General features: G+C 38.5%; 1 protein-coding gene, 2 long non-coding RNA genes and 1 pseudogene across 6 annotated transcripts; 1 reads left to right on the top strand and 3 right to left on the bottom strand.

The window, feature by feature from the left end:
* Nucleotides 1-4,978: 4,978 nt before the first annotated feature.
* LOC131519126 (uncharacterized) lies at nucleotides 4,979-6,860 on the bottom strand. Its single transcript, XR_009265478.1, has 2 exons — nucleotides 6,739-6,860; nucleotides 4,979-5,649 (listed from the first exon to the last, which is right to left on the bottom strand). It is a non-coding gene; the product is annotated as an uncharacterized LOC131519126 (long non-coding RNA).
* A 12,184-nt stretch (nucleotides 6,861-19,044) lies between these two features.
* On the bottom strand, nucleotides 19,045-148,591 carry ATP2B1 (ATPase plasma membrane Ca2+ transporting 1). 4 transcript variants are annotated; one of them, XM_058741823.1, is made up of 22 exons: nucleotides 148,032-148,410; nucleotides 90,327-90,752; nucleotides 72,404-72,601; nucleotides 66,144-66,398; nucleotides 65,928-66,053; nucleotides 61,953-62,093; nucleotides 59,386-59,424; nucleotides 58,438-58,599; nucleotides 56,435-56,649; nucleotides 53,729-53,971; nucleotides 52,149-52,390; nucleotides 49,346-49,583; nucleotides 44,527-44,706; nucleotides 43,770-43,857; nucleotides 43,055-43,161; nucleotides 35,863-36,054; nucleotides 35,413-35,626; nucleotides 34,760-34,971; nucleotides 30,061-30,168; nucleotides 27,965-28,147; nucleotides 27,492-27,578; nucleotides 19,045-22,290 (listed from the first exon to the last, which is right to left on the bottom strand). In XM_058741823.1, the coding sequence occupies exons 2-22, from the start codon at nucleotides 90,532-90,534 to the stop codon at nucleotides 21,979-21,981; spliced, it is 3,750 nt and encodes a 1,249-aa protein (XP_058597806.1). In that variant the 5' UTR covers nucleotides 90,535-90,752; nucleotides 148,032-148,410; the 3' UTR covers nucleotides 19,045-21,978. The 4 variants fall into 4 exon arrangements, with proteins under 4 accessions (XP_058597806.1, XP_058597807.1, XP_058597809.1 ...); XM_058741825.1 differs by having other exon boundaries at nucleotides 22,126-22,290; nucleotides 27,427-27,578; nucleotides 148,032-148,587; XM_058741824.1 differs by lacking the exon at nucleotides 27,492-27,578 and having other exon boundaries at nucleotides 148,032-148,388.
* Nucleotides 148,592-167,977: 19,386 nt separating this feature from the next.
* Nucleotides 167,978-169,067, bottom strand: LOC131483950 (large ribosomal subunit protein uL22-like; annotated as a pseudogene).
* Nucleotides 169,068-181,358: 12,291 nt separating this feature from the next.
* LOC131519123 (uncharacterized) lies at nucleotides 181,359-222,214 on the top strand. Its single transcript, XR_009265477.1, has 3 exons — nucleotides 181,359-181,556; nucleotides 194,640-194,732; nucleotides 221,541-222,214. It is a non-coding gene; the product is annotated as an uncharacterized LOC131519123 (long non-coding RNA).
* The last annotated feature ends 26,143 nt before the right edge of the window (nucleotides 222,215-248,357 follow it).

Raw genomic sequence — 248,357 nt, 5'->3', positions numbered from 1 at the left:
AACATGCTGTGTCTGGGAAGGAAATGAAAAAAAAGTGTGCCGTGGAGGAAAGAGTCATCGACTGCCAAATGATGTCACTCAGTTCAGTAAAATGAGGATCCGGAATCTGACCATTGGATTAAACAATATGGAGGTCACTGGTTTTCCTTGACAAGAGCAGTTTAGGTGGAATTATAGAGCTGAGTGTAGCGGTTTGAAGAGAGAAGGTGAAGAGAGGATTTAGAGATGGTATAGATATCTCTTTGAGGATTTTTACTGCAAAAAGGGGTAAAAATAGTTTTGTGGTGACTCGTCAGGGAAAACGAGTTCAAGTGAAGATTTACATGCCTATGGAAATAAGCCAGTAAAAAGTAAAAGACCGATGATTTAGGAGAGAAGTGGCAAATTGCTGAAGTAAGGTCCTTGTGCAGGTGAGGGGGACAGAGATCTAGTGTCCAGGGGCTTTAGTAGGAGCACATATAATTCCTCTGATTCCAGGCAGAGAGGCACAGCGTGTGAGCACAGTTGCTGGTAAGTCAGTGCGGTGTGTGTGTGTGTGTGTGGTGGGGGGGATCAGTTGAAATTCTCTTGCAATTGATTCAGTTTTTCTAGTGAAATAGGAAACAAGGTCATCAGCTGAAGGTGAAAGTGCGGGAGGGTGTGTTAGAGGTTTGAGGAAAAAGGTAAAGGGGTAGAGTAGGCACGTTACAGCATGGGAGAGTGATTAGGGACACAGAGATTAGGGACACAGAGTATGAATTGCTGGAAGCACCATGGGGCCATCTGAGGGTTGTCTTACCTTCAGCAACTTGTGTTACAGTCAGCACCACCTGTTTTATGTTTCTCCACCCACCTTCAGGGGCAGGTGTGAGTAGGCAGAGAGTTGAATTTAACCAGGGCATGATGAAGTGAGAGAGGACAATGGAGATGAAAGTGTAAGCGAGGGAGTGGTTCCAATGACTGACCATGGAATTTAAGCGGAGTAGGGAGGATAGTGAGGACACATCGAGGGGGTGAGAAGACAACGCAAAGTCTGTCGGATCATTGCGCTGAATGTTTTAGTGAGCGAAACGCCCAAGGGTGGCAGGTGGCCCTCCCTACCCTTCAGTTTAATAAATACACAAATCAATAGCCAATTCCTACTTCCTCGCCCTGGACGACTTCCTAGGGAAAAACCCAAATTAGGTTGAAAGAAGACAGAAATACCTCCCTTGACAATAATATCTACAAAAATTAGACAAGGTAATAAATGGATTTCTTTGGGCACGATGGGTTTCGACTAGTCTTTTTGTCTCGTAACAGCCTCTGGTTTCATATGCTAAGGCTCAGTGCTGCCATTTAGTCCCGGCTTGTGGTTGTCCCATGAAGGGTGGGATTGACACCCCTACCCCAAAATCTGTTTGGATGAGATGGTGCCACACGAACCCCAGAAGAGTATGGAGAGATTTATTACTCACACATTGAGGCTTCTGGGGGATCAGGGCAGTCCTCCAAGGTGGTCTGGAAATGGCTGGAGAGAAGGAAGGGTTGAGTGGCTTTCATGCGTTCAGTTAGGAGGTGGGTTGGGGTGCGGTGAATTCCTTGTGGGCACCAAGAGAGGAAAGATGCAGGCTTCCACATAGGCTTGCCCGGACGTGTGGCAAAAAGAAGCAGAAGGGGTGGGAACCTGAAAGCTGTCCACTGTCCAGTATTAGAAATGAGGTCAAAGTCTTTATTACAAGTGTGTGCCACAAACCTATGGGCAACAAGTCTCGCATGTGCTTAAAATCTTAAGCTTTGGAGTCAGGCTGGTGTTGAAATCCTGGCTCTTTGGGGCGCCTGGGTGGCGCAGTCGGTTAAGCGTCCGACTTCAGCCAGGTCACAATCTCGTGGTCCGTGAGTTCGAGCCCTGCGTCGGGCCCTGGGCTGATGGCTCAGAGCCTGGAGCCTGTTTCCGATTCTGTGTCTCCCTCTCTCTCTGCCCCTCCCCCGTTCATGCTCTGTCTCTCTCTGTCCCAAAAATAAATTAAAAACGTTGAAAAAAAAAATTTAAATAAAAAAAAAAAAAAAGAAATCCTGGCTCTTTAAGCTGTGTGGTTCTCAATTAGCTGCTTGACCTTAGTTAGGCAAATTACTTAGTTTTTCTGCTGTGTCTCAGTTTCCTCACCTGGCAAAGTGGCACAAGAGTAGGTAACTCCTGGGTTGTCGCAAAGCATAATAATGTTGGTAAACTGCTCAGCACAGCTTTGCAATTTAGCAAGCCGCGTGCTAATTTCTGAAAATTCTGTGATTGACGTTTCTATCTTAGGTAAGTGTAGTCTTCAAGGTGGAACAGTGTCACGTTGCCAATGCCTCTGAAGATGTTACTTTTCAATAATTTCTTTCCTTTACCTTTGAAAGCATCACATATTCGCTACACAAAATTTTTTTTTCTGTTGAAGCTCCTCTAATAGTTTATAGTTAGAAAGCAAAACTTAACACTAGAAAAATAAGGGAAGGAATCTTGGGTGAATCAGTTGGTGAAGGGCTTGAAATTCCTTTATCTCTGAAGTTCAAGTTTTCATACATAGAATCTCTTAAATCATAGGATACGTTCAGCTTGTTTTGGGAAAGTGAAGCAGGACATTCTGATGTTGTTTACTGGCATCTCTTTGCTCAACACTCATTCATTCACCAAGTAACTTTTGAGCACTGACCTTGCTTGAAACAAAGGAACGGGCCCCAGGGATTACGCCGTGTGAACAAGCAGACACAGACTCTACTCTCCTGGGACTTGGTAGTTTGGTGGGTTCTACCAACAATCAAATAATGCCAGGCTCACAGTCAAGGCTTTTGCTTGCAAAAGACGGAAACCAGCTCTGGTCACCACAAAGGGAAGAGGCGCTTTTGGAATGATGGTGGGTAACCCACAGATACCACAGGAAATCTGGAGAGCAATCTCACTTGAAAAGGGACTTGCTAGGGGAGCCTCAGCTCCTGAGCCAGGTCAAAGCCCGGTTGGGGAATTTCTGCTGCCCCTGCTGAATCCTGCCAGGGAAATCACCGCCACCGTAGGGCATTTGGGCAGCCACTGAGCTGCTATGGCCATGGCCATAATGAGTCCTAAGCTCCCCTTGCTTCTTCTTCCTTTTTTTTTTTTTTTTTTTTTTAATTATTTTACTTTGAGAGAGAGAGAAAGTGCTAGTGGGGGAGGGGCATAGAGAAAGGGAGAGAGAGAGAGAGACAGAGACAGAGACAGAGAGAGAGGGAGAGAATCCCAAGCAGGGTCCACACTGTCAGCACAGAGCCCCATGCAGGGCTTGAGCCCACAAACTGTGAAATCATGACCTGAGCTGAAGTCAGATGCTTAACCGACTGAGCCACCCAGGCACCCCTGCCCTTGCTTCTTCATGGCATTTGCTCTGTATTCATCCAGGAGCAGAAGCATCCAATTGGTGGCACCCACAGCCTTATGCCCACCGCCTTACTGTCAAATTGAGGAGGTCAAAAGAAGCCATTTTGTTTTCTGTGCTGGGAGGTAGGAAATGCTGGGCAACCAGTCATATAAACAAATACATTAGAAAAATCAAAAGAGGGTTTAGAAAAGGGACAAATCTTCAAACTTTGTATTTTAGGGGTTTTTACTGTTTTTATTTTTTTAATCTCAGAAAGAGAGAGAGAGTGCATGAGCAAGGGAGAGAGGCAGGGGAGAGAGAATCTTAAGCAGGCTCCATACTCAGCAGGGAGCCCGACTCGGTCTCCATCCCACAACCCTGGGGTGAAGACTTGAGCAGAAATCCAGAGTTGCAAGCTCAACAGACTGAGCGACCCAGGTGCCCCTTTAGAGCTTTTGGAATACTCTCTGGGCACCATTTCAGATTAACTTTTAGGGGCGTCTGGGTGGCTCAGTCAGTTGAGCATCCAACTTTGGCTCGGATCGTGATCTCACAGTTGGTGAGTTCCAGCCCCACAGCTCATTGACGGTCAGTGCAGAGCCTGCTTCAGATCCTCTGTCTCCCTCTCTCTCTGCTTCTCCCTCTCTCTCAAAAATAGATAAACATTAAAAACAAACTTAAAAAAAGTAACTTTCACACCATTACTGGTACATGTTCTATGCTTTGGGTGATAAATATTAGAAAGAGCATGGGCTTAAAAATGGAAGAGGTTTGAGTTTGAATTTCGGCTCCCACACTTAATAGCCCTGTGATGTTAGGCACATTATATACCCTCTCTGAGCTTCACTATATCCATCTGTAAAATGGATGCAATAATGCCAGATTTCTTGGTGTGTTCAATAGATCAGTGCTTTCTAAACTATATTGTGCATACAAATTACCCGGGGAGATTGCTAAAATGTAGATTCTGATTTGGTAGTCGGGGATGAGGCCTGAGGTTCTGCATTTCTAATAAAATCCCAGGGGATGCCGATGCTGATGCTGTGATTTTGTGGACCTCACTTTAAGCAGCAAGGTTCTATTCCGTGCTGTCAATATGGTAGTCACCAGCCACATGTGGCTTTCGAGCCCTTGAAATGTGGCCTAGTGTACCTAAGGAATGGAAAGAATACTTTATTTAATTTTGATTATCTTCTGAGCACTGATACTTGGTTTAGCTATAGGAAAACAATTTCTAGTATACTTTTATTTTCACTTTTTTTATTAAAAAAATTTTTTTTAATGTTTATTTATTATTGAGAGACAGAGAGACACAGAGCGTGAGCAGGGGACGGTTAGACAGAGGGGAGAGACACAGAATCCGAAGCAGGCTCCAGGCTCTGAGCTGTCAGCACAGAGCCGGATGCGGGGCTCGAACTCACAAACTGCGAGATCATGACCTGAGCCGAAGTCGATTGCCCAACCGACTGAGCCACCCAGGCGCCCCAATTTCTAGTATACTTGGCACAACTTGTAACTCTATCTTTTCAGCTGTTAATTTTATGAAATGTAGTTAACTGAACATCTATTTCCAGTGGAAAGTTAATGCCTGCATTGAGAAAGGCTCCAAGTGTAAAATAAACAACACATTTTGAAGACTCAGTTGAAAAAAAAAAAGTAAAATGCCTCGTTAATAAGTTTGATACTGATTGCAGGTTGACATGATAATATTTTGGGATAAGACATATTATTGAAATTAATTTCATTTGTTTCTTTTTACTTTTTTTGATGTAGCCACTAGAAAATTTAAAATTACTCGAGTAGCTTATGTTATATTCCTTTTGGACAGCGTAGGTACAGGCCAGGGAGCACCGGGCCCAGCCCATCAGCCCCCTTCATCCTGTCTCAGTTAGGTGGGTGACCTCTGGATGGAAAGAGGAGGTGAGGTGGTGGAAAGAGACAAGGTTTCTTCCTTCCCAGCAGGAGGCTGTAGCAAAAGCCAAAATTCCCAGCAAAAGTTCTTGGGCTCAGAGACTATTTCTTCTGTGGTGGGTTATTTCCACTACATTCCAAGGCAGGCTTTGCTTTCTGCAGAGGTGAAAAAGGAACATTTCCGCGGTCCACAGTAAGTTGCTCAAAGCCGGCTCTCATAAGAAGACGCTCACTTTTCGAGTTACGGGTCATGGCGAAGGGCTCGCTTGACCCAGCCTCCTCTGTGATACTAAGGGGAGTTAATGAAAACAGCGTGAGCTCCTGTAAATGTGCTGCATGATTTCTTGGTTGATTCAGCAGTTCCAGGGGAGGCTACAAGTTTAATGAAAAACAGTAATGAGGCCATCTACAAATTTGACAACAGCCAAGAAATTAGCAAAAAGAAGTGCGTAGAAGTGAAAGAAAGGTTTCTCATATCGTAAAATGCATTATGGCAACCTCCGTTCCCCCACTCTTGTGAAAAGTTCTTTTTTCAACAACTCAGGCAAATATTTACATGTAGAATCAGACCTGGCAGCAAATTCAAAGAAAACTATTAAGGCCAGAAAAAGCCGCTTCTGTATCAGAGGCTTGGAGACTCCAGGTCTCAATTAACCTTTTTAAATGGGAACTGACACCCTTGGATGGAAAATGTGGGGGGAAAGTAAAATGTTTTTGAAGAATGTTTGACTACAAAGTAAACAGCCTGAATAGAAAATATTAAATCAGATGCTCCCTCCGCATTCCATAAGACAGTACGCAGTAAAGTATACTGTAATAATTAAAAGGCTTGGATAAAAGAAATATGAAACAATTTTAGTCTAGTGATAATTCAAACTTCATGGCCCTAGTTATGTTGGCAAAAGACAGAGAATTTATTTTTTCTTTTAATGTCAGATCTTGACATGAAGTTGTACAGTCGGCAGTGAAGGAATGGCTTTGAAGATATTTATCGTTAAGCCTTCTTGTCCTTTCTGTCACCAGATCAAACCACGAGAAAATATTTATTAGGCAGATTATTCACCAAGGAGTAGAATGTCCTCTTCATAAGCTCCCAAATTTATTTTTTTCCACAAAATTGTACAGTAAATATTTATTATTCTGAACCAGGATTTATTTTGCATTAGACGGAAGTGAAAGGAAGGCGGGTGTAGCCAATTCACAGTATAATCGAGATTATAAAGGGAAAGGTTTAAACAGTGGAACAGAACACATTAGAAGTACGCATTTATAAGCCACTGTTGCACTGTCAGTTTCTAAAAATCTATTATCCAACAGTTATTCTCATCTGAATGCCTTTACATATTTAAAAGCAATGCAATCCCACATCTCAAAGAGTCTAGTTAATCAAGATAAACCTTTCCCATTAGCTTGTTCTAGAGAGATTTTTACTATATTTTAAACCCCTGTAATTCAATTAAACTTAAAAGGTAGTGAATTCAGATCTATTGCTTACCTGATGGGCTTGCAGATGGTGGAGGAAAGATGTCTCCCCTGCTTCTCTGCCCCAGCTGTTTTCTCTGTGTGGCCCGCCTCTTGGGTGGAGCCCTGTCCAGCTCTCAAGTCCTGTCCCAGGGGTTTCTCTGCTCTGCATTCTTTTTTTTTTTTTTTTTTTTTAAATGTTTATTTACTTTTGAGAGAGAGAGAGAGAGAGAAACAGTGCGAGCAAGCAAGGGAGGGACCAAGAGAGAGGGAGACACAGAATCTGAAGCAGGCTCCAGGCTCTGAGCTGTCAGCACAGAGCCTGACACGGGGCTTGAACTGTGAGATAATGACCTGAGCTGAAGTCAGATGCTTAACAGATTGAGCCACCCCAGGCATCTCTGTGCTCTGCATACTTTAACTGTGGATTTCCATTCTTGTTGGAGTTAATACTCCAATGTAGCCTGTCTGGCATGGCTATTGCACTTAACTGCAGTATTATAATTGTTCCTGTATCAGTCTCAGATACTGGGGATTGTGTCTTTTCTACACCTGCCTAGATGCCCAGTGAGGTTTCTGGACCAGAATTTAAAGCATCACTTCGAGTTAGTCACGTGACAGGACTGCTTATTCCTATAAGCACTGCTTTGCTCTGGTCTGTTCTCTCACTGTCACTCAGCTTGGGTCTTCCATTTGAATCTCTTCCTAGAAGCTGACCTCCATCTCCCTCTCTCTGACTGATGGAGAAATAGCTTTTCTGTTTATGTCCTTCTCTCAACTTATGAGGATCCCACAGAAGAGTGGCTTGGGCCATTGCTGTTTGATTCTACGGCCCTCTGGGGAGATGCCCTTGATCGCATCTTGCTGAGCGATTCAATACACAGCTCTTTTAACTTTTACTTCTTTCTTCAAGGGAGCCTCTTGTGAACCAAGATCCTCTGCTCCTTCCCCTCAGCTGGCCTGGTCACTGAAATTGGTGCACCACTGTTTACACCTTCACGTGGATTGTTTTTCCTTCTAAATCTGGGTGATGAGATTAACTATAGTTTTCCTTGTCACTACATACTTCCCTTATTGAATAATGAGTGGGGATTAGTCTCATAATCTAAAATAAAAACCAAAGCTATTTGTACCTGAGAATGTTTCATAACAAATATAATCCAAAATCTCCCGTATGAATTTGTTTCCAATCCAACGATAAAAGGTTATGTTCCAAACGGGAAAGCGTAAAAAGTTGTTTTCTCGATAACACTATTAGCGATCATTCTTTTGTTCTACCTTCAAATTAACTCAATTAGTCACATGGCAAATCTCAGGAGAACTTTACATTTTTATACATCCTAATAATGCCTCATTTATTTAGTACAGATCCGAGTATGAATTATCCACATCATCTGCTTTCCAACTCCTTTGCACTGTCTCCCTTTCCAGAAACTGGAGAGGAGAGGAGAAGAACATAAAAATGAAATGATGTAATTCAGTCACTTGTTATTTGTATTAAGTAATGTTTTGGAGAAGCCTGAAATTAATAGTTAAAAGAAATTATACATATATCTGTGGATCTGTTATTCATGGGTCTCCCAGTTCCACAGGTAATCACGAGCCACTGAAGTCTTCCCCAGGTATCCTAAACCACAATAACCTCAACATGCATGTTTCAAGGTTGTATGGACTTCAAGGGACAAGCTCTATCCAAGTTCTCCATTCTTTAAAAAAAGGAAAATCAGTATGCAACACACAATACCTTTTAAATGGTGTCTTTAAATTTGCTACAAGCATTGTTGCAAAGCTAATTACGATAAAAAGTTTCTTGAAGTTATTAGGCTATGTTAAACATCGGCATTTAGAAAGCTGTGAATTGCATGTTTCGTAGAAGGAAGAAGTATTGAGGGCTTGTTGACTCTAAGGAGAATTCATTTATATTAATTTCCATTATTTAAAAATTAGGACAAAACTAATAAAACTCTTAAGAGCCCAATATTAGAGAGACAACACTTTAGAGCTAGGTTCAGCCTCAACTTTGTTTTTAGCCAGAACCTTGGGTGAGTCACAATCTCCTGGGGGGTCTTAACTCACTCTTCTACACAATGAAGGAAAGAGAGGATTGTCTGGTCCAACGGGCTGGTTCCTTGTGGCTCTAGCATTTAGGAGCAGCTACTGCCTCCATACAAATGCCTATGGGGCAGGGGCAGGGGCAGGTAACATACACGAGTGAACAAGACCAGAGTGAGAAGAATTTTTGTTGGGAGTGAATCTTGATATTATCAATTTTTCATTATTCCACACTCCATAGCAATAAAAACATTTCACTTTCTTCTTAGTTTTGCTATAAGAGAAACAATAATAAATGGTCACAAATACTAGTAAATGATAGTGGTGTAGAGACCATAGGGATTGGTGGGGACTGTGGCAAACTGGAGAAGATAAAGGACCAAACTATTATCATATGGGACTGAGGGGCTAATGTTGCCAGATGCTACCAGTTTGGGTGCAACTGGTAGATTAGATTTCAGGGAAATCTAATGGTCAATGCAGGTAATCAATTAAAAACATTAAACAAAACACCCTATATCGGCCATTACCATTTTGGTGAAACAAAACACTTTGATAGATCAAATGGGGTTGATTGGCTATCAGCTTATGCCACCTGATCTACTTTGTCCCCCTCATTGTACTGGGATCAGCACATATTACATCATTTGCGAATAATACCACTTTAATGAAAGTTCTTCCTACCATAAACCAGAGTATTTACTGAATTCTTTTCCAGGTTGTGCTCTCTAGCAGGACTTTCTGACTTTTCATCTTACTTGATTGTCACAATAACCCTGAGACATAGGTGGATATATGATTATCCCAATTTTACAGGATGAAGTAAGGCCCCTAGAGACCAAATAATATGTCCTACTCACACAACTTATTTTGTTATAATCGAGTCTAAGATATTGACGTGGAAACATTTACAATATTACGCTGAATGAAGAAAAGGTGGCTATAAAAAGTATGCATGATACTTTTTAAACTTCTTTTGAAGACATTTTAAACTGCTTTTTAAAACATTTTTAATGACTGAACATTCTATCATGAAGATATGCCATAACATACATAAACAGGCCTCTACCGTTAAACACGAGTTGCTATTAAAGTCATCTAGGGAACTAGTTTTTTCTTTAAATCATGACTTCATTCACTTATTTAGGATCATCAGTTGACGGCCTCTATGTCAGTCACGTTATTGCATGCTGTCCTCAAAGAGAAATCTGATTTGTAATGTGTCCGGTAAGCAAGATTTATCTTATATATACTTTTAAAAAGCCACAAGCCTTCTTTGAACTTTAAGCAGGGATTGAGCTCAGCTATGTGGATTTTTAAGGTACTTAAGCCATCACCTCTGAATCAGTGGTCAGGTCCCAACTTACAGCTCAGCCTTTGGGTGGAAAGAAGGTGGGTTCCCCCAGATAGCCTAGTTTGAAGAACTACACAATGTATTACAGTGACCCCCTCAGCCAGAAACTGAGATTTTGAGATTTAGGAACTGAACTTTGAGAGCTATCCTGCTAGCAGGATATCCTTTGGCTATCCTTTGTGATCTATACAGAGGACAAAAGGGGGCTCTGTATCTTTTCTCCATTTGCCATTAGAATCGCCAATAACACAATTTCAAAATAACAGCTTCCATGTCGTAGACACAGAGGGATATAAACACATTAGAGGAAAATGACAAAGATGATGATGAAGCTTGAAAGTATATAATTTGGGGGGGGGCACCTGGGGGCTCAGTCAGTTGAGCATCCGACTTCAGCTCAAGTCATGATCTCTTGGTTCGTGAGTTCAAGCTCCGCATCGGGCTCTCTGCTGTCAGCCTATCAGAGCAGAGCCCACTTGGGATCCTCTGTCCCCTTCCCTCTGCCCCTGCCCCAGTTTATTTAGCTCTCTCAAAACTAAATAAATATTAAAAAAAAAAAAAAAGAAAGTATATAATTTTTTATCATTCAAGCTAGCACACTTTTGAGTGTGAAAGGGGGAGCTCTTAACACTGACATTGGGATGGCAGGCTTGTACTCAGGCTAAGCCTGGCAACCTGGGGTGTACATAGGGTCCCCCTACTGTTTAGAACAGTGGTAGAAATTGGAGGTGGTTGAGCATGGAAAAGATGGGGATGGAACTTAGAGGGCGGGGGATGTGCAGGCTGCCTTTAGACATTTGGAAAACTCCACGAAGAACTGGTTTGATACGATTTTAATTCTGACACTTGGAGCGACTGGACCATGCTGAAGAAGCTGGACAGTCTGATATAATGGTTTTGTTTGGTTGTTGAGCAGATCCCAGAGTGATTCAAATGCCGGATGATATTAACTGTGTGGCCATACACAAATTTCTTAACTTCTTCATTATATAAGGGGGCCAGAATTGTAACGATTTGCTGAGGTAATACAGGAGCGCGAGTGACCCCCGAGGGGGCCTCAATAAATGTTAGTGTATGCATTGTAACTAATACTGGAAATATTCAAGCATAGGGACAGACCACCAGTTGGCTCATGTTATGGGATCATTAAGAGATTAACTAAATGGATGGTTAGAGCCAACCTTTTTTGGATAGTTTAACTTAGAAATTGTTCTTAGAAATAGAAAAAAATCAATTAGTAATTTTTTCCAGATATGAAATAAGGTGATTTTATGTAAAATCTTAAAGAGGTATAGTTTTAAATATTGCATTATAATTTAATATTCATCATAAATGACATTCATCAACACATCAAGTGATAGATGCCATTTACTTTCAACTACGTAAAAAAAGCATAATGTGCTAGAAATACATTTTTTAAAGTTATGTATTTATTTATTTAGAGAGCACACAGGAGAGGCAGAGAGAGAGGAAGAGACAGAATCCCAAGCAGGCTCTGTGATGACAGCCTGATATCAGCGGGGCTCGAACTCTCCAATCATGAGATCATGGCCTGAGCTGAAATCAAGAGTCAGACGCCTAACCGACTGAGCCACCCAGGTGCCCCTAGAAATACATTTTTTTTTTAATGGCATATTGCTTGAGTTTGAGACTGTATCTATAAATAGAGACTAGAAATTTCAAAACCAAGTAAGCAATAAGATCTGATATTTGACATCATTTCATTTTGCTTTTATAAAACCAACTAGTTTATTTTAGAATTGGCTATAATTTTTCATGTCATGTGATAAAGAGGTTTTAGCTTATTAGTAAGCACATTTCAAAAAAAAATACATTTCAGGTTAGTTTTTAAAGTAAATTAAAAAAACTAAATCGAATATAATCTATACACACTCTCTTCTTAACATTTATTTTTAAAGTACTAGAAACAACCTGATTTTTTGAAAGCATTTTGTCCAAGCAAGTAGACTCTGGTACTGAACATCATCTTACTGGGCAAATTTATACAAAATTATCATGTTTTTTGATTAGCTACTTGCATTTCAGCATCGTAGTTCTCAATGTTTCCTTCTACTTAACCAGTACTTCCCAGACTTTGGCTGCATATTAGAATCATGTGGGAAATTAAAAAAAAACAACAAACAAAACCCTCACGGCCAGGCCACATCTTTGTCCACACTGCCTGGGACTGAAGTCTGGTACCAGGGTGTTTTAAAACTCCTCAGGTGACTCCAATGTGCAGCAGTTTGGGAAATAATGCATTTATCCCACAGTCCAGTATGGGGATACAAATATGACCAGGAACCAAAAAAGCAATTCCAACTAGGTAATGGCCCCCCCCTCGGAACATCTAGTGGTGTTCCGCTGAATGACAACAAAGTTAACAAAACCTGAGTGACTAGGTCACTAGTACACTCATCTGGCCTCTCCCTCCTAGATGTGCAAGAGGCGAGCAAGCTGCTTCTTTTTAAAAGGGAAAATGTTTCTACTGACTATAAACAGAGGGAAAAAAGGAAACGGAAGCAAACACGTATAATGAGGTGAATCTTCAGGGTAATCTTCACAGGCCTTAGGTGTTTATGAACCAGTTGGGGCTTAAGGGTCCTTTCAACTCGGAATCTTCTACTTAAACCAATTTATTGGGAGAGGCAGGAACAGGTTTTCACAGAACTGTTTCTGTTGCTATTGAGTGAATAGCGCCATCTTGCATTGCCCTTATAATCGTGAAAGTGCTTTCATGTTTCCAAGTTCACCTGAATATCCAAAAGCGAGGCAGGAATTGTAATACAATCCTGTTGAGGAAAACAAAGTTTCAAATATTAAAAACCGGTACAAGACGGAGTTGGGACCAGAACCCAGGTCTGCTGACTCACAGGCAAATGCTCTTTGGACATAATACTGCCTCTGCCTGAAGAGAGACCCACTGTTTGAGCCTCAGCACTGTCCTGGAGAGGCGATTTTCCTCTGAAAATAGCACTCTTCACCATTTCTCGCTTACATGTCAATTGTGTTGACTGGCTGGTGCATGTGCTATGAAGAGGTAGGAAGTGCAAGAGGGGCCGGGAACAGGGAGAGAGTTTCAAGGAGGAATTTACAGGAGAGGGAAGAACACAGAGGATGAGCTCATAGCAGAGGAGAGAGAGGCAGGTGACAACGATGAGGCCAAAGACTTGTGAAGGAGCAAATAAAGAGCCATTCAAAAGCTTATTGTTTAATCATCTATTTTTTGAGGAGGGGAGGGGTGATGTGGGCTAAGGGGCCATTTAGGAAGGTTTGGATTATGTGACGGATAGATTGGTGATGGGAGAGGTGGAAGGTAGGGATATAGAGAGAACTGTTGAGAAACCTAAGTGAATGCATCTGAGGTGAAGAGTGAACAGACTAGGGTCGTAAGAGTGAAAATAAAGACTGTCCAAAGAGCACCTGAGGGGCACGTGGGTGGCTCAGTCGGTTAAGCATCTGATTCTTGGTTTCAGCTCAGATCACGAAATGACGGTTCATGAGGTCAAGCCGCACGTAGGGCTCTGTGCTGACAGCGTAGAGTCTGCTTGGAATTCTCTCTCTGCCCCTAGTGCATTCACTCTTTCTCTCTCAAAATAAATAAACATTAAAAAAAGAGCACCCGAAGCTAAGAGAGAACTATTAGGAGCAAAATAGGAAAGGTAGTAGATAGCATTTCAAGACATCATCCATTTCTGGATCTGATGGCCATTTGTGTGTAAAAAACATTTTTTTTTTTTTTTTTCCCAAGTAGGCTCCATGCCCAGCGTGGGGCTTGAGCTTCCCACCCTGAGATCAAGAATCACGTGCTCTACCGACTGAAGCAGCCAGGTAATTAGTGATTCCTAATTGGTTGAATGACTGGATGAAGTGTACATTAATAATTCTGCATTATAGGTAAAGTGCAGAGTAAGGCAAAGGGTGGTTGGCAGACATATCTTTCAGTTTTGTTGTGAAATAGTGGTTTCCATAAAGGGGTAGAAGGAACGCAAATCACTGTCTTGGGCAACATTAAAGCTGAGAAGGGTTGAGAAAAAACTAGACGATAAAATTATTAGTCAAAGTAATAAGGGCTGACTAAAACAATAGTTTAATATAGACATAAACTCGTTTGTGGGGACGCCAAACCAGTAACAAAAGCACAAGGAGAGGCTGCTAAAATATGTGAAAAACAAACAAACAAATAAACAAACAAGCAAACACACCACAGGACTGACTGACCATGAGAGGTAGAATGGAAAAGGCATGTTCTAGAGTCAGGCCATGCCTTGACTCCTTTTGGGTGACAGGAAATGGACAGTTTCTGAGAAAAATGCAAAGGTCTGGAATAAATGCAATGAAGGAAGAATGACCCTAAAAAGAATGAGAGACCAATTAAAGGTTGGTTTGAACATCACTGAGGAAAACCAGGAAATGAGCGTGAATTTTTTGGTCACCAGCGAGTTTGTGAGCACACTCTGAAGCTGAGGACAGATACAAAGTTAAAGGTGCTTCAGATTTAGGTACCAAGATAGTGAAATGTCAAGGAGGCAAAGCCATCTAGGTCAATGAGAGAGCGGGAGTGAGGTAGCCAACTCAAGTGCGTTGGTCAGGATGGAATCCGTGAAGGCTAGTAGGCTAACAAAGACTGGAAGATGCTGCAAGAAATGAAAAGACTAGCAATCATCCCTATTAGTATACAGGGTAAGTTAGTAGGTGTAAAGAGCTTAAAAAAAATTTTTTTTTAATGTTTATTTATTTTTGAGAGAGAGAGAGAGAGAGACAGAGTGAAGCGGGGGAGGGCCAGAAAGAGAGGGAGACACAGAATCCAAAGCAGGCTCCAGGCTGAGCTGTCAGCACAGAGCCCGACGCGGGGCTTGAACCCATGAACCATGAGATCACGACCTGAGCCAAAGTCAGACGCTTAACAAACTAAGCCACTAAAGTGTTCCTAAAGAACTTTTAAAAGCAAGGAAAATTTAAGGTGCCAAATATAATTCTAGAGACCAAACAGCTGGGAGATGGCCATCTTCTATCTGTGACCATGCTGCTGAATAACAGAGCAAAAGCAAAGGCTACTGTTGATCCATGCAGGAAACTGCAGCTAGCCTAAAGCAAATGAGGAAAATACGTAGGTTCTCCAGGGTTGACTGTCAAAATGATGGTAGTCTTGTGTCATCTCAGAAAGCAGGACAAGCACGAAGTCAGAAAAGGTAAAGGAGTCTACAGGCTCTTTAGGAGGGGGCTACAAAAAGGCAGAAAAAGCTAAATTGGAATGAGATGAGTCTAAAAAGGTTAGCTTCCTAACTGGTTTCCTAACCTCCAGTCTCTGTCTCCAGAGCAGTCAGTGATCCTTTCAGAGGTCAGATTATGTTGCTGCTCTGCTCAAAATCATCCACTGGCTTCCCAACTCAGCATAAAAGCCAGAGTTCTTGCCAAGGCTTAGAACTGTAAGATTAGGCCTAGTCTCCCATTACGTGCCCAAGCTTGCCTCCTACCACTCTCCCAACTGGCTCACTGCTCTCAAGCTACTGGCCTCCTTGTGTCCTCTCACACTTGCCAAGCATTATTTACCGGAACCTCTCTCTGGGAGTCTCTTCCAGACAACCAACTGGCTCCTTCCCTTCCTTCAGGTTTCTGCTGAAACGTCACCTTATCTAAGACAATGTCTCTGACACTACTCTAGAACACAGCACTGTTCCCTACCAGGTGACAGACGTCTCTTACTATAACATAAACTCTGAGGGGAAGGACCTGACTTGGTTCCCCCAAGTCTAGAACTGTATGAATCCCCCAGGCCAGGTACCAAGTATGTGTTGAATGAACGAATGAATGGCAAACAGGAAATGGGAGATAAAAAGCATGAAAGCGGGTGGCAGTTAAGAGAATTTTGGGTGACAGGAAATGGGGGACAGTCAGTAGTGTTTGTAGGAGTCCCAGACTCAGGAGACTTGGTATGGCTTCACTTGTTACAATTTCTCCTCTCCCCCATCACACCTCACACATTGAGACCAAGCTCACGTCTCCAGCAGTGAGAAAGTGAAAGATTAACAATTCTAGCTACTACACACCCTCCTCAGAGGGTCTGAAGCTAAATGAAAGAGCAAGCTTATGAATTAGAATACTAGATACATGAGAAACACCCTCATTTCAATTGCTAACCTCAGATATCACCAGTCTCCCTAGGGTCTCATTTTTACTTTTTTACACTCATTCGCAAGCTATTCGTGAAGGTATGACTTAGACTGTTTATGATCTCAAAGGAGCCTAACAGAAAAAACCTTTCATTTATTTTATCTTGATTCACTAAGATAAATGTTACCTTAAAGACTATATAAATTAGTAAGCATCTCATTTTTAGACTACAAGGGTGGCCAGTTGATTATTCATAAACCATAAACAACATCAATGTAAAATGGTATTAAAATAGTAGTGAAGGGGTGCCTGGGTGGCTCAGTCGGTTAAGTGTCTGACTTCGACTCAGGTCATGATCTCGTGGCTTGTGGGTTTGAGCCCCACGTCGGGCTCTGTGCTAGCCTGGAGCCTGCTTCAGATTCTGTGTCTCTCTGTGTCTCTCTGCCCCTCCCCCGCTTGTGCTCGGTCTCTCAAAAAGAAACAAAAACATTTAAAAAACAGTAGTGAAATAATGGCTGCAATTTTTATTTTAAGAATTGCACATTTAAAAAGGGCAAAATAATTTTTCAAAAAATGCAAAAGTAGGTAGGTCCTGTTTCACAAATTTCAAGAACAATGCAGAGTATATCATCAATGTGACAAACTTACTTTCATTCCAAGTTATTTGGGAAATAAAGCAGTGACCTGTTAATAGGTTATTTATGGAACTTAGAATATAGGTGTATTCTAACATATCTATCTTAAAAGTAAAGAATCACAAAAGTCTCTAATGGAAGTATGCTAGTAAAAGCGCCATTCTACTGAGTTTAATTTTGACTCTTCAGTTACAGGAAGTCTGAGTGAGGAAGGCATGGGTTATGTATCTTAATTGGGGACCCTTTACCTCAGTCTCTTGAGTGATCCTCCAGGATGTTCTTGAAGACTATCTCTGGAGCATTTGGTATCAGAAAAGTGCAACACTGGAGGACTTTAAAGTTAAGCCCAGAATTTTAGGCTCTGGGCCCTGACTCAGGTTAGCAACGTGCTAGTACGGCAGAAAAGACCCACCAGCCTGGGCTCTTGAGAAGGTCTGCGTTAAGTGTGACTCCCCGGTGTGCCATGTGACCTTAAACTCCTTAAGCCTGTTTCCCTGTATGTAAGATGGCAGTAGTCATACACGGCTATTTACATAATCTACACAAAGTGCTTAGCATATTTAATAATAAATTAAATATTAATTTATGGGTGATGATATTCCTTTTAATACCTAAGGAAAGTTATCAGTGCTTATACTTCATGATCTGAAAAGTAATTTGGAAATTATGCGGTCCTTGTAACCCTGCCTTAAATTAAGAGAATCTCAGGGTCTTCCTGCATTGAACCCATAGCTGGACTTGGGTTAATACAGATTCTGGAAACAGTTTTCCTAGGATATGGTGCTGGTGAAGAAAGCTGTGCCAAAGACGGATGCTGTATAAGCACACAGGCACGTTTCTTATTTTAATTGCCTACTTCGGAACAATTAATATTACATAGTTCAACAGTGATACTTTGGATTCAGAGAACACAGATTAGACGTGTCTACGTTTAGCAGAATATCTGGAGGCTGAAGCGTTTTTCTAAAAGAGGGAAAATGTTAAAGAAGTAGTTAAGCTGAAAAGCAGAAAAGTAAACTCCCAATTGAGAGTTTCAGGGACGAAATTATTGGTCTGTTGAAAAGGAAACTACATTATAAGGATAAAGACAATTCCTTTTTTGAAATCTAGTCATGAGAGAAGTACAGGAATACAGTCACAACTTCTTCCTGCATGAAATGCTCTTTACGGTATTATTATAGTGCTTATTCTAAAAGAAAGATTATTTTTCAAGAATCTTACAAAGATTAGTTTTTAGTTAGATGGTACTAATTATGCTAATAAAAGTATATATACACACACACATATGTATATACACATACATGTATATATGTGTATATACATATGTGTATACACACACATACCACACACACACACACACACACACACACACACACACACACACACACACATTTTTGGCCTACAAATGAGTGCAACATCGTAATTTAAAAACAAAGGTTGGGATGGCATTTGGACACAGAATCTGAAGGGTAGCAGAGGTTAGAAGAACATTGCAGCTGCAATACGACAGTTATCTAAAGACACAGGGAAGCAAAAATATCAACAAAGACTTACAGAAACTCCCCTTTCTTACTTAATTTTACAAAGGGAACTTAATCCTAATACATGACACATATATAAAATCTAACTTGACAAAATGGAAAACATCTCAGATCATGTCATAAATGTGGTACTTACAAATACTCAATAATTTACTAATAATTTTTACTAATGGAAAAATAACCACTTAAAGTTCAGTATTTCAACAAAGTTGCCGATTTATGTGAATAATTTATTATAAAAGTCAACTAAGGGCAATTTGATTAATTTTGTTACCACAGAGTTCAGATAATTGCTATTGACAAGTTTGGATCATTTAATGAAAAAAAGGAGCTCTAACAGTTATTGTGAAAAACTAATCTTTTCTAAAACCAAAACATTACATGCTCACAGACTGTAGAAATGATCTAATGTTGCTGCAAGGATTGAAGACCATGGGTAGAAGAGTTAAGGACAAGATACCCACTTTCGGTCTAGGGGCAAGGTCATGTGTATTAGAATATCAATTCCGTTGCAACACAACCACAACATTTCAAGTACATTACAGCATTTTCATTAACCAGATTTTCAAAATTTCAAGTAGAAAAAAGTAATTCCAAAATATGATGTTCTGATCAGTTCCAATATTCAAAAAGTTCAGTCCCCATTCAGAAACAGATAAACAGTATATTTATTAAATGAGTTAAGACAAATAAACTTTACAAATAGACAAATAATAAAAGGCTCAGTGGCTAAAATAGATGGTAAGCATCATTGAAAGAAATCAACACCATCACGGTATCTCAGTTGGCTTACACGTGTAAAAAGAAATTTTCAAAGAGCAATTTCACAGAAATGAAGCCAGTTTTTTTTTTCTTATAAACAAATCATCATTTCTTGGTTCAAAACTGACATCTGTTATGAAAATTACCATATCACATATTTGTAAGATGACAAGGAGTAACTCATCTTCAAAGTGCAAGTAAGTCTATTTACAACCACAAAAAAGGCAATGATGAGGAGAAAAGGAGTTTTAAAAAATATACAAAGATTAAAAACATTTGGGATGCAAAATTAAACAATTTTTTGGTTAGAGGATAAAAGAGAAAAAGTGATTGAATTACAGATGCTGATTTCAGCTATACATACTATATAATGGGATCCAAGATCTTGAACAGCTTGCTTGCATTTTTTTCTACTTACATAATGCTCTGGAAATTTCTGGTAGAAATTACAGTGTCTCAAAGAGAGAAATACACACTAAGCATGTCTTGCTACTAATTCATGGATGTCATAAGACCCGTTTATGGAGTAGAGTTGGTGTAAAAAGCCATTGCCTTGAGTTGAAAAATGAATACTGTAAGAGCTCAATACAAATCCTCCAAAGCACATGCACGTCTAAATCTTTTGGTAATTACATTCATATTTAAGCATAACCAAAATAAAAAAGAAAACTAAAAACATTTCCCTTTTCTCTATTCCCTATGCCTTGTAGGCTCTCCAGTTGCTAGGGTCAATTTTTAGAGTTGAAAGGGTTCTTCGAGATAGTCTAGTCCACCACCCTCATTTAGGGTAAATGATTTTCCCAAGGTCATGCAGCACGTTAATGGCAAAACCAAGACTAGAAACCAGGCTGTGACTCCTAGCCTTGTATGCTTTCCAGCATATCATGCTACCTCTTTTTACAGTATGATTCACTATAAATACCTGATGAATAAATGTACAGTTACAAATGCTGACAGAGCCAATGTGTTTCTAAGACTTGCAGAGGATTACTGCAAAGGCTTGATGGAGAGAACAAGATTTTCCTCCACCCACCAAAAATATCAAGCACCGTCAAACTAAACGATTCTTTGCTAGGTCAGCATGCTCAGATGTCATAGTCCTCGTAAACTTTATGTCAGCCTGAGGATTGTATACCTGGTGAAATCTGGGCCCTAACACAACGCCAGTTCCTAAAAGGTAAAGACAGAGGCAAAAAAGGGGAGAAGGTAGACAAAAGAAACAAAGACTTAAAGAACCCAATTGGCTTAGAGATAGGCATTCATTCCAGTATATGGTTTACTGTTATATCTAAGTATGTATGTTTTAGGACCTTTTTCCACCTTTTCATATAAATCTCATTTTACCTAATTTGTTATTTGGCCACTTACAAATTAAAATAAATGTATCAAAGATAATGGTGATAATTATTATTTTCTTAGACTGTGAGACTATTTTAGCCAAACTAAATTCTATGAAGAATATGCCAAATGGTGATTCTATTAGATTACCACTGGGGATCTATACCACAAGCGGTATTTCATGGGGCTGTTACCATCTTGAAATTCATTCCAATTGTGGTTAAAGAGAACAGACTGATGCACCATATATGCAGAATTAAGTAAAGAAGCTGCAATTTCTTTTTAAAAAAACATTGCCGTGTATTTATTTAATAAAAGGGCATATTTATGTTTACAAACAAGTTTCAAAAACAAAAGGAAAAACACATATGCTTCCACCTGTTAACCTTTTTCAAAATGCCAACAGCCCTCATGCTGTATGAAGGTTTCTAAGGATTTATTAGAAAAATCAATACAGTTCACTCACAGTTCACCAAGACATCACTGAACTAACATGTTTAGACAAAAACAAAAAGGACTAAGGTTCTGTTGTAGTTTGATAGTTTGATTTAATTTGATTTGCCTGAAATAACAAAAGCATTTCAAGCATCTTTCATTATGTAGTTGATGTCCCACATTAAACAATCTACTAAATTCTGAACAAAGGTTATTAGCAAGTTTTCAAAAATTTTAAAAATTAAACAGTTGTTTCAAAACCATTAAGTAGTAAATGTATTTAAGAAACTAATTAGGACAGATGCCATAACTTCATTAAACACCACTGCTCATGTTTTTTTTGTTTTGTTTTGTTTTGTTTTTTTGTTTTTTTTTAAACAAAGCATTAGTGTTATCTATTTGGCTATTAGTATTAGCAATTTATCTACAATATTTAACAAGGTAAATTGTAGGCAAAAATTTAGTACAGTTTCAATAGAAACACCCCTTTTTGTTTTCCTGAAAATACAGCAGTATTTGAAGGACTAATTTTTCTCTGCATCAGTTGTAAGGAAGCTTCCCATCTATGAACAGGAACAAAAAAAGTATCTACAAACCTTGTAAACAGATCTGTATCATTTATAAACATAAATAATCCAAATTATTAACAGCCAACAGCAGAAATTAAAGTATCAATTCAATGATCCAGGGTTTTGCTCGCTGTACCCTCCCCCTCTCCCATCAAGGACTGAGATAAACTAACGCTCTGCTAATACACTGTTCAGGACCATTCTTAGGTACTACTGATGATCCACAGGTCAGCATATGCTGAGTTTACTGTTTATCTGTCAGTTCGTTTCTCCCACCCCCCAAAAAGCACCCTCAGTCTGGCAGAAAGCTTTGCTTTTTTTTTTTTTAAAAAAATAAATCTACATTCGTACAAGTGTGTCTTCTGTTGAAGTCCAAAGACAAGAATACGATCTTGTCCATCACAATATGTGAAAAGACCCAGTTTCAATTTGTTTCTTTACAATGCAGCTAGTGTGTTAACATTCAGCTTACAATCAGAGTGATGTTTCCAAACTATGTAGTGGGCTTCCTGGGGATGAAGAGGTAGCAGACTTGTTCATTTCTATTGTAAGGTGAATCCCGCTGTCAACAGCATTGTTATTTTTGTTGGGAGAGGGTGGAGGACTGGAGTTACGTTTTGTAGGAGCATCATCTTCAGCATCAGTGTCATCAATAAGGGGGATATGAGGCTCTGAATCTTCTATCCTAAACTCAGGATGTGTCATAAAGTTGTGAATCGAACTTCTTGATTCCGGTTTTTCTAACCCTTCATATAAAGAACTACGAAATGCATTCACCACTCGAATCTGTAAATATCAGAAAACATAGAAAGATGTCAGTATGCTATTTGCTTAATTTAAAAATGGTTCATTTATGAGTTTGAATCCACAAACAGCTAGGTATGAGTGAATCATATTTGCATGTAATGCAGTGGGACTTGCAATACACTGTAAAAAAAATGAATATTTTAGTAGGACACTACAGAACAACAAAACCACATACGCTAAGAATTAAGAGTTATAGAATTGAAAGTAATACTGACTGAGAAAATCTCATGGTCACTGGCTAAAAATTTAATAGCCATTTTATAGGACTTTTTTTCCCTAAGAAAACAAACACAAACAAACAAACAAAACAAAAACTTAATCATACACAAGCTTTAGCTGAGTTTTAAAATTAAAAAAAAAAAAAGTAATTTTTGAAAACAATTCAACTAAGTTAAACAAAGTCAAGCACAGAGGGTTACTATTTATCATGCTAGGAATTAGGGGGTCACCGACTATGAAAAAGCCAAGCAAATATAAGCTGAATGCCACAATGAACTCACATCTACCCCACTAGTCCATTAATTAAAAAATAAAAATAAAGACAAAACCCAAATAAATATCTATAAAATGCCATTAAACAGCTATAAATATTTGAGTATATGCCATTTGTCTATAAAGCATTAGTATTTTTCTCTATAATAGATTAAAACATAAATCACTTTATATACTACAGTTCACTGGAAATAGATTTAAAACAAAACCAAAACCCTCTGGCATTCTTCTATAAACAACTCCGCAATAAGACACAAAACTTTTTGGTATTTTTGCCCCTAAACAAACAGCCCAACAATTCACCCTCCTTCTTAGAAGTCTGCTGTATACGTGAAAAGAGGTTAATGGGTAATTAACTTAAAAACACTGTTGCACACACTGACATTAGGTCTCATTAACCCACGTCATACAGATTTTCAAAACAAAAAAAGGGACAAAAATCCAAACAGTTGAGCATCTACTAAACATCAATCCAAATACAGTGTTTACTTTTGCATTGATTCTAATGAATCCTGTTTAGTAATGAAGACATCATTTACTCAAATGTTAAGAGAAATCACTAACGTCAACCTTCATCAGAATCATCTCATATGACAATGATAATGAAAAAAATTAATGAATTTCTTCAAATGAACATTTGAATGTATTTTTAGAACAGGGAACAGGGGTGCCTGGGTGGCTCAGTTGGTTAAGTGCCCGACTTCAGTTCAGGTCATGATCTCACAGCTCGTGAATTCGAGCCCTGTGTCAGGCTCTGTGCTGACACCTCAGAGACTGAAGCCTGCTTCAGATTCTGTGTGTCTCTCTCTCTGTCCCTCTCCCACTCATGCTCTATCTCTGTCTCTCTCTCTCAAATATAAATAACCATTAAAAACAAAAAGTAACAGATTTATGTCCACTTCTTTTTTTAATTGTATATATCTAAGATGTACAAATTGATGATTTGATATATATACACTGTGAAATAATCATGATGGACAGTCAAGCTAATTAACATAATACATCCCTACACACTGTTATCATTTGTGTGTGTGTGTGTGTGTGTGTGTGTGTAAGAGTCTATCCTCTTAGCACATTTCAGGTATAGAAGTATTGTTACCTACGGTCAACCATGCTATACGTTACATCTCAAAAACTTACTGGTCTTACATAACTGAAACTTTGTAGCCCTTGATAAACAGTTCCGTATCTCTCCCTACCCCTGACTGCCATTCTACTCTCCATTTCTATGTGTTTGACTATTTTGGACTCCCATTTCCAGGAATTTATCCAGAGGATTAAAATCAAGATCTTGAAGAGATACCTGCATTCCTATATTGCAGCATTATTTACAATAGGCAAGATACGGAAGCAACCTAAATGTCCACTGACAGTTGAACAGATAAAGAGAATGTGGCATATACATACAAGGAAATATTATTCAGCCTTGAAAAGGGAATTCTGTCATTTGTAACTACATATGCTAAGTTCTGATTAAAACATCATCTCTCCTCCCAGTTGTCTTCTCTCATTTACCAAGCCCTGTCTGCTGGAGGCTGCTTTACCTCTTGTTCATTTAGCTCTTATACACAGAAAGAAGATAGCATGGTAAAGTGAAGAATACAGAGGTGAAAGGTCTGGGTGTGAATTCCAGCTGGGCCACCTCCTAGCTGAGGGATGCTGGATAAACCTATTTCCTCAACTATAAAATGGGAAATAATAATGGCACCTACCTTACAGAGTTGTTACGGGAGATTAGTTAGTTAATACATGAACAAATTCAGAACAGTGTTAGCTCACAAGTAGCAATGTCATGTCAGGGCTTTTCAAACTTTAATGTGCATGCAAAGCACCTGCGGGTCTTATTAAAATGCAGATTCTGATTCAGGAGGGGCTCTCAGTGGATCTGATATTTAATGTAAAGTCTGCAACACAACTCTACAGAAATATGGTAAAGATAGCACATCTAAGGTCATATGACACCCTCCAAATGAAGAGCCAGTTATTCAAAATTTTGCTGAATAAAAATGAATATATACCACCCGCAAGATAAATTTGTCTAGGAAGTTTAACATGAAGTTAATCATGCAGAAACAATTAGACAAATCCAGAATGTAGGATAAGGCAATTGGCCTTGTTTCTTCCAAAAGGTCAAGGTCATAAAAAAAAAGAAAAAAAAAGGAGAGACAAAATGGATCAAAAATGCTATATACTATAGGACATTGCAGGGACAACTGGAGAAATCCGAATAGGACTGTACATGACACAATGGCCATCAATGTTAAAGTTCCTGGATGTGATAATACAGTATGATTACATAGCACACTTATTTTTAGGAGGTATATGCTAAAGTATTACGAGATGAAATGTCAGGATATCTGCCACTTACTTTCAAATGGTTCACAAAAAATGTATATACCAATATGTAGACAGATATATACTACTAATGTATAGACAGATAAAGCAGACATTATAAAGTATTAAGAGTAGTAAATTCAGGTGACGGGTATTCATGTATTAATCTTTCCAATTATCTGTCAGTTTGAAGGTTTTCAAATAGAAAATTTTGAGGGGCGGAGGTCCTTCAGGATAAAGTCTCATTTTGCATCCTTCTTACAAGATATACACAGACCCTAACCCCTACCTTCCATTCCAGTGTCATCTTAGCACCTGTCCCTGAGGCCCACTTTCCTCAACTGGCAAATTTCTATTAAGGGTCAGCTTGGGAGAATTTCTTTCAGGTAATTTTTCCTGACTTCCCAGGGTGGGTTAAGGACCCGGTTGTAATAGTCCATGTTTCGTTGCCATGTAGAAACACATTTGTTTCCTATACTAGATTGCAAAGTCTGGTGGTTCTAGCACACAGCCCTGGCATATGGTAGGCCTTCCACAAGTGTTTACAGATCACAACTAAAGAAACATGAATTAACAGTAGGGGATGAAAGGGTGAGTGGTAATAAGCCCTCAAAAGCCAGGATGACGTGAAATCCATAAATAACAGGGAAGGAGGGATGCAACCAACACTAGCTGTCCTAGGCATAATGCCAGGCAATTTACTTACACCATTTCATTTAGGTAGGTGCAGACCTGGGGTAATTTTTAAAAGCGAGTCCTATCTGTGGATGTATGTAAATTTAACATCCTGGGGCGCCTGGGTGGCTTGGTCGGTTAAGCGTCCGACTTCAGCTCAGGTCATGATCTCACGGTCCGTGAGTTCGAGCCCCACGTCAGACTCTGTGCTGACAGCTCGGGGCCTGGAGTCTGTTTCAGATTCTGTGTCTCCCTCCCTCTCTGCTCCTCCCCTGTTCATGCTCTGTCTCTGTCTCAAAAATGAATAAACGTTAAAAAAAAATTTTTTTTTAAATAAATAAAAAAAAATTAACATCCTGTCTAACTTTACAGGGTGGTCTGTCCTTGGAGTACTTGGACAAGCCACTTAAACCTCAAGTCAGTGTTCAACATCTGCAAAATGGGGATAGTTCCTGTTCTTCCTGTTTTCCAACACTGCTGAAAGTGACAAATGAAAATTACTCAAGCAAACTGAACAAACAGGCACTGTGTAAACTGTCCTCCTTAAAATAGCACTCTTTTCTTCTACAGCTCATTGCCTGTCTAGCTTTCTCGTTCTTCCTAGTCTTTAACTGGCAGAGGACCAAATGGAAAAGATAGGTCTCTGCCCAAATATGAGATTAAGCATAAGTATTTTCAGCTGATTTTGGGGGTGGGTTGAATGGTGGGGTGAGCTTTATATCTTTAGTGCCTCCAATATTCTTAGAATTCACCATGAAATCAAGACTCTAATGCATAGAAAGATGATAGAGGTTAAAAGGCTTTTGGGGAATTTGCCATTTATTAAAAACCTGAAAGAAAATGCATTATTCTAGTCAATTAATGGAAATCATGACATGTTATGGTTTAAGAATTGATCAATGGTACACCTTCCTACTTCCTTGGAAAACTTAAGGGAACATTTCTTACCCAGGATAAAATTTTCATTAAACTGATTATATAAATGAAAAAAAAAAATACCCATAAATGCCACAAAACTTTGAAGCTTATACAGGGACCCCTTCTCAAAAATAAACAAACAAGTAAATAAATAAATTCAAAGCAATGCCACAAAGTCTGGACTAAGAAGGTAAACAACTGGCTGTATACTGAGATCTTTTCTTCAGGGTACTAACTTAACTTTGCAAACCGAACAAGATAAAAGTCAAAATGTTAGATTAATATTTAGCTTTAAAAATGTAAATTCTTGGTTCTGTTAGAGCAGTTTCAAATCACATGCTTTTGGGAACCATGCAGTATGAACATGTTTAAAGGCATATACTCAAAAATTTATAGTAGTTTCACAACTTCTAAGCTACAATTTTATTCCCCATATTAACTATCAGAGTTAGCACAGAGACAAGCTCACAGATTTCATATCTAATCTTTGGTTGCAACTGTTCCACCTGTTAGCTAGCCCTCTAAGAAATAAAACAACAACAACGACAACACTTTGAGGTCTCAATCCACTTTACGAAAAGAAAGCTTTATGAAAAGCCTGAACAATGAATTTAAACATTAAGGAGAAAATGAGAAACGTTAGGTGTGTGAAGTAGGAAATGTTAATTTCATGCACTTAGGAACACACACTCACACCCCACAGTAGTAGAAGCAGTAGAAGAGGAAAACACTACATGTGTAGGGGTAGAAATATTTGTTACATCATGATGCTGGCTGGCGATGGAGGGTTGCCGCCTTAGAGCCCCCTGAATGGAACTTCCACTCTGGAAAGCATTCACTACATCCATCTGCAAGGAATCAGAGATTGTGACAGCTTGCTCAGCAAGAGAGAGAGAGAACAAGAGAAAGGACCATTCCATCTATCAACATATAAAAAGTAAAGAAAAAGGCACTTTTTACAGAGCAGATAAATAGGCAAGAGTAGCATTTTGAGATGAAGGGGGGAAAAAAAGCTAGGAAAAAAGGAGCTGAGGGGCATATAGACACATTCCTTCACGATGAGTTAAAACTTTCACTCATTCCAGGCACCAGTATTATTTTTCAAAAGAATAAGTTTTGTGGGTTGGGAAGGCTAGAAAGGAAGTTAAGGAGGGCATTCAAACCTCCTCCCCAGGTCTAAAAGCCCTTGGCCCCCACTCCCATCACTGCTCCTACCTCTCTACCAGGCCCATACCTGCGTCTGGATTCTGTTCAGACCTCTAAACCACAAGATCTGGCCGCGCCGCAACTCCCTTTCAGCATGGTCAATCTCTTCCACGTCCTCTGCTAGCTCCTCCTCAGGTATTTCTTCCTTTTGTGTTCCATGACCAGCTTCTTTTAGGAATTTTAAGCGGCTAGTTGGAATTGTTGAAATAAGCTACAACACAGGGGAAAGAACTTAGAAATAAATCAAAACCGAGTAAAATTAAACCAATCAACTGTAATACAAAAGGCACGAAAAGTTGCGAGTGTGGCCAACTATCGTCACCGACGGAGCAATGAGATCCTGTCCATCAGGCTTTCTTTCTCAGAACAACAATAAAATGCTCTTTCCTTAGCTCCACAGAAGATTTAAGTTTGAACAGTAAAAAGTTTTCCTGAGTGGAAATAACCTGATTATAGCTTTCTTATTTTAAGGAAGACATTCAAGACAGTAAAATACATAGACACGTCCTGACCCATATATATTAAGTTAAGCTCATATTAATTATATTTATTTCAAATAAAAGAAAAATGGCAGGTAGTCTTACTGGATGCAAAACAAGTTCATGTTTCATTAGTGCAGGAAGAGTTCAATGAAAAGAAACATACCCAAATCAAAAAATCTTCAAGGTTAAACTGAAAATAGTTTTTCTGTTTATTAAATGCATCTATTTTTACAAAATGTAGCTCTTTAAAACTGGATTAATACTGATTTATCATGACACCAACAGGAACAGATGCCCCAGGAAACACAAAGAGCATAAAAAAGAGTAATAAGTATGTATTAACTTGTAAGTATTAATAGCCACTAAGTGCTTAAGGAAGTCTGGATTATCGGGGGGAAACAAGCATGCGGCCAAAATCAGAGCTGCTTGAAGAGCTTCTAGTCCAACCACCTCATTTCACAGAGGTGCTGGAACAGACTCAGACACATAAGACCTAAGGTCTCCTGACAACCAAAAGCAGTGCTCTTTCTACGGCGGCACACGTAAAATCAATAGACGACATCAACCAAAGCCAGCAACCGGTCCCTGCTAGGTATGTTGGCTGTACTGAACTTCCTCTTCCTGAAATGAGCCAGATGTTTTGGGAGGTTGTGGGGTTCTGTTTTGCCTATGAGGAACATTATGAAATAACTAAAAAGGTAATCAAAAAAGAAAGGAGGCCCAGGTATGGATCCTACTTATAAGATCTCTATTAATGAGTAATGCAACAGGAGTAAGAAGAGAAACCCCAGAACCTAGAAACATAATTAAGAAAAAGGTGAGATAAAGGCACATGAAGATTGAGTTAAGTTTCAGTAAAACCTGGATATTTACTTAGACTGACTTGCAGAACAATAAATTAGGTCACACAAGTTACACACCACAGCCTGATCATTTATGGAAATGTTAGTACAGACTATCAGTTACTTTTACAGTAATGGTAACGGACTTAAAATGAACAGGGAACACACACCACTGCCACTTATCGTTTTTAAAAAAATGACAGACATTTGTAAGCTGCTTATACCAAGGATGAAATAGATCTCATTTTCCAGGTATTGTATTTTATATGTATATTGTCAAAGCCAATCAATCCAAATAACTGAAAATGTCATTTTGTGGCCCATTTATCCAGGTACCATTATTTTTACAGAAGTATCCTCTAAATGAACTGAAATTCAAGCTTTTTCTTTAACTGTATTTTGGATTAAATTACATAACAAAATGATGAAAGTCCAGTAAAAATATTTACTCTGACAATGCAAAAATAGGTCATAGAGCAAAAGATAGAGATATTAACATCTAAACCAGTTATAAATACATCTTAATAATGGTTATAAACCTTGCTCTAAAGAACAAATTAAAAAAATATGTAAGAAATTTAAAGTGTTTTATTATATTGGCATAACCATAACAAACAATAATAACATATGAGAACAAATATTACGTTTAAAAAACCCTCATGCCCCCAAATGCCCTTTCATGATCTAGAATGGCAACTACTTAGAATTAAGTAACAGAACTGATTAAAGAAAATACATACTGGAAATTAAAAAAAAAAAAAATCACTTCAGGTTTCAACATAAAATGATGAGCTTTTTACCTGGCCCCAGAGTAACGTTCCCATTCCTAGGAATATTGACCATAGCCACTGTTCTATTGAAAGTTCTGAACAACTGAAAGGTTTTCCACCAAACTGCACAATTATTATCTGGAGGAATAATCAAGAGTAAATTTATTTAAATCTTTTAAACTTTACATTTCATATACTTCAAAAATTACCCAAATTTGTATCCTTTAAAACTCAAGCTGAGTAACGATTATTCTGATGGTGACAGGCATTATCATATTCACAGCTGAAAATAAGACAAATGAAAATAAATTAAAATCCCTCTGCTGAAAATTTTAAATGCACGTATATTTCATGTTTAAATTATGTTCAGTAAAAACTAAAAAAAAAACCCAAAAAACTCCTAACCAGGAAAGATAACTTTATGCTATTTCTGGTATGATCGAAGTAACTACGTGCCCTTGTATTTAGTATAATTCTTTGCGTAATTTTAATGTATTTTTGTGGAAAAGACCATAAACTATGAAAAGCGAACATAACATCCAATCTTGTTTTCCTCCTCCACAGCTGTTCATTCTTTGTTCACATTTAGATGTCAGGACAAACATGAACAGTAAGAGAGGACAAGCAACTTGCAAAGTTCCATGAAATACATGCTTATTTAGGTGGTGAATCCTCAGAAATTTGGTCTCCCTTATAAAGGGAGAGAAGTCTAATGATCTGCATGAATAAAATCCTTAATCCAGTGCTTATGCTGCTCTCCTTATTTTAAAGGAATATTAAGAATTAAATATCAATATTCACCTTCTTGTGAGTCTGACAGGCTTCTCTTTCATATGGCAGTTAGTAGCTACCAAATATTGAAATTAAAAGGAATCAATTTGGTATTAACATTTTTAAATGTTTCAAGTTATGCATTCCATTCTTTATAGCTGTACTTGATCCCAAATTCAAGTGATATGTGTTTGTCAAGTCCACTGTTCTTCAAAATCAAGACTATTTGTATACTTTAAAAATAGATTTCTTTTTTTTTTTTTTTTTTTTTTTTTCCCAGCAGCCCAACCAGTCAATTATAACTGACCTGGCAATCTTGCTTGGATTTTAATAGAGATATCTAACTAAAATAATTTTCTTTCATAAACTGAAAGCTCAATATTTATTTGTGGGTTTTCTATTTTTTTAAAAATTTGAACTTTATCTTTTGGTATAATAAGGATGTGAAAAACATATTAAGATGTTGGGCAAACAATCAACAATTAATATGATTGGACGGATTTAATTTTGTAGTTTCAGATTTTTTTAATTTTTATTTATTTTTTGAGAAAGAAAGAGAGACAGAGTGTAAACAGGGGAGGGGCAGGGAGAGAGGGAGACAAAGAATCCAAAGCAAGCTCCAGGCTCTGAGCCGTCAGCACAGAGCCCGATGCAGGGCTCGAAATCACATACTGTGAGATCATGACCTGAGCTAAGTTGGATGCTTAACTGACTGAGCCACCCAGGTGCCCTGGACTGATTTCATTTTGTGAGAAATAATCTTTCATTTTCGAGTTGTAAGGAATAAAACTGAATAGTTGTAGCATTTACTTCTAAGAGCAAGAGACTAAGTTTCTACATATTCCTCAATATATGCCTTACTTAGATCAACAAAATACTACAGAACTATGTAATTGTGCACTGAAGCATTTTCTAAATGTGTGCTGAGGGAGCCTTGAATTAGGTGTTATCTAAATTTAGAAGTAGCTGGTTTAAAAACATTTTTTTTAAATGTTTATTTTTGAGAGAGAGAGAGACAGAGACAGAGACAAAACCCGAATGGGGGAGGGGCAGGAAAAAAGGGAGACACAAAATCCAAAGCAGGCTCCAGGCTCTGAGCTGTCAGCACATTGCCTGACATGGGGCTGGAACCCACAAACTGTGAGATCATGACCTGAGCTGAAGTCGGACACTTAAGTGACTGAGCCATCCAGGGACCCCTGGATTATTTTTTAAAACTTTTTTTTATCTATATTTGAGAGAGAGAGGGGCAGAGAAAGAGAGAGGGAGACACAGAATCTGAAGCAGGTGCCAGCCTCTGAGTTGTCAGCATAGAGCCTGACTCGGGGCTCAAACCAGGAACCGTGAGATCATGACCTGAGCTGAAGTTGGATGCTTAACCGACTGACCCACCCAGGCAACACTAGAAGTAGCTGGATTAAACAGAGTTCAACAAGTTCCTTAACTGCAGGATTTCTCAAAGACTTTGAACTGTTAATTAAAAAAAAAAAGGAAAAAAAAATGCTGAGGACATTTGGGTAATTTTCCCTTCCAAGCACTAAGCTCAGAGCTTCTTCACATGCATGGTCTCTCTTAATTCAGTAATTCTGTGATGTGACCCAATTATCCTCCCCATTTCAGAGATGAAGCAATTGCAGCTTGTCAAGGTCACACAATTACTAAGAGGCAATGATCTGACTCCACGACTAAATGACTCCTAAGTTTGTACTTTAACTACTGTGTTCTATTGTTTTATGAAACTCCAAGGGGGCGCCTGGGTGGCTCAGTTGGCTGAGCATCCTACTCTTGACTTGAGCTCAGGTCACGATCTCACGATTCCTGAGTGTGGGCCCTGTGTTGGGCTCTGCGCTGACAGTGTGACACCTACTTGGGTTTCTTTCTCTCCCTCCCTCTCTGCCCTTCCGCAGCTTGTGTGTGTGGTCTCTCAAAATAAATAAATAAATAAATAAATAAATAAATAAATAAATAAATAACCTTAAAAAAAAAAAAAAAAAAGAAACTCCAAGAGGTAAATAGGCAATATTTCCTTAACTTCTCTAAGGGTGTAAGAGGAACTAAAGGAACCAATGTTTCATGAGACCTATTTTGAAAACACTGATTGTTTTAATTGCTACAAAGTAGAAGAGAGACAAAATATTTACAAAGAACTAAGGATTATTCTATACTTCATGACCTGTCCAAAAAAAAAAAAAAAGAGAAGAAATATCAGCTAGTAAATAAAAAGAGACAGAAATTAAATTTAATACAATTTATAAGGTGAAGTCTTCAAGTACCTCAGCTCTACAATCAAGATTTTGGCTAGACTATCTGTGTAAATCAACGGCCATGTTTTCCTACCCAGCTGAAACTGTCCACAAAAATGCTAATCAAAGTGCTGATCCATGATAAGAAGATAAGGAACAGGCACCAAAGTACAAATCAATGCACTGTTTGCACAGTGTTACCACTGCGGCTGCTACTACATGCAAAAAGAAAAAAAACCACAGAAACCTCCAGCAACATATAAAAAACTCTCAGTTGAAATACAGTGTGATTAATGAAACTTGTTAATTTACATTCTGACACATGGTCCTTATCTCACTGTGGACCTGTAATAAATGGACCAGTAGCTGGTCCACGGACCACACTTTGAACAGTACTGGCTTATTTATAAGGTACTGAAGAATGATATCTCACATTAACTGTTTTGAGCATATCAATCTTTGCTGGGAACCAAATTACCAGATTTGCCTGATAGGCAGTTAAATTTTTTGCAACTCCCACATATTACAAAGATAACCTCAATTTTATAGCAAGTAAAAGCTAAAACTTTAGCATGTCATGAACAATGATTTTTTTAACAAACATAAACAAAATACTTCCAGAAAATACTTGATAAGTAAGCAACATTTCTCCTAAAGTTTATGGAAATTGAAAGCTAAAACAGAAACAATTAAGTCTGAGGTTTTGGTACCTAGAGTACACAAGCTATGGCTGAATAAACTGTTTAAAATTCTTCAATCTTCATTTCAAAACAAGCACTATCACTGCCTGGTTCCTTTGTTGAAAAAGTTCACTATTTAATTTTAAATCTTGTTTGACAGTACAGGTAACCCATGAACAACACGGGTTTAAACTCTGTGGGTCCACTTATACATGGATCTTTTTCAGTAAACACAGTACAGTACTGTAAACGTATTTTCTCCTTATGATTTCTTAGTAACATTTTTTCAACATTTTTTCTCTACCTTACATTATTGTAAGAACACAATATTTAGTATTTATATAACATTCAAAACTATGTGTTAATTGACTAAGTTATTGTTAAGGCTTCTGGCCAATAGTAAGCTATTAGTAGTTGAGTTCTGGGAGAGTTCAAAAGTTATATTCAGATTTTCAACTGTGCAGGGGTGAGCTGGGGTGAGGAGAGGGTGTGGGCTGGGGTCCCTATCCCGTGTTGTTCAAGGGCCAAATGAAAAACTGGCATGTACCAACTCAGAGAGCAGCATTCAGAATCACATGAATTTTAGAATATTCATTTCAGATATTATTATTTAATAACAGACTCAACTGTAGACAAAGGATTACTATCAACGGTGGGACACAATTAAGCGATCCCTGTAGCTAGACTAGAAACTGGTTAACTAAGATTTATCTTAAGTAACATTAAAATTATAATAGTTTGATCATGATATAGAATGAAGAATCAGTACCAGATTAAGTAAAAAGTATCACAACCACAGAATTGGTAGTGCAATTAAAATAGTATTAGCTTAATATGATCTTCAGGATTTCAGGATAGAAATGATCATATTTTCACTGGAGGTATGATATTTAAAACTTTTTTTAGGTGTCATTAAGGCAATACATAGAAGCCCCACACATGTAGCAGTCAAGTAATTTCTGGAACAAGCTACCTGTTTATCTAGTATCTCCAACATAATAACCGAATGTGAAACTATCTTTTCCAATTACCCACCTGTACCACAAAAGTGCCTAAAACAATTGTGCAGAAGATGGCATTATTAAAGATTCCTTCGAATACATTTCTTTCACCATGAATTTTCCGGGCATTTATTTCGTTGAAAAGTTGCATCAGCACAAAGGTATTAAAAACAATAGTATAATGTTCGGAAGGAGGAGCATGCAAAGGAGCATTTCTTCCACTATCAATATCAAAAAACTTTTCTCCTGAAAGAATGAAAAATTACGATTTTGTAATTCTCATACAAAATAATTTAACATTTCAAGAAAAGTATGCAGTAATAAAACCTAGCCAGACCTTTATTTGATCTCCAATGACAGCACAGGAAAAGTTGGAAGGAACCTGGGGTTATCTAATACAACTCTCTTGTTTTACAGACGAGGACATGGAACCCCCCAAATTATGACATCGAAGTTAGTGGCAGAACCAGGACAAGAAATGAGGATTCTTTTTACTTCCTCCCACTATCTATTGTAGTGCCTTCCTAATAAGCATCATCCACTGACAAAGAGGAGAAAGTAAAGATAAATGGGGGTCAGAAACAGAACAACTTCTGTTCTTGAAGAAGTTGTAACATTAAAACATCTGGGATTAACATTAGCTTGGAATAAAAACAACCAAAGCTTTATCAGGCATTGAATTCTTACCAGCAAATAAGAGTGTAAAGACTACTACAAGTTGATAGAATGCATGACCCAAAATATTCTTCATCATCGTGCGTGAGATGAGAGGCTTATTTCTACCATAAGGCTTCCGGAGCAAGAGAGACTCAGTGGGGGGTTCAGTCGCCAGAGCCAGGGAAGCGAGCGTATCCATTATGAGGTTCACCCACAGCATCTGTACAGCCTTAAGTGGTGAATCCTAGAAAAGACAGGTTTCCTAATAGACATTCATAACTATTCAGGGACTCAGAAATTCTCAGGAAGCTTTTTGTATTTAAGAACTTACAGAACAGAACAGGATTACATTTTTATATTAATTAACCTACAATATTAAGGTTCAGTTTATTCAACTATTTAAGTACTTTAACGCGGCAGATTATACACACAGTTTTGCTTTAAAACAACCATGTTTTAATAAAAAAACCGTGAACCTACTTGAGTAATACAGGCGCCCGTGAAAGCAACAATCACTGCTACTACATTAACTGTGAGCTGGAACTGAAGAAATTTGGAGATGCTGTCATAGACATTTCGTCCCCACATAACTGCCTTAACAATGCTCGTAAAGTTGTCATCTGTGAGAATAATATCAGATGCTTCTTTAGCTACGTCAGTTCCAGCGATACCCTATTAAAAAAAATTCTGTGAATTAGACTCAATGTTTAAAGTATAACCTTTAAATATCCGAAAGGGTAGTAAATAACAAAAATTGTTACCTCCATACTTAGTAACTAAGGACTTAAATTTACTGTAAAAGAAGGTAATATACTTATTCTGAGATACCTGTCAGGAAGGTATTCCATCTAAAGCAAAAATCAAAGAGTAAGATATTGCATGAAATAGAAGTACAAACCAAATATTTCCAATGAAAACCTAGTGTTGTAATTGAGATATGCTGTAAGTATAAAATATGCACTGGTTCTGAAGACTTAATACAAAAAAGAAAAAAGAAAGCTCAACAGCTCACTAACTATTTTTAATTGGTTACACTTTTAAGGGATATTTTGGATTCACTGGTTTAAATAAAATAATTATTAAAAGTTAAAAAGGAGAAAAGAAAGTTCAAACTTGGCTTAAAACAATGAGGAATGAACACAGGCATCACCCAAGTTCCTCCCAATAGTCACACAAAAAGATACATTCAACAATAACAACTCACAAAAACAATGTTAGTGAGAAAGGAGACAGTGCAAAGAAATCCTAAAAGGCTAGAAAGGAGATAACCAAACTGTAAGCTGGCAGACCCTAGAGAACGGAATCCTAAGCCAAGAGTAGGGAAAGCAGAAAATTAACTTTCTTTGCACTACAGGATGCTCCTATACAAGGCCCAGTACTTGGCAGCACCAGGTAGCACTGGAAGGAGCGGTGAAGGTACGAATGAAAAGAGAAGGATTTCTTGTAAGTCGATCAAAGACACTGAAGAAGTACCAAGAAGGTCCAAACTAAGAACCACGTCCGTCAAGAGTAGAATGGGATGCATTAATAAACTGTGGATTAATCAAAACAACACAGATGAATCTCATAAGCATAATGATGGATCAAGAATACTGGACTCACGGGGCGCCTGGGTAGATCAGCCGGTTGTTTAAATGTCTGACTTTGGCTCAGATCATGATCTCGCGGTTCACAGGTTCAAGCTGGACTCAAAATAACACGTAACACAATTTTCTTATGTTCAAAGTTCGGTAACAGGCAAAAGTAATCTTCAGACTACTAGTTATCTTTGCAGAGAAACAGGGCAACGATTAGAAGACGGTGTGACTGACACACCTATGGGAATAGGTAATAATCTATTCCTTGCTTTGCATACTAGAACAGGTCTGTTCATTTGTGATAATCCATTCAGTTGTACATTTATTTATATATTTTTTTTAATTTTTAAAGTTTATGTATTTATTTCGAGAGAGAGAATGAGTGGGGGGTGGGCAGAGACTGAGGGGGACAGAGGATCCAAAGCCAGTTCTGTGCTGACAGCAGAGCCGGATGTGGGGCTCGAACTCATGAACTGTGAGACCATGACCTGAGCTGAAATTGGACACTTAACCAACTGAACCACCCAGGCGCCCTTCAGTTGTGCATTTATGACTTAGGCACTTTTCCATATGTGTGTTACACGTTAATAATAAAATTAAAAGAAAAGGCACCTAGATCCTCAAGGCCTCTTCCCAAGTCCATGCAACCAAGTGACAATTTGGTGAGCCCTCTGACCTGGACGAAGACTGCCTGCTAATTTATCAGAGAGGGTATGAGAAAGAAGGTCCAGACTGAAGGGTACCAAGCACTGCTGAATATAGGGGTGCTACCCTGGGAAAAAAAAAAAAAAAAGAGGCTAAGAGTAACTCTGTTTATTGAGTGCTGAGACCACGACCCTTTTTTCTCTACTTGTTGCCCAGTACTGTACCAGTATTAAGGTACAGATTTGACAATTATTTTCTGAGAAATCTTAAGAGAAAAGACCTAAAAATACAATTCAATGTACCCTAAGGAAGTGAAATGGCCAAGCGAGAACACTCTACTGAGAGGCTTCTGTTTGACAAATCCCGCCTACAGGTACAAGGCTTTCCAGCTTTCCACTGGTAGACACTCAGAGACAACCGAGAATCACCTGACATCTGAGGAAAGACTAATCTGAAAGAGACTAAACCAAAAGGCAAATGGACACACAGACTCTGCAGAGACAAAAATTTATTTTAAAAAGTCAAATCCTTAGAAAGGTACATCAGTGAAACATGAATAGGATGCTAAAACAGTAACAAAAAACTTAGAGATCCAAAAACAACTCTTGGAAATTACAATATATGATCACAGAAATGAAGAAAACAAAAACAAAACCAAACAAACCCAAAACTAAAACAAAACAGAAACTGAGGAAATATCCCTGAAAATAAAGCAAGATGACAAAGGTATGGTAAATACGAAAAAAGGAGACCAGATAGTAAGTCCAAGCAGTTCAAGAACGGGAAGGACGTAGCACTTTTACGGGCTCACCAGGCACAGGGTGGGAAGGAGGGTGGGTATTCCAAAAGAACAAACAGTGGCGATGAAATGACTATTACCAAAAAATTTCACAAAATTGAAGAAAATGAGTTTATTTCATAACAGAAAGTCGTTCCATGACAAAAAATCATTACATTTCAGGAGACTGGAAACTAAGACGTATATACTTCCAGAAAGGAAAACAAAAAAAGAAAACAACACAAGAGGTTCAAAATTCAAAATGGTTCATAACAATAGAGGAATGAATTCAAAATTCTGAGTGGAAAAAATGATTTTCAAACTAGACCTTTATACCAAGTCAGATTAAGAATCAAGAGTGAGGAAAGGGTGGAGACTTCAGTCATAAAAGTTATAAAAGAGTTTACCTCTCCTGAATTGTTTTTTGTCAGGAAGTTATTGGAGAAGACGGCATTACTATATGAGGGAGTACACCAAAACAGATGATGACATCGAGTCCAGGAAATACAAGAGCCGACATGAGAGAGGAAAAGGAAATCCTCAGGTATGGAGAAAAACAAGACAGCTGGGTCGCAGGCCTAGCCAACAGTCCACATTGAAGCATGTCAGAAGGTCTGGGAGAGGAGGCTCTAAGAAGGTAAAAATGTAAAAGTGCCAGATGATTCTGACGTAAAGAAAGGAGAATTTGATGATGAATTAGTGTTGGAGTACACAGAAAAGCAAGAGTGAACAAATTAAAAAAAAAAAGATTTAAAAAGAAAGTCAATGAAAAAGATAATTTATAGGGAATACAAAAAGTTGTGCAAGCAAGTAAGACTTATCAGTAGGCCACACGGCTCAGCTTGGATCAGCATTTACGATCACAATGCTGATCAATATGCTGATCTATCTGAAATTATGCTCTAACTCGGTGGGAAGAGTGATAGGATAGGTAGTGTGCATGTATGCAGTTATGGAAGTGACCGTGGTGTGTGCCTGGTGAGCCCATAAAAGTGCTACATCTGCACCTTCCATAGCGAAAAGTCAATAGCCAGTGCTTAAGAAAACAAAAAAGCACCATCATGTCATTTAGATATGTGGACGCAAACAACTAAGGGAAACAAACAGCTAAACTAGTCGGTTTCCTTTCATCAAAAAAATGAGCTGGAATAATACTTATCACTGAGGACCTAAGTAGTAAATCTTATGAAGTGATCTGACTTTTTAAATGCATATATTGTTTTGATAAATAAGCTTTTCTCAAAAATATTCAAGGGGAAACAATCTTAATTTAAAATTTGAGTCTCTAGCTTCTAATTGGAATATTTGACTTGGAACGTGAACCGTATCTAAAACATCTGAGCCCTATAGGTTTCCCTGTTTCTCGGCAGCCCCGTCTTGTACAAATGCAAACCTCACCATACCCTTGTTCAGAATCCTTCAAAATTTAAAGAGTAATTTTGAGATGTTAATTTGTGTCCAAATAAAAATGAGTTCCATAGTCAAGTAAGTTTGGGAAACTTCCATCAGAAAAAGTTAAACAGCTTTTTTGTGAGCTTCTCTGAGCCGTGCGTCACCCTGTGTTGTGAGTCTCCAAGCTTCCTCTACTCCGCTGGAAGTCTGCTCGGGAAAGGGCTGGTCTACCGGATGAAAGAACTCTCTCTCTCTCTCAGCATTTAAGGCCCTTTTCGGGTCCCCAATCAGCCTGGCCTCATAGTCCATTACCTCCCAAGAGCACACACCCTCTTCTAGTCAAGTTAAACTTCCTGCAGCCCCACTGAGGGTCTCTGGGCTGTACTTCCACACCTCCTCTTCTCTCTCCCTCAACTCCAATTGGGACTTCTTTCAGAAACCCTTTCCCCGTCGCTCCAGGCAGAGTCTTCCTCCTTGCAGCACTCCACGTGTTGTGTCTGGGCCTTCACTTGGTGCCACTATGCTCTGATTATTTATTTCTCTGCCTGCTGAACCTTCAGGAGGCAACTACTCATCTCTAATGTTTCTGGACCAGAATACTGAAAATAGCTTCTTAATGTTTGGAGAATAAACAAACAAATCCTTTATTAATCCAAAGTTTAAAAAGACAGGATCTTAATTACCTTAGGGAAGATTTTACTGCCAAAGATGTATTTGGTTATAGAAATACATCATGGTACTCAGACTCTGAGGACAGAAATATCGGTATGTTATGGTAAAGTGAATTTTGGTAAGAATAACGTAATAAAATAATATAATCATATTTTAAATGTACCACGGAGGCTTGCAATCTTAAGGAATCTATGGGGCATGGCTAAATAGAGGAAAAAGTCAGACTTCTTTGCAAGCTAATAATGTACTTTTTTTTTTTTAAATATATATTGTATTTATTTTTGAGAAACAAAGAGAGAGAGAGCACAAACGGGGGAGGGGCAAAGAGAGAATGAGACAAAGAATCCGAAGCAAGCTCCAGGCTCTGAGCTGTTAGCACAGAGCCTGACGTGGGGCTCCAGCTCACAAACCATGAGATCATGGCCTGAGCTGAAGTCAGATGCTTAACCGACTGAGTCACCCAGGTGCCCTGCAAGCTAATAATGTACTTATATTAGAGTCCTTTTGTAAATGTCACTTTAATGTTGAAATTTTTTTTTAATGTTGAATTTTCTAAATATCAGTATGTATAGTGTGTGTGTGTATATATATACATTATATATAAATACGCATACATACGCATATATATACATATATACGTATATATATAGATATACATACATATATATGTACATATATATAGAGAGAGACAGAGAGAGACAGAGAGGGAGAATACACAGATAGTATTCTAAAATGGCTATTTCTGCCTGCAAAGTAAGAGACAAATTTAAAAAGGACTAATCAATAGTCATTTCTGGCGGGTATCTATTATAAACTCAAGCCAAATAATTTTGTCTTTCAGTTTTAAAATATAAGATTGAAAAACTGAATAAATACACAAAGTAAACTTAAGCTTGACTGAACAAAAGTGCTTTCAAGTTCAAGTCATTCTTCCTCTGTCTTTTTAAAATAGATTTAGATGTCTGATGTGCTAACTTAAAAAGAATAAGTGGTACAATGGGCCTAAACCCTTCTGCGCTTAAACAAAGCAGCCACTGTACTGTTCTATCTGTAATACTATATTTACCTGTATGTTTTGAAACCTCTTAGCATCTGCCTTAAACACTGAAGTTTTGGGAAGAAAGCTTTTTAGTTTTTAAAATGCACTGCAAAAGCCTTCCTGGCTGGCTGTCCAGATGAAAGTAACAGTCAGAGTCCTGGTAAATGCTCAAGAGCAGCAGAGTGTGATCCCATGTTCCTAAAGTGAACAATGATCCTATCTGCCCACAGCCAAAGGAAAGGCACTTCAATATTCCTTCTCCCTTCATCTACCTTTCACAAGTCTTCAGAAGTTCAGACAAACGTGCTGCCAACCCTACTGAGTTTGGAACAGGGTAGGGTGGGGCTCTTGGGGTTCACAGCTTTCGGCTGAGAGCACTTCACCCACAGAATTTCCTCTTTCCATCTCTCTCATGCCAGCTGAAAGGCTGTCACCATGGTGATGGTTCTGCTAAACCCCTATTTTAGCAGCAAAATATCAGGGGGACGAATTACACAAATAAACATTGGTACACATATATAATCTTGTATCTGAAACCTGTAGGGTCAGACTATGCTTCACGATTCAAGTCTCCCATATTTTAGAGAGATAATGAGGCACATAATTCCCATCACAAATTCCCCCAGAGGGGGCAAGTGCCCCTCAAAAACTTTAATACCTATACAACGGCTATGAAGGTTCATATTAAGTGGGACAAGTAACTTCCTCACATCAGTTCAGAGTAAGTTTGGGAGTCAAATGAGTCTGTTGCAAATTTAGGAAAGAAATTTCAGTTTTCAGACTTTTAGATTTGAGAATTGTGATTATGGACCTGTATTTTCAAAAAATGAAATAAAATAAAATTAAAAATAGAGTACAAGTTTTCTATAGCACTGAAAATACAAAGATTCATTCCAAAACTAAAAAACTGGAAGAAATTGATTTAAAGATATGAAAAACCTACTATCAATCATTAAACACTTATGTAGTACATATATTTCATGATAGCAATTTTATAGTAAATACTTAATCAGTACACTATCAGTATTATGGCTAGAGTAAAAGAAAATAATAATGAAATGCTGAGATTTTCTAGCACTTTAAATAATCAAATCTGAATCCAAGACTTGTGGGGGAGGAAGAGGATTATAGCTATTATATATGAAATGATGATTCAGTGACTCTTTAACAGACATTTTCAGTTGAGTGGAAGATTCTCAAATCATATTTTTAACTTAGACACACACACACATACACACACACACACGCACACACACTCCCTCTCTCATCTGTTCAAAGCCTGTCTCTTAAGAGGATTGCTGAAAGGTTCAGATCAGATGACAGATACATATATACATTTTGCAGAGTATAAGGTAAATGCATGATGTTATAAGTGTTCAAGAGTCACCTTCTAGCCAGATTTCACTGCATCAAATAAATGTAGTTACAAACTACTCAGACTTATATATCAATTTAGAGACATACTTGGACTCAAATCTTGAGGTACAGAGTTTAATATCAATAGCAATTTAGTAACAAACAACCCAGACAGTAAATTATATCTGAATACGTAAACAGGTAAGTTCCTACCATTGCAAATCCAACATCGGCTTTCTTTAGTGCTGGGCCATCATTTGTACCATCACCAGTTACAGCTACAACCTGGCGTTGTTCTGAGACAGTGCTGTCAATTATACCTGAAACAAAAGTAATATTTTTGCTGTAAAAACATCCCCTTTAATTAATAAGATGATTCTGCAGAGTACCCTGACCAGCCAGTTTTACAGACCTGAGGTTAAAAAGAAACAAACACACATAGAGAAATGAAAATTTCTGAGACGCTGGGCAAGGACCAAGTCCAGAAACTAAGGTTACGTTAGGAGCAATATCCTGTTTTACTGAAGATAAACACAATTAACCAAAGGTGTGAATAGGAACTATATTCATAGGGTGCCTGGTGGCTCAGCGGGTTAAGTGTCTAACTTCGGCTCAGGTCATGATCTCCTGGTTCGTGAGTTCAAGCCTCACATCAGGCTATGTGCTGACAGCTCAGAGCCTGGAGTCTGCTTTGGATTGTGTCTCCCTCTCTCTCTGTTCCTCCCTCAATCATGCTCTATTTCTCTCTCTCTCAAAAATAAACAAACATTAAAAGAAATAAAAAAAAAAGGAAATGTATTTAGGCTTTATTGGAAAAGATAACATCCTAGAGTCAATAAATCTATTATTCAGTATCTATTACTATTTTCAGAAGGAGAACACATTTCTGTTATTAAGAAATTGTGAAATAACTGTAAAACCTACTCACCTTTAACCAGTGTATGTTTGTCAGTAGGAGATGATCTTGCAAGTACTCGAAGCTTTGGCCAAATCTTGTCTATCCTCTCTTGCTCAATCTATAAATGTTTATGACAGTTAAAATGCACCCAAATCTAGTTTTATAATTCCCCAATTAGCAATCTGGCATATGTATCAGCAGTTCTCAAAAGTATGGTTAACAGACCAGAACCATCAGCAACTCCAGGGAACTTGTCAGAAATGCAAATTTTTGAACAAGGCACCAAGCCTATCATCTTATCAAATAACAACTCTGGGTTGGGGCCTAGCAGTCAAGGTTTTTAAAAAACTCTCCAGGTCACTGTGATGCATACTCAAGGTTGAGAACCGCTACTGTATATGATCAAAATTAGAAAATCTTCCTACTGTCTATGAAAATGAAAACTCCTTAGCACAGTATAAAAAGCTCAGAAGAGTTTGAGGTGCCCTAAAATATGCTCTGTTATCAACCTTTTCAAATTCCTCCTCCCACATTCACTTACACATACACTTCTGAAATCGGCCTAGACTGAAAAAAAGAAGTGTTCTTTTTTGTCCCTTTAGGAAAAATCTCCAGATCATGAAATCCTAAAATTTCAGTGTTTTTGTGCTTCAGGTGCAGGCTGCATTTATTCATGGTGATACCTAACACATGGTGTATATTCAGTATGTTATTTGTTGAATGAAATTCCTAATGTATGAAAAATTTATCAACATAAAAAAACCAAAAACCAAAAACCAATCCTTACCTCTCCTTTTTCATTTCGTATTCTTCTGTTGAAATCTTTACCTTCTAAGCATAGAAAATCTTCCCCAGGATGTAAAATACCACATTTGGTAGCAATAGCCCGAGCGGTATTAATATTATCACCAGTGACCATCCGCACAGTAATTCCAGCCCTTTGACACTTCCTTATTGCTTCTGGTACCTGGTTGACACAGAAAAAAAATCATATTATGAAAGAAAATTAATATTTCCAGAGGGGGGGGAACCCACTGCATAATGCATTACTGCATCGTCCCACAGATAATGAAAATTTAAATTTCATCTCAATATATTCAGTATTTCTTCAATTGTTCCCAATAATCTCTTCTTTCCTCTTCTACTGCCACAGTCCTAGTTCAGGCTTCATTTTCAGTTGTGATTCTATTTTATGTTTGCATTATTTATTTACCAAAGCCTTCTTAAAATGCTCTCCCTCCCCAACCATTATGCAGTTCTTTTCTGGCTGGCTTTCTACCTTTCTGGGTTTACTGTCCAGACCACACCACAGTAAAATGCTGATGTATTCTTGAGAGTATAGTATGGGTGGCTCGCTTCCCGCCCCCCGCTCCCCCCACTCCTTATCTTCTAAGGATGACTTTACCTACTCTTGTAACTTCAACTGTCATGTATGTGCTAATAACTTTCAAATTTACATTTTTCTCCCGCCTCATTGTGAGTGCTGGGTTCATAATTCCATCAGAGAAGTGGACATTGGAATTTGGATGTCCAAAAAGGGGACGGTGTTTCTTAAACCTATGTATCTAACAGAAACCTAAGGGCCATCATCATGACGTCTTCCATCTCCTTTATCCTATCCATCTTTAAAGGACAGGGAATCTTGGGGATTCTACCTCAAACCTTCCCGGCACCTTGTTCCCTCTACCTGGTATCCTTGTCTATGTTTGTTCCTCCTGTAAAACATCTGATAGACTTGACAGAATTATTCTTCTAATAGATTTTCTTAAAATTACGTGACGATTCCTCTACTATTATACTATAAACCACAAAGTTCTTAGTATAATAAAGTATCACACTTGAGCCTCAGAATAGTTTTCCAGTTTATCTACAATTTTCCTCTACTACACAACTTGATGGATGAATAATTATATGTTGTTTCTGTGTCTCTGGTTCTAGCAATTCCTTTTGCCTACAAAATCCTTCCCTACTCTTCTCTAACAGGAAATCCATACTGATCCCTCTAGAGCAGAGGATGCAAATGCAAATGCCTACAGAGCCATGTGGGTAACATAAATGAGGAAAACACTCTGACAGTTACAAACCCCAAACTAATGCCTCATGAGAGAGAGATTCCGCTCCAGCCTGTTTTCACTATGGTGGAGTAAGCATCCAATATTGATAGAACCTACAACTTCAAGAGAAAACAGAAACCTAGATTTGTGTATGCTCTCTCAATACATAACTCTTTAAACACACACACATACACAGTCCAAGGAAAATTTGACTGAAGGCTAAATTTGGTCTGCAGGCTGACAGTTTATGATTTCTTTTATAAATACAGTTTAAATGTAATGTCTCTGGAAGCAGCTTTCATGGCCTATCTACACAAAATTGTGTCTTTGTACAGTGCATACCTCTATCTACACAAAATTGTGTCTGTGCATACCTCTATCTACACAAAATTGTATAGTGCATACCTCTATTTAAAAAAGAAATCAAAATTTGATTTTGAAAACATTGGTTTGCTGTATAAATGTAATATATATTTGGATATCTTATTGGAGATAAAAAAATAACTCAAGATTGTCTACCCAAGAACTCACTGATTGGGTGCTATCCCAAGATCACTTGAAATAGGGAGACAATGAATAAGAGGAAGAAGCTGCTCTCAGGTTAAAAAGATGTGGCAAATAATATTTAACAAGGACAAACTAACATTTATTGATGGCCCACTAACCACACCAAATACTTCCACTCAAAGCTGACAAACTACCTCCACTTTTAGAGATAGGAAACTGAAGAGAAGCCAATTACCACGTTCAAGAACCTATGCAAATGCAATAAAGCTGGATTTATTCTAGATACCTAATTTATCAAAATTCTCTATATCAGAAATGCACAGTCCAGAATACCCACCAAGAGAAAGCTGTTGTATATCACGTTGTCTCACTTTAGTCTGAAAGTACCCATCTCATTTGGTGATACTAAAAAAATTAAGTGCCACTTACATGTTTAAAAAAAGATGAAACTCTCCCATCAACCTCAATGCCAAGAGCATGATAAAAGCCATATATTTTCCAAAGGACAAAAGTTGTAGACACCTGATTTAATACTACATTTAGGTAAGATTTAAGGCATAAATCCATGTATAAAACTTTGGTTTCCCTTTGACCACAGGTTGGGAAACATTACCCACCTGTATATTTCATAAGCATTTGAAACTCTAAAACCCCAAATGGAATTTACCTTGATCTCTATATAGGCTGGTTCTGATTATCTTATTCCACCGGTAGTACCATCACCCAGTTATGCAAGCAGACTGTCCTCTATAGGGCATCTAATTGTAGAGCTATACTTTCCCCAGGAGATCTCTGGGAACCCCTCATGTGGATATCCCAGCCTAGGCCACTTTCAGGCTACTAGGTCCAAATGCCCACATGACATACATTTGGATGTTTCAGACACCTCAACAATGTCAAAAACAGTATATCCCAACCCAACAGTATATCCCATTCCTATTGGTTATACCTCCATTTACTTTGAAATCATCCTTTTCTTTTCATCTGCCCTGCCACACTATATGAAGTGCTAAGCATGACCATCTCTTGCCTGCGATCACTGCAATAATCTTCCGGCTTCCCTGCTCCACCTCCTCTGTTTCTTACACAGTACCCAAGATAGTCTCTTAACAACACAAATCATGTCACTTCCCAGCCTGAATTACTTCCCACTGAGTTTCGGAATACAATTCAGAACCCTTATTGTCTTTGTAAGACCAAAGATAATCCTATCTGCCCCTTCTTGTCCATACTTCTGGCCATACTGGCCTCCTTTCTATCTTTGAAATGGCTAAGACTTTCTCGCCATCAGGCCTCTCTGTATTTTTGGTTCCATTTTCCTGGAATATTCTTCTCACAACTATTAAAATGGCAGGCTCACTTTCAGCCATCAGATCTCAATACAAATGTCTTATCTTCAGACATTCTTAACGTGGTCTCTCTCAGTTACCTATTTCATCACCCTGTGCCTATCCCTTATAGCTCTTTTCACACTTGTAATTGTCTTATCTGATATCACCCTCCCAACTACCCCCACATGCCAGTCAGAATATAAAGCCTTTGAGGGTGGGGACCAAGCCCTATTCCTCACTATTCCTTCCCTATTTTCTCTTGGCGTACTAAGTACCTATTATTTTGTCTGTTTGGCCTCCTTACTTCTCTAGAATATAAACTTCATGACAATTTTGTTTACTGCAGTATTTCTAGTTCCTAAAGAAGTACTTGGTTCTACACATTGGGTGCTGATGACAGTGAGGAGCCTGCTTGGGATTCTCTCTCTCCCCCTCGTTCTCTGCCCTTCCCCTGCTCCTGTTTTCACTCTCTTTCTCTCTCTCTCTCTCTCTCTGTCTCACCCCCCCCACCCTTCTCAAAACAAATAAACTTTAAAAAAAGAAACATTTTCAATATTAAAGAATATATATATATGGCATAGTGGTCTTTTAAGAACATGTGTTTTAGACAAAGCCAAAATTTGAACATATTAGTTCTATGGTCTAGAGCTAACCTCTACACACCTTGATTTTTTTTCATCTGTCAAATTAGAATAATAATTAATAGAGGTGAACATGAAATAATACATGTAAAGCAGGTGGCATAGTATCTGGCACACAGTAAGAATTCAATAAAAAGATGCTACTGCTTTAGACAAAGTTGGGGCTCATGTTGTTTACGTGTTTGCTCATTCCCACCCAAGAGTGACTTCTTTGAGGCCAGGGAACAAATCTCAAAAATCTTTATGTCTATAGTACCCTAGTATAGTGACTGGCACACAGCAGTTGCTCAATAAACTTTAAAATAAAAAGAAGAGAAACAAAGTCTAGAGATGCATGCTGTCCAGTATGGTAACAAGATATTTCCATTCAAATTAAATAAAGCTTAAAAATTCTGTTTTTCAGTTGTACTAGCCATACTTCAAAAACTCGTAAGTCCCATGTGGTGAGTGGCTACTGTGGTGAACAACATCTAGAAAACTTCTATCATCACAAGAAAGTTCTATTGAGCAGTGGTGGTCTACAAACTATGAAAACACATAATTTAATGCATCTATTATTCAACATAAATATGATTGGAAAAACCTACTGAGTTCAAGGTACTGTGTTAGGTTATGGTGCTATCAGTACGTAAGATCCTCAAGGGAAGCGGTCTAATTAAAAACTGTACATGGGGGTGGGGGGCGGTGCCTGGATGGCTCAGTCGGTTAAGCATCTGACTCTTGATTTCAGCTCAGGTCATGATCTCGTGGTGTGTAAGGTCAAGCCCTGCAACGGGCACTGTGCTGTCAGCAGAGGGATCCTCTGCTTGGGATCCTCTCTCTCCCTTTCTCTCTCTGCCCATCCCTGTCATCTCTCTCTCTCTCACTCAAAATAAATAAACTTAAAAAGAAAAAAACTATACATAGGTAGCATATGCATCACATGCACTGTATTTTCACCTTTTGGATTGACACAGAAAAAAAAATTAAATCACAAACACCAAGAAGGTTACTAGAAAAGTGGCTGTAGTCAGTGCCTAGATGCCCTGGGGTTGAGAGATTCTGCACATGCAGAGCACGGAACGGTTCACCACCTCGGGTCTCACAGGGTCTTCAATCCCCACAACAGCAATGCACGTAAGGCCGGTGACAATATCATTTTCATTATCCCACTCGGGTTCTGGTTCTCCTGCTGGGAAATCTCTGAACGCAAGACATATGGTTCTCAAGCCTTCTGAAGCCATCGGTTCAATCACTGTTTTTACAATATCATCACGGTCCCTTGGTCTGAACACTTTTGCCTCACCATTAGCACTCAAGATTTTGAAACACCTAAAAGGAAATGTTGAATCCAAACATCAATAATTAACAAAAATAATGGTTAATGCCACTTAAGTGAATGGGAAGGGCTAGAAATCATGGGATCTGACAACTGGAATTTAGAGAAATTATGTATGCTGCATTTCTACAGACTTAAATTACATTCACTTTTCACCCTCCCCTTTACAAAAACAGTTCTAAATTTTTATGGTTCTCATTTGATAGTTCTCCACTTTATCAGTTACTCTAGATATTCTCTAAACCTTCTCTTTTGGAAACGCAAGGCTTTTACATTTTTGCAAAGAACCCCTAGTGGCAGAAGAGAATACATGATACACCTGTCCATTCTGGTACAGAATGAGGCATTAACGTTAACAAAAAAATTCACAAATATTCTTCTTTTAAAGTAAAAAGCCAAGTTCAATCAACCCCTTACCTGAGATGTTGTTTCATCACCTATATTGTTTTAACCATGAAAGAAAAAAAATAACTTGTTGTTAAAATAAGCATTCTATTGGAAGGAGAGAGATAATGCCAAAATAGTTTCAATTTCAGTGACACTAACTACAAACTTTTAATTATGTAGTAAATAAAGGTCACACTATGTACTTCCCTATTTAAAGTTTATTTTTCATGACTCCTTTCTCTGCTCCTCTCCCTTGGTGATGCGACCTCCTCCTGTTCTAGGCAGGTGACTGTCAAATCCACATCTTCTGTTTTGATGGTTTTCCAAAGCTCTCCATCACTGCTCGGTAACTCCATTCAGATGCTGTACCAACACCTAAATCTACTGCATGTAAGTCTAAACGCTGCCTTTTCAATATTAACATCAACGTCAGCCCAGTAATTTCAATGTAAATCTTAAATCTCACCTGAACACTTCCTTGTTCCTGGCCACTTATATATGATCAACTCCTGAGTCTCCTCTGTTTGTCCCTGTAACAGTCTCCTGAATGGCACCTCCTGAATGGTCCCTCTTCTTTCTGTTCCCCCTGCTACTGTCTTCTTCAGGCTCTTACTTTGAGCTACAGCTATTGTAATAGCTTTTTAATTAATATGTCTCCAGTCCACCCTTTCTTTCCCCCCCCAACCCACCTTACTCCCTGATGATGGAAAACATACTCCAGTTACATCATCTGGCCCACTTCATTTTTACTGCTCAGCCTAAGGTGTAAGAGCCCCATGACAAAATGTAAATATCACTGTAGGACTAGTTACTGTATACTTATTATCTATCAGACTCCTAGCTAGATGGTTCACATGCATCATTTTATTTCACTGTTGCAGAGTTGGTGGTCAAAAAGCCTGATCGGTTTTGATTCAAAAACCTCCCTGTACCACCTATCTGGTATTCAGCAAGCCATGGATGAGACAGATTTCTAAACTTTCATACTGAAATCAGATAACCAAGTGTACAGTTAAGAAAGCTCTACGTGGCGTGTGTGTCACAAAACCCATTATTACCCAGCTGAACTATGCAACTAGATACCTCCCCAATATGGCCAGCATATTCCCACCTCCTTCCCTTTGATGCGGCTTCCTTTCCCTTGATGCTCTTACTTTATGCCAAAACCTTTCTAAAGTGCCACATGCTTGGAATAAAAGACTCTTAAAGTTAATCCTACTTCTGAGATTTCTTAAAAAAATAATGAAGTGTCACATCCTTCTTAAGAGTATGAACTCATCCTAAAACTGTACCTATCTGTCATATGCTGCCTTTTCAGTGATTTATTTACAGACCTGCCTCTTAAACTTGTTAGAGTACAATCTGTCAAGTATTCATTAAGGTTAATGCTGGATTATTATCTACACATAAGCAAATTAAAAGTAAAAATTTTTTAAATGTTGTAATTTCAAATGAGCTTTAATTTTCCAAAGCTGCTTTTAAATTGGTTTTAAATTCTCTACTTCTCTCTGGAATAAAGGAAACCAAAATAATTTCAACACCTGTAATAACATATAAACATCAGAGAAATTATACATAAATGTGTAATGTCAAAAGTGAAACTACTGCTCTGTAAAAGGACAATAAAAAAGAAAGATAATGACTCAAAATGACAGGAGATATTTAAATATGACAATGCAGCAGCATAAATACGAAACCTGATTGGAGAATTCTCAAGATCTACTAGTTTTAATGCTTTGCTGTTCTAAAAACTAATCTATAATTCATCCATCACATTTTTCGAGTTCACTATCTACAATGCTGCGTTGAAGATGTAAACTTGAGTTTTTCTTCCCAGGAGGCTTTTATTTTTCATGATCCTCTATAACCACGGAATCAACATGTCTAAAAACAAAGAGCAAGGTTTACTTTATAAAGTCCACCAGATTGAAAGTAATGGGCAGAGTTTCCCTATAGAAAAATACTATGAAATAAAAGAAGCTGAAGTATGAAAATGGCAGAACACCATGGGCAAGTATCTAGATACCGTTAAAATATACTGGAAAGCTCTGAGGTCCTATCAAATGCCTGATGTTCACAAAAAAAATGAAATAGCAACAATAGCAACATAGTAGGTATTCCATAAAGCAACTATAGTGAGCAATTTATTCATCTAAGCATTTTACTCTTACTTTTTCAGAATTATCTCAGATGCACCCTTGCTGAATATTCGATAACTTCCATCTGAATTTTTCAGGACAGTACTCATGGACTTCCTAACAGAATTGAAGGTGTAGACTTTGTACAGTGCTTCTTCTGGGATTTCATTTCTAACATCCTGATAATCTCGTTTTAAATCCAAAAGAAGTCCCAACAAGGCACATTCAGTTTTATTACCAACATGACGAGGTAATCCACCCTCTTTCTCTGGTGGCTATAAGAGAAAAAGGTTTAGAAGCTAGTATCATCTTGTTTCTCTATGACAGTTTAATTTATAATGTAAAATAGAATGCGACATTCTAAAACAAAATTATATAGGAAACTTCTAATAGCAGCATTTCAAAGAGGGACACAAAAAGGTACAGTAGAAAGGATCTCTGGGGCAAGAATGACATGAATTCCAATCTCAGCCCTGCCAGTTACTAGCTATGTGAATTTTTGGCAAGTTACCCCACTGCTGTGGTCCTTGGCTTCAGCATCTGGAAAACAGGTGCACTTATGACCCAAGAATTAAGTGAGATAAGGCATGTAAAGCTTACAGTTGGTTCTTGACACATAGTGGGATTTCATAAATTTTAATTCCTTTCCTTTTCTCTTCCTGTTTTCATTGAACATTTACATTAACTCAAAATTCGGTCTACTTTACAAGTTTTTTAACTTAAAATAAAAGTAATGCATTAAAATAGAGCACTGTTGCCTTAAACATACATAAAAGCTTTACTTCTTCATAGTATCTTCCCAAATACCACCTTATATAATTGCCACTGCACTAATAAGGGCAGATGTGATAGTCTTTACTTAATAATTGAAGAAAGCGAAGCTCGGACTTTTAGCTAGTAAAAGGCAAAGCTAGATCTAGAACCAAGATCCCATAACTTTTCAGTCCAATAATCTAATTCATGCATATCTTCACTAGACAACTTGCAATATCAATTTTGTTCATGGTCTTCCTCCATAAATCAATAGAACACATACCAACTCAAGCAATTTCATACTTCAGGTTGTAAATAAGACTTTTAACTTGCAAAGTTAAAAATATTTTATTTTAAGGCAGCACAAAGTCTAGAATTACTTTACTGAGTTAGTTTCAAAAGGTCTAAGGATGACCTCAGGGGTAGGATCTACTGAGAAAGCAAAGACAGCATATGGCAAGCATATATAAAAACATACTCAGTTGAAATCTGGCTTCAAAATTTTCTCTAGAAAATTCTACAGTAAGATAATCTGGACTTTCACAAAATAGGCTTAGTAAGAATTTAAAATTAATAACTTGCTCTGGTTATAAGTCTTGACAGTTTCTAAACACGGGACATTCAAAACACAGGAGGAAAATACAAGTAAATAGAAGATGTAAGTCCATCAACAGATCTTACTCATAATACAAATTGTATCAAAGAAACTTAACTGAACACATGACTTTTAAAAACATAACATAATTCAGTTCTTCAATTTATATATAATAAGGGTAGATCTGAAGAGCTACATATAGTCTAATCATTACACATTTAAAAATTAATTTTCATATATAAATTAATTATTAAAGAAACCTTACCAATATTTTTGATGTATAAGCACAATTCACAGAAATCCCTGTTACAAGATAGGACAAAATATTTGGTGGAATAGCTTCTGGTTCAGGAATCTTTTTATAATGTTTTTCATTTATGTAAGCTTGAACAACTGTCATCCTGTTCATTGTCAATGTCCCTGTTTTATCTGAACAAATAGCTGTAGCGTTTCCCATGGTTTCACAAGCATCCAGATGCCTTACTAAGTTATTGTCTTTCATCATTTTCTATGGTGACAAAAAAGAACAAAAACAAAAACCTAGTTAAGCTACATACAAAACTAATCACCTCATTACACAAAATTGTAAAATGCTTTAAAATAAGAACAAAAACTCCCAGCTACATACAAATACACAGTATAAAGCACCAACTGGAAGAATTTTAGTATATTTGACATATTCAAATAAAGCTAAAGAGCATAACAGTTTTCTGTGGTTTCAATCTTTTTTTTACCACTATATAACATAATCTGGTAAATGAATACAGATACCTGTACTCATATGCAAATCATGTTGACTATATGCCCCCAACAGCCTCTGTAAGTGTCTTCACATTATAAGAGCATTGACAATTTGTATTCCCAAGTACAAAGGTACTTACAACCTTGTAAAAATATATTACATTTAAGGATTAAGTCTCCTTACAAAGTGGAAAACAAATCACCAAGGAAAAAGCAGCTTTATCATTTAAAATACAGAGCCTGCGGGCACGCAGTTGTCTGATTTTTTTTTTCCCTTCTTTTGACTCTGATAGATTGACATAACAGATCAAAACCAGAGTGGGTCTTTTTTATCCTTTCCATATACTAGACACCTGGTATTCTCATCCTTAGGATAATCTCCTCCTCTAATTTACACGAACAAAAACACACAGTTTCTAAACAACCAAGAGTTTTCACAGTAGCCCCAAAAGGCATTCGAATTAAAATGCTTGATATTTCATTCTCAAAAATGAAGAATGGGTTAAAAACCACACAGGGCTGTTTTACCAAGTATGTTCTGTGACTGCTAACATGCTAGATACTGCAAGAACTGGTTCCTGGAAGAAATAAAAATGGGGAAGAAAAAGGTGTACCCTCTGAAATTACTTATGATTTGCATTAATATTGATGCAAATATTAATACTAAAAAAACTAAGTTCTACAGTAAAAAAAAGTTGTTTCACTTTGCAAAGTACTAACAAAGCATCCATAAATACGACACATTTCCGTGAAAAAGAGCAGTAATTGGTAACATTTGGGCTAAACCGTTAATTAAAGCCTAAAGAACAGTAGTTACAATGCTCTTACTCATTTTCTATTAAAGAAATGTAAATTCTGCCTACATCTTTTGATCAACTGAAAAATTAATGTTATTGGTGACTATCAAAATGAACTGACAGTACTGATAAAATGATCATCTAAAACTTATTTACCCCAATTATTTCAAAATATCAAAAAACAGGACAAATAGATGATTACACTTCATCACCCTGAAAACGTTTACTACTTTATTTTTGAAACGGAAGATGTTAAATGGCTGAAAAGAAAATAAACCCAAACAGTAAGCAAAATATTCTTATCCTAATAGGCTTATTGCAAAGCATGCTGGAATACTGAAGATCAGAGCGCTAAAGCTGAAACTGTTTCTTCTGTTGCTCATCACCATCAGCACTACTGCTTAAGGAGAAGAGCTAATTAACATCAGAAAATTGACAACAGAAGCATTCTTCCATTCAGTATAATTTTACCTGCAAAGCCATTTTGAAAGATCAAAATTATCCAAACTAAACCTTTCTAAAAATCCAATCCACCATTTCCATTTCAGATATAAAACTAATAAAAATAAATTAATAATCGTCAACCAGATGATGACTTTAGTAAACAGTAGTTGGCAAAGGTGTAAAAGCTCAGGTTTAGAATTCTACGTGGAAAACAAGAATCGAGCTTCCAGAGGTGACACCGGGAGACACCTGAATAAAGGAAGAGCAGATGATCCACGGGAAGAACGACTGGGCCCTGAAGTATGTGACAAACTACAGGGGGGCTGGTGACGCTGGACCAGAGGGACAGAGGTACAAGATGAGCACCGAGGGGTCAGCAGGGCCACACTGCCTGGGCCCTGCAGGCCACAGTGAGCTTGGATTTTTCTAAGTGTGACGAGAAGCCACTGGAGTTTTACGCAAGGAAATAACACGGGTGGATTATATTTTAAAAGGAGTCTGCCTACTGTGTGGAAGCTTGGCTGTATTGTGATGAGGGCAGAAGAGTGGAAACAAGGAGGCCTTAGAAGCTTGGACTTGGGAGAGAAGCCTCTTGGCTCTTGTCCCACAGGTGAATGACAAACACCTGAATTTTACAGACAGGAAAAAGGAGGCAATGTGACTTGCAACATAACTACCATACAGTCAAAATTAAACTAGAACTTTGCCTAGCAGGGTTGTGCTGGGTGTCGCGTCCAGGCTGCCCTGGGAGGAAATACAGAAGTCTTGATGAACAGAGACCTTCACCTTGGGGAGTGGGGGGTGGGGAAGGGAGAGAGGGGTGGGGGAGGGGCGCGAGGGGAGGAGGAAACCTGTGACATTTCTAAAGGAAACTAAATTTATGGAAAGCTCCTACTTTCAGAACCAGGAAAAAGACTAACCAGATGTGAATTTTCTCGACCAACTAAGGCTTTAAACTTAGTAAGTGTACTTAGCTCTTTTCTGCTTACCTTGACAGAATAAGCCAGGGAGATGGTGACTGCAAGTGGAAGGCCTTCCGGCACGGCGACCACTAAAACCGTAACTCCAATAATGAAGAACTTCACAAAATATTGTATATAAATCGGTGTGCACTCGGCAAGCCATGGTCTCTTCTGAACCCAGAACGTATCAATTACAAAATATAACACTAGAATGATAACTGTGATGGCAGACATCAACAAACCTTTCAGTATATAAAAAAAAGAAAGAAAGAAAAAAAAGAAAAGAAAAGAAAAGTTGTGATTATTTCAGTAGTCCAGACACTACCCATTGCCAATTACATATTAGCCACTGGAAGAATTACCATGGGTTAGATAATACTTACTTTAAGTTCTTTGATAAACTGTTACCTTTTTGTTTTGGTTTGGTTTTTTTTTATACCTAACTCATCATTCAGCATTGTCAGATTTAATTTTTGCTTCCAAGTCTAGCCCTGTCCCGGGGAGAACTGGTAGAAAAGCATTTATGATTCTTTCCTAGACTTAATTGTATCTTCGGCCTTCTACTAAAGCTAAGACAAAATAACAGGCAATGACAAGGAAACACCAAAAGCTCAGAATAAGTGGGCAGTTTACATGTTGCCAACTGTTTAATGCTGAAAGAGAAGCTGGTAAAAGTCTGATCAATGGGGAGACTTGGAATTAAATATTCAACCCTATTTTTTATTAAAAAAATACATTCTCTGGATTATTTTTTTCATCTATCCTTAGTGCTTAAGTTAAAAAACCAAGACTTAATCATGTTTTACAAACCATTTCCGTATTTTGTGGACTATTTAGCCTTTTACAAATGAATATTAAGAGATAAGACAAGTCCACATGTCTGCATCTGATAATCCAACCCAATGTCTGCTACCTGTAGCACCACCATCTTAAATCCACCCTTTGCCCCAACATGGAGTCAGTATTACCATATGGCTGTATGTTACAGGAAGCAAATATTTGCTATTGGAAAACAAACTTATTGAGAACAGAAGCAAAAACCTCACTTTTTCTGACATACTCCTAAGAAGCAGAATTATAGAATTTAAGTGATTTTAATAATATATGTTGATTTATCCACATGTAATCTTTCACACCGATGATACTGTTGGAGGCTATGCTCTGTTTTTAGCTAAAAGCTCTGCTTCTGCTTTTTCTCCCCCTAAAGAGTGTAACAGGTGTTTTCTAGGGGTGCCTGGGTGGCTCAGTCAGTTACACATCCAACTTCAGCTCAGGTCATGATCTCACAGCTTGTGGGTTCGAGCCCCGCGTCGGGCTCTGTGCTGACACCTCACAGCCTGGAGCCTGCTTTGGATTCTGTGTCTCCCTCTCTCTCTGTGCCTTCCCCCGCTCACACTCTGTCTGTCTGTCTCTCTCTCTCTCAAAAATAAACATTAAAAAAATTAAAAATATAAAATCGTAACAGGTGTTTTCTAGTGAAGATAGTAATTTAGTAAATTTCAGCTTCAGCAGGATGGTGCTCCAATTAATCCATTCAATTTAACTAAGCTGTAAGTTTTAGAAAAATATATACCTAATTTTTTTTCATAGTCAGTAAAAAGATGAGAAAATGGGTGGTGAAATTTCTTTTTATTAAAATGTAGCTGGGTACCTGTACTGAGTATCTTAACAGCCCTCTCTCTATTGGCTTCCAGAAATCCTGAGAAATTCAGAGATGAGAGCATGGGCTTCTGAATAAACTGGGCAGACTCGGGTACTAATCCTAACCCGACCACTTATTAGCTGTTGACAGAGGACACCTCCTTCCACGTGACATGGGGTAAGAGCTCCCCAAGCTGCCATGATATTGTGAGGATCTGCAAGAACTCAAAAGACCTGGCATATTGCGGATAAAAGTGAAAATACTTTTTAGCTCCCCTTCCACTCACAAAAGCAATGATTTGTAGCCTTAAGTGGGTCAAAAGACGATTTTCAAGCATAAAGCCAGTATATTTTAAAAGCAAAACACCATATTTTCTTGTTTATCATACCTGCTTTGCCAATCTGAACAGCCAGCTTTGTAAGCTTCCCTTGTAAGACAGATTTTTCCTTTTTTGGCAAATTTGCTTTCTTTTTGTCTTTTTCATCACCATCTCCACCTTCTTCACTCTTCAAAGGCTGCATTTCCATGGCTGCACCATCCTGGGCTTTTGCTACATTTAAGAGCAAATATAACCTCACTACATTTTAAAGGCACCCATAGCTATTAATATTTTGAAACAATTTTGAAACAAATCAGTTTCATATAGGAACTAGAAAGGATTTAAACATTCAGCTTTGTGTATGCAGGGTTGTCATGTCTTACTTTCTCCGGCATACAGACAAATGTACGCCAGAGAAAATAAGACAATAGTGACACTAGGTTGTGAATCTTCATACCAAACTTGAGAATGTTGTGCCGGTAACAGGGATGAGGCATAAGAAGAAACATAGTCCTTAAACCGAGAACTAAACACCAAATCATTTCTCTTCCCCTGTGTTGTGTTTGATAAGACTTATCCCAAACACTATAAAACCTGCCCACGTGTGACCATAATGGAGAATGTTATGTATAACCACACAGATAGAGAGATGTACGTGTGTTTACAAATCTAAATAAATGCAAAAAACCATTTAAGTTGTATACTTTGTTTCTTACAGTTTTCCTGGCAATAATATAGTAACCAATGCTAAAATACTTGATGTGCTTAAGCTGAGAGTTACCTCACATCTGGATTTTTCTAGGTTACCTACCACAAATCACAGTTAAAATCTTATTACCATTGTAAAGGCAGCATGACTAAGGCACTGGCAGGAAGAGGCGTTAATAACCCAAGTTAACATAAACTGATTGCCCTTGCTACCCATCTCCTACTTTTGGATAAATACAGTCCACGGTAGATACATTTTTGGATGTAATGAAAACAAGCTAACTGTACTTTTAATCCTTGTGAACTCACCTTTGTTGCGATTCTCAATAGCTCCATCTTGTTTCTTATCTGTAGGAACAAAATGGGAATTAAAGCTTTCCAAAAGAAATAAAGGCAGCCATGCTAAATTATGCGAAGGCAGTTAACATCTGTGTAACAGAACTGTTACACCACAGTATGTGCTGGTACAGATTAGAAAGCATTTGGCCTGTAATGACCTGCTGGGTCAATCACTCCCCAGGCTCAACCGGAAGTACCCCAATACATTTTGGGGCACCTATTCTTGTTTGGATTCTCTGTAAGACTTTACTCTTTTATATGCTCTAATGAACCCAGAAATAGTACAAGAGGTTTCAAACTAAACACACATATAATTCTCAGAAAGTAGAAAACAGCAGGGGTAGAGGGGGAGGGAGCAATGCCATCAAGACAACAGGCACACGAGAGAGCTGTGAGGAAGAGGACAGCAAACACCAGGTATACAAGACAGAGGAGATGCAAGTAAGTAAACCCGGACTGGAATGTGCATGTAAAGAATAGGCCAGTGAGGCCACCAGTGACGGGGATTCCCCAAGTTAGCTTAAATTTGGACAGAACAGAAAGATGATGATGTCTGCAGCAAGAGAATCATCAAGAAGGGAATGAGTCTACTGTTCGGAGCAGGCAGTGGAATACTGAAAATGGCAAAGAGAAGGCAGAGTCATTCGGCTAATTTTTCTTCCAACTTTTCTATCTAGAAGAGTGATCTTGAAACTGGGAAACGTGGAACAAACAGAAAGGAACAGATGCTCAAGATAGATGAGGAGACAGTAAGAGAATATCTAGCTACTTTCAACGAGCTCTGAATCTGGAGAGATACCAGATGGCTACATTCCAGACTAGGAAGGAAACACAGACAGATTACCCTGAACCGCTTTTGAGTAACGGCCAAAGCTGTCAAGGGAATGGAAGAAGGGCTGAAGTCCACAGATAGAAAAATGTCCTGTTCTGTGAGGAAAACAAATGAGCAACACAAATGAAGAAAACAAAAGAATAAAAAATGATACACAATGAGTTAGATGTTCATTCCTGGGAATATTTTTGATTGGATTAACAAAAAAACAGAGGTAAAAGATCTTAGAAAAAATAGTGTTTATTGGAAAAGACACTGTGGGGTGAATTAAACAGTCATGATACAAACTTCCTTTCCTTTTCAAACAGGGTCCACTGACCTCAGACTCCTATAAATTAGGATGCAGCACAGTGTATGGTTAAGAGCACAGACTCTTGAGCCAAATAAGCAGGTCTGATCTGCCACTTACTAGATCTTTGACCTGGAGTAAGTACTTAACTCTTTAAGCCTCAGGTTACTCATCAATAATAAGAATAATGTCTTTCTGTCATATGGCTGGGAGTATTAAGGAGATAATGCACATAGCATTCAGTAAATGGCAACATTTAAGCTGCCTTCCACTCTACCTTAAACCGAGGGAGGTACAGCGAGGGCTGCCATGAGGACTGGGGACAGGAGAACTTAGGAGGAGGGTCTTGTTACGTTCATTTGCAGTCACCACTTTTCAGATACACTTTTGTTTGAACTAAAAATTTCAAAACTGAAGACAAAACCCAAAGAACAAAGCATCCAAATATAAAAAACATGGTTTTAGTTACAGCAAGCCAAGGTTTTAGCAAGGTTTTTATTTTGGAAGAACTCAAAGCGCTTGTGTGAAAGAGAGAAATATGGGCTTACTATCTTAGGTAAAATTAAACAAATCCAAGTGGTTAAGCCACAGTAAACTGCTGTCAACCTGAAGAGAAAAACCTGTAGAGGAGCAATCTGGAGTGGGAGAAAACGGTAGTACAGCAGATACTTAGAAGCAGGCTGGGGAGGGCTTTTTCAAAAAAGTGACATGCCCCCCAGCTAAGTAATTCTGAGCTGTCTCCTTACATACGACGGAGTTATTACTTGTGAGATCCTTGTGCATAAACTATGGTTATCAATTTTTGCTGAGGATAGATCACTTGTAGGGATAGCAAGCAGGTACAATGGGTCAAGATCAAATTTCTAAAAACTTCCTATCTAACACTTTGGACTAAATGTAACCAATAGACATAACAGGTGTCAAAGTAAAGTCTTCACCTTATATCCAAAACCCAGCTACTTAAGTATGGACTGGGAAATGTGAAGAGTAGAAAACCTGAAATAGATTAAAAGCTCACTGAGGCCAAAAGCTATCAATGAATTAGCAGAAAATATAACCAAATAGGAAGTTAGAGTTTAATTCATTTTGCTGGTCAGATAATAGAAAGATGCTAAAACTAAAGAATAAACAGAACAAAGCCAATGAAAGTGTTCAAGGAGATGGTGAATTTGTCTGGCTATGGTAAAGGGGACTGACATAGTCACTAAAGGCCCCTGATCGACTGTAAAGTCAACAAGAAAAACTGAGAAATGGAGAGGACTCCACTCCACTCGAAAACACTACAGTGCGTAATTAACTTTTTGTACAACTTTTCATATCAGAACTTCCTAAGAGAAGTGAAATTTTTGTACCAGTCCTTATAACCAGTTCCCTTATTTCCAAATACCGATTCTCAAAGAAAATTGCTTATCTTACTTTTCTTTTCCTTTTTCTTTTCATCTTTCTTCTCTTCCTCTTCACCTCCAGCTCCAAGTAAGGTAAAGATAATTCCAGTCTGAGAATTAACACCTACAGCAGTAACTACCATTCTTCCAGAGCCTTCCATTACATGAGTACCTATGACAGAAAATTCGTTATGGATTTTTTCCTCCCACTTTCATATTTCAAATTTTAGTCATACTGTCTTTAATATCTAGTATGTAACAAGATAAATTCAGTAAGATATTAAATAAAGCCTAAATTCTTATGTTTAAGGTTTAAACTCTGTAATCCATGTTATATGAATTCAAAGCTCACTCCACGACTCATTTATCGTCATGTGATATTGGGCAAATTATAATACCTCAATTCCTCACCCATAAAATGAGGATAATAGTACCTACAGTTGATAAAAACAATGAGAGTCAAATAAGCCTACAAATAAATGTAAAGTGCTTTGCACACTGCCTGGAATTCATGGGGGTTCAAGGAATGCACATTATTTTTAATTATAAAATTATTACAGTGATTACTGACATTTCTCTGAGAAAAACAAATGTCCCATTTACCACACCCAACCCCAAACCTGTACCTAAAGCCAGCTTTCATCCCAGCCAGTCTACATTACTGCAACAGCCTCCCAGCTAGTCTCTGTCTTTCCAGTTTATCCTGAAATCAGTTTTAATCTTCCTAAAATGTGAATGTTATCATAATTGTCTCATGGCTCAAAAACCTTTGATTCTGCATTGCCTACTGGATTAAGTCCAAGGTCTTCACCATGAGACCAACCAACCTTTCAAACTTTCATCCACTACTCTAACATAAAATTCTATTATAGAAAGCCTGGGAACAAAGATGGGAACACTGACTGTATTCTGACAATCCCTTACAACAATCTTGCAAGATGTTAGGCATTATTATTCCTATTCTCCCAAAGTTACACAACTATTAAGTGGCAAGACAAAGATTCAATCCAGTCCTGTCTGGAGACAAAGGGCATATTCTCCAAACCTCTCCAAAGGGTACTGTTCTCCAACTTGTACATCCACATCCCTGCATCTTTCCTTACTAATTAAAAGACTTCTCATCTCTCTACTGCACTATTTTTGTGAATTTTAAGTAGCTTTCAAAACCAACTCTTTTTTCTGAACTCTCAACAGTCTTCTTTATAGTTATCACATATTTCCTTGATCTCCTAGTTTACAACCATGTGGAGGACAGGTTCCATAGCCCCTATGGAACCATCTAATAGACCAAGTCAATACACTGAGGTTATTTGTTAAATAAAGTCATAAAGCATAGGTACTTATTCCAGAAGTTATAAACTTATATTTGTCTATTAATTACTGGGGAACTTCTCCTATGTGAATTTTTTAGGCCTTTGGTTTTCCTGCTTTTTAAAAAAAATCTATATTCTGAGTATTTCACTAATTATTAGCTTCTCTGCCAGTGAAAAGGCAAGGGAAACAAGAAATGAAGTTCAAGATAGTGAAATAGTATTTAATGAGGAACTTCTACATGTAAAACACAATTTCTTTCTTTTGACAATTTAGGCTTTTGGCAGATTTCAATTTTTTATGTTCTGTTCCTCCTTACCACAGGTAATCAGATGATGGCAGTTAATGTGCTCAGGCAAAGTAAACAGTTTTTGTTCTGGTCATATCCCCATGGCTAACTGAATAACTGCCTTTAAAAATCTAAATTTAAAAAGCCAAGAACAGCAGTGAGAGATGGCATCATGAGAATAAATTTAAAAATAAATGCATTTTATGATTTTTAGTACATTTTTGGAATAGGGAAATAAATGCACAAAAACTTTCCCACCCACATTACGATAAGGGACTCTGCAAAGTTATTTCAGTCTTTTCTTAACCATGGAAAATTTACAGAGTTTTTGTGGTACACTTGGTGTGTTAGGGACCTGAGTCGACATAAAGCTTACTAGCAATCTCTGTTAAAATAGAAAAGGACCAACGTTCAGTTAAAGAACATCAACCTGAAGAGCTAATAAGCACTTTGTAAGTGAGCTGGATGTACATAAAAGTCCATGCAGTATATATGGCAAAATGGCAAGAATACCATCTCAGGTTGCCAAATATCATGGTCCAGACAGTCTACGGTGGTTAAGGTATGATTTGATTGCTTCCCTTCCTTGGAAAAACTACAGATTTTTATTTGGTTAATAATTATAGTTTCTTAGAGGTATAGCAAGGAATAAGTAAAATGAGTCTATGTTATACTTAAATACACCATACTTACATATTCAAGAATATTTCCATCTATTTGAAATGAATTACAACTACACCCATGTAAAGAAAAGGCTAAACAGAATGTTCTTGGTAGAGCAGGATTTTGAAGGTGTACGTACAAAATCCCAAGATATTTCTGAAGAAGTTAAGTCTGTTGTAATTGGGAACGCTACCCTTTTATAATGGTGTTTATAAATGCATACATATGTAATTACTCTGATTTTTAGTGGTAGGATGTTTTGCAATAAGCTTTTTAGGCACATGTTTGCCAATCTTCAAAAGTAATAGTTAAATTTAAATATACACCTGGAAGTTGTGACTCTCACTTAGCTGATTCTTGTCACAGTGACTCTGGTTTCAGTGAAGCCATGTTCAATCAATCAAAATATAAAATTCACAAAGAACTGAAAAATTATAGCTGCCAAGTTATTACACAGTTAAATCAGCAGAAATCTCCTTACAATGTATAAAATGTTAGCACTCCACCAACATCTGAAAATGATAATAGAAGACAAATAGGCAACCTTCTGCTTGTTCCAAATTCTGGTATAATTCAATCTAATAAACACATGTAAACAACTGTCCTACAGGCAATTTTGTAAATTCTATAAAGAATACTAGAAAATTAAGAGTAAAAACCTGGAAATCCAACGTAAAAGAACTGGCATACTTTTGGAGGCAAGCTGTGGTCCTCTTGCTTCCTCTCACGTGACATTTTAGAAGGCTGCCTGTGAATCTTCCCATCATCCCTTCCCTTTCATTTCTCATTAACCTCAGGTCAGGCTATCACAGTTACTGTTACAAGAGCCTCCCAAGTTGACACCCAGCTCCCCATTTCAAATAGTGCCCTCACCTGTCCCAATCCTCTTCATTCTCAGAACATGTCCTACTTGTGTGCAAATTCAATCCTCCCTAGTACATGTGGTGCTACTTCTGGGCCTACTGTTGATTAGCCATGTGATCTTCAATAAATAGTTTATCTCAGATTTATTCCTTGACAGTTAAATGCGGGAGTCGGATTAGACAAATTTTAAGGATTTTATCGGTTCCTTAAAAAACAAAACAAAACCCTATCCTTTACAGATCACCATAGACAGTTCATTAATTTGCTTTAAAAATACAATCATTCTGGGTGACTGGGTGGCTCAGTCGGTTGAGCGTCTGACTTCGGCTCAGGTCCTGATCTCACTGTTCACGAATTTGAGCCCCACATCAGGCTCTGTGCTGACACCTCAGAGCCTGGAGCCTGTTTAGATTCTGTGTCTCCTTTTTTCTCTGCTTCTCCCCGGCTCATGCTCTCTCTCTTTCTCTCTCAAAAATAAACATTACCAAAAATAAACAATAAAAAATAATCATTCTTTAATTTTACACATCAACAGGCCTTAAGAATAAATGTAATACAGGAAAACACAACAGAAGTCATCAGGCTTATATTTTACTTTTATCACTAACATCACTGACTCTCAAAATCTCTTGATTTTTTTTTTTTTTTCATGTTCCTCATTTGTAAAATATGACTCTGGATTCAAAGACCTCTAATATCTCTGGCAATAAGATAATATCTCTGGCAACTTAGAGGAAAAAAAAACCCAAAACAACTCCCTAAGGATTATAAGGGTAGAAGCTAACATAAAATACAGAATCCTTCACCATGTAGGCTCTTAGGCAACTGTTTGCTGACAGTGGAAGAGAAAAAGTTCAAAGATACAAAAGCAATTCATACCTGATAGAAGTAAGGGATCCTTATCTAAAGACTTCTTGACATGATCAGATTCACCAGTCAATGAACTTTCATCAATTTTAAGATCATTGCCTTGAATTAGTATGCCATCAGCAGGAAGAAGATCACCTAAAACAAAGAGCAACTGTAATGCACACTGTAAACAAGATTACAATGACTTTACCTCTAACCTAAAAGGGGTTGCTCTTTTTCACTTACCGTATTTCACCTGAGCAATATCTCCAACAGTAATGTCAGCTACAGGTATCTGAATGACCTGACCACCCCTGATGACTGTGAACTTCTGTTCTTGTTCAATTCGACTCTGCAAACCTCTAAACTGTTTTTCCTTACTCCAGTCATTGAAAGCTGTTACTAACACCACACACACTACTGATAAGAGGATTGCAGCTCCTTCAATCCAACCAGTTTCACCTTCACCTTCTTCCTCTCCAACAGAAACTTCTCCACAAACTATATGAAAAGAAAGAAAATGCTTATCAAGAAAAGATTCTGAATTGATGGCAAAGACAAGCAATAAGTTAATTATGATGTTTACATACCTCGCTAATTTTACTCTAAGTACCTTACTGAACTCAAAGCATTCCATAATGGCAAGAATGCAAACTACGTCAATTTCAAGTTCCCTGCCTATGAAGATTCTCACCCTCAGGACAGGGAAGCAATCTAGGGCACTAAGATAAGCATAAGGACACTGAGGAAGATTAAACCTCAGCCTCAAGGCAAGTTCTTAATCTGTCAACACCACCTACCCCAGAGTCCTAAGGATTAAATGAGAGAACATTTGGAAAGCAGGTAGACCAGTGACTGAGAAAAATGGTTAATGCTATTAATTATTACATATGTTAGACAAGATATACATGAAAACCCACAAATCATGCTTACTTATTGTATAAATTTTACAGGCGTACAAGCAAAACTTGGTTTCCATAACATGAAAAGGTAAGCAAAGTGCTACTCAATCCAACTATTTGGGCATCTACTCTAGATGCCAGGCATAATTTTAGGATCTGAGGACATGGCAGTAAACAAGACCCAAGCTCCCTCTCCTCACAAAACCCATACTTAGATTGGTAGGTGCAGACAGTGTATAAAGAATTCACGTAATAAAACAAATAATCAATTTCAGATATGGTAAATGCCATAAAGAAAACAAAGGGCGGTGATATGCTATCAAATGAAGAAAGGAAGTAACTGGTTGTGTGAACACAGAAGGTCCCTCTGAGGTGTCCATGATATTTGAGCTAGGAGCCAAGTGATAAAAAGGAACTAGCCATATAATCGCTTTAAAGCATTTCAGGAAGAGCATTCCAGGGAAAGATTAAAGAGTATTCCAGGGAAAGATTAAAATCGGTAAAAAGGCTTTATGGCACAAAAACGTTTACAGAAGAATGGAGGGGGGAAGAACCCCCCAAAACTCAAAATTTAAGGTAAAAAATGTTGAAGAAAGAACAGTGAAATAGTGCTGTTTTGACTGCGGGTTATAATCTGTTTGGAGTCTAAAATCAATTCAGTGGCACATGACTAGCATTTTGAAAAACAAAACAGAACAAAATAAAAAGGATATACGTATAATAAAGGTAAGCATTTTTTTCTTGAAAGTTTCCATTGGGTATTTACAAATTCACATGAATGAACAGGTTCTGCACTCCTCTTTAAAGTTCTTTCTTACTGAGGGTTGAGCTGAAAAGTCTGAAAAATCAGTGGTTCTCTTAGGACACGTAAAGCAGGAAAAAAATTATTCAGAAGAAAAGAATGAGTAAATGAATGATACTAGAAACGATTAAAACATGTTCCAGAATACAGTGCATGAGCCAAAGAAATGATGTGAAGTATAAAGATACTGAATAAAGACTAATCCAGGAGAAGTATGTGGGACAAGATGAGGTCAGAGAAGACAGAGACTAGAATAAAATCAACTGGTGGTGGTGAAATGGAAGGAATGATGAGATTAAAAAACAAACAAACAAACAAAAAAACAAACAAACAAAAAAACAAAATCCTGAGGACCATCAGCAGGATTCAGCCATCAATAGGTACAAGAGCATGTTTTCCAAAGGAGATGGCTGGACAATCCATCGAGAGTGCTGGCTTCTCCATCCAAATATTAAAACCTCTCTTTGAATTACATTCAGGCTGAAGAAATGACCACGTACCATTGTACACAATAACCAGTTAAATGAATTTATGGTTTACGATGTTCGAAACAGAAGTGGTAGGACAGTTTCTCCTTCCCCTTCCACCTGCCCAGAAGACACGAGATGTACTCCAGGTAGACCAAGTGAGGATGAGAGCTGAAATGCCATGTTGACCACTTTCACCAACTTGAAATATAGCTAAAATATTATCTTCCCAATGAAGCATTTCAACGGGTTTGATCTCACTGGTTAAAAATGTAAAAATGCAATACTTTCTAATAGTATGTAAGAACAATACATTGAAAGCAGAAGATGGATGGGGGGGCACCTGGGTGGCTCAGTCAGTTAAGTGTCTGACTTCGGCTCAGGTTATGATCTCACTGTTCGTGAGTTCAAGCCCCACGTTAGTGTCTCTGTGCTGACAACTCAAAGCCTGGAGCCTGCTTCCGATTCTGTCTGTCTGTCTCTCTTTTCTCTCTCTGCCCTTCCCCCATTTGTACTGTCTGTCTGTCTGTCTCTCTCTCAAAAATAAACATTAAAAAAAATTTTTAAAAAAGAAGATGGAATTTACCAGTCATATGTCAAAAAAAATTTTGTGTGACTGGTGGATGGGAGTGAAGATATCATTAGTGAGTACACTTCTTGCATGTGGATTTACAAAATGTTGTAAGTTTCTTTTCAGCTGTGAGAAACATTAAAACCAAGTTCTGAAATAAAGCAAACTCAGACCCAAATCAAGGGAAATCAAGGTTAAATCAAAATTATAAAATAATGTATATTCAATCAGGCTATCAATAATGATATTTTATGGTTACTAAACATCAAAATTTTAAACCTCATTTCATCTTTTTAACATTTCAGTTTATATTTTTGCATATGTTTAAAACTATACATATTATAAAGTATAAACATTATATACACATTATGTAGATAGCTTTACATATATATAATTCATAAATGCATCCTTTGAATATATGCTCATATTTCTTCCTGATAAGGTATACAACCAAAAAAGTTTAAAGATCAATGCAACAGAGATTAAGGGGAAAATAATTATGACACAATTATATCATTTTCAGCTTTAAATCTCACATGCATATTTAGAACTAGATGACTAAATATTTCAAAAGAGAACATGAAACAAGTTGATGCCATATTTCATTTCATATATAGTTCTACCTTAAATTACAGATAAATTTAGAATGATTTTGAAACAGATGGTAGTAAAATACTTCCAAAAATTAAATCCTTTTCCTGCTGCTGATCGTTACAAATTTTTAGAGTAGCTGCAGTGAAAAAATAATTGCAAAAATCAAAGTTACAAAAGGACTGTCCTATGCTTTCAGTAAAGTCAGAGTATAAATATAATAAAAATCTATTTAACCAAAGGTGTTCCCCTGTAAACATATTCACCGGAGAGAGATGCACAATCTGAATTCAGTCTGTGCTCTACCATAAGGCAAATATTCCATTCTTAAAATTCTCCATTTGGGCTATTTCTTGGATGGTGCATCAAGTATGTACATTAACAGTATAAAGAATCAGTTCTTGAAAAGTGTTGTCTAGGAACCCCAGGAGGATCCCCCAAGGTCAAAACTATGTAATAATACCAAGATGTAATTTGCATTCTATTTCAGGAATGTGTAGTGGAATTTTCCAAAGACTACACTACATGTGCTAACACAAGACACTAAATGCAGAAGCAGATTATCTTCAATTATGCCAGACCTTAAAGAGATACAAGGAAATGAAGAATACTGCTAATACTCTTTTCATAATTTCACTTAAGATTTCATTAATAATTATAGCAATTATATTTATTATAATACAACACTTAGATACAATTTAAATGCACTGATACAATATTTTTAAATTTCTCAATTTTAATTAAGAATACAGTAAATATCTACAGATATAGCTCATATAATCAAAATCTGTTTGTGGAGTCCTTAGCATTTTGAGTATAAAGGGGCCCTCAGACCAAAAGGTTTGAGAACCTTGGTATTATACTAGTAACTAAAAATGTGTTTATTGTATGGGTTATAATGCTTATTTATTTTTTTTTTTTTAATTTTTTTTTCAACGTTTTTTATTTATTTTTGGGACAGAGAGAGACAGAGCACGAACGGGGGAGGGGCAGAGAGAGAGGGAGACACAGAATCGGAAACAGGCTCCAGGCTCCGAGCCATCAGCCCAGAGCCTGATGCGGGGCTCGAACTCACGGACTGCGAGATCGTGACCTGGCTGAAGTCGGACGCTTAACCGACTGCGCCACCCAGGCGCCCCTATAATGCTTATTTTTATACCATCAGTACTAGTAAGAAATTTTGATAATATAGTCTGTGACTACAGATTTACTACTTAGTGTTAAAATACACATGATGAAAAGACACATGAAGTACACTAATAAATGTTAAAAAAATGCAAATACTAACATTTCACCGTGGAACAAAAATATCTTTGTATGTTTTACTAACACCTTCTAGCAGATTTTGACTGTTTTTAAAGTGTCTTATGACACTGACAATTTTAGAGTATCTTCCCAGTTGGATCTAATGCCAGTATTCTCCTTAAGCAAATTTGGGAAAGGGCTTGTCACTACATCCTAGAAATGAAGCAGTCCAAATTCCAAAAAGATTTGTCCTTGTTAGTAACAAAATCCATTCCTGTTGAAAATATTTTTCTTTAGTCTTCTTATAATCTTAGGGAAAAAAATGTTAAAAGTAAAGAAACACTTCATAATCTGCGAACTCGCTGAATTCTAGAATACCAATTCCCAATAGTCTATAATGATAGTTGGGTAAATTGAACACTACAGAATTTACCTATATGTTGATGAACATGGTATGACCTTCCCTTTTCACATAAAACATTTCATATACACACAGTTACACGCTCTCGTGCCTACCCACATATGCACACATACACATACGTGAGTACCCACAGACATACAAAACATATTTTAAAATCTGGGAGAATATGAAAATGGTATAGCAGTAATCTCCAAGAAGTGAGATTTTTGGTGAATGTTATTTCCTATGAATTGTCATTTTTCCCTCCTAATATTTCTACAGCAAAATATGTATTATTTATTTAATAAAAACAAAAGTTTAAAAAATAATTTGGCTCAATGTTGACAAGAATATTGCCTAAATTTTTTCTTATTTAGACAAGTGATTCTCAACCATAGACAATTTTGCCCCCTATCAGAAACCCGGCAATGTCTGGAGAAGTTCTGGTGGCCTCAACTGGAGGGTAGTACAGTGCAGGGTGACAAAGAATGCTCTGGTGTAAAATGTAAACAAAGCTGTTGCTGAAAAACCCTGCTCTCCGATAAACTGACTTCTTCAGTGACCTACTTTCTAAAATAAACAAACAAAAAACACAACTCTCACATGAGCTCCAGGCATACCTTTAATGGCATCACTTTAAATTTTTACTTAACCCAACTTTTAGAGTTAGCTAATGTTTATTTAACTCTTCATAACTTGAAAGGCATAAGAATAAAGTTTTTACAAAGAAAAATATTGGTATATTACTCTCCTGATATATAAAATACTACTGGTTCACTCTATAGCTATTTAAATATAGTGACCAAAACCCAAGCTAGGTTTCTTAGCAGTTATAGAATGTACTGTCAAGGACTATCTATTTTAAATAAATTGATTAAAAAGAGAGTAAGAAATTTTAAAAGAGAAATGAAGAACATAGGCAGGAGAAAGACAAAACCATTGTAGCTACAAGTTAAAGCAGATCTACCACTGTATGATGTACTTTTCCTTTGGTCAAGATAAGTTGTAGTATAAACATTTCTAGAATGGCAAGGCAATTACCCGAATCATGCATATAATAACAATTTAAGAACTTGAAAAATAATGAATCAGGGAAGAGAACAGAATTTTGCTTTCATAATGATTTCCAAAAAATTAAAAAAAAAACCCCAAAATTAAAAACTGTAATTATTTCAATTTAATGTTCAAAGACCTTTAAAAACCATGATGGCACAAACCACACTGTGTATGTGACTTAGCTCTTTGCCAACACGTGGTATACACACATTGGCAGGTTATTTAACCTCTGTATCAAACGGGGAAGTGACACTAGCTCATAGGGTTATTGTAAAATTATCTGAGATGGTATATTTAAAGAACAATTAAAAACACTGCTAGAATGCTATCTAGCACACTTCCCTGACCTTTACTTATGTTTTCCCTCCCAAATGCCAACCTATTATTATATTTTAATTAAGCAAATGAATTGAATTTATTAACATCACACATGAAAGTCTTTTTTTTTTTTTCCCCTCCCCAATTTACTTACGTGCATTATCCCCTTCTGGAGGTTGATAAAAAGAAAGGCCCAATGATACTATGGCTGCAATTTCTAATATAATTAAAGTGACATCTTGTAATGCTTCCCATACTAATTGAAGAAAGGTTTTTGGCTTTTTAGGAGGTATAAAATTCTTTCCAAACACTGCTTCTCTTCTCTCTATATCTGCAGGGTTTCCGCTCAAACCTAGTCAAAAGAAACAAATTTCAGTGAAAAGTTTCACTACTTACAAAAGGAAATACCTATTTTACTCAAAACATTAATTCATTACACTTTATTTAAAAAAATTTTTTTTAATGTTTACTTATTTTTGAGAGAGAGAGAGAGAGAGAGAGAAAGAGAGAGAGAGACACACACACAAAGCATGAGCAGGGGAGGGGCAGGGAGAGAGGGAGAAAGAGAATCCCAATCAGGCTCCAGGCTCTGAGCTGTCAGCACAGAGCCCAATGCAGGGCTCGAACCCACAGACCGTGAGATCATGACCCGAGCTGAAGTTGGATGCTCAACCGACTGAGCCACCCAGGTGCCCCTTCATTCATTGCACTTCAGATTCCAATTCATAAAACCCAATCAAACTGACTTCTACACATTATAGCAACTGAACAGAATTTAAATCACTGAAAAACATGTACAGTGCTTTAAAAGAACAATTCACATAGACAGGTCAAGACTGGATTAAAAATTTTCACTTTTCCAAAATGTTCATTTTTGATATTACCTTATACCATCTTGTAGGCTGCCAGAGACCAGAGTGATATGACAGTTGGATGGGTTTTATATTGAAATTAAACATTTCCCTGACCTTTACTTATGATGTTTTCCCTCCCAAAATGGGGAATTATGTATTTATTTGACTTACTTACAGCATCTTGGTCACCCTAATCAGAGAAAGTCTTTGATTTTCACTCTTATTTACTAAAGAACAATGAAACATTTATCACAAGCTCTAAAATTTCTCCATTAAAATGTCTGTTATACATGGACTGATAAATGATTTGCAAGTCACCAAAAAAAAAAAAAAAAAAAAAAAAAAAAGGGAAATTATGGGATGACCTTTCTTTTGAATTTTATTTTTAGGATTTCCAGCTTGAGAAACAGGTACTGCTATTGACTGATAGCGCCCACTGTCACTGTAAGGGGAAAGGTGCATGATAGGACATAATATTTATTGCCTGGAATGTGGAATTGGAAGGTTATGAGAAAAGAGGTTAAGAGAGAGTTGGATGACATGAATTTTGCCTTTCCCTTACCCCATCAAGCAGGTCCTCCTCAAACTTAACCGTGCTGATCCAATCAAACCTAGATATATCCCAAATAGCTAAAGCGAAGTACATACACATTTATATTTTTGTGGGAGGTATGAAAACAGGCAGGAGTGACAAATGACATGTTTCTGAGTCTGCCTAAAAATATCAAAGAAGGCAAAGATATCAGAATGATACAATTTTCAATTTATCATCATAAATTTAAATTTATAATTAATTTAGTTAACATAAACTCTTTTTTTGGCAAGAGCTCATCCCAAGAGAACAGCAAAGGAGCGAGACAGGAAAACAGCAGATTACTGGGAGGCTCTTGGTTTTAGGTGTTTCGACTAGTAATCTCAGTGTGGAGGCAGGCAAAGAGTAGAAGAGAGAGAACAAAGAAAGTACGCTTTTAGAATAAACAATAAGAAATGAACACAGACATTTTAAAGTAATTATTTATTTGGTTAAAGGTATCAATGAGATTCCAGAGAATGTTTTCATTAGGAACTGTAACAAGGTCCGTCCATACTGGGCAGAAAGATTTGAGACTTCTGATGACAAAAGTCATCATCTGAAAGCTTCCACAGAGCTCCAGGCTTTGAGACAGTTCAATAGAAAGAAAGGAATGAAAGGATTGTAGTAATTGTGTCTGTGGGAAAGAGAATATGAGAGAAGAAACTTGCAAATTGTAATTTAGAATCCACAGTTTCTTCAGACTAGAGCAATGCTCCCCACTCACACCTGGCTGAAACCAGTTAACACTGGTCCATGGTTTAATTGAGGGACAGAGGAATCAATGCAGTAAGGTTTTCCACAAAACAAAATTTGTTTTAAAGGACTAAACTTTGAGATGTTCTGAGATTATGTGCTTGCCGCTTTTTAAATTTAAGTGCCCTTTCTCTTATAAAAAGATAGTAAGTTTGTTATATCTTGTATTTCAATGACCTTACTAGAAAAAATAAAAGACAACCTTCCCTAGCTGTCAGTCTCCAATCTTTTTTTCTATGAAATTTGAAGATATTGGTTTTATCAGTTTAACTCACACTTAATAGAACCTACTATTAATTACAAGTATATAACACCTAGTAGTTTTAAGTAGCACCCCTATAACTATAAAAATAATTGACCCAAACCTACATTAATTATAACGGAGGCCAACATTTTATGTTAATGCTGATAAGAAGAGCCACAGAGCTAAAGAGAGCTTAAAAGCCTATCCGAAAGGGTGCCTGGGTGGCTCAGTCAGGTAAGTGTCCAACTGTTGATTTGGGCTCAGGTCATGATCTCCTGGTTGGTGGGCTCAAGCCCTGCATCTGGCCCTGCATCCGGCAGCATCAGTGCAGAGCCTGCTTGGGATTCTCTCTTCCCCTCTCTCTGCCTCCACCTCAAAATGAACTCTAAAAAAAATGTATCTGAAGGGAATCTGGGAATTAAAAAAGCAGCCGGTCCTAAAGGTTACTGTAATTCTTCTAAACCACTACCACACATACAAGCACTCACCTAAGACACTACATCAATAAAGTCATCTGGGTTACAAACTAGAAGACCTAGATTCCAGTTCACCTACTGAAATTTTACACATGTCACTTAATGTCTGTGGCAGTTGGGGTAGAGGCATTAATATTTGTTGGTGTATCTTACAAACTTGTTTGGAAGGGCCTAAGAAGGTACAATGGATCAAAGCATATACTACAGAGTAACAGTGATTGAGCTCAGTAAGGGGATGACAAGTTATAAACTGGACATTACAGGTTTTAATTCCACTTTGGGGGAAATTAATTTCCATAAATGCAGAATAATAAACTCACATAATCTAAATATAATGAAGTTAAGAGTTTTGTAACAATAGTCTGTTCCCCACCCTATATTTACTTAACATCTACTACTTGCAGGGACTATTCTACATCCTGAAGAGTCAGTATAAACACGCTATATATTCAGCAATCTTATACTGGAGGGAAACAAAGAGATTATTAAAGTAACATAGCGAGAAGACTAGTACTATTCTAAGTGCAACAGAAACCTTTCTAAAACAGAAGGGATTTAAAGCACCATAGAGTATGGTAGTAATAATTGATCTCATTTAAATTGTTGTGTGAAGTATAAATTGAAGAGAGCAAGAGTGGAGGGAAAAGACCAGTAAGGAGGCTGTTTAAGTAGAAAGTAAGAGGTGATCGTGGCTAGTATCTGAGGTTTTTAACTGAATCTGCCAATTATCCTGTAAAAAGATCAGACAGGACTTGCTAAACGACTGGATGTGGATGAAAGAAAAAGAATGATATCTAAGTTTTTTTGTTTTTTGGGGGTTTTTTTTTGTCTATACACTTAAATGATTGGATAGTAAAGACATTCACCAAGATAGAGCAGGCCTTTGGGAATTGCAGAATTAAGTAGAAAAAGAGAGGCAAGAGTTAACAGTTTCATTTTACAGATTTACACCTGAGATGCCCATTTGTTTTTTAATGTTTATTTATTTTTGAGACAGAGAGAGACAGAGCATGAGCTGTCAGCACAGAGCCCGACACTGGGCTCGAACTCACGAGCTGCGAGATCAAGACCTGAGCCGAAGCTGGACGCTTAACCGACTGGGCCACCCAGGCGCCCCTGAGATGCCTATTTAAATAAACAAGTGTAGAGGTCTGTAGACAGCTGGCTAGCCATATTCGGAACTCAGAAGAGGTCTGCGCCAGATGATTCTGGAGTCATGGACCCAAAGAGAGCTCCCAGAAAGCAGACAAGAGAGAAGCGTTAAGGCTAGAAACTTGGAATAGTCCCCAACATTTAATGATCAGATAGGGGAAGAAAAGGCAACCCAAAGAAACGGGCAGGGGGAGGTGGCTGGCTCAAAAACAGGCTCGTGTAAAATTATGGAAGCCTACAAAAGGAGCGTTTTTTAAAAAAGATGAAGATGATGTGGATGATGACATCAAATGAGTAAGATGAAGCCAGAAAATAAGACGACTGGCTTTGGTTAGATGGAGGCCCATGCCCTTGAGAAGAAATTTTCCAGTGGAATGCTGTGAAGCAAGTCTGATTAGAAAGAACTGAAGATAGAATAAGAATTAGAAAATGGGTGGAAACTATGATTATACAACTTTTTCCACGGGTATGATGCAGCAGAGAAAAATAAAGCAGTAAAGGTGAATTAAAGTGGATAAACCCATTATGCTTTTTTAAAGATGAGTGATAGATATCAAGGCAAGTAGTTTACCAGTGGAAATAATCAAGTAGAGAAGACAACACTGATGATACAAGAGACACAGGCTAACACTGGAGTAAAGCCTCTGAAGAGGCAAGGGGAATGGAATCCAGGGTGTAGGTGTTAGCCTCCTCTAAGGGCAGGAAGAGGCTTCCATTGTTAGGAGAGAGAAGGCAAAGTTCTTGAGGGAAGGGAAATAGCCAAGCTGGTAAAACTGGTAATGAGACTACATGGTCTTAGTTTTGAAAATAGAGTAGATATGACATGAAATCATTAAGTATAACTTATGAATAAATATACTGACAACTCTTCTGCCTGGTCCCATTGGCTCAGTTGACTGTAGATTAGTGGCAATGAGGCCAAGGGCATGTGTGGCATCTGATCTCCTTATGCCCCTATTAGCTTCACAAAGAGACAATATATTTAAAAAAACCATCAAAGCACCTGTGAAAATGAATCAAGGAAACCGATTTAAAATGGAGTTCGGAAGCCATGAGGAGACAGTTCTTGGGCATGTAGCACTCCTCTCAGCTTACATGAGCAGCAGGAAGGAGGAAGATTTCCACATGCCTCAGTAACAGCAAACTTCCCACCACCTGCAGCCAGTGAGAAACCACCACAACCTGGAGCTCTTGTTCTTCTCCAATGAAGTTATTTTCAAAATGACTCACCCCATGTCCTCCCAGCACCCCATAAAAGCTAGACTCCCCTCTGTCTCTTCAGACTTACCTATGGTTTGCCACAGTCTGCTTGTCCTGAATGGCAACGCCACTGTTATTCCTGAATAAACTCATCTTCATTTAATTAAATTACCATTTGTTTCACTTAAGGTTGATTACATGGTGTCATGAAGCGGGATCAGAAGGTGCAGAACCCCTGGGGAACTAATGACTGTTTGTGGGTCCCACTTGAGCCCCTTGTCCTCTCCATTTCTGTGAGCTGTCTTTTTCCTTTTGGTTCAGTGGGTTTCCTCTTGGATTCGAATTTAGTCTCTTTGGTTCAGCTCCCTGACTATTTGCTTTTGTGAATGCACTACCCTTCTTGGTGAGCTCTCTTTTGTTTTCTGTACTTCTGCTTTGAGTAATGGGATCCGTAAAATCCAAAGAGTTAAGCAGGTCACCTGCTGGCATACCTATCTTTTTTATGTCTAAAAACTATGGTTTCAGAAGTTGTAAAATAGCTACAAAAATGGCAAAATCTTACTAAAGACAATCCAAAATCACAATGGCCATTATGAGAAATGTTCCAGTTAGACAGGATCATTTAAGAAGTGCATTTGAAAGCAAAGGAGACCCAAATCAAACAGAATGGGGCACCTATTTTTATTGGTATGCAGAAGTTTCCAAACTTCAAAATTCCAAAATAGCTTCATTGAAAGATTTGTTGTAAAAAGCTAATGAAAAAGTAAAGATATAAGAGGTACCAAAAACAAAAGGCTTTAAGACTGACATAATACTCTTACTGTGACACAATACTCCTACTGCTCCCCTCTTTCTTCCTCTGAGTACTCATTCTAGCAATTCTCTGTCTGAATTGCCTTTACACCCTGAAGAGACTATTAAATTACCTTTTAAAATAACACCGCCTGAGACTACAGGTGATTCTCTTCAGTTACTTTTCACTCCTTGGTCAAAGGCCACGCTAAAGGCCAAATGAAGTTAGGGCTATAGTTAACTAATTTCTTGAACTCAAGAGAAAATTCTCTAACAGTTTTAATAACTGGATTAACTCCAGAGATTACTGGAAACAAAAAAGGCAGAAAATAAGATGAGAGGCACTAGTCGGAGCCTGACAGAAAATTTTGTTAAGGCACTCTTCCCTCTGCTCATTGTGGATAATGTAGTTGGATCAGTGGAACAAGCTATAATGTCACTTAAGTTGCAACTCAATTCCTTGAGGAATTGACAACAAACCTTATCTTGCAAATCCTTGTGAAACTAGAAATGCAACTCTAGAGACAATTCAAAGTTTATCCATTTCTTTTTTGCCAATACCCAAACCTCCCCTACTAATCTTTAAAGGTTTGTAACTTGCATTCTTCCTTGTGCCTCTGAGATGTAAATGCTAAAGTGCAAACTTCAGGGAAGTAATTCTTACTAGAAGAAAAACAAAAGGGGGAAAGGTCCTTCAAAACTTAGCTTTAGCTATCTGGGCAGGTAGCCTTAACTAATTCCATCTACCAGAAAAGTGAGATCCAACTTTTATCATGAGTGAAATGGAAGCCTCTGTTTATGTCTGTCTGTATGTTTAAGTGTGCCTATGCATGTGTCTTGTATATATGTAGTACTGTCTACCTCCAATAGAATTACTACAATCAATTTGTAAAAGACTTCTATTTAACTGACTCAAATGTGAATTAAGTATTCATAGAAATTCTCAAAAATGTAATAGAAAGTAACCTAAATGTTTTTCAGGTTCCCCTGAGTTTGGCAAACAAAAGCTGGCCTTAAGTTTGGTTTAATTAAAATAGGCATGTCTTCAGAGTTACCAGGATTAAATAGAATGTAAACATACAACTTTTATTCTACCCGGTTTTAGTAGTCAAGTAAGTTCACGTTATCTCTGTTACAAAATCTGTCAACAAGAATAACAGCTTGGGAAGATGGTTGATTTTGTCTAAGGTCTCATGAAGTTTTTGTGGGATCTAAACATAATTGTTAAGAGCAAGTAAACTAAATAGAAGTAAGTGGGATAAAAAGGTTTTAGGTGAACTTTTCAAATAATTTCCCCAAGTCTTTTTGGGGAACCTTAAAGTTTTGCTGCATTAAATATGAGTTAAATTCATTAAATATCCAGATCATTTCCAAGTAAGATAAAATATTGCAACATAGATTACTGAACATAGGTTTTTTTGCTTCCTTTTACAGAGGAACTAAAGATACTTGAGTCTAACAGTAAACATGTTTTAGCCATGCTTAAAAATTTTCTATGAAAAAAGCATGTTTTCAGAAATCATAAAAATAATTTATAAAATCTGCCAATTCACAGAATGCTAATGTAAAGGCCAGTTCTTAATTGTTTACTTCTTAATTAAACTTGCTAAGGGTTAAGAATTCTAATTAATATGTGTGCTTAAAGCTACTAGAAATAATAAGGGAGACACCTCTATATGCAAAAAAATTATGACATGGGCTTTTGGTAAAAGAAGATATAAGGAATATAAATGCACTTTTTAGAGGGAAAATTTGTCCTAGTGAGGCTAGTTATTTAAAAAGAGAAAAGACAGGATAAAATCTGAATGTAAAACGAAAGTTGTAGGTTTGTGGAAAAGGAATCTTTGGGTATTTTAATGTACAGTCAAGCTGGTTAAGATTAAAATAAATTTATTTAAAAATGAGTTTTAATTTCAAAAGTACAGTGGTACAAAACTGGAATTTGTTCTTTTTCCTGTCAAAAGAACAATGTTTTCAGGGCCCCTGGGTGGCTCAGTAGGTTAAGTGTCTGACTCTTGGTTTCACCTAAGGTCATGATTTCGCAGTTTTGTGGGTTTGAGCCCTGTGTCAGGCTCTGCAGCGTGGAGTCTGCTTGGGATTCTCTCTCCTACTCTCTCTCTCTGCCCTTCCCCCACTCAAGCTGTCTCTCTCTCAAAATAAATAAATAAACTTTAAAAAAAAAAAAAAGAACAATGTTTTCTTACATTATTGATCTGCTCTTAAGAACAAATTGTAAACAAAGGTTTTCCTTTACTTTTAATGTAATCTTCCTAGAAAAACAAAGACTGTGTGTTTTGCTTTCATCAAGTCTTTGGTTACTTAAAAAAAAAAAAAAAAGCTGAGTCTTTTCAATATTAAAGAAGCTAAGGCTTTTTACAACTATTTAACTTTCTGTATTTTCCTGCAAAGTCTTTGTCACTTTGATTAAATGGATACCTAAAGTATTGTTTCATGGTGACATATGATCCTCTTTGACCAAAGGTCCAAATCGTTTGATATTTAAAAAAAAAAGTGTCTGTTTATTTTGGACAGAGCACAAGTGGGGGAGGGGCAGAGAAAGAGAGAGAGGAAGACCTATAATTAATCCAAAGCAGGTTCCAGGCTCTGAGCTGGCAGCACAGAGCCTAGTACAGGCTCGAACTCATGAAAGGCAAGATCATGACCTGAGCCAAAGTCGGGCACTTAACTGACTGAACCACCCAGGTGCCCTGAAATCTTTTGATATTTTTGACAAACTTCCCAAAAAATCAAATTCAAAAGGAAGTATTTTGATCTTGAACTAACTTTAGGTTTTTACAGAGGGCCCCTAGAACATAACAAAGGACTTGTTCTCCTTATAAAGAAGGATATGTTAAACTAATTAGACTTATTTGATATGTTAAATTACCTGGGAAGTATTGTTAAAAACAGGTGATGCTAAACCTTCTTAGAATAAATTTGCATGGAAATGTTATTAATGTGTCCCAATAATAGCATGAAATTTCTAAAGATCTTATATGCCTTTTTATCACATTAACATTTGTAATTCTGGTTACTGTCATAAAGGGTAAGTCACAAAATTACCGAATTTCCTTGTCAACTGCATTATAATGAACTCTCATCGGGTTTTTAACCATGGCCACTTTTAAGTGTTTTGGCCATTTACAGTTACTGTTTTACTCTGATGCTTATACAAGTGTTTCTGCAAAAGTACTTCATCTTCAAGAAGCTTCAGGAAAGGATGGTTTTCTGATAACTTTAAGACAATAAAACTGAACTTGGTAAGAATTTCCAGAACTAGTGGCAAAACTGAATGCAAGCAGAACAATTAAAAACATGGGACTAAATGAACTGAGAGGATTGTTATAATTTTTATAGCTTCTTTAGTTTAAAACATTACTGATTCTGTAATATTTTGCTTTCCCAGATTTTAGGAAACGCTTTTCTCTCTTAAGCTATCAATAATTTGGTAAGATACACCTTTGTGAATAAAGACAAAACATTTACTTTTTCTATGTGATCCCTCCAGAATTTGCAAACTCTTTGTGAGTATTCTTATTTTTATGATAATAATTCGCATAAATTCAGTAAGAATCTTTTCTCTTTATATCAGGACAGAGAAACACTGGTTGTTATTACCAAAGCTTTGACTGGAATATCGTATTTGAGAAATGTGCATAGATTCAGATAGAACCAGAGAGTTTTAAAGAACACAGTTTGACTTTACAGAGCCAATAAATAAAGCCCTCTGAAGGAAAAATCAACTTGGTACCTTGCTTACAAAATTCCAGGAAAGCAGTCTTAAAAAGAGCTTATATGGTTAATCACTTTTCTTGCTGCACTAATGCAAATAATCAAGCAATGTTTCATGCAAAGAAATTATTTTTACTATAAAAAATGAGGGTACTTGAAGAGAGAACAAATTATGTTTACCTCTTTGTCTAGATCAGATTCTAATCCTATTAACTGTCCTTGAGTTTCTGTTATATACTTGTAAATTGAACTGGATCCTGAATTCTAGCTTCCTCAAAAATCTGGCTACAACTCTCCAAAGTAACATTTCCAATTTTCTCCCACCCTTTTGATTTGGAATCAGTTTCAACAAAGACTGCCCCAAGAATCTAGTTGGAAAGGACTATACCAGGTCCTCCTCACCACCCAGATGGCAGCCAGACTTCAGGGACTTAAACCTTGAATATGTATCTCACAGATGAAAAACGCTCCACCTGACATTTGGCCCTACACAGATAGAGACCTCTGAATCAAACTGACTAGAAAAAGAAGTAGCTGACATAGAGGATGACTACTTACTCACCCTGATGCTTAATCAAGACTTCATCTCAAACATGAAACTTCTGTCTTTCCCTTTATTTTTTCAACTCTGGCACTGGCCTGGAAAGATAACATCTTCATCTGTTTCTCCCAGGCCTTTGTTAAGGAGGGTAACTTTTGCCTTTCAGACTGTTGGATTTGTCATTTAAAACTCTTATCTATCTATTAACAGTGCCACCTTAGTGAGAGTGATTCATACCCCAACAGGATTTATGTTTATCTGGGGTGGTTATCATTCATTCACCTTGGGCCTATACAGCTAGCATATAGCAAAGCAAGGTCTCTTAAACTACCCCTAACTTTTCACAAACCAACTCAAGCACCTTCCTTAGTTGAATCCCCTGCACTGTCAAATCAGAAAGGACCTACCAGGAGGTTTTATGATTCAGGGTTCACTTCTGTTAGCAGGGCCATACTTCCCTGGTTAGGAGTAAATGTGAACAGGAATATAGGGAGAAATCTCTCCTTAACTCTTAGAGATACTGCAGAATCAGTGCCAAGACAACACCGGCCCAAAAAAGAGCCTTAGACTCTTTGACCAAAGTTGATAATAGGTCAGTCCTTGACTAGCTTTTAGCTGAGCAAGGAGGTGTCTGCACTGTGGCCAACACCACCTGCTGCACCTGGATTAACACTTCTGGGGAAGTTAAAACTCAGTTACATAAGATCATTGAGCAACCCACTTGGCTTAAAAAGGAAGTTGACCAGCCAACCTGGAATTTCCTAGTCAGCACTAGGAGATTTGGTGGCGGCAGTAGGACCAAAGGAGATTTCCAACAGCTCTGGGGACAAAGAGAAATACAGGCGTGGTACCTGCAAACCCTTTTTTGAGTTTAGTCTTTCCTGCTGTTTCCGAAGGCCATGAAAATAATATAGCAAACAGAATGTTAGCCCAATGCCTTGAGATGATCTCCAAGGTTTCTAAGCTTAATAAGATATAAATTTATGCATGGGAAATGCCTGACAGCTCCTCCTGCTATTTGCCCTGTTACTCAAAAGTGGCATCCATGGTTTCCACTTTCTACCCATTCCTCCTCCCCCCACTAAAACCCCCATGTGAGACATGACTCCTGGGAAAGGCCCTTCCAAGCACCAATTGACAAATAGAGAAAAATATTTCAATCAAAATGAATGATCTGATGCTTGATCAGTGATGCTTTCTGAGAAACATCTTAATCAAAAGGGGGAAAAGTGAAAACAAATCAAGGAAATCTGATTTAAAATGCAGTTGGGAAGCCATGAAGGGAGAGTTCCCATGCACACAGTGCTCATCTCAGCTTACATGAGCAGCAGGAAGGAGGAAGGTTTCCACATGCCTCAGTAATAGCAAACTGCTCACCACTTACAGCCAGTGAGAAACCACCACAATCTTAAATTCTTCTTCTCTAATACAATTATGTTCAGAACAACCCTCTTTAATTTCCTCCCAGAGCCTCGTACTGTCTTCCTCAGACTTATCTACAGTTTGCCATAATTTGCTTGTCCTGAATTACAATTCCCCTGCTATTCCTGAATAAACTCATCTTTGTTTAATTAAATTACCACTTGTTTTATTTAAGGTTAACAATCTCAGAATTATGTTTTTGTTTTTTTTTTTTTTTTCCCTAGGTCTTAGCAACTGAGTGTGAGTGGGTGAAAGTTTCCTGTCAAAGTCTAGGCCACTTAAAAGACATATGTAATTGGAATGCCTGGGTGGTTCAGTTGGTTAAGCATCCGACTCTCGATTTTGGCTCAGGTCATGATCTCAAAGTTCACGGGTTTGAGCTCTGTGTCATGCTCTACTTGCTTTGGATTCTCTCTCTTCTCCTCTCTCTCTCAAAAATAAACAAACATTTTAGGAGGAAAAAAAAAAGATGTATATAATGATTTCATTAGAAAAGGGAAAAAGAGAGTATGCTTTCAGAAAGTAAAGCCTGGAAAGGTTGAGAAAATAAGATGCCTAAAACGAATCAGGCTTCTAGGCTGAAGGCTTGGGGTAAAAACGTGGACTGGAGCTACAAGAAACACCAGAATCCAGATGACATGTGAAGTCTTAGATGTGCATGGCATCATCCAAGGAGAGTATACAAAGAGGAGTGTGCACAGATAAATGGAAACCTGAGGCCCACCAACATCTAAAGGAAAACACAGAAGGCTGATACATGACCGGCCAAATAGGAAGAAAGAAAACCCTAAGAATCTAATATTAAGAAAACCAGAACAGAATGGTTTGAAAAGGAAATATAAAGGTGCTTGGTTAGCTCAGTTAGAAGAGCATGCAACTCTTGGGGTGCCTGGGTGGCTCAGTAGGTTAATAAGCATCTGACTCTTGATGTTAGCTCAGGTCATGAACTCACAGTCATGAGATCAAGCCCCGTGTGGGGCTCTGCAATGACAGCGTACAGCCTGCTTGGGATTCTCTCTCCCTCTTTCTCTGTCCCTCCCCTGCTCATTCTGTCAAATAAATAAACCTTAAAAAAAAAAAAAAAGAACAACATGCAACTCTTGATGTTGGGGTAGTGAGTTTGAGTCCCATGTTGGGTGTAGAGATTACTAAAAAAATAAAAAATAAAAAAATAAAATAAAAAGGAAGTCTATCGCACTCAGAAAAGTGAACTTAAAACAACTCTAATATTATACTACTTCAGGCTCTATCAAGTACAACTTTAAGAAATAATATATATGCAACAAAGTTAGAGAAGTAGTGTTACAATTACCTTCAAAAAATTCATAAGCAATGAAAACTAGTGAGCTGAGCAGGTATTCAATTAAATGCATAATTCTCTATTACAGCAGCAATAAATTTCCAGGACAAGGTCATGCAGGATTATCAATATCAAACCCTTGTTGGTAACTCTGTACAAGTATTAAAATATGCGTGGCTGGCATACCATGGCGATGGGAATCCTTCCTGAGTGCCTGAAAGAGCTGTGCCAACCTGTATAACCAAGCACATCCATCAGAGCATCAGAGGATTCTTGCAGTAGCCTATAAGTCAACAATGATTCATGCTGGGCAACCGGATGATTTTTTTTTTAGAGTTAAAATATATTTCCATGTGTGAATGTTAGTTTTCTGGTATTACATCATGAAGACCTGGTCAAAAGCACACCATTTCTAACAGTCTTACCTCTAGGAGTGTGAACATAAACTGCCAGCATTATGGAAACATTAGTCAGCCAGAGACAATTACTGTTGACTTTACCTTGCTTTCTACCACACACCTCTTTTGTTTCTTTCTACCACTGTTTCCTTTTCTTATTCCCTTTGCTTTTTTTTCTCTCTTATACCTAATTTTAGCAACTACTTCAGAAACTTAGTGTCTCATTTACTTTCTTGCCTCTTTACAACGCTATGGAGCCATCCATGTCTCCTACAAAATACCACTCAGTACCTGTCTTTAATCTGTATACATTCATTGTTACCCTTTATTTAACGTGGTACTACTGAATGATAAACATGCTACCAGGGCTAGAGACCTGCGTTCCAGAAATCTCTTTATTAGACAGTCTCCTCTACCATCCAATATAAAATATAACATAGATAACATAGGAACACATTAAAATGGAAAAGATACCGAAAGCTAGGTTAAAAGTAAAAGGATCAATAAATGGGATTTACAACAGGAATAAGAAAATCAATACAGGAAAACAATAAAGATAATGAAAAAAACTACAGGGATAATTGCATGTAGTTAGGATGTTGTAAGAAGGTAATTCTGTCATAAAAGTATATTTAGATTCTGACGACTCTTAAGAGAGGTGCTTTCTCTAATAGACAAAGCAGAAATATGAGGTGACAAGTCTTTATTTCAGTTAACCTTGAAATTTATACTTCCAATTCTTTTAAGAGTAGAGATGGCTACATTTTTAATATGAAAATCACATCTGGCTCAAAACACTTCCTATTGATCAGTACACATTAAGAATGTCTCAAATCCAGTTAAAGGAGTACTCTGCTGGAAGACGAGCAGTAAATTAGCAGGCCAAATGAGGAAGCACACAGATACAACTTCCTGAACAGGGCATATTTTAAAAAGACTGACTGAGCAACAGAACCTTTATTAAACTCAAAATTGTTTTCACTATAAAACTCCTGCCAACAAAAAATACTATTTGAGAAGACAGAACACAGGTACCTCTTAATATTGTCAACTCTTTTGCAAGTTGTATGAGCTGAACTTTCATAACAGGCGATATAATATAGTGGTTAAAAGCATGTAGCTAGAATGTCAAGGTTTGAATCCCTGCTCTGGCACCTTAAGAGCTGTGAGACTTTGAGTAAGCCGATTAACCTTTTTGTGTTGTGGATTCTTTGGCTGTAAAAAAAGGTAAGGCTGTTGTGAGGATAAAGTGAATTAATATTTGTAAGTGCTAACAACAACCTACTGGGAACAAAAAAGCATTACCTATGTATTATTTTTGTTGTAACTGCTCTTAAGAAATGTCTTAAGCTGTTCCTCCTCCAGATTTTATAGCAATCTAATACCCACATCCCCAATATTTCTGATTTTCCTTTTCCACTCACTTTTCTCTTAAGCAGACATCAATAATACACTATGCATTTCATCTAGCTGTCTTGTAAATTTGTCTCCCCCTTGTAAAAATAAGTCAGGGATTGTTTTATTGACGAATATATCTACCCAGCCAAGAAAAGTACCTACCACAGAGCAGGCAGAATATCCCAGCAATTCTAAGGTGCACATATTCTTACACTGTGTTAACACTGATGAGATTGGGATGTAACTTAATTACACACTTATAATTATCTTACGATTAAAACTGCCAACACTAATTCTTTCTTTAGAGGGAATAAACACCATATGGCACTTAACAACCTAGATCTGATGAAAGACTATATGTATCAATGAATGAATTAATGAATGAAAGAATTAAAGAAACAAACTTCAGTTTTCCTAACCAAACTTCATGTTCTTTAAAAAATTATTTTAATCTCACTTTCCCTCACGATAAGCAGCTTATATTAACAAAAGAGTACTTATTGTCTGGATCATTTTCTTGGGCAAACCCCTGGCTGATTACCCCTGATGATGACTTATTTACTATCATTTGCCTAGTTGATCAGTGACAAAATGTTCATTAGCTTTCTTAATAAATTATTTCTAAATTAAACTAAAACTGTTCCTCTGGAAACAATATTCTTATGACGGCTGGTGCTGTTTTTATTTAATCTTACAACTGTAAACACAAATATAATGCTTAAAATGGTTTGTTCATATTCTTTAAAAGAATCTTTCAAAAGGACAAACTGTTTATATACAACCAGTAAAGACAAAAGTTTGTACAAATTTTAACAAAAATTCACAATACTAGGAAGAAGATGAGCAAGAATTTTCTAAGAATAAAAGAGGGAAATAGATTTCATATATTTATTTCATAGCACAAAGCAGCAACAACGAACATCAAATTTTGAGTGTTCAAGTGAATTATTTCTAGTAATTACCCACAGCTTGCATCATATTGTAAGAAAGATACATAACCATCTCCTCCCCAAATTTCAAAACTATTGTACTAAATGCAAAATTTTTCAGTTAACTTAATAAACTTCACTAAACTAAAATCAATGTAAGGAGTACAGCCTAAAATAACAAAAAAGAATACAAAAAATAAACAAAAGAAAGTGCAATACAAACTAATGAGAATCACGTCTATTAAAAATGAGAACAGACCATGTTGGGGTGTTAAGTTATTAGAAGACAAGATTTTTGATTAACTGGTTGAAGGATGTGTAGTTAGGTAATGAAACTGAAGTTCATTATCACCTTTTATGAACAAACTATGTAATTATATTGAGGATTTTTTATAATGTTTCCTATTAATTTGGTGATTATGAACCATCCAACAATTAGGTTTTAGGTTAAATGGATAAAGTACATATAGTTGAATTAATGAATATACTGAGAACAGCACATCAATATACAATTCTCTAAACAGGATATAAAGTTAGCTAATATTTCAAAATGGGTTTGAATAACGAACAAGCTACAAATTTTGTTAAATTACTATCTGTTACAGTCCATGGGTTTGTTCCTGAATCCTAGAATTTACATCAACAACAGGGATCCCAGCTACCTTAAAATGGTACAGCATATTAAGGTATAACTAAGAAGCTCATGTTTCTAAGTAGTTCTGACTTAAGGAAAAGATCCAGAAGATACGAAGACTTAACAGGTCTTACAGAAAAAAGAACATACTCCAAGTGATCAAGGAAGCCCTTTCCAGACATGTGTGAATGATGTGTGAATGCTGATACTGGATTCGTCAAGATCATGCTACTTCAGAAAAATTAATTACCTACCACTTCTTTAAAACAATTAGGAATTTAAACAGCAATTCAAATGTGTATATATATGTATTTTATAGATATATAGGGTTAAAGAAATTTTTAATGAAATTTAAAATTAAAAAAAATTTTAAAACAATTTTGGAAGTAACTTTTTGCTATTACTTTTAATTTTGTGACAGTATGGCATGACATAAGATGTTTCAAAAAAAAAATATTCAAGAAAAACATTTCTGGGGGCACCTGGCTGGCTCAGTTGCAAGAGCATGAGACTCCTGATCTCAGGGTTCTGAGTTCAAGCCCCATGTTGGGTGTAGAGATTACTTAAAAATAAATAAATGAACTTAAAGAAAGAAAAACATTTTTGCATAATTTCCCTGGAACTGGCTTTGGAATGTGTACTAGTCTACTTTAACTTTTACATTAATAACTGCCCATCCTTACTAAAATAAAGTACAATCATCAACATTCAGCATATCTCTCTCCTTTGTTTGTAAACAGGAAATGCCTTTCTGAAACTTTCTAAACCTTAATTTTCTCTTCAACATGATGAATGTATAAAAGGTCATCTATCTCAAACTGTTTCAAAGACCATAATGCAATAAAGTCATAACTTTTCCTTTCTTGATTCTCAAGAAGAAACTTACTACAAATTGAGAATTATGAAAGCAAAGACTTCCTTGAAACAGGCAAACTGAACATAATTCTAAGACTGAAAATTAGTTTTCATTAAAGAAAATGTCTGCTACGTAAAAAACTGGCATCTAATCTTTAGGATCTTCTGAACTAATTACTAAAGTTTAGGGTAAAAACAAATTGGTCAGCTACTGGCAGTGACAACTATTTTAAGCCACCTTATAAAATGAAAGATAAGTGAGGATTTATTTTCACTGAATCCCCTGGGTGGGTGGGTGGGGGGGGGGGAATTCCATCCTCTATAATTCCAGCAGAAAGGCAAACTTGTTATTGTAAACAAGCAGCAATAACATGCACACTAGTACAAGTATTTCCTCCCACCAACCTAAAATATATAAATTAGGTGCGCCTAGGTGGCTTAGTTGGTTAAGCGTCAGACTTCAGCTCAGGTCATGATCTCACAGTTCGTGAGTTCGAGCCCCACATTGGGCTCTGTGCTGACAGCTCAGAGCCTGGAGCCTAACTCAGAAACTGTGTCTCCCCCTCTCTCTCTGCCCCTCCCCCACTCGTGTTCTGTCTCTCTCAAAAATGAATAAACGTTAAAAAAATATATATATATAAATTAATTTGCAACATTATTTCTTGATCTAAAGTTCTGTTAATTGCACAATCTGATAACTGACTCATCTTAATGTCACTAAAATTATGATATAATCACACAATAACCAAGACAATATAAACATGTTTACAAATTTATAGTACTCTTCATACAAAGAACTAAAAACAAACATAACACAACTCACCTTCATTGGGAGATGTTTTCAACCTGCTGCAAATTCCATAGACATCTCCATAGCTTTCCTGTATTTTTCGTAATGCATCTGTAGACCTGAGCTCCATGAGAGCCCGCAGCTCCGCGAGCGTAATTCCAAAGTCTCCATCATGATTAGCTTCCTTCAAAGAGTTTTTTACTCCACTATATGCAACTGAGTTGTTTGCCATGTCGCCCATTACAAGTATTATTTATTAGGAGGAAAATGTTTCCCAAAAGACTCTAATTTTCACTTGATGTATTTCCAAGTTGAAAATTTTTTAAATATGAAAATCTTTCTTAAACCAAACACTCATTGTAGGACTTTCTAGAGCAGCATCAGCAGCATTTCCCAGAGAAGTATCTTGACCTTTGGCCCATGACTAGTTTCTTCATATCAATCATGAGATGTACATATCTGTAAGAAAATATTTAAAAGTTAATAAAATCTATCTTTTACAGCATTATGCATATAAGCATATTTTCTAAATGTCATCAGGTAACTAATGAAAAACATCATAAAAATATTTTTAACTGTGGTCTCATGGGTGTCAAGTTTTTGCATGACAAAAGATCAAAGTATAACCACTAAATAAAATTGTATTTCAAGATATTAGATCCCATCGTTATTAAATGAAACTGCATTTCACATGACTGAATTTTATGTTTCCATTCAGTATTATGGTTATTAATAGTTATCATTAAGCACTTACATTCCAAGCACTATTTCTTTAAGTTCATTCCATTTAATCATCACAATGTAATCCCACGAGGTGTTATTAACTCCTTATTCTACTGAGAAGAGTAAGCCTCAGAGAATTTGAGGAGTTTCTGCACACCTAACAAATGCCTAAAACAGATGAGCTGTGATGTCTCCAACCCATGTTCCTTCTAATACACGGACCATTCTCTCCAAACCTTTCATACAAAATAGACCTTGAAAGGGCACAAAGCACAACAAACACCCCACTGTGCTTTCCTGCAATTTTCCTTGGCCACTCTGTGACACCACCATCTTTTGTCTTCCTAAAACTATCTTCCACCATCATTTGTCACATGTCACCATCTCCATTCTTCCCTTGACCCGCCATCCAAAGAAATGCTCTACCCATGAGTCACTCTTTATTATTACTCTGTTTTTTTTTGCTGGCCTTTAGTATTATCTAAAATTACCGTGTTTGTTTGTCAGGTTTGCCCATTAGTACATCCTGGGAATCGAGAACAGTGCCAGGCACATGGCAGACATTCAGTAAGTGTTTAAGCAATAAATGGATGCATTATGGGGCACCTGGGTGGCTCAGCTGGTTAAGTGTCTCACTTTAGCTCAGGTCATGATCTCATAGTTTGTGAGTTCGGGCCCTGTGTCGGGCTGTGTGCTGACAGGCCCAGAGCCTGGACCCTGCTTCAGATTCTGTGTCTTCCTCTCTCTCTGCTCCTCCCCAACTCATGCTCTCTCTCTCAAAAATAAACATTAAAAAAACTTAAAAAATAAATGGATGCATTACTTAAATTTTCCTCATAATAATTTCAAGTTCTCCTTGTACTCTAAACTACCCAAAGATGAGTGTTCAACTTTTAATCTCCATCCATGTCCTTTAATCACCTCAACCTTAACATGACCAACAATGGATTCATCTTATTCCCTAAATAGGTAACTCCCTTCCTCAGTCACCATTATTCTAATCACCTGGGCTTGGAATCCTAAGTCATTTGATTCCATTCACTTCAGCTTCAATCAGTCACTGAGTTAATTCTTCCTTTGAAAAACCCGTTTTACATAACCTTTTTCTTTCTCATCATCAAGTCCCTCCTCCACAAATTATAGTCACTACCCCGTAAGTTCTCTCTCATTCTAATATTCCTTTTATCCAACGGCATGCTCTTTGCTGCCACCTTTTTTTTTTTTTTTTTTTGAAAGTAGGCTTCATACCCAGTGCAGAGCCCAATGAGAAGCCCAATGCAGGGCTTGAACTCACAACTGTGAGATCAAGACCTGAGCTGAGATCAAGAGTCAGACACATAACTAAGCCACCCAGGTGCCCCAACTGCTACAGTTAGTTTTTGAAACAGTTTTCATGCCATTATATCTAAACTTACAGGGTGAAAATACAGCTCTACTGCTTATGCCTGTTTGGCACTCAAACCTAAGCTTTATTTTATCTATTCAGTCTCTCTCCCTCCCCAAGTACCCACTCTTCAATATTTAATAAATAAGATGTTCAGTGATTGGGAACTAGAAAAGATTACTGGCAAGCACAATTAATCTTCATTTATTAAGCTGTTATGAGAATGTTTGTAATGGTATGTGGTTCTCATAGTTCAATATGCATCCAGATGCCTGGGCCTCAACTCCACAGTTTAGATTCAGTAGGATTAGGGTAGGCTCCATCATTTGCTTTTTTTTTTTTTTTTTAATATTTTTTAAAGTTTATTGTATTTATTTTGAGAGAGAGACAGAGAGACAGAGACAGAGAATCCCAGGCAGAGCTTGAACTCAGGAACTGTGAGATCATGACCTGAGCCGAAATCAAGAGTCAGATGCTTAACTGACTGAGCCACACAGGTGTCCCTTCAACATTTGCCTTTCTAACAATTCCTAGGTGATACAGATGCTGTCAGTCCACGCAGCACACTGTGAGAACCAGTGGACAGGAGAATGGGTTAAAAACTTTGAAATTCATACCAGCTGGTTGAGGAAAATTTCCTTGCCTTGGGTTAAATGTGCAAGAATGTGATAACTATAGATTCTATAAGACAAATTCTTTCATTGCCTGCTTCCTCCCACTTCACAAATCCTCTGTTTGCCCAATTATTACCAATTTTACTCATCTCCTAGGAAAAGTGGTTCCCTCCTACTCACACATCAATTATTATAATAACTCAACTCCAAAATCTAGAGAGGGTGGTTATTTGATAATATCCCTGAGTTTCCAACCCAAATTTGCTGGCATCTGAATTATTATGCTAATCCTAAATAAATTATTATTTGTTCAAGAGATAAATTCCTAACGAAGTCTCTGTGTTGGAGGCATCTATGTCATCAGTCCTCTGGTTTCCTCCACAAAGAGGAATTTTCCTCAACAGTGGCTTCCTACCCCATCAATTACCACTGAGGTAAAACAAGCTGCCTGACAGATTTTCCAAAAGTAACTAGGCAGATGTGGTTTCTTCACCTTTCTGCCTTCTTTTGGAAGCCAGATGTCTGCAGAACTCATACACATCGGTCTGAGTTAGTAGGGTAGGGACAGACCCCCCGGTTAAAAAAAAACTACTACTGTTCAAAGTTGCTGGGGTGGGGTAAATAACTGTGCCTGTAGTTTGGGGTTCAACATTAGAGCTTCCCTGTTGTCACACAAAAAACAAATCCTCCATTTCAGCTTCTGTCAATATTAAAACTAATATTTTTACTCCTCTGTGTCAGTCGTTGCCTTTGCTCTTGACAGAATGCAAAAACGGGAGAAATGAGTGTTAAAGGGTTCTGTTCCATTTTTCAACAATAAGGGGACATATCAGAGCTAGGATCTGAATTTCTGTTTGTGACTCAAAAGCCATGCTCCCTTCCCTACAATGCCTCTACTTTAGGTCTTCACATTTATTAGATTCAAATAGAAATTGTCATTGGTCAAAAAACAGCCAAATGTACCAGTTTATATAATAAAATCAGAATTCAAGACACTACAGTGGGTATTTGTTATTTGCCAGCTCAGCATCCTTTCCCCCACTTTTCAGCAATAGTCCCACTTTTGTTTAGGGATCTGCCCTTCCCCGACTCTCAGTGTAGTCTCATGAGGTTCCATCCCACATCCAAACATTCCCCTGGCCATAATAACTGGTTCAGGAATGCTCATATGACCCAACAAAGGCCAAGAGGGCAAGGAGGCTTCTGCTGTGACTCTGGGGCAGAGACTTGTCTCTTCTTACTGAACTTAAATCTGACATGGCAAAAACCTCTGTGACTGGATCCAAAAGGGAAGGAAAGACAGAGAGGGAGGAAAGGAGAGAGGAAAGGAATGTGCCTGGCAGTGCTGGATCACTTGAGCCCCTTGGTCAATCCATGTCTCAAATCTGTTCTATCCCTGGATTTTTTTTAGTAATTTGTCAGTAAGTTCCCTACCGAGGTTGAATTTTCTATCACTCTGCAAACCACATAGCTTTGTTAAATACATGATTACCAATTATATCCAGTCCCCCTACTGTTTAAAGAAGTCCAGGCAAAAGCACCAAATGCAAAATGAGCCACTTTCCAAAAGAGGGCAATTTGTAACCACCTACAAGTTATATCATCAGGATGTTGTGTATTTCGGGATCTACTATAGCCTTCTCCACTACTTTCCTTTCTATCCACTTTCATTCCTCCATTCACTGAACTAGCGGACAAAAGTGCTTAGAACAATAAAGTTTTGTTGTTTATTCACTACAAAATGACAAGAGGGGGCACACTATTTGAGATCATGATACAACAGAAAGTAGATCTGTTTTGCTTTTCTGTGTTGTCTAAAAGATTCTGATCTTCCATTTGAAAAATTTACGAAGAAATCCTGTTATGTGGAAGCTGAGGCCCTAACAAGGGGGATTTTTAAAGAAAACACACAGCTACTCTATGGGGGCCTACTGGCCTCCATAACCTATCCCTAATCCCCAGATGACCTCTCTAGCCAAATGACTATTGGTAGTCTTTGAGGGATTATGAAAAAAGACAGAGGTAGTTTAAGACTGGAGTTAGGCAAAAACAGTTACAGTCTTCAAAAAGCAGGATAAGATGGAATCCAAATGACACATGAGCTTTACTATGAATAAGCAGGGCCCTCAAAAGACCAAAACATGACTTGAGGTCCTAGCAATGAGTGGAGCTCATAATTAATCACTAATTGCAATTTCAATTCCTTCTTTCACAAGAACACTTAACTTACAGAGATCATGAAATGGTTGTATGGACGTTATCTAGACTCAACAATGAAAACCACAAAGACTGCATATCAGAAAAACTCAAAGAAAAACAGGCAAACAGTTAAGTAAATTGTGGGATGAAATATGAAGCTGGAGCTTCATTTCAGAGCTCTAAAAAGGATTATTATTATTATTATTATATTATATTATATTATTACGTAGCAACATGAAATTCTTGCAGACCAAGTATAAAATATGTGCTCCTGAAGTGTATTAGAACAAAGATGGACAACCTGGAAGACATTACTGGGTTCCTCATTCGTGACTTCTAAACTATTGTTGGTGATTTACAAACACAGTATTTCTGTTTCTCCAGTCTATAGATGGCTTGAAGCTAGGTGAGCCAGCAAATGTTTGATGACAGAATCAGGATCCAGAAAGACAGGTAGGAATGAGAAGATATATTTAATTGTTACAAAATGCACTAACTTGATGTTAGTTAACACGAGGTAAGTGCTTCCACTGGGCCCCAAAGCGAGTATGTTCTTAGGCAGCAATGACAGGACTCTAACATCAATAAAGTTAGGAAACAGACTTATTCTGCTTTGCCTTGGACATACACACCAATAATATTACTGGCTCATCTATAAAATATAGATACAAAAACAGTACCCATCTCTTTAAATGTGTTAATATATGGAAAACTATTTGAACTTAGCCTGGAACACAGTTAATGGTAAACACGTTAGCTATTTTTATTGTTAAGAATGTTTGCAGATATATTCTACAGAGAATATCCCCGCTCTCCTCAAATGAGAAGGGCTGCTGAGCCATTTCAGATGAGGAATGTTTGAAGGAATAAGATTTCTAAACCTAAAGGAAAAGATTCTATTTTTTTAATTAAAAAAATTTTTTTAAACATTTATTCATTTTTGAGAGACAGAGACAGTGTGAGAGGGGGAGGGGCAGAGAGAGGGAGACACAGAATCTGAAGCAGGCTCCAGGCTCCGAGCTGTCAGCACAGAGCCTGATGCGGGGCTCGAACCCACGAACCGTGAGATCATGACCTGAGCCAAAGTTGGACACTTAACCAACTGAGTCACCAAGGAGCCCCAGGAAAAGAGGATTCTGATGATAGTCCAATATAGAAGAAACTCTGTTATACAGATAAAACATATGGTGACTCAATGTATCAAAAAGACTGATGAATGACAGAAAGAGAGGCACCAACTTTTATTTGTATTATACATAACAGGCCCACTAGACTTTGCACTGGTATGGTATGAACAATAATAATCATAAACAATCTTTAATAATAAAGAGAACACCGAAGAGTCAAGAAACTAGTGCATTTAAGAAATGGAGGAAACTTAGTCTAGGGGACGAACGACCTCTGATGGCAAACTTCAAACATTTGAAATTTTGTAGTGTAGAAAGTGACTAGATAGATGTTGTGGAGTACTGGAGGACAAAACTAGAATGTAAACAGAGTAAGCTACAGACGAGTAGTTTTTGGCTACACAAGGCAGAACTCTTGTAACAAGTTATCCAAAACTGGAATAGGTCTATAACAGTTAATTTTACGGCAACTTGACTGGATCACAGGGCGCTCCGATATCTGGTTAAACATTACTTCTGTGTGTACCTACGAGGGTGTTTCTGAATGAGATTAGCATTTGAATAGGCAGACTAAATACAGCAGACTGCCCTCCCCAGGGTGGGTGGGCATCCCAATTCAGACAGGGCCTGAAATAGAACACAACTTGAAGAGGGACTTCGGAACACCTCTCAGCCTTCGTGCTCTGGCTGAGACATCCATCTCCCACCCTCAGACAGAAAATTACACCACTGGCTTTCCAGGGTCTTTGGTTTGAAGAAGGCAGATTGTGGGACTTCTCAGCCTCCATAAATGCCTGAGAAAATTCCTCATAATAAATCACTCTACGTATATATTTCCAATTGGTTCTGTTTCTCTGGAGGACCCTAGTAAAGGGCCCCTAGGTCAGTGAGAACTCTCTCAGAGGCCTGGCGTTGATCAAGCAAGATACTAAAAGAATGTATGGTTAGAGTGCTCAATACCTAAAGACAGCCCATGCCCTTTTTGTGACAACTCTAATCTTTAAAATTCCAATCCTATTTTAATTTTTAAAAAATGTTTTGAGAGAAAGCACACACACACACACACGTATGCACAAGCAGGGAAGGGGCAGAAAGAAAGAGGGAGAGAGAGAATCTCAAGCAGGGTTTGCACTGTCAGCACAGAGCCCTACACGGGGCTTGAACCGTGAGATCACGACTCGAGCAGAAATCAAGAGTTGGACGCTTAACAGAATGAGCCACCCAGGTGCCCCTGAAACGCCATTCCTATTTTAAAAGGTAACTCCACTGGTCTAATGCACTGAGCATGTTCTATACACATACACAACTGACTTCCTGTCAGCATCCCATTCTCCCCTGACTCTGTTCAGCTTTTAAAAATCAAGACTCCATTTATGCAAGATTACTTCAAAGACAACAAACCCCAGACAAAAAAAGTATTCTTTCTTGTACATGATGTATGAAAGATCATGTACATACATTCAAATTAGATTTGGATATCTAATTTGAATATCTATCTGCTAATTGTGGTCATAAGCTTAGAAAAGTCATTTGATTAATTTCAATTCCAAATTTAAACAAATTGGTTATAAATCAAAAGTAATTTGTTAGAAGCCAATCCTTTTGTTTAAACTTTCATTAGTCTCTTTAAATGTCCACTGAATCAACTACAGATTCTCAAGTAATCTTGATTTTTTTATATCACCCCAAATTCAGAATGAAATTTCAAAACATAAATATTTGTACTCCTCAATCTTACTCTTCAATTTTCTAATACTTGTAGATTTTGTAACTATTCAGCACATGAAGTTACTTTTGATTTCATATACTCTTTCCCCAAAATATTCAGTTTTCTTAAGGTATCTACACTGAAACAGCTCAATAAATGTCTTTGGGATATGCTGAAATAACTTAAGGGTTTAGGTCAAATTTCTATTTCCTAGCTCTAGCTCTAATATATGTCTCATTAAATTTTTAAAAGTACAAAATTAGTATCCACAAAGGTTTTTAATCTATGACTGGCTTTATAGGAACACAAATTATGGATCTGAGGCTTAAAAAAAAAAAAAAGCTGGGGGTGCCTGGGTAGCTCAGTCAGTTAAGCACCGACTGATGATTTCACTTAAGGTCATGATCGCACAGTTGTGGGATCCAGTCCCAGTAGGGCTTTGTGCTGACAGCGTGGAGCCTGCTTGGGATTCTCTCTCTCCCTCTCTGCCTCTCTCTCATTCTCTCACTCTTAAAATAAACATTTAAAATAAATAAAAATGGTTTAAAAGTTGAAGCTAAAGATAGATTTTCGCTCATTTAATAAGAGAATAATTGTTTAAAAGTTTCTAAGTCAAAATAAAATACTAACCACAAACAAATTTTAAAAGGCCATCATTCTGTTAAAAAAAAATGGTTACAAAGGAATCATAGAATTTAATAGCTGAAAGGGATGTTGATCAAATCCAATTGCTCATTTTATACCCGTAGAAACCAAACACACCCATAATCTTCTACTTCCAAAAAGAATAAAAATGCTTATAATAAAAGAAAGCAAGCATTGAATACTCACAAAATCATTTAAAGAAAAAAAAAGAGTGAATGACCAAAATTAAATCACAGGATAAATCATAACAATGTACAGGTTGTAAAGAGGCTACTCCATGGAAATAGCTGGCATTTATTGTGCTTCAAAGTGGATACTGACACCCTAGCTGTTAGACACAACATTTGACTGACAAAAAGCTAAAAAATTGCTTTTGACTGCAGTCTTTCAAAAAGAATACTCACGAATCTTCATTTTCTTAAGTTTCTCTTTTTCTTTTAACATAAAAATTAATCCATCCTCCTTTGTAGACAAGTAGTTGTGAGAAGAGGGATAACCAGGTTTGATAGCTGTTTCTCACTGTGGCTGCTATTGGTGTTTTCTTGTCAGTGCTAGCTCACCAATGAAGAAATCCAGCCTGGCCCGCACCGCTCCATTAGATAATAGGAGTGATCTTGTGTCCTAGGGACAACCTAAAACTTGCCACTTTGAATGCCCCTCTGGAAGGCTGGATAGATAGTAGGACTACTATATAACTAAGTGTAAATTTAGACCCATTATACTTAAATTTATATAAAGGCAAAATCCCTGCCTTTTTCATCTTTAATCTCCCATATCTTACCAAGAGGTACCTATGATCATTCAAAATATAGTCACTTTGCAGGGGAAAAAACAAAAAACAAAAGAAAAGCTTATACCTGATTCACATCCTACAAATGTAAAGTCTTCCAACAATTAAAACAATTTTTAAGAAGAAATGATAAAGATGTGCTGTAAACTGAAACAATGTGTAATATCAGATTAATGGTAGAAAGAAGATGTTTATCCATAAGATGCATATCAAAGAGCAGAAACTTCAAGATCAAGAATGGTCACGTTTCTTTTACAGTTTTGTTATGCTCAGAGTGTTTTAATGAAATAACGTGAGCATAACAAAACTGTAGGGACCAAGGACCAACTGTAAGAACCAAGGGATAACTCAATTTTAATATTCTTTGAACTCACACTTTTCATTTTTTAAGGCTCAAAAGAAAGCACACACACTGCATGAAGGAACATAAAGACTATAAAGCTTGTTTAGAAAAGTAATTTATATCAGGTGAGTAAAGAATGATACATATAAACAAGATTAAATTTACCAAACATGATTTCAGTTTTATAGAACTGATAAAAGCAGAAAATAAACACTGTCTACAATGTCTGATTTATTGGTCTCACAGGATTCATAAATACCATCACTGTGTCTGAGTTGACTAAAATTAGTCTCACTCCCCTCAGTAAATTACTTACCATCTACTAGACTCTTCCAGAGGCAGAGACTAAGTACAATACTTTGAAGGGCAAGTTACAGCTGCTGTCAGTGATAAATTCAGCAGGACCACTTTCGCAAATCTCTCAGGGTGGGCAACAAGTAGATGAGAATAGAGGAGGCACTAATTTGTTCTTCTCTTATAGCTTTTATTGCACAGCTGCAATGATTTACCTCTCTGTCTTCCCCAGTGAACTGGGAACTCAAGGCAGGATTTGTGGCATTTAATTTTAACCCCCAGCACTGTCTGGAATACTATAGATGCTCCATATTTATTGAATAGAAATGTTCCTGTTTGAAACTTAAGCTAAAAATCAATTTGGAAAACTGGTTTTACAACTGTAAACAAAGACATTTTAAATAGAGCAAAAGAAAACCTCATAACCCTGTGTTTAAAATAATATGCGAGGCACATAGGGAGTGAAGAGTAGGTCATAGTATTCAAGGAATATTCACGCCACCTTGATATATAAGATATACAAGCTTAACTTTCCTTTAAATCCTTTCACATAATATTAAAAAGTACTTAAGATTTTCAAATGAACTATACAATGACTGCTACATAACAATGGTTTTTAACCAGGGTCCTATATCCTTGAGGCTATGAAAAGTAATAATGCTGAGTTTCAATATTTCATAAACCCTGGAGTAACTGATACATTTACTTGAGAAATCATTTGTTAGGATTACCCATACTAAATTAAAATTATACCAAATCAATATGGTAGTAAGGTTAGCAACTAGTTCTAAATAATACATAAAAATCTCACCCAGTTGGGGCCAATGGATAACAAAATCCTGAACTCCATACCGAACGTCATCTTTTCTGAAATTTGCTATTTCTACTTCATCTCCAATGCACAGATCAACCCATTCCAGGTTAGCTGCTTCTGTGCTACATCAAAACTACTCTTCGAGGTGACCACTGACTCCTCTTGTTCTAAATCTAAAGGGCATATTTAGTCCTTTTTTTTTTTTTTTTAATTTATTTTTGGGACAGAGAGAGACAGAGCATGAACGGGGGAGGGGCAGAGAGAGAGGGAGACACAGAATCGGAAACAGGCTCCAGGCTCCAAGCCATCAGCCCAGAGCCTGACGCGGGGCTCGAACTCACAGACCGCGAGATCGTGACCTGGCTGAAGTCGGACGCTTAACCGACTGCGCCACCCAGGCGCCCCTATTTAGTCCTTCTTGTCTAACCTACTGACAACCTTTGCCACTGCTAACCACTCCCTCACTCCTGAAATGTTCCGTTGCCTTAATTTCTCTGATGCTCCATTTCTGTTCCCACCACACTGCCATCTCTGGCTGCTTGTTTTCGTTTTCCACTGCTTGTTCCTATTCTTGAACAATTGTCAAGGGAGTCAGTGGGGAGGGGTTGGGTGGCACTGTAAGCCTGACCACAATTGCTTTCATCTGTTTTTAGTGAGAGCATGAGATCAGTTTATAGATAATAGTTAAAATTTATTTGCATGTGCATTTACAAGGTTTATTTTTTTTCTGTCTCTCTCATATTTGGAACCTCGCAATTCAATTAAAATGATAAAACCACACTATAACCTTCTGGCTCAAAGTGTGAATAAAATCACCTCGTTTCCTTTTCCTAGCCTGAAACACAGCTCCTATTCCCCACAGCCTTTAGTTTATAAAGAAATATGTCAGCCCAAAGAAGAGATTCTATAAATTGATGATTCATCCCCCCTCCCCAGGGCTGTAAGACAACTACTCTTGCTTTTGATGGCACAGATTGTTTATGCCAACAAAGTACTTAATTAAGCAGAGTATGTGATAAAATTTTAATGTGAATGATCCCAAACACAGATATCTTGAAGATCACTATAGGTATTTTTGCTTTATGGTCAAGTCAGCTGGAATCCTCTTATTCCAAACACTGATGATATACACCCTATCTCTTAAAAAGTTGTTCTAATTTGCAATACTGATGATACCCATATATCTTAAAAGGCTGTTCTAATTTTGCAAAGTTGTACTTGATATAGTCAAAAAACACAATCCTTCTGAATGTACCACAGCTTGGTCACACACTGGATTATTAAAAGCATTTATATACTAATTCTACATATTTCAGATCAGTCATTCTCAAACTTCAGCATGCATCATAATCACATGAAGGGCTCCTTAAAAGAGGATCGCTGGACCCCACCTGCACAGTTTCAATTCACTAGTAGATCTGGGGTAAGGAGCAAGAATTTACATTTCTAACAGCTTCTCAGGCGAAGGTGATGCCGATGCTGCCTGCTACTGATCTCTGGAGAGGCACTATTGTAGATCACTGTGCCCTGAACTTCGAATGTTGGATTATCACCTTAGTCCAAAATTCCCTGACGATAATATAAGCAAATTACTCATGGTTCCTCATTATGCGATTCTCAATTTGCATGAATAATTGAAAGCAGATCATTTCTAAAAATATTCTGTGAGCTGTTATTTTAAATTGCCTTGATTTTTAATACCAAGTATATTGATATACAAACACTGAAAATAATTTTTCATTCAAAGAAATAGAGACTCATACTGTTTCATTTGAACAAATGTAAAATGACTTTAAACACCTAGAAGTATTAAATTTTAAGGAATTTAACAGAGAACTATAATTTAGATACCTACCTTCTCCTGCTGTTCCCCCAAATAAACTAGACTTTGTTTTGTCCTATTCTATTGTTCTATCTAGGCATTTCAGGAACTCTCATCCTAAGGGGAACAGTTTGCTAGTAAAAGGTAAGCCTTCGAAAAGCTCAAAATTAAGGAAAGTTAATTTTATATAATCCTGTACAGCTTACCACCAAATGTAAGAACATATTATATCTCTAGTTATACATGAGAACGAAATGTTCTATCATTTTCTAGTTTCACTGGTTTTGAGAATTTGAACTATAGTCAAGGAAGAGATTTCTAAATTAAAACACTGTTTTTCCCCCTTCTGTTCAGGAGCAAGAAGGCAATATGAACACTTGAATGTCACACCAGCTGCTCCATCAGCCTACTCAGTCCTTACGAGCTTCTATCCTGTCAGTTCACAAGAACCTACACTTAAATGCTTAAGGAAACAGGATGCTCATTATGTCACGAACAAGCTCACAAAAATAAAGTTGGCAATATTTAGGGAGGCAGAACTCTTATCTGTAAATTTAACATGAGCTTTCTGTTTTCTTAATTAAAAACTGTAAATTTCAAGGAGTTTTAATCCCAATATTTAAACAACTGAATGCAGAAATAAGGAGAGACAACGCTTTCCCATTTCTTTATCTTCTTTTTCTTTATTTACACGGTTTGACGGCTGGTGGTTTTTTGCAATTTCCAGCTGTAGTTACTAAAGAACAGCACAGTAAATCAATACCCACTTTTGCAACACATTCAAAGACTCTGGCTGAAAAATAAGGTAAGCGGTATTTTAAGAGGATGTTAGGCAAGAATCTGTCTTAGAGTTAATTCACCAAAGTGCAAAGAATAATGGAAAGCAGGGGATGTGTTGAACCATAACCACTCCATCCTACCTTGCTGATGATCCTTCAAACTGGTTTCACACTTCCTGACCTTCATTCCAAGGCTTTGATTTGTACTCTGACTGCTATTCAAGGGTAGAGCCACGCATGAAAAGTCATCTTCATGTGGACAGTTTTATTTTCAGGACTTCTCCAAAACAACTGATCTCTACTCTCCTCATTTACATGGAACCTCCTGTACACATTCTGGCCTCCATGCTCAAAGGCAGTCAAGACCTCTTCTGATCATACCTGCTTCCCTAAAAAAGTCAACTTCCCAATAGCCAGGGACTCCAGTGTTGCTCTCATGTCTCACTTGCTCTTGTATTCTCCCGCTACACCCATCCGGCTCATTAGCTACCCCTGAATAGATACACCGTCTGGCTGAGCAATGCTGGTTACAACTTTTAAAACTGAGTTCTCAGGTCCACTGGAGACATATTTTTCTCCGTTGTATATGATCCACTGACACATATGTCTCCCTAGCATGTTCCTCTTTCTATTCCAAGTCTCCCAAATAAATCACTCCAGCTCTTGTCTCTATGCAGGCTACGAGAAGTCTACTCCAACACTTTACTTCCTTGATTGTCATTGCAAGCCACTGCCACCACTTCACACAGATTCCTTCACTTAGCTTAACCAATATTCAGATGCATTCTGCCACACGGAAGACTGTTCCCTCCTCACCCCCCCCAACCCCTATCCCCAAATAAGCCTCTCCTGGATTCTGTTAATCAAACAAGTTGTCCTTCCCCACTCCACCTTCTTACCACATCTCTTGATAAGATCTATCCTTATCCTTCTCACCATGAACCCTGGCAAACTGGGTCCATCCTCACATTCCTGAGCTGGCTGCCTGTGGTAAGATTTGATCTCTGGCTTTCTCTCAGTCTTTATCTTCCTATACACCTTTGTGTCATTTGACAGTACTCTTCCCTCTTATCCATTCTGTTGCTTACTTTGTTCTTCCCGGCACTTCAGAAATCCTCCTCAACCCACATTCCTTGGCTTTGTTTTTGTTTTCCTAAGATGGCTAGATGGAAGACTGGTCTTTCTTGGGCAGAAAATTTAGGGCAGATCTCATCTGCTTCTGGCTCAAGTCTGGCCATTAGGCCAGTGCTATCAGATGGGGCCACAATGGTGGGCTGATGTCTTAGGATGCAGGAGGCTCAAGCCATGGCAATTTGGAAGAGACAACTCCTCCCTGGGACCTGTCTTATATGACAAGGCCAAGGGCAGGGCGCTCACTGTGCCACAGAGGTTCATCTAGCCCACTGCCTGTGACATCCTCACTTATTAACCTGCCTGTTGTCTCACCAGGAGGGGACTCCTCCTGGCAGGAACTGGGTGAGGACTTTTTACTTTGGGATGTTCAGTGCCCCAAACAGAGCCTGGCATGGACAACACACCCAGTGAATGACTGCAGACCAGAACTACACCAAAGTTGGGTGTGAAATTCTCAGAGACTGTAGTTAGTTGGGATGTTGAGAAGGAAGAAAAAGGCTGTTCTTGCTGCCATAACCAAATACCACAGACTGGCTGGCTTAAGCAACAGAAATTTATTTTTTTTCTTTAATATTTATTTAAGCAATCTCTACACCCAATGTGGGACTCGAACTCACAACCCCAAGATCAAGAGTCACACTCCTTTGGACTGAGCCAATCAGGCATCCCCAGAAATTGATTTCTCGCAGTTCTAGAGCCTACGAAGTCCAAGATCAAGGTGCCAGCAATTTGGTTGCTGGTGGAGAACCAACCCTCTTCCTGGCTGTGGACAGCTGCTTTCTTGCTATGTTCTCAACAGTGTCTTCTGAGCCTCAGTACAGGACTGGGCTCACTTTTAGGGGCTTGTCTTGCTGTGACTTGCTGGGATAGGGCGGGAGGGAGGGGGGCTGTACATCACCTCTCTGTGCCTCAGTTTCCTGTCCTCTCTTTTTATTCCTTCTTGTTGTGCCTTGATCTTTCTCTCCGCTGAAATGGGAGTGCTCTGGTCCTTCTGGAGTCTGGAGTCAAGGTCAGCTGGGGGCCCACACCTACCGTGGGTGGTTAGGGGAGGAGCTGCACGTGACCAAAGACCAGATTCTCTCACTTTTCAGGGGGAGTTTTCTGACTGTGGGTGCAGCATGGGCAGAGACTCCCCTGGCTCTCCTGGTGGGGTCAGGGGCTAGGCTCCCCACTAAGCTGGGGGGTCCTGTGCCAGTGTCAGTCCATTGCTCTGACACTAAGGTCCTGTTCCCAGGTGTCCCTCCTTGGCTTTTTTAATCACTACTATACTCTAAGTGAGGTTATGATGCAGGGATCCATGTGCAGACCTCTTTTCCCTCGTGGCAGCTGATACCACAGCATGACCCACATCTAAGGTCTTGATCAAGCTCCAGGGCCATGTTTTCAACTGTTAACACACAACTCCATTTGAATATCTTACAGCACAAACTCAACCATCAATATTAAACTTATCACAGTCACTCCTAAACCTGTTGTTGTTCTCTGAAGTTCCTATCAGTCCCAAATATGTCAGTAAGCCCTATGTCCAATGCTCCTTCTTCAAGGAGTTTACAGACTAAATGAGGGATAAAGACAAGTATACAAGCAAGTCCAATTAAGTGTTAGAGAGCTCATCATAAAAAAAAGTGGTGAACGCACAAAGGATAAAGTGTTAAATGAATATGTGGCTTCAAGAAAGGCTTCACTGTCTAGGACACATCTAAACTGAGGCAGACTGGGGCCTGAGTGGGAAAGAGATCAAAACACAGAGATGTGTCTGATAGCTGATATAACTGAGCACAGGACAACAAGGAGGCAGCAAAAGTGAGTGCTGATACTGTGATTTAAAAAAACAGTATCAGGGTGCCTGGGCGGCTCAGTTCGTTGAGCGTCTGACTTTGGCTGACTTTGAATCAGGTCATGATTCACGGGTTCATGAGTTCAAGCCCTCCATCGGACTCACTGCTATCAGTGCAGAACCCACTTCGGATCCTCTGTCCCCCCCCCTCTCTCTCTCTCAAAAATAAATAGACATATATTAAAAAAAAAAATCTATTTTGTACCTCTGGAGGGCTTCTTGAAATTCAATCTTCTTTCCTCAAATACAATGTAAGCTTCTTGAGGACAGGAGCCACAATCTGTGCTCTTTTTATAGCTCTTACAGAAGTGAGTAATAAATTACTTAACAGTTCACTTGTATAAAAATGGATAAGAGTAAAGCTGACATTGTGAAAAGATAAATGTAATTAAAGTCCTCAAGTTCCTATAACAGAAAACAGAAATAAAGTCAACAGGCACACACAAAAAGAAAATAACTGAAACTTCAGGTTACTATAGCACTGAGAGGGGGAAAACACAGTTTTCAGAAGGTCCTGACTTCCTAATTCTTTCTGATAACTTTTGAATACACATGATTTAAATCACCTCATAAAACTAATGAGAGATATGCATCATCTTTTGAGTCTGTCAGAACACGTTTGATTTCCTTTCGTAGCAATCACGGCAAATAAAACGAAGGGACGAGGGAGGGAGAGATCAGAAGGAAGTACTTTCAAGGCAGTGACAGATCCCGGGCACCTTGCAGCCTGTGAGCATCTTCCTTCTGCAGAGCTCTTCAACAGAGGACGTGTGGATGGGGACAGCTTCAGCATGGCTGTCTTTACCAAATCTGCAAACTTCCTCTCTTCGTTTGTTTGAGTACTGCTCTCACACTCCCCACCTCCTTTTTCTTTGGACAAGTTTCAAATAGCAGTCTCTTACTGCCGTTTTCCCTAATGAATTTTCCCTAATAAAAGCTGGCCTCTTCCCTTTGCCTTTCTATGAACTTCTCCTTCAAGGAACAGTTAAAATGCCCTCTCTCTCCTGATCCCATTACATGAAATTACTCTGTGTGTTTCTATCTACATCTGTAGTCTTTTTGAGACACTATAACATTCAGTATGTACTACTATAATTATTTGTATGCACAGCTTTCTACTGTGCATACAGTCGACTTGTGCATACAGTCGATTCAGCTTGACTGAACTGTAAGCTCTGAGGGCAGGATGGTCTTGCCCATTTCTGTATCTCCTGATGACCACTAGAGCAACAGCACCTTGCCATGGAAAGTACCCCTACAGGATAACTGAATTGAACTGGAGCACACAACACAATGCACTGAAGACAGTGGTCCTTTAGTAAGGCCCATCGTGGGTGCCAGCAAATGAGAACCTCAATTCTAGAGAAGCAGAGACTCTGCCATCAAGAAGATGCCCAGCTCACCACCATACAGTAGGTACTCAGCAGGTCCATAACATCTAAGCTTTTCATCCCAGCACTTTCCTGCACTGGCTGAGTGACTCTGGATAATTTACTCCATGTTTCAGCTTCCTCGTTTGTAAAATGGGGATAATATCTATCTCCTAATTGGTGTAGAGATTTAAATGAGTTAATATATGAATTATTTAAAACTCATCCCCGTTTCTTAGTGCCTGGCACTTAATAGTAAACATTCAATAGACTATAACTGTTTAATTGTTATAATTAGCAGTAAGAGATTTTAAATTAGTTTCCAATAAACTGTCATATTTAGCCCACATTATATAATACTTATGTTAGCCTACCGACAAGAAGACACATAATACATATTTGTTAAATAAATGAAAACCTTTAATTCAGTATTTCAATGTGATGTCCTTATATATAATGACACCTAACAGTATTTAAGAATTAAAAACCAAGAGGGCTGTATCACACAGCCAGAATTTTGTAACAGCTGATCTACAAACCAGATTGGTTGACTTTAAAAAAGGACAGGGGAGTGACACCCTAGAGAGAAAAGGGTTTTCTTCTTAAAATTAAAATTAGATGATTAACTATTGAAGATTCTTAAAAACTTGAAAATAACAGTTAAGAAAACTAAACACCAACCTGGAAAAACTCTTTTTGACACAAGCTTCATGGGGAAAATACATAAATATATCTATCCAATTATTATAACCACTTAGAATTCACATACTATAAATAGACATGAACCAGAAAATAAGAGGGAAAATGAGCTAATCTGTCAGATTATTTTCTTTCCTAAATGCTTTGGCTGTTATTTAAGAATATAAAACTGAAGAATTTTCCTTCAACTGTTAGGCATTCTGACTTTGATCTGTCAGCATTATATTGAAGTTCTAGTGCAACAAAAGAATTTACCAACTATGGTTTTGACCCATAATATCCACACCAACTTTTTTAAGTTAATGGCTATGATCTAGAATATCATGTACAGAAGTATACTAAGCAGCAAACGTTGGTTTAATAATCTTAATAACTTTAAGAAGGAACTATGTAGGGGCTCCTGGGTGGTTCAGTTGGTTGAGCGTCCAACTCTTTTTTAAATAAATTTTTTTAATGTTTATTTATTTCTGAGACAGAGAGAGACAGAGCACGAGTGAGGGAGGGGCAAAGAGAGTAGGAGACACAGAATCCGAAGCAGGCTCCAGGCTCTGAGCTGTCAGCACAGAGCCTGATGTGGGGCTTGAATTCACAAACGTGAGATCATGACCTGAGCCAAAGTCAGTGGTTCAACCGACTGAGCCACCCAGGCACCACGAGTGTCCAACTCTTGATTTCAGCTCAGGTTGCGATCCCAAGGTTGTGGGATTGAGCCCCACGTCAGTCTATGATTCCCACGCAAAGCCCATCAGAGAGAGAGACAGGGAAATCCGAGTCCCCTGTCTTGCAGCTATGGAGGCTCCTCAGACCCGCTCGTCCCATCCCAGGACACCAGGCAGACCCAACCCTGGTGGGAAAGGCTGTCTCCAGCTCAGCACTGCACACGTGGGCTCCAAATGCTTCTCCAAATCCTGCAGTTTCACATGAAGCAAGAGAGGAGAAACTCAGAACACAAACTGACAGCGAGAAGACAAGAAAACCCAAGCAGCTGTACATACAGACTGTCACTTTCCACTTTTCACACTCAGCATGGAACCTGCTTGAAATTCTCTCTCTCCCTCTCTGTCCCTCCCCTGCTCATCTGCACACATGCTCTCTCTAAAATAAAATAAATAAAAGTAAATAAAAATTCACTATGTAACTATCGATCAAGGAAGTACAAATGATCATGCATACCTTCAATGTTGACCTGGGCAAAAAAAAAAAAAAAAAAAAAAAAAAGAAACTAAATGTAAAGAGAAGAGGAAAAATGACACACTACACAAAAGCATACATGCAATAATATAAGAACTTTCTCTGAACTTGATCACAGGAAAAGGGGCATAACGGTTCAGCCCTTTGCATTTAAAGGAAATGCTTCAGCACTTGTCAACAGACTTAGCCTCTCATAATAGGAACTGTTGGAACCATCTGGGAGGAATTAAATTTTAAAACTAGTATATTAGATTAAGCCATATGAGACTGCTATTTTTATAGATGAAAACCAGCAGAGTATCAGCAGTTTCATATGGTTCATCCTAATATAATTGATTGAGCTGAGCATCTACAGCAAGCATCCTACAAAGAGCAAAATGGAACCCAAGACTCAAGATCTGACATAAGCTAGACAGAATGAGTCAATTTAACCTAATGGAGGAAGAATACAAACAAACACATAACAGTCAGAAATGGACTGGTCAACCAGGAAAGCACAGGAAAAGGACAATCATTAGAACAGAAAAAGAAAACCTGGCCTTGCTCATTAAGCACAGTTTAGGAGAGACAGTATTCTAAGCCAATATTGTCTGTATACTGTGAAGAACTGTAACACTGATATTAGTTATCAGAGGTAAAGAGGAGAACGGCAGTGCCGGGTACTGAGCTAAGAAATTTACAATACGCTCTACCTAATCCTCCCAACATCTTCTAAACAAGGTACTATTACTACCCCCAACTGCCAGATGAAGTAATTGGTCTTTGACAGGTTAAGAAAGTCTGACTCCATTATACATTCCAAACAGGCTACACCCCTGGTTCTACCTATATGGTTTCCTATGTGGCAAATCTGTGTCAGAGAAGGGAATGTGCTAGCCAGGACTTCAGAGTCTGTGTCCCAAGGCGGATTTTGTTTTGCTTTACTGTAAGTTAAATAAATTGACATTGTGATTTTTGTATCAATCTCATGAACTTTAATAATACGAGCCTGACACCAAAATCAATTATAAAAGAGTTCAGATGAACCAGGTTTCAAACCCTGAAAATCTTACTCTTGCCATCTACTAAGGGATGCAATCCCCATCCTGGGAGGGCCCTTTGGGGGGCAGCCAATCCTCATTCTCCCAAGAGAGGAGATACCTCAACATCATCAATAGCAGTCTCTTCCTTTTTGGAATCTCTAGAGTACAAAGAACGAAGGGACAAGAGTCTATTCCTGCCTCCACTCTGAGCACATTTAATACAGAGCAAATCACTTCTCTCATTCCTCAGTCTCCTTTTTCTTATGTATAAACAGAGGAGTTAAGATCTTATTCCTTTCTTACCTAATATCTATGGCTGCCTATCCCATGAAACACTGTTCTCTTGCCTTCCATGTAAAATTCCTAGTTTTAGATCTCTAGCTCTGAGCATTCCTTTGGTCTCTGACTGGCTCTGTCATCTACTTTCTGCCTCTATACCCATCCCAGCAAAGTCAGGGGTCCCCTACTCTTATCTCACAGTACTCACAGTTATGACTTCAGATTTGTATTTACAAACATGACTTGTATCCTCATTATCTGGCTACTGTGGATTATACAGAATCCCATATGATGTTTATATATACTTGGGGTACTGAAAAGCTGTGCCTTTATCTGAAAGACCCACATGCAATTCAACAGTCTTAGGGTCAGGATTACAACCGGTTACTAGTATTTTCTTTTCCAAGTTTTGTCTCCTGTTTCCACTCAGTGTGCCTACAAAACTATACTTGCAAGCCTCATTTCTCTCTCATCTCTAAAACCTTGATGGTAATTTAATTTTTAGTTATAACCTCAAGTTTAAACCTCAAAACTCCATTCCTATTACCAAACGCCAAATTCCTCTAAACCAGACTTTTCCAAACTGGTGTCTTAGAGAAAGCTAATTTATAGTATGTTAATGGCTATGATGTGAAAAGGTCAGCACAGTACATAGGTTTCTTTAGTCAGACTTTTCATAGCCTTGCACATTTGTGAATTTACAAGAGGGAAATATTATATGTAGCATTTCCTGAACTTATTTTTAACTACTCTTTTTTTTTTTTTTTTTTCCATGGAGCACCTATTAATATCTCCTGGAACCAGTGTTTCACAGAATACTTTGGGAAACACTGTTCTGCTCTTTCCTGTTTCAAACTGTCAACCACATAAGCTCAAAAACACCTTTGATTTCTCACTCTCTCCTCAATATCCAATTAGTAGCTAAACACCTTTTCTTTCCTAATGTTATCATATTTATCCTTTCTATTCCCTCTGCAAAACTGAATTTCAGACTGTCATATATGTTATATATCATGTCTATAAAATAAATATTAGATAATGTTGCTATCAATCCCTTAAGGCTGCCATGAGGATTAAAAAAAAGAATGAATGTAATAACTTCTTGCATAACGTGTCTTTCATAAGCATCCAACATTTCTCCCTAAAAGTTAGTTGGTATTTGTTCTTTACTATGGTAAAGTTTAATTCAAAGCTTAAGGAAAGCCATCTCCATGATAAGGGCAGAGCTGGCCTTATATGTATTAGCCATGATTGGGAACTTTTCTTAAAAAGTTTTCATTTAAGGGGCGCCTGGGTGGCTCAGTCGGTAGAGCGTCTGACCTCTACTCAGGTCATGATCTCACAGCTCGTGAGTTCGAGCCCCGCGTCCGGGCTCTGTGCTGACAGCTCAGAGCCTGAAGCCTGCTTCGGATTCTGTGTCTCCCGCTCGCTCTCTGTCCCTCCCCCACTCACATTCTGTCTCTGTTTCTCTCAAAAATAAGTAAACATAAAAATTTTTTTTTAAGTTTTCATTTAAATTCCAGTTAATATACAGTGTAATATCAGTTTCAGGTGTATAATACAGTGATTCAACAGCTCTATACAACACCTGGTGCTAATTGCAAGTTCACTCCTAAATCCCCATCATCTATTTCACCCATCCCCCCCACCTCCCCTCTGGTAACCATCACATTATTTTCTATAGTTAAGAGTCTGTTTCTTGGTTTGCGTCTTTTTTTTTTTTTTTCCATTTGCTTGTTTGTTGCTTAAGTTCCACATATGAGTGAAATCATACGGTATTTGTCTTTCTCTGACTTATTTCACTTAGCATAAATGACTGGGAACTTTCAAATAAGGTAAGTAAGAAATGCAAATAATATGAATATAGCATGAGTAACGATAGTGACACATACCTAGCTAGCACTGAGTCACCATCCCCTTCAAAATATAACCAGGAAGTACATAGGTAACAGCTTATACCTTTCTCAGTTATTCAAGCATGTAAAGTTGGGTTTTTCTAATTCTGTACCTATAAACTGCATACCTCCTCATGGAGCCCACGTTTCAGAAAGGTGAAGAACATTATTCAAGTATGTTTATATTTGTAATCCCTTGCCGAAATTAGCATGAAAATAACAGGCATTCTTACAAGGTTTCCTCATTCAAGGTGTACTCAAGGAATAGGTGTTGAGGACGCAGAAGAGAACAAGACAGAATCATCCCTGTCTCCCCAGAACACATTCTTCTGGAGGAAATATATACGAAACTGTAATTGTACAATTATTTAATTACAATTGTGGTAAGTATGCATCAGTTGATTCTTTTTTAACCTTTGGTTATTCATAATTTGGTAGCAAGGAGAAAAAAACATGGGCATTAAGCTCATACAGGGTTCCAAACTTCATGTATCATTAGAACATTTCAGAATTGGCCAGGAAAATGCAAAATGAACATTAGGTTATTTGGGGGAAGACAAGGAAGGCCAAGGCTGGGTGGGGAGATCTCTGGCCACAAGGTAGGAATAAGTAAGTACATTCTTTGAAATTGTACCTGACAGCAAAAACACAAGTACTACCTCTGTGGCTTGATGCCAAATGTAAAAAAGAAAAACCACCCCATTTTGAATGCTTACAATATGGAGAACACCGTGCTATCAATTTTACATAAAGTTGAAGGATTATCAAGGGATGGTAAAATAACAACTAACATTTTCATAGTGTTTTAGTTTACTATGTGGCCCTATGAGATTGGTACTATTACTTTCCATTTTATAGGTGAGTAAACTAAACCGAAGCAGGTTAAGTAATTTGTACAAGGTCACAAAGCTATTAAGGACAAAGCTGGAATTCACACCCAGGCAGTGTGGTTTGCTTCTCACCACTCTGCCCTACTTTTGCATATACATTCACGGAGGCATGTTCACCTATTCAGAAATTCAGCACATACAATTATCTGTCACTAAAATTCTCTTAGAATTTTGAATTCTGAAGGATCCTATGTTTAAAAGATCAGGAATTTTCATTATTATCAATATTTACTGAAGCTCATTATGTGAAAAGCATTATACTATATTACGATATTAAAAAACAGACTAAAAAAGGAAAAGATAATGTCTGGCTTATGTACCAAGAAGAAAATTCTTCAAAATAGACTAGAAAACCTCAATGTGTTGTAGCAATTAGGCTTACACTCTCACTTTTTACAATTAAGAGATATATATAATAGTATACAGGGAGCCCTATCATATAAATGCCAATTTATCTCTTTCAGAGCTAAAATATTAAACCCATCTATTCTGAAGGATGGTATACTTCTATTCTGAAAGCAGCATTACTAGGAACTGTTATTTTGAACTTTGAGAATAGTTGTGTTGCTACTATATTCACAATGAATCGCCTAAGATGTTCAAGCTGCTTTTACCTTTAGAGGGGAGCGTGTAGTCTGGCACAAGGTGGGCAATTAAATGTTTACTAAACGAAGAGAATACTCTTTTACTATAATGCTAGAAAAAGTATGCAAATATAAAATTTATACTCTCTGCAACTGCCGTTACATAATTTAAACGAAAGCAATGAAGTACTTTTACTACATTCCAGAAAAGTGGCCACCACAACTCAAGTTCATGATCATCAAAATCCTTCACATGATCCAACCATTAGTTACCAATATTATAAACAGGTAAGAAAAGGGTCCTTTCTTGTTGCCCAGACTCCATTACAAGTGGCTATCTATGTTCTGGGGGAGGATGCTGCTTTTACCCCAGAGCCCTAACTAGCCAGGACTCATTTTTAGGTATAATTACTTCAAAAACAAATGATAAAAGAGGTTCTCAGAAAGTAATGTTGCTTAAAGAGTATTTAAATCTATTTAGGCCAGAAGAATTATTTTTACAACCTCAGAGATTTACTGTCATCAAAATGTTTCTTCACTGCAGAAGGGGGGTTAATTAATAGGTGTTAACTTTTAAGGCAGCTAACCCACTGATTGTGGGTGTTTAGCATGTAAAACACAAAATCCAAGCTGGGGGTGGGAACTGGGGATGGGGAGAGATGTACAGGGATGGAGAATCTACAAATCTCCTCTCTCAGTGCAGGAGCTCTTAGGAGGCTCTAGAAAGTACAGATTAAAGGCTAAAACCAAAGGCTTCCATTTATTCTCAACAATAAATAGTTCCTGAATTCACCTTGGATGCACAGAACCACAAAAAGCACTGTGAAAGAATTATAGACATGGTTTATACAGAATTACTAGTGACAGATTTTAGACCGTGTGTGTCAGCATCAGACATAACTGCATATAACTTGGGACACTCATTTAACAATTACAATGTTCTCCTAGAAAAGAGCTAAAAAAATAAGCATTTACTATAATTTTTAAGTGAGAATAGTGTTTCTACTATTGCTGTTTTTGTAGACATTATTCAAGTTAAAAGAATGACAAAGTGGTATGCAAATTTGGGGAATACATAGTCTTCTCCAAGACACCACTTTTACTTAACCAAAGGTATCAAAGTGGCAAATAGATGCAGCTTATTTTATACCTGTTGCCACATTCACATATAATTTTCTGGCTCCCACATCCTTAAGGTAATTATCCTTCTAAATTCACATTTTTAAAACAATTGTAATTCCCAGATTTACAAAGCAGTCATTTTTAATTATTATTATTATTACTATCATTATTATTGTTGTTGTTAGAGAACACAAACAAAAGCAAGATTTTGTTTTTGTTTTTTTTACAGTTTTGAATAATGTTCTCTTCCTTAGAACAAAACTCCGTGGGAACTAGTATCCATTATGGATCAAAAAAATATTCAGAAGTAACCTTCTGAAAGCCAAAAACCACCACCACTACCACACACACACACACACACACACACACACACACACACCCCAAAACCCCAATCACAGCACTAGTCTGAAAAGTATTTCACAATTTTCAACAGTAACAACTACTTCATATACCAATAGTGCCAAGAAAGCAATACAGGAACCAGCAGATAGAAGCCTGCTTTATCACTGCCAAATGATACTGAATACAGACCCTGCAGGATATTAAACACCTTGTATTTTTCATGGATTCAGGGCCCAGCTTTTGAGGTACTCCTATGCAGAGCCCAGCTGTTTTGAGTGATTTATCCACAGGAGTTTAATTTCAATTGTGTCTTAGGAAGTGGGAGGCAGTGATTATACCCTCCCCAAATCTTTCTAGCACACTAATGAACATTTTAAGAAATAGTTTCCAACTGAGATTAATTTGTCCTTCAAATATTCTCCTCCTAACTCACTAATGGCAATATCTGATTCACCATACTTGAAATGAAAGAACACAGGACCAAGCCAATAATGAAACTTACGCTTTACTCATTTTAAGACTGAAAATGCCACAAAACAAATGTACTTCCTCTACTCTCTTCAAAGGAAAACTGTACTGGAAGGAATACTACTTACACTTCCTTGAAAATACATGAAGTGGTTCCTTCAATTCTTTCTGTACTTGCTTACTTCTCCTGGTACCCAATTGCACCAGTGTTCATTTCTTAGTCTCTACAGTATCAGAAAATCAGATGTGGCTATTCATAATTTCACCAGCAGACTACCAATTAAATTATATGTTCATCCTGTTCAGTGTTCTTCCACCAAAAACCACAATGAAAACATAAAAGACACAATTTTCAAATGCCACAACTAAAGGAGATCTCCTATATTAGATGGCAGACTACGCATTTGATAGGTGAGACAAAAAAGGGAAACAAGGTGAAATTGTGTAAATGTCAAACCCTGTATTAAGATTTCTTAAGGGGGGGGGGAAGCCATATATAATTACAGAATAGAGAAATCTTAAAATAAAAAAAAATCACTACAAATCTAACCTAACCCTGTCTGGCTACCATTACATTAAATAAAAAGGGAAGGCAGCAGTGGACCTTCCAAGTTTCCTGAAGAAACGAATTAAGGAAAAGCATTATTTGCCTGAACAAGTCTTTGAGACTGAGGAAATAGCCAGTCTTAGAACACTTGATTATATACTCATGCTGTTTGAGGGGTTCAGTGCAAGACTAAAAGCAGTAGTATCTGAAGAGCTCCCTCTTTGTGTGGGTCAATGGTCAAGGCAACTTCACAGTCAAGGGTCAAGTCACTTCTGCAGAAATCTAAATTCAGACATTCTTACAGGAAAGCGCACGAACCATCAGCCTATTCAGCTCAGCTGAACTAGCCCTCAACTAACACTGAGAGAAGCAGAGTGGGGTGGGGGAGGTATACCATTGTTCACATCACTAATGAACGACATTATAATGGAAATAAAAATCATAGGGACTGGCACAAATTTTTATTCATTCCCCAAAATGAGTGTTTACTATGTGCCAAGCAGTATTTTAGGAACCCAGAACTCGGTCGTGAACATGATCATTTCCTGCCCTAATGAACCCTGAATTTTAGTAATTATCGGTCTCCTTTGCTTTATAAAAATGATAAACACCTGAAAGAAAGACAGTGTGCAAGATAGGGGCATTATTTTAGCATGGATAACAAACAGTATTTTACAGTGTCCTCAACAATGACAAGGAAGCAGCTTCAATTCAATGTGGGGAATAGGAAGGAACAGGTTGAAACAAGGTTGAAATGTCCAAATAGAGCTAGAGAGAAGCTCAATGCAGCTTCTGCACACAGTATGAAGCAGAGAACATGGCAGGTAAATTGGGAGAGTTGAAATTGGGCCCGATACTGAGGGAGGGCTCTGCAGGCCATGACAAAGACTTTGATTACTAATTACAATGTGTCTGATTTGTGTTTTGAGATTACTCTTTCCATCTACATAAAATGGGCTCCGGTGCAGGAAGAAGGAACAAAATTACTTCTGTCCATTTTTCTTGTTAGGTAAGGAAATGAAAATTATAACATGGTGGAGTCCATGCCTGGGTAGCTATATAACATGGAGGAGTTGTGATGCCTGGGTGGCTCAGTCGGTTGAGCATCCGACTCGTGATTTCGGCTCAAGTCATGATCTCACAGTTCATGAGTTTGAGCCCGGGTAGGGCTCTGCGCTGACAGTATGCAGCCTGCTTGGGATTCTTTCTCCCTTTCCCTGCCCCTCCCTCCCCAGCCCCCTCTCTCTCAAAATAAATGAATAAATTAAAAAACAAAAAACAGTGGAGGAGTCAAGGACATTCCATCAGGCAAAATTACTAATCTAATTGCCCCGCCCTCCTGCACAAAGTGAGAGTTTGTGAGAGACTTTTAGACACTGATGTATAATAATGTAGATAAATAGGGTGACTTGTGACCAAAAATAAAGGTGACCAACAGAGTGTCTTTTTTTTTTTTTAAACCACATATTTCAAACCAAAGTGATTCTACAATGGAAATCAACCCTTTCATGGAATGCAGAAGGATTAAATGATGTGACTCAAGGTTTAAAAAAGCCATTTTTTTTTTAAATGGCCATTTGACCTCCATTTCATGTTTTCTTCTAGTGAGCAGAAAAAGAACCTGTCAGTGAATGACTTTCAGAAATGGCTCAACAAGTAATGAGCCTGCTAATTAAGCCTTGTTCCTCCTTACCTCTATGCTGTTATTCATGTTATTTATTTACCTTTCCAGAATGACATCTTTCCTCCTTAAGTGAGTCTTACACTATAAAACCTGTTTAAGGGGCGCCTGGGTGGCACAGTCGGTTAAGCGTCCGACTTCAGCCAGGTCACGATCTCACGGTCCGTGAGTTCGAGCCCCGCGTCAGGCTCTGGGCTGATGGCTCGGAGCCTGGAGTCTGTTTCCGATTCTGTGTCTCCCTCTCTCTCTGCCCCTCCCCTGTTCATGCTCTGTCTCTGTCCCAAAAATAAAATAAAAAACGTTGAAAAAAAAAATTAAAACCTGTTTAAAAGTACTGCTGGGGAATCAGAAGTGGTAAAGATGACCACCAATACGGTAAGATTTCATGTGCCTTCTCCAACACATTTAGACAATACGGTAACAGCTTTAAGACTAAGAATGTGCCCTCTGGTCATGGGAAACAGGAAGCTGTTTTGCGTCTGTCTCACTAACACAAATCAAGAATGCCTTAAGAAGCAACTGAACCTGTATACTGCCAGAAAAGCTCAGTATCAGCTGTGCAAAAAGTCAAAATAATTTTGGTATAAATTTTTAAAATTTAAATAACTCGGGAAGAATATCTGCAATTTACATATTCTTCCAAGACCTCTCATTCCCATAATTACACACTCTGTGGTGGTCAATACACTAAGCACCTATGAAAAGGCAGTATTTTGTCAAATCAGGTGTTTTGCAGGAATTACATAAAGTTATCTTGTTGTTGAAGCAGCTAACCAGTGACACCTACATTTACGTTTCCCGGTTCATATTGCTACTTCCACATGAAAGCTTGCACCTCAACACCTATCTTGGTTTTACACTCCTGAGTAGATCCAATGCTGCTTACAACATGAAAAACACTCCTTGTTTCAGACTCTCCAAAATAAGTAAATATTACACTAACTTTCAAGCCAAGTTCAGAAAAAGGCATTTGAAGATGTTCTTAAACTGGGGTTGGCCTAAATTGCCCATAGCCTGTTTTTGCAAGGCCTAAGGCTAAGAATGATATTTTTAAAAATAGTTTTAAAGGGTTTAAAAAAAAAAAAAAAGAAGAATATGCCATAAGACTGGTCATGTTCTCAAAAGTCTAAAATATTTAACATCCGACCCTTTATAAAACACATTTGCTGATCTCAGGCAAGCAGCTCCCCAAACTAGCTGTGTATCCAAATAATCTAAAGAGCTTCAAAATAAATATAGAGTCCTAGGCCTCATACCACATGAAGAGAATTAGAGTCTCCAGGACTAAGGATCCAAGAATTTTAATTTTAAAAAGCTCCTCTAGAACTTCTGAGTCAGGAGGATAAATGGTAGCAGCCTGAATCCAGCCCCCCCCCCCCCAAATACAAAATCACAGAGTGCAAATAAAACCACACATGACCTCCAACATTACAAGGAGACAGAACAGTTTACAAAGTAAAGAAATAAACACCAAATCCAACAGCGCTCCCACTGCCTTGCAAACCTATGGCTACAATGCACGGGAGAGAAGAAGCTTAAGAGACTCCATGGAAAAGAGAAGGGAACAGAGGACACAGATGAAGCACAGAAAAAGTCACCCAAAGAAAAACAAAATCCAAAATCAAGTGACAAAAAACTCAACACTGGTAGTTAATACCTTCAGGTACACAGGAGGAGACTGAATGAGACCAGCAATGGAAATGTAGCCTCAAGCAAGCAGTGCTTCTGGGGAAGAAGCAGATAAACAGAGAAGGGAGGTACCTCATGGACATAAGGCAGTGAAGGAAAAGGAAAAATTAAGCATCCTCCAGAAACCAGAGAAAAAGACATACAAATGCCCACCTGATCTCATTACTGCCATTATCCATTAAAAAAAAAAAAAAAGTACTTCACTATTTTGACTGAAGGTATTTATGAACTAAGAACCTTGTGCACAAAATGCTTAGGAATGGGGGGAGGGTGGAATCAAACCAATTCCATATAAAACTACTGGAGAAGGAAAATAGAAAATGCAGGGGCGCCTGGGTGGCGCAGTCGGTTAAGCGTCCGACTTCAGCCAGGTCACGATCTCGCGGTCCGTGAGTTTGAGCCCCGCGTCGGGCTCTGGGCTGATGGCTCGGAGCCTGGAGCCTGTTTCCGATTCTGTGTCTCCCTCTCTCTGCCCCTCCCCCGTTCATGTTCTGTCTGTCTCTCTCTGTCCCAAAAATAAATAAAAACCGTTGGGAAAAAAAAAAAAAAATTAAAAAAAAAAAAAAAAAAAAAAAGAAAATGCAAATCACAACATTTCAGCTGACAAACATACTCCCCATAAAACAACAATGACAACATACAACAAAAAACTATGAAGCATTAGCAAATTGTAAAGCAATACCTCAAACTGAGTTAAACATCCTCAAGCAAGTATTTGGAGATATTAAAAACAAATATTACCCAGAAGCAAAAATCCAAACACTAGAAACAGAAATGGAACAAAACTCCAGTAAGAAATGCAATGAAAACTGATCAATCTCAGAGAAGAAATAAGAGAAAAAAAGGCAAATTTCTGCAATTAAGAACAAATTACAAATGTTCAAGGAAGGATGGATTTGAATGAAAATCTAGTAAGAGACATTGAATAAAGGCAGGAAAATAAGAGAACGAAAACGAGATGAAGGAGTGAAAAGGGTCAAAAGAAAGTGTCTGAAATGTAACACATGCAAGAGACCCAACATTGTATAACTGGAGTCATTTAAGAAACCAATGAAGAATATTTGAAATTAAAATAAAAAAACTTGCCAGAAATTAAAAAAAAAAAATGTAAATTTGCATAGACAAAGGGTTCAAAGTATACTGAGAAATCTGACCCAGAATAATCTACTTCAAGTCATGTCCTGGTCAAAATACTTAAGTTTACGGGCGCCTGGGTGGTTCACCCGATTAAGCGTCCAACTCTTACTTTCGGCTCAGGTCATGATCTCTCACAGTGGGATCGAGCTCTGCGTCAGGCTCCATGCTGACGGTGCAGAGCCTGCCTGGGATTCCCTCCCCCTGCCCCTACTCTGCTCTTGAGCACATGCACTCTCTCTCAAAATAAAAAAACTTTAAAAATCCTCACAGGGGGTAAAAATCAAATTACTTTAAGAAGTAATAAAACCAGACTTCAAAAACAATGTACAAAAAATAAAGATAACTGTGAAGAAGTATTTTTGAGAAACTTAACAATGTGGGAGCCAAGCTTTCCTTCAAAAATTAGTCTACAGAAAGAAAAAAAACACAATTTTTAATGTAAAAGGACTCAGGAATACTATATACATAAGCCCTTACTGAAAAATTTACTGGAAGATGAACTTCATCCAAGAGCTAACTGGGGGAGCTTTAAGCAAAAGGACTAATGGTGAGCATTCAATGACTTCACTAACTCTAGGACAAAGACAAAAGTGATAACATGTTAAAATAATAGAATGTACATGTTATACATGCTGACAAAGTAGAAAGACAGCACAAATATACTAAACAAAGTGACCAAAAAGGAAACAACTTTGTGCAGAAAAAATTTCAAAAGAAATAGAGGCATTAAATAGAAGGTCAAAAATAAATGCCCACTACATCCATTACTATTTAACATTACTCTGAAGGTATTAGCCAATGAATTAGACAAAACAACTGAAGTACTCCAAAAGAAAAACAAAACAATCTGTATAGATGACGTGGTAATATATCTGTAAGACCCTAGACTCCAGAACTAAGAGAACCAATGAAAACTAACTTAACAAGGAAACGAGTAAGTGCCCTCCACATACACAACTAATAACCAATTAGAAGATGTAATGAGGGGCGCCTGGGTGGCGCAGTCGGTTAAGCGTCCGACTTCAGCCAGGTCACGATCTCGCGGTCCGTGAGTTCGAGCCCCGCGTCAGGCTCTGGGCTGATGGCTCGGAGCCTGGAGCCTGTTTCCGATTCTGTGTCTCCCTCTCTCTCTGCCCCTCCCCCGTTCATGCTCTGTCTCTCTCTGTCCCAAAATAAATAAAAAACGTTGGAAAAAAAAAAAAATTTAGAAGATGTAATGAAAACCCCATTACAGTAGCAACCAAAAAAAAAAAAAATCAAAAATACTTCTGAATAAACTTAAGAAATTTTCAAAATCTACATTAAAAAAAAAAAAAAATCCTGTACAACACTCCTGAAAGACAACAGTGTAGACCCGAACTGGAGAGAAATCCCTTATTCATGATTAGGACATCTCAACATCATCAGGATGCCAGTTATCATGACATCAATTTGTAAATGTAATGCAATCCAAATAAAAATAGCAAGCTTTTTTCTGGAACCAGACAAGCTAATGCTGAAGTTTATATGGAAAAAATAAACACAAAAGAATAGCCAGGAAACCACAACAAAGGAAGAACTATGATGGGGAGATTAGCTCTACTTGATATTAAGACGTACTGCAGAGCTTCTATGAATAAAACAGTGTGGTACTGACACATGAAAAGCCCAAAGGGCTAGAATAGAAAGTCCAGAAATAAGGCCTAACTATATACTGAAATTAGTATATAATAACAGTGGTAACTCAAATTACTTGACAGGGAGGGGAAGCCAAGATGAGCTTTTTCATAAATTGAGTTGGGACAATTGGATAGTTATTTAGATATTTATATATAAAATTAGATCTATCCCTCCCTTATACCGTATAAAAATAAATTCCAAATGGATCAAAGACGTAAACCTATACAAAAACTAGAAGAAAACATAAGTGAATCTCTCCATAACAGGAATATAAGAAAAAGTTTTCCTACTATGACTTAAAATTCAGAGGCATTAAATAAGATTGATAAATACGACCACAAAATTAAACTTCTACATGGCAAAACACAACTTAAGCAAAATCAAGACACGAATAACATATATGGAGAGTGTAATAAATATGCAGAAAAGGGGCTATTTTTCCTAATATATTAGAAGAAATGTTTTAAAGTGATGAAAAAGAAATTTGCTATAGGGGCGCCTGGGTGGCTCAGCTGGTTAAGCGTCCGACTTCGGCTCAGGTCATGATCTCGTGGTCCGTGAGTTTGAGCCCTGCGTCGGGCTCTGTGCTGACAGCTCAGAGCCTGGAGCCTATTTTGGATTCTGTGTCCCCCTCTCTCTGTGACCCTCCCTGTTCATGCTCTGTCTCTCTCTGTCTCAAAAATAAATAAACATTTAAAAAAAATTTTTTTGGCTATAGAAAAATGAGCAGGAGTGCCTGGGTGGCTCAGTTGGTAAAGCGTCCAAGTCTTGATCTCAGCTCAGGTCTTGATCTCACGGACCTGAGTTCAAGCCCCACACTGGGCTACCTGCTGGGCATGAGGCCTATTTAAAAAAAATAAATAAATAAGGAAAAGTCACAGAGAATTCACAAAAATAAAAAAAATTCATAAAAAATTCATTTAAAAATTCATAAAAAATAAAAAAACCAGCCCTTTAAAGAAAATGTCACTTAGAAATGCAAAATAAAACTATAGTGAAATACCATCTCTTACCAAACATATTAACAAAAATTCAAAAGCTGAAAAGTATGCTATTTAATTCAGGCTTTAGGGAAACAATGAATTCACGAGCAATGCATTCAAAACATCACGTGGCAGTTGTAAAACATAACTGCAAAATTTTGACACTAGTCCCATGGAGAGATGGGGTCTATGTTCCCTACCCTTGAACAGGTCAGACTTCGGGAGTGCTTCCCCCAACAGACTACCACCAAAGCAACATCATCAAACTAAAAGCCAAGTCGTAAAAGGCTGTGTATCCTGTGGCTGTCTGGGAACACTCACTCTCCTGATATGCCCTCTCAGAACTCAGGCTGTCAATTCTGTGAAGAAGCTGAAGCTGCACTGAGAGACCATACGTACACATTCTGGTTGACAGTCTGAACAAGCCCAGCCTCGGTTGTCTCAGTGCTGGCTGAGTGACAGAGCTGCCATATAATTGTAGTCCTTATCTCCCAGCGATGTGAGATCTCCCAGTGGAAGCTCCAGACACCATGGGGCAGAGACAAGATACCCTGCTCTCCCCTACCCAAATGTCTCATCTAGAATCTAGGAGTACAATAAAAGGACTGTTCTATACAATTAAGTTTGGTGCAGGTCAAACAGTAACAAATAACCAGAACACGGCATATCCCTATAGAAGGAAATCTGGTAATAGCTAATAAATTTACCCTCCATTTTAGCAATCTTGCTTCCAAGAATTTACTTTGAAGATATATCTTAACAATATGAAAATAAACATGCACAAAACTATTCACTGCAGCATTATTTATAACTTCAAGATGCTGGAAACTACCTAAATGTTCAAACACAGGAGAGTGGTTGCATAAAGAGCAGCACATACAACAGAATACCATACAGCTATAAAAAAGGAATGATGATTTCTGCAAGCCAGTATGGAGGCATCTGCAGGATATTCCAAGTAGGAAAAAAAAGCAGAGTGCAAAACCTACACCATGTTTTTATTTATTTATTTATTTTTTTTTAATTTTTTTTTTTCAACATTTTTTATTTATTTTTGGGACAGAGAGAGACAGAGCATGAACGGGGGAGGGGCAGAGAGAGAGGGAGACACAGAATCGGAAACAGGCTCCAGGCTCCGAGCCATCAGCCCAGAGCCTGACGCGGGGCTCGAACTCACGGACCGCGAGATCGTGACCTGGCTGAAGTCGGAGGCTTAACCGACTGCGCCACCCAGGCGCCCCTACACCATGTTTTTAGAAAGAAGTAAGAAAACACACATATGGGGTGGCCGGGTGGCTCAGTTGGGTAAGTGTCCAACTCTTGATTTCGGCTCAGGTCATCGTCTCAGAGTCAAGGGATAAGCCTGTGGAAGGTTCTATTCTGGGTGGGGAGCCTGCTTAATATTCTCTCTCTCCCTCTCTCTCTGCCCCTACCTACTCACACACAGACTCTCTCTCAAAATAAACATTAAAAAAAAAAAAAAAAAAGTACCTAAGTCTGTATATTTGGGGGAAAAGAAACACTAAGAATAAACCAAAAAACAAGAAAATTGGTTACCTGCAAAAAAAGCAGGAGTGGGTGGGTTGAAAGGAAAGGATGGACAATTCTGAGTGTACATTTTTTATGTGCAGTTTTGACTTTTGGAAGCACGCTAACGTTCTCCATATTCAAGATACAAAACTGAAACAAAAAGGTTGGGGGGAGGAGCTAAAACTGAATACCACAGAAGTAAAGGAGAACCCAACTGCATCTCAAATGAAAAAGATGGCCACACTGAAGGCGAAGGGGGAGAATCCAGTGCAAATAACTTCCTGACACAGTTTCATTTTTACTATATAGCCTTGGTGCCTGGAGGGAAAAGGGAGTATAAATAAATCCTAAACTTCTCTTAGCACCTTTGCTTATGACAGTGACAAGAATCTACAAGTTCTCAAACTGTATCATGTGTACTGTAGGACCGAGCAAAGTGTTCACGTTGGAAGCTGCAGTTCTCATTGTGGAAACAGAGATGAAAAAAACGGAATGGGTAGGGGCGCTAGGTGATCCAGTGGGTTAAGGGTCCAACTCTTGATTTCAGCTCAGATCAGGATCTCGTAGTTCGTGGGTTCAAGCTGACAGCGCAGAGCCTGCTTGGGATTCTCTCTCTCTGCCCCTTCTCTGCTCATGCTCGTGTGTGTACTCCCTTTCTCAAAATAAACATTAAAAAAAAAAGAGATGCAAATTCTCAGACCCACTCCAGACCTACTAAATCAGAAACCCTGGGGGTGGGGCCCAGCAATGTGTTTTAACAAGCTTTCCAGGTGACTCCTGTGCATGCTAAAGTCTGACAACTACGTGCTATTTGACTAAAATAACACTGTACTGTAAGTTTATTTGTGTTCTCTGTTGTGGACTGAATTGTGTCTCCTCAAAATTCATTAGGTTGAATCACTAAACCCCCCAGTGTGACAGTCTTTGGAGACAGGGTTTTTAAAGACATAATTAAGGCTAAATGAGGTCATAAAGGTGGGAAGCTATTCCAATAGGACTGGTGACCTTATAAGAGGAACAGACATCAGGGATGTGAGCACAGAGAAAAAGCAACATGAGGACACAGCAAGTCCACCATCTACAAACCAAGAACAGAGGCCTCGGGAGAAAACCCGACCTGCCAACACCTTCATCCTGGACTTCTAGCATCCAGAACTGTGAGGGAAAAAAATGTCTGGTTTTTAACTCTTCTGGCCTGTGGCATTTTGTTATAGCAATCCTAGAAGACTAATATATTCCCTTTTACCTCAAGCAATATTTAATTTTAATGCTTTTTCTCTCTAGGTATGAACTGAAAACACTGGTCACTGTTAAAAAAAAAAAAAAAAACCTCTCTGAAATTCCCTTAAGCATCTGTGAAACTCGTTTTTCAAGTCAATCTTTCACCCTTTTTAGATGATAAGAAGGATTATTTTATACCCTAACTCCCCTGAGAAGATAAACCAGAAGCATATCCAGCTTAAACTGTTAGAAGTCTACTTCCGAGTACAAAATGGTGTTGCTTCCATTATCTACAATTCATCCCACTTTGACTTTGGTCTACTCTTTACTAGACCCCTTTCTCCAACTCTGGTCTCCCCTTCTACAAGAATTCCAGATAACTAATATGCTTTAGAGCACACTCTTATTTTAGTCTGCAGTTAAGGATATAAAAATTGTAACTGTATTTCCCTTTTGTATCCAGTGTAATGAAGCACATAGTAAGACCTTCCAAATAATCTCAAAAAATGGTTCTACATTAAGTACATTCTTTTTTAAAGAATTTTTAAATGTTTATTTATTCTTGAGAGAGAGACAGAGAGAGAGACAGAGAGAGAGAGAGCGCGGGGGAGTTGCAGAGAGAGAGGGAGCAGAATCTGAAGCAGGCTCCAGGCTCTGAGCTGTCAGCACAGAGCCTGAAGCGGGGCTCGAACCCATGGACTGTGAGATCATGACCTGAGCCGAAGTCGGGCGCTTAACTGACTGAGCCACCCAGGCACCCCTTAAGTACAATCTTTATTAAGAACTACTGACATGTAAAAATGAACCTTAGCCAACTGATCACATTCATAAACCAACTAATCAGCCTGAGAACACTCTCTAGATACAGGCCATTTCCACATGCTTTATTATGCCTACATTGGTACACAGTATATCTGTGCTCAATCCCAATGTGAAAACTAGATGACTGGGAAGGGTTTTGTATTTCAAGTATGTGATGTGTGTTTGAGTGCACAGATGCATGTAGCAAATTTACATTAGCTAAACCAGTAATAAGTGCCACCTACAGTGGCAGCACATATACTGAGAAAACAACTGGGTATACAAATAAAAATATAATCCTGTCTCTACCATATATCCATAATTACTTTAACATTATATCGCTTGGGGTTACTTATGTTTTCTAGAAATACAAATTAGCCTCTTTGAACATATTAGGCGGTGAGGTCAAGACAGTGGTCAGTCTAATCACCTAGTCCCTTCCTTACCTAAATAACACGGACAATGTCATTTTCCTAAAGACACTACTACACAAAACATCATTTTAAAAAGGTATAAAATTCTCATTAATTAGAACTTAACCTGAATATTTAATTACAAATACATTCCAAATGTTCTTGGAAAAGCATACATTTACTCATTTTCCCTCTTAACACACATGATCTGATGAAGAGTTGATAGTAAAAATTATAAAACTGGGGCACCCAAATAAAAAAAAGTTAAGTTTTATCCCATACACTCCATTTGCTAAGACAGAAAAATACTAATATTTGGGGGTAAGTTCAACAAGGCATTGAAATAAATGTTACCCAGCAATTTCAGTTGCTAGATTTTACAACTTACAATAATATTTGCTTTTACAATGTTTAAACAAAACCAAACATATTTCACATAACAGGAAGCCACTGAAAGATGTCAAAATAAGGAGGCAAAACTCATACAGTGCATTCAAGATCATTCTTTCCATCAATTTGGTCGCATGCAGAATAGTAAGGCAGATGTTTAAAAAAAAAAAAAGTTCAAGAACATACAAGAACACTCCTACAAGGACCATCCTGCTGACCAAGTAAGAAGATCCTATGCAGGCACCCAAAGAAACCTACCTTATCAATTAGACATCATTCCAGATCAAAATCTTTGGCAAGCATCTAACTAAAAGAGATGAAGCCTTAAGTCAAGGTCATTTTTGTCTGCTTATTCTATCAGATGATGGACTTCTAGCACTTTCTTTCATTCAACCACTGAGGACCCATTTTATGTTATTCCGTAACTGAATTAGCTACAAAAGAACAGTTAAAGCCTATCAGTTGCATAAATCTTTTAGCTTATAAAATATCTGGAGACCGACATGAGTTTTTGCACAACTACTACAAGCTGCAGATCAGAGAAGGGACCTACAAAAATTAAAAGTCAGAGGTCGAACTCTGGACTACTCATTCATGAAAGCACTTAATCCCAAGTCTTACTCATTTAGCATCACTATTTACAATACATGAATGGAAAGACAATAAATTTCCATTTAAACACAACGGAGACTAACTGCCTTAACCAATACTGACTCAAGCATCCAGTGCAGCACTTGAAACTATGCTTAGCACAACGTAACTTTAACCCTCACCTATTCTTTACTCTGCTATATTAGTACTTCAATTTGTCCATCTCACCTAGCTTTTCATACACGTTAAGGAGATACTTCTTTGGATCATCCCCTTCATCTCCTACCCTTTCTCTATGTACAGTGCACACAGTGTTATGTATACAGAAGTTAAGCAAGTGTTTTCTAATATTAAATGTCATTGTAGAATAGTACAAATACAGGAGCCGTGATAGTCTGCACTGAATCCACACTGATCCTATGACAAACCTGAAATTCACTTTTTGCATTAAATTCATATTGACTGCTTGAGTTTCTATAGTTGAAGCATAAATTGGATAGAAATTCCAACTATGAACTTTCTGGATACTTGGATTCACTCTCGTAAGCATTTACTGTGCATCTAATAAATCCAAACTCTGATCTAGATGCTGTTTACTATTCAACATACCTATAATGATCAACATATCAAAATACATATCAGAAAACATACAGCCTAAATTTATTTTTGTACCCAAAATTAATAGCCTTATTTCATCCTAATAAGGCTGCCAATGCTAAAAACATTTCAAGCACACTTATTTTGAAATTTCCTTTAGAAATTTCACTAAGGTCACTTTTTCAAGAAAATATCCTTAGGGCACTTGTGTGTCTCAGTCATTTAAGTGTCACACTCTTGGTTTCAGCTCATGTCAAGATCTCATGGTTCACGGGATTGAGCCCCGCATCAGGTTCTGTGCTGACAGCAGAGAGCCTGCTTGAGATTTTCTCTGCCCGTCCCCCACTGGAGCATGCGCTTTCTCAAAATAAATAAACTTAAAAAATATCCTCAATGGCATCAAATCTTCATGTTTTTAAAGATCTATCATCAAGAATAATTTTGTAAATAAGTTTCATTAATAAGGTGCCTGGGTGGCTTAGTCGGCAAGCATCCGACTCTTGGTTTCGGCTCTAGTCATGATCTCACAGTTCATAAGTTCAAGCCCCACATCAGGCTCCACGCTGACAGTGAGGAGCTTGCTTGGGATTCTCTCTCTCCCTCTCTCTCTCTGCCCCTTCCCTGCTTATGCACTCTCTCTCTCAAAATACATAAAAAAAACTTTAAAGAAAGGTGGATGGCTCACACTATATGTTATAGGGACATTGGCTAAATAATTGCATCACAGAAACTTGTTTATCCAAGGCAAGTGTCCATGAAAGATAATTTTGTAACATGGAACTTCCACTGTGGATTCAGAATGTCAACATCCTAAGCCCAAATGACTTGTTCAAATTTTTGAGATAAATTCAACCGAATCATGCTTTTTAAAAAATAAACGTGTTTTACCATTTATTATGTATCACTTATTACTTTTGACCTCTGTGCTTTCTTGGGTCTTGCATGTAATGTTTTTCTACTACAGACCTTAACTTTTTTGCCTAGATAGCATCAGAAATATCACAATTCATTGACAATTACTATTTCCTCCTAATATTGCTGGTGGCATAAGTTCTCCCATTAAGATCAGTATAATATCAGGGGCACCTGGGTGACTCAGTTGGTTAAGCATCTGACTTCAGCTCAAGTCATGATCTCCTCATTCATGAGCTTGAGTCCCATGTCGGGCTCTCTGCTGACAGCTCAGAGCCTGGAGCCTAATTCGGATTCTGTGTCTCCCCCTCTCTCTCCCTCTCTCTCTCAAAAAATGAATGCAACATTAAAAAAAGAAAAACACATCAGGATAATATCAAGTCTTCATTGTTTGTCACTTTAAATGTGTGACACAATCTTCCCACAACCTAAGCAGAACTAAATTTAAATTTGGCTTTTCACAGTCAATATTTAGAGTAAGAATAAACCAAATCCCTAGCCTCTTGTATATTTTTCATCAAGCCTTAGGTGAATAGATAAGCACCTCCTTCAACAAGATTCACGCAAGACCATTTTAATTCCAAGAAGAAAAAATGTACCTTTCGACATCAATTTAAACCTCTGGTAACATGTCAGCGGCCCAAAAGTGTATTAAAGCTGAAGCAGCAGGTATCTAGGGAGTTACAGTGGGCCCATCACATGCCTTCTCTGCCATCAACATGTGGGAGGGTAAACTGACCCAGGGACCTACAGGGAAAGCAGCCATCGCCTTACTTACAGGGCTGCTATACAGAATAAATGATATCAACTGCTATATGCAACACATTTCTTACACAATCCTTCCTCGTTACTATAAAGGAAAATCAAATGCTTTATTCTCATGACCTCAAATACAAAGCCAGTTAAGCCAAATCCATTTTCTTTAACGAACGCAGTGGGATCTCAAGTCTGTGACTGTTACTAGGGGCTCACACTCGTCATGTCAAAAGCACTTATTTATTCAGCAGAATCAGGTTATGAGATATTTGTCCTAAGCTGAAACTTAGCCTTAAAAAATTTAATATTTTACATAAAATCTTCTAACAACATACCACAGAATTATGGTGGGCAACTTTCAAAAGTCAAACATAATTAAACTGGCAAGTAATCACTGAGGAATACCACTCATTTTTTAAAGACCTACAATGTGCCAGGTACTTTGCTGGTCCTGAGGAATGAACCAACCTCATTCCCTTGAAAACTCTACCTATGGACTTACAAACAGACACTGATAATAAATTATATTTTAGAAATACCATATTTTCCTGGCTCAAATATATTTCAGGAATCATTCTTTCCACTTCCCAGCATTTTTAGCCCATGAAATAGATCCTTTACCCTTTTTTCCATGTTGAATTGGTGGGAATTTGAATCCTTAATTTTTCCTTTTTTAAAATATCTTTCAAAAATCTACAATTAAAAAGTAACACTGAAACCAAAATCTAGTTTTTACACAGACTGCTTGTCACACATCAGGCAAAGCAGTTTTTTTAAAAGGAACAGAATTTGCCACCCGTCAGATAATCACACAATTATCAAACTAAGGGTAGTGTTTCTCTTTTATGAATTAGCACTCCAAGTTACGATTACATTAAGGACAAAAAAGACATAAAAAACATAAAGACCATTAAAAATAACCTTGAGGGGCACCTGGGTGGCTCAGCTGGTTAAGCATCCAACTTCGCCTCAGGTCATGATCTCGCGCTCCAAGAGTTGAAGCCCCATGTCAGGCTCTGTGCTGACAGGTCAGAGCCTGGAGTCAGGTTCAGATTCTGTGCCTCCCTCTCTCTCTGCCCCTCCCCCACTCATACTGTCTTGGTCTCTCTCTCAAGAAATAAATAAGCATTAAAAAAATTTTTTTTAAAAAACAAAAGTTTGAGTTTGGGGTGCCTGGGTGGCTCAAACATCTCACTCGATTTCAGCTCAGGTCACGATCTCAGGGTTCAATGAGATCGAGCCCTGTGTCAGGCTCCACGCTGTGGAGACTGCTTGGGATTCTCTCTCTCCCCCCCTCTCTCTCTCTGCCACCCCCCACTCGTGCTCTCTCTCAAAATAAATAAACGTAAAAAAAAAAGTAACATTGGGTTTAATCAATAGGAAATACAAACAAAACCTATATACTTCACTAAGTTTCAAAGTTATGGGTCAATTACAAAGACATTAAGGAGCCTAAGATCATAGAACACAGGTTATAAAAAGCAACATGTTACCATGCTACTCTTCATCAATTGCTAAAATGATTTACATGACCTGTAACTCAGAAAAGGCTTGGACTCCAATTTTTCTGTATTGAAGAGAGTGGAATACGCCTATGATATGCTTCCGTTAGTTAGTAAAAGTGTTTCTGCATGTGTATTTTGCATTTTACTCCCTACAACTACTATTAGATCAGTTTATTTTCTAAATGATGTTTCAGAATCAAGGAAACACGCATTAAAAATTTTTTTTATGTTTATTTTTGAGAGAGACAGAGAGAGACAGACTGTGAGTGGGGAGGGGCAGAGAGAAAGGGAGACACAAAATCCAAGCAGGCTCCAAACTCTGAGCTGTCAGCGCAGAGCTCGACACGGGGCTCGAACCCACGAACTGCGAGATCATGACCTGAGACAAAGCTGGACGCTTAACCAAAGGAGACACCCAAAGGCCCAGAGGAAACACACAGTACGAAGTAATGGCCACACAGACATGGAAGTGACCTTGCCTAGGGAAGCTGGGAGAATGCTTCATCAAAGAACTGACTCAGTGCTTCCCGAAGGAAGAGCAGTATTTTGTAATGTGAGGTATTCAGGCAAGGGGAATGTGATGTGCAAAGTGTGTCACAGAATAATGAACAGGCTGGTATGACTGAAGGTGATCATTGTCATGGCAGAGATGGGGCAGCACAGGTGGCTCAGAGTCTCACTGGACACACATGAATCCAGGAAGTGCCAGAAAGAAGCTTCTAATTTTCTAGACGAGCTGGGAAGGCTTCATCTTCACAAAGGAGTTCCATAAGGAGTCCCAAAAGATGACTGGTCCAGATGGGAAGAGCAGCACAGAGCTATTGTTTTTGAATAAAATTTTCCATGGCTGTTTTTTAATAGGTTTTGTGAATTTTTATTTTTGGTTTTAAAAACCTCCTTTTCCACTGTCAAATGTCAATTTTCAATTCTTTCCTGTAATACTTGCACCTGCCTCTGAACAACCTTTGCAGTTTCTCCAGTTTTGGTTTTATCTGCAGTATGCCTGGAAATCAGTCATCAAAATGTTACAGGAATATACTCAAGATGCTAGAGAACACACCTAATTAACACCTAAAGTTGAAGTGAGGCACTGAGAGTTCTTATGCATGGACTTCTGGCTTCTGAGAGGACTTTCCTGCCAATTTCCTGGTTCTCCACTTGTTTTACATGGTTCAGGAAGACAGATAAATAATAGCCTTTGGGCTAGGAGGGAAATTACCCTACTCCTTCTCCCTATTCTTCTAGTCTCCTTCCTCCTTCATTCCTTCCCAATCAGAGGCCTTCTAGATAGCAATTAGTTCAGTGATCCGCATTCCACAACAAGACCATTATTCACTGACCTCAACACCGCAGAATGCCATGATAGAGTTATTTTGGTACATTTTATCCTTTTACACCTACAACTTTTCCAAGTAACTAAGAGGTAGCACTTAAGAGAAAAAAACAACACCTGGTTTTAGTATTTAAACACATACATATTGATGTATAGCTACTAAATGTTAAAAAGTTACAGTCAACTACATACCTGTCCTATTCTCCTTCCTTTACCACATCCCACTTCTGTAGCTGTCACCTTAAAGTTCTCAACACCACCATAACCCAGCAACTTTTGAGAAAATTCTTAGTGTACATTTGCAGCTTTCCGCTAAACAGTGATCTGTTTAGCCACCCCCCCCCCCCCCCCCCATCACTCAACATTTCTTCCTTTTCAACTCCTTGGGGCATCTGCCTCATGGAGCTACCTGGTATTGAATACAGTGGAGAGGCATGGCCAAAGAATCTCTTCAAAAAAAGTTTTCCATCCCTTTGGGACCAAGATCTTCACCAATATAGCCTCCCTTTGTGAAACATTCAATTTGAATCTACAGGTACCCAACAAGAATGGAGACCGTGAGGGCAAGTCCAAGATGATGACACAACTCAGAACTGATAGCCTGGCTCTGTACCTTGACTCTATGTGCAAATAAAGGAGAGCTCCGCACAACTCAAAAAACCTCCAAAAGTAATAGTGACAGAAGGACAGCGATCACTATCAAGAGTTCTAAAAATAGCAAACGATGGTAGCAAAACTATTGAGGTTTGGAAACTTGACAGCAGAGTCCAAAATGCCTTTCTTCTTTGTAGAAGAAGAGTTGGAAACAATATATCCCCATTCATTACAGGAAGAGATCAAAGACCAGGAAGGAGACATGTGCACACACTTAACATCGGTTCCCTGGAAGCACACGGCACCTGATGAATCACCGCATAAAAAAAGAAACTGAGAAGGAACACTGGACACTGCAAGAGGCAAACTTAAAGCTCTGCTTAACAGTGTCTCTTCTTGGCAGGTCACAGTTGTTACTGTCTAGCACAGTGATCACATAAATATTTTTTGAAGGAACGTATCTATCCAAAATCTTAAATTTTCCACTCAAAATCTGAGGATTAGAAAAAAGAAAAGCCAGATACGATGTCATAACTAGAGCCTGCTAGGACACTATCCTAAAACTCTAAAGTTTTATTTTGTAAACAGTACAGAACCTCTACTAATGAGGATTAACTCAACATACATTTGCACTTAAAAGTTTAACGTTAGATTTTTGTAGTCTTCTCCTCTATTAAAGAAAAGATATATTAATCTGTAAAGAAACATTTTAGAAAAACTTTATGTATCACTGGCATTCTGAAATAAAAGTAACACACATTTCTATGGGCTTCTTAGTATTCTATTCTACTTAGTAAAGTCTACTTATCCTACCCTCTAAAAGCAGGGATGGTGGAACTGTTTCAGAAAGGATTAATTTTATACAGCATAATTATAACGAAGTATTTCTCATCTTCAACAGTGTCATTCAGCTGACATATTATTTAGCAGAACTTAAAAGGAATAGTGCCTTGTGATAAATTCTCACCACAAGCATATTATGGTTTCTAAGGAGAGACAGAACAAGCATTTTACTGGAGTCCAATGTCAGTGGATTCATGCCCAAGACAAGACACAAGATGCTCATTCAAGAGTCATTAAGAACCTTACAGGTAGAAGGCATTGTGCCAGGGGTGAGCAACGGTAAGATGAACAGACCTGCTCTCAAACTGAGTATGACAAACATGTAAACAACAACAAAATAGAAGTCTTTAAAAATGCTGTGAGGGGCGCCTGGGTGGCGCAGTCGGTTAAGCGTCCGACTTCAGCCAGGTCACGATCTCACGCTCCGTGAGTTCGAGCCCCGCGTCAGGCTCTGGGCTGATGGCTCGGAGCCTGGAGCCTGTTTCTGATTCTGTGTCTCCCTCTCTCTCTGCCCCTCCCCCGTTCATGCTCTGTCTCTCTCTGTCCCAAAAAAAAAAAAATAAATAAATAAAAAAAAAAAAATAAAAATGCTGTGAGAATTTGATAAAGCAAAGCAAGGACCCAGAATGAATGGCATAAACTGTACACATAGCAAGAAAAGACAGAATCCCAAATACCTAACCAGAAGAAAAATCTTAATGAAGAGATAACTACCAAAACCCTTTAAATCCAGTAATTACAAAGGAAATAATCAGAGATGAAAATAAACTATAAATAAAGGTGTTTGTTGAAGGATTATTTAACATAAGAGAAAATCTCAAAACCCAAATATCCAATAACAAGGAAATTTGCCATAGGATGGAATACTACAGTGTTTAAAATGATGTTAATGAAAAAAATTCAATGACATGAGAAAATATTATAGCTTTTAAAAGCACACAATTATACCTACACTACCTCAAGCATGTTAGTAAGTGTACAGATTTTTTAAAGGATCAAAAATAAACACAAGCAGGATCATGAGTGTGTTTCATTTTTACATTGGTCTATATTTCCCAAACATTATACCATCAGTGTTGTTACATCTTATATTGGTATAAAAAAAAAAAAAAAAAAAAGTTAGATAAGTCACTGTATTTTAGGATTTTCCCTTAAATCCATTAATAACTCTTTCCACTTTCAGTAATATCTCTCACCCCAAAATTCCACAGAACCCATGCTGTGGAATAATGTTTATAAAGGGTATAGAACAATACCTGGCAGGTAGAAAGCAATACAGTGGTGTTCACTTTATTCAATTATTCTATTATTTTTTAAATTAATTAATTAATTTTTAAATTAATTATTTATTTTTTCATATGGAGTGAGCTGGGGGAGGTGCAGAGAGATAGAGGGAACAGAAGATCTGAAGCGGGCTCTGTGCTGATAGCAGACAGCCTGATGCAGGACTCAAACTCAGGAAGCGTGAGATCATGCGTGACCAGAGCTAAAGTCAGATGCTTAACTTAACCAACTGAGCCACCCAGGTGCCCCTTTTCCAATAATTTTAAATTCCCTTTATCTAAGTCAAAGTCAGTACTGTGTTTTAGAGCCAGCTGGTCTATTTTTCATGGCACTTTGGTAAAAGAACAGTAGCTTTTGGGTTTTTTTTTTCCTTTTTGAATTCCAACAACTCTTAAGAGTCAACTGCTATCTCCCCCTGAGGTTCCACTTCCTTTACAAAAAGAGCAACAAGGAAGAAATTTAGTCAAATATCAAGTTCCTCAAAGGGAAGATAAGAAATTAATGAAGGGGGTAGAATTCTGAAATATGGCTAATTCTTAAGACACACCTACAAAAGCATACTCCTTAACAGATTTATTAAAGAGTCTCTCACAAGTCAACACTTCATGGGATTAAACTCTTTTAAGACTAAGAGCATATACTTATCCAGATGAAGAAATGGAGAAATCACATACCAGACTCTTATTAGGGAAGAGCACTATATGTAATTATTTGGGGGAAAAAATGTCTTTACAGGTTTTTATGAGCTGCTTGGGGTGTGGGGGAAGGAGTGGTGGTGGTGTGGAACATCCCAGAGAAACTCAAGAAACCAAAGATGGCAACCAGCTGTTCTATCTAACAAAGGAATGAATTTGAACTTGCAAAGTAGAAAACTTTCAGGAGAAATCAAGGCTCTTGTGTTGTGGTGGACTGTTTTATTTTTAGTCACGTCCACACTGCTCACTTACATTTTTATAAAAATTTATTCTTTTACCCAAAGTAATACTGAATTCTGAATCTAAGTTGCCCAAGAATGTACAGACACAAGAAGTGAATTACAGATGGATACCTGGGCTATCTACACGTATCAACTTAGTCCATACATGTATTCATTTTTGAAAACTTATATGTGCGTAACATTCATTTAGAGAAACTGATCTACAAGGATTATTTTTTATTTTTATTTTTTATTTTCGTAAAATACTAGCATCTCTTTTAGTCCCCTTACTCCATACTCCACTCAGAGGTCATGTGAAATAGGTGCCATTCATTTTAGTACGTAAGCCCATCTCTACAAATAATATTGCAGTGCTCCAGCTTGCTTTTTCACATTCAGGTGTTATTAATGGCTATACACAATTCTTCCTCCCACTCCCAACACAAACATAAATGTTTCCTGAAGAACTTTTATCTGGAGTATATAAAGAAACTACAACTCAATAAAAAAAAAAAAGGCAGACAACCTAATTAAAAAGTGAACAAAAGATACGAATGGATAATACAGGTTACTCGAACTGAAAATGTCCATCAACAGATAAATGGACAAGCACATTGTGGTATACTCATAAAAGCAAATCTTTATTAGCAATACCAAAAATTGAACTATGAATATATGTAGCATGGGTGAATTTCAAATAACTATGCTGAAGGAAAGCCAGAGCAAAAAACAGCACATACTGTATGATTCCATGTACAAGAAAATTCTAGAAAATTCAAGTTAATCTATAATGACAGAAAGCAGATAGGTGGTTGCCTGAGGAAAGGAGGAGACAGAAAAGGGAAGAGAGGGAAGATTACAAAAAAAGCACAAGAAAAATTTTAGGGGAGTGGTTGTGCTCATTAACTTGACCATGGTGATATTTCCACTGCAATATACATATACCATCAAGTTTGCCATTTTAAATATGTGCAGTGTACTGTACATCAATCATTCCTTAATAGAGCTGTAAAAATTTTTTATTATTATTATTTTTTTAATTCTGAAAGAACAAAACAGAACACAAACTAAATACGAGTTCTGGATTCACACGTGGGACTTTCTGACTATGGAGTTCACTGTAGGGTGCGTGGTTTTTTTTTTTTTTTTTTTTTTTTTTTTGGACAAACCCTCACACAAGCACAGAGCCAATGCCAGAATCTTTAGGTCCTTTCTCCACAGCTGGTCAGAGTCCTCAGAGAAGGCAACTATAAGTCTAGCCAGCAGCCTGAAAGCTAAGTGAGGGAAGAAGGCTGCAGATCTTAACATAATATGTAAACTCACACATTCTCACATTCCAGTATATCTTTGGTAGGGAGCAGAGTTAAATGCCAGTTATATTCCACTTCTTTAACTGGAAGTCTTAGATAAATACATTTATCGAAAAGCTAGATCATTTTCATGAATGAAACTGCCTATCACAGACGAAACATCAAATGATGATAAACTAGTTACAAGACAAAATTAGAAGGCAAACCCAAAAGAATAAAGAATTAAATGGTTGAAAATCTGGGGCAGAGTGGGGAGAGAAGATCTACAACGGCCACTAAAAAAACTTTAAGTCAACACTTCAAGAAAAAAAAAAACAAACAAAAGAAACTCCTTGACCTTATAATTTTTACTTTTTTGGAGGTAACAAAGAAACCCAGTGATTTACCCACGGTCACTTGGCTTTTTACTGAAGATAAAATTCAAATTTAAATCTGGAGCGATCTTAACATAACATCACAGAGTAAAAACCGAAATCAGAAGTTTTAGGTCCAGTCACCCATACCATAAAGACACAGGAATAGTCTGAGAAAGGTGGGTATTCCTAGCAAAAGGAATGACGTGGCAAGAGGACCAGAGGCAGCAGATCAGGTAAGTTCCAGCATTCAATTACATATATAAAAAGAGCCGAGTTTAATAAGCTCAAACACGGGTGAATTGAAACTTTACTCTAAATCCACTCTGTGTTCAGGGAAGGATTGCCTGATAGATGTTTGTTCTTCTGATACCAGACATTCAGAGGATCTGATGCTAGGTTATCTCCTTTCCCTAGACTCTGCCATCACCTCTTTCCCATGTCACAGACTGACCTTCCTTGTTTTCAGTCCTCTCTTTGCATTATTGCCCTTTAACTCAAAAGTTCTCCACCATGGTACTAGTGTCAGGATTGTCCAAAGACCCTGGCTTGTGATTTACTTTTTTTTTTTTTTAAAGTTTATTTATTTTGGGGGGCAGGGCAGAGAGTGAAGGAGACAGAGAGAGAATCCCAAGCAGGCTCCACACAGTCAGCAAGGAGCCAGACACAGGGCTTGAACCCACAAACCGTGAGATCATGACCGGAGCCAAAATCAAGAGTCAGATGCTTAACCAACTGAGCCACCCAGGCACGCCTGTGATTCACCTTTTAAACAAAGACTACTGAAGGCATCTTTTACTTCATTTTAGGCATAAGTAAGGGAGAAAGAATTATAGCAAAAAACTGAAAATCTCACATAACTCTAGGTCCTAGACAGGCAGCATGGAGTAAGTAATGTGCAAATGTTATCCATGTGTGTCCCAGGAGGAAAAGATCATGCCCTAACCCATTCCACTTTTGCTAGCTTCACAGATTTCTGCCTTCACAGATTCTTTTTATTTTTTTTTTCACTATCAAAATCATTCTACACTCTTTAGATCAGCAATTATAGTATGATTACTATTGCCATGTTAAAGCAGGAGCAAGTCTCAGAATTCCTTCAATAATACCTTACCAATAATTAGGTCTATACAATTTAAAAGGGCTGGAAGAACAATCACTGGAAAATGAATGAGCTCTGGAGAGAAAATTTTCTCAAGTGTTTTTTTGAAATATAACAGCTTACATAATAACTCTATATAAATCTATATTAAATTGCTTAAATGTTTGACATTATAAGTTTATGTATTCCATGAACATTTAACAGAAATGATAAAGTCAAGTAGAGGCTTTCCTTTCTTGACCTAAGGAAGGCAGTTAGTATAATTACACTATGCTTTAAACTTTAACACAGACCTATACCTATACTTCTTCCTGATGCCTACAATGATCCTGCACCAGCTCATGAGGTAACAGTTCCCTCTCAGTTCATGGAAAAGAACTCTCTCTTGAAAAAATTAGAACCTGCAGTAAACATACATTTAAAAACTTGGCTCCAACAGGGGCGCTTGGGTGGCTCAGCAGATTAAGAGTCCGACTTTGGCTCAGGTCATGATCTCATGGTTTGTGGGTTTGAGCCCTATGTTGGGCTCTGACAGCTCCGAGCCTGGAGACTGTTTCAGATTCTGTGTCTCCATCTATCTCTGCCCCTCCCCTGCTCATGCTCTCTCTCTCTCTCTCTCAAAAATAAACATTAAAAAAAAATGTTAAAAACTTAGCTCCAACAGTATTTCTATCAATAAAGAGCAACAACAAGGGTATCATGGTTTATACTTTAAACCATAATATGGGCTTCAGATTATCGCATTTTACATCATGCAATAAATATGCTAATGGACTACAGATCCAACAAACACATCTGAAGAACACCCACCGTGATGAAAGAAGTCACAGAAATAATGGAAAGATGAAATTGGTCACTTTACAATATAAATTTTTGCTAATGTAATGATTCATTACAATCAGAATAAAACCTAAAAGACTAACTACTAAACTGAAATTAAGAAATGGAGGACTTCCAATATAGAAGATAAATTCTATTGTCCCAGCAACATTCTGTGGAATATGGTTGTTTTCCAGAAGTAAAACAGGTTGTCCTATAAGTCCATCTAAGTTAAAACTACAAAGGGAAGGGGCGTCTGGGTGGTGCAGTCGGTTAAGCATCTGACTTCAGCTCAGGTCATGAACTCATGGTTCATGCGTCCGAGCCCTGTGTGGGGCTCTGTGCTGACAGCTCAGAGTTTGGAGCCTGCTTTGGATTTTGTGTCTCCCTCTCTCTCTGCCCCTCCCCCGCTCATGCTCTGTGGGTCTGTCTAGAGCTCTCTCTCAAAAATAATCAACATTAAAAAAATTTTTTTAAATAAATAAAAACTACAGAGGTAAAAAGCGTTTTTAGAAATTTACCAAGAAAAATTCCTTAACCTTATCTGCTTTCCCTTAATGCAAGCTACACAATATCTAAGTCCTTAATCAATTTGCCATAAAATACTGATTGGACATTTGCTAAAGTTTTATATATCCTCAAGAACCCATGTTCTTATCTCAACTCCTCTATATTATTTCCAAATGAAATAATGACTAAAACAAAAAGGATTCATAATAAATGGAAGTGTATGACCCAGACTACAAATGCAGAGAAATTCAGACAAGAAAATTAATGAGTGATGATTGAGAAAGGTAGACTAATGCTGAGTTCTGAAGGATGGAACACTTAGACAAGAAGATCGAGGCTCCTATCAGGTGAGAGGAAAAAACATAATGACAGCAAAGGTAATGAGAAGGGTGTATATGGAAGACTGCCAGACTGTGACTGTCACAGAGTGGGCAGTGGACAGCGCTAAGTTACTGCAGCACTGTTCTCAGCTGCAGGAAACATGATTCCTAGTGTGACCTACGCGAATGGCACCCACCGGAGGTGTACAAAGTGGTGATTCCATTAAGTAGTATAGAAAAGTGGTGATCCTTGAAGGTAATATAGAAAAGTAACAGGTGGGATGATCCACTAAAAGGGACTCTGTGAAACGGGAGCAAAACAGTAAACACGTTTACATAGATTCAGTCCATGTGAGCACAGCAAAGGACGGGAGAAGAACCAAAGGGAAAACTGCATAAACCAGCAATCTTGGATGTTGGTTTTGCCCCTCTACCCTTATAAAACCCCTATTAATATTTCTTAGCACCAGCATTCTAACAGACACTTTGGAAAATACTGAGCTACTTTACAAAAGGCCTTCAAAGTCAAGGTGCGTGTTGATAAAGAGAAAAATGAGGAACCGTTAAAAGTTTTAGTGACGAAATGACAGCAGGAAAGCTTTTTAAAAACAACAAAAAAGTTCTGGCACAAATATGAAGGGTAGATTAAAGCAGCAGATCTGAGCATTTTGAGAGTAAAAAAATTGTTTAATATCCTTCTGGGAGCAAACTCACTGAATTAGTACAGTGAACAATAAATCCACAGTTAATAACGAAGTTATTTAAAAAGCATCTTTTAAACAATCAAATCCTTTTTAAGATCTATTTTTCAGAAAATACAACTTTTTCTCCTAAAGTTACCAGGTTTTTACAGTAGTCATACCAGTTTACAGTTAGGCAGTATAATCTCAGATTTCACAATGTAAGCAAGCACTGGTCCATTCAAAACTATCCTTATTCTTTCCCCCAGAGGCCCAGGTGACAGTAATATTAATACAAAGCAGATATCCCAGATTTTGAGATACCATATTGTTGTAAGTTATTGTACCTAAAAATACCAAATAATGTTTTTAGCAAAGAGTTAACTAAAAACACTGCATACTGTTTAAAATAGTTAACACTATCCTAGGAAAATTTTAATAAGAAGTAGCTTCAAAAGAATATGGTTAACAGTTTACCCATAGTTTATCTGGATCTCTCTGCCAAAACTCTTTATTAGTTTCAATTTCTACAGTCATTTGTAAATTATAACCCATAATTCCTAAATATATCCTAAAGCACAGCCAATTAAGTCTAACTTTTTGGAACAACAACAAAATGCTCAACACAGTCTTGAAATGGATTTACTTTTCAATTAATTTCATTATAAAATGTATTTTAAATACAGATATATAAGCTATTTACCATCCTGTTATAACAAAGCAACAACAACTGTATTTTAAGACTGGTTTTAAATAGAAAGTAATCCATATGTGGTATATAATATTAGATAAAATAGTTTAAAAAGTCAAATCAGTTTACATCGACTGGACCTTATAGTAGAGGGCTAAACAAACTGCTGTACAAATTGTTATTTAACATTTAAGTAAAAGGAGCAGTAACTTGCTTTAATGCACAGAATAGTAAATTATCAATTAGTCTTACTCATATTCTTGAAAAATCATTAGGCACTAACCTGCTGCTTTTGAAGGAACAGCTGCTTGTTAACTGAAATTCTAAGGACCACTACTTATCCACCAATGTATGTCCTTTTAAGGAACATACAAAATTTTTCTTTCTACCAAAAAATAAGAGCTAGACTAAAGCATAAATATACAGTACTGTCCTGACATAATATGCATTATTTTTGTGAAAATAACTGGGGTGGGGCGGGGAGGGACTACCGATTTTACTCATCTCACAGGATTATTTATTGTGGACTCAAATGAGGTAGTACATGTTATATTCTGAAATACTGTAAAGCACTTTACAGACCAAAAGCATTATTACTGAGAGCAAAATCTGAGAGATACTATCTTTAGGAGCTTGCTGTAAAACAATGAAGAACATAAAAATTACCTTTCAGGTTCAATTAGATATTGGACATTAATTGTGTATTCTGTAAATTACCAGTAAAATTCACATAAATTCACTTCAGTTACCTGTGTCCCCATTTATAACAGATCTATTTCATGTGTAAAGATAGAAATGAAATTAGATGGGCCACCAATTGATAATTGTCAGTATTGGTCACTGAGTATATCATTCTCTGTACTTTCTCATGACTGGCAATTTCCATAATAAAACTTTTTTTTAACAAAGCAACAACGTACATGTGTGTTTATGTAAAACACTTGTAAAAGCTAAAAAAGACATCTTTTTAAAAGTTTTTTCTCTTTCCAAATATTTTTCCCATAACTACTCTGTATCATTTGCTTTTGACGTTACCACAGATTCTATATATTCCAAAATAAGCTACTCACATTACCCTTTTATATATCATGACACCGACTAGATAATAACATTCCCCTCCAACTGGGCAAGTAAAATCTTACCCAAGCTGCAAAAATTTAATTCTTAGGTTTTTGCTCCCTGATCTTTACTCCTTTATGTTTTTGCTCATTTATTACAAAATTCAGGAATTAAAAAGTGAAAACAAACCAATTTCAGCTGCATGTAAATGCAAAAAAGTAAGAAAGAAAGGGGCAAATACTCTTTTTGTTGTTTTTAGTACATAAAAGACTGACAATTGTAACTGGCCATTCGTCTTAAAACCTGTTGACCTATACAACTCAGTTCACAAGGTAAGAGACTGTTTCATCCAAAATTAAGTTAACATGTCTGTCAGACAAAGGAATTTGGTAAATTTAACCCCCAAATTGAAGATTCTATCAAATTATGCATAACAATGTATAATTACATATATCAACCTAATTGCTCAACTAATGTCCTTAACATGAGGCCATGTTCCACAGACTGAAAAAGCATAAGCCACTCTTCATCTCAAATTTTGTGTTCAATTTTAACTTAATGAAACATCTGTAGCTGAACAGCTTATGGTTTACAGTAGTCTATGAAGAAACTGCAAGTGTTCAAATTAAACCTTAAATACAGATAGAAGGGCAATAATATCTTGTGGTTAATGATGAAAACCATTTGGTAATATCCACACAGTCATTCATTACATGAGCTAAATCTTTATTTCTTCGTGTTACATCTGTAGTAATAATTATCAAAAAGTATCCTGTGCCTAAAGAGACAGTGTACCTTCAATTTTTGATGGGGGGGGAGGGGGAGGGGGGGGACAGGGGGGAGCAAGTGGGCAGGGAAGGGAATCTCACAAATTCAACTGTCACTATATCATTTATTTTCTGAGCATTAAAAACTCCATTTATTTTTGTATGAGATGCATTTGAAAGGAGCCATATAGAAACCACTTTTCCCAACATGGTCTTTAATAACTTTGAATGTAAGAACTCCTGCTGGAAGTCCTCATTTATATCATTTAAAAACAAGTAATTGTAAAACTTGCAGTAAAACCATAAAAGGCAAGCTGTTGCAAGATGAAAAACAAAGAAGAATTACTAACTTTACTCAAGGTTAATAAATTTACAGATTTTTTGCATCTTTACTGTAAAATCTGTTAATAGCACATACGCTGTATTAAAAAAAAAACCAAAACACTTGCAAAACCACTATCATAACAGTAGGTACCTTTATTTGGTGGCAATAGCTCATTTTAAAGATCTATTTACAATGCAGCTATTTCCTTATTTCTTTTCCTAAGTAGGTCCAGACTATCATTACTTCTATTATCAAAAGCACAAATCAAAACTAGTTTCTCACCTCATATCTCAGAATCCTATATTAAGTCACAAGCGTCAATTAAAAAGCAGTATTTCCCATAGAATGGCAGGAACCCCCATTAACACACAAAAAATTAAAGACAATTTCACCTTAACATCTAAATGGAGATGTCATAATGATAGCCGCAACAAAAACCAAGAAGGCGTACTCTGAATTTTCACCATTTTAATAAAAAAAAAAAATCACGAAATTTTAAATTAAAGGTGGCGCTCTGTCCTCAACTCACCCATTGTGACTCACTTTTGCAGACTATATGGTAGGAAATAACAGTTACTTTTCAAAGATCTTTGCAGTTACACCCAAACCAAAATCAGGACAGAGATCCACCCTTAATTACAGCAATTTAACTGTCTCGTCCAAAGCAAGGTAGAAACTAAAACGTCCCCCTGAAATCATAGCTAAGTGAGCCCATTTCATGTACTAGTTTTCAAAGATTCCCTTTAAGAAAAACGTTTCTATCTACTTCAAATTTGAACTCACCAGGGTGGAAAAGAAAAAGGTGGGGGCGGGGGACCCAAATGAAACGCACCAGTAAAAAGCAGATTCTCCTCCAATCCCTCTAATACCCCCAATCCGCCTCCGCCACACGCAAGGACAGGGTGTCGGAGGAAGGCTAGCGGCAGGGCAAGCGGTGAAGGCCCTTTATTGACTCACGTGGGCCACCATCCAAAGGGTTACACACCCTCTGCTTGAGGACAGCCTCATACAAAGCAGATCCTTAAAAGTACTTCTTATTATAAAATACACCCACGTTGAGCAAGAGCTTTATTTTAAAATAAGACTGTCCTCAGGTGGGGGAGGTTAAACACAACAAAGGCTTCCATGTTGAAAGACAATCCAGATATATGCATATACTTACACACATATGGGGGAAAAAATCCATATAACTAATTCATCGTGAACAGCAATCGATACTAACAGGAGCCATTAGATTATTAATAAACCCAGAAAAGTAGCATGCATAACAGCCAAAGGAGACTGCTGGGCTCTAACCCCAGGGAAAGGTAAAAATTTGCGTGTGGTATAGGGTCCAGCCCTCCCCAGATTTAGAGACCCTCTTTGACTTCCCTTAGCACGGCCCTCCCACCCCCAGCTCGGCACCAAGCACCGTTGCACCGCACAGGATGCGAGCTCTCCCAGCGCTGCGAGTCCCGCAGAAAACTGGTGAATGAAATCCGCACGGACACCAACCTGGCTAGTGACCGCGGCGCAGAACCAGGGGTCGCTAACTAGCTTAGCCAAAGATTCTCCCGCAGGATGGGATAAAGGGAGCACACCCCCACCCCCGCAACTGGAATGCGGTTCTTTCTTACTGACCCTTTCCAAAGGGGGAGTGGAGGACGCAGGGCTTGTGGGTTGGTGTTTGTTTTTCCTTTTAAACTAAGTCTAAAAAACCGAATCGGAAGCAACCGTCAACATCCTGGGGGGGCCAGAAGACGCCGGGAGAAAAGCGAGGCTGCTCCTTAGCTCCCCGCGGAATCACCGTCCGGTGTGACAACGCATCAATCAACCAGCCCCGGCCGGGGGACGAGTAGGGGACCCCGCTCTCAGCTCGCGGAGCGCCAGTGGGGCCGAAGCTGGGGATTAGAGGGTGACCCTCCTGGGGCTTGGGGAAAGAGTGCAGGGCACCGCTGCCCTCAAGGTCACCACACGCCGGGGCGGGGGCGGCCGGCAGCAAGATGGGCTATGGCGCGGCCGAGGCGGCTGAGAAAAGCCAAAGAGCTGCGGGTGTAGACACGAAGCCCCACCGAGCCCCGTCCCTCAAACTCGGGGCGGGGACTCCCGGCCGGTCCCGGCGCTGAGGCGCACGCCGAGGAACCCGCTCACCTTTATGATCTCCCGGGGCGAGCGCGGCAGGAGACAACCTGCGAGGGGCGCCCCGAACGCCCCCGCCAACTTGTCCCGATTGCGCCGCAGTCCACTGAACACCCAGCTGTCAAGACCCCAGCCGCGACGCCCCGACCTCGACGTTCCGCCCGGCCTCCCCCGCAGGTGACCTGACCCGCCGCCACCGCCGCGGGCGGGCGGCAGCCGCCACTCACCTCGCCCGGCAACAGGAACCATTTTCCGAGGGGGGAAGGAAGGGGAGGCTGCTGGAGGGTCGGGGGGTGGGGGTGAGAGCGGTGAGGGGCAGCGGGAAGCACGGAGAGTGGGGCTCGGTCCTCCGCTCGTCCGTAGCCGACTCGCAGGGCTCGGGGCGCCACGCGGAGGTGCGGCTGCACCTCGAGGATGAGGCGGCCGCGGAGCCCAGAGGCTCGGCGTCCACCAGCCGGGGCTCCCTACTCACGCTGCACTGCGAGGAGGCGGCGGCGGAGGAGGAGGCGGCGCCCAGCCCGGCCCCCGCCCAGAGCCCGGCAGCCGCCGAGTGGCCGCCCGCGTCCCCGCAGGACCCGCCTCCTCGGCTCCGCAGAGCCGCACACAGGGCGCGCCGCGCTCAGCACGGGCAGCTCCGCCAGCCTCACGCCGCCGTCCGCAACAGTAGGGGCGGGCGGGGTGCAGCCCCCTTCGTGAGCACCGCAGCCCAGTCCGCTCCAGGCGGGGTCGTGGCCACCGGAGAGCGGACGGCCAAGCACGAGGGGGATGCGCAAAGCTTCGGGCAGGGGCCCCGTTTGCACCGGGTGGCCCGCAAGATTGCCGGGGTAGGCAGGGGGAGGTGAACGCTCACCCGTTCCGGTCTGGCGTTCCCTTCTTTCCACACCCACACGCCTCCCGCTCCACGCTGGCGGCGCAGCTGCTCCCGCTGCCACTGCCGCCGCCGCCGCCGCCGCCGCCGAAGCTCGCGCCGCCGCTGCTGCCGCCTCGGCTGGGCGCGGTCACGTGACGCAGCCCGCGGGGAGCCTGGGGGCGGGCAAGCGCGCGCGCGCCGAAGAAGCGCGGCTCGAACGGGGACTAGGAGCCGAGCGGCGTGGAGAGGGCGTTTAAGGGGAGGACCCAGCGAGCGCGTCCCCGACAGGCGAGCACGCGCCCGACGATTAGAACTTGCCGCGCGGTCGGGAAAGGGTGTCCGGAGTGAGGGGCGGGGGACAAGCGCCTCCACACGCCCCTCCCTCTCTTCCTTCCCCGAGAACCTCGGTCGGCCGTTGCCCCCGCCCCCTCCCGCTCTCGCCTTTCCTCTTGCTGCTGCCTGCGATTGGCTGAGAAGCTCTGACGTCCGTGTTTCCATGACGTATCGATGCGGGGGAGGGGCGGCGGGGGAGGAGGGGGTGGCTGGAGCGCAAGGGGCGGTGACTCCGTCAGTCACTCACAGCTGCCGTTTGGGCGCGGGGCCGGTAGGCTGCCGCGAGTGTGGAGGCAGGACGCCGAGGACTGCCGCAGGCGGGCGCGGGCACTCTTCACCTGGGGCCCCGCCCGAACCACCCTCAGGCCTGCGCCCCTCTAGAAGCCGGGAGCTGGGCCGGCGGGTGGGCGAGGGCGAGCGCTCCTGGCGAGGACAGGTTAAGGCTGACCTCGCGCCAGCGGACATTTGAGCGGCTCCTCGCCGCGTCTCTGCTCCACTTCGTACCGGACTCGCTGCCCGTCCCGGGCCGTGACGCACGCGCCGGACGCCAAAAGTGCCTCTCAGCTCGCTCGCTCCTTGAGGAGAGCCCACTCCCGCGACGGGGGCGGGGCGCCTCGTCTCCGTTCCAGTCGGTCGGGCCCCAGACACCGGGGATCCCCGCTGCAGCGCCCAAAGGGTTAACCCAGGCATGTCTCGGGATCCGCGCTTAAAATCCCCATGTTTTCGTTTTGGGTTTGCTTTTCCTACCTATACCCAGCCATTGGCTCTTTTAGTTCACTTTGTAGCATCTCGACCCAACACCCTTCTTTCGTGTGGGTGAAAAAAAAAAAAAATGGAAAAAAACCACACACACACAAACACCGGGTAACCTGCGGTATTTAGAGGCTAAGAAGTAACCTGCTTTGATCCAAATTTCAAGAGATTTTGCAAGTTAATAAAAAAAGAAACCACTCGTAGAGACATCTACTTTAAAAATAAAACTGTTTTTCCTTCCTCCAACACATGCACACTTGTATGTAAAGATTTGTCTTACCTAAGACACCGTGTTCCATCTTCCTCCAATTGCTTCTATTTGAACTAACCGTCGCCGCTCGTCCAGAGACCTTAGCAGTGTTGTTTTCAATACCACTTAATCAGAACAAAAAGATAAGTTCTGCGGAGTCTCCTCCCTTCTCTTAACTCCAGGACTGGAAAAATGAATATTTGTAACGTCTTCTTAAAAGCATACAAGCGATGCAAGACTTTATTATGTATGTTCGTTCTCTGGTAGCATTTCTTTTAAAATATTTTAAAGGCTTAGAAACAAAATACGTAAAAAGTTTAAAAAGCAAAAAACGCCCAGTTGACCCTGTTTATATATATATTATCAATTTATGTATCTTACCAGGTTAGACATTACCTTTTGAGCTGTGTGCCCTTGACGTGAAAAATTAGCACTTGGGCAAAACGATAGTTTTTCCTCTCTTCCTCTCTTACCCCTCTCTTCCTCTCTTTAATCACTGTTAAGGAATTGGTTGGTGTGGTACAATAGCCCTTCCTGACACTATTTCAAGACTGCTTTACAGAAGAACAGATTATCTTTTCAAAACGACTTAGAGAAATTTAAGAATCATTGGCTTTTGTCCAACTTTTCCTCCAAGTAAGTCGCAATAGAAAATTGAATTATGTATTCTACTTTAATCAAGAATTTAACATTAAAGTAATATAGGAATCATTGCTACACTACACTGGCAAAAATGGATAATAGATTAAATTAGAATCTGTGCACTTCGTGTTTGTTACAATTCCAAATAATAAAATGTATACTCTTAAGTTATTGTGGTCATGAAAAATTACTCAGCATCTTCATTTTAAGACATGATTTCAATAAGAGTTTTCATTTATGGAGATTATATACATATATATCCTAGAACATATTTGTATGCATTTTAATGAAATATGAGTCACACACACTGATATACTTTCACTGTCATAGTCAAGATGATTGTACTGTGTAGTTTGGTTTTTATATTTTGATTCTTCAAATAGCAAATACAGGCTGAAAGCAATATAGAAGTAACTGTACACATTACATAAGGAAATTCATTTTTTTTCTCTAACAGGTTTATTACTGAAACCACCTTAATGACAATTCTCAATGTAAAAATCAAGAAAATATTTCATTGCTTAATTAGCACTTCCTAAAAATGGAACTACTTGAATTCAAAGATGCCACTGTGTAAGATAAAACCATATTCTCCCATTTAAGACCTCATGTATCCCATGGATTTAACTGACCTAGAGATCTATCAGTGCATATTAAGAATAATAAAATAATGTGGGTTTTTTTGTTGAAATACCTATTTTACAAACTTCTTTTAATGCAGTTTGAATATATGACTATCTTTTTTTAGTTACAATGCAAAATTTATAAAGGTATTTAAATCCTATGGCAAATTACTATTTGGGGTATTAACATTATTTGAAGATAGGCCATGTGTTCAAAATAACAATGCTCTGCAAACTATTAAAGTACGTGACATTTGGTGAGGCAAATCAAAACTATTGATTATTTTCTAATAAGTTGATCAATTCAACATGAACTAATCATGTATAACTCATAGACAGTTTTCTAAAATCTTCAATGTAATTAAGTATAAAGGGAAACATTAAGATCTTTACCCCCAAGGATTCTGTCACATGCACCTAGCAATAGGACAAAATAAGACATATCAACAGCAGCATATATTTAAAAGCATATCATTTCCCAAATTAGATATGCGAATATACAAGTTCTGATTTTTACAGAGTGCTAAAGAGAATTGACACGTGGAGAGAAGCATGAGAGGAGAAATATTCAATGCTTCATAAAAAATAGTTGTATGTATTCTCAAATTCCATTAACCTGGATCACCAGAGAGAGATGTCAAGAGAAACATAACTTAACTGAAAATCACAGAGAACTGTTGTCTATTAGTAACACATTAATTACATTTGCTGAATTCAATGAAGTATGGTTTTACGTAAGTCTAAAACAGGAATTTTCAAGTCACATAATGGAAAATTTTTATAGGTGAAAAATGCAAAACGGTTAGTTGTCATCTTTTGACAGGAATTATTTAACACCCTGTACTCTTCTAGGTATAAGGCATTTTTTTCTAACCCAAATATTATATAATCTAGGTCATGGAGTATGGTCCTAAATTTAAATTCCAGAAAATCAAAAGAGGAAAAGCTCATACTCAAATGTTATTGAGGAAGTTTTCCTAAAAGAGGATTTAGATTTGACTGGTGCCACAAAAGATATATAGGATTTAAATTAATGCAAAAGAAGACGGGCAGGAGAAATGCTTGGAAAAGTACCAGGGTATTAACAAGTTCACCACATTCATTTTCCTATCTTTTCATTAGCCATGAAACATATGTTTACTACCTTTGATATTCTTTGCCTCCATACAAGGAACTCATTTACTTTTCCATAAACAGTGCTGAGTTATGGTGTATCATAGAGTCGTTGTGAGGGTTTGGTCAGATATTTATAGAAAGCTCTTAACAATGTTTAGGTGTAGTCAATGCTCAATAAATGTTACTATTATTCATCAGCACCATTCTTTATCCCTTACTACCAAATAAACGTACTACAAATTAAAACGTGTATTTTTACTGTACTTACTTCATTTTAGCGATTAGGGGTTTATTATTCTCACTTGACAAGTCCAAAGATAGGTGATGGTATGATTGATTCAGCTGCTGAACACAGCCATCAAGCATCCAGGCTCATAGCTTTCTGCTCCACCATCTCTGGTGAATGCTTACTTCACTATCTCTTTATGCTAAGACAAGGAAAATCAGCTGAATTTTTTTCCACATTTGGAGAATCTCACATTTTTCAGATTTTTTAGTGCTTATATTTCTATAATTTTTATTGTTTCACACCTTTTCTTTGAATCTCTTGTTTTTTATGCCATTAGAATGTGCAGCTGAGTCACCTGTGTGCACTTACCAATGCAGATTCCTGGGGCCATACTCACGGAGCTTTGATTGAATTTGTTCAGAGTGGAGCCAGTGAATACACATTTTGGACAGTTCCTTTAGGTGATTTTTGAAGCACCTTACTATCTCTTTCCCTCCATTGTTATAATGTTCTTTCGTGTGTCTTTCGTGTTCTTTCATTGGTTCTTCTTTCTCTTTCCCTGGCTAGTTCCAATACTAAATTCCTATACCTGAGCATTTTTCTGTGTGTTAACGTCTATAAAGTTCACCTACTTTCATGACTCAGCACCTTGAAGACAAGAATAATGTCACTCATTCATTTAACATTAACCAACTGTTGATCCTGACAAATGTCCTCTCCACTGACTAAGGTAGGAAAACAAAGATGTCTATTTAGAAGGGATTAGCATCAAGGTGACAGTTCTGGCACTTAATAAGTGCTTAAAACAAAAATAGATTGACATGAATGAATGAACAAGTGAACTATCACCTCTCCAAAGAGGAATTCTAAATTTATACCCATTGCCTTGCTCTTTTTTTCTGATGACCCAAGGGAACTTCTTTCCGTGTCAATTTTTCTTTCTTACCAATAGAAATATTGGAAAGAAGCCAATTTACCAGTCATCAAAAAACAAGTCACTGAAAGTCAATTTTTTGACTATTTATTTTTCATGGCAGAGAAGAAGGAGGGCAAGGGAAGTCAGAGGAAAATGCTGGGGAGTAGGCAGGACCTAAAGCAAATAAAGAGGATTCACCTTGAAAATAAAAAGAACCTCTCTTTCTCTGATGTAGAAGAAGACACACAAAAGAAGTGTGAAGGAAAGATAAAATTTGAAGCTTAGAGTAAGGATAACATAGGCATATACGTGGCATCTTAATATTCCTTATATAACAGGTGCTTATGATGATCAGCCAGAATTGAGTAAGGCTAAAGACTGGATGAAACAGATTAAAGAAACTAAAAGATAAAGAAAATGCTTTCCAAGGCCCAAGCAAATTTAGACCAATATAGGTTTTCATGATATTTGCTGGTGACTCAGAGTTGGAGTTTCCCATTGCAGTTACCGTTGTGAAGGAGTCTGGCACAGAGCTTCTCAGTAGGATAGTCATGGGCACTGAAAACCACACCGGATGAGCCTACCAGTGCTACCATAACAAATAACACAGACTGGGTGGCTTAAATAACAAAATTTTATTTTCTCACAGTTCTAAAAGCTAAAAGTCCAAGATCAAGGTGCTCTAAGGGTTGGTTTCTGGTGAGGCCTCTCTTCCTGGCTTGGAGAGAGCCACCTTCTTGCTATGTTTTTTACATAGCCTTTCCTCTATGTGTATATGTGGAGAAAAAGATCTTTGGTGTTTTAATCCTTTCCTAATAGTGATTCTAGCCCTATGGGATTTGGGCCCTACCCATAATGCCTTTAGCCTTTAGCCTTAATTACCTCCCTAAATGCCCTTTCCAATTCCAATCACATTACGGGATAGGTATTCAGTGAGTGAATTAGGAGACGACACAATTCACAACATAAACTCATCTGGTGAGCATTTTTCAGAATTCACATATCAGAGTCCTTCCTCAGATCTACTGGATCAGATTTCCTGTGTTATACAACTCCACTTCTCAAATATGTGTGTGTGCATTTGTGTGTATGTGCATTTGTGTGTGTGTGTGTGTGTGTGTGTGTGTGTGTGTGGTGGGGAGTGGATATAGCCAACAAATGCTGGGGGAAATATAGCTAACAATGTTAATATGCAGTACAAAAAAAGAGTAAAGAAAAATAAAGGAATACCAAAAAGTACAAAAAAAAAAAAAAAAAAAAGAAGAAGAAATCTGTAGTGCTGGGAACAGAGAACTAAAAGGTAGAACAGCCAGTATGCAATAAGCAGATACCAGCCCATGGGATTACTCAACCTGGAAATAAGTCATAAATGTTAGTGTGGAGTTTTAAGATAGGAGATGTGGCTACACTTGAGTGAGGCCGGAAATTGGAATTGAATCCTGTATGAAGCCAAAATCTTGCCTTCTAGCCAGTGGTATGCTAGTACCAGTTCCTACTATTGGCTTTGCTGGGCTTTTCCCAGAACTCCCACATGTACCTATAAGAGAATCAGTATTTGCATACCTGCCATGCCAAAGGCATCAACTGCCAAAGAGACTTACAGTGGAGTCTAGCCAAGAAAAAAGATTTTGCCCTTTCCTTCTCCTCCATCCTCCTTGACCTCAACACCAAAAGAACTGATGCTTGGAGAAGGGAGGCAAGAGGGGAGTAAAAATGCATAGAGTCAGGGGAGGGGAAAATATCTTTGACTCAGAAAGAGATTCAAGTCTATAATGGTCATGGGGACTAAGTTTTTATAGTTGAAAGGCCCCCAAAGTTTTTAACATCTACTTCAGATCTTATTAAAGAATAGGTATGAGGGATTCATTAGATCATGGTTGAAATTAGTTCCAAGAAAAATACCTCATTGAGAGGAGTTGAGGCCATAATTTAGTAGGTGGGCAAATGTCATTAGAATGGAAATAATCAAGTGAGGGAGGTGAAAGAGGTAAAGCAATTGTAAATCACAGTTACATGAAAAACAGCTTAGGTAGTCTTCAGTATATAGGGCTGAGGTGACAGGTGAGGAGTTCCCTTGGGGTAGAGACAGGGAGGGAATACCAAGTTGGAAATTTTGTGCCTAAAACTGCTAAATCATTGTCACCATGAAAACCTGGCAATAAGCTACTTCTGGTCAGATGCGGCTTCCTACTTCTACTATTGAGACCTTAGAAATACGTCAGTCTCTATGAAATCTCATGGTCATGATGGAGAAACTTCTGGAGACAACTTGTCACAGAACCAAACCACTCTTCCTACTCTGCTTGCCTGGTTATTGTGAGTTGTGCGGTTCCGGACTACCAGCCATGTGCAGATTATTTGCTTTGCCTTTCTCTTTTGGAACTTAGGTTCTCCAGGGTCTCACTCTTTGCCCTGATCTCTAGTAACTGTGTCCTCTTAATCTGCTGCCTACCCAATTTCTGACCCAAAGATTAGACTTACTTCTCACATCTATTTATACTCACTTCTGCTTGCTTGTTGCTAGTTTCTGACCTCACTGGCTCATCTTAAACTTGAATTATGCCTGTTTCTGAGAGAAAAGAAAAAAGTCCTGATGGCTGATTCCTTCCTTGTCAGGATTCTCAACTCCTCTGCATTTTTGGCTTTCTCGGTTCCAAATGCTAACCCCTTTATCACTTGGCTTCTATCACACACAATCCCAGCATTTAGAGTTCACTGTGTTTGTCTCCTATCATTTTGTTTCTTATTCACTTATTTTTCTTTTACATTTCTCAAATGCCTTGTTTCAGTGTAAGCTGTATGAATTCACTTGACCATTGAACAAAGAATTTATCAGAGCAAAGTTGTTTTTCCCAAGTAATAGTACCTTGTTTATAGGACTACAAGAACATGTCTACGCTAAATAATCTGCCGAAAAGGATGAAGATTTAATCATTTTGATTTAGTAATGTCAAATTCTCTTTGAGCTACCATTATATCGATCAAATAGCATGCATATATTACTTGTATTCATGATAATATTTTTGGGGGTAGTTCTAGTCTGACTAAAGATTGTAACATTTTTACTTCCTCCCCTGTCTTAAACATGGTGTGTCTTTGTTTCCTATCGTCATGTTAATGCCTGTTTTCCATACATTTTGCTCTTTTGCTATCCCTTTTAGTGATACGTATTGTCACTGTCCTTTATAATTCCTCTTCGTCTTTAATAATAAAATGCTAGATACTTAATACCTTCATATTCTTCCTGTTTCTGTGCCTTAGTCATCTTTTCCCAGATTTTTGGAACTTTATCCACTACTATTATAAACAAACATAATTAAGCTACCTCTCCCATTTAACTCTTTCTAATCTGCAAGAATTCAGACAGAAAACCAGATACAGTGTCATATTATATATATATATATATATATATATATATATATATATATTTGCCTAATATCTTCCACATTGGACATTTACCATTAGATTTTTCTTTTCTTTTCTTTCTTTTTTTTTTTTTTAGAGAGAGAGAGGGCACAAGTGAGCAAGGGGCAAAGAGAGAGAATCCCACAAAGAGCAGAGAGAGAGAAAGATGGAGAGAGAGAGCGAGCGTGCGTGAGAGAGAAGGGAGCTCACCTGAAGCAGGGCACGAATTCACCTGATGTGGGACATGAACTGACGAACTCGTGAGATAATGATCTGAGCGGAAGTTAGATGCTTGACGACTGAGCCACCCAGGTGCCCTACCATTGGATTTTTCTAATACTAGCTATAGATAATTATCTACCTGTATGTATGTGTGTGTGTTTCTTTCTAACTCAAACGATATGGACAAGTATGGCATAAAAAGTGAAAGATCTGTGTAATCACACCTGACATAACCAGTGTAAAAACGTGTATCATCTGCCCAGAGTAGTTCTTGCTGTGGAGGCATAAAAGGAAGTAGAGGATATAGTGTCTGGACTTAGGGAATATAGACATTTAGTAGCCTTGACAAGTCATGAAATAGCAAGAAAACTAATTCCAAAGGAAATATATAAACATGTGACGGTATAGTACACACTGCATAAATTCATGCCAAGGGAATTAAAATTCATTGGAAAGATTATTATAGGAAAGATGAATCTTAAACTTGGATTTGAGGAGGAGGTAATGTAATATTTAGAAAATGCCCAAGCTTGGATGTAACGCAGGCCTGGATTCAAATCCTGTTTCTGAATTTTACCAGCTTTGTGATCTTGGGCAAGTTCTTTAACTGCTCTCTGATTCTTTAGTCTTCCCCTAGGTAAAATGGGGACAATCTTTTAGTGTTGCTATGAGGATGAACTTAGATAATGTGGATTTTCATAGAATTCACTCAATGAACAGGTGTTTAATATTCTTCATTTTCTCATATGATCTGCTACGCTTTCCATTAAGTCTCCATATTCTCTAGTGTATACAAAAATAAGACAATTTATGGAAAATGTAGAAAATATAGTTAAAATTAATATAGCTTCAAAAGGAATTTGTAAATTTTATAATCCATATTCATCATTAAAAAGGAGCTTTTAGAAATGTAAAGAAGTTTGAAGTGGTAAAGAAGTTGAGATTTAAGTTTTACTTGTTTGACTTATATACCAGTTAAACAAATAACTCAGATGATTTTTTGGATTATACAGAATCCCTCTATGTCTAGAAGATTGCCACCATTTGTTAAGTTAAGGCCAAATCAATGGCTGTACAGTCATGGCAAGAACACTGGTAGATGTTTCTGGGTAATGATTAAGCAAAGACATACGGTCTTTCCCTGAAAACAAAGACAAGCAATTCTTTAAGAAAGCTTAAAGTGACCACTGAACTCTGAACCAGAGCCCAAATAATGAATACCAAGCTACCTCCTGAACAAGAAATGTTATCCCAGCAATGCAGCTGCGAGCTAATTAAAAAGCCCAGGCCGCTGTGCTGAACTTTAGTACTGCATTTACAGAATTAATTCAGAGGACATGTTATTAAAGTCTGGGGTTTATCAGAAGAAGGCAGCCTCTTTTTTTTTGAGCAGCATTTAAAAAATTAACATACAGGATAAGCCGCTTTATTGTAGATGGAGCCTATGAGATCCTTCATATAGACGCAAAAACTAAGCCACAGATTTCTAAGGAAAATAATGAGGCTATTGCACTCTGACATTAAATCCAAAAATAGCACTGTAGATATCCTGAGAGCAATTTCAAAAATAAATTTATATTCCATACAATGATTTCTAAGATTCTAAACGACATATTGAAGATCACTAACACACTAGAAGATGATAGCTAGATATATATCTAAAATACGCAGCAATCCTGTACTGCATTAACTCAGAAATAAATCAGTAATAATTGGAATTTGAAAGGAAAGAACACTTTATTTAAATATTTTCCTCTAAAGTCTAATACTCTCCTTCTAATTAATCTTAATAACTGGGCTTTAAAATTTCTATCTAGAAACCTAAATACTAAACAAAAGTACTACTTTATCAGTGAATTCTGAAAGCTGTCATTATTTAAGTGATTACATGCGGGCTGTAAGAGCAAAAGTAAGGTATGGAGACATTTAATGACTGGAAACTTCTTGGAGGCCACAAAACACATTACATCATTTCAGGCACCTTATTGTCGTGACTCAAGACATGGAGCAAGTCAGCGAATTCATTACAACCCTATGCACTTGCACTCATGTCTGAAAAGGAGAGAGAGGCACTTACCTTACATTCCTTTCAGTGCTGTAGCAAATAACAGCTTTTGAGTAGCTGAACAGTTTGGGTATTTATGATGTAACAGGCAAAACGCATTCTAAAACAACCAACAGGAGCTTGGGTAGACACTTCATCCTGACGAACAAATAAACCTCCCTACGATATGTGCTCCTATTTATAAATTTAATAGGTGCATAATGAATTAAGTAAAGCCTTGGGGCAATGTCAGGGAAATTTTGTACGTATCTTTTCCAAGTTATTTTTAGTGTTCGTGTTGAATTATGAAAGTTTTAAATGTAGAGATAAGTATAGAAAATAGTATCACGGATACCTAGGTGCCATATCTACTTTTAACCTGCGGAGGCGAAGAAAATCTGACGGCAACCTTGTTAACAGGGTCGACTCATCTGACTTTTTAAAAAAGCAGGCATATGTATATGATCTTATTGTTCCATACAGGTTTTACCAGAAGGTTACTTCCTAGCTGGAAGAACAAGTTCATCTCTCGTATAGGAGGGCCATCCTTTGGTCAAATAGTTGATTTCCTCTCTAGATCCTCTCAACACCTTCCTAAATAATTCTAAGTAGGAATGAAAGACCTCCGCAAGAACTAGTAATTTGCAAGAAAAGCTAATTAAATGAAAACAAAGAGAGAGTGTATTAGCCTGGGAGATTTTCCAGCAATCTTACCTTTTTGAGTTAAGACCCAGAATTTTACAAATACCTTCTGTAGCTCATCCAAGCCAGACGCTCCCTAGAGAAGACCATGGTCAGCTCTTCCCTTTGTCCCTCTACCACTGCTGGAGCCGGTTGGCCAAGGCCACGTTGAGGATGTAGCTTGGAAGAAGGCTCTGAGGCAAAGATTCAATGACTTGATAACATGGGATACCAGCATTTTTTTCTTGGAGGGTGTAGCTTTAGGAGTAAGACATGACTGAGGGAGGGAGTTGTCCAGAAGATGTCTAGTTTTACTCTGAAGAAATGAATTGGATAGATTTCCGATGGTATGTTGAGAATTTTTGCAAGTGGAAGGTCAGAAAGCAAGATGAGGTTAGATAGGAAATCTGTTCAAAAAAGAGTGTGTGGTCACCAAGGCAAACATGATCAGGATGTGGATTACTGGAGTGGTTGAGAGTAAGAAGATACATATAGACATAATAAGTATCTTCAAAGATTAGGGCTATTATCTGTAAATGGTAGGAGACCCACACCTACGTGTGCTTTTTTGTTTTTGTTTTAGTTGTTTTTGCTTAATAGAAGCAGCTCTCATGTTCATTCAGCATATTTTTGAAAAGGAAACCTGTATTTTTTAAAAATGTATTTACTTTGGGGCACCTGGGTGGCTCAGTCGGTTAAGCGTCCGACTTCAGCCAGGTCACGATCTCGCGGTCCGTGAGTTCGAGCCCCGCGTCAGGCTCTGGGCTGATGGCTCGGAGCCTGGAGCCTGTTTCCGATTCTGTGTCTCCCTCTCTCTCTGCCCCTCCCCCGCTCTTGCTCTGTCTCTCTCTGTCTCAAAAATAAATAAACGTTAAAAAAAAATGTATTTACTTTGAGAGAGAGAGAGAAAGAGAGGTACAGAGCACAAGCAGGAGAGGGGCAGAGAGAGGGGGAAACACAGCATCCAAAGCAGGCTCCAGGCTCTGAGTTGTCAGCACAGAGCCCGATGCGGGGCTTAAACTGTGAGATCATGACCTGAGCTGAAATTGGATGCTCAACTCAACCGACTGAGCCACCCAGGCGCCCCTCATTCAACATATTTGAATGAACTATATTTCAGGCACTATACCAGTAATGTGGGTACCAGGGGTATAAGTCTCATAGTCTATTGGGAAAAACAAAGAATAAAACAATTCTAATTCAGTGTGATATGTGTTAGGTATGAATGCATGCTGTGGGAGCTTCACAGAAAAAATGATGCCCAGGTTGAATTTTGGAAAATGAGCTTGGCCAGAGAAGGCAAGAGGAGAGGGCTTTTGGGGGAGAAAGAATGACACATACAAAGATAGGGAAGTGTGAGGAAATGTAAAACTACAGGTTATTCACAATGGCTGGAGTATAGAATATAACTGAAAGTTGGATAAGGAATGAGGGTGGGGAGAATGAGGTTGGCTGGGACCAAAGTCTTTAATATGATGCCAAGAAGTCTGGTTTCAAGCAGCGGGTGACTGGATCCGATTTCTTTTAAAAAGTTACTCTAGGGGCGCCTGGGTGGCTCAGTCGGTTAAACGTCCAACTTCGGCTCAGGTCATGATCTCATGGTCTGTGGGTTCAAGCCCCACGTCGGGCTCTGTGCTGACAGCTCGGAGCCTGGAGCCTGCTTCGGATTCTGTCTCCTTCTCTCTCTGCCTCTCCCCACTTGTGCTCTGTCTCTCAAAAATAAATAAATGTAAACAATTTTTTTCAAAAATAAAAAATAAATAAATACAAAGGTACTCTGACAGCATTATGGATTGATGGTTGCAGGGGTGGGGACAAGTCTCCAAGAAGGCTGGGCCATTTCAGGAACACAAGCAGAAGCGATGAGGACATAAACCAGGAGTGATGGGGATGAAGATGAGGGGAAATATTATGGAGTTGGACTCTGTAGGACTCTGAGATCAGTTGAATTGGAGGGGGAGAAAAAGAACAAACAGGAAGGATTCAAACTCATTCCTAGCTAGGCTAGCAACGCTATGCTTACAAAATGGTGAGTTCTTTACCTGTGGAAATGAGAACTGTTCAAGCAAAATCTGCGTGATTATGTCAGAGGCTTTTGCACTGAATGGCTACTTGGGATTCCATGATCTCTAAGGACCCTTATAACTCTAAGAAAAGTCCCATTTACATTTGTATTACTAGAAATATAAACTATCAGAGGATCATGTTACATGAATAATTTCTCTAAAAATGAAATCTATAGTTTTCCCATATTCTTCAGTAAATTATACAGGCCCATGGGGATTTTTCAAGTCATGTAGATATAATTTCTCATCTATACATGAGTGGTAACCTAGGCAGGTTAAGTGTCTTAAGATGTTAAATTATATTTTTAAATGTACATATGCATGTCTTTGTCTCTTTTTTTCTATCTCACAGTCATATACATATATATATAATAAATTTGAAAGTTCTACATGGGTAAGTTTCTATAGTATAGGCATATGTTTCTAGTAATCACTCTATGTGAACCAAACTCCAAAGATTTAGATAAAACTATATTGTGGATTTGATATAAATCTCTGCAGATTAAGGCATTTACTCTGTCTAAAGCTAAAAGTTGTCACAGTCAATAGCCATTAATGGTGATTAGAAACAATTGATCTGGAAAGGAGCCAGACTGCAAAAAGAAACAAAGCTTTCACAATAAATACACAAAAAAACCAGTTCAGTAAGCAGTAAAAATAATTGAGGCCAAAATGGCCAATTCAGTGAGTAAGATAAAAAGAAAATACCAAATTCTTGAGATATGAAAAAATAATCAAATCACATCTAATCAAATAAATCTACCTAAAAAAAAAAGAAAGAAAGAAAGAAAGAAAGAAAGAAAGAAAGAAAGAAAGAAAGAAAGAAAGAAAGACAAAAATCAAAGTCTTATTCCCTTTGGACCAAATTCTTGGACAATATTAGGAAGAACTATTTTGGGTGCCTTTCTGAATCATCTTTTGCATTCAAAGCACCTATGCGCTGTCCAAGCTCCTTCTTCCTGGTGCCCCACCCTGGCTTCATTTACCAACAGACCTAAGGTCTTCCTTCCCATCTGGAAACCCAACGTGGTAAGTGTGAACCTCACACACCTCAATAAATAGGAGACAGTTTTGGTCAGAGAACAGTTACCCCTTTGGGTGGGTCACAAATCATAGAGCACGAGAGGAGCTGCCTACATTTACATGCATAATAACACTTTCCTTTCTAAACTGCCTGGTACGATACTACACCTGAGTTGCCATTCATTATTTGCCCTTGTGCAAATATGTGCCACTCTCCTTGCCCCATAAAAAGAAGAAAAGCAACAACAACAACAACAAAAAACCCAGCAGGATGTGTAGCAATCCGCTGGTTCCCATTTTGTGACAATGATGACTCAGATGACTCAGGGCCTGGATACGTGTGTGTGACTTTCAGACTTTCCCCCCTGTCACTTTTCCACTGTATCTCATTTAGTGTGTGTGCTAATCACAAAAAATGCTAAGCGCAATGATTTGTAAAATTTTCCATGACTGTGAAGTGTCATAGAGTTTTACAGCATGTGAATACCATCTATGATAAAAAGTCCACTTTCTTTTGTTTTTTATTCTCCTGTTTGGCTGCCAAACTTACAGATAGTGACTTAATGGGCAAAGAGTAAACCATTATCCCTTTAATTGGTCTCCACTGGTTAATTTATAGGAGGCTTTTAGAAATGCACTTATTGTATAATTAACAGATATCTGTGCCTCCTTCGGAGTCATTGGCCATAAAAGTCTTTGTTTCATAATTGCCCTCACCCAATCTATTGCTGTGTCAATGGCACAGTTTCACCTTCAGAGATGTGTTTTCTCAGAGTCTAAGCAGCGTCCTTGATCTTCTGTGTTTCTCTTTAGGTTATCTCTGAAATCCGTTCTTTTTAAGATCTCGGTGCTTCTGCTAGTCATTTGTAAAAAAGAGTTTCATAATTTTCAAGAAGATTGGAATAATCAGGCTTCTTTTCCCACCCATTTCTCTTACTTCTACAATTATCATAGCCTACTGCTTTAGAGTAATCTTCCTACTCCAAGATTCAAAAGTCAGTTTTTATAATTTAGGCCATTATAAAACATACGCTAATAAACAGCTCTGGTCTTCAAACGAGGTACTTGTCAATATAGCATTATTAGAGTTTGAGAATGTTTTCATCTTTTGTATTTGCTATGTATTTGTCCAGGCCTCTATGATGAACTATTCTGCACTTGACCTCCAGCTACTTTCCCTCCTGATTTTTCTAACAGTTACAAGCTTTTTACATAGGTTACCGCAAGCTGCCCTTTTTCTTCCCTACTCTAATGGTGCACTTACATTCTGTGTACTTGGGCTGTGTGCTTGCCCTCAAGCTTACTTCCCAAAGTTTTTCAGAGACTGCAGAATTTGAGCATGGTAAATGCGATTGATATTCTTTGTCATCAAGCAAGTAGCTAAGGTAAGCCTTAAAATAGCAGTGTAAATTATTATATATAATAATTGTTAAGTGGCTGAGTGCCAATCTTGTGCTTTTAGCTGCAGAGAAGAAAATTTTCTTACAAAACTGCGGCTGTCTACCATTGGTAATAAAATATAGTTGTGCTAACCATCATGGTGAGACTGCAAAAGTTAGAATTGTTGATGCCTTTAATATCACCATTTCTCCCCCTGTGAGACTTAGTAGAACCTGGAACTAGATACTAAATCTAGAGCATTTTTTTCTTTCCCATACTATTTTATAGGCCATTCTAATTCTAATTTTAACTAAAAAGCAAGCCTTTTCAAAACTATTTCTATTACCAATGAAAAATTGTGTTGACATCTCCCTACTACTTTGTCAGTGGTAACCTTGCTTCTGCTGGAATTGATTCTACGGTCCACACTAGATAGGGCAGAAACTGCACTGGCTAGGGGAAATAGATAAATCTCAATTGCTGGAGTCTCTCTCTTTTTCCCTCTCAGTATAAATGTTTAATTATGCCAAGAGAAATTCTGAAAAATGGCAACACACGATGGAATTGATTCTCCCTAGAAGTAGGGCACTCCTTATGTAGCTGAGAAAGGAACTAACACTTTTAAAGTCTTTCTAAGTGATGGCTCTATTCTAGGTACTTTAAAATATTCACTTTCATCTTCACTGTATCCTACAAACTAGATCTCATCGGCCCTATTTTATAGATGAGTGATTAGGGTTAAACAACTTGTCCAGAGTTGCACAGTTATTGTTGAGAAGAGGTAGGGTTATGACATGGCTGATTCTAGAGCTCACATTCTTTTCACTCTCTTAAAATAGTACCCTCCTGCTCATTCTTAGGGAGAAATATCAGTCTTGCAATACATTATGATTCCTACTTTAAGAGCCCCATAGTTTCAGGGATAAGAATGTGGACTCTGGGGTCGAACTACTTGGGTTCCTGTCACTCACCAATTGTGTATTCTTTTTTTTTAATTAAAATTTCATTTTTTTATTTTAGACAGAGAGGGTGCATGAATAGGGAAGAGGGGCAGAGAGAGAGGGAGAGAGCATTTTATACAGGCTCTGCCCTTCACAAAGAGCCCAACATGGGGCTCAGTCCCACCACCCTGGGATCATGACCTGAGCCAAATCGAGAGTCAGATGCTCAACCAACTGAACCACCCAGCGCCCCTAACTGTATAATCTTGACCAATTACTTGATGTTTCAGTTTTTTCATCTGTAAAACTGAGGTGATTACAAAAATATCCACTCAGTAGTGTGGTGTGTGAGGACTAAATAAGAATGCATATAAATTCCTCAGCAGAGTGGTCAATACATAGCAAAGTTTAACAGATACTGTTTTCCAGGAGTTTGATCTTTCTGTAAGAATCAGTCTTGTTATAAGCAGAGAAAAGAATTCTGGGTTGTAATCTCTTCTTGGCTACTTATGTGTGGTTCATTTAGCAATCAGTGTTTTGTTTTAGATCCCTACCCAATTTTACATATCAATTTCTTTCCCTCATGCAATATAGAAGATGAAAACATGGCCATAAATTCCTTGCTATGCCTCTCTTTGAGAGATGGAGTCTAGTTCTCCTTCTCTTGAACAGAGGCGAGGCTTAGCAGTATAATTGATGAATAGAATATGATAGAATGGGACTTTCAAAGCTACGTAATAGGAAGTCTTGCATCTTCTGCCTGTATCTCTTTGAATGCTCACTTGGGAAACTCTCAACTACCAAGTAAGAAGCCTGACTGACTTGGCACCTCCACGTTGGAGAGGTCATGTGTAGGGACTCCAGTCATCATACCTCATATGAGCCCAATCTTCCAGTCATTGCTGCCAAGAGTCGGAAGAGTAAGTAAAGCGGTCTTTGATGCCCCAGGCCAACCCATCCACCAGCTAACTATCGCCAAAGCTCCTCAGTTGCCAGAAGAATCTCCTAGCCGAGCCCTGCCCTAATTCCTGACCCACAAAATCATAATAAAATGATTGTTGCTTTAAGCCACTAAGTTTTGGGGTAATTTATTACATAGTAATGTATACCTGAAGCATGCATTTATTTATTTAAAAAGAAACTATCATACCAGCAACTGTTCTGGGCATGGGGGGCGTGTCTGTGAACAACCTAGGCGAGGCTACTATTCTCACAAAGGTCACATTCTACTGAGGGCAACACACAAAACATGAACAGATAAGTGCGTATACAATTTCAGATATATATAAATACTCTGGAGAAAACATAGAATAACAAGACAGAGACTGACAGGGATAGGTGTGTTTAGATATTTAGGTAGGTTAATTAGGAAGAGACTCTCTGAGGACAGTTCATTTGAGCAGAAATTTGAAGTTTTAAAATTATGCACTCACTCATTAATCCATCCACCCATTCAACGAACAGGCAATTATGACCCAGGCATTGTGTCAGGCACTGTGCTTAGTGTTGAATGAGCTAACTGTAATGTCTCGTGAGGCACGCAGATATGTAGAACTAATAACAACATCATACGAATACGCTGTCAAAGAGATAGGCATCTGAAGCTTTGGAGGCACAAGCAAGAGGCTTCCATATAGAAGTCAGGAAGATAGAATACTTCTTTAAGTAGTATGTTTTTCAAAGGAGTCAACCGTGGAAACTGGATACTTATTCAAATGATGCTTATTCAAATGTGTTCTTGCTCAAAACACAGCAGGAGCTTCCCTTTTGCTATTGTGCAAGTAGGAGCACAGGGCCTGGCCCACAGACACTGCAGGAAATATTTGTTGAATTAAAGTTGTTTTAAGGTGCAGTTATCAGTCAAAGAAGAATCTTCCTTGCACCTTGCTGCTCCTCTCTTTTGAGCCAAAATGATTTTATATAATATGATCACTCATTCCCCTTATTCATCAGACTTGGCCCTGAATTTTTGTTGCTCCCTCCCCATCCAATTTATCCTGAAACAATGAAGACTTGCCAATACTGAGGATATTCAAAAGAATATCTTGTTCACTTTTTAAAGGATGGCCCAAAAAAGGAAAGTTGAAAATATTTTTAGCAATAGTAGAAGCAAAGCCAGCACGAGTGCAGGGCCTCCCGAGGTGACTCATTTGAAAGAAGCATCATTCATTTGGATGTTTAAGCAATACTGTTTGTTTTTTTTTTTTCCGAAGAAGCAATTGTATTACGTTATAGTCATGCCACATTTTTGCAGATGTTCATTAAGTGGAGCCTGATGTCATCTGTGCCCATGTTTTCAACTATCTTCTATGTTTAATAGATTCTGTCAAATATATCTTCTCCTTAAAACTTCTGGTTTCTTATCACCTATTCCCCAAAGTTTTCCCAATCCTAAAACTGTGTCTACTAAGCTTAGCTAACTTTGTAGTCTGCGGAAACATTTACTTCTAGTTTAACCTCTACTTAACAAATGGTATTATTACCAACCTAGTCACCTAAGGTACAAATGTAGAAGTCATCTTGAACACTTTCTGTGTCCTCAACATGCACAACCTATCTCTCAACAGATCTTGTTGATTCTACTTTAAAAGTATATATTGAATTTCCAATCACTCTCTTTACTACAATTGCCTTGATTCAGGATTTTATTAGGGCTTTGTTTTGTTTTGTTTTGCCAGAGATTATTGCCCCTTCTGTTTGAAATGCTCTTGCCCATCTTGACTACCTGGTAAACACATTTTTTAAACTCAGGCTAAACTCACTTTTTTTTGTATTCTTTGGCATCTTGTTCATGTTTCTGTAGTATCCTTAGCCACATCATACTATTAGTTATGTTAGGCCTGTCTTCAACTTTCTTTTTTCACAGCTTACACAGTATTTTCATTTATCCATTTGAATGCATATATTTAACATTGGACATGCAGTTTGCTACACCCTCCTGTACAAAAACAGACATGATTTTTTTTTTTTACTTTTATTTGCATTTATTTTATGCAGAATTTCCTCCTGGGCCCTAAGTTTTTGTTTCTTCAGTTTCTTCTGGGATATCTTTTTCTTTTGTGCAATCTCCTCTTCTGGTTTAGGAACAATCTTCTCTTTTTCAATAAGGATCATCTTAATGTGGCAGGGAGGGCTCATGTAGGGGTTAACCATGAGCCCTGTAAGTTCTTTTTTTTTTACTTAAAACATTTTTTAATGTTTATTTATTTTTGAGAGAGAGAGAGAGAGAGAGAGAGAGAGAGAAAGCAAGCAGGGGAGGGGCAGAGAGAGAGGGAGACAGAATCTGAAGCAGGCTCCAGCACAGAGTGTGACATGGGGCTCGAACCCATCAACCGTGAGATCATGACCTGAGCCAAAGTTGGATGCTTAACAAACTGAGTCACCCAGGCACCCCAAACCCTGTAAGTTCTATGATGCATACTGGGGGCTTTGTTCACCTGGATGTGCTCTATGACCAGAAAATCATGCTTAAACCCTTAAGTTCAGCTCTACTCTCTGCATGTTTAAGCATGTGCAGCAAAAATTCAGTACTCTCTATGGGCCACCGACCCTGTGTCCAGGCCCGCTGTTGGGCCTGGGAACACCTGCCAACTTCCACCATTGTAGTGACAGAATGGCACATGTGGCTTCTGCAAAGTGACATCTTTCAGATACTTGGTGGCTTTTCCCATATGCATACCTTGATGGCCTGGGCAGTTTCACGTGTGTTCTTAAAGTGAACGTGAAGATTTGACCTCTTGATTTGCATGACTTTGTAGGGTTTTCTGGGTCAAGAGAATAGTGAACCATTTTCAGAGATCACCTCAGGCTGCTTATGGGAAGAGTAAAACAGACATGATCTTAGACCTTGTGGGGCATACAATATAGTGAGGGAGATGGATAATAAAAGAAATAATTATAGTAATGTACAATGAGGATAATGATAGGTGGATGACAGGCAGCCATGAAAATATATAATATAATTATACAGGGTTAGAAAAAGGTTTTCCTGAGGCAATAACATTTAATATGAAACTTGAAAGATGAATTAGAGTCGGCCACACTTAAGGATGGGAAGGTGGGACTAGAGGGGAGACTATTCCATTCAGAGGAGATAGCATGTGCAAAGACCCAGAGGTCACAGAGAAAGGCCATTGAAGGAATTGAAAACATACTGTAAGGCTGTCAGTGAACATTTATTAAATGAGTACAGTCTGGGGACATGAGTCCATCTGTTATGCTGGGTGTTCTGAAGAACACAAAACACTCTTTAGTTTGTACAGCGTACTTTTAAAATAGTTTGTGGGCTTCCCTGCATTCTTAAACAGACACCACCTAATTTCACTTTTAGTTGACAATTCGAGATAATCAATAATAATGTCAGCAATATCAGTCGTTGCTGGTTGCCTCTATTCACACCCACTCCAACCTCCCTTCTCCCTTATTAACAGAAACTGGTTTGATTGGGGTGGCAATGTGCGCCGGGGGATAGACTGTGATTGCTTTAGGGTTGCACGACGCAATATGGGAAGGAGCTATTTACTGAACACTAGGCTACCGCCGAGCCTGGTCCAAACTGATGTGCTGTAAGTGTAAAATATACAGAGTTTCGTTTACTGTGGTAACCTTGTTCTGTGACATATCCGTGTTAATCATCTCACAAAACCACTGTGTCCTTAGGATACAATACGGTAAACACTGATCTAGTTGAATTTCCTCATTTTACAAATTAAATGTTAAATCTTAGAGAAGTTTCCTGATCTTTTGCAAAGCCTAAAACCTACTTAGCTACATAATTGCGGGGTATAGGCCGCTGTCCTCAAAGATAAAGGAGAAACTCTAGAGATAAGTGTCTTCCAGAGATAATCGGTAGGCAGTTAGAAGATACACCAAATTCTAAGTAAGAAGAGGCATCGATCTTTCAGAAGGTTTGAAGCAGTTGAAAGAAGGAGATGCTGGATGAATTTCCTGGGCTCCATGGTGTTCAGGTTCTGAACCTTTGTGCACTGCTTGAGATTGGGCTGTGGCCAGTTGAAAGAGCCTATGAGAGCAGAAACATTTTTCTATCACCACGTAATCTACTCCTTTACCCTCTAAAATCCTACAGCTTTTCATCTAGGAGTCACAAGAGAAGCTTTTAAAAATAGAGGCACTGGACAAGGAACAAGGGTCTGGGACATGAAGGAGACTGTATCACTTTGTTCAAAAGCCATCGGAAGTCAGTTTTAACTTTTCAGATCTAATCATATGGAGAGACTTAACCCACAGTTTGATGAAAGATTCAACCAGTGTGAAATTTTGGAATACAGAATATCTGTGAGTTAGGACACGTAGACCTTCCAGGACACATTTTGCGACTGCAACTTTAATTCAAAATAGAGACAATTCATTGAATTGATCTAACTGTGCCTCCTCTTTCCTTGGAATAATGGCCGCTGGAGAGTAGGAGGGATACTTAAGGGGTTTCCAGGGTTTAACTTATAAGTCCACTTATGTAAGCTCTCAGACCTCTCAATCTTCCCACCTATCTTGGCTCATGCCTTCTCGACAGTGGCTGTTTGGGATTTGCTCCCATGGCAGATTTCATTCCCAGCTGGCCCTGGTCCTTCTACCTCTGCCCTCACCCCGCTGCTAGGCCTCTGTTCTCACAGAGATGTGGAGGGGTCCCTCCTCACTACTGGTCATAGCTCTGTGCTGAACCTCAGTATAGCCTGACGCTTAGCTTATGAGAATTTCTGCCAAAGAATCTGGACAATTTCCTAGAGGCAGGGAGGAAGTAAATTTGAGTGACATAGTCCTATGTCCTTCTAAACAGTTTTCTTCCTCACTACTATTAACAGATATCCAAGGATGGATTCTAAACCTTTTGACCTTCTTTTATTTGAGGTTAGCAATGACTGTGTAACAACATGAAGGTGTTTAATAGGACTGAACTGTACATTTAAAAATGGTTACAACAATAAATTGTGTGTTATGTGGATTTACCACAGTAAAAATTGAAAAGACCCAATAAAAATAAATAAATGCATATATAACTTTAAGAAATGTATGAGTAAACAAAAAAAAAAAATCTTTGTCTCTATGGAGCTTACAATCCAGCAGGGAGAGATGGATCACATACAATTAAATTATCCATATGCTAGAAGGTGATAAGTACCATAGGCACAAACAACAGAAGAGGGCCATGAGGCAACATGAGGTAGGTTGCTATTTTAAGTAGGATCATCAGAGTAGACTTTACTAAGGAGGTGACTTGAACGGAGACACAGAGATGATGGAACTAGCCACATGAATATCTGGGAGTAAAGCATTCCAAGGCAGTGGGAACAGCCAGTACAGAAGTCCCAAGGTGGGAGCATGCCTGGTTGAAGGGACCAGGAGGAAGCCAGGGTATCTAGGACAGTGTGAGTGACTGAGTAGGGGTGGTGGGAGAGTGTTAGGAGTCAAGGTCACAGAAGTGATGGAGACCATTGGAAAGACTTTGGTTTTTACTCCGAGGAAAATTGAAACCAAGACAAGATTTTAAGGAGAGGAATGATATGATGTAACATATTTAAAAGGATAATGCTACAGAGGGAGAACAGATGCAAGGGGGCGAGGGGACCTGTTAGGAGGCCATTGCATTAGTGTCTTGGGGAGAGGTGATGATGGGTTTGGCCAGAGCAGTAGTGGTGGAAGTGGTGGGACGTGGCTAGATTTTTAGATCTATTTTTTTTTAATTTTTAAAAGTTAATTAATTAATGAGGGCACATGAGTGGGGAAGGGACAGAGAGAGAGGAGAGAGACAGAATCGTAAGCAGGCTCCGTGTTGTCAGCTCAGAGCCTGACACAGGGCTCCATCCCACGAACCAAGAGATCATGACCTGAGCGGAAACCAAGAGTCCTGTGCTTAACCAACTGAGCCACCCAGGTGCCCCTTTTAGATGTGTTTTAAAGTGAGAGCCACGGGTCATGAACCCAGGGTCATGGCATCAAGCCCCATGTCGGGCTCTGTGCTGAGTGAGGAGCCTGCCTAAGATTCTCTCTTTCACTCCCTCTGCCCCTGTCCCCCCATCACATACTCTCTCTGTCTCTAAAAATAAAAATAAAATAAAAATAAAAATAAAAATAAATAAATAAATAAATAAATAACATAAAGTGAGAGTCAACAGAATTTCCTGCAGAAGCAGAGGTGGAGTGGAAAAAAGAGGAGTCAAGGATGACCCCAGCGTGTTTGACCCAAGCACCTGGACAGACGGAACACCATTATGGGAGAGGCTTTGAGTGAACAGATCTTTTTTTAGTCCCGGTGGGGAGACCAGGAGTTCCGTTTTGGATACACTGAGTTAACTCTGTTATCACTACAATTTGTTTTTTTTAAGTTGCACAAATGAGAGCCATGGAAAGCATGAGTCAGTGATATAGCATCTGTCCCATAGTATTGGCTCAGAGTAGGTGTGTCTTTTTTGGATGTGGAAGGAAATAGCGGATAAATGATTGTAAGAGCTCCATGACTGACTCATACTTCTCATGACCTTCATTGGTGCAACTTAAAAGAATTAACCTAATGATAACACAGCTAATGTGTGTCGAGTTCTTACCATGCATTAGACACGTGACATGTTAACTCATGCTTATGTGTATAAATTGGAGGAAATGTTACAGTTCAGTTAGAGTCTACAGAAAGTAAAGGTGTAGTTATTTTTCTGCATTCCAAATTCATGGAACCCTGTCTTCCATCCTTGGATGCAAGGGTAAGAACCCTGAAGTGCTTTGTAGTTTACAAATAACCCTTTGTGAACATTGTTCATCCTCACAACTATCTTATAGGGTAGATCAGTGAGTTTATCCTTCTCATGCTCAGAATGGCTTGCCAAAGGTGAAAACACAGTTTGAGATTCTAGGTTCTCTGATTTCAAGGCCAACAATTTCCCTGCTGTCCAACTTTTTACTTAGAACATTTTTAAACCTACAAAAATTTTAGGATAGTGCAATGGACACTTGTATACCTTTTACCTCCTTTATCCAATTGTCATTTTGCCCCATGTGATTTATGCCTTAACCCCCCCCCCCCCACACACACACAGAGTTTTTGGTGACCTGTTTTGAAACATAAATTGCAGACATCCTGTCACCTCCGAATGTATTTAACCTCCATTTCTTAACAATGAGAACATTCTCCCACATAACAAATCTTTCACACCTAAGAAATAATATCATATAACATCTATATTTATATTTCCATATCTGCCCCCCAATATTTTTATAGCTCTATTTTTTTTTCTATCTAGGAACCAATTTAGGGATCATGCATAACACTTGAATATTGTGTCCTTCATCTCTTGTCACAGAACAGTCTCCCCAGTTTTTGTTTTTCGTGCTGCTATCTTTTTTGAAAGTCAGGTCACTTGTCATGAACAGTGTCCCAAATTCCCTATTTGTTTAATTGTTTCCTCACAACTAGATTTAGGCTAAAATATTTTTGGCAGGAACAGTACAGAGGTGAATGTCCGGGTGCTTCACTGGTAGTGAGGCTTAGTTTGATTACTCGATTAAGATGGTGACTACCAGATTTCTCCATTGTAAGGATAAACTTCCTCTTTTTTAATTAGTAGGTTATCTGGGGATATTTCTTTGAGACCAAGGCTTTAGCCTCCATCACTGATACTTGCCTACATTAGTCACTACACTCTGATGGGTACAGAACTCCCCTTTTCTCCCTATGGTACCTGTAGACCAGGAATAGTCTACTCTGGAAGCTTTACTTCCAGTACTAGACCCAGGAGTGTCTAGTATATTCCCCTGTAGACATGGGCCATGAAACGATGGAAGGAGCAGGAAGTGAGCCATAGGATCACATAGCAGATCAGATAGCAGATAGGGTGTTCACTGTGCTCCAGAAATGCCTCACAGGGCATATTACTGTGAAGCAGAAGGGTTACTTTGGTGACAGAAAAGTTTCAGTTCTGTAATTCTTGAGTGGTTATAGTTTGTGTTTTACATAATGTGGCCAACTTTTTATTCAAAATAGTTTCTTTTTCTTTCTTTTCCTCCTCCTCCTCCTCCTCCTTCTTCAGAAGGAAAAAGAATTAAGACAACATGTATTTGGATAAAACTCTATTTTTAATCTTTACTATTGTACTCTAGCCTCTTTCTTTTTCTTCTTCTTTGTTTTCTATTCTCTTCTCTCTAGAAGCCTTCCTTATTTTTAAAAATCTGCTTAAAATTTCTCTCTGAATTTTCTGTTTTCTCACTGGGCCTCTTCCAATTGATCCTTCTAGTTGATCTGTCGCTCCTACTCTTCTAGGTAGAGAGAGGGCTTCAGAAATTAGAAGGCGATTTTAAATTATGACATAAGATTCTGTAGGTTCAACTCTTCATATAATAAAATACCTGATTTTAGAAGATCCTCATTTAAAAAAATCTTATACTATATTCTTAAACAACCACTGATGGACTCAGTTGTCTCAACAATATTCTGGTTATTTTTTTTAGTTTTCTTTTTTTATGTTTATTTATTTTTGAGAGTGAGAGAGACAGAGCATGAGTGGGAGAAAGGCAGAAAGAGAGGGAGACACAGAATCCGAAGCAGCCTCCAGGCTCTGAGCTGTCAGCACAGAGCCTGATGTGGGGCTTGAACCCACGGACTGCGAGATCATGACCTAAGCCAAAGTCGGCCATTTAACCGACTGAGCCACCCAGGTGCCCCAATACTCTGGTTATTTTAAATACATTATTTTGTTAATCACATGCTTTCTTCTTATATAAAACTGAAAAATAGGAAGATTATTTTTCATGTTTTCTTGATAGCTTCTAACCACATTTTTACACAGTGGTTTCATGTTATCAGTTGTTGATAATCAATTGACAAGTGTTGTTCTGTACAGGAGTCATGCTTATGAGGTATGGAAATAAGTGAAACATTTGAGAAAATGTCTACTCAACTTTCAAAACATCAAGTTCTTATGGCAAGAAACACAAATAGATTTTTCTCTAATGCACTTACCTGTCCCACAAACAGCCCTTTGTTTGAAGAGTATGGTCATGATCCACTTTGTAATTTAAATAAAGATTTCGATTTTTTTTTTTGCCTCAGTGTACTTTATTATTATTATTTTTAAATCCACAGTTTCCAGAAATTCTCTCCTGAATAATTTACAATACAAAATAATACTATTGCTATAGTGTATGGTGTAGTTTTAAGTTGATAACCACAGTTTTATTGATTGATACGATTTTATATTCAACTCTGTGAAACAAAGTTAAAGGTGAGGCTTGTGCACAGGAATGGGAGAAGGCCTTCTGTACTGGCAGTACCTACTTGCCCATCTCTTTCAGTAGTCTGGAAGGAATGAGCTGAGGGGGATGTCTGCTCTGCCTTACAAGGACATCCTTGGCCCTGCACCTGCCATGTGGTTTTTCCAGACAAGGAACGCTATTCCCTGCCAAACGTTAGTCCATTCCCTACCTGAACCTTCCGTGGCTAGAAATTTGGGCAAATAGAATAATTTATATTTCAGAAGAATAGATTATCTGAAGATCAGCTTTGAAGACTGTTGAAGATTAACCAAGACTTTTCCATATTTTGTTGACCCTGGAAATTATCCCACTTACAGAATAAATCAAAACAACACAAAACATGTGTTTTAAAAAAAATGGCAGCTCTCGTATTCTGCAGATATACTGGGGAGTTGAAATTTAATGACTCTATATTGGAGGTTAAGTCCTAAACCAGATAACTTTTGAAGGTTCCTTCAATTCTTACAATAATAAAATTCCAGTATGATGTGTTAACAAGATCTCATATTCAACCTGAAGTGTTATTAAAATACTATAGATTTTATAAATGTATAAAAAATGAGAGCCACCTGGGTGGCTCAGTCAGTTAAGTGTTTGACTCTTGACTTCAGCTCAAGTCATGATCTCACGGCTGTGAGATCTAGCCCAACGATGGGGTCTGCGCTGGGCATGCAGACTGCTTAGGATTCTCTCTCTCTTTCTCTCTCTCTCTCTCTCTCTTCCTCCCTCTCTCCCTCTCCCTCTCCCCATTCCCCTGCTTGCACTCTCGCTTTCTCTCTCTCTCTCTCAAAAAAAAAAAAGAATGTTTAAAGTAAAAAAATAAATGTGTTGCTTACTAATGTAAGTGCAATTTTGAGGAGAATTAAAATGATGAATTTTAGTTATATGACATTTTACTGTATGGTTTTACATTGAAAGACAATATTTTATTATAACCTAAATATTGGGCTTATGACTTATATTTTGGTTATAATTTTTAAAAGAATTCTTTTGTAGTCTTTTGTAACAAAAACAAACAGAAGGTCAAAATGTGCCATTGCAGATTTTCTGATCTAGATCTTACCTTTGAAACCTATGGTACATTCAAATGAAACCTTAATAAATACCATTGTGACTTTGTTTTTTTGTATAATTAGATGCTAAAATATTTTACAATACAATGAGAATATATAAGAAACTAGTAAGGGCATAAGTGCTCTAGATTAGTTGAAAATATTAAAAAAAGTTATCTCACTATTTCTTAGAAAAATATGTATATTTTCCCCCATCAACTCTTGTTGCCTGCATTAAACGAACCCAGGGACAAAAGATGACAGTAATAGCCATAAAACAGTACTTCTGTTTTTTTTTTTTTTTCCTTTCTTCTTGGTAGAATTCCAGTCCTCATACATTTCTCCCAACAGTCCAGAGCATCCCTTGGAAATGTTTAGAACTAGTTCTCCTGACTACCATGGGGAGTATTCCATTTCCTCTCTCCTGGGCTCACTGTGATGGTGACACTACAGGTGGCAAATACGTCACCCCTATTCATAAAGACACTGGTGTTCGAATCTTGTCATCATAGTTTGGCTGCTCAATGTTGTTGTTGTTCAACGTGGGTAGCTGATGGCTGCATTGTCCTGCTGGTGCCCAAAGCCACCAACAGTGATAATGAGGTCGATCAGTACTCTCAATGACCCATGGAGAGTTTAGTTAATGAAATGCCTTTTTTTAGTTTGTATCCTTCACCATATTCAGGACTCTATGGGGCTGACCTGGATGAAAAGTGTTAGTGAGCACTTTTATCTGATTAGTCTTGGATTTTCTCTGCCCTTGAGATGAATTCTTTTCCCTAAGGCTTCTCACTTCTCAAATAAATAATCCTCTAGAATTCCTGTCCCACAAGTTCTGTAGGTATGTCCAGATACACCTAAATCCTAGGATGAAGCTACCTTCTACTCAAGCCTGGAACTCTATTAAAATATATTGTCACATGAAATATGATAGTTCCAATTTGAGAACAAGAATTTTCACACCCGGAACCAGATATAGATATAGACATAGATATAGATATGTAGATATAGACATATAGATGGGTTTGAGGTTGAGCCATAGATGCAGCTGGCACTAGAGATTCAAATGCCAGCACAATTCCATGTTTTTCATTTCTTGTGCACGTTAGTTTATCTCTTCCTCCTGCTGAGATTTTTCTGTGTGGTAGAAAACATGCTTGCTAATAGCTCTTGAGTTTTACAAATGACCCCTTCAGCCCTCTGGAAATTTTATTTCTAAGGATCCCCAGAAAGGATTCTTGTTGGCCCAGCTTGGGAGACCTTAGGATCTGTTATGGGTTGAATTGTGTCCCCATAAAAGATATTGAAGTCCTTATCCCCAGCACCTGTGAATGTGACTTTATTTGGAAATAAGGTCTTTGCAGATAATCTAGTTCAGATGAGGTCGTCAGGATGGATTCTAATCCAACAGGACTAGTGTCCTTATAAAAAGGGGAAATTTGGACACAGAGAAAAATGAGCATATAGGGAGAGCACCATATGAACATGAAAGCAGAGATGGAGTGATATATTTATAAACGGAGGAATGACAGAGATTGCCAGCAAACCACCAAAAGGGAGAGGCATGAAACAGATTCTCCCTCACAGCCTCAGGAAGCGCCAACCCTGCTGACACCTTTATCTTAAACTTGTAGCCTCCAGAACTATTGAGACAATATGTTTCTGTTGTTTAAGCCATCTATTTTGTGAAACTTTGTCACAGCAGCCCTGGCGAGCTAATGCACAACCATTCAATGGTGGCTTGGGGTGGGGTTATGTAGCACCATGGGAATGATGCAGGTGGGTGGAGGTTGATTCTCAGAAACCGGTACTGGGAAGACAGTCTCATAGATTTGTACTGTAGATCCCCCAAAGCAATTTATTATGATTTGGAACTCAATTTGGATCAATAAACTTGAAATTTTTGGCTGTGAAATTTTTTCATTGAATGAATTATTTCTGTTAGGAATTGGGTGGATGATTAGAAATAACCTAAAAAGTAATTAGCAAATAGTTTTATATAATGGTATCTATACCTTATCGTACAAGTCACCATAATTGTCGTGGAAGTAACATATCTGCTTTGTAAGATATCTGTAGCAAAATGGAATTAAAAATTTATTTTTTATGTTTTCGTTTTTTGAGACAGGGAGAGAGAGAGGGGGAGAGAGTTCAAGCCGGGGAAGAGCAGAGAGAAAGAGGGAGAGAGAGAATCCCAAGTAGGCTCTGGACTGTCAGTGCAGAGCCTGACGTGGGGCTCAAACCCATGAACCGTGAGATCATGGCCTGAACTGAAACCAATGGTGGGACACTTAACCAACTGAGCCACCCAGGTGCCCCTAAAATGGAATTTATGTGAGGGAAACTATAATGGTTAAGGATGGAGAAGGATGATGATAAGCAAAATGGCGGATTCCTGTCTTAAAGTGGTAACTGCTCTGATTCTATAATGCCATTAGTTCTTCTGCAGTTGTTTATTTCTGATTGATTTCGGTAAAGACACAATCTTGTAACTACTGCTACTGTCTACCACTCTCAACCTGTTTGTCTTTATAAGTACTAGCATTCACCAGGTTAGACTTCATCCAAAAGTAATTTGCATCAGAGTAGATGGTCTTTCTGTGCTTATGTTTTCTAATCTGGGAATATGATATCTAAGATTCTGGATCAGGGATTGGGCAACTGCAGCCCTCAGGCCAAATCTAGCCTACCATCTGTTTTTGAAAACACAGTTTTATTGGGTCACAGTACATTCATTCATTTATTTATCATCTATGACTGTTTTCATGCCACAGCAACAGGCCTGGATGGTTGTGACAGAGACCATATAACCCACAAAACCTGACCTATTTGCTACCTGTCTTTTTATAGGAAGAGTTTGTCAGCTGCTAATCTAGATGCCTGTGGGAGGGAGGGAAATATATTTTTTTAATTAAGTCTACCAGGCACAGATTTTTAGTTTTTGGAGTAAAACATAATTCCCACATTACTAAGAACCTGAACTCCACATTTCTGAACTGGAACACATGGAATTAAATGCTTCATTGAACTCAGTTGTTCTTATTTACAGTTGCTTGTAATTAGTAGTTATGTTGCTTTTATAATTACTTTTTTCTATTGCAAATAACTAGTTACAGAACTGAGGAATGGAAGGATTGTCCAAAGGCATCATGTGTTTGGAATGTTTTTGACCTAATGTTCCTTGAAGCCAGGAAGATGCCTGGGCTCACCATGAGGGGCCTCATTTTCTCAGAGGAAATCACCTATGGCACATAGTAGCCAGCTCAGTATACTCTTGTTGCTTAACTGATTCATTGATTATTTGAAAGAACAGAAATAATGAAAAAAGATACTTCTGTTTGGGAAATAAATTGAGACAAAGCATTTATAATGTGACTTTAGAAAGTTATCTAATGTCTTTGAGCTTCAGTGACTTTCTCTGTAGAATGAAGATAATAAAAGTACTCACCTCACAGGGTTATGAGGATTAAATGAGATGGTCCATTTACACTGTCTGACAGACCATGTTGCATATAATTAAGGTGTAGTATATTTAACTCTTGTTATGAGTACTGATCTCTCTTCAGTTTCATATTCTAATTCCCCTGCCGTATTTTAGCTAGACAAAGTATTTTTTTTTTTTTTTCAACGTTTTTTATTTATTTTTGGGACAGAGAGAGACAGAGCATGAACGGGGGAGGGGCAGAGAGAGAGGGAGACACAGAATCGGAAACAGGCTCCAGGCTCCGAGCCATCAGCCCAGAGCCTGACGCGGGGCTCGAACTCACGGACCGCGAGATCGTGACCTGGCTGAAGTCGGACGCTTAACCGACTGCGCCACCCAGGCGCCCCTAGACAAAGTATTTTTAATTCACCCATTTTATTCGTTGATCGCTTACTGTATTACTCTGGGTCTTGTAGAGAAATAGAATCAATAGGATATGCACACATGTGTATCCATGTGCATATACATTTATTATAAGAAACTGGCTTACACAGTTATGGAGCCTAAGTCCCAAGATCAGCAGTGCTTTCTCACTCTGCCTTTTTGTATGGTGATTGGAAGTGAACCACCTAGAGGCTAGGTGGTTGGATAGATAGCTACTTACCAGTCTGGTGAAGTTATTGAAAGTGATGATAAGGACGGTGACAGAGAACCAGTCAGTGAGGCTTGTGCTAAATATTCCATGCAGTTCTCTTTCTTCCCTGAACGTGCCACGATTTTGTTGTTTCTGAGACTTGCACGTGCTATTTCTGTTTGGAATACTCTTTCTCCTCTTCTCCTTCCTGGAAAATTCCATACATTCTTCCAGTTAAGATGTGACTTTCTCCTGCAGACCTGTACTAGCTTTCCCCATACAGATTGCTTTTCCTTTGTGATCACATGGCCCTCTGTAACTACTTCTATCATGATACTTAACAAATTGAAGGGAAAGTTTTTGTTTACATCTGCTTCTTCTTGTAGACTTTTGGTGTCCCAGAAGGCAGAGATTACATCCTTTGTTCCCATTCGATAAACATCTGTCAAACGAATGCTTTCCTATTAGAATATGAGCAAAGGGCGTTACTGTCTGCCCGGTGCATGCCACAACAGCAACAGTGCAGTCCCAATAAATACTGAATACGTTCCACTGACACTTTAAAAAAAAAAAAAAAGCCAAGATTCACGTGTCCATAGTTGTCAAATACTTGATAGCATCAGCAACCCTGTTAACATCTGATTACAATAAAATATGGATCGTATCTGAGCTTTTCTATCTATAAATGTTTAAACCATGACGGCTGACTAATAGAAGGCAAATGGAAAGTTGAACCAAAGTGAACATTTACGGTTAAACTTTAGGAGAGACTTGGAGGGATTTAGATTCAAAGGTTGGGTTGGTGTTCATTGGAAATATGCTTGGAATTTACTGCAGCTGCTGGAAGTAAGATAGCCTGGAGGTGTGCAGATTGTAGAGCAACAGCTGTTTCGTGGAGTCCTGAAACCAAGGTAACTCTTCCTAGTGGTCAAATTCTCCTTCGGGGGGCGGGGGGGGGGGGGGATTTCATTTTTTTAAGTTTATATGGCAATATCCTAAGTAATTCCTTTCAGAGAAAGCTCACCAAAGAACTATTTACGTATCACTTATATCAGAATTCTCAATCTTGCTGTGCGTTAGAATCAATGGTGGAGGTTTTTTTTTTTTTTTTTTTTTTAGGCAAAGAAGCCCGGGTTATACCTTTGGAATTTCTGATTCAGCAAGCGTTTCTATAAGGCTTCACAGGTGACTCTGATGCATGGCCAAGGTTGAGGGCCGCTGAAATAGAGTCAAATTCTAGCAAAAGATTTCACTATGAGGTATTTCTTCTCCTAAATCCGATACAAACTAAAATCTTTTGTGCTTATGAAATTATTTTGAAACTGCAAGTTAGAAAAGAGTCAAGCTCTTTTGTGGGAAGGTTCCTATTATGTTGTGATTCATCCATTAGAAAGAAACATTTTGTTTTCTATAGTGCTGTACGGGTCAAATGTGTTCATTTATATGGACAGTTGCCCGAGTTTCTGTTCTTGAACTTCATGACTAAGCTGTGAGTGGATAATGGCCCTGTATTGAGGTAAATGTTGGAGAACAACAAGTCTACTGAGGTAGAGAGGCAAAATACAGTGTCTGACATTCATAGATGGAAAAAATCATACCCAATTTGTAAATAATAGGGAAAATATTAAAATTTCAGATTAAAACGTTTTATCACTTATTTTAATCTTTTTTTTAACCTCAGGAAGTACTCCTAATGTTATCACAGAATATGAGATAATTTTTAGATTCTGTGTCAACACATAATAGATTAAAAACAATGCGATGTCACTGAACGTACCTTTCTTTTACATCCTTTTAGCATATATTTATCCAGCTTATATTATATCATCTTACCTTAAAATTAATCCTATTTTCTACATATGCTTTTGGTCTTTAAAGGTAGTGGTATCCTTTTCTGTCTTATACCTTTTCCTCCTTTTCTCTTGTATAAGGACACTTTATGGCAGGGTCCTTTCCCTGTTTTCATAATGTGTTTATGGAAGAACTATACTCTTCCAAATACAAAAAACAAAACAAAACAAAATAAAGAAACCCACAGAAGACTGAGGTTTGAATCCACACTCTGCCATCCACACAGTGACCTTACTCAGCCTCTTTGATGTTCCTTTTCCACACCATTAACATCCTTATTGATGGTGATTATAAGAGCTCCCTAGAGCTTTGGAAAGGAAGAAAAATGCAGATGCCCCACAAACATAATGCCTGTGCATATTAGGTCCCTAATATCTGTGAGTTTTTTCTGCAAGGAGAAATCCTTAGAAATATAGTTCCATCCAAAGCACCTGGGTACTTGGTCTTCTTTCTGGTTTTTTGTTTGTTTGTTTGTTTGTTTTTTTTTAGAAGTTTAAAGTTTACTCCTCATCAGGGAAATACAAATCAAAACCACACTGAGATATCATCTCACGCCAGTCAGAGTGGCTAAAATGAACAAATCAGGAGACTATAGATGCTGGAGAGGATTGGAGAAACGGGAACCCTCTTGCACTGTTGGTGGGAATGAAAACTGGTGCAGCCACTCTGGAAGACAGTGTGGTGGTTCCTGAAAAAATTAAAATAGATCTACCCTATGACCCAGCAATAGCACTGCTAGGAATTTACCCAAGGGATACAGAAGTACTGATGCATAGGGGCACTTGTACCCCAATGTTTATAGCAGCACTCTCAACAATAGCCAAATTATGGAAAGAGCCTAAATGTCCATCAACTGATGAATGCATAAAGAAATTGTGGTTTATACACACAATGGAATACTATGTGGCAATGAGAAGGAATAAAATATGGCCTTTTGTAGCAACGTGGATGGAACTGGAGAGTGTTATGCTAAGTGAAATAAGTCATACAGAGAAAGACAGATACCATATGTTTTCACTCTTATGTGGATCCTGAGAAACTTAACAGAAACCCATGGGGGAGGGGAAGGAAAAGAAAAAAAGTTTTAATCTTTTTTTTAACCTCAGGAAGTACTCCTAATGTTATCACAGAATATGAGATAATTTTTAGATTCTGTGTCAACACATAATAGATTAAAAACAATGCGATGCCACTGAATGTACCTTTCTTTTCCAGAGGGAGGGAGGCAAACCATAAGAGAGTCTTAAAAACTGAGAATAAACTGAGGGTTGATGGGGGGTGGGAGGGAGGGGAAAGTGGGTGATGGGCATTGAGGAGGGCACCTGTTGGGATGAGCACTGGGTGTTGTATGGAAACCAATTTAACAATAAATTTCATATTAAAAAAATAAATTAATTAAGAAAAAAGTTTAAAGTTTATTAACGAGAGAGAGAGAGAGAGAAAGAGAAAGAGTGCATGCGTAGGCATGCATACCCAAGCAGGGGAGGGGCAGAGAGAGAGGGAGAGAGAGAATCTCAAGCAGTCTCAGTGCCACCAGCATGGAGCCGGGGGCAGGGTTCTGTCTCATGAACCTAGAGATCATGACCTGAGCCGAAACCAAGAGTTGGATGCCTAACCAACTGAGCCACCCAGGCACCCTGGTCTTGTCCCTATGTTCTTAAAACCATTGTCATTTGTAAATGTTAAAACTTTCAAAATGTGCCTCAGAGTTGTCTCTTAAGGATATAGCAGTATGTTATACTATATAGTATAGTATGATGTTTTATAAAAGATTCAAACTAATCATGGTCAATCCTTCCTCCATCTTCAATTTAAAGAAACTATCTTGAAAACAGGATATAGCTTGTTTTCAGTAAAAGGGACGCCATTTTACAAACGTTATCAATGCATTCACCTTTACTCCCAGATACACTGAAACATAGCTTTACAAATTAGCTTTCCTATTTAGTCAACGGCACCATCATCCTACAGATAACTGTCATCACTGGGTTCAACCTCTGTCCTTTTTTTTTTTTTTTTTGCATTTAGCACATACTGATCACTATGTACCGAACAGTCTTTGGTTTCTTTATCAATGACTCAGTGCTATCTCTCATGTAAAGTTTTACCATTTAGCCTACCTTATTTTGATGAGTCTTCTAATTCATCTGACATCGTGCTGCTGGATTATCTTTTCCTTTACTCCAACCTTGTGTGATTTGCTGGATCTGGATCAAATGTCTTGCCTGACATGAAGCTCTCTAAAACCTTTTAATCTCTTCTGCTTCATCTTCCACTACTACCTGTTACTAATACACACCTCCCTCCCCCATGGCATGCCAGTCTGGTCAGTATCTCCTACCCATGAGGGGATGCATAATGCTGTGATTTCATCTGCGCTGGCCACATGTGGAATCCAGGCTTTTCCTTGTCTACCTCTACACATTTTAGGAACACATGAAGAATTAGAACCCATGAAATTCCAAGTCTAAGGAAGGTTTTCCTTTCCCACCAAAAGAAGCCACAAAGATTTTTCTTACTTACTGACTTGATGAATGTCTGTTGTCTTTTCTCTTCATTTGGGCAACTGTGTTGTATTTACTGTCTGTCTTGTTTCAAGAGGTTTTAAGGCAGCATTTCTGTGAATATTTTTGCCACAGCCATGAACCTAAGGCCAGTTAAGAGCAGAAAGCATGTTATTTTTTTGAGTCAAGAGACCAAAGTTTGGGTCACAGCTCTACAACTTACTAACTGTGAGCCTAGGCATATTATTTTAACTGTTCTTTACTTGGTTTTTGGCTTTGATTTTTAATCTCTAAAACAAGGCAAATAATATCGACAGTGTTCAAACTAGCACACAGGATTACTATGTAGGACAAACGAAACTTTTTCACTGAAAATGCTTCGTAAACGGTGATAACTATACACACCTGAAATATCTTAGTTTTTATTTATTTGTATTGACCAAAGTACCAGCACGGTGGCAACCACTGAGTGAGGCTTACTATAAACAAAAAATTGGATTAAATTAATATTGTATCTTTGATACACTAACAAACACACATGCAATTATAGTATACTATCCTCAGTTTAGGATTTCTTTTATTGGAAGGACCCAAAGGAGTGAATATTAGACACCATTAAAAATTCACCGAAGCATTTATAACAATATGGTATACTCTCACTCGCGTTGTGAAGTAGGCATTTCGTTTCCTACTGTTCTAATATCGTGGTTGGTCGTTTGGGCTGGTAGTGGGCAATCTGAATCCCTCTGTGCAGCGCGTGGAGGAGTGAAGGGATAAATGGATTTCTCTTTACTCCGATGATTTGGTGACTTTCGTGACCCTTTGCTGTGCATCATATAATTCTTTGCATAAAGATTAATGGCAAAGTAACAAAATTTGTTATGTTTGCCACTAGTGTGTGCAGAGAGTCAGAGGCAGATTAAATCCTGGGTAGAGTTTTCAATGGAATCTCAGCCTTTGATCATGCCATCAACACTTTAATTTTAAAAATGTGACAGGATGATTAGAGTGTTTTAAGATCTTAGTACTAGGCACAATATAGAGTTGAAAGCTGCCATGAAATCTGTTCCTTAGGCAGAATACTGTCCTCTGAGGCACTAACTGACAAAGAAGTAGAACGTTAAATAAAGAAGTTGAAAGTCGAATCAGGAAGAATAAAGGATATTTGGAATGCTGTCGAACATACTGTGGACTTTATTAGACACCAGATCTTGACCCAAATTAAGAACTAGTGAATATTTAAGGCCTAGATTTAATAGAGGTCCCATTTATAACCCCAAGTAGTTTTATAATTATTTCCCCTCACCTATTTAATGTTAAATACAAATGAACAGTGATGTTTCAAAATTCCATTAGTGTGCCTGAGTTAAAGAGCTTTTTTTTTTTTTTTTTTTAACTAAATAGACATTCTGGGAGAATAGTGAATCAACATGAGACAACTGTTATATCTAAAATATGGTGGACCCAAATGATGCTATAAAGCTGTCAAGAACAACATAATATAAAATACAATCAGAGCTGACTTTCAGCACAATTTTCAAGCAGAATCTGTGTGCTTTGTTCTTGTTGATTCAACCCTCCCTAGATTCTTAGAGCCCTTTGTTCCCCAGTGATGCTCTCCTGAAGCACTTCTCCATCTCCCTTGTCCAGCAGTCAAACAGACTTGCTCAGTGTCTCCATTTCCCTGTGGGCCCACTGAATGATTAGTTACCAATTTTTGAGACTCTACGATGGGCTACTGAATTAGTGTATTACTACCGCTCTTCCTCTCTGTATTTCATTTGCTTTTCAGTAGAATTTCTTTACTGCATGATAAAAAGAAAATAATACTAGCTAACTTAATGGCATTTACTACATGGCAAGCATTATTCTAAACACTTTACACATATCAGTGCATTTAATACTTACACCAACTCTCTGAGTTATATACTATCATTCTATTTATTTTACAAATGAACCGAAGCTTGGAGATGTCAAGTAGGTCATAAACTGAGAAGTGGTTTTGAAACCAGACAGTTTAACTCCACAGTCCTTACTCTGAAGCACCAAACTATCCTGCCTAAACATGGGGGTGGGGACATATTCAGAGAATTATTGGAGACACCCGTGTACTGGAGTCAGAAATTTTAATTCTGTGTCTGCCCCTTACTGGATATGTGGCTCTCCAAAATTAATTCTCTAAGCTGTAGGAGAGTGACAATAATTCTTACATCAAAAGTTTATAATAGAATTAAATAAATTAATGCATATAAACACCTACCACCAAAGTATAAAGCCTTCTCCACATGTTTGAATGTACAGCTGGTTGGAAATGGGAGCTATGTTTTTGTGCAAAGGGATTTTACACAACCACTCAGCTGCCCTTCTCAGTCAGTGTATAGTGTAGGCACATGTGCGGTACTTACAACAGCAGCATCAGCTGGGTCAGCCCAGTGCTCATCAGTCAGAACTAGGAGAGGGTCAGGCGATATGAATCCAAGAGGCAAAGGTGATTGTCAACCTACTGACCAGAGGTTACCCTAATTATAATGTCACCAGACCCTGATATTGACATGCATTTGCTGGTAGCCAGCTTTTAGAAGGGGATGATAAAGTTACCAAGCAGAGGTGTATAAAAGGAGGCTCTGTCCTAAAACCCAAGCATATATGATATACTTACTTTCTGTGTAACTATACAATTTATACTTTATATAAAATATGGAAACCACTGCAAGTGTTTTACAATGTCTTTACACTTGACATATCAGGTAGAAAGTTAATGATAATTTTTTATACTTTCTCCATATGTTCTTCAAAATACAAAATTTGAGATTTGTTTCATCTTTGTGTGGGTAATTCTTTTTTAATTTTATATTTACTATATTTTGATTTTAATTTAATTTTAATTATCTTAATTTTATATTTACTATATTTATATATACTCCATTCATTTTTCCTTCGAATTCTGTAAACATCAGGAAAGATGTTACATGTAACACACTGTCACATGCAAGGAACAATGTTGAGAAATCCACAGTAGCCAATGAGGTCATGAAGACTTCATTAATTTTTTTTTTTTTTTTTTTTTGAGAGAGAGAAGGCACACACCAGCTGGGGAGAGGGGCAGAGGGAGAGAGAATTTTAAGTAGGCTCCATGTTGAGCACGGGGCTGGATTCCATGGCCCTGGGATCATGACCTGAGCTGAAATCAAGAGTAAAGAGTTGGACGCTCAAAAGCCTGAGCCACCCAGGAGCCCGGAAGACTGCATTTACATTTAGAGAAAACAGTTACTTCCCGAGTATTGATTGTTGAACTAATAATAGTTAAAATGTTTGTCTTTCAAAACCAAACTCTAATAGACAAAATGAGTCTTGTTATTTTAAAGGCTATTTGGAAAGAGTTAGCACTGAGAACATTTTGCACCTGATACATGTCATTAATAGTTTACATTAGCTTCCCATATAAGGGAAGATACTATCCTACTTTATAAATAGGTCTTGTGGGAAAATTGCTTCTTCCTTGAGGTTAAACAATCTGATATACATTTTTAATGTAGGGATAGTGTAAGGCAATGTGAAAGCTAACCCATGTTAGATTGTAACAATGCCAAACCCCCCAAATAACAAAGACTTCATCACTCATGGTGTTCTAAATTTGGTCTCCATAGTTTAGGGAATATATAAGGAAGCTAGAAAATATACTAAAAAGATTGAATGATATTTCTCATGAGTTAAAAAACAGACGTTAAGTGGGATAAAATGTCATATGGGAAGAATGTTTAGGTATAAATAAATTCTAAAAAGTTAAACATATGAAAATTATAAGAAGCAGGTGACAATGATTCCACCTCCTTTCCTAATTCAGTAAGAATGGAAAAGGAAGTGGTTTGAAATTGCAGTAGAAGAGATTTGGGTTAGATATAAAAAAGAACTTCCTCACTGTGAGGATTGCTGATCACTGAATAAAGGATATATCACAATCTTAAAGAGCTTCTTGGAGACCTTTTTTTTTTTTTAAAAAATTTTTTTTTTAACATTTATTTATTTTTGAGACAGAGAGAGACAGAGCATGAACGGGGGAGGGGCAGAGAGAGAGGGAGACACAGAATCTGAAACGGGCTCCAGGCTCTGAGCAGTCAGCACAGAGCCCGACACGGGGCTCAAACTCACGGACCGCGAGATCGTGACCTGAGCCGAAGTCGGACGCTTAACCGACTGAGCCACCCAGGCGCCCCTTGGAGACCTTTAAGAATGGGATGTAAACTTTTTCCCAACGGTTGGCTTAAAGGCAGTCCCACTCAATCATACTGACGTTGATAAGACTGTATTCTTAAATCCTTTTAGATTCATCAGTGAAAGTTGGTCTTTGTGTGTGTGTGTGTGTGTGTGTGTGTGAGTGCATAAATGCAATGCATGCAGGTACTTGTGTTTAAAAGTGAATAGATGAACTCATGATCACAACATAAAGCAATGGATTCCATAGTCTAGTGACAAAGCTAGGTGGCGCAGAAAAACTTAGATACCTTGTGAAGATGTAGCGTGATGAACAAAAGTCAGAAATCCTCCGTTTATGGAAATTAAGTACTGACTTTGAGGGTTTTTTTTTTTTAATGTTTATTTATTGATTTTGAGGTGGGGGAGGGGCAGAGAGAGAGGGAGAGAGAGAATCCCAAGCAGGCTCTGCACTGTCAGCATGGAGCCCCACTCAGGGCTTGAGCCCATGAACCATGAGATCATGACCTGAACTGAAACCAAGAGTGGGATGTTTAACCGACTGAGCCACCCAGGTGTCCCTTAACTTAGAGGTTTTTTTTAAATGAAGCGGGGTGTTGATAGGAACCATCTGTTTTTATGAAAATCAGAAAAAAAGTTCCATATAAATCTCCCCTTTGTGTTCTTCCTTGAAAATTTTATTTAAAAAACTGCAAATTTGTAAATAGAAAATTAGAATAATAATTCTTAAAATAAAAAGCCAGAGTGCCAAATATATCAGTTAGAACTCAGCTCTTCCATTTCCCTTGTATCCAGATAAGGAAATGACAGCTTAAGAAAGCTGAGTGGATTATTCATGCTCACTTGCTGGTGGCAGAGCCAGGGAAAGAGCCTCGGTGACTACTGTGGCACACAGCCTGGATGGACCCCACCACCCCACTCTTAGGGTCTCAATCTGTCTCTCTATGGTGGGAGTATTGGTTGCTGAGGCAAACAGCCAGTGTCTTCTCCAGGAATTCCTTTCTCCGGCATCGTCCCGTGCCAAAGGGAGCTGCCTTGCCTAAATCTGTGACTCCTCCCTAGGGACAGCTTGCATTCAGTGACTGACTGATGTTGAGGCCTGGGGGAATTCAAAAGACCAGCCTCTCTGCCTCAATTCAGGACAACTCTGCAGGGACAGTCTAACTCCAGTGCCCCGCCCCCGCCCCAGGGATCAGCTGAAGCTTTTGTTACAACTGCCAATCACAGTTCAGTTTCTCTATTTGTCCATTTCTGGTTCCTCTACCTTACTTATGAAACACAATAGAAGCTTCCCAGAATGCCTCTGTTCCTTTCTGTGCTATCACTATTGTGGAAGGAGATAGGAGAGGGAAGTAATTAGCCAAGGGGTTAAATTTGGAAGTGAAGTAGAGGGATATGTAGGGAAGGCAAAAAGAGGAAGTGAAATCAAACTACTTCCCTTTTTCTCCTTCACCATAATCTCTATTTGCACACAGACTAAGAGCAGGTGGACCTAAACTTCTGATTGGAAGGTGGTCTTTTCGCTTTTCCAAAGGAGACATCCAGATGGCTAACAGACACATGAAAAGATGCTCAACATCACTCAACATCAGGGAAACGCAAATCAAAGCTACGGTGAGGTACCACCTCACACCTGTCAGGACGGCTAAAATTAACAACACAAGAAAAAACAGGTGTTGGTGAGGATGCAGAAAAAGGGAAACTCTCTTGCACTGTTGGTGGGAATGCAATCTGGTACAGCCACTCTGAAGAACAGCGTGGAGGTTCCTCAAAAAGTTAAAAATAGAACTATGCTACGACCCAGCAATTGCACTACTAGGTATTTACACAAAGGATACAAAAATACAGATTTGAAAAAAACATGCAACCCAATGTTTATAGCAGTGGAGACAGCCCAAATGTCCATCGACTGCTGAATGGACAAAGAAGATGTGGAATATACCTGCAATGAAGTATCACTAAGTCATCAAAAAGAATGAAGCCTTGCCATTTGCAACAACACGGATGGAGCTAGAGTGTATTATGCTAAGCAAAATAAGTCAGTCAGAGAAAGACAAATACCATATGATTTCACTCATATGTGGAATTTAAGAAACAAAACAAATGAACATATGTGAGGGGGGAAAAAGAGAGAGGGGAAACAAACCATGAGAGACTTTTAAAGACAGAGAACAGGGGCGCCTGGGTGGCGCAGTCGGTTAAGCGTCCGACTTCAGCCAGGTCACGATCTCGCGGTCCGTGAGTTCGAGCCCCGCGTCAGGCTCTGGGCCGATGGCTCGGAGCCTGGAGCCTGTTTCCGATTCTGTGTCTCCCTCTCTCTCTGCCCCTCCCCCGTTCGTGCTCTGTCTCTCTCTGTCCCAAAAAAAAAAAAAAAAAAAAAAAAAAAAAAAAATTAAAGACAGAGAACAAACTGAGGGTTGATGGAGGGAGGTGAGTGGGAGATGGGCATTAAGTAGGGCACTTGTGATGAGCACTGAGTGTTGTATGTAAGTGAGGAATCACTGAATTATACTCCTGAAACTAATATTGCACTGTATGTTAACTCACTAGAATTTAAATAAAAATTTGAAGAAGGAAAAAAAATTCTCAAAAAAAAGGAGGACTCTTTTTCTCTATCCCTCCTTCCAATTTATGTAGACTATTGGGTAATGTGAGCGTCTTTGATAGTTATCTTCGAATTGCAAAGTGAGGAGTTGAACTTTCTGGCCCTAAGATGGTCATGAACTCAGCTTTTGTTCTGATTTACTCCTACTTTTGCAAAGATCCTTCGAACATATCCTCTGTACTCATAGTCACCAGCCAGCAATACCCAGTGCACCTGAACTTCAGGATTCCTTTACATCCCGAACACTGTCTGGGATATGATAGCAGCCGTGCTAGTGTCTAGGAAGGTAGCCACTAGTCACGTATGGCTATTTAAATTGAATTCCAATTAGATTTGTGAATTAAGTTATAAGATGAAATTAAAATGAAAAAAATCACTTTCTCAGTTGCACCGGCCAGACTTTCCAGTTCAGATAAAGACCATTTCTTTCACTGTAGGAAGTTTCTATAGGATAATGCTGTTAAATCTGGTCTTTGGAGTCTGGTCCTGGCTATATTTTTCCCTATGTGGACAGAACTGATTCAGAGTGATGCATCTGGAATGAAGGTCAAGATCAAGCCAGGTTTTAGGCTATACCAACTTCCTAAATAATTCAGCTTCCATGATCAGTTAGAAAGTCTGGAGTCTTTTACTGCCCTCAAAATGACCTTTGTCCCTTTTCTTTCCATTTCCACTGCTACCTTTCTTTTTATTATTATTTTTTAATGTTTTATGATTTATTTTTGAGAGAGAGAGAGAGAGAGCACGAGCAAGGGAGGTGCAGAGAGAGAGGAAGACACAGGATCTAAAGCAGGCTCTGCCCTGAGAGTGCAGAGCCCAATGCGGGGGCTCGAACTCATGAATCGTGAGATCATGACGAGACGAAATCAAGAGTCGGACATTTAACCAACTGAGCCACCCAGGCGTGTCACACTGCTACCATTCTTAATCGTCATGATGATCACACCAGTTAAAAGTTACTGAGTGTTTCCTATGTGCCAGATGCTATGTGATTCCTATATACCACATCACTTAATTCTCATGACAATTCCATGGTGAGGATTATCATCCCCATTTTACAGATGAGAAAATGGAGTCTTAGAGTACTCTAGTGTCTTGCCCAAAGGCAACCATTTGGTAAGTGGCAGAGCCAGGATTTAAACCAACATTTGTCTGCTCTCAGTGTTCATCAACTGTAAGATTACGTGCCTTCATTATCACAGACTTAGATGGAAAGTACCTGGCTATTTACCTGTCCTTATTTTATTCTCTTTATAGCTCAGACTAGGTACTATTGTCAGACTAATTTTTCTTTTTTTCTTTTAAAATTAAAAAAAAATGTTTATTTATTTTGGATAGAGGCAGAGTGCGAGGGTGGGGCACAGAAAGAGGGAGACACAGAATCTGAAGCAGGCTCCAGGCTCTGAGCTGTCGGCACAGTTTAACCAACTGAGCCACCCCGGCGACCCCAGACTAATTTTTCTTAAATCTCACTTTTCTCCTCAAAACCTCAAAATCTTGAAGTCTCTTTTTCTGCATCTACTCCTCTGTCTCGTCCTTTTAAAAAATGAATTTTACCGATTTTATTTTGTAATTTATAAATGTGTATAATTTATCTCAAAATGCATTAAGCTGATGACTTTTGCTTCTCAGGATTTTTTTTGATAAAAACATTTTATTATTATTTTACAAAATTTTTTTTTAACATTTATTTATTTTTGAGAGACAGAGAGACAGAGTGTGAGCAAAGGAGGGGCAGGGAGAGAGGGAAACACAGAATTGGAAGCAGCTCCAGGCTCTGAGCTGTCAACACAGACCCTGATGTGGGGTTCAAACCACAAACCGTGAGATCATGACCTGAACCAAAGTTGGACGCTCAACCGATTGAGCCACCCAAGGTGCCCCAAACATTCATTTTATTATTACTCTTGTATACATGTGATTGTGGCCAGGCTTTTAAGAGTCCTTTATGATTTCTACATACAACTGACCTGAACTTATTATCAATGTTTCTTTAATGAGCATCTCTGCTTCTAATCAGAAGAGTCTCCTTATATTTCAGGAGTATGATTATTCTCAAAGTACAGTATGGGCCCCACAATTTGTCATTTAATCATATATTCCCGTGAATTGCTTACTGACTTACATTTTGTATTTATTAATGGGCTTAATAAACACTCGTTGACTGAAATCACACTAAAATAAATTTAAATCATGCTTTAAAATTCCACAAACAAAAAAAAAATAGCTAGAGATAGTATTTTCTAGGAAATACAAAGTGACCAATACCGTCTTAAACGAATATTAAACATTTTGGTTTCAAATTTCTAAGTACAGCTTCTGAGAAAATTGCTATGAGATAACCTACATGTACCATGATGTAAACTTTCTTTAGAATTCAACCAATCAGGAAACGTTTTCTTTACAGTTGTAGACGGAAGTGTCCAATTGCTGGCAAATAATACTTTCAATGTGGTATAAACCTTGGAAGGAATTACAACAAAATGAGTAGGAATGCATCTAAACTTTGGCTTCTCCATGAAGCTTTGGAAAAGTGCATTAATTCCTCAAGAATGCCAGCTTTAAGTAGAATTAATGGAAGTGTGGATTTCCATGTGGGTGAGGAAGGGAGAGAAAATCGAAGATGGTAAATGCCGAGCTACCTTTCAGAAACAAGATAGTCTACTGGAGGAACGCTGACTTGGGTTTGGAGTACACTTTTGCGATTTGAGTCCATTCTTTGTTACTTACTATGTGTCCTTGCAAATCTCTTGTCCAATTCTTTGACCTTCATTCTTCTCCTTTTTAAAAAAAAGTTTCAAAGTAATTTCTACACCCAGCAGGGGCTTGAACTCATGACCCGAGATCAAGAGTCAGATGCTCCACCAACTGAGCCAGCTTTGAGCCCGCATCCTCATTCTTCTCATCTGTAAAATGTGAGTAGTAATCATTGTGGAGAGGAAATTAGTAACCAACCCCCTCCCCCGCCTCCCGCTCCCAAAGACGTCCATATCCTAATCCCTGGAACCTGTATATAAGTTACGTTATATGATAAAAAGGGCTTTGCAGATGTGATTAAACATACGCTCCTTGAGATGGGGGAGATTATCCTGGGTTATTCAAATGGGCCCAATCGAATCACATAAGCCCTTAAAGCAGAAAACTTTTCCTGTCTGAAATCAGAAAAATGACAGATAAGGCAGGAGTAAATGTGAGAAGGGCTCCCCTTAATGTTGCTGGCTTTGATGAAGGGAAGAGGCATGAGCCAAGGACCGGGGCAGCCTGTAGAAGCTGAAATGGCTCTCAGAGGGCAGCCAGCAAGGAAATGGGGGCCCGAGTCCTGCAGCTGCAAGAACTAAATTCTGCCAACAACCCAAATGAGGAGGGAAACCGAGTCTACCTGAGAGCCCCCAGAAAGAAACACAGCCCTGCTGACACCTTGATTTAGCCTGATGAAACTCTTGCAGGATTTCCTCCTTACAGAACAGTGAGATAGTAAACTTGAGTTAATTCACTAAATTTGTGGCAATTTGTTATTCAGCATTAGAAAAGTAATACAACAGTAATACAATTCCAGATACCCTACAGGGTTGTTGTGTGATCACGTGTATAAAAATGCACTGTACATTGTAAAGCAGCATTCCCAGGCTAATAATCATTGGTGTTTTCAGCATCATCAGGCTCTATCCCGATTTCGAACTGCCAACTTTAAAAATGCCAGCCTTAGAAAATAATAGCTACTATTTACTGAGGACCTACAATATGCAAGATAATCACAAGACAATCACGTGTGTGATGTAATTTCATCTGTACCATGAACCTGTGAGATAGAATGCATTACTCCATTTTATACATGTGGGACCTGACCAGAAACTGACCCTGTTGAATTTTGTAAGACTTAAGTTTCTCTTTTTTATTTTTGAAAGCTCAAAAGGTTTTCATTAAGGTATAACTGGCATATAACATATTAGTTTCGGGTAAGATTTATATTTCTGAGGGTTTGTCTGCTTTCAGGAAACAGTCAAGGTGGGAAAAGTTTAGAAATGTAGTTCCAGCGGTGACGTACTAGGAGAAATCATCACAAGTTTTTCTTTGCCCTTTTTTGATCACTGAAGAAGAGAATTAAAATGGAAGTTATCGGAGAGAAGGAGATGCAGCACCTGAAGTGATTAAATATAAGTGACTTTCCAGAGGGGTGTTCATGAGAATGTGCAGTTTACCTTTGAATCTTGGCTTGAAAGATCCCTCCTGCTGAACTGTGGGCTGTGATCAGACACAGGTCCCAGGGAGCTGGCTGTCATATGCACACTCTGTGTGATGAGAGAAATTAGAGAAGAATGCTCAGTTTGAAAATGAGGATTAAGGTATGGTGCTTTGAGTTCTGAAATCCCAAACATATTCCCATGGAAGACAGCGTCCTTTGAAAATTAATTGAAGATATTCAGCCCGACGCTTGGAGATATTCTCACAAACTGCCGCAGGCTTCAGTGATGTTCTTTTATGCAGTCAGAAAAGAACTTTGTTTTTGGTAGAGAGAGCGCTGGAAACGGCAGGTCATCGGTAGGTAAGCAAATAGGGAAGGCACGCAAATATCCTGGGTTACTTAATGATTTTGGTGCTATTTTCCACATTTAAAGGATGTCCGTGGGGCACGTGCTCTGAATCTCTTAGTAATTATTTGAACCTCTATATTCTTGTTCCTCAATTCTCTTTCGGATACAATGTGCTTGTTTTAAGTTTGGGGATGTAGATTGTGGCCTTGGAAAACAATTTCTCGGCCGGACAAAGTTAAAGAAAACACACTCATGTACTCATGACCTTAGTTTCAGGGCTGGTCCTAGCGAAAGTTGTGAAGTAGGCAGATTTTCTTTTTTCTAAGACTTTGCACTTCCCTATTCTTGGCTCTTTCCTCCATCTCCAAATCTTCCACTCCCAGACCCCAGAATACTCTTATGTTACCTTCATCCTTAACAGTATTTAATAAACTGATTTCCCCGTGTATTATCGACCTACCTAACCGTATTTGCATTTTAATGGAGGTTATCTGTGGAGGTTATTTTAGTGCAGGTTATCTGACACTGATTATAAGCCTGATGCTAATGGTAGGTGTTCAGGACACGTTTGTTGAATGGACCATGTCTTGAACAACTGGGCTTTGTATGCTGGAACAGGACACGTGGGAGGATCGGAGAAATGGTGCTAATTTCTTATATTGATGACTGTTATGATTGATGGAAGCCTATAAGACATGTGATGTGATTTTCAACTCTGGAATGTTCTCTCTCACAACCTGCTTCTCCCACCAGTTCCAGTTAACCACTCTCTCATAGGTCTGGGTTACATTTGGATTCTAAATGCTCATATGCTATTTTGAAAGATCTCTGACTCTGTACCCCAGGGAACACTGGAGAAGAGAGACTGGTTTGCCAGGGGCATTCTTTCTTTCTGTGCTGGGTGAATCTACAATTGCTTGCTTCTCTTGGGGAAGGGACTAATCTGTTATTACTATCAATGAGGTAGAAATTTAGGATCTTGTTTTGGATCTAGTAATATTAACTGTGCCAATCCAATGTCAATGCAATAGAAATATAACAAATGAGTTATAGAAATAGATATTTGCATTCTTTGGCAAGGGTACATTAAGAGTATCAAGATGGTGTCATTTGTACTATTTGGTCATCAAAGCCATATGTCTCATGGTCACTGTGGACCCTGCACATGTAATTCATCACTTATTTTTTTAAAATATTTTTTAAAGTTCATTTATTTATCTTTGAAAGAGAGAGAGAGAGAGAGAGAGAGAGAGAGAGAGAGAGAAACTGAGCATGAGCAAGGGAGGGTGTAGAGAGACAGGGAGAGAGAGAATCCCAAGCAGGCTTTGCGCTGTCACCACAGAACCCCATGTGGGCCTTGATTTCACAAACCGTGAGATCATGATCTGAGTCGAAATCAAGAGTTTGATACTTAACCGACTGAGCCAGCCAAGTGCCCATAATTCACCACTTAAATCTTATCCAGTTTACCTCCCACATATCCCTTGTGTATGGCCCTCTCTCTTTAGCCCCACCGCTATTGGTCCAATTGGAGCTCTCATCATTTTTATTTTCTTCTTTTATTTTGACATAACTTCAGACTTAAAGAAAAATTGCAAAAATAGTAAAAGAACTCCCACATACCCTTCACCCACATTCCCCAAATGTTAACATTTTATGATATTTTTTTCTTTCCTCTGTATTTTTTTCTGAACTGTTTGAAACCAGACATGAGGCATCTGTACCCCCAAATACCTCATGGGATATATTTTTTAAAAACAAGGGCTTTTTATTACAGACCCACAGTAGACAAATCAAAATCAGGACATTAACATTGACATAATACTGTTATCTGATTTACAGACCTCATTCAGATTTCGCCAGTTTGTCTTACGATGTGCTCGTAGCAGAAGAAAACCCTGTATCATGTCTGGCACACAGTCGTCATGCCTCTCTAGTCAACCTTCCCTAGGACGATGCCTCAGTCTTTCTTTCTCTCTCATGACATTCAGATTTTTGAAGTAGACAGGCCAATTATTTTGTAGATTATCCCTCATTTTGGGTTTGTCTGATGATTCTTCACGATCAGATTCAGGTATGCACTTCCCGCAGGCATGCAGGAATGTGATGTGTGTTCTTCTCGGTGAATCGTGTAGGAAGGCACCTGATGTCGCTTTGCCCCATTGCCACTAATATCATCAACCTCATTACCTTGTCAAGGTGGAGTCTGCTAGCTTCTCTTTGTGATGATGAAGTATCTCATGGGGAGGCCCTCATCATTTTTCACCAGGACTGCATTAGAAGTCTGTGCTGGACATCTTCTGTTAGCCCTGCCATATCCTTGTCCTGCCCTTCTCCATCCTGCATTATGGCCTCCAACATTGACCTGCGTGAACTGTGTCAACCTGGTCCTCTGGCTTCTGGATGGGTTGGTCACCGGGGAATCCTGCAGGGAATCTGAAGAGGTTGGACGCTGAGGTCTAGGGACACATCCCCTTGTCTTCCTCCCCATAGGTTTCCTCCCTTAGGACAGGTGATGTTCCCCAGTTGAAGTTCCTCAGGCATCTCTCAGGCTGCAACTCTGGGTTCTGTAACTGTGCCCTTGTCTCAGCCTAGGGGTCGAGCAAACCTCCCTTGCAATTTGTCTATATTTCCTATGTTCTTCCCACACCTTTGTTTACTCTCCTCACCATTTCCAATTTGAAAGTGCCTTCTGATACAAGGACCCCTATGATACGTCTTCGATTACACTGTCACCTCCTTTCTTTCCTGTGTTCTGTCAGGTGCAGATTCTGCTGGGCTTCAAGAGCCTCAGTCTTCACTTCTCCTTATGTCCATCCTGACCTAGGCCAGATGTACATTTGATACCAAAGACACCAGCGAATTCGATCTAGAAAGAGCTTTTCTTTTCTGCTCTGTAGCCAGTGCTTCAGCATGCCTGGAGACTTTTTCTTACTCCCACATCCCTGGCATAACTTGTGCCTGCAGACTTCTGCCTTGATTTTCTGCTTAGCATCCTGACTTCCTGACTGCCTATGGGGGTGGAGTCCTCCTCTGACCTCTCTCTCTCTTTTTTTTTTGAATAAGGTTCCAATATCCTGTTTCACTCTGTTGGCCCCTTTCTCCAGAATTCCGGACCCTCATACTCAGACTCCCACATATGTTTTGGGATGCTGTTGAAATAGAATGCTTTCCCAGGTGTACCTTCATTCTTGTGTTTGCCCTGCCAGACCCCTCTTCACCCTACTTCCATACTGACCTACATAGACCTACCAGTTCTTGTCTTCCAACTTCTAGCTGGGTTTGGCCAATGGGGGAGCTGTGGTAGGAGATTCCAGGGAGTGACTGGATGAGATCAGGGCATTTATATTACCAGCTCCTTCCCTCTGGGGTTACCGCTAGCTGTTTATCTCCTTCCACTGAAGGTCAGAGACCTTCTCCAGGTGGTCCTCTGCTTCCAGATTCCAGGAACTGCTCCCACACCTCACCCCTCTGGCCTACGATAGTTACAGCCTAGCTGGGTATTGGGGTATTGCATTTTCCCTTGTGGCTTAGTCTTACACCTTTAGAATAGTCCCTTTATCAAACCTTCTTTAATCATCCTAACCTGAGTGTGATAGATTTTCCCTCTGGGACCCTCACTGATTCAGACTCTATGGTGACAGACCCATCTGTCCTCAGCAGATCGCCTAGTGCCTAAAACCTCATTTTGCCAGGCTTTACCTGCTCGGTGGATCTCAGATACTGAAGACTGCTGCAGCCAAGTACGAGGATCATTGCGCCCTTTGGACTAGTCATTTGACTGCAGACTACCTCCTCGGGCACCCGTCCTATAGCTGGGTCAGTTTCTCCCAGCTTTGCCCCTGCCCAGTCCCGGCCTCATTCATTCCCCTTATCATTTGCTCACACGTTGAATATCAGTATGCCTTGTAGCAGAAGCAACACTTGCCCAAGTGAAAACACTAATCTCCCTATCTGTAAAGAGCATGAGACAGACTTTTAGTCTGGATCTGTCCCTTCTGATGGTAGGACAGACCCCAGAAAAGGGGTCCCGTTCTCCTGTGGATGCAAAGATGTAGCTAAAATATTTATTTATAATCCACCAAGGACATGCTTTCGTTGATTCCATAATATAGTTTGCTAATTTAAATTGGTTGTTTTCAATATGGAAAAACGAGTATAAATGAGTTTCATTCTGCTAGGATTTACTGTCAAGAAAATCCTGTACTTACTTGATAACCTTATAAATTTCTCCATCTATGAAGATATTTGAAAGTGTTTAAAAAATTAAGCTAGTGGATTACTAGTCATGTTTTAACATTTTTAGCCTACCGTTGTTTTTTAGGATAATAACATTTTCACATAACCCAGAAATGTATCTTTATGAGTATCTTAAATTGTGCCAAGTACAAAGGATAGTTTGTAGTAAAATGTCCTAAATTATAATATGTTACCTTGAAGCATTTTTTGGTTCAAATTGGATCATAAAATCACTGCTTTTAGTTTTCTAGTCTGTTACTTTAATCGTATATTAACTTGTTTGTTGGCAATGTGTAAACTGTATACCTTTTAATGGATTATGACCCACCATGACATTTTGGATTTGCTATTTGTACTCAGTTTTGGTTTGGTAGGTTCATGATTTGATAGGCTTTGCTATTTTTCTTATGTTAAATGACTGATGGTCTTAGTCCAATTCTTAATGGGCTTGTGTTTATTTCTGTTGAGGTTGGCATTAATAGGTCTTCTCAGCAAAGATGCCAAGGACTGACCTGGAATAGACTCTAAATTAATTTTCTGCTTTGAAGATGTTCTGTCTAGGTCAGGATTGAGGCCAACCAGCAGCGCATTGTACTGGACCAAAAGGGTGTCTGATGTGTTTCCCCTATTTTGTGAATTGAAAAAACCATCAACACTCATAAAAGATAAATAAGTTCAGTAGTTCGAAGGCAAGCAACATCTAGGATCTCACTTAGAATGGTGTAAGGCCCAATGTGCTTAAGGTAAAGATAATATAGGTTGAATTTTCAGTAGATTTCATAAGCAGTTGTGTGGAGTTGTGATTATGACCACTGCTCTAATATTGAGAGGTTAGCTGTATTGCCTGTTCCTCTGCCCTCGCCATTTTACTGATGAATAATGGACAAATATAACTGTATATATTTAAAGTGTATAATGTGATGATTTGATGTACATATATATTGTGGAATGATTATCAACATCAAGATAATTTATACATCCCTCACCTCACATAGTTAACTCTCTCTCTTTTTTTTTTTTTATGGATGATGAGAATGGTTAAGATCAACTCTCAGCAACTTTCAAGTACATAATACTGCATTGTTAATTATAATCACCATGTTATACAATAGCTCCTCGGACCTTATTCTTCTTGTAACTGAAAGTTTGTCCCCTTTGACCTACATCTCTTTTTGTCGATTCCATCTATTGGGTTTTTCTCTATGTGGCCAGTTACAAAGATTAAGTAGGGACAAGAGAAAACATTTAGGAGAAGAGCCTGAAATAAACTGCTAAAATTAGGTTTTAGTATTATCAGTTACGTTATAATAGGTATACTAATTTTGCCCCAGTTAATTCGAGAGCTGCATGCCTCCATGTGGCATTTGAAGTAGAAGCATAGAATATTAGTGCTTCAAGAGACCCTAGAAGTGATGCAACTCTGATTTATAAACTAGGAAAGTGCTTGGACAAGTCACAGCTTCACTAGGTCTGAATTTGCTAATAATATTATCCTATTTAAAAATAATGGCTGAACAAATAGATGTAATAATTCTGCTTGCAGATATATTTTTTAAATTGTTGGGTGTGCAGTCTAATATTTTATTGTTTTACTTGAACAAGCTCTTGGTAATAAAGTAGAGGATAACTGTCCAAATATCAGGAGGCTGAAAGAGGTAGAACTAATTAAACATATCCCTGCTCTTGAGTCTTATTAAAATTTCTGCTTCTCCACTGCTTGACTTCTTTTAGACTTGGTCTAGTTTATTGCTAGCCCTCGGCCTGGGAATCTACGCTATTTAACTTTGTTGTGTTATACAATATGGAAGGCAAGTGGAAAAATAAAAAGGAGCCTCATGGTAAATGAGATTTGGACTCCCCCAGACATCTTTATCTAGAGGTGCAAACCAACCTGCTAATGGAAACACTGAAAGTCCTGTGCCCATATCTTTGCTTCTAGATATAATGTGGCTGTGAAGTGGCAGGGGAGGGAAAAGTATCAGTTCATTTATAGAACACTCTCTTGATGTTTTGATATCTGAAAACCGAAAGCTGAAATTTTAACCATGCTAATGTTCAAGCAGGTTCCATTCTATCAGTCAGGTTCTCATAGAGCTGTGCCCCTTCATCCATCAAAGATGAGACAAACATAAGATGATGCTATGACCTTCTGCAAAATAACTTCTGCTCAGATTGAATACCTAGTGGACAAAGTGACAACATATTCACTCACGCGCTAGGTACACAGTGGGCTAAGTTGATAACTGAATTGAGAAACTACATTGCTACTCTAACTTGGTTGCTCCTAAAGTAGGTTAATGGTTCACCTTAAGGCAAAAATCCATTTAAATAAACATGAGAACCATAGCTGAAAATGTTCTCCAGCTCCCAACAGTGACTTAACCTGACTAGAGTAATCAAGCCCCGGGTCTTTGTACCCTGCCTCATTTTTCTTATCAACCAGCTTTTAACACATGACAGTTGAAACACCATTATACTGAGGTCAGGGGAAAACTTGTCCCCAGATAGAGTTGAGTATCACTGGCATGCTGCTGATGCCATCCTGAGGCACCAACTGACTGACCACAGCATTAGGAAACATTGAATAATTTTCAGGCCTAAGGACAGGACACATGGTTCAGGCCTTTGAACTTGAGGCTTTTATGTCAAATTTAGCTTTGGGATATATGTGAACTGCCATAACTAATTGCCTTAGTTTCTGAAAAAGTGGGTTTAACGCAGGAGAATATCAATTACTAGTTAAGTAAAATTATATCACTAATGCCTTGCATTCATAAAATGCTTGCACATGCATTGTCTTCTCTGACTCTCCTAATAATCCAGCAGGGCAGGCCAGAAGATATTTTTATCCTATTTTACAGATGAAAACACTGAGAGTTATAAAGGCGGAGAGATTTTCCCAGGGACACAGCAGAGCTGATATTTGATCTTCTGGCTCCTAGTCCAGCACCTTTCCATTGTGCCTCTCAGGCTGCCTGAGAGAGATAGACCTTCCATCAGCCAGCCTGCCGATCAGCTAAATGGATTGAGTACATAGGGTATCCAGAACAATGTGCTAGCAATTGTATCCAAGGTATATCTTGTTTTTCTCTTTGTAAATCTAGGGGCGCCTGGGTGGCTCAGTCAGTTCAGCGTCCGACTTCGGCTCAGGTCATGATCTCACGGTTCGTGAGTTTGAGACCCGCGTTGGGCTCTGTGCCGACAGGTCAGAGCCTGGAGCCTGTTTCAGATTCTGTGTCTCCCTCTCTCTGTGCCCCTCCCTAGCTTTCTCTCTCTCTCTCTCAAAAATAAATAAAACATTTAAAAAAAATTACATTCCATTGTACAGAGGTATATTATAATTTTTAAATATCTGTTAAGATTTTTCAATGGGATTATTATTTTAATTGCTTTTAGGTGAATAAAATAACTCATTTACTTTGGACTTCATGAGTGACTATGAAAATATGTATATATATATATATACATATATATATATATATATATATATATATATTCAAAATCATACAGTTCAGGTTTCTGCATTTGTAAAAAGCAGTTTCCATTTAGAGATCAGAAAGGCAATCCATATTTGATACCCATACAGTCAAGGAAAGGGAAACATAAACAGCCCTAAAAAGATGAAAGTCAAAAAAATATGATCTCATCCTGCACTATAAAAAAGGAAGAAAAAGAAAGGAAGAAAGAAAAACTAGACACATAGGAGAAGTCTGAAATCAAGTATTTACTCTGTAATTGTAAATGTCTGCCAATACACAGACATCATCAACTTTGCTGTTCACAGACATCTGAAGCACATTCTAGTTCTGTTTTCTGTAGCTTCTGTAGTCTGATTCTGCTGATATTTTGCTCCCTGAAGGCTTCCCTTTTCCACAAATGTGGTTTCACTTCTAGAATGGCGTTTGCATTACCTATGCTCCACTCAGCCTTCCAGACATTCCACGGTATTTATGAGTAATCTTAGCCTGTCCCGTTGCTTTCTCTGACAAAAACTGCAATTTCAAAGATCAGAGAGCTGAGCTTTAGAGTTGAAAAAGTAAGCAGAGGCATCCCCGGATTAAGGTGGATTCGATTAATATACAACTTTTATGCCTATGTCACCAAGACGGGAATACCGAAGAATGAACAAATATCATGGCAAATATCATGGTGACCATACCCTTCCCTACTTCTTGTTCGTGGTCATGGCTCTTTGGTGGTCTTAGGGAATTTAAAGAAACAGACCATTGAGCAGGAGAGGAGATTTACTTATTTACACAATGGTGAGACACTAACCAAGAGTAAGCCTGATTCTAAGGCATACTTTCATAAAGATCTTGAATTTTATGCTTCCACGGTCGTCAAAGAAGATATAAGACTGGCACTTCTACCTGGAGGTTTCCAGGTAGAGGTAGGCTGGTATTAATACCACAGTTCAGGGATATTATGCAGTAAGCAGATTTTTGTGAGATGTCATAAGGACCGAACTTTCAGGTAAGACACTGATAAATCACAAAAGGGGGGTGTTGGCAGCTTCTTGTGAACTGCGTGCTGACAGAAGAACAAAGACAGAATTGTTGAAGGGGTGAAAAACCGTCTGCTGCAGGGCTCTGGGATTTAAATGAAAGTCAATATTGATCAGAACAGGAGGCGATAGAGAGGAACACTAGGCCTGAATCCTGAACTGCAGGACAGGACACAGGCGTGGAGGAGCTCACTTGAATGCTAGGCCCAGCTTCAGACTGTTCAAGAGAAGTGAGTCTTTGGCCATAATTTCAGAAATAACACACATCAGGTATTCCAACCAACTGGGTGGAGCACATCGGCAGGTATTACAGTGATTAAAACTCTCTCCCATTTATTTGCTTGCTTGTTTAATTTTTGTAGCTGAAGAGATCTTAGGTTTCTTGGGTTAAAGGAACGTGGAAATTCTTTGTCTAGAATGAGATCTTCTTAATCACATGACATTTATCATATTATGGGAGTCAGATAAGGCCCCGGTTCAAACTAACATAAAACTTTTACAAAATATTTTAAAGGTATGATACCATAGTTTCTCCAACCTTCTAATGCTATTCCTCCCCTGGGTATCCCGGCAATCGATTTAACAAAGGGAATAATTCTGTTCAGGGACTCTGAATTATTCTTTGTTACAGACTTTCAATGTCATAGGATCCTGAGCTCTTGGAAGTTTATTTACACATCAGTTGCATCAGAGACAGCTGGAGGTAGCAGAATTAATTGTTACAAAGCCTTTAGTCCGGGCAACAAAAACAACCAAAGGAGCACAATGAGAGTTCATATCTGGCCATTCTCTCTACCTTGGCGAGACGGCAAACTCCTCACAGAGAGTTGGAGGAGGGGAGTCAGTACTCCACCTCTTTTGAATATTAGAAATTCAATCTCTGTAAACTCAGCCCTATGAAACCCTAATTTAGCAACAGCATTTAACATTGAGAATGTCCAAAGGGCAGGGGGTCCTGGTTTACTGCTCTAAATTTTAGCCACAAAATGTGTCCAATACAAGATTCATCTGGAGGCACATAAGCAATAGTACATATAAATAATTACAAGAAATGTATGGTTTGGGGATCTGATGGGGTAGAAGCTGATGAGAATTCACTTGTATGCAATACTGAAGTGCGTTTGTGGCAGCAGGAAGCAAGCACGTCTGATGGGCATTGAGAGTCTAAGGAACTGTGCTTGTGTCTCGTCGGTCACGGTTATCTGTGTGACCTCTCTGGTTTCTACCAAGTAAGGAGGTGTATCAGTGTTCCTCAGCCATTTTTTTTTTTTTTTTTTTTTACTCAAGCACCCTTCAGTTAAATATAGAATCTATCGAAATTCCTTAGGAATTAAAAAATATATATTATTTGTGTCATATATGATAAATGATTTTAAAAGCATGTAAAATTTTCAGATCGATTTGTCTTGAAAGATTACTGTATAAATTCCTATTCCTTTTCTTTTAATATTGCTTTTGTAAACATTGTGGATTAGTCACTATATATTTAAGTATATGTTTTGACTTTAGAAAATGCTTAGTTTTTAACTTCCTGAATTCTATTGTATGAGAAAAAGCATAGTTTATTGATGAACCAACTAAAAATAATGTTATATTGTGTTTTATTTGGGAGTGAGTAGACACTGAAACATGTAGTAAAATTCAACTGCTCATTATGCATCAAATCTTAACCAAAAATTGCTTTTGTATCTATGCTGAGAATTCTTACATTTTGCTTTAAAAAAGAGCATTTATTTTTGTGATTTTTATCTTTGTTTCTAAATGATGGGATAAAAGAAAATACTTCAGGCTGCTATTTACAAGCACTTCCCCACAAATAACACGCTGAGAGTTTAGAAGGTCTTTATACTAACTAACAAATTATAACTCACATTGGATAAGATGGTATATTATACTTTCCCTTTCAACAATGGTTTTTAAAGTACTAGAGGTATATTGATGTGCCTCTAAAAAGTTCGATCAGACTAGCGATTTATTCATTGTTGGCCGTCTTGAAGAAAAATTTCAGAATTATCATTTTAATACTTCTTCTTAGTATGTATCAGTATCAATTATACCTTGCAAATAGTAGAAACCTATTCACAAAAACTCAAGCAGAAAGAGAATTGACTGGAGTGTTCTGGGGTGACTCAAACATCAAAGGAGGCTCAAGGTGCAGGTCTGAGAAAGAGCAAAAATGTGTAAATCTCTTCAATTTTGTGAGCTGTAGCTTACTTAATAGTCCTATCAAAGTGTCATGACAGAGATGAATTGCCTTCTGCCATTTTCTCCTGTCCTTGGTCGCTCAGGTAAGAGTCAAAGTCCAAGGAAAAGGGAATTGGATTGGCCTGTTCTGGATCACATGCTCACTGCTTGGCTCTAGGAGAGTGAGGCACCTTGATTGACAGTCCCAGTTAAATTGTACCCACTAGGGTAAAGGTGCTGATGCTCTCCCATGATAACTTATGGTGCTATCCTCAGAAGGTGCTGTGTGAACATGAACCACATATGTTAACATGTATGTCTTTCTGTCTCTAATCAGTGGTCCTCTACAGGTATTAAGTTATATAACAAATGATTAAGAATACAAATTATTTGAAGCTGAAGAACAAGTAAAACATTCAACCAGTAGTATTGATCTGGATAGTAAACCGACAGAATGAGTCATGAGAATATCCATCTGATCTCCACTGGCTGCCATGAATGTTCATTTAGGAAACTCTTGGAGGCTCTAAGATGCTTCCAATTAAAGCAAAACATCTGGACAATTATTTTACTTATCAATTTAAAAACACTCCTCTTCTCCCACACATAGCAGACATTTGCCATTTTAGGCTTCTTGGCATCCAATGAGCTCCTCCTTGGCAACAGCATCCCAGCTTTTCATTTGATTCAAGAAAAAACAACTTTATCCCTAGCTCTAGGGATGGGCCCTGATTGACTGAAACCCAGTGAATTCTCCTGACTTCCAGGATCAGGTTCCACAAACCAGCCTGGCCTAAACACAAATGAGGACACACTTTTTTGAGATTTCTAAAAAGAAAAGATTGTTGTGTTTTGCTTTCTCTTTTTCCTCAGAATTTACCTGGAGAGACATTTGCTCTGAATGGCACACAATGCTGATGCGAGGCTTGATATTGCTGTAGCCATTTGGCTACATCTCTTAATGAGAGATATTAAGTCTGAAGTCAAGGTTGATACAAGCAGGAGAGTAAATAAAAAAAAAAAAATCACAGAGAAACAGATTTGGAGCCCACAGGTTCAAGCTGCACCTGAAGCTGTCACTACCTGTGGGCTTACATGAACACAAAATCTATTTGATTATTTATGCTAGTTTGAGTTGGAGTTACTGTTGCTACATACGAAATAATCTTAATTGCTACATTGCCAGAAAACCTCTGAGAGCCCCAGAGTCTATGAACTGTTGATCGCAAAATGCTGGATTACATGATATCTAAGGTCATCTCCAATAATAAAAATTTTGTCCTATTACTGGTAATAGGTAGTGTTACTGAAGGCAAGCTGTAGAAGTGTGAAATGACCTAGGCATTCTGCAATGGATCTCAGCCTTGTTGCTGAAGTACATTTACTATCTAATTAGCTATTTTTAATTCAGAAAGAGGAACTTTCTTGATTTATTTTTCTTTTTGTGTTCTGTGTGGTTGAATATTTGTGGCTCTTAAACTGTAGTTCTCTTTTTGTATATCATCTTCTGCACAGTTTCAAATTTTATTAATAATCTCAACTTTTGTCTTTTGTTGAGAAACAGGAAATTTGAAGACATATTAGGTATTTGATAAATACATGTTTAATTAAAGTTATGATTTTATCAATGGCCTATGCCAAAACTAGTGGTTCTCAAACTTGGCCACACATTAGAATCACCTGGGTAGTTTTGAAATAGCGGTTCTTAAAAGTTCAGCATACACCAGCTTATCTAGTGGGCTTGTTAAAAACACAGATGTTGTGGGCCCATCTCAAGTTTCTGATTCAGTAGTTCTAGGGTGAGGCCACAAAGTTTGCATTTCTAACTAGTTCCCAGGTAATACCGATGCTGCTCGTCTGGGAACCACTGCTCTAAAACACGTTCATCCTATACTATTTACGTCAGAATCTCCATGGTGGGGTGATTTCTGACACTCGCCAGATGATGCTGATGGAGAACCAGGTTGAGGACCAGTGTTCTCAACAGAGGAAGGTGGCTGGCTTTTATCTCCCGATTAAGTACTTACAGAGGCCCTTTTACTATCCCAATAAAAAATTCTTTGAAATACCTCAAATGAACTCTTTGCGCCTCCCCCCCCCCGCCGTCTCCCTAGGAAAAATTAATAAACTTAAATAAAAAAAAAATACTGAAGTTAACTACTCAGAAGACTCACAGGCCACGTATCAGTCATCTTGCTCCAAGGAGAACTATAGATCAACACAAAAGAATTTCTGCAATGATTTTAGCAGTCAGAGTCCAACCGAGAAAACACAAGTTGTCATGTATGAGATTAGTAACTGCTGGAGGCACAGAAGGAGGAGGTGGTATGTATCAGAGCTCGGTGGCCTGGGATCCCAGAGGGAAGCTGGAACCGGGGTGGGCTCTTTCGCCTGCTGCTGCAGTTAAGGAGGAGAGAGAATTCCTGCTGGAAATGATCCCCAAGGCAGAGAAGGGGAAATACCGCCCCTTCTCTCTTCTTTCTGCATCTCTGATAAGCCTTTCTCATTGCTTACATATAATAGGATGGCGGTTGACAAAGGGGTCTGGGAAAAAACAGCCTGTTGGTCAGACCTTCTGCATACAGAGCAGAGCAGAAGAGGGGGAAGCTTAGGACTGAACGTGAGGGCAAAGGTGCCAAGGACCAACACTGCTCTTATTTCTGGGACAATTCAGTCTCTTATTGATAAAATTGGTTGAAGGAACATCCATACATTAGATTAGGTATTTCTAATAACATTTGGAATCTTTCACTACTTATACTGGAATTTTAATCCAGCCTTAAAAATGTGTGTTTATGTATGTGATATGTGTATTTGTTGTATGTGTGTACAGTCTCCTTTAGCCAAAGGGCAAACTATTCTAAACACTATAGCCACCTTTTAAAGTAAACACAAAAAGATTCTCCTAGTGTCTGGAATGGTGGCTTTTCTAAACTCTCCCTTTTTCATAGAAAGTAAGGAGTTGACTAGGACTGGGATGATCCCTACCACGGGCTCTAAGATATTGGTATTTCCTTTGACTTTTTTTTGTTTTCTAAACCACAGAATGACCCCATATGCTTCCTTGACTATTAGGGTTAAACTCTCAAACTTCCCATGAACAGGACCCTTACTTCAGTTTTTAATGCACTAAACCCCCGCTTTACATAAGAAAGAGTGTTGAGTGTACTAAAATCCAGTTAAAGAAGATTTCTTGAATTCTACTGCAAACAAAGAGCCATTCTGAGTTGGCTTGAATCTATCATCTGAATGGTATACAGGGTTAAATTTTCCAGTTAATCTGCCTTTCTGCACTCTCTCCATAAACTCATCAGCAGATCTTTCTGTCCAGATTGGTTATTTGTCTGAAACTGTTTTCTCCATGAATGCCTATCATGTTTTTCAGTGTCCAGAATATCAGCCATAATGTTATAATATGATAGACAATATATATAAATATATAATGTTATTAACTATCATTAATCATTGACTCTTCATCAAATTCTAGCCCTTCTGAGAGGATCAGTTTTAGGACCTCTCCTAACTGTTCCACATTAAGGAATTAATAACTTTATTAGCTTTAGTCCAGACCAAGAGCAGGTGACCCATCTCATCTGGGGCCTGTTAGTTAATTAGCAGGTATAGATTATATATGCCTTGTAAAAATACTGTTCTTTGGCTCACTCAACTCCATTCTGACCTTTGGGTCATGCCTTATTGAAGAAAAGGGGCTGGAAAGTCAAAGCCTGCATTTCTCAGCTTCCCTCACAGCTGAGATTTTCCCAGATCTCTGCTTGAAATTCGGAAGTCAGAAGTCAGGTGGCTGTGCTTCTCTTGTTGCTTTGGGCAGATTTCGACACAGAGAATTCGGTTCTTTGCAGCAAGGCTGTTTCTAACTTCTTGGGTGCTGAGAGGTGGGACACAGAGCATCCCTTTTGCTGATGTGGACTGCAGCTAGGGGGGTGTGCTCCGGAACGAACAATCGCATTTCCCCTATTTTCTGATCTTCTGATGGCAGAAACAGCAGCTCCCATATAAGCTCATCGTTATATCTGGGAATCACTCTGGACGCGAAGACTAGATCTTGCTCTTCCAGCTCTGTGCGTACCTGTTACTCTGTATCCGCCACTTTTCTGACAGATGAGCTGACGTGGTTCTGTATCTTCACTAGACCTTAAAATGCTACAAAACACTAAGTAATGCAAATGGCAGTATTGCCCCTGAGTTTAGAAACAGACTTCACACTTACAAAAAATTCTATCCTAAGAGGAGTCAGGGAAGTACAGTAGATTGAAAGATTCTGGCCTGCTAAATTTGCTCATGGGTTTGGTTTACGTTATTTTAAAATTTTAATGTTAGTTGTTTATTTTTGCCAATGTTACATACATAAATATAATTTTAAAAGTCAAAATTTTTGTTTTTACTAGACTTATAACACCAACAGCAGTTACCTGTGTCTACTTCTCTGAGCCCCATATTCCCTTCTCACAGATGTTTTAGCAATGTCTTCTGGTGTCTACTTTTCATCTTTAAATAGCATCTCTATGTTGTTATTTCTTGAGTTTTTCCATTTTATTTATTATCTTCTGACTTCCTTCTATGAAAGATGAAAGCTTACCTCTTCTCCATTTGTCCCTTACCAATGAACACCTTCACACATTTCCTTTCTCCTTTGCTTTTACAGATACCATTTTTTTTTAGTAGGAAAAGTCTTTTCTGTTTACATTGTTATGACTATGTCAACATTATTTACAACCGAACCAAGTACCAAATAAGGCTCACATTTCCTTTCTAGCACATTTAAAAATTGTTTTCCTCTAAGGTAATAATTATTTTTTTAAAAATTGAAGTGTAGTTGACACACAATGTTACATTAGTTTATACTATTTCGTGAATATATTCTTGTCTCATGTCACGATTTCAGGCAATCATTACATTTAATGTATATATAGTACTTAAGGGTCAGACTATATCACAATTTACTTAACCATTCCCTTATGCAAGCTGCTGATATTTTTGCTGTTAACACACAATGCCAATGGACAGCTTTACATACATCTATGGCCAAATTTCGGACGACGTCCTTAGGATAAATTCTGAAAAGGATAATTATAAAATCAATGAATTTTAAGGCCCGTGGTACATATTGACAGGCTCAGTATTATTATTTAATTAAGAACTTTATAATTATCTTCATTTGGGGGGTATAGAAAACTTCTCCAAAATTAGTCCCATTTCTGTTTACTTTTCTTTCCTTAACAGAACTATTGCTGAATGTGAATATACCCATAACTGGCATTGTGAGATCTTGGGACTGAGGAAGCTGAGACGGCAGGAGGAGCTCGTAAGGAGCACTCTCTGCAAAAAGAAGTAATACGTTACTCAGTAATTCTGGGTAGAGTACTCTCTGCTAAGTAAGTACTGTGAAGTCATAGCCAGCATTCCTAGCTGCTCAGGGTTTACCGAAGCCGTCTCTTAGTTTGGTAAAGCACACTGAAAAGGCAGAAAAGAGTATTATGTAAAATCACACTTGGAGTAAAACCCAGTGTTTTGGACTGAATTGTGTCTCTCCTCGCTGCCAAATCCACATGTTCAAACCCTGACACTGACTTTGACTAGATTTGGAGTTGGGGTATTTAAGGTTATATGAGGTCATAAGGGTGGGGCCTACTCTGATAGGACTGGTGGTCGTGTAAGAGGAGGAAGAACTAGTCCCTCTCTCTTCATGCCTGCACAAAGGAAGGGACATGTGGGGACACAGCCAGGGAATGGGTGGCCATTGGCAAACTGGGAAAGGTGGTCTCACCAGAAATGAGCCCTGTCACACCTTGATGTTAGATCTCTAGCCTGCAGAACTGGGAGAAAATACATTTCTGATGTGTAAATCACCATCTGTGGTATTTTGTTATGGTAGCCTGAGTCGACTAACATGCTCAGAAACTTGAAAATTTGTATTGAAAAAAAAAAAAATTGTCTCTTGAGGCCAGGGAAACAAAAGCAAAAATAAACTATTAGGACTACATCGAAATAAAAAGCTTCTGCACAGTGAAGGAAACAATCAACAAAACTAAAAGGTAAGCTAAAGAATAGAAGAAGATATTTGCAAATGACATATCTAATAAAGGGTTAATATCCAAAATATATAAAGAATTTATATAAAATATATAAAATTTATATATAAATATATATAAGTGTATATATATCTGTATATATATATATATATACAGATATATATAATATATAAAGAATTTACACAACTCAGCAACTCAACAATGTGAACAATGATAGGGATTTATTCACCTTTGTAATACAAATGGGCTACAATGTATCTTGTTGTGGCTCCTTTTTCATTATTTTTATAATACAAATCTTTTAAATTTGAAGACTCAGTTCTTCATTTCAGTCAGTAAAAATTTTTTCTATTATATATTCAACTTTGATTTTGCTCTTTTGATTCAGGGTTCTTCAATAATACTGATGTAGTCATTTATTGAATTTCTATTCTCTGGACTTTATTCCTATCGCCTTTAAATTTTTTTCTTTTCATTTTCCAAAAAGCCTTCTAAATTTTGACTTTCAAGTCATTAATTCAATATCTTTTTTGTCTCAGTTTTGCTAATGATTAAGTTTTATTACAGCCTTCTATTTTAGTTCAGTCTTTTCATTTCTAGTATTATTTAAATATTGCCTTATTCCAATTCTGTTTTTATCACCCCTTTTGAATTTTAATCCTAATTCAAAGTTTTTTAATCTTCTGTTATCCTATCAAAAAGACCCAGAAGTTTTTTTTTCTTTCATTGTGATGAGAATTTCCCTTGTGCTAAAGAATGTCATATGCCCTCATGTTTGTTTGTTTGTTTCCTGCTTACTCATCCTGTTACAAGGTGTTTGCCAATAGATAGGGCCTTTGGCTTCTTATCTGATTTATGGCTTATTGGTTGTCAGTATAGCTGACTTTTTAGATTTCCATTTGGGGGCAAATTAATGTTCACCAGTCCTAGATGATTTAAGTGCTGCAGGCTGACTGGATTGAGATGGATTCTATGCCACTCAAAGTATCTATTGTTTGATACGTGTTATTTGGATCCAGGGAGTAAAAGCAAAACTAGAAACGCCATATTTGACTAACAAGATTGTTCTTATTTTCACTTCCGTCCGTACTACATTACTTGTTGAAGCTGTTTCCAAGCATGCAGTGTATCTATGGTCACCACGAGCTCCTCCTGCTACACACACACACACACACACACACACACACACACACGTGTCTCATTCTGCAAAGAGAGGAAGGTAACGATGAGGGCCGGGTCGGGGTATAGCACACTCACTCCTTCCAAAGGTTATCTGAGTCCTGAATAGCATCTATTGACTGGCATTCTGGCAAGTACTGATCCTCAGTCTTTGATCTGCATGATACACAGTGAAAGAAAGCTCATCCTATATTCTTTATGTTGTCAACTTTCTCTATTTAAAGTGGTTGCTGATTATGATTTACAATTCATCTCCCTAGTTCCTTCAGTTAATGGAATTTTCTGTTTCTTGTGGTAGGATGACTGTCAGTTATAGTTTTTGTTGTCATCAATTTTTGTCTTTCTTTTGCCTTCACAGGTATTTTAGCAAGCCATTGGGACAGTCTGCAGCCTGGACTGCTAGTCAAGTGTCAGTTTTTCACTGGATTTCGATTTTAAACATTGGTAGACAAGTTGTGTCCTGGTATCCCTTAATTTCCAATTTGAATATCATCCCGATAAACTGAGTATATATCTTCCCGCCTTAGCAAACAGGGATACTAGCACCCTCCTCTATTCTGGTGACATAGTTTTATTCTTATTCAGCAATAAGAATAAGAACTAACTGAAATGATGTTAACTATTGTCAGAAAATGCAATTTCATATCAACTATGCCAAAATTAGAATCATGATTTTGATAGCTATTCTTCAGGATTCAGGTTGACAAGACTAATCACCTATTCAACAGGTCAATTCTTAAAGTTATCAGAGGTATATTTTACAACAAATTCACTTTTCTTGGGCAAAAAGGGTTTAGTGTCATTCAAAATTGTATTTGGCAGGAGACAAGGTATTTAATAAATGTTTAGGTCAGCTATCAGCTTCTACCTAACTTGAAATTCTAGGCCTGTATTACTTCTACTGTGATACATGATGAGCAGTTGACTTTAGACAAGTATTCACTGAGATATTCAGTATGATGAAATGTTACTTCTGTAAGAAAATTTTAGCTCTGTAGAGTTCCAGTAGGAAATGGAGTAGTCAGTGCTGTCCCCCAGACTACGAACAGTCCCCCAGTCTGCTGTCCTCCAGTGAGACTACGAACAGTTCTCTTTTTGACAAACTCCTCTGAATTTGTATGGCAGACTTGAACACGTGTAGAAGTAATATGCTTTATGGGAATATATTTGTTAATTATTGCCACATAACAAGCTACCTCAACAGTTAGTAGCTTTAAACAACAAGGATTTAACAAGCTCACAATTCCACAGGTTGGCAATTTGGGCTAGGCTCAGTTAGGCAGTTTCTTTGGTTTATAGAAAGATCGTTCATTTGTCTGCAGTCAGGTCACCTGGGAGTTGGCTGGCCTGAAATGACTCATTCACATGTCCAACAGATGGTTCACTGTAAGGTTGGGCAATGGGAGGCACCTGGGTGCATCCAGCAGGCTAGAACAGGCTTCTTCACATGGAAGGGCAAAGAGTTCCAGGTAAGGAGGAGAAAGCATCAAGACCTCCTGAGGCCTGGACTAGGAGCTGGGAGAATGTTGCTTCTGTGGCATCCTGTTTTGGTCAAAGCAACAGATAGGGTGGAGAAATTAACCATAACCTCTTAATGAGAGCAGCGGTTAATTCCTGTTGCAAAAAGACAGGTATACAGAGAGGAGTGGAGACTGGGGTTAGTTTGCAAGCTATCAGAGAATTATATCTAATAGGGAGGCAGCTTGAAAATCAGTAAGTATATTTGTTTCCTATGACTGCTGTAACAAATTACACAAACTTAAATACAACACACACTCACTTTTTTACAGTTCTGAATGTCAGATATGTGAAGTCTGTTTCCCTGTTTGAATCAACATGTCAGCAGAGCCGTATTCTTTCTAGAGGCTCCAGGGGAGTCAGTCTTTTGCCTCTTTCATTTTGTGGTGGCTACTGGTGTTCCTTGGTTTGTGGCTCCAATCTCTGCTTCCATGGTTACATTACCTTCTCCTTTTTTTATGGTTAGATCTCCCTTTGCCTCCCTCTTTTAAGGATACATGTGATTATGTTTAGTTCATCTGGGTAATTCAGGATAATTTCTCCGTCTCAAGATAAGACTTCATTTAAGTCTTAAGACAACTTAATTACATCTGCAAAGTCCTTTTTCCCCCTACCATATAAGGTAACATTTATAAATTTCACAGTTCAGGATGTGGATATCTTTTGGAGAACCACAGTAAGGGATGCACCTGTGAAATAGTGTCCAGTTATCTAGTATCACATATTTTTTCCCTTGGTCAAGACTAAACCCAAGTGGCAAGTAAATCTGACCTGATTCACCTAAAATTATACAAGAAAACATTATCTTTGTCACTGCAAATTAGGCACCAATAGGATATGGATCTTCCTTCAATCTAAGGCAGAGAATACTTACAGTCCACACATTCAATATTCCTCTATTCTACAACTTTATGGAATACATGAAGAGCCAGACACTGTTATGCTAGGTTCTGGAAATCCACCGGTGAACAAGAGTTTACATTTTAAATTGCCTTGTCCAATATGGTAGCCACTAGCCCCATGAAGCTACTGAACACCTGAAATGTGTTCATTTGATATGTAATATGTTGCCAGTGTAAAACATATGCAAGATAGGGGAGCCTGGGTGGCTCAGTTGCTTAAACATCTGACTCTTAATTTCAGCTCAGATCATGATCTCATGGTTCAGTTTGTGAGACTGAGCCCCACATCCAGGTTCCATGCTGACAGTGTGGAGCCTACTTGGGATTCTCTCTCTCCTTCTCTCTCTGCCTCTCTCTCTCAAAATGAATAAATAAACTTAAACAAATAAAAAATAAATATACACAAGATTTTGAATACTCAACAGGATAAAAGGAATATAAAATATCTCAGTTTTTATATTGTTTTCATATTGATATGGTGGTATTTTAGATATATCGATCAAGTTAAATACAATTTATAAAGTTAGCTGGGTTTCTTTTCACATTAAAAAAACTTTTTTTCATGTTTATTTAGTTTTGAGACAGAGAGAGAGCATGAGCAGGGGAGGGCCCGAGAGAGAGAGAGAGAGAGAGGGAGACACAGAATCTGAAAGAGGCTCCAGGCTCCGAGCTATCAGCACAGAGCCCGATGTGGGGCTTGAACTCACAAACTGTTAGATCATGACCTGAGCCGACGTCAGACACTTAACTGACTGAGCCACCAAGGCACCCCTCTTTTCACATTTTTTAATGAGGTAACTGGAAAGTTTAAAATTACATATGTGGCTTGATTTACATCATATTTCTATTAGACAACACAGTTCTAGAAGTCGGGAAAATAGAATAAATGAAGTATTAATGTTTAAAAATAAAATCTAGTGATAGAGAATATACTAGTAGGCTTCTCTAGATTGGGTGCCCAAGGAGGGACTCACGTGACTTTTGAGCTGGGACCTGATTTATATTAAAGCATTAGTTACATACAGATTTTTGGAAACTTGTTCAAGGTAGAGTTAAGAGAAAAAATATTTTCTTGGTTGAAAGGTTTTTTTCAAGTGTAAAACCCTAGTGTGGGGAACAAATTTGGTTGGTCAGACCAAAGAAATCCAGTGAGCACGGAGGAAAACAGAGTAGGAGAACATTGGAAAGTTAAGAGTAAACCAACCCATTTTAAGGTCAACAGAAAGCTCAAACTCAAAATTTGTCCTATTCAACTTCCTTTGAACTCTCAAATTAGATCATTAATATTTGAGCGAGAAAAGGGAACTGTTACTAATGTAGCTGTGTGAACTCCATAAGCCATTTGCTTCTTTGCCTCAGTTTTCCTATCTGTAAAATGGAGTGGCAATAATTGTACTGACCTCATAGAGTTTTTGTAAAGATTAAATGAGATCATGCATATGCACACATTTAAGTGATTTGTGTTGGCTACGACTAGTGTCGATTCCATATCAAGTTAGATCATTAGAGAGGTAGGTATATATTACTTGAATAACTTACAGAAATGCCCTTTTTGGAATATAATTAAATGTGCTATCAGTTTCATCAATGGTTTCTCTGAGAATGGGTCAAATGCATGATATCTTTGCTTTTCTATTAAACTATCTCTGCCCACCAGGCTATTAAACATTCCTTATAGAAGATTCCGTGTCACAAATTTCTTCTGAGAGTTCAGTACAAAAAAAAGTCTCCTGCTGGATTAGTATATACCATTTTATTAGAAGAGAAGCAAAAAAGAGGCCTAAAAATGTAAAAAAGAGGTAAAAAAAAGAAGAAAAAGCCCTCATTATTATCTTTCTTTTAAATTGTATTAGCTGATAGGACTCTCAGTTAAATTTCTACTTGGTTTTGGGTTAGTGTAAGTTTATGGGATTTATAATAGAATTACTTTCCACAGGCCATATGTATTGTTACAGGCCTTCTTTCATTATTTTAAAAGCTTATGACGTGCGTATTTTATTATATAGTACTTAAATCATTTTAAAAATAGTTTAAGCATAAATTAAATAAAATATATAAAGCATTGGTTCTATGAGAAAATACATTTCCAAGCTTCACAGAACCGAGTCATAAAAGAATTTTTGGAACATAGCCTTTTAGAAGTTCAGGAATTCCTCATATATTTGGGGTGGGGGGTATTCTAAAATATCCTATTAAATCCTCTCTTTAGATGATGTGTTTCCTAAAAAGAGAACAGATTTAAGACCTTATTGATTGGATGATACAAAACGAACTTTGGAATTAATTTTTATATAAAAACATTATTTGTTGAAGATAAAAAGAAGCCATATGACATTTTTTTTAAATCTAAGGGTACCTTTCTCAGAATTCATTCATTCATTCATTCATTCATTCATTCATTCATTCAGTAGGTGCCTGTTAAAGGCCTATTTGGTGTTAGAGCTCTAAATACAGAGATAAACTGAAGTGTCTGTGAGATGAGGCAGGAGTTTTCTGGAGTCAGCTAATGGAGGGCTTTGTAAGAGAAGCGTGGTGTGGAGTTAAAATTTCATCCTGAAGACAATATGAAACCACTGAAACATTTTAGGCACAGAAATGACATGATCAGATTTGGTTTGTAGAATGGACTTTGACAGCTATTTAAGAGATGAATGCATGGTGGGGATGGGGAAACAGGGGCAGGTGAGCGGGTAGGATTGCACATAGACCAAATAAGGAGTTTTTTCGTAAGAACTAGGAGAAACATTTTGAGAGTGTCAGTGAGCACGGGAAACAGGGGCCACAAACAAGAAACATTTAGAAAGAATTGAGAGAGAATTTGGCAGAATTGTCTGGAATGACTAAAGCTTCCAACTTGGGCAATGGAGCGGATAATACTGGTATTCATGGGGACAAGGAGTGAGTGATGCGAAGGCTGGTGGGATTTGATACAATACAGCTGGTTTGGGACCTGTTGAAACTGTAATGCCTGTAGGACAGCTGAGTTGTTTGTGGATTTAGTGATCAGGAATGGAGACAGAGATTTGGGAGATATTAAATCATTGACAGTAATTGAGGGCATAGGTATAGATAAGATTTGCTAAAAGAGTATACCCACAGAAAAGGTTGTTGACAATGGGACCTTGAGGATTAATAGCATTTAGGAGGGAGAATGGAAGGGAGGGAGCTAATCTAACATGTGAATGAGTCAACAGGGAAAATCCAGAGAATGTGGCCTTCGGAGGGGAGAATTTTAAGGAAGGAGTAGTTTATAATGTCAAATGCTAGAGAGAGGTCAAGTAAGATAAATAGAAAGAATACTTTGGAATCTGAAATTAGAATATGGTATCAGAACAAGTTGAGCAAGACAGAGGTGGTGAAAACAGAGTCGGTATGAAAAATGAATGAGGGATGAACAACTGGGAGACCACGAGTTTAGACTTGGGGTTCTGAGAGGGAGAAAGGAGAGCTGTGGTTAGTTGTGGGGGGACACAGGGAGGAGGCAGAATTGTTTTATTACTGGAACTGGGGACTACAACTTTCTGTTGAGTAAACCCACAAGTGAAGAGTGGATATTTGGTGGCAGAAAGTCCCTGATGTGGGACAGGGGACTGGGTCCAGACCACTACCTTTCCATTTTAATTCTGTTGAAATGTTATATAGCTCCACAATAATAGGGTAACTTACATGTGTCCTTCATCAATTAATAATCTTCATTTATAGCCGATGGGAATTTCAAGAAATGATTCATTTTCTTTATACTTTCAAAAAGAATAATATCTATCGTCATGGCCCTCATAAAAGTCTTTGGAGTTCCATTTTTTTCTTTACTCATTCTTCAGATTTTATGACACACTAGGATTTGTTCGCCATTAATTCAACCAAAATTATGCGTAGCATCAGGGATATGATGGTGAGTGAAATGCAGTACCTGCTTTTGAGACACACAGGGCTTCTAGTTGGATCTGGGTACCTACCTAGGTACTTGTGATTACTGCTGGTGATAGCAACGTGATGGTAACATGCTGGTGATAATGATGTGGTCCTTAGTCCATCTGTCTGTTTAGTATGATTGTGGCAAAATAAAGTGTCAAATTCTCTTTTGCGTGTTCTTTTATTAGAAATTCTAGGAAATAGTCCTGTAGAATTGTTCATATGCAAATGAAGTAGTACTATTAAAACACAAAACAATTCTTCACAAGAAAGTGCTTTTAAGGACGTCAGTTTCTTTTTGTCCTTTTTCACTGTTAATTGAGTGTCTTGAGGATAAGGATCTTGTCTGGTACTTTACTTTCAAGATATGCTATATTGGGAAATGCACAGTATTTAGGACTCAGAATACCTGGGGTCAATTAGTAATCAGCCGTGTAACTTACCAGCTGAGAGACCTTGAGGACATCATTTAATTAGCATCCAGAAAATGAAGATAACACCTGTCTTGCCTACCTCTTAGGGTTTAAAGAAAAAAAAAATGTTTTTCTTTAAACAATCCAACGCAGGAGAGGGTTCTTTATAACTTAAAAGGGCTGTGTAATTGGTTTGGGAGGGTCCCAGAATCCTAATGTCCTATAGTTCTGCTGATGCCTAAAGTTTTTCATGTAGGGCAGATAATAACTTCTCTGTTTTGCCTCCACAGATTGGAGTTGGGTTCTGTCCTTTGTAATGGAAAAAGTCCTGACTTACCACCTGAGGCTTGGTCTGAATCAGATGAAGGTGGCAACATGGCTCAATAAAACTAACACATATAGAACATCTTCTGGGGAGCGAGCACAGAGCCAGGAACTTCCCCAAATATTCTCACAGGGCGCAAGGGTGGCAGTGCGGTGTGGACTGACTGGACACTGGGAGGCCAACTGTGGAAGCTGAAGGCAAAATTGTAATGATGCCCTGCCTGGTTGTGCTCAAATTAAACCTCTGACTGGTTAAGTTCTAGATCTGCTGCCCCTGGTGGGAACACAAGTGTGTTCTTATTGAGAGAAAGAAATGGCTCTTCCATCATCAAGAGTCAAGATTATTATTTAAGGAAAGAGATATGCGGATCAAATTGTAGAAGCTGGGAATTCTAGTTGGTTTGGGGGAGCAGAATAGACTTTGGAGGGAAATGAAATCAGGCTTCCCTGTGGTAAATTAGCAGTTACAGTCTTGTACACAGGAAGCTGAAAAGGAATCATCCACCAGTGCCGGATCTCTTAAGCAATTAAATACCCTGGCTACCCAGGGTACTCTTTCAGAGGGCATTAATGATTGACAGTACCTGTGGAATGATCCATGTTGTATGTACATCATTCTGTAATTAAAGTTTTCTTTTGCCCTCTCGACTTCTGTGACTTGACACATATTGCTTACCTTGTACACATAATACTAGCAGCTTCTGTATTTTGAAAGGGCTTGGATTCTAGATATGAAGTCATTGGTCATTAACTTTTTGTTAAGCACCTGCCAAAACATAACCACGTAGACGCTTAATGAGTAACAGCATTTGCCCTGAGCTTATTGATCCCATGGAAAGGTTTTGGCACTCATACCTATCAAGTCATATGTACTTTAATCAACATATCCTTCCCAATTGTGTCTCCTACTTTTGGACAGCGTCACCTCTTTCCATATCACTACAGTAAAAAAATACAATTGCGCTTACAAAGAAATGCAATTTCTCCCACAAAAACTAGTTTCTATGGAATTACATGATCAAGCATGAATACGTTAGGACTTGCGGCCTATCTCCTTTCAGGAGACAGGCCTGATGTTTTTATGCCTTGCCTAGTTCCACGGCTCATGTAAATAATACTTACCAAGCAGCTAGAGCCCTTAGCTGGCTGCATCCTTAATCCTACCGAGGGCTCAAATCAAGTTCACCCCTGCAAGTGTTGGCAAATGTCCAGCAGAGAGTGAGGCTGTTTTGATCATCTTATCTCATGTGAGGAAGCACAGCAGGAATGGGTAAGAGCAAAGACTTTGGAATCCTACAGAGCAGGATCCAGACACAAAGCTCTCCTTTATCCTAACTTCGAACCTGGGCAAGTCACTTCAACCCTTTAAGCCTCAATTTCTTCATCTGTAAAATGAAGGTTGGTTGAACCACCTCATTGTTCTAGGATTAAATGAGTTAATAGAGGTATAAATAGCTTAACAGAGTGCCTTCTACAGGGTAATCACAGATAACTACCACTGGCTATCATTTATGACCCAGGGGTAGATCAAACAAAACTCATATGGCTTTCTCAGATCCTTGTCTCTAAATTAAATCAATGGTTCTAGACTGGGGGGCAATGTTTGCCCTCCCACTCCTATTCACAAAGACATTTGGCCACGTCTGGAGACATTTTTGGTTGTCCCAACTCACAGCGGGGGTGGAGAGGGGTGGCATCCAATGGGTAGAGGTAGTGGGATATTTCGTTTGTAAACTTTGGGGATTGCATAGACAACCCTCCCATCCTCGTTCCCCCTTAGTGAGGAATTATCTGGTTCAAAATGTCAATAGTGCTGAGATAGAGAAACTCTGAAGTAAATGGAAAGGAATCCTTCCACAGATGAGTCACACATCAGTCCTCATCAAAAAACCAGTGTATCACCAAGTATTTGCCGCTCTTGTGTTCCAGGTATCATATCATCAGCTTTTTGCAGTTTAATGCAGCATCTTCCCATATATTAATCTACTCATTCTGACAAAAGCCCTGAAAAAACAAGCTGGGCTGGCATGAACCACCCCCCTCACCCCCTTTCTCTGCTGCAGACGAAAAGTCAGGCTGAGAGGTTGACTTTCTTAGGAAAACACAGATGGTAATTAAACCCAGATGTTGAGTCCCAAATACAGTGTTTCTGCCATTCTCACATGCCCCGCATTGCATTTCTGCGGGGAATGCAGGAGACATTTTAGACATGGTTCCTCCCCCAAGATTTTTACTCAACTGTTAGGAGATTTACACCCATGAACACTTAGGTATACATCCTGGGCTATAATAGATGCACGTTCCACCTCCCATCCCCATCCCTTCAGGGTTGAGAGTCCTGCCATGCAGCTCACCTGAAACCAGTGTTTTCTTTCTCCCAAATCTTAGAGGGCTGTTTTGCAACAAAAATGTAGTAACTTGTCTGAAAAACCAGGGTGCTACCCTTCTTTACAGTCTGTACTTTCCTAGCATATGCCATCATGTTCCTTTTTCCCCACCAGTCCTCCTACATAGCCCAGATGGTGCCTGGCCTGCTCCTGCAAACTTCTGATTGCCTCTATTTCTTTTTCATGCTGGGCGGCTTCTGAGCTCTTCTAATGTGGAGCTGAGATTCACCGATACTCTGTCCAACTTAATGCCCAGATGTTAGAATATTCCAAAACGTAACCTGTTTTGATGTTAACTTTGTTCTTCTTGGCTCAGCGGCTATCAACATGTCAGCACCTGCAGATTATTTCATGAAGTTTTGGAAAGTCCTGATTTTTAATTCAGATTTTATGGAAGTTAAAGGAATTTATTTTAGAAAAAAAAAAAAAAGACATGTGATGTCTTGCCGCGGCGTAGCAGCCTGATATCTCTAAAGAACAACGTACCTTCCTCTTTTTATAGGCTGCGTTTATGCTGTCAAATTAGCTTGAGATTATTTTTACAAATAAGTAAAACTGATTCTAGCTGACGCTCAGTCACAAAGAAGTTTTAATACCTAAGCTAGTAAAAAAGCCGCTCAAACATCAGGTAATACTCCTTAACCACAGAGGAAATAAACAACTCAGGATTAATTTAGTGCATATCTATTAGTATCTATTATCAAGAAGTTATCAAAAGACTCTTAGAAAAGTCTTTTCATGAGTTCTTTGAGGAGGATAATAAAATTTACCCTGGCATTTCTTATTCAAATACATGGAACCTTTGCTAACACCAACATTAGCAAATACTCTATCAGTATATGATACTTCAACCAACGACATAAAGTTCAGAACTGCTTGTACCCCAAAGGGGACGTCTTTGTTTATTTGTTCCTATGTTTATTTTACTTTGGAAAACATACCTTAATGAAAAGCACTGAAAGTCCAGTGGTGCTTCACAGACAAATGACTTGGAACGATATAGACCCCCAAGCTGGCTTTTTTTTCCTGCCTAAGGACATGCCGGGAAGTGGAGTGTAAAACACAATCCTTCTTGATTTATTTTTACTTGGGTGGCTTTGGAAGTTACTCAAAACTTATGTGCTCCATAAAAGACAGAACCGAAAGTGTACAAGATGCAACTCAAGTGGAAACTGCCAACTAGAAATATTTTCCAGAGTCTGCTCCTGACCCTCGTGGTGGGCTAAGTCACCCTCAGAGTTGATCACACAGAGACATGCTAAGTCATGCCCACACAGGAAGGATGCACACAACACTCTTCTCTGAGTAGTCCTTTCTTATGTTCTTGCCTTGCTGGGAGCCCTTCTGTAGCTTCTGATTGCTTTAAAGACTTTAATCCCTAACACGTCATACGGTCCTACAGAGATCTTTTTAGATCTGGTCTCTGACTAGCTCTCCGGTTCAGCTGACATCACCGAAACAGGCAGGTGTGTGCAGGGAACTGTGCACAGTTGACTCATTTGCAGAGTGCCCACTCTGTCGCAGGCACAGGGCTTGGCACAGCTGGCCGTCATCGTCAGAGCAGGAAGAGGGGAGCAGGGGATGGAGGGAAACAGCATTGGGCAGGGCTACAGAGACTGGTTCTGGAGGCCTTATATGTCAGTTGAAGGAACTCAAACCTCATTTTATCACCTTGGTGATAAAGGACTTGTTTTTGTTTTTGTTTTTATGACCTCTTTTTTAGGCATCATTGAATAAATGTTTATTAAGAATTTTCCGGGGCTCCTGGCTGGCTCAGTTGGTTAAGTGTCAACTCTTGATCTTGGCTCAGGTCATGATCTCACGGTTTCTGAGTTCGAGCCCTGCGTCGGGCTCTGCTGATGGTGTGGAGGCTGTTTGGGATTCTGTCTCTCCTCTCTGCCCCTCATCTCTTTGTGCTCTCTCTCTCTCTCTCTCAAAAAAAAAAATTTTTTTTCCAAGGCATGGTGCAGTGATACATACTCCATGATACAGTATAGAACAAGACATTTTGATTCCTTTCGTATGGAGCATGTGACCGGATGAAGGGCAAATAAATGGAAAAGCGACATGTTAAGAAAAACACAAACAAGAGGTCGAAATAGAAACCACCAAGAAAGGTTCCCACTTTTGATAAAGTACCAGGAAAGGCCTCACTGGGAAGGTGATACTTAAGTGGCTGCACAAGATGAGTGACCAACTCATCTTCAAAGAGAAGAGAGGTGAGCATTCCAGAAAGAGAGAATGGCAAAGGGACAGTTACATATGATTGCAGGAACAAGAGAGCAATGGGCTGGATTTCATAGGGTGAAGAGGAATAAAGTATGAAATAAAGCACGGAACTGCAAAGACAAAAGCCAAAAGATGCAGGGAGTTGTAAACTCTGCTAAAGAGTTTGGATGTTGTTCTCATTTGCTCTTTGGGGATAGGACACAGTGTTTGTAACATGGTTATGTGGCTTATCTGATATGTATGTGTTACAAATATGATATATATATTTCTTTGGGTACAACCATGAAATATTTAAAATAAACTGAGAATGATTATAATGAATCTTTCTGTGGAAGTGAGTCTAAATGTGTATAATTTTTAAAGGAGCCATTTTATCTTTCGGCTTAATGGGGGAAAAAAGGAAAAATAAATACCATTTTCATTGGTATTCTAGGATCAACTTATTAACATCTTAATATTCCAGCTAATCATTGGTAGCTGAGACTATGAAAGGGGTTTGACTTCCAGAGAGAATTTCTGAAGTTTTGGTTAAGCAATCTGAAATTCATATCTCTTTCCTTTAAGCTACCCATCAATTTTATCCTTCAGTGTATGTCACACTCAACAGAGAAAATAATTCCGTAGAGCTGTATCCTAAGTCAGGGAGGCTGAGATCATTTACAGCCCAGCCTCTTAGATAAAGTTTCATTCTCTTTGGTGCAGGAAGATGTTAGGTCTCATGATGCAGCCTGGACCATTGAGATTTTGACCGCAACAGGGTTCTAAATACACGTTATGAGTAGACTCTAGATGTTAAAGAGTGACTTGAAAAATATCTATACAAGTCTTATTTTCTTAGATAGCACCCCCCTGTTAAAAATATTGGTTGCCTTACAATGTAATGATTCTAATATTAAATAGTAATGCGAGCAAGACCTAAAATTTTTGTTTGTTTGTTTGTTTGAAAGCTAAAAGGCCGCTTAGACAAATGAAAAACTCATTTACCTACATCTGGAGTATATTTAATAGAGTGAAAAAGAGCAATGACTCCAGCTTATCACTAAAGGCTGAATAAAAATTACCCGCCATCAGGTTTAAAGCTTTGTTAGTGTCCAGCTAAATTTATAACTAAGCCATTAGATCCTATGAAAAATGATCACATTTGATGATCTTTTACTCTGAACTTTCTCCCAGGATTCTTTTATTTCTTTGTTCCAAAAATGATCCATATTATACTGAGAAAACTTTATTCCATTGTCATTTCCTTATTAATGAGATTCTGATTTAACAATATAGTGAAATTATAATAAAGAGTGGATTTATTACAAACTATCTTGTATGTGTGTCATATAATATACTGAGTAGGTCCCCATGCAGCCATACTTATCTAATTATAATGAGGCCAACTCCTTGAAGAACACATGTTTGTGTCTCATATAACTAATTAATGAAGACTGAAATAATTGATGGTGAAGGTAACAGAAGTATACCAGTAGGTACTGAAGTTTATCTCCGTTTTCACCATTGGTTCTTTATCTGTGCTACTAATATTAATTGAGTAATTAGACAAAACAATAGGTCTGTTTGCTTGCTATACAAATGGCGTGACATCCCTATGGAACACACTGTATAAGATGAAAAACCTGAAAACAAATGATGAATGGGGGATTCCTATAGAAAACTGAAATTGCTATTAGGCGGTTCTTTTGAATCGTTTGCTTAGATTCGCAGATCACAGTGGTCTGTTTTCATGGATAAGAAAGTAATCTAAGATCCCAAGCTCAGTTTATTCATTTTTAAGTGATTGGAGCTTTCACTTTCCTTCAACATGACACATAACGACTGCACTGATTGATCCTTCCAGAAGTATAATAATCTTCATTTGCGTGATTTGGAAACTTAATAAATTCTAAAACCTCCTAGAACTTCTACAGTGACACAATAGGATCAGTTGGTGAGCCAGGCCATGGGTATCTGTGTGAGTACAATGTGAGACGAATGGAGTTTTAATAATGTCGGGTATAGGAGATAAAGGTAAAAAAAGAAAACATTATAAAGGATGAAGTGTTTCATGAGGTGTGGACCCACCCATAGTAAATAATAGAGCTGAGGTAGCTAAGAGGTATAAAACAGATGGAGATTCCACAGCTATAAAAACCACTTTTTTAGAATATTACTGTTATGAAAAGCAAGGAGAGATAAATGGTGACCAGTACCAGCATATAGATTCCACATGGAACCATACACAGGTTAAGGTTTTTTTCTTTCTTAAAGAAATGAGGCTTTTGCCCTCCACAATTTGAATCTTTCCTTTCCAATTCAATACTGTGATTCCTTTCTGAATATTTAACTGATTGAGGTTTAAAAAAAGAGTTTAGGCAAAGTTAGAATTCTGTTACTAGAAAATTTAAGTATCTATCCTCAGATGGTTATATATATGTCAAGGTCTACATTAGAAATTTTTTTTTTAATTTTTTTTAACGTTTATTTTTGAGACAGAGAGAGACAGAGCATGAACAGGGGAGGGTCAGAGAGAGGGAGACACAGAATCTGAAACAGGCTCCAGGCTCTGAGCTGTCAGCACAGAGCCCGACGCGGGGCTTGAACTCACGGACCGCGAGATCATGACCTGAGCCGAAGTCGGCGGCTTAACCGGCTGAGCCACCCAGGTGCCCCTAGAAATTTTTTTTTTTAATGTTTTATTTGCTTTTTGAGAGAGAGAGAGGGAGAGAGAGAAATCCCAAGCAGGCCCTGTGCTGTCAGCGCAGAGCCCGATGCAGGGCTCGAACCCACACACCATGAGATCATGACTGGAGCCAAAACCAAGAGTCAGGTGCTTAACTGACTGAGCCACGCATGCACTACTGGGTCTTACCTCTTTTAATGACTGTGTTTGTGTGAGTTTTTCAAATTTGCCCAGTGCTTTGGAAAGATCATATTGGACTTATGCAGATACTTTTCCGAAAATATCTTTCACAGTCCTTTTGTAGCGTGCTACTTTTGTCAGAAAGTAATAGGAATGTACCCTTTTCTCATTTTGAGCTACTGTGTGTTTTTCATTTTGAGGAAAATGGAACAGGCTGTAGATGATATCAATCTTCTTGATCTTTCATCTCTCTTTTGATGGGTGAAAAGAAAGCCAGGTTAGTTTCTGTATCTGTCTTTTGCTTACAGTACAAAGATAATGGAGCACCTTTTCTGAAGGGGCTGACTTCCACTTTTCAAGAAAAGTGGCTGAGAAAAGGAGGCAGGGAGGTTTTTACATCAGTTATTCATTGAGATATATGGGACAGCATCAATAGCTGCTCTGTTTAAAGGGAGACCTAAATGCATCTCTTAACCTCCCATTAGAATGGCTGCCGTTCCGGGAAAGCCGACTGCCGCTACATACTCAATGTTTAAACGGAAATATTTTAATGAAAATAGTAGGCTGCAATGAAAAGCTTGAATGGCATAGAGTTCTTCTAGGGAGATTAATTTGTAAGCAATGCAGATTTTTTACTTTAGTGTTTTCATATTTTAATACAAAAATTTAACAGGAAAACTACAAAGTCACAAGGTATCATACATTCCCCTCCCCCGCCCCCGCTTATTGGCAGGTTAAAAAAAACCAAAACACTAAAACTTGACCTTTCTATTTACTCCATAATCTGAGACTTATATAATAAGCTTCATAAAATTTTGATTCTTTGTTGTTCTCCAAAAAATAAGAGAGTAATTTAAAAATTCACACATTTATGCTGAGTATCAATTATATAAGATTTCTAGAACTAAGTAAAATGAACACAAGTACTGTGTAAAATGTCATGGTAGGTAAACTGCTTGTTAATTTTTTTTTTCCAGATCAGCTTACATAGTGTAACTATAGCCTTGTTTTATCTGCCTTTAAACTCAATTCACCCAACAGTAAAGGATCTGAACTGGTAACACAGTCTAGACAGTAGATAAGATAGTGTCATGTGGTACAAATGGAGGCTTCATTCTCTTTTTTTAAAGAAACCTCTTAAGACAGGCACTAGACTCAAAGACATTTTTGCACACCACAAGCCTAAGGCACAGTTTGTAACCCACTGATGACAAAATTAAATGGTTTCAAGCTGGGAAACATTCTCTCCTATAGGATAAGGACAATTTTATTTGTGGACAAAATGCCCTGTGGAGGGGGATCTTATAATCACCTCACCCGTTATCATAATCATCAAATGCATACAACATCTAAGTCTAATTAATGGAAGATGGGACCATACGGACGTCTGTAAACAGTGTCGTGGTAAGAAGATAACGCTTTCTGTCTTCAGTCCAAGTGCTTTAGAAGCATTAAGCTTCTCAGTACCTTTGTGAAATAGGTAAGCGATTTTCTACGTTCCGCTTTCCCTTTGTGCCTCAATATATCCAAGGTAAGGCTGGGGCTGTTGATTATCTTTGAATATGCAATGATAACTATGAATTTAAAATGAATGTCTAATTCAGTCTCCTCAGAAAGGACCATACAGAATTCCGTTTTATATGATGAGTTAATGAGGAAAATGACCACTTATCTTCGTCACATCACTTCCACTGTGTTTGTTAAAGTGACCTCATTCACAAAGCAAATGCTCAGGCAAAGGCAGCTCTTAGCACAAACACACATGAGGATGGTTTGTGTGTGTTCTCAGGGTCCTGCGGCTGCAAGTGGGGAGAGGGAGAACTTTCAACAAATAGGTCAATTCAGGTGGCTTTGCCCTTGCACTTTCTTAACAGCTGCCTGTCTCTGGGATTGTGGCCCAGGAAGGAGCTGGGAGCAGGCAAGAGCCAATGGACATGGAGACATAATGGTTTTGTACCTGCATGTTCAGGGGTATCTGCTATATGAAAGGAATATGTTGCTGGGTGGCCAAAGAATGCTTTGTGCAAATAGTTGGTAAGGTTTTTGAGATCAAAGGGAAGACTGAATACACAGACTTTGGGTAACTTTCTTTTTTAGTTTTTTAATGGTTATTTATTTTTGAGAATGAGAGCACAAGCAGGGGAAGGGCAGAGACAGAGAGGGAGATACAGAATCTGAAGCAGGCTCCAGGCTCTGAGCTGTCAACACAGAGCCCAACACAGGGCTCGAACTCACAAACCGGGAGATCATGACCTGAGCCGAAGTCAGACACTCAACCGACTGAGCCACCCAGGCGCCCCTGGGTAACTTTATACAATACTGTACAACTCAAGGAAATGCTCAGTCAATTGGGCAGTAGACATTATGGAAAACATCTGGCTGATGACATTATCGTATGGCTTGACTGAGTTAACTTGGTATTTCAACATTTATACATATACTATAACTGTGTGCTGAATAAAAAATTGATTCCCAGAGAATATTTGTAGGTATTAACTGTGTTATCTCCGCAAAAATTACTCTTGCTGAATCATATTTACTGTTGCCTTGATGGCTTTCATAGAGGCATGACCCAAAAGCCAGGCAGATAATTATCACTTTTCTTTTTGCTGTGAAACTGATATTTAAGACATGGTTGATTATGTTTCTCCATAAATCCAATATAATACATTTATTTTAGAGTTTAATATAAGACATTTTTTTTCCTCAAAGTCTTGATACAAGAATTATACAGCCCATCACTGGTGCTTTGAGTTGCCCTGGTTCTCGGAAAGGTCAAAGATAAATAATGACACTGATGGTATAGTCTTTACATAATGAATGAATTTGTTTTCCCATTTATATAAAAGTAGTCAAATCAGGCAGAACCCAATATTTGGGTCATGCAAGCTATTATGCTCACTTACACGGGCATATTGACTGTACTACCCATATGCTAGTAAGACTTCAAATTTCTCATGATTCTGGGAAATTGGCTGGCAAATCTTTTGGCACTAATATGATTAACTCCTACTTGAAAAAAAATGTAATGACAGAAAGAATGGAATTATAGTCCCCTTGTCATTAACAGAACACAGCTCAGTGTATGCTTATGGAAAGACACCAGATTCCGAGTCAGACTGACATGGATTCGAATCATAGTTCTTCTATTTTTTATTTGTATCATTTGGAGAATATCGCTATCATTTTTGACTTTCAGTATTCTCTTTGTGAAATATGTGAAGCTCTTCAAATGGTTCCTACCACATAGTAAATATTCAATGAATACTACTATTATTCTGAATAATGATCATTATTGATTAAAGCTTAGACTAGATGACACTGGTTAAAACTTGAAAATACCATGTTTTCAGGTCATTCTGTAAGGGATGCAAAATAAACATTACTGAACTAATGCACATTTTCTTGTTTTTTTGAATTTTATTTATTTATTTATTTATTTTTATTATGAGATTTATTGTCAAATTGGTTTCCATACCTAATGCACATTTTCTATTGGAACGCAGAAGTTTTATAAATATTCCATTATATTTAAACATCTATAAAGACTTAGTTTTTTTTTTTACCTGTATAATATGGAAGTCTAAAATATGGGCAGGATTTCACTCAGAGTTTAATCAAATTTTCATCTAAGAATGAAAAAACTATGGTCAGTGTTCAAGATGAAATCTTACTAATTAAAAGTTATGAAAATAAAACAATTAATGAGTTATGACTGAAGAATATCCTAAGGTTTCACAGTTCCAGAAATCCAAAAACTATAGTGCTGATTTTTAGAGTTTACATGTCTATGGGTAGCCCTACCCACCAATTTGCAAATATGTTGTCTTCTGAAAGTTTCCTTATAACTCGCCAGAGTGAGACTTGGATTGAATTTTCTTACATAAAATATATTGTAAATGTTGGCTTGTTTAGCCAGTTTAGTTCTTCTTTCCAAAGCTGATTTAATCCAAACTAAAGTTTTATGTTTTCAATAAAAGACAGAAAACAGTACTTTGGTAACACCTTTTATTCTAAAGCTAATAAATTATGTTTAAGCGTACAGAATACTCATAAAGCATTTTAATTAAATATTTTCCTATTATGAAAACTATCATCAGAAAAGACTGAAAACAATTATGAAATTCATTTTGAATGTGTTTAATTAGGTGTGAGCAAGAAGGCCAGAGGGAACTTTGGTGCATCTCAGTGGCGAATTGAGTGGTTTCTGAGGTTTGATTCAATAAGTATGTTTTCCAACTGGACCCGCCCCATTGAGACTGTGTCGCACATTTCAATGAAGCGCCAATAAAATGTCATCTCTGTACGTCCACAGCACTGAAGATCAAGTCCAGCTGCACACCGCAGGAAAAACCCAAAGTAGCCTCAAGTTAAATGAGAACGAAGTATATTTCCCACCCATTAGTAGAGCAATGGAGCAAGGTAGTGCAGGCCTGGTGAGAGGCTTCATTCAGCTTCTCCTCCTTTGCTTTTCTGCTGCATATGGCTTCACCTCATGGTCCACGATGGGTTCAGCCCATAGCCAGCCCATGTCAGCAGCAGGAAGGGGAAAGGAGGAAGAGATGGGCACACCTCTTTACATTTGTTTTTATTAGAATTTCTTCTGAAGAGCAGTTTTAAGTTCACAGCAAAATTGAGTGGGAGGCACAGAGACTCCTCACATACATTCTGCCCCTACACATGCATTACTCCCCTTTATCAACATGTCCCATGGGCCCCTCATTTTTTTAAATTTACTTATTTTTAAATTTACATCCAAGTTAGTTAGCACAGAGTACAACAATGATTGCAGGAATAGAATCCTTAGTGCCCCTTCCCCATTTAGCCCATCCCCCCCTCCCACCACCCCTCCAGTAACCCTCTGTTTGTTCTCCATATTTAAGAGTCTCTTATGTTTTGTCCCCCTCCCTGTTTTTATATTATTTTTGTTTCCCTTCCCTTATGTTCATCTGTTTTGTATCTTAAAGTCCTCATATAAGTGAAGTCATATGATATTTGTCTTTCTCTGACTGACTAATTTCGCTTAGCATAATACACTCCAGTTCCAGCTACGTAGTTGAAAAGCACGGACCCCTCATTTTAAAGGAAATTTTCTGGAAATCTCATTCAACATTTCCGCTTATCTCTCATTTGGCCAGAGCTTGGTCAGATAGGTCACTCATATATGTGTAGAAGACCAAGGAATGTGGCCTTTTAGCTTCTGGGCAATATACTCAGCTAAAATTCAAGGTTCTATTACAATAAAAGGGAAGAGTGGATACTGAGGGCAACCAGCAGTCAGTATAGCATTCTGAAAGCAGTTCTAGTAGAGAAGTTGGTCGATCAGTATGAAGAGATTTATAACACTGGTCATATGAGTGAAGGGCCACAAAAAAGGTATACACACGGGACAATGGGTGGTCAGAGAGCAAATCAGTCGAAAGTACTGGAGAATGTCTTCCTGAACAGGACAACAACTGAGGGAGACCTGGAGGTGGGTAGTGTAGCAGACCATGTTGCCTACCCCAATCCTGTCTGCTCCTTTCTTTCTTTTTTTTTTTTTTTTTTTAAATTTTTTTTCAACGTTTTTTATTTATTTTTGGGACAGAGAGAGACAGAGCATGAACAGGGGAGGTGCAGAGAGAGGGAGACACAGAATCGGAAACAGGCTCCAGGCTCCGAGCCATCAGCCCAGAGCCTGACGCGGGGCTCAAACTCACGGACCGCGAGATCGTGACCTGGCTGAAGTCGGACGCTTAACCGACTGCGCCACCCAGGCGCCCCTGCTCCTTTCTTTCTGACTGGCAGATCCTGAATTTGAGGCCCTTCTTACTATGAGGTCGCTCTTAGCAACCCACCTTTCCAAGGGATGGAAAAACCATGTCAGTTATAGCATAAGCTTCACTTAAGCAGAGAATTAAACATAGAATTTTAAAGTTTTTGATGAGAACCTGAGAGCCTCTTTTCCCAGGGAATCTTGGACCCTAGGTTGAGAAACACTGGTCTAAGCCCATAAAAACGAAGAAAATATTTTCCTAACTGTCAGGGGTGGTATACCATAGTGCTTAAGTACTTGGCCTAGAGCCAAATGGCCTGAGTTTAAGTCTTAATTTTGTCCTTACTAACCACATGTGTGGGGCAAGTAATTTAACATTTTTACATTTCAGTTTTCTCACCTGTGAAGTGAGCATAATAATAATGCCCATTTCCAGGTTATTATAAGCAAATGAGCAAATATTCATGAAGTACATAGAACAGTGTCTTATATAGCTTGTGCTGTATTAGTATTTATTGAGTCAATTTTTAAAATTTCAAATGGTTTCTCCCACTGCAGGATCAGTAATCCTCAACATTTTGTGAAGTCTAGTCCCCTTTCTTCATTTCCCACCCTCTTTTCCCTTTATTCTGGCTGAGATTGAGAGAAGGGTCATTTTGCTGACTCATTTTCCCTTCGTCACACAAATGAAACCTGAGAGACCCATAGTTGGCACACATTCAACCCAACTGTGAACCAGTGGCCTTTGTTCTTCTTCGATTCTACCTTGTGGAAGGGAGACAGTAGTTCATTCTTTCTCTTTCAAAAATGAGACCTGGGTTTGAATCCGGGCTTTGAATTTCTGCCTGCATGTTCCCTTCCTTTCTAAACTTCAGTTTCTTCATAGGTCAAAAGGAAGAGCAGTGTCTCAGAGGGTTGTGATGACATTTGAATAAAATGATGGCTACAGAGGGTATGGTGCTCACATGTGGGAAATGCTCAAAAAATTTCATCTGCACTGATTTTTAGACTTGAAGACATCATAGTGTAGGTTCTGTGAATGAGCCCCAAAGGTCAGGGAGGGGATGAACTGCCCCAAAGGTCAGGGAGGGGATGAACTGTCATGCAACCAATCTGTCCTTCCAAATGCTAAGCAGACAAGAGTAGATGGAAGCTGGGGAAGGATCAAAGAGAAATCACTCTAGTTGAGGAGATGAGAAGGGAAGGGGAATCTCTGAGGACAAAGAGATGAGTTTTTGGCAAGGGCTCTGCCTTGTCAAGTGTATGCTCTGAACTCAAATATTAAACATAGAAGAACAACCATCAACTGACGTTTTTTGTTTTTGTTTTTTTTTTCCCCTCAAAGAGAAGTTTTGACCTTGTGCCAATATCAAAACTGAAATTTGGGCAAAGTGCATTTCTGATCGTTTCAGTAAGTGTAACAGTAATTGATTGCCATGATGCATAATATGAAACCTCAATGCAGAAATAGTGGACTTTAATAGCATATGAAAGCAACATTTCAACTTATTTCTTGGAATTTCTTGGCAGAAGTGAGAATCCCCTCAGTAACAGTATGTGTTAACATGGCCATAATCAATTATTTCAAAAAAATATAAAAGGTCCCCTGAGAGATATTTATCAAAACTGTCTTCTGTATAGCTAGAGAATTCCCATCACTGGACTGATAACTCCCTAATAGGCCTTAGCTTTCTTTTACTGTTTGGACTCACAGATCTTGCAATACACAACTAGATTCCATTTCTCCTTAGCTGAAACCAAATATTGGTCTAGTATTAGACTCAAGTTTTCTCAGATAGCATAGGATAATTAAAAGTGATCACAGTACATCATGCTATCTAATTAAAATTTTCTTTCCTAAGCTCAGAGGGACTTTCTAGAAATGTATCTCTGAAAACATCAGCCGTCATGATGAGAGGCTGTCACCACAGGTTTCCTAGGGAACCTACGTATATAGTAGCCTGAGGTAGAGGCCCATTATTTTCTTTTCTGCTCTTTGATCCACACCAGAGATTTCTTGGGGAAGTTTAAATAATATTTATTCAAGTTCATTTTGTTGACAAAGGCAAGACTTTATTAACTGTCTGATACAGACATGTACTATATAATTTCTAATTTTTTTCCATATAATTTCCTTGACTTATTTTTGACAAAGTTAAATTGATACAAAGGTTTATTCTCTTATTATTTTATAAGCAGTTGACGTCTAAGAAATTACATATTTTTGGTACCAAAAACTCCTACGAATTTGCTCTGAGTAGTACACCTGAACTTACGATGGCCTTTGGTCTCCGGAAAATAAAATGCCTAACCTATTCTTGGATTTCTTAATACGCAGTAGACAGGACAATGTTAGTATAAAACACATTGTTAAAACTGAGCAGAAGCAGTCAGAATAAACTGTTGTAAACCTTCAATGAAGTGAAGAGGTAACAATTTCTACAAAGGAATTGCTCCATTTTGGGCCCAAATTATAACTCTCTAAGGGCAAAAAAGTTCACCAGATGGGAGGCCGTCTGAACTCCCAACCATGCATATCTTTTTCTTCTGAAAGAAAGAGGCATTTGTTTCCTAACATATTATAGGCAACATCGTTCATTTTTATTCTTCATCTGTCACTCAAAGTTGTCACTACATTTAGTGGCTATTTATTCTGTATATCATTTCTACCTCTGATAGCGCTGTCAGTGTGTCTGATATTCACATGGCAGCAACACATTTCTTTATACTTCAAACATAACTTCTGGAAAGTAACTTCCTCCTTCTGTTATGAATCCCAACCGAGTCATTGCAAGAAGTTCCAGTCTGCTCACTCTCCTTTCTGTTCCTTATTTTGAATCAAAATAGGAACCAGTGACATTTTCCTTGATTAGTGGAGGCTTGTTTTGTGTTGTTCCTTGAGTTGAAGTGTTTGACTGAAACTAATCACTCTGTGCATTTCCACTGAACCTTCTTTGGGACAAATGGCACAAGGTGAAATTTGAATGGTGAGGGGGTAAAGGTATACACCTTGATCTGTAACCTTCACATCATACATATTTCAACTAACTTAGCTCGATAAATATTAAGAAATAGTGAGGTCAATTTTTATTCGTCTTTTATTGTTTTTTCAGAGCTCAGAAGTTCACACCCCCTCAGACAAGGCTGAACAACAAACTGGGAGTTCCAGCTAATGCATAATTTAAGGGACGTTTATTTTGCTAAATAAAACAAAAACAAAACAAATCAAGCCAAAACAAAAAAATGCGTACTTTAATTCCTTTCTTTACCAATAATAGACTGCATGCTTATAAATAAGTGAATTAACCTCTCCATTCTAGTAATTCCCTTAGCGATGAAGTGAAAACCAGAGTTAATTACCCCAGAACACAAACAATTTTTCAGATTATTCTTGAAATATTTTCATTAAGATTTCCTCATCTAAATGTTTTTAATAATAATCTATTTACTGAGAAAATGTTCGCTAATATCTAACAAAGATCAAGGCTTAAAACATAATTACTTGAAGCAAACATGATAATATTCTGAAATGTATTACCTAAATGAGTTTAAAAGTCAAAAATGCCAGATGGTTTTAGAACTTTCATTTCCAAAAAGGAATTTTAGTGTTTGCTCTTGTTTCTTCTGAGGACAAATGTTTCATCATATATTACCCTAGCAATTATTTTATGACTTAAGATTAGTGAATCGAGTTAGTAGAACAGAGTTGTTGGATACAGAAAGGCTAAAATCTGTGCTCAGAAAGAAATAATCTCCCAAAGAAGAATTTACTCCTCATTTACATGACGGTTGCATCCTGTAATATGGCAAAGAGCACTGGAATACGGGTCAGGGGACTTAGCATCCAGTCCTGCCTCTTCCATGAGAAAGTCCCCTGGGCAGCCTGGGTTTCATTTTCTTCATGTGTAAAGTACAAGGGGTGAGTGAACCAGATAATTTCTAAGGACTCTTCTATTACAAAGATTATATTTAAGATTTGGAAAACTGATTTATACTGCATACAAAAATAGAAAAGCTAATAAAAAATAATTTAAAAAGTTGAGTTAGTAATTTGGGGCATAAAGATAAAAACAAGTTGCATCACAACATATTTAGCTAAAATGACTGATAACGCAAATGGTGGCATTCTCAATGTTAAAAATAAAATCTACGTTCTCTGCATTGGACAGTGAGCTGCCCTGAAAATCAGGCAATGCTAAAAACCTGTCCTTAAGATAACTGTCTTCTTTCTGAACCGGGGTTTCTCAATCTTGGCATTCTTGACATTTTGAGTTGGATATGTCCTTTGAGGGGGGTGTGTCTCTTGTGGATTTTAGGATGTTTAATAGCCTTCTGGTCTCCATCCACTAGATCCTTCAGCCCCCAAGTTGTGAGAACCAAAAATGTCCCCAGATATTTGTCCCCAGTTGCGAATCACTGTTCTAAAGTGAACTAGTCTTCTCTGGCTTCCTGTCTTCATCTGTGCCCAATGTACCAAAGTTGTCCTATTTCCATACATTTTACACGTGTATATATTTTTATGAAACAAATGCACCAAAAATAAGAACTGTCCATACTAACATGGAAGTCATAAAATATAGCTGCTCACCTGAATCTGGCTTCCATGTAGTTAACACCTGCATTATGTAAGGACTATAATGTTTATCCCCATTGATCTGACTTTCCAGCTGAGGAGACCTGCAATCCATGAATTTAAAATAGGCTTCATCACTAACTAAAATTTATTGTTAATTTTTTTATGTTTATTTTATTTTGGAGAGAGGGAGAGAGAGAGAGAGAACGAGCATTTTAAGCAGGCTGCATGTTCAGCACAGAGCTGAGGTGGGACCTGATCTCACACCCTGGGATCGTCACCGCAGCCGAAATCAAGAGTCGGTTGCACATCCTACGGAGCCACCCAGGTGCCCTGATAAGTAACTAGAATGTAAATAAAAACTTAAAAAAAGAGAGACTTTTTGCTCAGTCATGGAATAATGGAATGGTACCCCTCTATCGGACCAGAAAAGATAAATCAATCAATCAATCAAATGGTCTTCGGATTTACAAAGTGGCGGGCTGGGGAAGTGAGGATGACTGAAGAGATTGCTGAGTGAAGGCGGAGAAGGGTGGCGGGGAGGAGGTGATGGAGAGGAGCCAAGTGGTCCTTGAGCTGGGAGGCACGGCCAGGGCAGGGGCGGACACGCCGAGCGTGAGGGACAGCAGGCGCCCAGGAGCAGTGAGAACTCACAACTAGGGAGAAAGGCAGTGGAGGCCAGAAGGGGAGCTTGCGGGCATCCTGAGGTCCAGCCAAGGGGCGTGGCTTTAATTTTACATGTTAGCTGGCCTTGCATGGAGGTTTGTGGTGGAACCGGCACCTTTCCTTCCAAGACAAAGGCTTTAAAGGCAATCGAAAGACTACTGGCATTGTACGTCCCAGGATGGCAGTCAAGGGATGATTTTACAGTTTCTCCTTTCCACTCCCACTTAAAAAGGGGACTGGCAAGAAAATTCAGCCTAGCCAGGCTGATAAACAACCTTTTCAGAGCTGCTAAATTATTGTGACTAGACTTTCATACCACGCAGTGGCTATGTCCTCATGGCAGGATGTTAGAAAATGTCACCCTCCCTGATAAGTAAATGCCAAAGTCAGCAATGCCAGAGTTATCCAGAGCAATAAACCATATAGACTTTGGGCCAGAGCATGGGTGTTGGGGTCACATGGGTTTGGGCTTGTGTCCTGACTCCATTATGTGCAATGTGTGATACTCAATTTTCTCTTCTGTGAAATGGGAGTAAGGTGTTACAAGGAATTATGATATGTCAGAAATATTGGGATAAATCAATTATGTAATGTGTAATAAGTACATGATTTAAAAAAAAATTTTTTTTTCCCAACGTTTTTTATTTATTTTTGGGACAGAGAGAGACAGAGCATGAACGGGGGAGGGGCAGAGAGAGAGGGAGACACAGAATCGGAAACAGGCTCCAGGCTCCGAGCCATCAGCCCAGAGCCTGACGCAGGGCTCGAACTCACGGACCGCGAGATCGTGACCTGGCTGAAGTCGGACGCTTAACCGACTGCGCCACCCAGGCGCCCCAATACATGATTTATAATATAAAGCACTTCGAATTTCTGGCATCTAGTTAAGGACTCATTAAACATGCACTCCATTATTATTCAAGCTAAAACATGAATACTTCTCCTTAAGAGTTGTAAATGTACCACAATCCCCTTGAGGTTGTCTTTCACATTTAAGCATGTTTTGTGAATCCACAAAGTGAGAATTCTTTTAAATACAAAGATATGGTATGAGGAGGAAATCTTCAGTTATGCCTGGAGAATAGAAAGAGCTCAAAAGTCTGTTTTGTTATAACCAAAAGGCTAGTTGAAAAATGAGCAGATTGGCTTCGGAGCTCCTGAGAGGTGCTATGGAGAGTGGGACGGCTAATGCACTGCTGGGGCTGATGGGGAAAGAGGTATTTCTCTGTGCTTTTGGATGTCCCGGGGCACTGGCTTCTCCATATTATTTCCTGTCCCTCTTCTCCCTTGACTACAGGAAAATGGCAAAAAGGGTTTGAGCAGCTCAGACTCTCCCACCACTCCTAACCCTGGGAAAGAATGGCAAGGGCATCTGTTTTCATTCAAAATGATCTGTTTTCTGATTCTTTGTCTGACTTTGCCTCCACATTTCCTTTTCTCTTTTGACTTTTATTTACTTGTCTCCAGGCTATCTGTTCAGTGGGTTCTAATAATCCAGGTCCATCTTCTTCCTTAGTTCATTTTTTTTGCTCTAGTTCTCTTGGTTTTCTTGGTTTATAATCCTTCATTTCACAGTCCATTGTTGCTAAAGTTCCTGGGCAGCATAAGAAGAGGGTCTATGGAATATCGGAAGGGACTGTCCAGTGTTTCACACAAGAGGAATGGAGGTGTTGACAATCCTGAATACTGAATTTGTCCTTTGAAGTGTGCTTGTCCTGTTATAACTTAGTTGAGTCATGAACTGACAGTGTATGCACGCTTACAGTGTGTAGAGCTTGTGGTGAAGGGAGACGCTGGAGAAGAAGAGCACCAGGAAAGACTCACTTAGATGGAATTGTGTGGTTTTTAATGGAAGAAATCCTCCCTTCTGCCCTTCTCCCCCTGCTTACCCTCCTTACACTCTTTGATGGGTATGCCAGAGTTCACTCGAGCTCTACCTGTACGCGAGATGGGCTCCTTATCTGTTTTACTGCCCAGCTGTCATTCTGCCATTTGATGTTTGTTAAATATGGCATCTTGTTATTACAGAGGACACTTTTCAGAGACCAAGTGTGACAGCAGAAGTCAATTCAAGTCTCACATTCATCAGTGTTTGGGAAAGAGCACAGCCTTTTCACTGTTTAATTCCTACCTATTCCTTGGTGTACGTAAGTGCTCTCTGACTTCCTTCAGATGTTTGTAACTTACTTACAAGTACAATTGTCGTATTTTCTGACAGCATATCAAGGATAACAGAATTCCATATTGGCTTTCTATTCTGAGCTGTTCCCCCTTCGTCTCTTTCTCCTCAGTGTCCATTCTGTGAGGTTTACATCATGTTAGCCAAAATGTTATTTTTAACTAAAATACATCATTCTCATCAGTAAAATTCTGCTATCAGCAAAAAATTTGGATCAGTATAAATAATTAACAATAGGTAAGTCGTGACATTCAGAGTAATGGTACATGTATCTTATGGACAACAGGCAGCCATTAAAAATCATGATTTCAGAAAATGTTTAACAGCATGGAAAATGCTTACAACCTAACCTAAGAGAAAAGAGCAAGATGAACAGCTATATAGAGAGTATAGTTCAAATAGGTAAAAACAGATTATATATGAAGAAAAACATTGGAAAGGAAACTCAAATGTTTTACAGAGTTTATATCTGGTATGAGTTTATGGACGGTTTTGTGTATTTTTCTTTCTGTATACCTATGCTCCCCAGATTTTCTTTTTTAATTGTGTATTATATCATAATACAAAATGAACGTTATAACATTTTTGCTTAATCAGACCTTACTTAGAATATCTTTTCAGATTACATGTTCTAGTGCTACAGAAATTTCCTCTCTTCTGGATTCATTGCTCTTTGTATCTTTTAAATAGCTAAGCATTTATATGTCCATCTGAACAGCCATGGGCAGTAATGCATTTAATGCTCCTTTCTTATTACTTGTGTGGATAGCTTCGTGTTTTTGTAGTAAACAATATATAGAGCTTGGTATGTAGTAATGTGAAAGATGCCTTTGTTTTTTTTTTTTTTTTTTTTTTTTTTAATCTTGGTGCCTGAGAAGCAGAACTGTCAAAAAGGTGCAGGCTTCACTGTGAACTATCAGTCCGAAGTTAAAGTAAAGTGCAATATGGAAGGAGAATGAGTGGTTATGCAGTACTCTCTAGTAGGCACTACCACATGTTACCCCATTTTTCTCTTTACGGGCCATTGAAAATGCAAGTTTGGGAATGCCTGACAGAAATGTGTGTGTACATTCATTTAAAAAAAAATGTTTGTCATTTCATATCACAGCAACTTATTATGTGTATGTTGTATGCAGTTTCATTGTTGTTAGAGAACAGATGTTTTCACTCCTTTTTAACTTCCCACAGTTACCAGAACACAGTACTTTCTAAAAATTTTTTTTAATGTTTATTTACTTATTTTGAGAGAGAGAGGGAGAGCACAAGCAGGGGAGGGGCAGAGAGAGAGGACACAGAGAATCCCAAGCAGGCTACTTGCTGTCAGCGTAGAGCCCGATGGGCTTGAACGCGTGAACTGTGAGATCATGACCTGAGCTGAAATCAAAAGTTGAACGCTTAGCCAACAGAGCCACGCAGGCACCCCAGAACATAGTACTTTCAATGTAAATTTTCAATAGGTGCTCCCACCTAGCCATCAGAGCTTAGTAGCATATAGTGCTCACAGCACACTATTATTTTGAACCCGGAGATGGCCTGCCGCATCTCATTATGTTAGGGTTTTATGTAGATGGATAATAGCTAATAAGACAACAAAGATTTCCAGAAACCAAAACAAGTAGTGTGGGAACTATAGCTATTATCTCATGTGTTCCTTCATAAAATTGAGAGAATTAAAATTGGCCTATTTTATAGTTAAGTTTTAGACAAGAATGGTGGAAATGCATGTGTTATTAATGCTACTTATATAACTACTTCCTAGCAGAAGAGTGTTTTAAGCTAGTGATAATTTCTGAGCTATTAAAATGTAGTAATAACCACTGAATTCCAAATACAGTGCTGAAATGAGAATACTTTCATTTCAGTAAGGTCAGTAAGGAAAGGTCAGTAAGGAAAGCGGTCGTAATGAAATCATCAGTGACACATGTACATGATCGTTCTTAGAATCCACGTATATTGCCGTATCAGAATATTTGATAATATAAATAAGAAAGTGGTAATAATTGAAATACCACCAACAAAACCATAGCTCCTTAGCTTTCTCTCCACACATTGTAACTAGTTTTATGTAGCCAAACTTTAGATGTATCCTAGAATGCATTGATTGATTAGCTAACTGAATATCTAATCATGTCCCAGGCGTCCTGCCTGATAGAACACAAAACGCAAAGATAACAAAGATGAACTTCCTGGCATCAAGGACATTACAATCTGGTACGTCATTTGCATATGAAGAAGGGCAGAAGTAACAGTAAATGAAGAAGGGGGAAGAAGGGGCAGTGTGTTCTGAGTTAGAAACAGTCCGTCTCAAGACTGCAAGGAGTTCTTATCAAGTCATCTAGGTGGGTGCAGCCAACCCTGCTGGCCAGATGCTAGTGAAGTGATTTTCATAACATTTCACTGAAAGATAGAAAGCCATGAGCCATGAATCAGGGCATTATTGTGTGCAAAGGAAATCAGTTGCCAATAATATGAAATGAATACCTGCATACTTTACTTGTATTTCTCAAAAACCATGAAGGGTGCAAAGAGCTCTCAGATAATTTCCTCAAAATTCCCCTCTCCTCTTTCCCATAAGCTGCCTTCACACCCTACAGCTATTCTCACTCCTAGCTTCTTTTCTGAACCGTTTCCTCTCCCCCAGTTGGGGCTGTCTTCATTTCCTCTGCCCTCCCTCTCCTGCTATTTATCATAATTGACTCTGTGGAGTCCTTCCTTCTTCCTACTGCCTCAGAGGCGATGCTCCCTCTGTCCATTCTCTGATGGTTCTCCAACACTAACGCCCAAGGCATTACTTTCTTTTGACATTTGTCTTCTCTTCTCACAGCACAGAGAGGGGAGAAGCTGAACAAAGCCAGAATCTTCTTTAGCAGGATGGAAAGACTTACATGAGTAGTTCCTGCACCTTCACAGAGGTACAAGATCTCCCTTAAAACCTATGGAATCTGAGGTCCTGCACGTGATTGCTTTAATCTGTTGCCTATTGAATTCTTCAGCCAGAGCGCCGTTGCCTGGGCACTTCTTATGTCTGTTGCCGCACATGACACTGCAGCTGTGTTTCACTCAGGAAACAGCCTTCCACTGTAGAAATGTAGGTCAGGATCATACATATTTAGGATGTCATTCATATGGAAGATGAAAGACAAGAATTCCTATTGTAAATTTCCTCTTTCCTTAATCCATTCCGGTATTTTCCAGTATTGCAGGTCTTCGTACTTTGACTTTTCTTGTTCTCATACAGAAAAGAGGTGGATTCTTTCACATTAATATTCATGGACATGTACACATGTTTCATCAACCCATAAACCACCCTTAAAGAGATTATTTACCAAAACTGATCCAATAAGTAGATAGCTATGACTATGCGCATGTGTATTATAGGGATGGCTTTGATGAAGTATTCATGAATATAGGCTGAGAGATACATTTTTGAATAGCCAAGGGGCTCTGCTACTTTGCTGCTTGAGTGATCACACACACACACACACACACACACACACACACACGCAAAATTGTTCTAATAATGACATGCAGTATAGAAAAAGAATTGCACAAATATTATAACAGCTCGCCTAAGTTCTTTCCCACCAAATTCCTCTTGAAACTAGAAACGCTACAAGGCTGAAAACCAGTGAATGTGAGCTTTCTCAGCTCTGCTTCCTCGCACTCTTGTTGGAAGTGCTAATGAACTGATGGCCTCACACAAAACCCAGCACACGGTAGTCACTCAACTTTTACTGAATGAAATGAGCCCCTAAAATCAGAGCACAGAAGGATATAAAGGTAGTTAGGAGCTGAGTGCATCCTGCTCATTTATATACCGTTCCCTGCATAATCACAGAGTAGCTGAAGATGATTCATCTGAGAGACCTATTTAAGGAAGGAAGTGAAAGTCAGAGGCTAAAAAATGACCCATAATCAGGTGCTGACAGTTGTGTGTTGAAAGGTTCTATGTAAAGCCAAACTTTCCAACCACAAAAAGGGACCTGTTTTGTTCAACATTTTGGAGTGAAGAAATTAAGGGGAAAGCTGAGCTAGGATGAAAGGTCTAGAAATAGTTTTAGCTTTCATGCTTGACACAGAGAAATAAAAGAAATCTACTGAGTAGATTAAACAAATAAGTGCCCAATCATGCATTTAATTTGAATTCCCACGAAAATTAGTAGAATTTGTAAGAAAACTCCAGAGTTTATTTTTGATACAAGGTAGGCCATCTCATATGCCAAAAATTGAAAAGCCCCATGAAATTATGTACAGATGACTTGATGATTCAGGGGCAGAATTTTCAGATTGTCTGTTGTTGATATTCCTTGCTGCTTCTTTATCAGTTAATATATGTATTTATTCACTCTTTCATTTCTTCTTCTTCTTTTCTTCTTCTTCTTTTAAAATTCATCCTAATAGTACTTACTTCATGCTGGGCATTGTTCTGGGGCTTAGGAATACAAAAAAGTGTGTCTCCCTCTGTTAAGGAACTTACAGTCTGGTTTGTAAGACAAAAAAAAAAAAAGAGTCTTTAACTGTATGGCGCTATAAATGCTGTGACAAAAATAAGCGCAGAAGGCTAATTTAGACTGGGGGATCTAAGAAGGCTTCCAGAAGGGATTAATGCATGAACTGAGCTTTGACTAAGAATGGGTTTAACCAGATGAAGGAGAGGCACTACAGCATGCTTGCTAAATGCATAGATTCTACAGTCAGGCTGTCTCGGCTCAAGTCTTGATTTTACCAGAAACTATGCATGACTCCAGACAAATGTCCTTCACTTTCCTCCATGAGTGGTGATAATAATGGTACCCACCACTTACCCATCCCAGGGTTGTAAGGATGAATATGTGAGTTGATTATTTCCAAAGAACTTGGAAGAGTGCCTTTCTCACTTAAGCGTTAGATAAGTGTGTGATGAATAAAGGGGTCAGGAGATGCGTGGCCTGGGTAGCAGGTGCAGCTGGTACAGTGGCCTGAAAGGGCATGCATACTGCACTTAGGAAACAATGAAGAACAAGGTATAGGCTCCGTAACTGAGGAGGACTGAAAGATAAGGCCGGAGAGACATGAAGGCGCTGCTGAAGACTGTGAATATTATCCTATATGCCATGAAGAACCATGGAAATATTTTAAGCAAAGACATGATTAGATTCATATTTTAAACAGATCATCCTGGCAATGCTGTGGAACATGGATTGTAGGGTGGGAGGCAATTCTGGAGTCAAGGAGGCAAATTAAAACAGTGTTTCCCCAAATTTTCCAATAACAAGAATTATCTGGGATGCTTTTTAAACATACAGATTCTCAAGCCCCTTCCTGAGAGATTCTGATTCAGAAGATTTGGGGCAGGTCTGGTGAAACATATGCTTCCTGTCTTCAGAGAGATTCTGTAAACCCTGAGTTAGGTGGTGGTTGTAGGCATCTGGGTGAGGACTAATAAAGACCTAAACAAGTTCTAGAAACAACCTGGTTGGAGATAAGGGGGCAGATTTCAAAAGGAAGAAGTAACAGGACTTGGTGACCAGTAGGATAGAGTCAAGGATGACACTGAGATTTTGGGCATGGGTGATTGGGCAGATCGTGAAAGAATCTGGATAAAAAGCATGTCCGGCAATGAAGTCAGGAAGATCAGATTTGGATAGGCTGAGTTTGGGGTGCCAGCGGGAAAAAGTCCAGTCAGAGTTTACATATACTTACCGGCAGTACAGGAAAGAGATTTGGGCTGGAGTCGTAAAATTGGAAGTCATCAGCATATAGGTAGTAACTGCAGCTTGGCAAACTGCAACATTTAATTGGTGGGTAGAGGAACATGATCCCATTTTATTTGTTGGCTTATTTATGCATTTAATCATTCATTCAACAAAAAAATTTTTAAATGCATGTTTTGTGCCAGGCATTATGTTACACACTTATTACATAAAGGAGCCTGTGAAGAAATGGCTAAGAGGACTGTAAGGAAAAGAGTAGTGTCATTGAAGCCAGGGGAGGTGATATCAAATGACGCCAAGATGCCAAGTGAGATGATGAGTGAAATGGGTTCCCTGGGTTTAGCAAGAAACAAGAAGGTCATTGGTAACTTTAGAGAGAATAGATTCTGCTAAGTGATGGGTAAGGAAACTGAATTTGAAATATGGCTTGAGGCAGGAATGGGTAGTGAGGAAGCG

The sequence above is a fragment of the Neofelis nebulosa genome, chromosome 8 (genome assembly GCF_028018385.1).
Source record: "Neofelis nebulosa isolate mNeoNeb1 chromosome 8, mNeoNeb1.pri, whole genome shotgun sequence".
NCBI classification, from domain to species: domain Eukaryota; kingdom Metazoa; phylum Chordata; class Mammalia; order Carnivora; family Felidae; genus Neofelis; species Neofelis nebulosa.
This window is presented reverse-complemented; position numbering and strand designations above follow the sequence as displayed.

Coding starts and splice junctions, on each gene's coding strand:
- ATP2B1 (XM_058741823.1), bottom strand. CDS start 90,534: ATGGGCGACATGGCAAACAACTCAGTTGCATATAGTGGAGTAAAAAAC. Junction 36,055..43,054: donor CCGATGTTGGATTTGCAATG/GTAGGAACTTAC, acceptor TTTTTTTAATAG/GGTATCGCTGGAACTGACGT. Junction 34,972..35,412: donor CTTTACACTCTTATTTGCTG/GTAAGAATTCAA, acceptor TCATTCTTTCAG/GAGAAAAGTTTTTTGATATT.